At 41.0% G+C, this 263617-nt stretch overlaps 1 protein-coding gene across 1 annotated transcript; it reads right to left on the reverse strand.

Annotated features, from left to right (window-relative positions):
* Positions 1 to 44065: 44065 nt before the first annotated feature.
* LOC124606605 (solute carrier family 22 member 7-like) lies at positions 44066 to 192866 on the reverse strand. The gene is made up of 8 exons (XM_047138589.1): positions 192796 to 192866; positions 151954 to 152213; positions 147009 to 147251; positions 122549 to 122706; positions 86667 to 86835; positions 63644 to 63858; positions 59401 to 59588; positions 44066 to 45256 (listed from the first exon to the last, which is right to left on the reverse strand). The coding sequence occupies exons 1-8, from the start codon at positions 192835 to 192837 to the stop codon at positions 45068 to 45070; spliced, it is 1464 nt and encodes a 487-aa protein (XP_046994545.1). The 5' UTR covers positions 192838 to 192866; the 3' UTR covers positions 44066 to 45067.
* Between the last annotated feature and the right edge of the window lie 70751 nt (positions 192867 to 263617).

Consider the following 263617-nt stretch of genomic DNA (forward strand, 5'->3'; position numbering starts at 1 on the left):
CCGAGTTCCAATCTCCAAAACAGAAACGGAGGGCGAGATTGACGCCAGGACAGTGCGGTTTAGGCTCGCGGAAAATCCGCACAAATACTCGGACAGAGCCGTGTACAAATGTTGAAATATGTGGACATATCAGAGTTGCTGCTCAGGGAGCAAGAGACTCCCACCAGAAAGGATCTCTATCCTATGATTACTGTGACAGTAGGGGGCGTACGACTACACGGAATTCTGTATAGTGGCAGTTATATAATTGCGATCTCTGATGCAGCATTTCAAAGAGGCTCGTAGAAGGAAAGCTGGCCCACCTTGGCCATGAAAAAGACGAACATCAAGAGAGCGCTAGCAGAAAAATGCACTGAGGTCAACAAGCAGACGAGGTTAGAGTTTACATGTCAGGGGAACAGGCTAGAGACAAATTTCTTAGTCGTGCCGAATCTATCCATCGACCTGATAGTAGGCATGGACATTCTAAATGAACGCCAAACTGTCCTTGACATAGGGAGGGGAGAGATTGTGATACGGAAAGACAAGACCTGTGATAGTCGCTACTTTTGGCTTCATTGAAACAGCAAATAGTTAACACTTTCAGCCAGAAGGCGAATACTTGTTTATAAAGAATGATTAATGTATAATAATGCGTCGCATGGCGACGGTGGAATTTCCTAAATCATGTAATTCGTCGTCTTTGAGCGGCAATATAAACTGAGAAGAATACGGTTCAATATGCTATCTCTCACTATTTTGTTCGCTGGAGAACTAATAAAGACTTGAGCGCTAAACACTTGTACTGTTTTTCTTAAGTAAGACGGACGCAGATTTGTGGCGGTCTGATCGAATTTTTACTGTTATTGTTGTTGTTGTTGTTGTTGTGGTCTTCAGTCCTGAGACTGGTTTGATGCAGCTCTCCATACCACTCTATCCTATGCAGGCTTCTTCATCTCCCAGTACCTACTGCAACCTACATCCTTCTGAATCTGCTTAGTGTATTCATCTCTTGGTCTCCCTCTACGATTTTTACCCTCCACGCTGCCCTCCAGTACAAAATTGGTGATCCCTTGATGCCTCAGACATCAGCATCCTCTTCCTATCCTGCTACTTTTATCTGGCAGGGACAGAGCTGAACAGACCCCCTCTGCATCAGAACCCACCATGCTTAACCCTATAATGACCCCTTCACTGAATGGGAATTCTTGCAAACTCTTACCTCTTCACATGACGTGGCCCCGGGCCCATATTCCAACCACACCCATATGATCTAACAATTGGACATTACCCAGAGGCAATATCTACTCAGGGTCTTCAACTGCATTTGGCTCATGTTATCCCCTTACACGCAGGAAGAACACAATGTCTCTCGACAGCTAGTGCCCAATTACCCTCACCATCATACTTTGTGAACTACTCGAGAGGATGGTTAGCTTCCAATTATGTTGGGTACCCATACTTCTGTCTGTGTATCAGTGTGGCTTCCAGGGAGGACGATCTCCAATTGACCTTTTATTCAGGTTGGAAACAGCAATCCGACAGGCTTTTACTAACCACTGGCATCTTCTCACGGTCTTCTGTGACCTACATAGGGCATACAACACATCTTGGCGCCATCACACTTTACATACTGTCCATGACTGGGGATTTCGCAGCCCCCTTCCAAATTTTATCCTCGATTTTTTATCCAACCGGATCTTCCATGTTGGAGTTGGCACTTCACTCATTACCCCTCGTATTCAGAAGAACAGCATCCCACAGGGTTCTGTGTTGCGTGAGAAAATCTTTGTCGTGGCGATCAGTGAGCTTGCATCCTCTGTTACCCCAGCATTGTATGCCGACGATTTTGCACTTGGAGTAGCTCCCACTTGGTAGCATCCGCTGAAGGCCGGCACCAAGGCGCCATCTGACGTGCCTCTGCATGGGTCCTCTCCCATGGCTTCCAGCTTCCTCCTTCTATAGCACGGATTATGCATTTTTGCTGCAGACCCACAGTACACCTCGATCCAGAACTTTATTTAGGTGACTGGCCTGTAGATTTTGGAGCACAGTCCTGTTTCTTGGGCCTTATTTTTGATAAAAAGCTGATATGGCTGCCACATCTTCGCTATCTGAAAACTACATGCATGCACAAACTTAATGCTCTCTAACTCCTGGCCCACACATCTTGGGTTGCAGGCTATGCAACTCTTCTCCATTTTTACCGTGCTCTGGTATTGTCCTGACTAGATTCTGGTGGTCAGGTATGTGGCTCAGTGGCTCCTTTCACTCTGAAATTCGACCGTGTTCATCATTGTGGGATGTGTCTGGTTACTGGCGCCTTTCATGCTAGTCCCGTTGACAGTCTCCTCACAGAAGCGAGGATTCCCCATCTACAAATATCATGTAGCGTATCCTGTTTACTTACCCAAGCACCATTCGATGATTCTCTGACCATCCCATGTACCATATCCACTTTGTACACGATCTCCTGATACCCGCTCCTGGGTGGGATATTTGGCTGGAATAGGTCTCTGTCAGGATCTCCATTTCCACTCACCTGAATGTGCCCCATGTATTTCCTCCTGCACTCCGCTTTGGACAGTGCCTAGACCACACATTAGAACTGACCTATTCCAGGGTCCCAATGATTCTGTCACCCGTATAGTCTTCTGGGGTCTTGTACGTTCCATCCTTACAGAGTTCCAATATCTTCTACAATGATGGCTCTAACATGATAGATAAGGCAGGATACCACAATGGAATTTTCACTCTGGAACGGAGTGTGCACTGGTATGAAACTTCCTGGCAGGTAAAAACTGTGTGTCGGACCGAGACTTGCCCTTCACAGGCAACTGGTAGAGCACTTGCCCACAGTTTTAACCTGCCAGGAAGTTTCAAGGCGGGATACATTTTCACGTCTCTTACTGGCTTAGAACACCATTTACTGCCAGGATTGGGGCAAGGAGAGCTTCTGGCCAGTACCAGGCTCCTCTATTTTGTTACTCAAGGCTCCTTCCACAGTGTTTTAATATGTACCAACTCAATGGGCAGCCCACAGGCTATAGAACGACGCTAGTCTTGTCACCCTTTGGTGTCTGCTATCGATGACCATCTCTCTGCCTTGACTATGCCAGCTGTCCTGTTGTCTTCCTGTTGTTCCCTAGTCAAGTGGGCCTCCAGGGAATGAACTGGCTGACCGTTTGTTTAGAGAGGCAGGTACTTACCCTCATTCCCCTCCATCAATCCAGGTGCAGGTATGTGGATCCACATCAAATCTCTCTTTGCCCAAATGTGGAATGACATCTGGTGCACTACTTGTCTTGGTAATAAACTCTACACGATCAAAGAGACTACAGCTGTTTGACCCTCTACCTTGCACCCCTATCAGAAGGAGTCCATAGTCTTATGCCATCTACACATTGATCATGTCGGGCTCACTCATTGCATAGCAAACCACCCTCACATCTACACATTGATCATGTCGGGCTCACTCATTGCATAGCAAACCACCCTCACAATGTGACTGTGCAGACAGAGTGACGGTATCCCATATATTGGTGGAATGTCGCCTTCTTTTGACCCTTCATACTAAGTACAGCCTTCCAGATTCTTTGTCTTTAACACTGACAGATGTTTCACGGATGGTTCAACTAGTCCTCAGTTTCCTATGTGAAACTGGTTTTTATTTTCAGATATAAGGTTTTGCTTTACTTCTGGGGTAGGTTCAGAGTGGTTGTGGTCTCTCCTCATGTTTTCTTTGTCCGGGACCCATGATCACTTCCCCATGCGAAGACTGCTCTTTTATCCCTGTTTTTAAATTTGTTCTACTGTTTTATGCCTCCTGTTCTGTGTTTTTTTAACTTTTTCGTTTTATAGTTTGACAACTCTGACTGGATCTGTCCACTTTTAGCAGACTCTCACTCTTCTGCAGGTAACTTTGGTATCATTGGACTGATGACTTCCCCGTTTGGTCCCATAACCTAACTCAATCAGTTAACCAATCCAGTACATCGTATTTGTGTAAAGCATAATTAAAAGCCTTATTGATGTTATATATCTTCTTATTATGATCTTCTATAGCACTATCAAAAACTGTATTTCTTTTATTGAATTGCATTAGAATAATTTCGTATGCAGATTTTGTAACATTATGAATTACCTCGAAGGGAACGATCTATTGATACGTAATCAGAATGGTTTCAGAAAACATCGTCCTTGTGCAACGCAGCTAGCTCTTTATTCGCACGAAGTAATGGCCGCTATCGACAGGGGATCTCAAGTTGATTCCGTATTTCTAGATTTCCGGAAAGCTTTTGACCCCATTCCTCACAAGCGACCTCTAATCAAGCTGCGGGCCTATGGGGTATCGTCTCATCGTCTCAGTTGTGCGACTTGTAACACCTCCGTTTTTATCCCGACCTGATCTGATCGATTTTTTTTTTTTTTTTTTTTTTTTTTTTTTTTTTTTTTTTTTTTTTTTTTTTTGTTTGGTCATCAGTCTACTGACTGGTTTGATGCGGCCCACCACGAATTCCTTTCCTGTGCTAACCTCTTCATCTCAGAGTAGCACTTGCAACCTACGTCCTCAATTATTTGCTTGACGTATTCCAATCTCTGTCTTCCTCTACAGTTTTTGCCCTCTACAGCTCCCTCTAGTACCTTGGAAGTCATTCCCTCATGTCTTAGCAGATGTCCTATCATCCTGTCCCTTCTCCCTATCAGTGTTTTCCACATATTCCTTTCCTCTCCGATTCTGCGTAGAACCTCCTCATTCCTTACCTTATCAGTCCACCTAATTTTCAACATTCGTCTATAGCACAACATCTCAAATGCTTCGATTCTCTTCTGTTCCGGTTTTCCCACAGTACATGTTTCACTACCATACAATGCTGTACTCCAGACGTACATCCTCAGAAATTTCTTCCTCAAATTAAGGCCGGTTTTTGATATTAGTAGACTTCTCTTGGCCAGAAATGCCTTTTTTGCCATAGCGAGTCTGCTTTTGATGTCCTCCTTGCTCCGTCCGTCAATGGTTATTTTACTGCCTAGGTAGCAGAATTCCTTAACTTCATTGACTTCGCGACCATCAATCCTGATGTTAAGTTTCTCGCTGTTCTCATTTCTACTACTTCTCATTACCTTCGTCTTTCTCCGATTTACTCTCAAACCATACTGTGTACTCATTAGACTGTTCATTCCGTTCAGCAGATCATTTAATTCTTCTTCACTTTCACTCAGGATAGCAATGTCATCAGCGAATCGTATCATTGATATCCTTTCATCTTGTATTTTAATTCCACTCCTGAACCTTTCTTTTATTTCCATCATTGCTTCCTCGATGTACAGATTGAAGAGTAGGGGCGAAAGGCTACAGCCTTGCCTTACACCCTTCTTAATATGAGCACTTCGTTCTTGATCGTCCACTCTTATTATTCTCTCTTGGTTGTTGTACATATTGTATATGACACGTCTCTCCCTATAGTTTATCCCTACTTTTTTCAGAATCTCGAACAGCTTGCACCATTTTATATTGTCGAACGCTTTTTCCAAATCGAGAAATCCTATGAAAGTGTCTTGATTTTTCTTTAGCCCTGCTTCCATTATTAGCCATAACGTCAGAATTGCCTATCTCGTCCCTTTACTTTTCCTAAACCAAACTGATCGTCACCCAGCGCATTCTCAATTTTCTTTTCCATTCTTCTGTATATTATTCTTGTAAGCTTCGATGCATGAGCTGTTAAGCTGATTGTGCAATAATTCTCGCACTTGTCAGCTCTTGCCATCTTCGGAATTGTGTGGATGATGCTTCTCCGAAAGTCAGATGGTATATCGCCAGACTCATATATTCTACACACCAACGTGAATAGTCGTTTTGTTGCCACTTCCCCCAATGATTTTAGAAGTTCTGATGGAATGTTATCTATCCCTTCTACCTTATTTGACCGTAAGTCCTCCAAAGCTCTTTTAAATTCCGATTCTAATACTGGATCCCCTATCTCTTCTAAATCGACTCCTGTTTCTTCTTCTCTCACATCAGACAAATCTTCACCCTCATAGAGGCTTTCAGTGTATTCTTTCCACCTATCTGCCCTCTCCTCTGCATTTAACAGTGGAATTCCCGTTGCACTCTTAATATTACCACCGTTGCTTTTAATGTCACCAAAGGTTGTTTTGACTTTCCTGTTTTCTGAGTCTGACCTTCCGACAATCATATCTTTTTCGATGTCTTCACATTTTTCCTGCAGCCACTTCGTCTTAGCTTCCCTGCACTTCCTATTTATTTCATTCCTCAGCGACTTGTATTTCTGTATTCCTGATTTTCCCGGAACATGTTTGTACTTCCTCCTTCCATCAATCAACTGAAGTATTTCTTCTGTTACCCATGGTTTCTACGCAGCTACCTTCTTTGTACCTATGTTTTCCTTCCCAACTTCTGTGATGGCCCTTTTTAGAGATGTCCATTCCTCTTCAACTGTACTGGCTACTGCGCTAATCCTTATTGCTGTATCTATAGCGTTAGAGAACTTCAAATGTATCTCGTCATTCCTTAGTACTTCCGTATCCCACTTCTTTGCGTATTGATTCTTCCTGACTAATGTCTTGAACTTCAGCCTACTCTTCATCACTACTATATTGTGATCTGAGTCTATATCTGCTCCTGGGTACGACTTACAATCCAGTATCTTATTTCGGAATCTCTGTCTGACCATGATGCAATCTAATTGAAATCTTCCCGTATCTCCCAGCCTTTTCCAAGTATACCTCCTCCTCTTGTGATTCTTGAACAGGGTACTCGCTATTACTAGCTGAAACATGTTACAGAACTCAATTAGTCTTTCTCGTCCTTCATTCCTTGTCCCAAGCCCATATTCCCCTGTAACCTTTTCTTCTACTCCTTCCCCTACAACTGCATTCCAGTCGCCCATGACTATTAGATTTTCGTCCCCCTTTACATACTGCATTGCCCTTTCAATATCCTCATACACTTTCTCTATCTGTTCATCTTCAGCTTGCAACGTCGGCATGTATACCTGAACTATCGTTGTCGGTGTTGGTCTGCTGTCGATTCTGATTAGAACAAAAAAATGGTTCAAATGGCTCTGAGCACTATGGGACTCAACTGCTGTGGTCATCAGTCCCCTAGAACTTAGAACTACTTAAACCTAACTAACCTAAGGACATCACACACATCCATGCCCGAGACAGGATTCGAACCTGCGACCGTAGCAGCAGTGCGGCTCCAGACTGGAGTGCCTAGAACCGCACGGCCACCGCGGCCGGCTGATTAGAACAACCCGGTCACTGAACTGTTCACAGTAACACACCCTCTGCCCTACCTTCCTATTAATAACGAATCCTACACCTGTTATACCATTTTATGCTGCTGTTGATATTACCTGATACTCATCTGACCAGAAATCCTTGTCTTCCATCCACTTCACTTCACTGACCCCTACTATATCTAGATTGAGCCTTTGCATTTCCCTTTTCAGATTTTCTAGTTTCCCTACCACGTTCAAGCTTCTGACATTCCACGCCCCGACTCGTAGAACGTTATCCTTTCGTTGCTTATTAAATCTTTTTCTCATGGTAACCTCCCCTTTGGCAATCCCCCCCTGGAGATCCGAATTGGGGGACTATTCCAGAATCTTTTGCCAATGGAGAGATCATCATGATACTTCTTCAATTACAGGTCACATGTCCTGTGGATACACGTTAAGTGTGTTCAATGCAGTGGTTTCCATTGCCTTCTGCATCCTCATGTCGTTGATCATTGCTGATTCTTCCGCCTTTAGGGGCAATTTCCCACCCCCAGGACAAGAGAGTGCCCTGAACTTCTATCCGCTTCTTTGACAAGGCTGTTGGCAGAATGAGGCTGACATCTTATGCCGGAAGTCTTCGGCCGCCAATGCTGATTATTTATCAAAATTTGGGCAGTGGCCAGGATTGAACCCGGGACCGAAGACGTTTTGATTATGAATCAAAGACGTTACCCCTAGACCATGGGTACCACGGGATCGAATAGCAGCCCAATATTTATTATTAACATGACCGTGAACCTAATGGAGCTGGTAATTGGAATTGACGGCTACGGAAGTTGTTACTTTCCAGTTCGTCCTGTTCAATACTATAATACTGAATGTATGGTAATAAGGAACACCAACACAGTTTTACTAATTACGAACTTATATTCTTCTCAAAACACAAAAAGGAGACAGCCACTGCCTTCGTCATACATATCTAATTACGGCTAATCTCAGCACAGGGTTTCTTCATTTCCCATTATAGTCACACACTAATCCATCACTGCCTCCAACACTGCAATCCAAGGTCAGGCCGGCGCGGTAGACGCGAAACTAAATACTGGCACTAGTAATGTCACTGCTCACTTTTATAAAGATACTTCATCACTTTCCCGGTACTCATTTATTATTTAGGGGTCTAACCACGGCGATGGTGACACCCTTCTCGGTTAAAGACCCTGTATTCCAATAATGGCCTCCACACACACACACACACACACACACACACACACACACACACACACCATTCCCGCCAACCCCTCTGGCGCATCTAGACACTCGCTCTCGCAACACGTAACAATCGATTGTTCGCCCTGTCCACCTGTGCCGAGTGCGAAGTTATAGTAAGGGCCTATGGACCCCTAACATCCCCGCCCTAGAAAACTTCTTTGGAGCCTCTGGCATAAAAGAATTGCCAAAGAAATTAGATATTATTGCATCTGAACAAAACACACAGTGTAAATAATTAATGAAATTATAATTTACCAAACAATCCCTTGACTCTGGTAGTGGGCTGCCTCCATAATAATATTCTACAAAAGATTATTACATCTCACAAACATGGCATTGTCCAAATCACAATTTTCCATCAAGCAGCAATAATTCTCTACAGTCCATATTGAATGTAACACACAACATATAATCAAAATTATTATGTGATCACATGACATATGAGTTATTATATTACAATTGAGTTGTTACAGGTTTTACAGCCTTTCTCAAGTAATTGTCAATATGAAATATGAAGCTCTATTTATAATACATCAGAAAATACAATGCAAATAAACATTCCCCTTTTTCAAATGTCCGATTAACAACTAAATGTTCCAAACATGTCTTACTCAACTACATCATGGAGCTTGAACACCCCATTTCAGACATTCGCCCTAATCGAATTCCACTTCCTCATCTGGGTTATCCCTGTTCACGTCTGAGTAGTACCTTTTTATGTTTTCCACATGCTCCTTACCATGCACCCTCTTTGTCCGTGCATATTCCAACTCCACCGTGTTAGGATGCCCAATTTTTATAATCCTGTATGGTCTCTTATAACCTTGGTTGAATTTGTGTATTTCAGAGTTTATTTTCTTTGATTTTGCATGAACCTTTACTAGTACTAAGTCTCCCACTCGCTAAGTTATCGGTTTCACTAGCTTGTCGTGTCTTTCCTGTCTTTTCCTAGCCTTCTCCTTCATATTTAATTCCACTAGTTCCAATTTCCTTTCCCAGGTCAATGAACTTCCTGGTGGGTACACTAGCAACTCGCGAAAAATACTGTCGGGTTCTTGATTGAATAATACTTCACATGGTGCAAACCCTGTAGAATCATGTGGGAGGTGATTCCTGACCTGCTCAAATTCTTCCAAATATTCTTTCCATGAACCATGCTTCCTATGACAGTATGTTCGGCATGAACGGTTCACTTCCTTCATTGTTCGTTCTGCAGGGTTAGAAGCTGGCCTATACCTACAAATGGCAATTTGCTCAATTTTATGTTCATTAAGCATCTCTGTCCACTCCTTTGACCTAAATTGTGACCCATTATCACTGAAGATTCGCTTAGGAATACACCCCTTTTGAAAATAGTCTTTCTCAAACTGGTTAATTATGGCTCTACTAGTGGCTTTCTTCAATGGGTAAAATTTTATATACTTGGTAACCAGATCTTCCACTACTAAGATTTGTGTGTAATTCCCTCGTGAGGCAGGAAGTGGCCCAAAGAGATCCACTGCTACTATGTCCTTAATCGCTGTTGGTACAATTGGGTGCATATATCCTTTGTGTTGTACTGTAGTCGTTTTAGATTTTTGACAAGTGTCACATATACTCAGTATCTTATCTATACGCCTTCCCATGTTGTTGAATGCACAATCTGACTTCACCTTTTCCAGACACTTCTTCGATCCATAATGCGCATTACTGTAGTGCGTACACCAAATTAATTTCTCTACCACATGCTCAGGCACACAGAGTTTCCAGTTCTCCTCACTCTCCTTGTTTCTTTTATAAAGTACCCCATTGTCAATATAATAAAATGTGTGAATTCTTTCTTCTCCTGCACACCTGTATTTGGTTTTAATTGTCTTCAATTTCTCGTCCTCATTCTGTTCCCTGCGCACATTCTTTAGGAACTTCCTTACTAATTCTTCATACTGTACTCCTTTCATCAGGTTAATTCTAACTCCTCCTCCTTCCGGCCTGTCCACCAACATTCCTATCGAGTCAGCTGGTAATCTTGACAAGGCATCACGTATTATATGGGCTGCTCCTGGCTCATAAATTATCTCGAAGTCATAGTCCTGTAATGCCAGGGCCCATTGCGTTAGTCTCCTATGCCTCAATTTGCTTGTGGTCAGAAATGTAAGGGCCTTATGGTCAGTCACCACTTTCACATGCCTCCCTGCCAAATAATAACGGAATCACTTAAACCCCCATATCATTGCCAATGCCTCCCTTTCAGGAATCGAATATTTCCTCTCCCAAGCATTTAAACTCCTGCTACCAAATGCTATTGTTCTTACTATCTCACCATTTCTGCTCCTCTCCATTTGGTACAAATGTATCCCCAGTCCATAGTCAGAGCTGTCCGCTCCTAAATAAAAGTCTTTGGAAAAATCTAGGTGGTACAATATGTCTGCACTACATAGTGCTTCCTTGATATTCTCAAACTCGGTTTGGCACTCTGCACTCCAATGCCACGTCATTCTTGCCTTGGTCAATTCCCTCATACTCAGGGCATTAAGTATGGATCGCTTGACAAATTTCCTATAAAACTCACAAACCCCAAAGAACGCTCGCAACTGCTTCTTACTATGGGGGGTCGGAAAATTTTAATAGCCTCCATTTTACTAGGATCAGTATAGATACCCTCCTCTGATATTATGTGGCACCAGGAATTTTATCTTTCATTTTCCAAATTCCGACTTGTCCAGGTTTACGGTTACCCCTGCTTCCAAGACTGCATCCAACCTATCCAAATGTTCTTCCCATGATTCACTTGCTATCAAAAGGTCATCCACATAAACGGTGACTTTCTTAAGTAACTTCTCGCTCAGTATCTTATCCATTGCTCTTATGAATTCAGACACTGACACATTAAGCCCAAACGGCAACACTCTAAATTGATAACACCTCCCTCCATAAGTAAATGCTGTATACTGGAGGGATTCTATGACCAATGGTATTTGCCAGTAACCAGCAGTTAAGTCGATACTACTAAGCACCTTTGCTCCTCGGAATTTTTGAATCAGTTCTTCTATAGTCTCAGGTTTGTCCCGCTCCGGCTCGATGATTTTGTTCACTGTTCGTGCATCCAAGACTATCCTCACCTTTCCATCCTTCTTATCAACAACAAATAGGGGGTTGTTAGATTGACTGTTGGCCCTTTCTATAACACCAAGGTCCATCATCCTCTGTATCTCCTCATCTACTGCTCTTCTTTTCGCCTGGGGAATGGAATACTGTTTTACATTGAACGCTTTATGGTTCTTTATCTTTAGCTTACACTCCACCCTTTTCATGATACCTGGCCGTTGAGAAAATACCTTACAACGCCTGTATAATACTGTGGCTAATTTCCTCTTAATCTCCTCATCTAGGTGTGTCATTTCCTCCAACTTATCCTCTTCATGTCGATCCTCTCGTGCTAATCCCTCAAAGTACACCAACACTTCTTCTTCTAGTTCCTCTTCCCCATATACTACTGTGGGTTCCTCTTCATAACACAAACTTATCCTTTTAAATTCTTCCTCTTCTTTTATTGCACTACCCTCAGCAAACTTCAACCCCTTCTCTTCTCCCTTTCTTTCTTTGACCTTGATGGTACTTTCATCAAAATTCAATATCGCTTCAACTTCATTCAACCAATCTATTCCTAAAATAATTGATGTGTTCAGTCCAGCCACCACCAAAAATGTTGCTTCGTATTCTTCTCCTTCTATCTCGAAGGTAATCAACACTTGTTCTTTAATAGGTTTACTCCTTGCACCCAACGCATTCACAATTCTCACTCCACTCACTGGTAAACTAGGCAAGCTGTTTGCTTTCAGTACCTGTTCATATAGCCTGTTGGATATTGCACATGCTTCACTTCCTGTGTCAACTAATGCCTCAATATTCAGTCCACATAGCTTGATCCCTATCATGGGTAGTATGGGTTCTTTGGGAATCCTACTTCTTTCCTCCAGTAGATCTCCTCTTAGATCTCCACCATTGTCGTGTCTTAGTAGGTTTATTCTGGTCCTTGTAGCTCTCACTCCTGACCGGACCTCATCTGGAGTGTCATTCAGTTTTCCGGTCTCTCCGCCTCTTCTATATGCACTGCGTCATTCACTCGCCTATCCCTTCCTCTCTTATGATCTCTTGGTTCTTCACTCCTTCTCCAATCATTTCTCCATTGGCATTCACCACCATGGTTCCTATATCTATGGCCACCACCTCTTCGTCTATAATTAGACGAATTATTAAAATGATTCCTTTGGTCACTACTTCCCTCTCAGTTTTGATGATTAGCTTGGTTGAGTTCCTGTGATCGAACAGATTCCAACTGTTCCAGTGTTTCCATCAAGGCTTCCCTATCTTTAATTAGGCTTCTGGATACAGTTTCTAGCATTCTCTGGCTCAATCTTCTTTTTATCGCTGATGTCATTATGTCATCACTCAGGGGTTGTTCCAAGGTCTACTCTCTCAACGTTCCTCTCCATGTATTAAGTGACTTGCAGTGTAGTAGGTCCTCAAGTGCTGCACACTGATGACTTTTGGACCAGTATTTCTTCAAGAATTCCCCTTCAAACTGATCGTAATTAGTAATCCCTTCCTTCTTCCTGACTCCCCAAATGAAGGCCTCACCTTCCATCCTATCTATTGCAAACTGAATCTTGTCTGCGTCTTTGAAATGTGCTGGAAAAACTCCTTTTAACCATTTCATAAATATCATTGGGTGCAACCCTCCTTTTGGTTTATACTTCTGCCCTGTATTGTTTTGAATGTACCGACTATCAGCGCTCATCAAGGTAACGACTCTACCTTCCCCAACGGTTAAAGTTGCATTGCTAATTCGTTTATCAATTTCTTCTGTCTTGCTCTCCAATTGTTGCACTCCATGTTGTAATTGCCTGACCTCCATTGGGACCCTCTTGTTATCGTCTTCTCGTTGCACGGCTATAGCATTTCTCAGATTGACAGCCATTTGATTTTGCCTATCTCCTATCCCCTTAACCACATCATTGCATTGTTTCTGCATCTGCGTCACCTTGGTAATTTGATGATTGCAATTTGTTTCCACTTCGGTGATCCTTTCTTCCAATTCGGCTTTAGTTTCTTGAATATCGTCTTCTATCCATTTTGTTAACTTTCCTTCCACCTTCTCCGCGTCTCCCTGGACTTGGTCTATGCTCTTCTGTAGCTTACTCTCTCTCTCTCTCGTTGATGTCCATCTACAGTCATTCTTGTAACTCCTGCATTTCCTTCTTCAGATTATATTCTATCTTCCTTTGAGATGTTTTGATCTCTTGTGCTAGAGTTTCCTTAAATGATTTTTCTAAGCTTTCTTTGGTTTCTTGTAAATCTTCCTTCAATGATTTGAGGAACATTTCTTCCCTTTTTTTAGTTTCTTGTAAACCTTCCCTTAATAATTTGCGGAATATTTCTTCCCTTTCTCTAGTTTCCTCTAATTTCTCTTTTGTTGCCTTGGTTTCCTTTAGCAAGTCAGCTAACATCGACCGTATATTCTCACCCTCTGAAACTGGCTTTTAACTCGTTGTTTGTCCCGGTGTCACGGGGTAACTAGTTGAATGTGCTAATGGGCTTTCTAATGACAATCCATAATCACTGATTCCTGAATCATCTCTGTCTTCCTGTCCTATCCCTTTCCATTCAGCTACTGCCTCACAAACCTGCTTATCGTCGGTAGATATGTTTGGTTTATTTTTAATGCACAGACAAGTAATATAAAATAACCTCTTGTAACCCAAAACACACCTAATTCCCGCTAAACTAATCAAACAGTAACTGCAATATCTTCAGTTAATCCCAAAATTGATACAATACATATGAGTACTGAACATAACGACTCTCAAAACCTAATAAATTCAAATATCAATTTTCACATACACAGTTTATGTAAAATGTTTTAAATAAGACAAATCACACCATTCATTAAACCTATAAATGTAAAATCTCCAAAAACAATGAGCATATCTGTATAATCACCGTTTAGACAGCGCAGTATGCATAAATAAACATGCTATATTTCAGAGTATGTTTCGTAAAATTCTCTGAATTACTGTAATTGGGCAATTGTCCTAAGGCAAAACACAATTTGAAACTGTTTATTTATTGTGAAGATAGTATACTGCAATTTAATTTTATGCTAACCAGTCATCTTCACTCACCAACTGACGTTACCACGAGTCGCGATGTTTTGACGTTTGAAGTTGGCGTGGCACTTTTGTGATGCGCCGCTGTACTGCCGCCGCGTGAAGTCGCTGAAGATCTGTGGTGAGTCATCGTAGTTCTCAGTCGGCTGCTCCAGGCGGGCATAGTTTGTAGTTCGGCCGCTAGATGCCGGGTTGGCGCTCAGTGTCTCGAAGTTGCGCTGATCGCTGTCCAGTGTAGTGCATCTGCGTCTGACCTACTCCTTGTACAGGTAGTTGGGATGATGTGTGAAATCACCTCGTGGATCGAAGCTCTTTGGCACAGCTGCTGCATGGGTCTGCATGATGTCATTCAACAATTGCGTCGCCACATAAGTTGTCACCTGCATAACAGATTATGGGTCCACGTGAAGTTGCTCGATTTTCATCATTCAAAAAGCAATTTCGGTCATAACATTACTATTAAACACTTCTGTAAAAGCTTTCGTGACGAATTCTTGGCTCGTTTTGTTGTGGTAATGTTCACACGTGTCTTTCTTTGGTGTTCACTTTTCACAGTTTTTCGCGCGGATTTACGCGTTTGCACATTATAACACAGTTTATCGACACTACTACTTTTATCTAATATGTCGAAAAAACAGTTTATTCATAATCGTAAGATGCTATTACTTCGTATTGTTCAAGATGCACTGTTTCTTGTCGCGATTTTTAATTTTGCAAAACGTTGTGTAGACATTGTCCACTGTCTAACATTCGTTATGGTTACGCAGTTTTAACTACGGTAATCATTTATAAGGTCCTACACATCGAAACACTGTATTAAAGTTTCAATTTTGCATCTACCTATGCGTATGTAACTTAATGAATTTATTGCCACAAGTTTAAAGTGTACATACTGTCTTCATCTGAAATTGGAAAATATTTTCTCACGTTAAGCAAGATAAAATTACCTATTGTTCTTTACTATTAGTCCGAAGATTGCACTTGTCCTGTCACGGTCGCCAAGGTGTAACACCTCCGTTTTTATCCCGACCTGATCTGATCGAAAAGCAGCCAAATATTTATTATTAACATGACCGTGAACCTAATGGGGCTGGTAATCGGAATTGACTGCTGCGGAAGTTGTTACTTTCCAGTTCGTCCTGTTCAATACTATAATACTGAATGTATGGTAATAAGGAACACCAACACAGTTTTACTAATTACGAACTTATATTCTTCTCAAAACACAAAAAGGAGACAGCCACTGCCTTCGTCATACATATCTAATTACGGCTAATCTCAGCACAGGCTTTCTTCATTTGGCATTATCGTCACACGCTAGTCCATCACTGCATCCAACACTGCAATCCAAGGTTAGGCCGGCGCGGTAGACGCGAAACTAAATATCGGCACTAGTAACGTCACTGAACACTTTTATAAAGATACTTCATCACTTTCCCGGTATTCATTTATTATTTAGGGATCTAACCACGGCGATGGTGACACCCTTCTCGGTTAAAGACCCTGTATTCCAATAATGGCCTCCACACACACACACACACACACACACACACGCCATTCCCGCCAACCCCTCTGGCGCATCTAGACACTCGCTCTCGCAACACGTAACAGTCGATTGTTCGCCCTATCGACCTGTGCCGAGTGCAAAGTTATAGTAAGGGCCTTCATGATTTCCGGTCAGGAAGGTCGCAGTTCGTAGTAATAGACGGCAAATCATCGAGTAAAATTGAAGTGATATCAGGTGTTCTCCAGGGAAGCGTCCTGGGACCTCTGCAGTTCCTGATCTATATATATGACCTGGGTGACAATCTGAGCAGTTCTCTTAGGTTGTTCGCAGATGATGCTGTAACTTACCGTCTAGTAAGGTCATCCGAAGACCAGTATCAGTTGCAAAGCGATTTAGAAAAGATTGCTGTATGGTGTGGGAGGTGGCAGTTGACGCTAAATAACGAAAAGTGAGGTGATCCACACGACTTCCAAAACAAATCCGTTGGAATTCGATTACTCGATAAATAGTACAATTCTCAAGGCTGCCAATTAAACTAAGTACCTGGGTGTTAAAATTATGCACTTCAGTTGGAAAGACCACATAGATAATATTGTGGGGAAGGCGAGCCAAAGGTTGCATTTCATTGGCAGGACACTTAGAAGATGCAACAAGTCCACTAAAGAGACAGCTTACACTACACTCGTTCGTCCTCTGTTACAATATTGCTGCATGGTGTGGGATCCTTACCAGGTGGGATTGACGGAGGACATTGAAAGTGTGCAAAAAAAGGGCAGCTCGTTTTGTATTATCACATAATAGAGTAGAGAATGTGGCAGATATGATACGCGAGTTGGGATGGAAGTCATTAAAGCAAAGACGTTTTTCGTTGCAGCGAGATCTATTTACGAAATTTCAGTCACCAACTTTCTCTTCCGAATGCGAAAATATTTTGTTGATCCCAATCTACATAGGTAGGAATAATCATCAAAATAAAATAAGAGAAATCAGAGCTCGAACAGAAAGGTTTAGGTGTTCGTTTTTCCCGCGCGCTGTTCGGGAGTGGAATGGTAGAGAGATAGTATGATTGTGGTTTGATGAACCCTCTGGCAAGCACTTAAATGTGAATTGCAGAGTAATCATGTGGATGTAGATGTAGATTGTTTACACTGAGAAACTTGCTGACTAGAATCAACAGCAGGTGATATAAACTCTGCTTTAGCTAACGCAAACTCATTTTTTAAATATTGTTTGGTAGCTACCTTGTAACCAATTACAGGATCTTTTATATCTACCAGCCTTCCACCTTTAAAATAAATTCCTATAGATACCTTCAAAATGTTACCCAATTTATTCTGAAATTTGCTTAATTACACTGTCTATTTTTCATATACAAATAATTTTAATTCTGCACATGTCTTACATACATCATTTAGATTGTTGTCAGAGTTTTAAATTAAATTGTTTGTTTTCGAATTTATTTATTTCTAATTTTGGTTGAAAATTTTAGGTTTCTGTTCTAACACTTTTTTTGTTTTTTATTACATTATTTTATCATTGATCTTGCAACTGCCTTTAGGCAGCACCTTAGTGCCAAAATGTTCCTTTATTAGATTCAAAATATCACTAAACTTATAATTATCTGTCAACAGTTTTAAAACAAATATACATGAACAGCCATAAATTACTTCACTGAAATTTTGTATTTATCGTCTATTATAGAACAAATCATTTGAGCCAAGATATTTAACAATTTGTTTAGGAATATTTCCTCCAAATATTTCAGTCACAAATTTTTTATCTTTATTCTTGTAGTGACAGATCCAATGTGAGCCAGCATGATTAGATGTATCTAAATTCACCATTTCCAAATCATATTATGATGATTAGGTAGTTCATCAATCATTAAAACACTACAAAATTATTTAATTGGGACATATATGGATTGTTTTTTGCTGTTTCTTTTATTCCTGCACCAGCTTTTTTCTCAATTTCTTAATTGCGTTTTTCCTCTAGTTAAGCATTACCTTTTTTCAATTACCCTAGTCCTACTAGGTATGCGCCATTCGAAAATTCAGAGGGTGGAAGCAGTAAGGCAGGGAGTGCGGACCTTACAGTTAGATAAATAATGTTATTCTTAAGATGATGTCAGTCGTCGAGCAGCCGCACGTGCAGCAGCATCCATGGACTTACAGAATGCCGTGTTATTGCAGGAGGAGAAGGCATTTGCAACTGACAGTGTGTAAATCTGTCGATAACATTCAGATTGATACTAAGAATGCTGTAGGTGCAGTAGTATTTTTCATGGCCCTTCAGTGTTTGTGGATTTGTAATAAATTTTAGTTATGAACAGTGATGCCAATCGACATAGTAGTGGTTCGGTTACTGTGGTTCTAAAGTAGACACTGTAGCAAAGCTTAAGACTTTTAACTGTCAAGAAATTATTGTTTATTTGTCATTTCAGATTTGTGAGATGTACAACAGAGACATCGGTACATCTTATTATATGTCCACAATGCCTTCGGTTCTTAGGATGAGGAACGATTGCAAAATAAATGTGTAAAATTGTCAAATGGTTATATTTATTACCTTGACTTGATTTTATTTTATTTTGATTATTGTCAGAATATAATGCCCTTGAATGGTACAATATATCCATATAATTTGATAAATCAGAACCAGTACATCCTGTATTCATGTCATGTCATGCCTTTGGTTCTTAGGACGAGGAACCATCGCAAAATAAATGTGTAAAATTGTCAAATGTTTCTATTTATTACCTTTACTTGATTTTATTTTATTTTGATTATTGTCAGAATATAATGCCCTTGAATGGTACAATACATCCATATAATTTGATAAATCATAACCAGTAAATCCTGTATTCATGTCATCCATAGTAACCCATTTTTTTAGTTAAGAATTCATCAGTCCACCTGTACCTGCATATGTCTTATCACCAACTGCACGTTTATGTCAATCAAATTTTACTGGTAATGTACCAACAGATTTAGATGTACCAATAGGACTTAATCCAAAAACTCTATCTTGACCATTGCTGATATATTCTAGCATTATTTCGCTTATATTTATGTTTCTAGTATCACCCTCCTTTATTATTTTAACAGCAGCCTGAGATAGAGCTATCTCTTTTCCCTCTTTAACCTATTCTTCATATTTTGCTAAAAATCTTGTATCACTGATTCATTTAGTTCATAGTCAGGTTGAGGATTATCATATTGTTTAATTTGTGGTACATCTCCAAATTCTTCTTCACAATGATGAGCATAATGAACAATTTGTTTTTCAGTTTCTCTATTTACTTCAATAGCTTTCAGCACATTATCACCTAACCTTTCAAATCCTTCTTTAACTTTCTGATTGCATCAGTAACAAGTTGTTCTTCTTTTTCATATTTTTTGTATTCTGTTCTTGATTGTTTTTTCCAAAACTTGAATCCTTCTTTCAATTCCTCAATTACTTTCTATTTTCGTTTGCTTTTTTAACAACCTCATGCTCACATTTCGAAAACATTTACAAAGAATAGATAAAATCAACAAAAACTATTTTTATGTCTGCACTTATAAAAATTTGTAAGACAATACATTCTGCTTTTAAATTTATAAAAAAAACCATCTGTATATGGCCCACATTTAGCTACTTTACTAGCTGCTCAACAATTAGTATAATTCTAATTTTTAATATTCTATTCTACAGTCATACACTTCTACAAATTCATTTATGTGTTCAAGCAAAATATCATCATCATTTTAAATCTCCATCAACAAACTCTTGGTAGATATGATTTAAATTTGAATCTTATCTGAGCTAAATAAAAACAATGTATTCTGTTATGTCTTCCACTAGTGATATAATCTGTAACTACATTTTCATTGTTCAGAATGAAATCATCAAAAACTTTAAGTGCATTATCATACCATTGATCTAGTGGTATAATTTCATCATTGTTTTCAATAACTGTAGTAATCTTCTCATTATTTTTATCTTCAAATTTTTTCACAATTTTATAAATTCTTGATGTTTTGGCTGATATAAACTTTTTGAATAAACACACAAGTGATTTCTCTTATCCCATTTCACCCATCCTGGAGCTAGAACATAAGTAGCAAACATTAGAGTTGTTTTTCCACAACTTTGCATCTTTTAAAACACACCTGGAATTGAATTAGATGTGAGTTAACGAGCATTTCACTCCCATTTAAGTATATGGCCGAAGTAGTCAGCCTGCAGGAATTGTAAAACGAATCCTGTCGTCCAGGACCAGATGCCACAAAGTGCACAGATTCAACACGAGACAGGAAAACTCTAACGCGTCTATTGTCTAGTGAGGCATAAGCACTGTAGTGTGACAGTGAGACATACGAGAACCTATATCATAGACTAACCCAATGGATGGCTTTTGTGGCCAAGCACATGTAGCAGTGTTAAATATAGGCGACCTAAGGTCGGCCATAAAGGGAAACATTTATGAAAAGTATTTAATTCTGTAGTAATGCAGGCAATCAAGCCACAGTAATTTTAATCTGCCATCCTCCACAAATTTTCATGGTGATCCCAATAAAACTTGGATATTGATCATACCTATAATAGTTCAGGATTTACTGTTAAAGTGAAGTTAACAAGTTTTGTAACAAAGACCTGAATGCTAAAATCTGAACGCCTTGGTCGATCTTAACGATCGACATTTCATACAGAAGCACATCATTAAAATGACAAACATTGTAAATATCAACTCTGTAACTTTATTTGTTTAAACGATACAGTAAATTTAAATTTTCAGTATTTTCAGTTAAGCATCAATTCATCATTTCCTCCACGCAAAACACATCCAACGATGACAGTATGACACCTTACTGAATCATTAGGTAATTGAATATTTGTTCTAAAGTGTAGTGCATAATTGTTACTTTGGTTCTTTATTTACTTATCAGAAAGGACATTGGCACAAGGCTACTGGCTGTGACTTTCAAAGTTAAGAATGAAATTGTATTGGCTTTATGTAAAAGAATTTAACCTTTATTATGTAATGAATATTATTGTTACTTTATGTAGAATGTGAAAGTGGTCAAGCTTTGATTATTTAAATGTGTTAAAATGTAAAGTAATGTAGAATAAGCTGTAGCCAATCAGATGGATGGCTTGAGGAAAGGGAACTGCACTAATCAGTTGAGCGAAGATGTTCAGTGCGCAGGGAACACGGTCGGAGACGGGCACAGGACAGTACTGGTCTAGACACCAAACAGAGTTCTGGTCGAGACACCAAAGGGTACTGTTCAGATTGAGACGTGAAAGTGGACAGTCGGTCTTTAAGCAGCTAGCAAGTGAAACAACTTAGGAAAATGTCGCATTGTACGGTATTGCGAGACTTAGACTCTAAGCAGTGAGCAGTCACGCCTGGTGTGAACTCTGACTTTTCGCATAGTTAACAAGGTGGAGTATCGAACTTTTAAATTCGAGATGAGATTGTGAGTGGTCGAACTGTGTCAAATGGATATGCGCTCGAGTGTAACAATAACTCTAAATACGACCACTTTCACTATTAGTTTGCTTTTGGAATAAACATTATTCTAACCAAATTGGAACTGTGTGCCCTATATTATTTGTGGCTCGTTAATTTAGTTCCCAATATTATTATTACTGTTATTACATGTTATGTTAACTCTGTACTTCGCAAAATTGCCATCAGACAGACAATTTAACCAACGGGTCACAAGTCTCTAATTTAGGACGTTTAATGCGACACATGCATTTCAACCCCTAGACGAGCTTGAACCAAAACATTTCAACGAAGAAGAACTCCAAGTGAGCCCGAACATCTTTTGGATGTTAGCTCACATAGGTAAAAGCTTACCATGTTTGTTTTCTGATTTCAACTCTAAAATTCTTATTTTCGGTTCCCAATCTGCTTTCATGTAATTAAATAAAATTTTTAAACACTAACTGAGTCATATATTTCAGCTGAGTGGTAAGTTATCTGTTCTCAAATAAAGATTGACTGTGCTTATGAGAGAAAGTTTAAATAATGTTGCATTAGTTGGCTTTTATACAACATTTCTAACTCCAAATATTACAAAAAAAACAATAAATTGCAATGCAATGGAGAAGCTACAGAAAGTCTTGTTGGCCAATATAGTTTGAAGTACTTGAATAAATTTATTCGTTCAACAAAGCCAAATAATCTCATATAAGCAGGTCAAATTTTAAATGGAACTGTTATTGAGAGCAATGTAATGATATATAGATTCAAACAACATTATTAGAAGCGTCCTCGGATTTATTAATCAGATTTTTGTAGCTGATAAAAAAATTGTTGGTGACGATGTTCCTAAATTTATTCTGTTTGAATTCAACAGTATAAATTTTAATCTAGCTGATGGAATGTTTGTGGAGCATACTGATGATTTTCATCGATAAACTGGTCTTATTGCTTCATTCAAGCCTGATGCTGAATTTGGTGGACCAATATGTCATGAACCACATTATCCTGTATACATTCCACTTTTTAATATCATACAGGAACTGGAAATAATTGTAACTGATGAAAATGATTATTTGATTGGCTTCAGTGGTGCTCTTGTAACAGTTATTTTAGAAATGGTTTAATAAATTTTTATCTTTAGTAAACACTGAACAAAATAGAGAGCTGTCAGTTTTATTCACTGCCAGTGAATGAGAAATCAAAAAAGAATCTAAATATGCTTAACACGGACACAGAAATTAACATAAATATTGGACACAGATGGCTTCATCCTAACAAAGCTTAGTTGTACATGAGCTTCAGTATTATTGGACCTGAGGGTACAGATTATCCAACTTATGATGAAAAATCTATAATAAAAAATCAGTTGATAATTATGTAACAAAGTTATCTGATTTTGTAACCATAAAGAAAGTAAATAATTTTATGCCTAGATTAGAGCATTCTTTTATTTAATCATCAGTTTGGTTTCATTTCTCAATGATAAAATAAGTATGGCAGGACACATACTTAATAATGGTAAAGTAAAGAGCAAGAAAAATGAATTGTTTCATCAACTGATATGATTGATGACAAAAAATTGTCCGATACCTTAATACAATTACGCAATAAATATGATGTGACATAGTCTTACTAATGTGATGTCCATGCCAGTAGCATTGTTAGCTGGTAGTTAGTGTATACTACAGTATATACTTCCTTATTTTGAAACAGGTGTTCGTTCCGTTTGTTATGAAAAGTTGTGGTCAACTACAGCACTTCTTTCAGTGTTTGCATCAAGCTGGATTATACATGCTTCTGAAGTTACGAAAACACTATGAATCACTGGATTATGTGATCTTTAGTGCTGTGCCAATGTGTTTCATTCCTATCGATTCACTAATTAAGGGACTGAGAATAATATTGGCCCAAAGCATAGGAACAGAGTTTTGAGGAAAATAGACATTTGCAAAAAAAAATTTATAGACAAACCCTTAGTGTCACAGGTTTGAACTGCTTTTAACCAAGTCTTAACTTCCTCCTAAACTTCCGATGGAAATCATAATATACCAACTATGTTATGGAATATTAATTAATATTTACGCTTATAGATATTATTAATCATAATTTAGAAATTTCCATATGCAGGCTAGTAATAATAGTGTGTTTTCACAGTTATAAAGTATGTAATTTATGTGAAACTGGAATCAGAACATATGAAATTGTAAGTGAACCACACACATTATATATGTCATGTTCACTGAATTATGTTGTCAACCTCAGAAGATAATTGAGCAGCCCAGGGCAACAAAATTATGCTTTGTTGTTTGGGCCCACATGGGAATGAATAACCAAGAAATCGCTGAGACAGCTTCTTATGAATGTTCATGTATACAGTGCAGCACTACTTTGTCTTATTTGAGTGATCAGTCTGCTGGTTTGATGAGTCCCACCACGAACTCCTCTCCAGTGCCAACCTCTTCATCTCAGAGTAGCACTTGCAACCTATGTCTCCAATGATTTGCTGGATGTATTCCAATCTCTTCCTCTACAGTTTTTGCTCTCTACAGCTCCCTCTGGTATCATGGCAGCTATTCCCTGATGTCTTAACAGATGTCCTATCATTCTGGCCTTTCTCATGTCAGTGTTTTACTCATATTCCTTTCTTCTCCAATACTGTGCAGAGCCTCCTCATTCTTACCTTATCAGTCCAACTATTTTTCAACATTCATCTGTAGCACCCCCTCTCAAATACCTCGATTCTCATCTGTTCTGATTTTCCCACAGTCCATGTTTCACTACCATACAATGTGGTGCTCCAAATGTACATTCTCAGAATTTTTTTCCTGAAATTAAGGCCTATGTTTGAAACTAGTAGACTTCTCTTCCTACGAATGCCCTTTCTGCCAGTGCTATTCTGCTTTTGATGTCCTCCTTGCTCCATGCGTCATTGGTCCTTAACTTACTCTGCTTCGTGATCTGCAATTCTTATGTTAATTTCGTCGCTGTTCTGATTTCTGCTACTTCTCATTACTTTGGTCTTTCTTCGATTTACTCTCAATCCACATCCTGTACTCATTAGGCTTCGCATTCCATTGAAAAGGTCCTGTAATTCTTCACTTTGACTGAGGACAGCAATGTCATCAGCGAAACCTATTGATAGCCTCTCAACTTGAATGTTAATTACACTCTTGGAGTTTTCTTTCACTTCTGTCATTGCTTCGTCGATGTATAGATTCAACAGAAAGGGCGATAGACTACATTACTGTGGCACACCCCTTTTCGTCAGAGCGCTTCATTCTTGTCTTGATCTTTCACTCTTATTGTTCCAACTTGGCTGTTGTACATATTGTATATTACCCGTCTTTCCCAGTAGCTTACCCGTATTTTGGTCACAATTTCGAAACTCTTGCACCAAATCCTCAATTTTCTTTTCAGTTCTTCTGCATATTATTCCTGTGATAATTCTTGCACTTGTCAGCTCTTGCAATCTTCAGATCTATGTGAATGATGTTTTCCGAAAGTCAGATGGTACATTGCTAGACTCATATTCTACATACCAACTTGAATAGTCGTTTAGTTGTAACTCCCATCAATGATTTCAGAAATTCCAATGTATCTCATCTGCCTTAACTAGTTTTAAGCCTTTCAATGCTCTTTTAATTTATGATTCTAATACTGGATCCCTGATGTTTATATCGACTCCTGTTTCTTCTTCTGTCATGCCACCAGACAATCCCCCCCCCCCCCCCCCGCCACCCATAGAGGTCTTCAATGTATTCTTTCCGCTTATCTGCTCTCCCCTCTGCATTTAACAGTGCAATTTCTGTTGCACTCTTAATGTCACCACCCTTGCTTTTAATTTCCAGAAGGTTGTTTTCACTTGTCTGTATGCTGAGTCATTCCTTCCGACAATATTTCAATTTTTCATGCAGTCATTTTGCCTTAGATTCCCTGCGCTTCTATTTATTTCATTTGTAAGTGACTAGCATTTCTGTATTCGTGAATTTCCCTCAACATTTTTGTACTTCCTTCTTTCATCGATCAACTGAAGTACTTATTCTCCCTATTTGTACCTATTTTTTTCTTTCCAATTTCTGTGATTGCCTTTTTAGAGACGTCCATTCCCTCTTCAACCGAGCTGCCTACCGAGGCATTCCTTACTGCAATAGGGTTACATGTGTAGATAAAGATAGTTCATCGCAAAACCATCCGATGTCAGCAGCTTGCATATATGCTACAATCACAGCATCAATGACAGTGTGCTTTGGGCACTTATAGTTCGCACTGCCTCAATTTATTTCGTAAAAGCAGGGTTTAGTCTATGAATGGTAAATAAATTATACTCAATACGCAAATTACATTATCGAATGACATGGAAATGTTCATGAATGGTCTCATTAATCTTGATTCCATACGAAACAGTTACGTAATACAGAGTCTAACAAGCCTACCACAATAAAGGTCAGAATTTAATAACGATTGTGGTGTTGCTCACGCTGCTAAATACTGCATTTTCGGGCAACAACAGTCATATTATGTGGCAGGTGTCATTAGACCACAGTTAATAAAGTCATTTTATGTAGTAATGAAAAAACTAGGCACTCATCTTTTTGTGTTTCCCACGCTGGTCTCGTCGTAAAATCATGGCTCAATCGTTGAAAATCTAGGTGGTTATGATTCCAAGCTTGGATGCAAAGAGGCATAGGTTTTATTCTGCTATATTCAAAAGTTTTGTAGATGCGCTTCACAAACCATCCTTGAAGATTACACTTTTGCTGGACAATGGTGATGTAAAAAAATAATCAGCACTCCGAAATTAAGTTACACTTCCTTTTAATTGCTTTTATTGCAATATCACGTAAACACAAAACATCAGTTCACAATAGAAAACATACTTGAAAATATCTCTCTGACAGTCACTGTTGAAGTTCACATTTTATAAGCGGACTACGTTATGTGTCTTTCCAACATGACGTCCAACACTTGACTTTTTCAAGGTCCGACTCTCTAACAACATAACAACTAACTAATAATCGCTTACGCGATCAAAAATCAGAGTTACAAGTAAGTCAAAGTTCATAGTGACAAAAGAAAGAATTCACATAAGAATAATATCATTGCAATATAAACATATCGATATATCACAAACGAAACCAAATCTGAATGTTGTCTCGGAAATATGTTAAGTAGTTAACAGAAACACAGTAGAGTATTACTGGTATCGAGAGGTTCAGATGAGGTGCCGTAATGGTTACGTAATTCAAGTACCATAACAACACCCCCCCCCCCCCATACACACACGCACACATTTCCATACACAAGCTGCATGGGATTGGGTGTCCCAAAAAGCAAGATAATAAGGTAGTAAGTGAATCATTATATAGAATAATCTTTGAAACAGTACATAGAGATTTTTGATCCTCGTGGTATAATATTAATGAAATGAAATGTAATATATTAAAAGTTGCTTTAACCATATCTTTTCAAACTTGCAAAAATTATCAAATTTTACAACGGGCCTCCCTTCATTCTCTTTACAACAGTACGCATAAATATCAAAATGATATCTATTAATCTGTAACATCTTGTATGCAAACAAAAACTCATAAAATTTTTGAATTTTAGTTACAACTATTTACATGACCACTGAATATGTCTCCTGGCAATATAATAAAGAAAGTATTAAAATTTTTTCAAACAAGAGTCCAATTGTTATTTTCAGTCCATCATTTATATATAACTCACTGTCCATTTCACCACTGTAGTTCCCATTCTCCTAGTTAAGTTTTTCCTCTAATAACAGGTCCATAGGTATTCCCTTTATGTAGTTCCTTTTAGCTGGTGGGTTCTTTATCTGAAATTATTGCACAGGCTTTGCTGTTCAGTTCAGTATAAATTCCTACACAAATATTCAGTGTTATATTGTGTCACCAAGAATGATCAAACACTAGTAGAATGACATAAAAGAAATAATATGAAAGATTATAAAAGTCTAACAATTATGATTCATATTCAATAAAAATTCTATATATTACAACACACATTAAATTTCTCATTTTCTAACATTACTTTAAAAAAAATCTTGTTTGTGACATGTCATTATCAAGCTTTTTATCACCCATAGCCCTTCAACATTCTGATGTGAAAGTAATTGGAATTTTTACTCTACTATAATATGGTATGGTAGTATATAAATAATTTTGGAAATTAATTTCAAAGTTATTTAACCAGATACAGGTTACTACATTAACATGCAATTTGTGACATAGGTAAGTATTACCAGACAGCATTTAAGAAAACAATTGCTTGTTGATCTGTATTGAAGAGCATGAGGACATGGTACAATTATAGACACTGCAGCAAGGGAGGAGCGATACCTCAAAATATGTGGATGGAAAAGAGAGATAGAAATAGGTACTACTGGAGAGTTCAGGCTAGCCCCCTCTCATCAGCAGAAGAAGAAAAATAGAATAGAATCAGTGACAGGCAGTAGGATAAGAAATAAAAGTGAAGGGCTCAAAAAATATAACTGAGAGCAGAATATTAACAGCCGCCCACCAATATAAAATACAACGCAGACATGGCAGAATGGACGATAGTGATAATCCCCCTACAGTAGCTTAAGAAACCCATCACTGATATATATTGTCTATCCCAATACTCACCCCCCAATACGGATCCAATCTAACTTTAGCATAAAAAAACGTACAATTTGACATGCACAAAGGAAGAAAAGTGCTCAGGGCTACAATGAGTCTTACAAAAACAGAAGAAATATTATCAAAATGACAAATGTAGTGGTTGGATTTTTCAACAAGCATCCTCTTAATTTCATCAACATAATATGCAAAATATCAAAAGGTATCACGCTAATCCTAAACATGTTATATAAAAAGACAAAATTAAGAAAAATGACAATTGTTAGTATCTGTGTGTTGCCTCCATAGGCAGACAGAATGGTTCACCAATAATACACAAAAGAATGATTTAATTCCACAGTGTGGAAAGTCCTCAGTTTCATACATGCTAACTGTCAAGTGGGCAAATAAGCATGCATAGCCTGTTCATAATATTCCAATTTCAGTCTTTTCCAACATATGGGCTCAGAAAGTGTAATAACAGCAACAAAATGTTTTCAGCATAAATGACATCAGCACATGAAGAAAATAGTAGTAAGCACAAAACATGAATGTCAAAATGTTCACTAAAATGTCTAATAACTAACATGAGTAAACTACAACTAAAATAGCACATGTACTACCACACAAAGAAAATAAAATGCAGAAGCAACCAATAAATTATTTTCTTACATCTAGCCATATATTCAATGAATAGTAAGTATATTACATGTCATCAAAATAGAAATTACATTGAGTAAGCTTCAGTACCATATATAGTTTCCATATCACATGATAGGAAACAAACTTCACAAACAATATAAAATGTGAAAAATTTTCCTTGTATTCTAGGTTATTGAGATTTACAAATTTCATTCTAGGTATCAGTCTTTAAGGTTTCAATTCAGTTACACTTCTCAAACCAAATGATTTCCTAGATTTTGGATAGATCAATCTGTAAGCATTTGGGTGAGGATTTTCTTTCACCTCAAATGGTCCTATATAAATGTCAAAAAATTTCTTTAATTCTGAAGTCATAAGTTTACATATTTCTTTCATTTTAACCAAAACCAAATCACCAATATTAAAGTGTGACAACCTGCCTTTTGCATTGTGTCTTTTCTTTCTGTAATCTGCTTGTTTTTTCATGGTGTCTTTTACAATTTGTTCTCTCTCCTGAGGTGACAAAATTTGAGAAACTGGAAAGTCTATGTGTTCAGTAATAAAGCTAGTTGGTCTTTTGTTAAACATTATTTCGAATGGTGAAAAGCCAGTGGATGTATGTTGCAAACTGTTCATTATATCTTCGAAATCATTTACATATTCAATCCAATTTAGATGGTTCTTACTACAATATGTTCTGCACAACCTCCCTATCTCTCTCATGTACCTCGCTGCTGGATTACTGGAGGGGTGATAAACTGAAATCAAAATATGTTTTATGTTTTCATTTTCAACAAAATCTTCCCGTGCTTTTGATGTAAATTGTGAGCCATTGTCTGACAAGATTACTTGGGGAGTACTTTCCTAATTGAAATAATCACTGGTTAATTTAGATGTAATCTGTTTACTTGTGGCTTTCCTTAATAGATACTATTTGATGAAGTTTGAGAATATGTCAACAATCCCAAAGATATAACTGTAACCTCCTTTTGACTTGGGGAGGGGTCCGTAAATGTTGCAAGCTGTCAGTTCTTATAATAATCATCTACCTTTTGCTTAGCTCCCAAATAACTTTTTACCAATTTCCAATTTTCATCATGATTTTGGTATCTCCTAATGTCATTACAAATTTTTAAAATTTCTCCTTCCTCTTTTATCCCCTTCAAATACATAATTTTGAAATTTTTGTCATCAATGCCTGTTTCATAATCAAAATTTAGCCCAATAGGTGACATAGAAAGTGCATCAGCAATAAGATTTTCCTTCCCCCTTAATATATTTAATTTCATAATCAAATTGTTGTAAAAATAATGACCATCTGGTGATTCTACTATGATAAAGCCTACACTCCTGTAAGTAACTTAGTGCTTTGTGGTGAGAGTAAGCAATTACTTTCTGTCCAAGAACATAATTTTTTAAATTTGTTGAAAGCCCAATGCATAGTCAAAAAATCTTTTTCAGTCACAGTGTAAGTCTTTTCATACTTTTGTAACACTCTACTAGCAAATGCAATGGAATGGTGTTCAATATGATCTCTTACTACTTTTCCTGAAATAAGTGTGCTCCTAATCCTGTATCACTGCTGTCAGTCATTAAACAGAAGGGTAAAGACATGTCAGGCCTATATAGAATTCTGCTCTGTGAAAGTTGTTTCTTTATCTTATCAAATGCTTTTTGACGATCAGATGACAAATCACAGACAGTATTTTTCTTTAATACATCACATAAACAAGAAGCATTCATAGCTTGAGTACTGACATACTTTCTGTAAAATCCAGCAAGACCATAAAAATATTTTAATTGTTTTTTTATTTTTAGGAACAGGAAAATGCTCTATAGCTTCAATTTTTATTCTCTGTCAGGTTCAATCCCCTTTTCCGAAATAATGTGTCCCAAAAATTTCGATTCACTTACTCCAAATTTACATTTTCCTAATTTTAGGGTCATAACCCCTTCCCTTAATTTTGTACACACCTGTGTTAGCAACTCAAAATGTTCTTCCCATGTTTTTCCAGAATTCAAAATATCATCTACATATACAGTAAGTTTAGGCAGTAGTTCATCCCCCAAAACAAGATCTAATGCTCTAATAAACTCAGCAACAGAAACAGTTAGTCCAAATGGTACAACACAGTAATGATAACTTTTTCCCCCATACAAAAATGCAGTGTATTTTCTAGAATTTATTTCTAAAGAAATTCGGTGAAAGCCTGAAGTTAAGTCTAATCTGCTCATGAATTTCACACATTCAAATTTATGTAACAGTTCATCTATGTTTTCTGGATGATCATTTTCTCTTTTCAAAAATTTGTTAAGGTGCCTAGAATCAAGTACAAGTCTAACACCACCTCCACGTTTGGAAACCACCACCAAAGGATTATTATAATCACTGTCACTTCTTTCGATTATACCCCATGCTTCCATTTTTTGTATTTCACTCTCTACTTCTTTTCTTTTTGCAAAAGGAATACTATAAAGCTTGGGGAAAAAAGGTTCATGATTTTTAAGGTGTAAAGTGCACTGATAATTCCTAGCTCTTCCAGGTTTTTCATTGAAAACATCTTGAAATTCCCACAATAAATTTTCCAACTGTCTCTTTTGATCACTGTCCAGATTAATTGTTTCCTCTACTTTGATTTTAACTAGGTTTTCATAATTTTGACCAGAAAAATTTAGCTCAGGCTGGTTATCACAACAGTACAAATTCTCTTCATAGTCTATGACTTTCTTGACATGATTGCAACCTTCTCCACAGTGCATAATAAACAGTTATGTACACACAATAATATTGCTTTTGGGTTCACACACAATTAACTTCATCTCACTCCAGCTAAATGCAGCACTTACCTTTAACACCCAGTCCACGCCAAACAATATGTTCTCTTCTAAACTTGGAATAACAAGACAACCCTGCTGAAATCTTACATCTTCTATTTCAATTGATAAAAATACTTGACTTTTGATGACTTTACTGTGTTTGCCTGTAGCTCCTCTTATCTTTACTCCCATCGCAGGGGCCTCAACAAAATCAACACTGTCTTTAGTTTTATTTCTGAATTTTTCTGAAATAGCTGAAATAGGACTCCCTGTATCAATGAGACATTTACCCTCCCAACTGTTTACTTTACCTTTAATGTATGGGCACCCTAATTCACATTCTTCTACTTTTTCTTTTAATGGTTCATGTAACAGGTCATTTTCAATTTCTCTAAAATTACCCTCATTATTTTCTTGATCAGTTTTAACAGCTTCACACACACATTGACACTTTCATTATCATCATCTATGGATACAACAGGTTGAGCATACAACAGATATTCATTACATTTTACACTTTACCACCAGTGAGGATATAACCTTCTACAAATTTTAGCTAAATAGTTCCACAACTCTTCCCTATCTGTTTTGTAATTGCAACTGTTCCATAATATTTTTAAAAAATTTTCACCTTTTCCTTCAGAACTTGTATGTGTGTTTAAATACTTCATACTATTAGCTGGCACAACATTACAGTTCTCTGCTACATTAAATTGGTTACACTGACTTGACTTTACCTGTTCTTCAGATGCATGAGTGTCCTCTTCCTCGTTGCTAACCAGACTTACCTCATCATAATACTCACAATTATCAACTTCATTATCACATAACTTCACTACTTCACTTGAAATAATCTCAACGAATACTTGATACTCACTCACTGCATTAATCTCACCATTACTTACCTCTGTACAACTCTCAACATCATTAGCTTCCATATTTTCATCAAAATCAAAACTTTCCTCATCATGCATCCTATCCACAGTCACATTAAGTTCCATCTCTCTCTCTTTGCATAACTTTTCATTTCCATTAAATAACTTATTCAAATCATAGCTGTAATGTTTGTCAGATACTTCAGAATTACATAGATTATTATTCTCTACCCAATTATAAAATTCTGCCACAGTTGCAATATACTCATCTGGCTTGTTCGCAGAAGTAGTTACCTTATTGCTTTCAACATGATTATTTTCTCATATTGTATCCCAAAATTTCTGATCAAAATTTAAAGTATTAATTTGGTGTTGAACATAAGTGTCTGTTATTTGTCGAGTGTATTTGTTTTCTCTTTCACTGATTTTATTATAATAATAAGTTATATTTCTCCTTCTTCCTCTATCTGTAAATTCCCAGTTGTTATTGTAGGTTCTATTGTGATTAAATTTTCTCGCCCCAAAACTGCGGACCCTCATTGAGGCGGTCCGGAGTTTTCCTGCCTGCTTTCTCTGTTTAATCTCCAATTTTGTTTCCCCCTGTTTCTCTCATCCCATCTGTTTCTATTACCAAAATTTCTATCCCTGTCTCTGTCATTACCATTATGATCCCTATTGTTTCCCCTGTGTTGTTCATATCTATTGTCTCTGCATTCTCTCCTCTCTCCATACCTGTTTGAATACCACCCCCCCCCTCCCCGTTGGTGTTCACCATTGTTAAAATTTTGCATATTCCCTCTTTCTAATGCCCTATCCAATTTATCCACATATTTTTAAAATTCTTCCACTGAATCATCAGGCCTATGAACTAAATCCCATTGAAATTTTTCAGGTAGCCTTCTTTTCAACGCATCTATTTGTGTCATTTCATCAAAAGGTTTATCTAAATGTATTAATTTTCTCAATTGATCTTTACAAAATGCTTTCATGGTGCCCACTCTCTCTCTGAAAATAGGTCCATTTAAAAATTCAGATTTAATCCTCCCCTATTCAGATTCTGACCAAAATTTGTTTAAGAAGCTTGTCTCAAAATTTGCAAAGGTTTCCCACTGATCAAAATTTTGGTTAGCCCAGGATAGGGCCTCCCCTTGAAGAAATTTTTTGACAAATTTAATTTTTGAATTATCAGACATTCCTGGCACAAAATTGTTCTTGCAATGGTGCAATAAATCAACTGGATGCAAATTATCGCAAGGAAAACTTTTCACTAACAGGTTCGACCATGCTGGTCCATGACTGTACAAATTCTTGTTAACAACATATTCTTCAACTTGATTTATTTTAGTTTTTAATGTGTCTAATTTATTGGTAGGATTTGATTCTTAACTGTCAACCTTTTTCTCAACACTACTGACTTAATTAACAACTTTCAAGTCAATAAATTTTTCATCTAGTGATTCATTTTCATTTTGAAGTTCCTGAATTTCCCTGGCTCTGTTACTATTTTCAGCAATGAATTCATTTTAAAAAACAATTACTTTTTTCTCCACATTGTCTACCCTTGATTCTACCTCCTTTAAGTTACCTTCCAGTGTATTTTTGACCTCAGTTAATTCAGTTTTTAATGCATTTAATTGCTTATTCAAATTCTCCCGTAACCTTTCGTCAATTTCAGCCCTCATGTCAGATCTTAAATTATTTATGTTTTCATTCTGCTTACTCAGAAGCTGCATAATTAATTCTAACTTATCAATTTGTGGATCCGCCCTACTATTTCTTCCTGTTCATTAATTTTATCCGTTATTAACTGTTAACAGAAAATGAACCACTAGAAATGACAATACCGAATTACAAAATTCGTTAGAATTTTTACTTAACTTATAGCTGAAGTCTTCTCCGTCAGAATCCAGTCGTAGTGTTTATTTTAAATCCTTTGTCGTCCCATTCTTTTTTGCGTCCATTTTTCGTCCTGTGGTTGTCTCCTTTTGATTGTCAGGTTTTTGTCGATGTTTTTCATAACAGATTCACTGCGTACTTTTTCCTGAAACACATCTACAGTTAATTTTTGGATATTTGGCGCTGCCTATTCCGGTTAGAGCACCCACCTTCTAACAACCCTACCACAACAAAGTTCAGAATTTAATAACGATTGTGGTGCTGCTCACGCTGATAATACTGCATATTCGGGCAACAACAGTCATATTACGTGGCAGGTGTCATTAGAGCACAGTTAATAAAGTCATTTCATGTAATAATGAAAAAACTAGGCACTCATCTTTTTGTGTTTCCCACGCTGGTCTCGTCATAAAATCATGGCACAATCGTTGAAAATCTAGGTGGTTACGATTCCAAGCTCGGATGCAAAGAGGCATAGGTTTTATTCTGCTATATTCAAAAGCTTTGTAGATGCACTTCACAAACCATCCTTGAAGATTACACTATTGCTGGACAATGGTGATGTAAAAAAATAATCAGCACTCCGAAATTAAGTTACACTTCCTTTTAATTGCTTTTATTGCAATATCACGTAAACACAAAACATCACTTCACAATAGAAAACATACTTGAAAATATCTCTCTCGCAGGATATCCTTGGAATGTTCTTTTTATTGGAATATCTAGAGGATGTGATAGAAATCAGAAAATGTTACTGTTTTAACTGTGACTTGATCTCAAAGGCTCTTACTTTATCTGTCATATGTTCATAGGATTAAAAATACGAGTACAGGACAATCAAACATGCTAGGTGCGCCATGAGAACATCTGAATATGTGTTCTTCGATAGCTCTTCTAAGCATGTTCTCTGCAAACCACTGTGTAGAGCAGGGATGCACAAACACGGAAAACTGCACGCGTGCAAAGCGAGTCCCTGCACAGTGCATCGGTTCAACTCGGCATTCTTCGCCTCAACTCTGCTTGCTAGGTGAGGCCGACGCTGTGCGCTGCCACACGGCTTAGTCAACATTGGAATACGTAAGCGCAAGACAATTATCGGAATAGTGGAACCATCTGCCCCAAAAAAAGGGAAAATTGCCGAAAGTCAATTTTAACCGGAATGGGAACTCTCCTACTTTTTTGTGCGTTGTGACGATAAAGCCAAATGTCTAATCTACGGTACACTAATTACGTGTGTCAGAAAATCGTCTATTGAAAGGCACTACAGCAAATTGCACTCAGAAAAATATAATGATATAACAGGGGATGCCAGAGAGGAAGAATTACGGAACTTGCAAACTCTTGAAGAAAAGAATTCTGTATCTACAAACGAGGTTTGTTGCAAGTACTTTAGAATGTATATTTTGGTTATAGGTCATGCGAAACGAAATAACATTTGGTTAGATTCCTTAGTTTTCGTTTTCGCATAAATTATTTCTAACATATCTTTCTTTCTCTACTTTAGGGTGAAGAAGATGAGGGGTGTTGCGAAAGGACTCTCAGCGCTAGTTACAAAGTTGCTCTACGTTTAGCAAGAGCTGGGAGGCCATTTAAGGACGGGCCATTAATAAAAAACATTATGTTGGACGTAGTAGAGACAATGAATCCCACATTAGCTCCCGCGTGCAGCAGAATACCACTTTCCAGAATGACAATACATCGGAGAATCGACAACATTGCTGAGAATTTGCATGAACAACTGGCAGCCAAAATCTAAAACTTCGTAGCGTACTCCATCACACTTGATGAGTCCACGGATATTAACGACACGGTTCAGTTAGCAATATTTTTGGGTGGCGTGGACGACGACCTACATGTAACGGAAGAGCTCCTGGATATGATTTCGTTGAAGGACACTGTTACAGGGGCTGATATTTTAGCAGCTGTCGAAATGGAAGCTGAAGGAATAGGACTCCCTTGGGAAAAGCTGTTTTCCATAACCACAGACGGGGCACCAGTAATGTGCGGTAAAGCGAAAAGGTTTATTGGCCCACTACGGAAAAAACTTAACATGCCGAATTTACGACTTTCGTACTTTCCGTTCATTGTTTTGCACACCAAGAGGCTCTTTGTGCGAAAGTTATCGGTCTTCAAGATGTGATGAAGGTAGTGGAGCGTATCGTGAACTACATTCGTTCTCATAGACTCACTCATCGTCAATTCATAGAATTTATGATTTCCTTTGAAGAGGAGTATCCAGATATTCCCTACCACGCTGAGGTGCTCTGGCTGGGCAAAGGGAAAGTGATTTCCCGAATTTTTCGACTACGCCACACTGTGGCTCAGTTTTTGGAGAGCAAAGGACGTCCGGAGCCACTTTTTCATGACCCTGAATGGGTAGCTGATTTAGGATTTTTAGCAGACATTATGGCTCTCCTAAATGATTTAAGTGTGAAACTCCAAAAAGAAAACTATCTCATCAACGATATGATCAGCAAAATAAACGCTTTCCAGTATAAACTGAAGCTCCACAAAAACAACCTTTCAGAGAAAAATACGCAATACTTTCCTGAACTAGGTAAGCGAGATATAAATTGTAGCTTTATTAAAACAGCCTAACTTTTATAACTGCTCTAATCAAAACGGTACTATGTTTTTGTTTGACAGCATCTGTGCAGGAAGGAGCGCGCTTTGAAAAATACGTCGAGGTGCTACAATCCCTTGAAAATGCGTTTAAGGACTGATTACAGGTACTGTGCCGGTATATGACATACGGCTAAATAAAGGAGATTGCGTTACATATGCAAGTGTAACATTATATTAAAATCAATAGTACACATTACATGTTTATTAAAAAATCTATCATATTTTAGTACTTTGAAACAACGTCTTACATTACTTTCATTTATTAACATTGGCTTTGTTATTGTTTCAGGAAATTACCTACCTGCAGCCAATTCTCGATGTTTTTGTGAAACCTTTTTCGATGGATATTGAAAGTGCGCCTTCAGATTTACATTTCGAACTAATTTATTTGCAAAGCGATGTTCACCGAAAGGATGTGTTTTACAGTACAAAAGGTTTGCTCCAATTCTACAAGAATTTGCCGAAGGAAGAATTTCCCGTTACACAGAGAAGCAGCGAAGATTATTTCTATGTTTCGTTCTACTTGTGTATGTGAAAGGTTTTTTTTTCTGTTTTGTCTTGTACAAAAACTAGATTGCGTGCGAGTATTTCTAATTGTAATTTACAAAATTCTCTCAGAATTGCTGTCAGCCAATCTCTTGTTTCGGATCTTAGTAACATAATTGCAAATAAAATAAAGAGCCAATAGGAAGATACATTTGTGTTGAATCCAAATTTAAAATTGTTACCACTACAGTTATTATATAAATCTCTTTTGTACCAGTACACCAAACTAAGCTCTCCACCTAGTGCACATTAGTATTTGGCAGTGACGAAGACAACAGGGTAAAAGCTATGAAACAGGACGACACAGGCGGCGCGAGCGACACAAGCTAAGGAAGTGGGAGGCAGCGCTGTTGCGCAAAGCCGAGGAGTGGGGGGTCTGCACCGTCGTCAACATAGCGCAGCCGTCTTCAGCACTCTGCACCGTGCGATGCACCAGTGCATGCACCTTGTGCGGCCTTGGTGTAGACCATGGCAGGTTCAGATAATTGAATCTTACTCTTCCCACAATGACTGCTGAATTACTCAGTTACTTAATCATTGCTGATACACAACAATCATGCAAAAATCTACATTTTACAATTGTCTTACTTTTGCAAGTGATACAGTTTGTATATCACAGAATAGTTGCGTAATTTCACAATGAAATTAGATACCTCATTTAAAATTACTTCATTATATATGAATATTCATACTCATGTATATACACATAGTCTTACCTTAGTGCACAAGCTGTGCTGCTCTATGTATGTGCATTTGTCAGTATACCTATAATGAACGTAGTAAGTGGATGACAAATCGAATATTTTGATACAGAGAATAACTTATGCATCAATTGTAGTAATACAAGCATAATAACTCTAATGTGTTTTCTTTCACAAATATATTACCTCAAGAATTGGCATATATTAATGATTTAATTATTGTTGCAAACAGTAATTAGCATATTACTCCACAATCTATAACTAATCTATGTCTTAACTGTAATATTAACATGCTGTCCACCTGAAGTGTATAAGGCAATTTTTCTTGATATTATTATGTGATTATTGTACATACACATGGATACTTATCACAGATTAGGTTAAATATTTAAAATCACAACAGCTGAATCTACTATTGTCTAATACAATGCTAATTTATGTAGTATGTAATAATTTTTTAAAATAAACGTAATTAATCACAGAAATATTGAATATGGTTTCGGAAGTCAGCATGAATTTAATTGCCTTGTACCCTATGAATCTTTCATTTTATATTATATCCATATCTACTCCCCACTCCAATAGTGGAACATATATGCTGTGGTTGGAATCTCTCTCTCTCTCTCTCTCTCTCTCTCTCTCTCTCTCTCTCTCTCTCTCTGTACACACACACACACATTAACAGTAGTAGTAAGTGGGTAAATTAAAAACAATTGGTATGTTTTTAATACATAACCTTTTATACAAATTAATTACATAAAATTATATTATAAATACATTAACATAATATAATAATTAATTTAATTAATTCATAAAAAGATTATGTATTACAAACATACCAAGTGCACTAAACGTACCCACTTACTACTATTTATAAAAATCCAAGCCAGTTTTGAGCGCACTAATTAAAATCCACAAAGAAAGAAACAAAATTTTACTCGAAAATTGAGGGGATTTTGAGTCTACTAGCATTAACTGAAAACATTAGAGATGTGTTTTTATTCCTAATTAAAATCCATATTGAACGAAAAAAATGTTAGTTTAAAAATAATGGGAACTTTGAGCACACTAGAATTAATGTAAAAAGTAATTTGAGACACAAAATTATACAAAATTTCATCCAAACCTTTCGGTGCCTTTTGAAAGAAAACCTGGCAGGGTTTATTCCGGTGGCACTCTCTTTATTGCATTACGTCATACAGCTTTTTTTTGTTTTCCTGAATTTCACTGTTGGACTTTGACTTGGATGCTAACTGTTGTCCATCCATCTTCTTCCTTTATGCTGCCTTGGTCAGTACACATTGGCATGTACAGAGAAGGGCTGCTGACAGCTGTGTTTCGTCTTCTTTCAGCTGAGCTCGTGCATTGGACGATATTAGCTGATAACAATAGTATTGACTGACCGAATCAATCCCTTAGCTATTCAGCTGTGCCTCATAGGGCAAGGAAATAACGCTCACAAAACGTGTATATAGTTGGTTTTTGAGGAAAGAAGTTGATTCGAGAACAAAAAGACATCTCTGTTAGCGATTTACTGAACCAGGTCCAGCTGCTAAACCCATCCAGAAAACTGCTGTTTGATAATATGGAGTAGCCTTCTGCTCGCGCCAGACAGCGATAGAAACTTCAGCCAATCGTCAACCACACTAGACACAGGAGCTATGCAACATTTCCTGCCAGCTGGTCTGCAGACTAGATCAATTTTCGTTAATTTCTCAGCCAAATGTTAACCGATTTTCAAATTTCAAAATTCTATCATAATCTTCATAAAAGAGATATCCAGAAAAACAATAATAAATAAAATTGGAAATCATTAGATATTCAGTTTAAAAATTCTCAGTTAATATTCTGTGTGGTGCATCAAATGTGAGCTGCTTCTTTCGATGTATGAATGTGGCACATCATCTCACAATAGTCCTCTGAGCACTAACAATATTCTATACGTGAGTCATATTAATCATGTAGATAGGATAGTTCGTTACAAGAATAATTGGACCTATACTAACATAGCTCTTCGACTGCGTAACTCGCTTAAAGTGAAGGATTGCATCACATGTCTTCATATCATTGTTTTTGTGGATCGAAATTCCACATTTCTTGAGGCAATATTTCATTCCTTCTATTTTTAATACAAATGTTCTGAAGTTAAATATGATGGTTTAGTGACAAATAAACTGGCCAATTGTTGTTACGATTAGTTTGAAACACAAAAAAAAACTAAATATGGCAGATCAGACTCTACTGAATTTTAGTAATTTGTGATACATAACTCGAAAGTTTGCTTGTTACCTAAACTACCAACTTGTACAGTTTGTAATTCATAGAAAAATATTGGAATTTGAGGATTTTTCAGTATAGTTTCTCATTGTTCAAGCTCATAATACAGTTCAATTTAAGAATAGGTACACGCATTTAGATAGCTCTACACGTTCACCTTCTTTTGCAAGTGTATCTTTAATTCAACTCTGGCATTATTGTAGTCAGTCCATCTAAGAAGAGCATCTCCAGCACTGGAACTACAAGTAAAAATTACAGTAAGATACCCCTCCAAAAAAATTTCTTTGTAGTGCCTACAGAAACAGCCAAGCATATTCAGTGGATAGAACACTTCATCTCTCATAGTCTTTACTGTATCATTATTAAGTACATGTTCTTCCACACTTATTTTACAACTGAGATATGAAGTCAAGCACAACAAAGCTGATGATTAAAAAAAAGAAAGCTCTATTCTAGACATATCATTATTTGCTTTCTTTATGGTTGAAAAATCAAATAGCTCTAACACATAATTAACAACTGATTTTGTATTAGAGTTTTCATCATAAGTTCTACAGGGTATTACAAAAAGGTACGGCCAAACGTTCAGGAAACATTCCTCACACACAAATAAAGAAAAGATGTTATGTGGACATGTGTCTGGAAACGCTTAATTTCCATGTTATAGCTCATTTTAGTTTCGTCAGTATGTACTGTACTTCCTCGATTCACCGCCAGTTGGCCCAATTGAGGGAAGGTAATGTTGACTTCGGTGCTTGTGTTGACATGCGACTCATTGCTCTACAGTACTAGCGTCAAGCAAATCAGTACGTAGCATCAACAGGTTAGTGTTAATCACGAACGTGGTTTTGCAGTCAGTGCAATGTTTACAAATGCGGAGTTGGCAGATGCCCTTTTGATGTATGGATTAGCACGGGGCAATAGCCGTGGCGTGGTACGTTTGTATCGAGACAGATTTCCAGAACGAAGGTGTCCCGACAGGAAGACGTTTGAAGCAATTGATCGGCGTCTTAGGGGGCACGGAACATTCCAGCCTATGACTCGCGACTGGGGAAGACCTAGAACGACGAGGACACCTGCAATGGACGAGGCAATTCTTCGTGCAGTTGACGATAACCCCAATGTCAGCGTCAGAGAAGTTGCTGCTGTACAAGGTAACGTTGACCATGTCACTGTATGGAGAGTGCTACGGGAGAACCAGTTGTTTCCGTACCATGTACAGCGTGTGCAGGCACTATCGGTAGCTGATTGGCCCCCATGGGTACACTTCTGCGAATGGTTCATCCAACAATGTGTCAATCCTCATTTCAGTGCAAATGTTCTCTTTACGGATGAGGATTCATTCCAACGTGATCAAATTGTAAATTTTCACAATCCAAATGTGTGGACTGACGAGAATCCGCACGCAATTGTGCAATCACGTCATCAACACAGATTTTCTGTGAACGTTTGGGCAGGTATTGTTGGTGATGTCTTGATTGGGCCCCATGTTCTTCCACCTACGCTCAATGGAGCACGTTATGATGATTTCATACGGGATACTCTGATACCTGTGCTGCTAGAACATGTGCCTTTACAAGTACGGCACAACATGTGGTTCATGCACCATGGAGCTCCTGCACATTTTAGTCGAAGTGTTCATACACTTCTCAACAACAGATACGGTGACCGATGGATTGGTAGAGGCGGACCAATTCCGTGGCCTCCACGCTCTCCTGACCTCAACGCTCTTGACTTTCATTTATGGGGGCATTTGAAAGCTCTTGTCTACACAACCCCGGTACCAAATGTAGAGACTCTTCATGCTAGTATTGTGGACGGCTGTGATACAATACGCCATTCTCCAGGGCTGCATCAGTGCATCAGGGATTCCATGGGACGGAGGGTGGATGCGTGTATCCTCGTTAATGGAGGACATTTTGAACATTTCCTCCAACAAAGTGTTTGAAGTCACGCTGGTACATTCTGTTGCTGTGTGTTTCCATTCCATGAATAATGTGATTTGAAGAGAAGTAAAAAAATGAGCTCTAACATGTAAAGTAAGCGTTTCCGGACACATGTCCACATAACATATTTTCTTTCTTTGTGTGTGAGGAATGTTTCCTGAAAGTTTGGCTGTACCTTTTTATAACACCCTGTATAACCTGTATCATCAGCTCCAATAATATTAAAGCTCATGTACAACTGAGTTTTATCAGGATGAAGCCATTTGTCTCCTATATTTATGTTAATATTTGTGTCTCTGTTAAGCATATTTAGATTCTTTTTTGATTTCCCATTCTCAGGCAATGAATAGAACTGATGGCTCTCTGTTTTGTTAACTATTGATTAAAGATAAAAATTTGTTAGACCATTTCTAAAATAACTGTTACAGAGGCACCATTGAAGTCAATCAAATCACAATTTTCTTCAGTTACAGTTAGATCTAATTCCTGTATAATATTAAAAAGTGGAATATATACAGCATAATGTGGTTCATGAGCTGTTGGTCCACCAAATTCAGCATTGGACTTGAATGAAGCAATAAGCCTAGTTTCTCAATGAAAATGATCAGTATGCTCCACAAACATTCCATCAGCTAGATTAAAATTCATACTGATGAATTCAAACAGAATAAATTTAGGAACATCATTAGTAACAGTTTTTCAATAATTTGATTACTGAATCCAAACACACTTCTAATACTAAAGTTTATATCCATATATAATTATGTCACCCTCAATAATAAATCTATTTAAAATTTCACATGATTTAATGTGATTATTTGGCTTTGTTGAATGAATAAATGTTTCCAAACTACATTGGAAAACAGGAATTTCTATCGTTTCTCCATCATAATACAATTTATTATTTTTGTGCAATATATGGAGTTAGAAATGTATAAAACCCAACTACAGCAAATTATTTAACTTTTCTCACGCAAGTACAGTCAATCTTTTTTGAGAACAGATGACTTACCACTCCACTGAAATAGTGACTCATGTAATGTTAATAAAATTTTATTTAATTATACCGAAACAGGTTGCAAACCAAAAATAAGAATTCCAGAGTGAAACCAGAAAATATGCATGGAAGGCTTTTACCTAATTCTATTCCATATGCTGTAATAGCTACAAAGCTGAGGAAAAACAACATTAATGATTGATATTTATATTCTAGCTTCAGGATGGTTGAACTGGAATAAGAGAACTCACTTAAAGCTTATATCAATCACAACATCAAGAATTTGTAAAAATCTGTGAGAATGTGAAGATAAAAATAATGAGAAGATTACTATGTTTATTAAAAACATTGACGAAATTAGAGAACTAGATCTATATTTTACATTGGTGCTGTTGAGGAACAGCAGTCAAAAAACGTATAAACACTTTACAAAACTTTAAAAACACAAAATATTTTCGTCTTTTTAAAATTATTAAAACAAGCTATCGTATATTTCAGGTTGTAATTTAAATACTGATATTTGCTGTTTTTTAATTTAAAAAATTTAAAAAAACCCTTTAAATGGCGGTCTTCATTTAACTAAATGTATGCAAAGAGTAGGTGGCGTTTATATCCATATATAATTACACCACTCTCAATAATAATTCTGTTTAACATTTCACCTGCTTAAATGCGTTTTCGAAAGAATGTGGAGTGAAGAGTTGAGGAGGAGGACCCAGAAAAGTGGTTTGGGGTTGCGAACTGTAACACACACACATGGAAGCAAGAAGAGACTTCTGTTAAAGATGGAAGGATGGGTAGATCTCTGGATGGGATTTCGAGGCCAGGTTGTGAGAGGCGATTAAATATTTTTTGGAATTGGATGTGGAGCGCTTGTAGGTGTAACAGGTGGGGGAGGGGGGGAGGAGGTAGTAGGTGGATACAGAGAGCGAGGAAAGTTGCGTAGTATCATTTTTGGGGGAGTGTTAAAATTAAAGGTGTGGGTGTAAGGGGGTATAAATCCAGGTGACGTTGGAATAACAGGATTAGTCCTCAGATTAAGGCTGTTAGTTGTGCAGCGTGTAGTTTTAGTCTATTGTGATATTTTGATTTCTTTGGACAGCCAGTGGGTGCGGTTTCTATGTTGGTTTAGTTTGGTATAGCGTTTATTGGATAGGGCGGTCATAAGTGGTTAGACAGAAACCATGGAGATGGACGTGGAGATGGATCCTGCAAGTAGTTCGTCCAGTAATTATTGCCTGTGTCTTGTAAAAATTGATTCTCAGGAGTCGCTAGTTGCACCAGAGAGTAAATTTATAATCTAATCCTGGTCAGCCTTAGTTTTCGTGCTACTGTTTACAGATTTGAAATAAAGTTCGACCTGCACTGTTAACCACTCATAGCAGGCCGAGCAAGTCATGCAAGGCGTCAGCAAACAGAAGTCGTCGCATTAACATGTCAGCTGCTACTCTATGACCAGTGTAGAACTACACTGTAAGGAAGTTCTGGAACTCCTTTATCCTGTGGCGTACTGAAGAGGTGGTTTTGGTTTCCAGCTCCAGTAAGGTTGCCCTCTGCCAAAGACGGCACCATCCCTTAACGTCTCTGGCAATCGCTGCATTGCAGATTCTGGTAGGAACGACACAGAAAACGCTACCATCAGCTCGAGGGCACAGAGGATGGCGAAGGGAAGTCGCTTGTCATTCTGCGAAAGGAAAACATGCTTGTAAGTAGTGAGAATGAGAGACACGAACCACAGATACGTTTCCACGTGAATTAATACGACTCTAAAACTCCCTTGACAACCATCCAACAGAAACCATGCATCAGAATGAGATTACAAACCCTATTAACTGGGCGAAAAGGGGATTGCACCCCTACACTATCCTCGTCCTGTTCCATGATCTGACCTACAGTCTGCTATGCCAGTGTTGCACTGATGTATTCTCCACCAACGTTCTATTACTCCCTCTAAATCGGTGACCGTCATGCACCCTGTTCTCCCTTTCAACATCTACTTAGTTTCCCTCATTGTACCCTTTACCACCCTTATCAAATTCCCACCTCTCCTGCTACACAATGAGCACCTAAGCACATCCAACACTATCTGAAAACTCAACTTCAACATTCATATTATCTCGTCTCTAATTTGCAAACTGCTTTATTGAGTCATAACATTTGAACCTATAATGGGACACATTTACAATTTTGAGAGACAATATACAACTTGGAGATTACATACATACATGCAGACATACAAGTTTCTCACAGCAAATGCTGGAAGTGCCCTTCACCAACATCGATGTACAACTATATTCGTTTCACCACATTCCGCAGCATTCTGCGACGTGTATCCTCACCAGTGTTGTTTATTTCGTGACTAATGGCCTCACGAACTTCTGCAGTTGTCCGTGGTCTGTTTTTGTAAATTCCGCCTTTAAGATATCCCCACACGAAAATATCTCGGGAGCCTGACGAGGGAGTGGGGGGGAGGGGGGGGGGGAAGGAGGGGGTGTTGGTCAGGTGATCGGGGAGGGGCACAATTTTTTTGAGATCATCGATCACCATAGACACATGTTACAAGTTGCATGGAAGCGCTAGACATGTGTCATGTTGCTCTATATTGTTGTAAAATACCTGTTTTGTTTCGACATCATCTAGCTGCTCCACAAATGTATTGAAGATGCCCTTGTAAACTGTAGAGTCTTCAGTCGTATCAAGGAAAACGGGGCCAACAATTCTGGAAGCTGACACCGTGCACCACACTCCAACCTTTTCATCATGCAGTGCTGTTTCGTGGACGATATGGGGGTTAACACCAGCCCGGCGTCTACTGCTTCGTGTTTTGGTGTAACCTGGAAGATGCAACCATGCCTCATCTGTAAACTAAGTTATGGAGAGGCTGTTGAATTAGAAACCCCTGATACCATCGACAGTAACGCATTCTTTTCTCATGATCTGTTTCTTGCATTCTTGCATCACGTGCACTCTGTGTGGTCGCAATGCCGATTTCATCGGAGCTCTCTGACATGTGCCATATGAAATGCCTGTCTCCTGGCTCAATCGATGCAACGATTTCCTTGGAGAGAACTTCTCTGCACATTATCAGTAGCATCTGCACTAAGTGGTGGTTTGTGTTTACAACTACAACAGTTTAGCTCGTCGGTTGTCAACAGCTTTTTTACAAATGATAAAATTGTTAGCTTTTCTGGAACATCGCGCATGCAGAATTTTCTCTGTAATGTCTGTCATGTCGTAAACAACAAGTTTGTCTTCCAGTATGTTTTCACAATAACAACTCGCTCTCGAAGTGTGTACTCCATGTTACTGCCAGTTAAAGACTGCGATCGAATCGCTAATTTGCTCGTTACTGTCACGCGACCCGAACTGTACACTCGCAGACTCCACAAACCGTGACCAACGAAGTAACACGAGGCGAGAATGCGCGGCGTTATACCGGACAAAGGACAACATGGGCAGGAACGACAGTCAACTTGGCACCAACGGGCAGTACTTCTGGTTCTCTCAGCGCTACTGAGATCATTAAAACAACTTCCCCGAATTTACGAGCTTTCCGAGGAAGTAGTTCAGATTTATACGAATCACCCTGTATTTCACGACTACATGCCCCCCCACATCCGTTCCCAACCAAATTTCCGACCATCTCCCTCTCAGAAAACGAAATATGCCCCGATATTTATCCGTCTATCCGTCGCAACAGCTATTATTCTTGCATACCTATACCACAGTCCGCTGCTCGTGGTCTCGCGGTAGCGTTCTCGTTTCCCGAGGTTCGATTTCCAGCGGGGTCAGAGATTTTTCCTGCCTCGAGATGACTGGGTGTTGTTGTGTCGTCTTCATCATCATCATTCATCCCCATCACGGTCGGAGGAAGGCAATGGCAAACCACCTCCACTAGGACCTTGCCTAGTAAAGCGGTGCGGGTCTCCCGCATCATCCCCTACGCTCCGTCACTGGGTATGGGATTTCATCATCAAGATCACCTCTACCACCCCATATAACGGACCCGCCTTCTCGCTTCCCTCTCTACCTTTCCCTGTCCCTTCTCCTCTTCATATTACAGTCATACCCACGCTTGATACTCCTCCTTGTCTGCGATCCCTCGTCCACTGCGTCCACTTCAGTACCTACTTTCCTCTCTACAGACACTAGCAAACGAACATTTATGCTTACAGCCATACCCTACAATTTCTTCCTGGTTCAAGTTCTCCAGCTTTTTAGTGACGGTGCAGGTTACTTTTTAACATCTTTATCCGTCAGCAACGTCTTTTAAATATTTTTATTTTTTTATTTTTACGGTTCCGTGCGTCAACCTGTAAACACGGCAGTCCTATAGCCTTGCTTTGTCGTCCGTCTCTCTGTATGTCTGTCTATCTGTCCGACTGTCTAGAACAATTTTTCTCGGGAACAAGTAGAAATATCAAGTTCAAATTTACGTCACGTATTAAAGTCTGCAATCCCTTTGTGGAGTGAAAATTTAAAGCTTCTTAGTCAATGCAATCAAAAGTTAAGGCCATATATATTACGTATTTTGATACTCGAAAACTCCCCCTTCCGAACGTATAGGGATTTCCCGTTGGCCTGTTGACCTAGAACAGTGAAATTTGGTAAGAAGCAAGGTTTTGCAGTACAAGCAATGAAAAAAATCAGAAAATTGTTAATGTGTAATCATCTATCTCGAACAAAAATTTTTGTCGTTTTTTATCCATCTGTCCATCTGTTGCCGGCCGGGGTGGCCGAGCGGGTCTAGCCGCTACAGCCTGGAACCGCGCGACCGCTACGGTCGCAGGTTCGAATCCAGCCTCGGGCATGGGTGTGTGTGATGTACTTAGGTTAGTTAGGTTTAAGTAGTTCTAAGTTCTAGAGGACTGATGACCTCAGAAGTTAAGTCCCATAGTGCTCAGAGCCATTTGAACCATTTTGTCCGTCTGTTAGGACGCCTCTTTCTCCTGAACAAGTTGGTGTATCATATTCAAATTTATTTCACTGACTAATTGTAAGATCTATCGTTTCTTGGATCCGTAAATGATTTAAGCTTCTAAGTCAATGCAGTCAAAAGATTCGACCATTCATGTCACATGTTTTGATACTGGCAAATTCATTCACCAAAGCCTATAAAGTACTTCTTGTTACTGTTGAATCACGTAATTTAGCAAGAATTTAAATTTCACAGTCAAGTCAAGTAAAAAAAATCTCAAAATTTTAAAAGTGTAATTATATTACATAAAAATTTTCTTTTCGGAATTATAACATAAATTCCATTCGTCATCCATCAGAAGCATAATACACGAACACTACTGCATTCAAACATAAAATGTAAGTTGTACTTCTGTTTTACAAGTAAATAAATTATAAGTAAATAATTATAAGTAAATAAAACATATTTTATTAAATCTTCTGTATCTACGTATATAATATGAAGACCCCTGTTCGCTTCTCTTTGTATGTCCGTGGTAGAATGAGCAACTACTGTTGAGGTTTTGACATGGTCTCAGAATTCCTGAGACTCATATATGGTATGGCGGACAAGGTGTGCAGCAATCAGCGGTTGATTGCAGATGATGCTGTGGTGTACGGTATGGTGTCGAACTTGAGTGACTATAGAAGGATACGAGATGATTTTGACAAAATTTCTGCTTGGTATCATGAATGGCAGTTGGCTCTAAATGAAGAAAAATAAGTTAATGCGGATGAATAGAAAAAAAAACTGTAATGTTCGGATACAGAATTAGAAGTGTCCTGCTTGAGACTGTCACTTCGCTTCAATATCTGGGCGTAAGGCTGCAGCAGGTACTGGGAGATGAAGGAGCTAGCACAGGATGCAGTAACAAGGAGAGCTGCATCAAACCAGTCTCAGGACTGAAGAGCACAACAACAACAACAACAACAACAACAACGTTGCCAAGCGATATGAAGTCGAATGAGTACTTGAGGATAGTGGAAGGGAAGGTGAATGGTCTACTTCGGAAAATTGGGCTAATTCCAGGAAAGTATCGTTCATTTGTAAAGGAGACTGCATATAGGATGCTAGCGCAACCTATTCTTGAGTACTGCTCGAATGTTTGAGATCCATAACAGGTCGGCTTAAAGGAAGGTGTCCAAGCAATTCAGAGGCGAGTTGCTAGGTTTGTTTGTTACCTATAGCATCGAACAACACGCAAGTGTTACGGAGATGCTTCCGTAACTCAAAAGGGAATGCCTGAAGGGAAGGCAACGTTCTTTTCGAGGGAGACTACTGAGGAAATTTAGAGGGCCAGCATTTGATCTGATTGCAGAACAATTCCGTTGCCTGCAACATACATTGTGCGTGAGGGCCACAAAGATAAGATGCGGTAAATTAGGGTTTATACGGAGGCATATACCTACTCTTTTTTCCTCTCGTTCTATTTGGGAGTGGAAGAGGAAAGGAATTGACTAGTAGTGGCACAGGATATCCTCCGCCAAGCACCGTAACGCGGATTTTGGGGTATCGATATAGAAGTAAAAAAAAATGTTTTGCTATTTATTCACGGTATATAGTTTCGATCTTACGCATATTTTAGACTTTTCAGCTATTCGTACCGCTGGCAGACCATTCCCCATCATATGGGGCGAGGAGAATGAAACAATGAATCTTTTTTGTTCTGCAGACTATATTACCTAAGACACAGTGCGTCACTGAAAAGAACCAGAAAAGACATCTTAAAACCACCAGAAGTTGTTATTTTAACAATTTTTACTGTTTTCTACTAGTTTCGGTCTCAAGCGATCATCATGTTGCCAAATATTATCAACATAACATGAGGGAATGGTTCACTGACATCAAAAGTATAGCGAGAACACAGAAGCTCCTGTACCAGCGGTTCTCAGCCTGGAGGTAATAGCTCCCTGAGGGATAAAATGAAATTTTCTGAGGGATAAAAAGTAAAGCATTTGATTCTTTATCAGCCACGAAACTAAATTACTTTCAAAAGATCATTACTATTATCACAACTTTGTAGGACTCTAATATTGATTATATAAGTCATCAAGAATCACTCTTTTTCAATTAGTAGTACCAATGTGGTGGACGTTACAGGTTCCTCATGTGGTCTACCCACTACACACGTATGTTGTGCTTTGTCCTGTACATCACTGATGATAAAAGAGAGACATATACGCAACCAAAGATAAATATTTGAAGAAAATGTCTTCTCCAATTTATAGGTAGAAACTGCAGTAATCCAGAAACTGCTTCATAACTCGCTTTGAAACAGATAAATGAATTAATTGACAACATAACAAGGCAGTAACTATAAGTTGTGCACTATAGTGTTGTGCACGGTTTTATTATTATTTTTTTATAAGAGTGGTTAGATACAAAGCATTAGCAGCCTGAAGTCGTCCAAATCTGCCAGTTCAGACGTAAGGAACACAGCAATGAAGTGATTTACGAACAGTAAGTATGGTGCACACATCTGAACTTGTTTGATTTCAAATGGGGTTGCAGCGTGCAGGTCAAACAAATGCCCCAGTGGAAAGCGGTAATGGAGGGGAAGCATGCTTTGTAACAAGTGTCCACACTCACTGTGGACGGTTAGTTTTCCTTTTCTGAGAAGGATTTGTACTGCACCACGAATTCCTCACAGATGCACACACAAACACACATACACAAACTAAATATAATTCATCTTTTATCATTTTAAAAATAAAAATGTTCCCAGAAAAGTCTTTCATTCTACACTTTAGTTAGGTGCTAAAGTTGGTGGTAAGGTTGGGTGTGGGGAAGGGGGAGGGGGCAACAGATGGTAGGCCTTGGGGATGGTGGTACTAGCTAATGTTTGATTCCACTAAGAAAGGTTAGGAATCTACATCTACATCCACACTCCGCAAGCCACCTGACGGTGTGTGGCGGAGGGTACCTTGAGTACCTATATCGGTTCTCCCCTCTATTCCAGTCTCTTATTGTTCGTGGAAAGAAAGATTGTCGGTATGCCTCTGTGTGGGCTCTAATCTCTCTGATTTTATCCTCATGGTCTCTTCGCGAGTTATACGCAAGAGGGAGCAATATACTGCTTCACTCCTCGGTGAAGGTATGTTCTCGAAACTTCAATAAAAGCCCGTACCGAGCTACTAAGCATCTCTCTTAAAGAGTCTTCCACTGGAGTTTATCTATCATCTCCGTAACGCTTTCGCGATTACTAAATGATCCTGTAACGAAGCGCGCTGCTCTCCGTTGGATCTTCTCTATCTCTTCTATCAACCCTCTCTGGTACGGATCCCACACTGGTGAGCAGTATTCAAGCAGTGGGCGAACAAGTGTACTGTAACCTACTTCCTTTGTTTCGGATTACATTTCCTTAGGATTCTTCCAATGAATCTCAGTCTGGCATCTGCTTTACCGACGATTAATTTTATATGGCCATTCCATTTTAAATCACTCCTAATGCCTACTCCCAGATAATTTTTGGAATTAACTGTTTCCAGTTGCTGACCTGTTATATTGTAGCTAAATGATAAAGGATCTTTCTTTCTTTCAATGTTTTCGCAGCATATTACACTCGTCTGCATTGAGATTCAATTGACACTCCCTGCACCATGCGTCAATTCGTTGCAGACCCTCCTGCATTTCAGTACAATTTTCCATTGTTACAACCTCTCGATATACTACAGCATCATCTGCAAAAAGCCTCAGTGAACTTCTGATGTTATCCACAAGATCATTTATATAGATTGTGAATAGCAACGGTCCTACGACACACCCCTGCGGCACACCTGAAATCACTCTTACTTCGGAAGACTTCTCTCCATTGAGAATGACATGCTGCGTTCTGTTATCTAGGAACTCTTCAAACCAATCACACAATTGGTCTGATAGTCCATATGCTCTTACTTTGTTCATTAAACGACTGTGGGGAATTGTACTGAACGCCTTGCGGAAGTCAAGAAACACGGCATCTACCTGTGAACCCGTGTCTATGGCCCTCTGAGTCTCGTGGACGAATAGCGCGAGCTGGGTTTCACACGATCGTCTTTTTCGAAACCCATACTGATTCCTACGGAGTAGATTTCTAGTCTTCAGAAAAGTCATTATACTCGAACACAATACGTGTTCCAAAATTCTACAACTGATCGACGTTAGAGATATAGGTCTATAGTTCTGCACATCTGTTCGACGACCCTTCTTGAATACGAGGATGACCTGTGCCCTTTTTCAATCCTTTGGAACGCTACGCTCTTCTAGAGACCTACAGTACACCGCTGCAAGAGGGGGGCAAGTTCCTTCGCGTACTCTGTGTAAAATCGAACTGGTATCCCATCAGGTACAGCGGCCTTTCCTCTTTTGAGCGATTTTAGTTGTTTTTCTATCCCTCTGTCATCTATTTCGATATCTACCATTTTGTCATCCGTGCGAGAATCTAGAGAAGGAACTACAGTGCAGTCTTCCTCTGTGAAACAGCTTTGGAAAAAGACATTTAGTATTTCGGCCTTTAGTCTGTCACAGAGTGTCTGGACATTTTGTTTTGATCCATCTACCGCTTTGACGTAAGACTAAAATTTCTAAGGATTTTCTGCCAAATCAGTACATACAACTTTACTTTCGAATTCGTTGAACGCCTCACGCATAGCCCTCCTCACACTACATTTCGCTTCGTGTAATTTTTGTTTGTATGCAAGGCTTTGGCTATGTTTACGTTTGCTGTGAAGTTCCCTTTGCTTCCGCAGCAGTTTTCTAACTCGGTTGTCGTACCACGGTGGCTCTTTTCCATCTCTTACGATCTTGATTTGCACATACTTATCTAATGCATATTGTACGACGGTCTTGTACTTTGTCCACTAATCCTCAACACTGTATGTACAGACAAAACTTTTGTGTTGGGCCGTCAAGTACTCTGAAATATGCCCCAAGCGAAGCATAAAGGCTTACAGCAGGGTTGTCCAACCCAGCAGCTCCATGAGCCATGGTGCCCGTGATATGTTCTCCTGGCACCCTTCATAAAACAATTTAAACACCGACATTTTCTGTTATTAAAACAAATTTCAGAACAACACATTTTATTACACAAATCTGTACTCGTTACTACTCTGAACAAACATTAGACTTTAGACCGCAGTTTTGGAATAGAAGACAGTCACTTTAGTCTCAACAAAACTATGCAACAAACAACAAGTTCTTTCTTTATATTGTTGTTTCTACCGATAGCATCTTCCTGTACAATGTTTTTGCCACTACCCGGTATAAATTGAGAGCCTGTGAGTTTGTGACAGCTAATTCTTAATAAAGTATGGGTTAAAGACGAAGAACCTACAATTCTAACAGCGATTAGGAGGAGCAATATTGTTTTCTCGAATTAAGAGGAAAACCCATGTATTTATTGTGCTAAGGTTGTGTGTTTGTTCCCAAGAAAAGTAATGTAGAATGTCGCTTTCGTTAAATCACGCGGACTTCAGCGCTCACTTCCCTGTTAATTCTGAATTACGAAAATATAAAGTCAGAGACTTGACATCTAAATTGGCCTCTTACGAAGTCTGTTGTGTTTTAGCGAAAAGAAAAAAAGCCTTTCAGTTATAAGTAGTTAAAGATGCAATGCTCAGTATCACGGAATCTCTGTTAGACAGTCACAAAGATAAATTTGCGCTTGGAACAGATTTCTAAAAATTTAGAATCTCAGTTATATCAGGACCTGAAAGAGTATATTATTCACTTCTGTCTGATGGAAGCACAGATATTTCCGATGTAGGGGAGTCGTTTGTTTTTTAGGATGGTCTTTCATAATTTTATGTTAAGAAGGAGTTTGTAAAAGTGTTGCCACTTCATGAGCGTGAGACATATTAATACATTCCTGAAAGTTGAGAAGGTAGCAAGTCACCTGCCTAAACTTATTGCTGTATCAACAGATGGATTGCCCTCAATGACTCGAATGAACAATGGATTTCTTGCTGCTTACGCTAAGGATGATTCCTCGCCAGAATTTCTTGTAACTCGTGTAGAGAAACTACACTCAATGAGCGATAAAATTCTTTCGAGCTTCCAGCAGCAGCGAGCGGTTTAAAATCCACGAGCTTTCGGTCCAGTACTCCTCGACCACTGTCAAGTGTTGACATTCTTTTGTTGCTTTTGTCGTCCTGCATATAGCCGCACTGCCTTCTGTGACGCCACATTTTCATTTATGACCAGCGTCAAGAGAATATCAATCCAGCCTGACAGACTCACATTTAGATGATGCATTAAGAACAGCTCGTAGCAGGTAGACATCAGATGTTTCTGAATTTACAGCTATTATGTAGTACTAAATTTCACGTTAATTATGTAAGTTGCAAATCCAAGATATTTTAATTATAATTCTTTGAAATACTATTATAGTACTATACGTTTGTGTTAGTAGCAGTTACAGCAGAAATGCTAAAACAGCGACTATGTTGACGGCAGCAAAAGCATCACCTTAGGCATAAGTTAAATGTGCCAAAACAGTAAACACATAAGAAAGGTGGACAGCACTGCTGTACACTGTTGTTCAATTTTTTGACATCACATGAACAACTTATGAGTGCCCATTATATAACGCGAAAGCAGCTCCGAATAACTGTCGGAAAGCCGGTAAACATCGGAAAGCCACAAAATTGTGAAAGCCACAAAATTGTTTACCAGTATTCATTTCAGGCTTCAGAAGGTTCTTGCCATAAGCGATTTAAGGAAATCACGGAGAAGGTAAATTCGGATGGCTGGAGGGGCCTTGAACGATCGCTGTCCTGAAGATCGCTCCAGCCCATAACACACCACCACGTTGATCGGTTAGCCGGGCGTTCTAACACACTGCTTTCCAGGCGGGAAGGCGTTCCGGTCCCCGGCACGAATCCGCCTAGCGGATTAGTGTATATCGCTCCCTCCTCCGTATATCTCGCGAAGAGACCATGAGGATAAAATCAGAGGGATTAGAGCCCACACGGAGGCACACTGAGAATCTTTCTTTCCGCGAACGAGACTGGAATAGAAGGGAGAACCGATAGAGGTACTCAAGGTACCCTCGGCCACACACCGTCAGGTGGTTTGCGGAGTATGGATGTAGATGTAGATGATAGCTAAGTGCCACGGCCGGCACCAGAACTATATAAGCAAAGTGGTGAAGAGAAATCCCTTAAAAGACACGAACAGTGCAATTGAAGTACGTGTGTAAAGGAGTAAAAGAACTACAAGTGTGTAGTGGTCGGGCTCATTACCCGGAATTTGACATTTCTTCGGACAATTCGGCCTAGGAGGCAACATGAAGAAACTTAACAATTTTTTCTTATTGATAAATGTCTGGATAATTATTCGACTCTCATACCGAAGATTCATTTGAAAAGTGTTTAACACTAACGGACAAAAGAAGATTTACGCTCTTCGTTTATTAGTTTTTATAATAGTTTCCTTTCGCTGTTCTCATGTCCTGGTGATAAGAAGTATAAACGAAGTGCTCTGTAATTCCAAGTGAAATTCTGCTAAATAATGAAAGCAACTTCTCAGACAATAAGATTTTCGCATTTACGATACCATGGACACCAGCTCCTGTAATTTTGAAAGATTTTCATTGATTTAATTTTGTATGGAGAATTTAGATGGAGGCGATGATCTTCACTAGGGCGCTGCTCGACAATAGAGGTACGTGAATGTGTTCATCTCTTTCCCTTCGTGGCCGCCAGCGTCAGTTTCAATATCTAGGTCATATTTGCCGCGACATTCAGAACCTGCAGTCTTTCTTTTGATTTAATTACGAAGCCCGATTATTTTCTTTCTCAGATGAATAAATGCATTTTAACCACAATTCTTTTTCGCAGGCCAGGGGGAATGATAGTACTTAGAATGTACGTGCCTCTATTCCGATCGTACGTTCGCATGCAGCTGAATGTGTATCGCCATAACTATTCTCATGAAGCATTTCCCTTACAGTATTAATTCTTATTTTGAACGACTCACACGCGAGTGTACGTGTCTTATTTTGTGTAGTCCGTCGTAAGTATTGCTTAATTTAGTTTAGTTTGGTTATGTCATGTTCCGTAGATCATATTCGCGATTATTTTATCGATACGATGTGGAACAAGTCAGGTTACAATATACTACATGTACACACATGAATAGTTCTAACATTAGTATTACTGAAATTTTTAGTTCTACACAGGCAACTATATTTAGAGGTACTTCTTTTTTACCAGTTCAGAACAGAAACTCGTCCATGAAATAAAAGGAGTTGTCCAAAAGAAATGATTTTAAGCTAGACTTAAAACTTGATCTGCTACCTGCCAGACACTTTATGTTATAGGGAAAATGATCAAAGATTTTTGTTGCTGAATTAATGTACTCCTTTTTGAGCAACTGACAGCTTCAATAACGGATAGGAAAGGTCATTTTTTTCTTTAGTGTTGTACGTATGAACATCGCTGTTCTCACGAACTGAGTGGATTATTTATAACGAATTTCATTAGCGAATATATGTAATCTGATGGTGCAGTTAAAATACCTAACTCCTTGAACAGGTACCCACATGACGTCCTTGGGTGAACACCACTAATTATTCTCACTGCTCTCTTTTCTGCAATCAATACTTCATGTCTAAGTGGTGAGTTACCCCAGAAAACTATTCCATGAGACATTATTGAGTGGAAATATGCAACATACGATAGGAGGCTGATCTGTTTATTACCAAGACTAGCGATTATACGAAGAGCGAAAGAAGTTGAACTTAATTACTTGAGAAGCCCAGTAATATGCTTCTTCCAGTTGAAGCTGTCATCAATGTGAAGACCCAAATATTTGGAGAAATCTGCCCTCTTAGCTCAGCCCTGTTCATATGCTGCATCAATTGTCGGTATGACTCTGTTTGGTGTACAGAACTGGATACAGTGGGCTTTTTCAAAATTAAGGGAGAGTCAATCTTCTGAGAACCACTTAATAATTCTTTGAAAGACATACTTAACACTATTTTCAACTGCTTTTCCTGCAGTGTCATCAGCAAAAAGTACTAGTTCTGCTTCCTAAATGTTAAGTGAGAGATCTTTCACATGAATAAGGAACAGTAGATGACCCAAAATTGAACCCTGTGGGACTCCCTTTGTGATAACTCCTCATTCATTAGAATTTACCACCCTCCCAACATTATTTGTGTAATTCAGCACAACTTTCTGCTTTCTGTTCGTTAAGTATGATTCAAACTAGCTGTGCGTATAGCCTTCAATTCCATAAAACCTGAGTTTTTCTAAGAGTGTGACATGATCTACACAGCCAAATCCCACGGAAAGATCACAAAAAATACCAACTGGCGATAATTTGATATTTAGAGCTTGTACTGTTTTATGGGTAAATGTGTAGATAGCATTCTCAGTCGAGTAAACTTTCCACAATCTGAACTGTGACATGCTGAGTAAATTATTTTCACTCAAATGTGAGACTACTCTTGAATACATAACTTTTTCGAATAATTTAGAAAATGAAGTCAGCAATGCGATTGGTCTATAATTATTTACGTCACTCTTGTCCTCTTTCTTATGAAGAGATTTGACAATTGCGCATTTCAATCTGTGTGGAAAAATTCCCTGTGACAGCGAAGCATTACATATATCGCTAAGGACTCCACTTATTAAATTAGAACAGCACTTCAAAATTCCGTTAGACACTCCATCAACACCACATGAGTTCATGTTTTTCAGAATATTTATAATTCCCTCAATTTCAGTGGTGGATGATGGTGCTATTTCTAAAGACCTAAAGTCCTGGGGAGTGACATTTTAACATATTTTTTTGCTTCTTCAACTTAACCCTTTTACCCTATTTTTGCTGCTACATTCAGAAAGTGATTGTTCAAAATACTTGCAACTTGCGAATTGTAACTCAAAAGATCATCATTAAGCTTTATTGCTATGGTATGCTGTGCCCTGTGAGGCTGACCAGTCTTCCGATTGACAATATTACATTTAGTTTTAATCTTATTATCCGCATTATTAATTTCTGTCAGAACATTACGTCATCACATTACTTTTAGTATTCAGTGGCTTAGTTTCCACAATGGACCTTGACCTTTGTCGCAACGACGCTTCACACGAATTATTTATTACGCGACATTCATACTAACTCTCATTTCAAAATTATGAGACCAGCTGACTAGGTTTTTAACAACTGAACATGGCGGTTACACGTCACTCTTTACACCTCCTCAAGTGTCACTTAGAACTGACTACTAAAATGGATGGGTTAAGAACCCCTCATCGACCATTGTACGCCATTCTTTTTGACTCCCTATGTACAGTCACTGTTCTATCACTTTGGAACTCCCGAGTGATTACTTCAACTGATTTCGTTGGACTGTTGAGGATTACACTCTGCAATGCTCGATGGTCCCAGTTCGTCAGTACACGAGGTCTGATGAAGTCTGTCTGATCTCGGTTTAGCTGTGGCGGTCCCTTCATGTTTCCACTTCACAGTCGCATCATCAGCACTCAACATGGGCCTGATGGATTTGCTGTTCAGGTGACAGCCAGTGAATAGTCCGCCGTCGAAGTCACTGGGCTCTTCCGACAGTCCAATTCTGCTGTTCTTTCTTCCCTACTGACAACGCAGTACTCCCCGCCTCGTTTTATAATGGCGCGTCAGCCTCTCGTGACATATAATGGTCGATTCCGCTTTACAGAAGGGGGTCCTGATAGTTCAGATAGTGTACTTCTGAGGAACTAATGGTGCTTCTTCGATCGTGTGCTCTCAAAATTTTAACAGTGTACTTCTCTACGATCCAAAGCACCTCCCAAGCAGCGTCTGCGACTGAACTTGGACGAAAAACCTCGTAATCGAGCAGTAATGCTTTTTTCCACCTACTGATGTGCAACGTCTTACACTTCACGTACCATCAGCGCCAGGTAGGGCAGGGAAGACATGGAAATTCCAGCAACGGCGTACTCGACACCCGTTGCGATCTGGCGGAGGCAGGTGGGGTGCAACTCGATGCTCTGCAGGTTCGCCATGCCCATACCGGCGACGGCGCTGAACTGCATCAGCATGGTCGCCATCACGATGGCTGCACCCGCGATGTGTTCTGTGCAGGAAGAGAAGTTTTGTGTGTTCAGTTCTGAGAGAGAGGTATACGTTCACCCGCCAATAACATAGCGAGCTAACATATTAACCTCTTCGTCATTCCCTTGGACAGCGATTAAACAGGAACATCACACCCTTACTCTAGTACACTGGAAGACACATTATGTACGCCACATGTCTGTGAATTTTGCAAACTTTGTTTCAGCAGTTTCGTTTTTAGCTTTTTGTGTTGCTGTAGTTCGGATGTAGACATGTAAACCCAGCCTGGCACAGACACACATAGGTGTTAAGATACACCTGAGAACTATATCCAGGTTGTAATTCATGATATGGGCAACTCTTTTGACCCTTTACTTCTTTTTTTCTACAGTTTCCAGACGTACATTCATAATTTAATGATAACAATTGAAATTTAATATGTGTGGATTTCTTAATCAGATTTGAAATCTAAGATTCCTTTTTTTTATTAAATGTTTGGATTCTTTTCTTGATATAATAATCCCATTTTAACCCAATTTGAAATACTCCAATTTTTTTCTACATTTACATTATATTCTGTCAGTGTTATTAGCAGTCATAGTGTTACACTTTGCAGCAGACTCTTTACTATAAAAGTTTAAGTTAAAGCAGATGCACCATTTCACTTCTTCTCCATTCCTACTTCAACTGTTTCTGCTTTTTCTAAGTGTAACTACAGTTATTTAATCCTGTCAATAGCTCCAAACAGTCAGTATAAGGAAATAAAAGGTACCATAATTATCTTAAAATAAATAGTATGTTCATTGAACTATGGAGTTAATTTATAAGTATTCAACATAGAATTTTTTATTATCTTTGTATCGCAACACATCAAGCAGTTTAACAAATTGTAGCAATAATGACTGGAAGATACTATCTTTAAATGTATATCTGACAAGTATTTGGTATATCATGAATAAATAAACCTATGATCGAATAATATAGTAATAATATAAATTCTGCAGAGATTCTACAGCATTTTCAGTATTTTAGATTAGGTACAAAAGCACTAATCATAACATTTATCTCTTGTAAACGTATTATCCAGTTCTTTAATATGTGATCACATTTTTTTGTTTCAGCACACACATTGATAATGTGTCTCTATAAACCTAACAACCTAGCGTGATACAACATATAATGTACATTTGCATCTTAAAACAATAAATTATATTTCTATTAAGAAATATACCCTAAAATAAATTGGGTTCCAATTCTGAGATGTTATCTGGTAAAGTTGATTGATTTTGAGTATGCTTCTCAGATAATTATTATAACAAGTTCAGTGGTGTAGTCCTTATTTTCGAACAGATGCATATTACAAGAAAACTACATCTTCTTATATGTGGGCATTCATCCTTGGTTACAAACAAAATAGTGCTTAACTTGTAAAATAGAGTAACTGTTGTTCCTCTCTTCTATCTGAATTTCATACTGTTTCTTAAATAACCATTTTATGTATAATTATAATAAGCATTGTCAACAGCTTACAGCAGAAATAAATTATAATTATTTGATTTTGTACATTTTCCAAGCAAGAGCTTTTGGATTGAATCCATGATTCTGGACTTGAGTTTAATTATGAGCTGTGGATGGTCTCCACTTTCAGAACGGATTATATTTTGTAGCTGTATATAGTGCTTGCACCAAACAGTTACTTTAACCAATGGCATGTTCCTCTGATAATGTACTCGGAAATCATAGGGCTGATTATGGGTCATCAGGCTGGTAATTCGCCTTTGTCAGTTCGTGTAGATCGCGTTTCATTTACAGAGCTATCTGTGGGCCAACAACAGGCAACAAGCAGAAGTTGTGAGCCACTAAGACTGCCATCTAGCATCAGCAAACGATTTTTTTCCATAATTGATATGGATTTTTTCTCTCATTTTTGTTCTTCCCCATTGTCGAAGTGGCTGAATATTGACACAGAGAGTACTTGCACTCGCTTCATGATTTAGGTCAAATTTCAGCATATTTCTGTATATTTTACTATTGATCATATTGTCAGCATTTTTGCTATTCTTTTTGAGCTGATTAAATTTATGAATTAACTGTATAGCTGTACATTGTATTAATCAGCATATTTGAGTATTTTTTGTGTCCAGTTAAGACAGTATATCGTTTTCGCACTTGTTGTATTGTATTCCCCATAAAATCTGCTATCCCATTCATCATCGATTCAATTACTTACAATGACTTATTGCTGTAAATAGGAAACTAAGTGCATTACCCCTTGCTCAGAGCAGAATAGTTTCCTACACTACGCCATTAGGCCAATGCGAATAAGAACCGCACCAAACTTGCGTTGGGGATGGTATTCTAAACATTCGAGTGTGTAACGGCGTATATTAATCATCATCACATTTACTGTACTTGGTCATTTATTACTGAATTTCGTCAGTGTCTAACAGGTGGTTATTAATTATGCCACAGTCTATGAGCAATGGGAAAAGCGACCATTCTTTTATGAAAATATGTCCACTGCTCTTTCAGTTTTACCCATCTCCAGTCTGTTAGTATCACTCCGTCATAGTCTCTACACAAGATGACTGTATGAGGTGCATTCAAGTTCTAAGGCCTCCGATTTTTTTTCTCTGGACTGGAAAGAGATAGAAACATGCGCATGGTTTTAAAATGAGGCCGTGTTCATTGTCAATATGTCCCAGAGATGGCAGCACCGTACGGCAGGTGGAATTTTACCGCCAGCGGCGAGAATGAGAACTGTTTTAAATACTCAAAATGGCGACGTTTTCCTTACTTGAACAGCATGCGATCATTCGTTTTCTGAATTTGCGTGGTGTGAAATCAATTGAAATTCATCGACAGTTGAAGGAGACATGTAGTGATGGAGTTATAGATGTGTCGAAAGTGCGTTCGTGGGTGCGACAGTTTAATCAAGGCAGAACATCGTGTGACAACAAACCGAAACAATCTCGGGCTCGCACAAGCCGGTCTGACGACACAATCGAGAAAGTGGGGAGAATTGTTTTGGGGGATCGCCGAATGACTGTTGAACAGATCGCCTCCAGAGTTGGCATTTCTGTGGGTTCTGTGCACACAATCCTGCATGACGACCTGAAAATGCGAAAAGTGTCATCCAGGTGGGTGCCACGAATGCTGACGGACGACCACACGGCTGCCTGTGTGGCACGTGGCCGAGCAATGTTGACGCACAACGACAGCACGAATGGGACTTTCTTTTCGTCAGTTGTGACAATGGATGAGACGTGGATGCCATTTTTCAATCCAGAAACAAAGCGCCAGTCAGCTCAATGGAAGCACACAGATTTAACGCCACCAAAAAAATTTCGGGTAACCGCCAGTAATGAAAAAATGATGGTGTCTATGTTCTGGGACAGCGAGGGCGTAATCCTTACCCATTGCGTTCCAAAGGGCACTAAGGTAACAGGTGCATCCTACGAAAATGTTTTGAAGAACAAATTCCTTCCTGCACTGCAAAAAAAACGTCCGGGAAGGGCTGCGCATGTGCTGTTTCACCGAGACAACGCAGCCGCACATCGAGCTAACGTTACGCAACAGTTTCTTCGTGATAGCAACTTTGAAATGATTCCTCATGCGCCCTACTCACCTGACCTGGCTCCTAGTGACTTTTGGATTTTTCCAACAATGAAAGACACTCTCCGTGGCCGCACATTCACCAGCCATGCTGCTATTGTCTCAGCGATTTTCCAGTGGTCAAAACAGACTCCTAAAGAAGCCTTCGCCGCTGCCATAGAATCATGGCGTCAGCGTTGTGAAAATGTGTACGTCTGCAGGGCGATTACGTCGAGAAGTAACGCCAGTTTCATCGATTTCGGGTGAGTAGTTAATTAGAAAAAAAAATCGGAAGCCTTAGAACTTGAATGCACCTCGTATGTTGGCTTTGCTCCATTTCTACTGATTTCATTATTGACCCAGCTAGTTACCACAGCTCCCTTCTCTGACTGTTGGACAACTAACTGTGATCCCTTTTGAATTTCATCCAATTTTTAGACAAAATAGAGGCTAAATCAACAAAGACGCATGGGTGCAGCTCACCAGTCAGCAGGCAGAAGATGAGGAGACTGGCCAGTGCAGCCAACAGTGCACTCCCTACACTGGGCCAACGGCGACCGAACCTCGCCGCAAAGTAGTTCACCATGAAGTGGGCAGGCAGCTCGGCCGCCCCCTGCGCCACTATCCCCAGGAAAGGGTTCACACTCAGTCGGCTCACGGCTATCACCAGTGAGTAGATAGCCAGCAGGTGCACTGACCTAGTAACAGCCAGAAATGCGCACATTATTCCGTATCGTTCAAAGAGTCTCAACATGAACGGATTCCTTTAAGTGGGCTTACGACACATTCTTTATTGTGCAGTCTGTTTAAAAATTGTCATTAAGCGATGTTTGTACAAAAAATGAACTTAAATATACGATTTTACCATCGTCATACAAAGAAAATTATCAAGATTTTACACAGATGTTAGATGGACTTAATGGTTGGTCCACATATAGTATGACAGATGGATGGTCAGTCTGAAGCTCCTTTCTCAACAAGCCCTCTTGATCTGATGTTCTTAGTAGCTACAGTAACGTGGATTGTCAGTTCTATTAATTTAAGGGCATTCCATTTCCTGATAGGGCATTCCATTTCCTGATATATACATTACATAAGTTCACAACCGAGTTCATCCTTCGCATCCAGACCATTTTCAAGAGGAACTGAAAATTGTGCTGTTCTGAAGCAACTTCAAGCATCCAGTGTGATGTATCCTTTAAACGTGGAGAAGCTAATAACCATCGGTTCTCACAGAGTGACATCGAAAGATGGAACCTCTACCTCGACATAGCCCCACTGGAGGAACTGGAAGAACTCGGATACTGAAAGACTGATCAGGTAACCCGTGGTCAGAAAGGGTTGTGTGCAGCTGATAACTGAATGGTTCATGAGCCTTGTAGATATACGCAGTGTTTCACTAAATGTGCTTGCCTCTGTAAGTTACGAAGTAACAGGCGACGGAAATATTTACTGTGGTAGCTCACCATAAGAAACGTTACACTGTCTGCGGAGCTATGAACATAGTTTACTGTGTTATTGCCGGCCGAAGTGGCCGTGCGGTTAAAGGCGCTGCAGTCTGGAACCGCAAGACCGCTACGGTCGCAGGTTCGAATCCTGCCTCGGGCATGGATGTTTGTGATGTCCTTAGGTTAGTTAGGTTTAACTAGTTCTAAGTTCTAGGGGACTAATGACCTCAGCAGTTGAGTCCCATAGTGCTCAGAGCCATTTGAACCATTTTACTGTGTTATTATCCAAAGACTTACAGCAAAAAGATACAGTTTTTTAAATGGAACAATAGTTGTTTCTATCATGCACTTCAATCAGTAACACCAGCTGTGTATACATCAATTTAAATTACACTCCTATCACTTTTAGTTTGGGAGCTACAACCCTTCAAAGTTTCAGGGGCAGATACCACACACGCTGCACATAACGCAATGCTCCTTCTAAATGTGGTGGAGCCGAGTTCTAACGTCGCCGGTGTCACGGGGCGAGAAGCTTCCTCGATGCGCTGTTAGACTGCCGACTGTCGCCGCACACGGCAGTTCGACCCACACAAACAAACGGGGCTCAATATACCACAGTTATTGATGTCGGATGAAGATGGCACACATGAACAACGGGTACGTTGACATGTTGCTAACGCTTGGCGAGTGCCGACACGATGCCACTGAAGCAGCCGTGGCGTACGTCGTAAGATATCCTGGGTGATGAGCTCAGGCAGCCATTACGTTCTCACGTGCTGAACGACGACTTCGGGAAACAGGCAGCTTGGTAATGCGCCACAGTAACAGACGAAGAACTGCAAGAAGTGAGGAGACGGAGGTGTTTGTTTTAGCTGCAGTACACCACGATCCTCATGTCAGCTTACGAGCCGTTGCTGCAGTTGCTGGCGTCAGTCTCACATCTGTGTGGCGCATTGTACACAGTCACAGGTTACACCCGTACCACCTGTCACTGACCCAGGAGCTGCATGGGAACGATTTCCGTGCGAGAGTTACATTCTGTGAATGGGTCATGCGCAATTTCACGCTGGAGTCTCTGCAAAGTGTTATGTTCTCTGATGAGTCCACGTTAATAAATTATGGTGCAGTGAATCGCCAGAACGTGCAGTATTGGGCCGCAGACAATCCTCGGTTCTAGGCGCTACAGTCTGGAACCGCGCGACCGCTACGGTCGCAGGTTCAAATCCTGCCTCGGGCATGGATGTGTGTGGTGTCCTTAGGTTAGTTAGGTTTAAGTAGTTCTAAGTTCTAGGGGACTGATGACCTCAGCAGTTAAGTCCCATAGTGCTCAGAGCCATTTGAACCATTTGAACAATCCTCGGTGGGTGCGACCTGTCGACGGTCAACGTAGGTGGTCTATTAATGTACGGTGTGGAATCCTTGGGGATGAAATCATCGGTCAACACTATTTCCCAGGTAGGCTGACAGGTGAGTTATATCGCACGTTCATAGTCGACAGTTTGAGTGGTCTCCTTGAACATGTGTGTATGCACGAGGGTCCATATGCGGATGCAGCACGATGGTCACCCAGCCCATTCTGCGCGTGCTGTTGTGGAAGAACTAAACAATAGGTTTGCAGGAAGGTGGTTGGGCCGCCATGGCCCTCATTCATGGCCCGCAAGGTCGCCCGACTTAACACCATTAGATTTCTTTTTGTGGGGATATCTAAAGGATCGTGTTTATGTCACTGAGCCCACATCCCCAGATGATCTGAAACGGCGCATCGAGGACGCATGTTGCTCCGTGACACCGGCGATGTTACATCTCGTCCACAGATCCTTTAGAAGGCGCATTGCATTGTGCGTTCATGAACATGGACACACATTTGAATATCTCATTTAAATCAACTTCCCACCGCCAGAACATCCATCACCCACCACACAGCCATGTATTATGTACAGCGTGTGGTTTCTGCCCCTGAAACTTTGAAGGGTTGTAGCTCCTAAACTAAAAGTGATAGGAATGTAATTTAAATTGATGTATACACAGCTGGTGTTACTGATTCCAGTGCATGATAGAAACAACTATTGTTCCATTTAAAAAATTGTATCTTTTTGCTGTAACTCTTTGGATAATAACGCAATAAACTATGTGCGTAGCTCTGCAGACAGTGTAACGTGTCTAATGGCGAGCTACCACAATAAATATTTCCGTCTCCTATTACTTCGTAACTTACAGAGGCAAACACATTTAGTTGAACACCCTGTATAACTACGGCCAGATAAGCAGTGAGAAGAGACACTTTGCACCGAGATATCAACATGTCCACGTCAGTCAAACGCATGCGTGCCCTGTGCTACAGATGACTTCAAAGCTAGGAAGACTTGCATGCGTTTCCGTAAAATTTGGAAGTGAACTAGCGAGGACGTACACCGTCTTGGATCGCTTAGATTTCACGGAAGTAACAGTCTGTGTGCCACGAACGATGTTGACAAAACCGTGTGCCATGTGGCGAGATTAATTTTCCACTTTCAAGGTGAGCAATCAACTTTTGTTGATTAGAAGTCAGAACGATAGACCATTTGACTTGGGACTGATGACCATAGATGTTAAGTCCCATAGTGCTCAGAGCCACCGTTTGACTTGGAACTTCCTTTAGAAGTAACCTCTGAACTGTTAATGGTGCTGTTTCCGATAGGAATATTCTTATTATTACTAGTGATGTTATTATATTTTGTGCGTGTGAAGTTTTAAAGAACATACCAATCAGTTAGAACGCAAAACTTTTATTTGTAGTCATAGTGTCTCATCCTGCTGAGTAAATTGCAAGAAGGAACTTGTTTTCTTTCGGTGAGCTCGAAGAGTTGTGTGACCTTGCAGACTGGAAATTATGATCAGTATGCTTTCTGACTGAACGCAAAAACAGTTTTCAGGCTTTCTTAAACGGCGAAGGTAGGTGTAAAGCACCCACAGACAACTGAAGTGCTTAATATAACGAAGTAACGACAGTAAAGTCTATTTATCCACTGCCCCAGCAGTGCTCTGTGGACATTTATGTCCACATATGTAATTTTTTCTAGTTGTTCACTTTCTGCATCTCTGCTTCTAGTAGCAACGGCCATTCAGTTAGTTGGTTTTACCAAACAAATTATTAGATCGTTTGTAGTTGTTATTATTTGGAAGAAAGCAATCACATGATTGTCTTTAGCACTTGAACTACACTGGCATACTGTCACAATCAAAGTACATCAAAACCAGAGAAAAACAATAAACTATTCAAAATTCAGCAACGTTATTTAAACCATTGATGAGTATGGAACGTATTTCAATTCTGCTAGGAAAGCAGCTATACATTTAAATGACAGACGCGCACCGCAAAAACCCTCACTTCATGGACTTGGCGAATTATTACCACAGGTTTGCACCAACATTTTCGGCAGTAGCACAAATATTCACTCATCCATTAAAAAAAGGGGCGAAGTATTACTGGTCATTGGAGTAGTTGCTGACGTTTTTGATAATTGAACATTGAGATAAGACTGAGGAATTATTGAAGCTGTCTGTCAGCTGTTTCCCAGTCAGCTAGAACACGTAGTCTCACCTGATAAACTGCTTCTGCCTTGACCGTGGCCGACAAAGGGCCCGATTTCATCTACCAGAGGTTTCTCATAGCTAAAAAGAACATTTGTAGGAGGTAACAGGGGAGTTATACTAACCAGAAAACATACAGATCGCTTAAAAATTTAAATAAAATGTTCAAAAACCACACTGAAATCCGAGTTAGCCTGTTAGAAAATAATCATATCAAACCTGGCATGTAAATGTCTGGCTCCAGGTCAATAAAGCAAGTGATTAAAACGAGTAAGTCCTTCAGCCCCTGTTTAGATAGAGTGCACTCAGAGTTATGTTAAAATGATAAGTAGCCGAGAGAACTGAGATGTCTGAATCCCAGGCAGGCGCAGTAAAAAACTACCTATAGCGAAATTTTACTTAGCGTTATCATGCCTACCAATTGGGATGCTAACAGTAGCATCATTATGATAATAACAACCGAAATACTTCTGACAATATTACTGATCAAAGCTCGCCAACATGTGCTGTACGTTCCATAGCTGCTACGAAGCACAAGAAGCGTGTGCGCAGAGATGAAAATGTAGGAAACACCCTTGTTAGTGAGAATAACGACCTGCCCCAATCTACTGCAATGGTGCACAACTTCGAAGTGTCTTTCCATGAGTTTAATAAACACAAGAGATACATATAACAGAGATTTTAGTCACCAATAATATGAGGATGTTCTCCTTCACTAGTTAACAACAGTCTGCGAACGCTGGGGTAACTTCTCGATTCAGCGTCTGTAGAAATCACGTGGTTTTGAGGTGAAGTACCCATTGAGCCATGTCCGGAGCGAATTTTCATTGCTAAATGAAGTTCCTTGAGCGTTTCTCGGTAGAAAGATGACAGGTGAAAATCTGAGGGTGCAAGATCACGTAAATAACGTGGACATGGAGTGACTTCTCAATCCATCTCCTGTATAGTGTTTTTGTCAGTCTAGCGGAATGCGGACAGGCCTCATCGTGGAGTAACATCGCTTCGTACAGTCTTCCTGGTCATCGTTTTTGGATTGCGTCTGCAGCACATCTCAGCTGTTGACAGTAAATGTGAGCAGTAATGGTTATGCGGTGGGGAAGCAATTCGTAGTACACTACACCATCGCTATTCCACCGGCTGTGCAACCTCACCTTTTGTGGATGCGTGCAGGTCTTCGAAAGGGCCGCTGCTGCTTTGTCTGGTCTCAAACAATCCTTTCTTTTCCCCATGTTAGCATAAAGACAACATTTCTCATCAGTAACGATACAGGGTGGGGAAGGTCGTTGTTGTTCACGAGCCAGTAAATGACGAGCAAGCAGATATGCACATACGGCCCACCCGTTGATTGTTGTGATTTTAGCTTGAAACATTCGTTCGTTACCCATACATCCGATTGCAAATGTCGCACAATGGAGGAGATCACAATTCATAGCATTTGCCAGTTCTCGAGTACACCGACGTGGGGTATTGTATGTGTTTAAACGATTTTCATCAAACCCCGCATGTCTTCCTAAACGTGGTGAATGTGAAAAAGATCCTGCTTAAAACGAGAAAACCATATCATTACCGTGCTCTATCCAGTGGTATTGTCCCCACTGACGGAACAAATGGTTCTGATTGCCTCCGCTGCTGTCACCCTCTATCGAATTCAGGCAGACTTGTAATGCCAGAAATGCATATCCTCCTATTTCCATCTATTGTACTATAAATTTTTTTCCTTATTTTGTTACCTGAAGATATGACGTTTCTCTGTCTTTGTATATTGTAATTGTTTTACTATTTGTATATATATATGCATTTATGTCGATGTATAATTGGTTTGTTTTGTAAATATTATTTGTATTTTTATGCTGGGTCTGGCCTAGGGAAAACTATGCTATCGAACGACTACATCGATAGGTCGTGTGGAGAACCAAAGTGTTTAGGATCTTTGGTAGTGATAACTCTGCCGCGTGGAGCGCGGACAGAGCAGAGGGAGTCTGGCTGGGGTGGTGCAGTGGAGCAGGTGTGTTGTGTGACGCTCCCGCGAGTTGCCGCGCTTTCGGGGTTTGGCAGCATGTAATTGCGCTCGACTTGCTGTGATAGTTTCTGACACGGTGGCGCGGACGGGAAGCATTAGCTGGCGCACATCAAGAGCCCGTTTCGCCTGGTGACCGTGTCGAGAAGGAGGCGCGCCAACTTCCAGCTTCTGCAACAGCAACGGCCGACAATGAGTGACTGTCGCCACCTCCTCGATCGACGGCTTCAAACCTTCAACCAACCAACAAGGAAGACTGGAAGCACGTAAAGTTTTAGAACTGTATGGCAGACCTCAGCTTTTAAAATTGTTCCATTCTCAAAATTACAGCAACTTAGCATGAACCTTTGTTGCTCATTGTCCCAATTGCATTACCAAGCAGGGTCCCTTCCCTTTCCGGAATGAACCCGAGTGTCATTGAAATTCAAACGCCAGCATTAAAGTAATATGATTCCATTTCACTGCTTTAATTTCAAAGTTCAGTTAAGGTATTCATAGCTGGCTACAATATTTAGATTACACAAGCACAAATTAAGAGTGCGAGTTTTGTTACCATATTTTAGCTTACCTGTGACTGCAGCTCAGCTTGGTACATACTAAATTTTACTATTGTTAATTGTTCAGAATCATTTAATTCAAGTTCAAAATTAAATCTCTTATTTCTAAATTGCGTAGATTCAAGTAGCTTTTGAAATGATTGTTGAGGTAGCCCAAGACTAACCTCATTTTATTGAATTTCGTAGTGCTTCAGAAACAAAGATCACTATTAATTCCAGTCACTAAATTAACTTTCAATTTCCCAGTTTTATTAATTCTTCTGCTAAATTAAGTCAGAGTGTAGCAAAATTTATTACTTCTGACAAACATTCAGTTTTCACACAACACGTGTCAAACTTCAGTTGCCATGCTTTTAGTGCTAATTATATGTGCATTAATCTTTCATTTTCAGTTATTATAGTAGTTGTCCATAGGACTGGCGACCGTAATTTTCCCCAAATCTCAAGTATCTAAGTAACGCCAGTTAATTTTTAACGTAACGACCGCACATTTACTTTCTTTATTAACTTTACACTTTTTCAAAATTAATTTTCATCAGTTTCATTTGCATTTTTCCTTTCATTTAGATGTAACCCTTTCCTCCCTCTTTACCGACAGATTAACTTCGGTAACTTTTCCCAAATTTCCATTAGGTACACGTAGTTTAAATTTTACTGTCATTAAGGTCGATAAGTGAGCGGGAGGTTACAGACTACGTGGAAAATGTTGCCATTTCTCCACTTGGCACTCCATTTTCTAGCGTGCAGAGCACCACTCACTATATCCAAATGGCAAAGTCATAATATGTAAACTCAAATAGGAACAGTGAACTACATCAACGAGACTACCGATACGCAAAAAAAAGAAAAGAAAAATGTGAGCTTATGCACCAGTCTAATAGAACTGCAGCTGATTGAGATGGTAAGCACCAATCTAATAATTTTTGTTAACTTGGGCGCTACACCAAGGTCAGCGGAAAGCAGACCCCGCAGTAGACCTAACTAAGGTGGCAGTTACGTTCTGAACAGCGAAGCACAGCCTCGTAGCTCAGAGGTTACTAGAGTTACTGGACAATTTTGAGAAAAGTGAGACGCCTCGGATGGTCTATTGTCCCTCTTTTGCAAAGTATATGTGGCACAAATTTCAGAACAACGGTTTGGTCAGTCTTTGTGGATTTTCGCCGCCTTGCGAAATATCAAGAATAATTAATCCTGGGTTCGGAAAAATACTCCGCCCGCCCGAGACGACAATCCCCTGATTACGCAAGCCTTCGGTGTTCTCTAATTGCCGAGGAAATCGTTTGATGCCATTTATCTATCAATTAATTTCATCAACTTTTGAAATAATAATCGTGTCAACCCAGGAGCTATGTTAATAGATACATAATTTTATGGACAATGTGGATTTTTCTTTGTCAGGAAACTGGACAGGGCTGCTGTCGTTCCTCTTGCACGCCTTTTGGTAGGTTAGGGAAAAATTTTGCCGAACAAGATGAAAGATGACGAAATAAATCTCGGGTGAACAGCCTGGTATGAGTTTGCATAGGACACAATATTTCGGCAATCGACCCCGTTGCCATCATCAGGTGCGCTGATGTACTGACCGGCGGTGGGCCGGCGCCAGGTATACAGGGTCAGTCACCTAACGTTACCGCTGGACATATTTCGTAAACCACTTCAAATACTGACGAACCGATTCCACAGATAGAACGTGAGGAGAAGGGCTAGTGTAATTGTTTAATACAAAGCATACAAAAATGCACGGAAGTATGTTTTTCAACACAAACCTACGTTTTTTTAAATGGAACCCCGTTGGTTTTGTTAGCACATCTGAACATATAAACAAATACGTAATCAGTGCCGTTTGTTGCATTGTAAAATGTTAATTACATCCGGAGATATTGTAACCTAAAGTTGACGCTTGAAACGTCCGACGTTCAGTTGCGTGTTGTAACAAACACTTCATTGCAGAGGCCCAAACAGCTGCAACATACATCGAGTTTCTACAGAATGATCAGCCAACGTTGCTCGAAAATGTCCCACTGGAAACGCGTCGACGTATGTGGTATCAGCATGATGGTGCGCCTGCACATTCCGCAATTAACACTAGGCTGACCCTTGACAGGATGTTCGACGGGCGTTTCATAGGACGTGGAGGACGCATAAATTGGCCAGCCCGTTCTCCTGATCTTACACCTCTGGACTTCTTTCTGTGGGGTACGTTAAAGGAGAATGTGTACCGTGATGTGCCTACAACCCGAGAGGATATGAAACAACGTATTGTGGAAGCCTGCGGCGACATTACACCAGATGTACTGCGGCGTGTACGACATTCATTACGCCAGAGATTGCAATTGTGTGCAGCAAATGATGGCCACCACATTGAACATCTATTGGCCTGACATGTCGGGACACACTCTATTTCACTCCGTAATTGAAAACGGAAACCACGTGTGTACGTGTACCTCACCCCTCATGGTAATGTACATGTGCGTCAGTGAAAAAGACCAATAAAAAGGTGTTAGCATGTGGACGTAATGTGCTGTTCCAGTCTCTTCTGTACCTAAGGTCCATCACCGTTCCCTTTGGATCCCTACGCAATTCGGTGCTCTCCGATACACACGATCGAACAGCGGAGGAGTGGTACTCAAGCGTCAACTTTAGGTTAAAATATCTCCGGATGTAATTAACATTTTACAATGCAACAAACGGCACTGATTACGTATTTGTTTATATGTTCAGATGTGCTAGCAAAACTAACGGGGTTCCATTTAAAAAAAAACGTAGGTTTGTGTTAAAAAACATACTTCCGTGCATTTTCTTATGCTTTGTATTAACCAATTACACTAGCCCCTCTCCTCACGTTCGGTCTGTGGAATCGGTTCGTCAGTATTTGATGTGGTTTACGAAATATATCCAGCGGTAATGTTAGGTGACTCGCCCGGTATATAGGACAGTCTCCCTCCCGCTCCTCCGTCAGGCGCTTCCTATGCACACTCATACCAGGCTGTTCACCCGAGATTTATTTCGTCATAAAATACGCCTGGAGAAATTGAAGAATCACAATATCAAAGATGCATAGAGTCGATTGAAGTAGTTGTCAGCAACCGAATATGAAAAGGAGTCTGTTGAGTCATGTGGTGCGAGCAGCCATGTGTTGGGTTGTGTGTCAAGTCAGGAAGTGAATGGGGCGTAACATCTAGTCGTGTATATCTGCAGGGTTCTACATCTACATGTATACTCTCTAAATCACACTTACGTGCCCGGCAGAGAGTTCAGCGAACCACCTTCACAATAATTCTCTATTATTCCACTCTCGAATAGCGCGTGGGAGAAGCGAACAACTATATCTTTCCGTGTGAGCTCTGATTTACCTTATTTTACTATGATGATCGTTTCTCCCCTGTAGGTTGGCGTCAACGAACTATTTTCGCATTCAGATGAGAAAGTTGGTGATTGAAATTTCGTGAGAAGACCCCGCTGCAAAGAGAATGTTTTAATGATGTCAATCCCAATTACTGTATTACGTCCGTGACATTCTCTCCCATATGTCTCGATAATACGAAACGTGCTATCTTCCTTGAACTTTCTCGATATACTCCGTTAGTTCTATCTGCAGCAGTACTTCACAACAGGGCCTACAAGCGTTGTGTAGGCAGTCTCTTTAGTGGACCTTTTGCATCTTCTAAGTGTTGTGCAATAAAGCGTAGTCTTTGGTTCGTCTTCACCCGACATTTTCCATCTGTTACTTCCAGTTTAAGTTGTTCGTAATTGTAATTCTCAGGTATTTAGTTGAATTTACGGCCTTTAGATTTGATTAGTTTATTGTGGAACCCAAGTTTAACAGATTAATTTTACCACTCGTGTGGATGACCTCATACTTTTCATTATTTAAGGTCAGTCGGTAATTTTCGCACCATACAGATCTAAATCGTTTTGAAATGTGATTTGATCTTCTGATGGCTTTACCAGACGATAAACGACAGAATCATCTGCAAACAACCTAAGAGGGCTACTCAGAGGGCCTATAACACTACCTCGGGGAATGCCAGAAATCACTTCTGTTTTACTCGATGAATTTCCGTCAGTTATTACTAACTTTGACCTCTCGGACAGGAAATCACGAATACAGGCACATAACTGAGACGATATTCCATAAGCACGCAGTTTCATTACAAGCCGCATGTGAGGTACTGTTTCAAAAGCCTTCTGGAAATCTGGAAATACGGAATCAACTTGAAATCCCTTGCCAATAGCACTCAACACATCGTGTGAGTAAAAGAGCTGCTGGGGTGCTTTTAGGTATGGAGGCACACTACCAAGGTTATAAAATGGATGAAGACATGTGCTCCCTCTCATTCGTTGCTCAGTCTAATCCCATTCCTTTCTCGTCCGTTTATCGTGGCTTATTAGTTCTTTATTAATATGAACACTGGCGTGACATAGTACAGCCATGCTACGAACAGCTTGCTCTAACCTCCATTACCTTGTCTGTCAGACTTGTACAGTTCAGCATTGCTATGAATTCTGTTATACCATGAGACTGTGGTATAGACGTTCGTCAGAGATAATCCACACACACCCGGCGTCGACGCTACGAGTTTCTGTCGCAAAACTGGTAAGCGTTACTGTTTATGCAGCTCCTATCAATGAATCTCAAGAATATCATGGCTACTTAGTTGCCTCTGTAAGTTGATTTCCCTCGAGTGCATTTCAAATACGAACCTGTTCTTTGTTTCCTACAAAAGCGTGGTAGGCATCTTTGTCTGCTGTCATCTTTTCTTCCATTTGAAAATGCTACAGGCTGAAGGAATAGAACTTTAATACTTTTTCAGTTCAAATATTTTCCGGTGTGCAACAGGGTTATTTTCATTGACTACGCAGCATAGTGGTTTAGTGGCTCCCAAGTGTAAATACTGCCTCAAATTTAATTTGTGTTGAAGAATATATCTAAGCTAAGTTAAAATTCCCTTAACTGTTTGACACATTAAAGTACTCAACTTTTTGAACTAACCATTAAAGAGGCCCATGTTGTATCGTTCTTATACTTAACACAGTATGAAACTTGTCTTTTTGTTTTGTGCATTTAATCCTGAAAAGTAGGATTCCATCTTAGAGACTGAGTGTATGTGGAATGTTTGTGTGTCCACAGGGCACTGTGTATCAAAATTAGGTTCTTATTTTGTGCATTTAATCCTGAAAAAGGGACTCCATCTCTCAGGATTGAGTGTATACGGCATTTTTGTGTTTCTACAGGGTACTGCACACTACACACTCATCACAGAACTCCGCAGTAGTAAGATTCTGATGCTATTCTCTCTTAAATTAATTAAACTCATTCAAATTAGATGAATAAATCGTTGAGGAAGACACCAGTGTTAACACAATGGCACGAAAGTAACTGAGAGTGAACCAAGTGCAGAGCATGCAATGTAATGAATATGTGGTGAAAAATGAAAATCTCTTAAAGAACTCGAACTTGGATTTACTGCTCATAACGGCGACTGTATTCTCTTTGCTAGTATCTTCGAGTGAATTCTCTGCTCCGACTTACAGTCAGCTTAAAAGATTTTATGCTTGTAGTGTAATCATACGTACATGTAGTTTGAAAGTATTATGTTTCCTTTTTAAGTTGAAATTAGTAGTGCTTGTTTCCTTCATGCTCATTTCTAGTTTATCAATCAATTAGAAACTTCGTTGAAGTTTAGCACATAGTATGAGAAACAGGATCCTCACATGGCAGCTGCACTGCAGTGTAACACCTATTTTTGACCTATTTTATATCTGTCTCGATATTTCTATGTCAATTTGTGGTATTGCTTATGTATAATGTTGTATCTGTCACGGAAATTCTTTGACTTTGTATACGTATTTCGGTTATGTGAAACTTTTGAACGATGTTGTTTAAATTATGCTTGTGGATTTAAATAACTACTGGAATGATTGGTATGTAATATATTGTAAATGAGTTGGTCCACAGTTAGGGAACGTAGTGTTGAATGTAAAAGATGTGGGGAAGCAGAGCAGCTCCGAACGTAGCCTGGTAGAGTGGGAAAGGTGTGGCTGGCGCGCAAGTGGCAAAACTTGTCCTTTGTGACGGGTAAGGAGTCTGGGTTGAGCCGTGCTGTGGTTAACACCTCGCTAGCAGCAGCGGATAGTTGTGGCTCATATTCCTGGAGTTTTGATGCCGGAAGAGCTTAAGGGCAGTGTTTATGGGCCTCGGATGCTGCATTTGCTAATACCATTATCATGGCATGGTTTTTGGCCCTATAAAAATATAATTTCGACGCCAAGAAAATATGTAACACGGCGAGGCCAACAGTATTGCTGTGATTCCATCACTGCCAGGTTACCAGTCACCAGAACCACCAGCCTTCCACTAAATTGTTTATATTTGACATTCTGTAAATGGACCAGGTACTTGTGAAATTTGGTTGATTTTATAATAGTAATTGTGGTGTTGCTAAAAACTCTATCGTACACCCGTGATTATCCCAAATCACAAACCTGGACAGGAATCCTATACTAGCGAATTTAATTTCAGATGTCCTGATTTATTATGAGAAAGTGGTTCAGATTGAATTTAATGATGTGTTGTCATTTGTAAAGCCAATAATACTTTTGAGTAGGTAAAAAGACTGCTTATCAAAGTGCATTTGTTATTTAAAGAGTTATAGTTTGTTATGCTTTATTAAATTAATAATTAATGATAACAATACTTTCCATTTCTCATACATGCTGGTGTGGTTTTGTTAATGAGCATGGTTCTTCAAACCATGAAAGTTTAAGGGTCCTAGGGTACTAGGCTAGCTAGTTAATGAAGCAATGCAAAGGCTTGCTTCAGAGCCAGTGTAGCTAGACCTGCATTCTGTTTGGTTGCTTCAAACTGAGTTTAAGAAAGAAATATTTACTATGGTATCTACTCTAATGCAAGTTGGTTATAGCACAGGCATAGAGACCCTGTACTAAGCGATGAAGTTATTGATTACGATCATTAGCAGACCCCCTGATTTAAATTCAGAATCATTTCAAGCTTTTCCCTGTTCGGTATTGGTACTAGTTTCATTTAACTGGTTTTATGAACTGTTACAGCTGGTTCATTTAAGGTACATGTTATTGAGAGGCATATGCTACTGTTGACTATCTCATTGGTCATTTTCTTGTTAGTAGCACATTTATCTGCAAGGTTGGGTTACTGTGTTGTAGTAGGAACAGATGTAACGAAAGACTTTAGTGTGTGTGTCAACGAAGGTTAGGTTAGCCTTGTGCTTTATCATTTTGCTTGACACAAGAAACCCTAATTAGGCTAGCGACCGCTGTTAATATGTAGTGTTACAACTTTTGTGCTGGGAGAACGTCTGTTCCTGATCCACCGTTTGCTATTGGTTATACTCTGCTGGAGTGTTTCGGAAACGAATCCCAGTTAGATTGTTCTGTTTCTATTATTTTATCTCAGGGTCAACTTATCAAAAATTCCTCGCAGAGGTATAACGTTAGCAGCGATTGCCGTTAAAGGTCGTCGGTGGAAGCATTGAAGTAGGAATTGAAAATAAATTAGACGTAACTGTGGGAAGATGCTTTGGTGACGTATTCTGTGATCATTGTGTTAACGTATATCCATCGTGCACCGCTTTAAGGACTTCATAAACTGTAGCAGATGCCTGTCTCTCTGAGACATACCAAATCACATTCTTTGGGAAGTAGTATGCTGGAATGGGTGGAAGTTACGTCAACATCATTGCTGACACATATGTATCAGTCTCGTGTCTATAAGGATGAGCTGAATGATTATGTTCAAAGAAGTAAGAGACCTAAAGAAGTTACCAAACAAGTTCATTCAGAAAAAAGTGAATTTTACAGCAGCTTCAGCAAATCAGATGATGTCCTTGCCTGGTTCTTCAGCACTTATAAGGAATCCCTGTTGCAAAACTTTTACCTACGTCACAATGAAGAAGATCCTCCAAAGGGTGGCTTCCCTCATCGTACAGCTGCTTGTGACTGAGTCTAATGAAGGGTAGGACATTAACAAAGACACTCCTCAACGCGATCTTCACATGGGTCAATGCATAACATTCTAGCAACAGATCGTAGATACTGAACCTGTTTTAGGATGCCAATGGGATATTTCAGAAACGCATCGCGCTACTCATCGATACGCTACCTGAACCTCACAGACAGTTTAAGATAGATATTTCGTCTGTCATACTGACAGAAGAGTGACAGAGCCGATGGAGAAAAGGCCATCAAAGACAGCAGAAGAGAGCTGACTAAACTTGAGAAATCAGAATCTACACCTGTCAGGGCCAATATAAACAACAGCACTTAATATAGCGCCGCGTGCCATTACTGCTGGAAACCTTATCGGTAAACGTCCCGTTTGGAACTGGCCTGTGGAACAAACACTTATTCGTAGGGCCACACACTGGGGTCAGACACCCGCTCGTTTGGACACAGCCTACCGAGGTGGCTGGAATCTGATGGATCGCTGAACCAGTAAGCAACGCCACATCCGCAATCCGCCAGGACCGAGTACGTTGTTCTCGATGGTGAGTATTCATCGGATGTGAGGGTATCATCTGGAGTGCCCCAGGTAAGTGTGGTAGGTTCGCTGTTGTTTTCTATCTACATAAATGATCTTTTGGATAGGTGGATAGCAATGTGCGGCTGTTTGCTGATCATGCTGTGGTGTACAGGAAGGAGTCGTCGTTGAGTGAAACCCAGCTCGCGCTATTCGCCCACGAGACCCAGACGGCCATAGACACGGGTTCCCGGGCAGATGCCATGTTTCTTGACTTCCGCAAGGCGTTCGATACAGTTCCCCAAAGTCGTTTAATGAACAAAGTAAGAGCATATGGACTATCAGACCAATTGTGTGATTGGATTAAAGAGTTCCTAGATAACAGAACGCAGCATGTCATTCTCAATGGAGAGAAGTCTTCCGAAGAGTGATTTCAGGTGTGCCGCAGGGGAGTGTCGTAGGACCGTTGCTATTCACAATATACATAAATGACCACGTGGATGACATCGAAAGTCCACTGAGGCTTTTTGCGGATGATGCTGTGGTATATCGAGAGGTTGTAACAATGGAAAATTGTACTGAAATGCAGGAGGGTCTGCAGCGTATTGACGCATGGTGCAGAGAATGGCAATTGAATCTCAATGTAGACAAGTGTAATGTGCTGCGAATACACAGAAAGAAAGATCCCATGTCATTTAGCTACAATATAGCATGTCAGCAACTGGAGGCAGTTAATTCCATAAATTATCTGGGAGTACGCATTAGGAGTGATTTAAAATGGAAAGATCATATGAAGTAGATCGTCGGTAAAGCAGATGCCAGACTGAGATTCATTGGAAGAATCCTAAGGAAATGCAATACGAAAACAAAGGAAGTAGGTTACAGTACGCTTGTTCGCCCACTGCTTGAATACTGCTCAGCAGTGTGGGATCCATACTAGATAGGGTTGATAGAAGACGTAGAGAAGATCCAACGGAGAGCAGCACGCTTCGTTACAGGATCATTTAGTAATCGCGAAAGCGTTACGGAGAAGATAGATAAACTCCAGTGGAGGACTCTGTAGGAGAGACGCTCAGTAGCTCGCTACGGGCTTTTGTTGAATTTTCGAGAACATAACTTCTCCGAGGAGTCAAGTAGTATATTGCTCCCTCCTAAGTGTATCTCGAGAAAAGACCATGAGGATAAAAACAAAGAGATCAGAGCCCACACAGAGGCTTACCGGCAATTTTTCTTTCCACGAACAATACGAGACTGGAATAGAAGGGAGAGCCGATAGAGGTACTCAAAGTACTCACCGCCACACACCGTCAGGTGGCTTGCGAAGTATGGATGTAGATGTAGATGTCGATGTAGATGTAGATGAGTGACTGTAGGAGGATACAAGATGACTTGGACAGGATTTGTGATTGGTGTAAAGAATGGCAGGTAACTCTAAATATAGATAAATGTAAATTAATGCAGATGAATAGGAAAAAGAATCCCGTGATTTTTGAATACTCCATTAGTAGTGTAGCGCTTGACACAGTCACGTCGATTAAATATTTGGGCGTAACATTGCAGAGCGATATGAAGTGGGACAAGCACGTAATGGCAGTTGTGGGGAAGGCGAATAGTCGTCTTCGGTTCATTGGTAGAATTGTGGGAAGATGTGGTTCATCTGTAAAGGAGACCGCTTATAAAACACTAATACGACCTATTCTTGCGTACTGCTCTAGCGTTTGGGATCCCTATCAGGTCGGATTGAGGGAGGACATAGAAGCAATTCAAAGGCGGGCTGCTAGATTTGTTACTGGTAGGTTTGATCATCACGCGAGTGTTACGGAAATGCTTCAGGAACTCGGGTGGGAGTCTCTAGAGGAAAGGAGGCGTTCTGTTCGTGAACCGCTGAGGAAATTTAGAGAACCAGCATTTGAGGCTGACAGCAGTACAATTTTACTGCCGCCAAGTTACATTTCGCGGAAAGACCACAAAGATAAGATAAGAGAGATTAGGGCTCGTACAGAGGCATATAGGCAGTCATTTTTCCCTCGTTCTGTTTGGGAGTGGAACAGGGAGAGAAGATGCTAGTTGTGGTACGAGGTACCCTCCGCCACGCATCGTATGGAGGATTGCGGAGTATGTATGTAGATGTAGATGTAGGTGTAGAATACTCTTTCAGGGCAGTTTTGGCCCATCAAACAAAACTTCGCACTTGTTGCCTAGGCACCTCACGTCTACATCAGACATACGGTATTTGAAATCATATAGACTTTGTAGTGTGACGTGTTTTCGGTCACACTGCTATCTGTAATGTAAATATTTCTTTTAAAATATAATTAAATGGTTTTTACTCATTACAAACTGTGAAATATTTACAAAATGTTAATATTTTGTGTTTCATATTGAAAGAACAGGGGCCGGAGTGACACCTTCAACGAAGATAAGCGACTGCTGGAAGATTCCATTTTCCACCATTATTAACGTAATTGTAAAAATGAAAATATGAAAAAGATGTATAATTAAACTACTACAACGTTGGGTTGACATTTTTATTTCGTCCTAAAATCTTATTTGTCGTATGACTCAACATGGATCACGACAGCAATACGTTGTGTGTGACTGAGTTTATAATACTGCAAAATATGAAAACAAATATTTTATCTTGGAAATGTGAAGAAGTGAAATGGTGTGAAAAACTTATTTTTCCAAATTTCCGGTTTTTGTCTTGTACAAAAGCAAAACGCAAAAAGTGAAATAACGGTGTTTTAAGTTACTTTGTGAGATACATAAAGTATGATACATAAAACCAAAGACCATAAGGTAGGGCTTGTCGTCTACTTATTAAGGAAATATCTGAAACATAAAATGCTTGACAAAGATTAAAATATTATAAATTTTGTTTAAAGAAATGAAAGGTCGTGTATCTGTGCTGACTGAATCCGAGATTACAAATTATCAATTTAAATTGAACAACGTCTCTGGGATTGATTATAAAACACATCACTGGTCGACGCTGTAGTACCGAAAAGAAACCATTATTCTGAGGCTTTTTCTTACATCGCCGTTGTTGTTGTGGTCTTCAGTCCTGAGACTGGTTTGATACAACTCTCCATGCTACCCTATGCTGTGCAAGATTCTTCATCTCCCAGTACCTACTGCAGCCTACATCCTTCTGAATCTGCTTAGTGTATTCATCTCTTGGTCTCCCTCTACGATTTTTACCCTCCACGCTGCCCTCCAATACTAAATTGGTGATCCCTCGATGTCTCAGAACGTGTCCTACCAACCGATCCCTTCTTCTAGTCAAGTTGTGCCACAAGCTCCTCTTCTCCCCAATTCTATTCAATACCTCCTCATTAGTTATGTGATCCACCCATCTAATCTTCATCATTCTTCTTGTCTTCTTGTCTAAACTACTTATCGTCCACGTTTCACTTCCATAGATGGCTACACTCCATAGAAATACTTTCAGAAACGACTTCCTCACACTTACATCATTACTCGATGTTAACAAATTTTTCTTCTTCAGAAACGTTTTCCTTGCCATTGTCAGTCTACATTTTATATCCTCTCTACTTCGACAATCATCAGTTATTTTGCTCCCCGAATAGCAAAACTCCTTTACTACTTTAAGTACCTCATTTCCTAATCTAATTCCCTCAGCATCACCCGACTTAATTCGACTAAATTCCATTATCCTCGTTTTGCTTTAGTTGATGTTCATCTTGTACCCTCTTTTCAAGACACTGTCATTCCGTTCAACTGCTTTTCCAAGTCCTTTGCTGTCTCTGACAGAATTACAATATAATCGGCGAACCTCAAAGTTTTTATTTATTTTCTATGGATTTTAATACCTACTCCGAACTTTTCTTTTGTTTCCTTTACTGCTTGCTCAATATACAGATTGAATAACATCGGGGATAGCCTACAACCCTGTCTCACTCCCTTCCCAACCACTGCTTCCCTTTCATACCCCTCGAGTCTGCCATCTGCTTTCTGTACAAATTGTAAATAGCCTTTCGCTCCCTGTATTTATCCCTTCCACCTTCAGAATTTGAAAGTGAGTATTCCAATCAACATTGTCAAAAGCTTTCTCTAAGTCTACAAGTGCTAGAAACGTAGGTTAGCCTTTCCTTAATCTATTTTCTAAGATAAGTCGTAGGGTCAGTATTGCCCCACGTGTTCCAACATTTCTACGGAATCCAAACTGATCTTCCCCGAGGTCGGCTTCTATCAGTTTTTCCATTCGTCTGTAAAGAATTTGCGTTAGTATTTTGCAGCTGTGACTTATGATACATCGCCGTACATATTGCGAAACTGTTTGAATTCGAATAACAAATATTTTCGGCGAGCAACCGCTAACAAAGAGATATTATACACACTCTATATACGGCTATGTAACCAAATGTATCTGCAAGAGACATGATGTTTACAACTAACCAGCATACAGTCACGTAAAACGAAGCGTATCCTGTTAATAATCAAGTAACCTATCCCAGGAAAGAAATTGGTCCAGATGGCATTCATAACCCAGCTCATTCATGTATGATTAGAATATTTTACAAACATCAAGAATTCTGTCCTCAAACATTACAGTTTCCTTGCGCACTGGAATGTGGCCAAGGTCCTGATGTTCAGGAAAGCGGGAAAATACAACTCTCTCCCACAAAATTACTCACTCATCATCCAGCTGAGCCCTTCCAGCAGTGTTGTGGAGTAAATAATTCAGGAGCGCCTCACATGGCACTGCATCAACAATGAAGTGCTGAGCCCAGCGGAATTCCAATTCCAGAATCACCACGCCACAACACAATTTCTCCGTGTAATAGAACGCATAACACACGACAACGACAAAAGAAGGACTAGAAGCATTGTTGTCCTAGACCGCCGAATGTATTTGGCAAACAGCTTCATATGCAAATTGAACGGCGCTAGAATTCCGCTCGGTTTCATAGGTGTCATGCACTCATGCCTCGCTGACAGAAGTTTCCAGAGATTCGAGGTAAACAGTCAATACTGCATGGTAAACAGGGGGGAGCACCTCGACGAAATATACTGGAATCCCACGTGTTAAGCCTCCACGACCACGTGATGGTAGCCATACACACCGATGACGTAACTATCCTGGCACAGTACTAGACATTACCAAACATCATCTCAGCCTACAGACAGCATTGAAAACTCTCAGGCTTTGGCTGGAGAAATGATGAGTTTAGTAAGTGCAAGTTAATTATATTCATAAGCAGATCCTTCCCCCTTCCCCCCCCCCCCCCAATCCTCCCCTCTGCACAAGCACAGACAGTGTAGATAAATTACGTTAGACACATACAGGGTGTCCAGAAAAGGGCTCCCTGATTTCAAAATTAAATATCTCGAAAACAAGGATCGATAGAGGAATGCAGTAAACGGTATGTTTATTGTGAAATCTGTAAGAAGTTTATACAGCAGTTTGAAATAATAGTTACAAAAGCTGCTAACAGATGGCGCTGTACGCTGTACAGCTCATATCAGCATACATAAGTGAAATAATCGTACGAAAACAATCTTTGCAAACAATCACATCACAATGTTTTCAAAATGTTCACCATTGGCACTACAGAGGTGGCGGAAACGAAGAATGAAATTCGCCATCACATTTCGTAGTGTCTCAACCGAAATGGATTCACATGCCACAGAGATCGCCGATTCAAGCTCGTCCAGCGTGGCGGGATGCTTCGGGTAGACCATGTCTTTCACTGTGCCCCACAAAAAAAAAGTCACAGGGAGTCAAATCCGGCGAATATGGAGGCCAATCCATGCCTGCACCAGTAAATTTGGGATATTCCAAAGCAAGGACTCGATTCCCGAAGTATTCCTCAAGAAAGCGAAACACTTGTTCGGTCCGATGTGGTCGAGCTCCATCTTGCATAAACCATTCAGTACCTGGTCGATCCTCTAACGCTTGCTGTGTGGCGACAAATTGTTCCAAAATTGCAACGTAACGTGCACCAGTGACCGTTTCTCGAATGAAAAAAGGGCCAATAATGCATCTGCTGCATACTGCAGCCCACACAGTAACTTTAGGAGAATACAGGGGTTTCGCTTCACACCAATATGGCTTTTCGGAACCACAAAATCGCCAGTTCTGCTTATTCACGTATCCATTCAGGTGGAAGTGTGCTTCATCTGTAAACCAGATGCAGTCAACATCAAATCCTTGTGAGCATCTGATTAGCAAAGGCAACCCTTTGTTGCACAGCTCGTACGGGTATGGCCTGGTGCGTTTGAATTTTGAATGGAAACATGTGTAGGCTCTTTCTCAGTATTTTCCGCGTGCTGGAACGCTTCAAACCAGTCTCAGATGCCATTCTACGGACGGATGACATTGGATTTCGCTGAATAATTCCAGAAACTGTGGCGATATTTTCAGGCGTAACTGCGGTTTCCTTGCGGCCAACATGCCGCACTAGATCATCAGTTACGCCTCATGTTCGTTGAAATTTTGCGAAGAGCGTACGAATGATTTTCGCATCGGGTGCATTAAAGCACATTAAATCGTGCTTGAAAACTTCGCCTTGTTGCCGTGGGACTCTCTTCTAACCTGTGGTACTCTAGCACCAGAAAAACGCGTTGTTCAGTGGAGTACATGGTTTTAATCTCTTCCTTCGGTACGCTAATCTCCTTTCACGTTTCAATAGTTGAACTGATCGCTCTGGGCTTCGGATCACTATTTATACTAGGCATTACGTATGGCGATTACAGCGCCATCTGTTAGCAGCTTTTGTAACTATTATTTCAAACTGCTGTATAAACTTCTTACAGCTTTCACAATAAACATACCGTTTACTGCATTCCTCTATTTGATCTTTGTTTTCGAGATATTTAATTTTGAAATCAGGGAGTCCTTTTCTAAACACCCTGTATTTATCTGTAAGAATTAGCTGCCTCGGCGTTTAGTTGCACTGCGTGGGGGGGGGGGGGGGGGGGGAGGGGGCTGAAACCAGAGCGTAAGTCAGACTTTTCTAATTCTACAGAATGCTCAACAGCCAAAGTATATTGAATAGGGGTGTGGCTAGTACTTCTATATAACTCTCATTACATGGCTGATGACGTACGCAACAGCAGCCTGGGAATACCGAACACCAACAGATCTTCGACCCCTGCACATTATTAATTGTGAACAATATCCCACGTCACAACCGCAACAATGGACCACTCGATTGTACAGTGATACGAGACGCTCGAATGCTCCACGTATCTTGCTACGTGCTTTCTACACACTTCGCTCGTAAAACTCATCTCCTGGCGAACTTCGGCTCGGCTCGTAGACAAGACACGCTGACTAAACACAACCTGTATATATTCGTCGTCCGTTGTTCATTTAGGTCAAAAACATAAAATTTTAATATTCATTGTAACTTTACGCATCCTCATGTATCGTTTATTTTGCGTGCATTACCTGAAGAAGAAGAACAGCGCAAAACAACTGAGGGCGGCAAACGAGATGGAGTAGTTCCAATTGGGCAGCGCCCAGGACACCAGACCAGCAAGCATCACTCCAGCGGCCATGCTGCAGGATGCGTAGCAGTTGATCGCAGTGCGGTGCTTGATGTCAGTCAGCTCCAAGCCTGAAACACGAGAAAACGTCATCATGTGCTTTCAGTCTTCGGTATCAAATAACACAGACTTCACTTCAAAGATGTTCCTGTGACGTTTCGATAATTTACTTGCGGGACAGACACCATAGCAGTATGTATGGTTCCACAATTACTAACTTTTAATGAAAGCCTAAAACTGCAAACGAGAAGAATTTACTTAGGCAAGGGCACCTGTTCTTCGCCGATTGTACTAAGAATGTTATTCACATTGAAATTGTTATTTCGTTTGCAGCCTGTTGCCGTCAGTTTTCAGGAGTTTTGGTTTATTTCTTGACATGTAGCATCAGTCACATCTGCGATATATTTCTAAGTCAGCTGGCTTATAAATATCACATATAATATCAAGGAAATTATGGCTAATAGACTGACCATTTACGAGACTGGCTTTTACATTGCACTTAATCTGCATTTAAAGATACAAGGGCAGGCCACTAGCGTGGCAAGTTGTTCCGAGCGAACCGGTGTTTAAGAATAGCTTGCTGTACATAACTTCGGGGGCTGACATCTAGCGGCCTACCCAGGAGACACACGTGCATGTAACAGTGCCTGCCGTGGGAAAGCTATTCAATGTCTCTTACTGAACGCGTACATTCACCACCTATAAGAATCTAAATAAAGGATAGTAGTTTTTGTGTAATCGCTTTCAAAATTTGTATACTGCACTTTGTTATTAATAGAAAGGTGGTGTGTAAATCTCAGCTTTCTAGCGGGCATATTTTCGGAGACAGAAAAATTTACTTTGAAGTTAGAAAAACTACACTTAACCTTTAAATATAACGCTGGGGTCCAGCGGACCCCACCCTATCCTTTTTAAGTTATTTCTCTTTGAAAACAGAAGGTAGGGATATTTCACTCCTATGTAAATTCTGTTTACGTTTGACTTTCATCAGTTTGTACTAACAAAATGGCAGAAAATTTACGTGATAGGCCAGACTTAATTCTAGCTTTGTTAGAAGCAAGTGAGCAAGAAGATTGAGAAAGCCTATTTGGTGATGATACTGATTCCGATGCAGATGTCGTTCTTGAAGATGAGGATTTAGTTGCTAGTTGCTAGTGAACCTAATGATGCGCTGAATAGTGGTGAGCCTCGTGAAATAGAAAATGAAGATAGTCAAGAAGATGGTGGAGAAGATGATAGCAACGAAAATGAGGAACACCAACGAAATAGACATCTGATTCAGGGGAAGAACAAAAAGACGCCATATATTTGGTCCATCAAAGAGCCAGTACGCCGTGGAAGAGTTGCAAAAAGAAACCTGGTAACGCATTTACCTGGTCCTAAGGGAGCTGCTAAAGATGTAGGAACACCTGAAAATGCTTGGGAGCTTCTAATTGAGGATGCGATGCTAGCAGAGATAACCATGCGAACTAATCAAGAAATAGGCAAGTATGTAACATTGTAAGGCAGTCATATAAGCGGAATACATGTGAAAACGAAATGATAGCGTACATAGGGCTTTTGTACTTGGCTGGTGTGCACAAAGATTCAAAAAGTAATTTAGAAGAACTTTGGTCAACTGAGTTGGGGTTTTCTATTTACAGAGCTACTATGTCCTTACCTCGATTTCGCTTTATAAGTACTTGCTTCCGCTTTGATGACAAAGTCACTGGGCAAGAGAGAATAAGAGATGATGGTTTGGCTGCGATACGATATTTGTGGGACACTTTTGTGGAACACTGTCGTGCTTATTGCACACCATTTCAGCACTGCACCATTGATGAACAACTTCTAGGCTTTCGTGGTCGATGTGGATTCAGGGTATACATGAAATCAAAACAAGGCAGGTATGGTTTGAAAGTAGTTATGCTGAATGATTGTAAGACCAGTTACATGTTAAACGCAATTCCTTACATTGGAAAAGCAGAAACACTGAACAGTGAACCAGTACCCACGTATTACGTGAGAAAGCTATCTGAGCCAATATAAGGGACAAATCGTAATATTACGGCAGACAACTGGTTCACGTCCGTCCTGTTGTTCAACAAAATGCTTGTCGACCACAAACTAACAATGGTTGGAACAATGAGGGCTAACATAACTGAGATACCTGCAAAATTTTTGCAATCTAAACCTAAAGGTTGAATCGTTATTCGCTTTCGACCATAACAAGACCTTAGTTTCCCATAGCCCAAAAGAGAATAAAAATGTTATTTTGCTCTCGACAACGCATCACAATGCAAATGTAGATGCGGAGACCAAGAAACCCGAAATAGTTCTTGTCTATAACTCAACTAAAGGAGGGACTGATACTTTTGACAAATTGTGCCATGGTTACAGTGTCAGCCAGAGAACGAAACGTTGGCCGTTAAGACTTTTTTTCGGGATGATGGATGAATGTGTCGTCAACTCTATGGTTTTGTACCTTTTGAATGCAAAAAATTCTAAACTCAGCCAAAGGAAGTATTTGCAGATATTGGCAAAGAACTTGATAAAACCATGGCTCGCTCAACAACTGGAAATTCTACGATTCAGAGAGGAATCAAACTTGCTATTCGGGGAATAGTGCAGATTCCAGCAGAACGTCAAGTTGCAAAAGACGGCGAGCCACCCAGAAAACAAAGCTGCTCCTTCTGCCCTCGAGCAAGAGATCGGAAAACGAGGCTCCTCTGTTCATCACACCGATCTGATGTGTATGAGGAACATCGTGCAATGGTTTGCAGAGATTGTACGGAGTAGAAAAAGGACACAAACCACTTCAAGGCAAATAATCAATTTTTCTTACATTTTTCACTAAATGGTTAATTAATTTTGTTAGAATTTAATAATCTAGAAATTTATTCAATATTATGTGAAATATATGTAGTTTATAGTGTGTAAATAAAAGTCCTGGTAACAGATTTAATTAGTTTTCAATTTATACCTATTTTATAAGAGCCTATGGCTGTGATGTAAGAGGATTTGCGTAATTTTCATAGTAAAAAGTATCTTTTTTGTGTGATATTATAAGAAAATCTTTAAATGCTTTCACTTTTTCAAAAACACTGAGTTATTCTACTTTTTGTGTACTTTCTGAAAATATAAGTAGATTCAATCCAGTTTTTAAAATTTCTAATTTCATTTATTTTTTGGAAATCAATATGTTTTAGTAAATAAGAATGTAACATCTTTTGAAAATTGCTACTAAAATTCGATAAGATAAAGTTTTCCAACCAAAAATTGTTTCAGCACGATTAAATGTTCATGAGAAATATGTAAACAAAATATTTTCAAAAATTTCAAAAATGTGATAAATATAAGAAGAAATACATTGGGGTCCATGACACCCCAAGGTTATGTTTGTGTATATTCTAATAAGTGTTATATTTAAAGTTTAAGAAAGGAAATTCACCTGGGAACAATTATGACTTGTTTTTGGTTGTCAATTGAAATACTCACCTGAAGTATCTGGCTATAGAATCGTTTAATTGAAATTTAATTTAAAAATTTCAAATACCTTACAATTCTTGTAGTATGAAATCTAGAATAACTTCAGAAAGAACTATTAAAAATCAATATTTATTTTATTATGTGTTACGTGAGCCTGTGAGTACATGAGAGTGTGTACGTGCGACATTCGTCAGATTTCAGTATTGCATTGTATACCGTCTTAAGTAACGTGGAAGAGTTACACAAGCCTGTTGTGAGAAAATGATCCTGGGGATTTATCCCCTTTGCTGATGACGTATGTCTAGGTGTGATTGCTATTGTAACAGAGCAGACAGAAAGTCAGCTGGAGTAAAATCTGTATCTACAGAATATTTCCGGAATTACTGTCTTTTCGTTTTCGTTTATTAAACATTACTATAATATTTGTATGTCAGATTGACGCAAATGCGTCTGTGTATAACGATTGCTGCAGACCAGTTATGGCCCAAGTATGATCACCAGCGAGTATTCTGATTGGCAGTCAATATGGTGAGCCAATCAGAGTTGAGACGGTTACCGCTGCTTGCCTGATAGTTATACTGGGAGGGAGGATGGAAGAAGGAAGTCGCTCGCTAGCTTTGAACGTGGACGGTCATGCTACTAGTGCCAGTAAAATTAATGTGTAAGATGAAGAATTACCTAGTGTTTGAGTTATTGGTGAGCTAAGTCGACAGCAGTTGTTGTTGAGGACTGCTTGGCGAAATTTCAGAGGTTTTGACTAAATCTGTTGGACAGATATTCGCGTGTGAAATATTGGCCTTCATAGAATCTGCGTGGCGTGTTTCAGTATCCAACTGCTGAGCATTTTTGTCGATCAGTTTTTTTCTTAGAAATCCACGAGAAGGACCGAATGTAATAACTCTTATTAGTGGTGAAATTATTGACTGTGAAAAAGTTGTTTAATATGGGTCGGGTTTGGACAGATTTCTGGCTGCTGTGCGTGTGAAATTTGTGTATGAATCATGAACTGGAAGGAAATAGCAATACCCAATAGTTTAAATATGGACTGAACAGTACCTTTTCTTTGGTTATCAAGGGCAAAATGAGCATTATTGTGAGGAAATTCCGGACATTATTTTCCAGAAGCCAATCCATTTTCTTACTGCCTGATAAAGTTGCACGACAGTATTTCTACGCATCTTTCTTTCATAACTAGAGTTCCGCGGCCTCAGTAATTGTAGATATTAGGTGGTGCTTTTTATCGACACTGATTTTACATCATCTTGTAAGTACCTACGTTGCCGAGTGACTGGACATTGGGCAGACGCCGTTCTGAGGTAGGTGAATTTTAATTTGCAGCCTGCACAGTGACAACAACGAATAGACACGAGAAATTAAACCGCGACCCGCCGCAGCCACGACATTCGTAACGTGGTGTATTTCAAAGTTTGTATACTTTCAGTAGTTCATTAGGACAACGTAATGTGTAAATAGTAAGGCGTACTACTTAGACAATTCCAAAAAACTGCAAGAGACGGCTTACGCGTCAGTGATGTCTCCGTGCGCTGCCATCCTGAACATGATATGACGGTGGTCATGTGGTTTGCGTTCAAGCTCCGTCATCGGTTAATCAGTGGACCGAACCCCGCATGTTTTTCTTAATTTGTATTTTTTTAAACAGTAGTCATATTATTTCATACATGTTGTTGTTGTGGTCTTCAGTCCTGAGACTGGTTTGAGGCAGCTCTCCATGCTACTCTATCCTGTGCAAGCTTCTTCATCTCCCAGTACCTACTGCAACCTACATCCTTCTGACTCTGCTTAGTGTATTCATCTCTTGGTCTCCCTCTACGATTTTTACCCTCCACGCTGCCCTCCAGTGCTAAATTGGTGATCCCTTGATGCCTCAGAACATGTCCTACCAACCGATCCCTTCTTCTAGTTAAGTTGTCCCACAAACTTTTCTTCTCCCCAATCCTTTACAATACCTCCTCATTAGTTATATGATCTACCCATCTAATCTTCAGCATTCTTCTGTAGCACCACATTTCGAAAGCTTCTATTCTCTTCTTGTCCAAACTAGTTATCGTCCTTGTTTCACGTCCATACATGGCTACACTCGATACAAATACTTTCACAAACATCATCCTGACACTTAAATCAATACTCGATGTTAACAAATTTCTCTTCCTCAGAAACGCTTTCCTTGCCATTGCCAATCTACATTTGATATCTTCTCTACTTCGACCATCGTCAGTTATTTTGCTCCCAAAATAGCAAAATTCCTTTACTACTTTAAGTGTCTCATTTCCTAATCTAATTCCCTCAGCATCACCCGGCTTAATTCGACTACATACCATTATCCTCGTTTTGCTTTTGTTGATGTTCATCTTATACCCTCCTTTCATGACACTGTCCATTCCGTTCAACTGCTCTTCCAAGTCTTTTGCTGTCTCCGACAGAATTACAATGTCATCGGCGAACCTCAAAGCTTTTATTTCTTCTCCATGGATTTTAATACCTACTCCGAATTTTTCTTTTGTTTCCTTCACTGCTTGCTCAATATACAGATTGGACAACATCGGGGATAGGCTACAACCCTGTCTCACTCCCTTCCCAACCACTGCTTCCCTTTCGTGTCCCTCCACTCTTATAACTGCCATCTGGTTTCTGTGCAAACTGTAAATAGCCTTTCCCTCCCTGTATTTTACCCCCGCCACCTTCAGAATTTGAAAGACAGTATTCCTGGCAACATTGACAGTAGCTTTCTCTAAGTCTACAAATGCTGGAAACGTAGGTTTGCCTTTCCTTAATCTAGCTTCTAAGGTAAGTCGTAGTGTCAGTATTGCCTCACGTGTTCCAATATTTCTACGGAATCCAAACTGATCTTCCCCGAGGTCGGCTTCTACCAGTTTTTCCATTCGTCTGTAGAGAATACGCGTTAGTATTTTGCATCCGTGACTTATTAAACTGATAGTTCGGTAATTTTCACATCTGTCAGCACCTGCTTTTTTTGGGATCGGAATTATTATATTCTTCTTAAAGTCTGAGGGTATTTCGTCTGTCTCATACATCTTGCTCACCAGATGGTAGAGTTTTTTCTGGACTGGCTCTCCCAAGGCCGTCAGTAGTTCCAATGGAATGTTGTCTGCTCCCGGGGCCTTGTTTCGACTAAGGTCTTTCAGTCCTCTGTCAAACTCTTCACGCAGTATCGTATGTCCCATTTCATCTTCATCTACATCCTCTTCCACTTCCATAATATTGTCCTCAAGTACATTGCCCTTGTATAGGCCTCTATATACTACCTCCACCTTTCTGCTTTCCCTTCTTTGCTTAGAAGTGGGTTTCCATCTGAGCTCTTGATATTCATACAAGTGGTTCTCTTTTCTTCAAAGGTCTCTTTAACTTTCCTGTAGGCAGTATCTATCTTACCCTCTACATCCTTACATTTGTCCTCTAGCCATCCCTGCTTAGCCATTTTGCACTTCCTGTCGATGTCGTTTTTGAGACGTTTGTATTCCTTTTTGTCTGCTTCATTTACTGCATTTTTATATTTTCTCCTTTCATCAATTAAATTCAATATTTCTTCTGTTACCCAAGGATTTCTACTAGCCCTCGTCTTTTACCTACTTGATCCTCTGCTGCCTTCACTACTTCATCCCTCAAAGCTACCCATTCTTCTTCTACTGTACTTCTTTCCCCCATTCCTGTCAATTGTTCCCTTATGCTCTCCCTGAAACTCTGTACAACCTCTGGTTCTTTCAGTTTATCCAGGTCCCATCTCCTTAAATTCCCACCTTTTTGCAGTTTCTTCAGCTTTAATCTACAGTTCATAACTAATAGATTGTGATCAGAGTCCACATCTGCCCCTGGAAATGTCTTACAATTTAAAACCTGGTTCCTAAATCTCTGTCTTACCATTATGTAATCTACCTGAAACCTGTCAGTATCTCCAGGCTTCTTCCATGTATACAACCTTCTTTCATGATTCTTGAACCAAGTGTTAGCTATGATTAAGTTGTGCTCTGTGCAAAATTCTATCAGGCGGTTTTCTCTTTCATTTCTTAGCCCCAATCCATATTCACCTACTATGTTTCTTTCTCTCCCTTTTCCTACTACCGAATTCCAGTCACCCATGGGTATTTTCGTCTCACTTCACAATCTGAATAATTTCTTTTATTTCATCATACATTTCTTCAATTTGTTCATCTGCACAGCTAGTTGTCATATAAACCTGTACTACTGTAGTAGGCGTGGGCTTCGTGTCTATCTTGGCCAAAATAATGCGTTCACTATGCTGTTTGTATCCGCACTCCTATTTTTTTTATTCATTATTAAACCGACTCCTGCATTATCCCTATTTGCTTTTGTATTTATAACCCTGTATTCACCTGACCAGAAGTCTTGTTCCTGCTACCAACGAACTTCACTAATTCCCACTATATCTAACTTTAACCTATCCATTTCCCTTTTTAAATTTTCTAACCTACCTGCCCGATTAAGGGATCTTACAATCCACGCTCTGATCCGTAGAATGCCAGTTTTCTTTCTCCTGATAACGACGTCCTCCTGAGTAGTCCCCACCCGGAGATCCGAATGGGGGACTACTTTACCTCCGGAATATTTTACCCAAGAGAACACCATCATCATTTAACCATACAGTAAAGCTGCATGCCCTCAGGAAAAATTACAGCTGTAGTTTCCCCTTGCTTCCAGCCGTTCGCAATACCAGCACAGCAAGGCCGTTTTGTTTAGTGTTACAAGGCCTGATCAGTCAATCATCCAGAGCGTTGCCCCTGCAACTACTGAAAAGGCTGCTGCCCCTCTTCAGGAACCACACGTTTGTCTGGCCTCTCAACAGATACCCCTCTGTTGTGGTTGCGGTACGGCTATCTGTATCGATGAGGCACGCAAACCTCCCCACCATCGGCAAGGTCCATGGTTCTAGGGGGGGGGGGGGGGGGGGGGGAGGATATTGCAAGGAAATGTGATGAAAAGACAATTATATTTGCCTGAACGTTTACTGAATTTCTAATGTTATTTGGGTATTTTCTAATTTATATTGGCACAAAAAATATTATAATTATCTAGAATTAAACGACCAAACGCATAATGCTTTCCTGAAAACGTATGCCTGTCGTGATTTCCGAAATCCCATGTACCTGCAGTCGGGTAAGGTACCGAAACTACTTCGCACGCTGAACGCTTCGATCTGCAGGCACATGTTTTTCAAGGACGAGGGACAGGCTTGGAAAGCCCCAGTCAGATGTCGACAAATACAGAACTTTATCCAGTAATACAATGAGTTACAATATGCCAGAATATGAGGGTAATGTGCGATTAATTGTCCGACGTGCTTTATACAGAATTTGCGGAATATATTTTTCACATAGACATAGACATTGACATCGAAATAAGTGTCCAAGGAATAGAAAAGCAACTGGAATCACTCAATAGAGGAAAGTCCACTGGACCTGACGGGATACCAATTCGATTCTACACAGAGTACGCGAAAGAACTTGCCCCCCTTCTAACAGCCGTGTACCGCAAGTCTCTAGAGGAACGGAGGGTTCCAAATGATTGGAAAAGAGCACAGATAGTCCCAGTCTTCAAGAAGGGTCGTCGAGCAGATGCGCAAAACTATAGACCTATATCTCTTACGTCGATCTCTTGTAGAATTTTAGAACATGTTTTTTGCTCGCGTATCATGTCATTTCTGGAAACCCAGAATCTACTATGTAGGAATCAACATGGATTCCGGAAACAGCGATCGTGTGAGACCCAACTCGCCTTATTTGTTCATGAGACCCAGAAAATATTAGATACAGGCTCCCAGGTAGATGCTATTTTTCTTGACTTCCGGAAGGCGTTCGATACAGTTCCGCACTGTCGCCTGATAAACAAAGTAAGAGCCTACGGAATATCAGACCAGCTGTGTGGCTGGATTGAAGAGTTTTTAGCAAACACAACACAGCATGTTGTTATCAATGGAGAGACGTCTACAGACGTTAAAGTAACCTCTGGCGTGCCACAGGGGAGTGTTATGGGACCATTGCTTTTCACAATATATATAAATGACTTAGTAGATAGTGTCGGAAGTTCCATGCGGCTTTTCGCGGATGATGCTGTAGTATACAGAGAAGTTGCTGCATTAGAAAATGGTAGCGAAATACAGGAAGATCTGCAGCGGATAGGCACTTGGTGCAGGGAGTGGCAACTGACCCTTAACATAGACAAATGTAATGTATTGCGAATACATAGAAAGAAGGATCCTTTATTGTATGATTATATGATAGCGGAACAAACACTGGTAGCAGTTACTTCTGTAAAATATCTGGGAGTATGCGTACGGAACGATTTGAAGTGGAATGATCATATAAAACTAATTGTTGGTAAGGCGGGTACCAGGTTGAGATTCATTGGGAGAGTGCTTAGAAAATGTAGTCCATCAACAAAGGAGGTGGCTTACAAAACACTCGTTCTACCAAACTTGAGTATTGCTCATCAGTGTGGGATCCGTACCAAGTCAGGTTGACGGAGGAGATAGAGAAGATCCAAAGAAGAGCGGCGCGTTTCGTCACTGGGTTATTTGGTAACCGTGATAGCGTTACGGAGATGTTTAATAAACTCAAGTGGCAGACTCTGCAAGAGAGGCGCTCTGCATCGCGGTGTAGCTTGCTCGCCAGGTTTCGAGAGGGTGCGTTTCTGGATGAGGTATCGAATATATTGCTTCCCCCTACTTATACCTCCCGAGGAGATCACGAATGTAAAATTAGAGAGATTAGAGCGCGCACGGAGGCTTTCAGACAGTCGTTCTTCCCGCGAACCATACGCGACTGGAACAGGAAAGGGAGGTAATGACAGTGGCACGTAAAGTGCCCTCCGCCACACACCGTTGGGTGGCTTGCGGAGTATCAATGTAGATGTAGATGTAGATAGACACGGAAAACATGAATTAAATCGGTATCTAGCACATCGAATTAATGCAACTTTCACGCATGCACAAGGAATCTTCTGCCGCCGATATTTTAAAAAGTCTCTCTTTCTTCCGACAATGTGGATGAAAACCATGCGTAACGCAATATTTTCGTAAATATTTAAAGTCAGTATCGCCATTGGACCGTATTTTATTTGCAGTGTTACCTTTACACGATCACAGTGCCATCATCAAGTATTTTAATGTTATACAGTGCCTAAGACGGCATACTGTCGTATTTAAAATACACTATTAGACACATTGTCTAAGGGTCAATATTTCTAGTAAAAGCCTACTGCTTTGTTTTATCACTGAGCCAACTGTGATTCAGTCAAGATGGTATACTCAGTGATAAAACAAAGCAGTAGGCTTTTACCAGAAATATTGACCCTTAGACAATGTGTGTAATAGTGTATTTTAAATACGACATTATGTCATCTTAGGCACTATACAACATTAAAACACTTGATAATAGCACTGTAAAGCCGAAATCGTGATCGTGTAAATGTAACACTGCAAATAAAAAGCAATCCAATGGCGGTACTGACATTAAAGAAATATACTGTGAGTGTGGCCCCACATTACGAAAAAATTATTTCCTTATTATCGGTTGAAACGTCCCCTTAGAAAGATTAGTGAATTACTGTGCTGGTAAATCCCTTACGTTATTTGATTTTCAAATAGCTGAGCAGAACTGAACGTACTCAGACATTTCGCTCTTTACCTATTCTGATCAACACTAAACTGACACACATTATTTTTAGCGTAACTCAATCTGACTTTCAAAAATCCCTACAAAAGAATGGCCCTGACTAACATTAACCTATACCTTTCACAAATCACTTACCTCACAAAATCTTCGTTACTCGAACTACTGCAATACAGCGGGCGCCACTACTGCCAGCTAAATAAAAGATTCAAACTACTGAAGGCACTAATTACTGATAGGCATACTTAGGAAATGAAAGATTTTGATAGAGAACACACAATGCATTTAGCTTAATAGTGTTCAAAAGTCATAATATATATAGCAGTTCATGACATCCATTCTTACAAATGTACTGTTTCTGATGGACACACGTCCAGATCATCCGCTCTCAAAAATCCGCCATCTCTCTCCCCACATCCACCACTGCTGGCGGCTCACCTCCAACTGCGCAACGCTACGCGCTGGTAACAGCCTACAGCCCAACACTACAATAGAGAATATTACAACAATGCCACCCAGCCCAGCCACGCACAGCCAGTGATTTTCATACAGTGCGCTACGTGGCGTTACCAATATAAAAACCTAAACAGCCTACTTACACGGTGCCGAAAACTGTCGATGCATGAATGGATGTATTTTAATAGTATATTCAAGACAATCAATTTGTCGTTCGTTGTTAATCAGAAGTGACCAGGTCTGAAAAGCCTCGATAAAGTTTTTGATTTTCCTGTAGAAATAAAAATCCCAGAATATTTGTTGTAATAATAAAAATTAGTAAACAGCGAAATAGCAGTGGAAATTCAAGAACAGTTCATGAAAATGCACGTGTCTTTTCACCATATTACCTTTCAAATTTACTATGTACGAAATAATATGACTAGTGTTGAAAAAAATATACCGCTAACTTAAAGAAAAAGATGGGTGGGGCTCTATCCAACGATCCACCGATTACGGAGTCTGAACGCTAACCAGACGGCCACCGTCATCTAATGTTCAGGACGGGTACGTTAATGAAGGGTGAAACTTCTCTTGCGATTTTCTCCAAATTGCCTTGGCAGTACACCATAGTACATGCACGCTATGTTGTCCTGATGGACTTCTAAAAATGACCCGATGGTCGTGGGCTTCACTTCTCAGTAACTGAAATCCTCTCGTGTAGATGTGTTACCTGTTCTGAAATTAATCGGTGTGACAGAAGCAGTTACTACACTACTGGCCATTAAAACTGCCACACCACCAAGGTGACGTGCTACAGACGCGAAATTTAACCGACAGGAAGAAGAACTTGTGATATGTAAATGATTAGCTTTTCACAGCATTCACACAAGGTTGGCGCCGGTGGCGACACCTACAACGTGCTGACATGAGGAAAGTTTCCAACCGATTTATTATACACAAACAGCAGTTGACCTGCGTTGCCTGGTGAAACGTTGTTATGATGCGTCGTCTAAGGAGGAGGTAGAAATGCGTACCATCACGTTTCCGACTTTGATAAATGTCGGCTTGTAGCCTATCGCGATTGCGGTTTATCGCATCGCGACATTGCTGCTCGCGTTGGTCGAGATCCAACGACTGTTAGCACAATATGGAATCGGTGGGTTCAGGAGGGTAATACGGAACGCCGTGCTGGATCCCAACGGCCTCGTATCACTAGCAGTCAAGATGACAGTCATCTTATCCGCATGGCTGTAACGGATCGTGCAGCCACGTCTCGATCCCTGAGTCAACAGATGGGGACGTTTGCAAGACAACAACCGTCTGCACGAACAGTTCGACGACGTTTGCAGCAGCATGGACTATCTGCTCGCAGACCATGGCTGCGGTTACTCTTGACGCTGCATCACAGACAGGAGCGCCTGCGATGGTGTACTCGACGACGAACCTGGGTGCACGAATGGTGAAACGTCATTTTTTCGGATGAATCCAGGTTCTGTTTACAGCATCATGAAGGTTGCAGACGTGTTTGGCGACATCGCGGTGAACGCACATTGGAAGCGTGTATTCGCCATCGCCATACTGGCATATCACCCGGCGTGATGGTATGGGGTGCCATTGGTTACTCGTCTCGGTCACCTCTTGTTCGCATTGACGGCACTTTGAACAGTGGACGTTACATTTCAGATGTGTTACGACCCGTGGTTCTACCCTTCATTCGATCCTTGCGAAACCCTACATTTCAGCAGGATAATGCACGACCGCATGTTGCAGGTCTTGTACAGGCCTTTTTGGATACAGAAAATGTTCGACTGCTGCCCTGGCCAGCACATTCTCCAGATCTCTCATCAATTGAAAACGTCTGGTCAATGGTGGCCGACCAGCTGGCTCGTCACAATACGCCAGTCACTACTCTTGATGAACTGTGGTATCGTGTTGAATCTGCATGGGCAGCTGTACCTGTACACGCCATCCAAGCTCTATTTGACTCAATGCCCAGGCGTATCAAGGCCGTTATTACGGCCAGAGGTGGTTGTTCTGGGTACTGATGTCCAAATTGCGTGAAAATGTAGTCAAACGTCAGCTCTGGTATAATATATTTATCCAATAAATACCCGTTTATCATCTGCATTTCTTCGTGGTGTAGCAATTTTAATGGCGAGTAGTGTAAGTCGAAATGCCATTTGTTTCAACTATTTCCACGTCCAGCTGGTAAACAAGGTAGGAGTCGAATATATACAGAGGAGCCAAAACATTACGGCTAGTGCCCACCGCGAGGCTGAATGTCGCCTGGAGCAGGTTGGAGAGGCCGAGCGGTTCTAGGCCCTACAGTCTGGAGCCGAGCGGCCGCTACGGTCGCAGGTTCGAATCCTGCCTCGGGAATGGATGTGTACGATGTCCTTAGGTTAGTTAGGTTTAAGTAGTTGTAAGTTCTAGGGGACTGATGACCTCAGAAGTTAAGTCCCATAGTGCTCAGAGCCTGGAGTCGCCTGGAGCCGCTTCGGGTGCGTGACGTGCTCAGGAAAGAATACCAGCAGAGCAGAGACGAAATAGGAATCGTTCTAGCGATGATAGTCGCCACAAAGGAGGAAAATCTCTAATGGAAGTGAATTCGACTGAGGGCAGATCGTTGTGGGAACGACACTCCCGGATATCGAGACGCTGGTCGGCTGTTTACGTGCTGCTGCCGTAACCATCCATGGGAAAAGGTTCAAGGACTGTGAATCCAAGAGCAGGCAATCCTGTGTTGGCTTCTACACCTCACCAGATAACGTGCTGATTGGAGGCTTGCCAGCTCTCTAAATCAGCACAGACGGCTATCAGTGGTAAACCTGACGACAAGGTACAGCTCTAATCCAGGCACAAGCGTTAGAGAGCACGCTATCCAGTGCACATCACTGAACGTGGGTACTGGACCGTGAATCAATCGACACGTGTCGCCTCGTGGGATGAATGACCTTCCTTGCCACACCATGTAATTGGTCGCAGCGAACAGAACGGCTTCTCGGTAGATGCACCACGCTACTGATGTATCCGGTGGCCGCCGTATTATGCTGTGTGGGACACTTAGCTGGATTTCCATGGGACCTGTGGCAGTAATCATGATAGACGTGCACTACTTGAAGATTACTGCGGACCACCCGCATCCCTTCATGCTTGACCTCTTCCCCAATGGCGATGATATATGACAGCTTAACTACTGTCTATGTGATAAGGCCAGAATCGTGCTGCAGTGGTTTGAGAAGCATGACAGCGATCCCACGTATCAAATCTGCCATATATTATGAATCAGATGGAACACATCTGTGACGCTATCGGACGCCAGTTCAGCGCCCACGACACACCGATCCGAAATTCACGGTAATTGCGTGATGTGCGTAGGAATTTGGTGCCACATCCTTCTGAATGGGCATCAAGTGCTTATCGAACCAATGACACGCAAAATCGCTGTTGTATAGCGTTCCAAAGGTGTGCCATTACGCTTTGCAGTGGGTGGTTATAACGTTTTGGGTTCTCGACTAACACGATAGACGTCGCCCAGCAACTGTGAGCGATGGGAGAAAGGATGCCTTCGCCTTGTAAGCGGAAAAGTTCCACCTTGAGCCTGTCTCGGAGAGCAGAGGGGACCGGGCAGGCCTTAAAAAACGAGGGATAGCAGAGGGAGGATGAATGGAACATTCCAGAATTTGAAACACGAACAGCTGCTAGCATGCGTTTCTTAGAAGTAGATACCTTAGGGGTTGCGAAGCAACTCAAATCGCTTGATACGGGCAAGTCTTCAGGTCCAGATTGTATACCTATTAGGTTCCTTTCAGATTGCGCTGATACAGTAGCTCCCTACTTAGCACTCATATACAACCGCTCGCTCACCGATAGATCTGTACCTACAGATTGGAAAATTGCGCAGGTCGCACCAGTGTTTAAGAAGGGTAGTAGGAGTAATTCATCTAACTACAGACCTATACCATTGACGTCGGTTTGCGGTAGGGTTTTGGAGCATATACTGTATTGAAGTATTATGAATCACCTCGAAGGGAACGATCTATTGATACGTAATCAGCATGTTTTCAGAAAACATCGTTCTTGTGCAACGCAGCAAGCTCTTTATTCGCACGAAGTAATGGCCGCTATCGACAGGGGATCTCAAGTTGATTCCGTATTTCTAGATTTCCGGAAAGGTTTTGACACCGTTCCTCACAAGCGACTTCTAATCAAGCTGCGAGCCTATGGGGTATCGTCTCAGTTGTGCGACTGGATTCGTGATTTCCTGTCAGGAAGGTCGCAGTTCGTAGTAATAGACGGCAAATCATCGAGTAAAACTGAAGTGACATCAGGTGTTCCCCAGGGAAGCGTCCTGGGACCTCTGCTGTTCCTGATCTATATAAATGACCTGGGTGACAATCTGAGCAGTTCTCTTAGGTTGTTTGCAGATGATGCTGTAATTTACCGTCTAGAAAGGTCATCCGAAAACCGGTATCAGTTGCAAAGCGATTTAGAAAAGATTGCTGTATGGTGTGGCAGATGGCAGTTGACTCTAAATAACGAAAAGTGTGAGGTGATCCACACGAGTTCCAAAAGAAATCCGTTGGAATTCGATTACTCGATAAATGGTACAATTCTCAAGGCTGTCAATTCAACTAAGTACCTGGGTGTTAAAATTACGAACAACTTCAGTTGGAAAGACCACATAGATAATATTGTGGGGAAGGCGAGCCAAAGGTTACGTTTCATTGGCAGGACACTTAGAAGATGCAACAAGTCCACTAAAGAGACAGCTTACACTACACTCGTTCGTCCTCTGTTAGAATATTGCTGCTCGGTGTGGGATCCTTACCAGGTGGGATTGACGGAGGACATCGAAAGGGTGCAAAAAAAGGGCAGCTCGTTTTGTATTATCACGTAGTAGGGGAGAGAGTGTGGCAGATATGATACGCGAATTGGGATGGAAGTCATTACAGCAAAGACGTTTTTCGTCGCGGCGAGATCTATTTACGAAATTTCAGTCACCAACTTTCTCTTCCGAATGCGAAAATATTTTGTTGAGCCCAATCTACATAGGTAGGAATGATCATCAAAATAAAATAAGACAAATCAGAGCTCGAACAGAAAGGTTTAGGTGTTCGTTTTTCCCGCGCGCTGTTCGGGAGTGGAGTGGTAGAGAGATAGTATGATTGTGGTTCGACGAACCCTCTGCCAAGCACTTAAATGTGATTTGCAGAGTAGTCATGTAGATGTAGATGTAGATGCAGTGAAACCCTTCACCCCTGGTGTGGAGGATGAGAACAACGTTTCGTATTTGCTGAGCAACGGGGCAAGGAGGGTATCCGAGGAGGGGATAGAGGCGACCTGTACCTCTCCCAGGTGACCAAAAATGTCCAAACCCAGAAGGTTAGCACCGAGGGACTGACATACCGTGTCAATTCGGAAGACCACAGGAATATGCGCAACCTCCAAGGTAAGGAGGAAACGTGCTCCCGACTCGGGAATGACGGTGAATACCTGTCCGTCAATGGAATGCGAGGCAGGTCCTGTGGTGACGATTCGTGACGAGCCTGTACGTTCGAGGGAAGCGTGGCACCTACTACGCGCTGTTTCCGCAAAGCCTCACCCACAACGGCAGGATAGCCCGTTCGGCTGCAAGCCGTGCACCTTCCTCTCTGGTGGTGGCACTGCGACCATTGGTGAGGCCGGAAACAGTCCGGACATGATGGGAAACGGGCGAAAGACTTTCTGTCACGGAGTGTACCAACGGACCGACGGGACTCCCGCTCAGCGCTTAAGCGACTGGCGAGCCGCGGAAACAGCCAGATCAAAGCGCGGTGGATGTAGCCGATGAGACTGTCCGTACGCACGAATTATCAGCAGACAGGTGTCGAGGGATGGGTCCTGCAACTTCAAAATATCAGCCCGTTAGGACAGACAGTATATCCCAGCTGAGAAAACGGAATTTCTGTGAGCAAGTGCCAAGCGAGTAGTGGATCTGCATGTCTGCCTAGCAAGAGAGATTGACTACGAAAAGAAAATACAATGGTGATACATGGTTAGTGTAAGTGCAAGAAATAATGTCAAATTTTTCCATATCTTCTGCTGCTGATTCTGTAGATTTGTACTGCAGTAAGCATTACATGTTTTGAGGTGTTACTGTGTTTTCTCGAAGTAAAATTTCCATGTTTGCAGTAACACAGAAAAACCAGAGTGTTTCATTATCAAAACGTTGTAACTGCACAAATTCAGCGTTGTTCGTCCAGGAAAATAAAAAAGATACTGCTATTTATTTCAAAGATAGCGTGAGTAATTGTATAATAGCTGTTACAAAAGTATGCAACATGGTGTTTTATGTCACGTACACTGCTTGAAGCAAGGAAACCCATATATGCAAGCATGAAATACGTAAGCAAGAAACATACAGAACACAGAATACATCAGTTATATAAAAAGCAGAACCCATATCTCATTCATTATGCAGTGGAACACAGTCTCATTTGCTCGATAGTGTGTGAACGAATACAGTTATTGAACGTTTCGTGAACGAAACTGTTGGTGAAGACAAGAAAAATCTATGCATACAGTACATCGCTAAATCTGCCGCAGGATCTGATATTATCTGCCTGTAGTTTTATGATGAAAATAACCTTTAAGACAATATTAACTTAAAATGTAATTGTATCTAACTTCATAAGCCACATACGAAAGAGAAACATGAGCCACAATGTCGCATAGAGCGCGATCATAATGTGAATGTTGCGCGTTGTAGCTCGCTCCGGCCCAACGTCAAAATATATCACTCATTTGCTCACGACTGGAATGAGGTGTCGCCCTTCTTCCATCGTTAAAAGCAATTTCGATTGTCAGATACATTTCGTGAGAAACAAACCGTGTCCTAGAACCCACCAATAGCAAAATGGCCAGGCGACTACTTTCTTCAATGCAAACGTTTCAACATACGCCCGGTGGTACTTGGGAATTATCACAATAACAACAACCAATAACGAAAATAAAACCAGTTCGCTATCAAGCTCTGATGTCACACTATAAGATGCAGAAAACTCACTTCTTTTTTTTTACCGAATGGCTTCCCCAAAATCGAAGGAGAAATACTGTATGGAGGAAAACACGAGCATATCCCAAACAACTGTTTTTAACTTTTTAAGCGATAAGTAAACGTTTTGCTTAGCAGCTATCTACAGAGACGGATCTAGCTTTGCTTCATCTGGATAAAACAATTTTTTGAAGCACAGGGAATGACTTCAAAATAATGAAAACAACAGCACTCCACCCGACGTCTCCGCCACACGTCTCTTCGGTGCGCCATTTCTGGTTACAAACGGACGCGGCACGAACCACAAAGCGACGCCTCTGCGCGAATTGTCTCAGTTGTTAACATGGAGGTGGTGCGAAACAGTGCCACATCCCTGCCACCCATTTCTGTGTGTATTTGGCCTTACAATTGAGTTCCTACGACTCTTCAACGCATTAACCACGGGGAAAGCTCAGGAAAAGAATATATCAGCGCAGCATGAAATACTTTTCTAATTGAAATTTTCAAAAAGCTCTACATTAGCAAGTATACATTTACCAACCTGCGTCGCAGTGAACTGCTGACCTGTTGATGTGTTCCTCAAGGACTGTGTATTGTTTCACACCCTCTCACATTACGTGCATGGAAACTGTGTACATCTTGTACCAGGACTCCGTACACAAGAGGTTTCACATGTTTCCACAAATAAAAGTCTAGAGGGTTTGGGCACGGAGAGCGTGCAAGACAAGGAACTAGTCCTGCTCCCCTATCCATATGTCACGTAATCTGTTATTTAGAACATTAACAGTGAAATGAGAAGGAACTCAATCGCGCGTGAAGCACATGGTTTGTCGCACTCGTAGAGACACATGTTCTAGCAGAGCAGATAGTGTGTTCTCTAAGAAAGCACGGGAACTTGCTCCGTCGAGTCTGGGTGGAAGTACAGGGCTATTACAAATGATTGAAGCGATTTCATAAATTCACTGTAGCTCCATTCATTGACATATGGTCACGACACACTACAGATACGTAGAAAAACTCATAAAGTTTTGTCTGGCTGAAGCCGCACTTCAGGTTTCTGCCGCCAGAGCGCTCGAGAGCGCAGTGAGACAAAATGGCGACAGGAGCCGAGAAAGCGTATGTCGTGCTTGAAATGCACTCACATCAGTCAGTCATAACAGTGCAACGACACTTCAGGACCAAGTTCAACAAAGATCCACCAACTGCTAACTCCATTCGGCGATGGTATGCGCAGTTCAAAGCTTCTGCATGCCTCTGTAAGGGGAAATCAACGGGTCGGCCTGCAGTGAGCGAAGAAACGGTTGACCGCGTGCGGGCAAGTTTCACGCGTAGCCCGCGGAGGTCGACGAATAAAGCAAGCAGGGAGCTAAACGTACCACAGCCGACGGTTTGGAAAATCTTACGGAAAGGCTAAAGCAGAAGCCTTACCGTTTACAATTGCTACAAGCCCTGACACCCGATGACAAAGTCAAACGCTTTGAATTTTCGGCGCGGTTGCAACAGCTCATGAAAGAGGATGTGCGAAACTTGTTTTCAGTGATGAAGCAACATTTTTTCTTAATGGTGAAGTGAACAGACACAATGTGCGAATCTGGGTGGTAGAGAATCCTCACGCATTCGTGTAGCAAATTCGCAATTCACCAAAAGTTAACGTGTTTTGTGCAATCTCACGGTTTAAAGTTTACGGCCCCTTTTTCTTCTGCGAAAAAAACGTTACAGGACACGTGTATTTGGACATGCTGGAAAATTGGCTCATGCCACAACTGGAGACCGACAGCGCCGACTTTCATCTTTCAACAGGATGGTGCTCCACCGCACTTCCGTCATGATGTTCGGCATTTCTTAAACAGGAGATTGGAAAACCGATGGATCGGTCGTGGTGGAGATCATGATCAGCAATCCATGTCGTGGCCTCCACGCTCTCCCGACTTAACCCCATGCGATTTCTTTCTGTGGGGTTATGTGAAAGATTCAGTGTTTAAACCTCGTCTAGCAAGAAACGTGCCAGAACTGCGAGCTCGCATCAACGATGCTTTCGAACTCATTGATGGGGACATGCTGCGTCGAGTGTAGGAGGAACTTGATTATCGGCTTGATGTCTGCCGAATCACTAAAGGGGCACATATCGAACATTTGTGAATGCCTAAAAAAACTTTTTGAGTTTCTGTATGTGTGTGCAAAGCATTGTGAAAATATCTCAAATAATAAAGTTATTGTGGAGCTGTGAAATCGCTTCAATCATTTGTAATAACCCTGTACATGAGGCGCTACACAACAATCACCAACAATATCGGCCCAGCTGTTTACCTTAAATCGTACCCGATACCGTTAACTGCACAGTTGGGGAAGAATTCTCGACAGCCAATACGTGCTGATTGCGGGAATTTACAATCCGATCTCATTGAAACGAAGCCTCATCCGTGAACAACACATTAGCACTAAGGCGAGCGTTGACACACTGTTGAACGAACAACTTGCAAAAGTGTACTGCGGAGGAAAATCAGCTGCTGATGCTGCCAGCCCACGCTGTACTTTGTACCGACACAGTAGATTCTCATGTAGCACTCTCCACTCCATCACGTCGTCAGCATTCCTTGTTGCAACTACTGTCTTACGCGGACACTTCTGTCATCAAGAAGTTCTTCCTCCAGTTGAGGTGCCCTCGTCCTTCTAGGTCTACCCCCGTCGCGAGGAGTGGGCGTAAACGTGCCATGCTCCCTAATGCCGCATCCTGCATAAGCGTCGGAAGCGACCGACAGCGAGTGACCTCTGGTTAAGCGACACTCCAGGAACAAGCTGCAGCATCGGGCGTCCTGCGTGCGAGCGACGAATTCCTGCTACAAGATGGCTACCACAGTCGACCAACTGTTTCTATAAAACGGCGCCTCTAAACCGTACAATACTGTAGCTCGAGGGTAAGGCAGCAAAACTAGTTTTACTTGGGAAGATAAGGCGATTAAAGGAGCGCTGTGCATCAAATTTAAGAAGGGAGAAATCTTCATGGAGAGATGCGTAATTTATATCATCAACTACGAAGATCGTAAGACAAATTCTACGAAAATACGTGGATCAGCGGGGGCCATTCAACTATCTCATGAATGACTTAAAAACGAACATTTCTTACATAACCTAATCCTTCAACAGCCGATAAGTGCGGAAGAACGATTAAATAGTTAATACAGGAAAAGCAACCCTAAATGCAGGAGGCGTATGTGGTGTAACAGTAGCGTCGTGGATCAGCGATACTTACCGTCCTGGGTTCGACCTGGTTGCTTACTACATTTTAACCGACTTGGTTGCAGTCCTGTCATCAATTCTGTGTACTCAGTTTCATCTATACTGTCAACACTGCATTTTGCCAAGTCAGTGTCAAAGCATAGCGTTTCAATGAACCTAAATAGTCTGCATAAGTAAAGCACACAAAATTTTTGAAAAGAGTCAAAAGTTTTGTGAAATTATTTGTTTAAAAGTAATTAGTAAGACATACTTGAGAAATATTTGATGCACCCCATTCTGTACATGATATCGAGTATCATTCAAAGGCATGTCAAATATTTTGTCTGCTCTATTTTATTTCTTTTAGACAAATCCTTCCACAAAACCGTTGACCAATCTCTTTCACTTTTTTATTTTAAAGTTTTATTCAGAAAGCATGATCTTGTTGATACGTTATTTACATTCCTAGCGTCTTCTGTTCTCTAAATTCCCAAAATTAGTACTTGGAAGCCTTTTTGACAGTTACATATAACACCAATGTATCTTTTTATACGCAGGACAGCTAGGCCTTGAAGAGATGAACGTTTTGACATTTCATTTACATAGCTAGATGCAGCAGCTGTTCGTGAAATATTTCAAGTTTTCCTTAATGTAATTAAGTTTTCCTTAATTACCCTGATAACTTTTAAGCAATTAAGTATTTACCTGGTGATCAAAAAGTCAGTATAAATTTAAAAACTTAATAAACCACGGAATAATGTAGATAGAGAGGTAAAAATTGCTTGGAATGACATGGGGTTTTATTAGAACAAAAAAAAAAAAAACCCGCCTCATATTGCTAGACGCGTGAAAGATCTCTTGCACGCCGCGTCGTTTGGTGATGATCGTGTGCTCAGCCGCCACTTTCATCATGCGTGGCCTCCCATGTCCCCAGACCTCAGTCCGTGCGATTATTGGCTTTGGGGTTACCTGAAGTCGCAAGTGTAGCGTGATCGACCGACATCTCTAGGGATGCTGAAAGACAACATCCGACGCCAATGCCTCACTATAACTCCGGACATGCTTTACAGTGCTGTTCACAACATTGTTTCTTGACTACAGCTATTGTTGAGGAATTATGGTGGACATATTGAGCATTTACTGTAAAGAACTTCATCTTTGCTTTGTCTTACTTTGTTATGCTAATTATTGCTATTGTGATCAGATGAAGCGCCATCTGTCGGACATTTTTTGAACGTTTGTATTTTTTTGGTTCTAATAAAACCCCATGTCATTCTAAGCATGCGTGACAATTTGTATCTCTCTATCTACATTATTCCGTGATTTATTCAGTTTTCAAATTTATACTGACTTTTTGATCACCCGGTACTTACAATATTAAACAGCACTCTGGTGCCGGCCGTAGTGGCCGCGCGGTTCTAGGCGCTGCAGTCTGGAACCGCGAGACCGCTACGGTCGCAGGTTCGAATCCTGCCTCGGGCATGGGTGTGTGTGATGTCCTTAGGTTAGTTAGGTTTAACTAGTTCTAAGTTCTAGGGGACTGATGACCTCAGAAGTTGAGTCCCATAGTGCTCAGAGCCATAGAGCACTCTGGTCATTTTGATACCACATTTGCCCATTTCTCACTGTTTGTTTGGCTGTGAAAATTCGAACAAAAACTCATTGTTGTAATATATAGGGAGTCTTGTTTTAGTTCCGGTCAAACATTTGGCCAAAACGTTTCGGGTGGTAAACATACGACAAAATATATCCTTTTCTGCGTGCTCCTCATTTCCAAACAATCTCGTTTCGATATCTTAAACCGTTTCTGAAATACGAAAATTTCTACAGCCACTTGACTCTCAATACGCACGAGGCAATTCGGGTCCCATGCGATCGACCCGTCCGCGGATATAACAACCATTATCACAAGAATGAAAACATATCATTCCGCTCTCAACTTTAAATACAATTTTCATATGTTGGCTACATTTCATACACAGTCCGCCTCCGTAATGTAGCGGTAACGTTACCGCCTACTACGCTAGGGGCCCGGGTTCGATTTCCGGCAGGGGACTAGGTGTGTGTCTTTCATTCTTTCATCATCATTTTCATAATCATTGTCTCGGAAGTCGCCGTTGTGGCGTCACCTAAAAAGGACTTGCAACACGGCAGCCGAACTCCCCCGAATGGGGCCTCCCGTCCAACAATGTCATCCGATCATTTCATTCCATACACAGTAACGTATGGCCTAAAATGAACTACACGAAAAATCTACGCAATGCAATTTTACCTTTGCAAACTCTTAAAAGTTTCGTGCAGTGATTTATTTAGTTTCGTTCAGCACAGTGTCTATGACGAATAATGATAACAATTTCAGTCCTCCACCGAGCGAAGATTTAAAGCTGTAAGTTGCGGAAAAATCAAAGCTCGTAGCTGTCGCTTTCACTGTTGAGTGAGCTGCAGTGACAAGACTCAAACACGATCGAATTCAAAGGTCGCCCGTTGTAGCAGAGGATAGGCAGCGCCACGGATGTCAATCACCTAGGACACTTCCATAACTATATATCTGCAACTGTGTTTTGTCGTCTGAAGCTGTAGCGAACTGTCGTTGCCTCTGTCGCTTACGTAGGACGCGATCTAAGACGAAGACCAATTGATTGAGAGGTCCTTCTGGCGAGGCACCGTCGTTCTGGGAATTTTTCCCGATACAAACGTTGATCGCCACGGCCATTACCATCTGCTGATCAGTACAGAAAATGGACATCTGCCAGCTCCGCATCTGAGAGCACTTCCACTGTACTGTACTGGAAACCGAGTCCGTGATGTACACTGTAAGGAGTTAATGCTGTGTGCCTGCACAGTCTGTGATGACCAATAAACAGTTGATGCAAAGTGCCTGATTGTAGTGGAGCAATGCAGTTAGTCGCATGTTAAGACAAGCAACGAAGTTGGTCGCATGCCAACACAAGCAATGAAGTTAGCTGCATGTCAACACAAACAATGAAGTGATTCAAATATCAGCTTACCTTAATACCTTCTACTTTTTTTATTTTGCAAGAAATACAAATGTCATATACAAAGGGTAAGGTAACTGCTAAGACTGACAATGTTGACTGGAATACTCCCTTTCAAATTCTAAAGGTGACAGGGATGAAATACAGGGAGCGAAAGGCTATTTACAATTTGTACAGAAACCAGATGGCAGTTATAAGGGTCGAGGGGCATGATAGGGAAGCAGTGGTGGGGAAGGGAGTGAGACAGGGTTGTAGCCTCTCCCCGATGTTATTCAATCTGTATATTGAGCAAGCAGTAAAGGAAACAAAAGAAATGTTTGGAGTAAGTATTAAAATCCATGGAGAAAAAATAAAAACTTTGAGGTTTGCCGATGACATTGTAATTCTGTCAGAGACAGCAAAGGACTTGGAATAGCAGTTGAACGGAATGGACAGTGTCTTGAAAGGAGGATATAAGATGAACATCAACAAAAGCAAAACGAGGATCATGGAATGTAGTCGAATTAAGTCGGGTGATGCTGAGGGAATTAGGTTAGGAAATGAGACAAAGTAGTAAAGGAGTTTTGCTATTTGGGGAGCAAAATAACTGATGATGGTCGAAGTAGAGAGGATATCAAATGTAGACTGAATGGCAAGGAAATCGTTTCTGAAGAAGAGGAATTTGTTAACTTCGCGTATAGATTCAAGTGTCAGGAAGTCGTTTCTGAAAGTATTTGTATGGAGTGTAGCCATGTATGGAAGTGAAACATGGACGATAAATAGTTTGGACAAGAAGAGAATAGCAGCTTTCGAAATGTGGTACTACAGAAGAATGCTGGAGATTAGATGGGTAGATCACGTAACTAATGAGAAGGTATTGAATAGAATAGGGGAGAAGAGGAGTTTGTGGCACAAATTGACAAGAAGAAGGGACCGGTTGGTAGGACATGTTCTGAGGCATCAAGGGATCACAAATTTAGCATTGGAGGGCAGCGTGGAGGGTAAAAATCGTAGAGGGAGACGAAGAGATGAATACACTAAGCAGATTCAGAAGGATGTAGGTTGCAGTAGGTACTGGGAGATGAAGAAGCTTGCACAGGATAGAGTAGCATGGAGGGCTGCATCAAACCAGTCTCAGGACTGAAGACAACAACAACAACAACAACTGCTAAGACATTTGCGATTAATTTTAATCACTATCTTTCTACACAGTTTTTCTCCACCTTAAACAAGACCATGAGTACCTGGACGGTAAGCATCGTACACATCTTTCCTCCGCCACTGGTGTACAGAATTTCTCAAGGTCTATGAGCCGTGCGTGGCTCGTGTTCGTGCCATCTGTTATGTAACATGTTGTTTTACCGTACGGCCGCCTCGTCATTTTAAATTTGAATTGCTGGTGTCACTGAATAGCTGTCTTGCCTGCCCGTATCGATATTAGCCCTGCCGTATTATCTTTGCTGGACGGCTATTACTTACCGGTCGTCGTGTGTCGTGAGGTGAGATCGGACCTGGAGCGGTTGTAGTTGGAACGCGGCAGAAGTGCAGTCGGGACGTAGCAGCAGTCGGGGACGGAGCGCTAGGGAGGCGCGGACAGCCAATACTCGCCGACCGTTCGCGACACAGGATGAACTGTCTGACCGACAACCCCGGGATAACAAGGACGACGAGCAGTGCTAGTGACGTCACACTAAGCGGCCCATAGCCGACGCAGCAGTCCACGGACACCTCCGTACAGACGCCCCTGATGCTGACGATCTTCTGTCCGTCATACAGAAAGGAGTGAACTATGATTCGAACCAAAGACCAAATTATATATATTCTTGTAAACAGAATAAAGGTTCATAACGAAACACCGATTACATATACGGACAGGAATAGGTTCTAGAACTCCTCTGAAAAGTGTTTATCTTTAGTACCAGAATGAACATCAAATTGTCAGGTTTTCTAAATAGAAAAGCACTTTGTTAGTAACAGACAGCAATAATGAGACTTGCAGTTGGTGATTTCTACGTGGAAAAGGAAATAAGTTGTAGAGAGATTGAAAATGGTAAGTAAAGAGAGCTTCAGCCTTTTGCTCACATTCTTACATGTAATGCACTTGGTTGTTTCTCATTTCCTTACCTTTCATAACATTTTTAATATTGTTTCAAGAAGTGTATCTACAATAGCAGAGTGAACTTCAAATTGTCAGGCTTTTCTTAAAGGAAAGAGCAGTCCCTTAGTATCACAGTGCAAGAAAGAATCTTGTGTTCAGTGATGTCTATGTTAAAAGGAGAATATTTGATATCTATCTTTTGTTTACATTCTTTATTACTGGGGATACACTTGTAAAAATTCTTGAAAAGAGCTGTCACCATGAACACATGAGTAAATTCACAATAGTCATGTGTTTTATGAGATAACGCGAACTCTTGTTACCTTATTGTAAACGAAAGTTGTGAGGGTTTTGCTATGTATGACAGTGTTTAAGATAATTTACTTTGAGTTTAATAGCTTGAAAATGTTAAGTCCTGCTGTCAGTTGGCGTTTGTCACCACCTGTATGCGAGTTTTAAAGCTAAATAGTGTTCTGACAGTTATAAAATAGTGGCAAAGTTCCTCAATCGAATAAACCTATTCCTGCCCGTATATGTAATCGGTATTTCGTTATGAACCTTTATGCTGTTTACAAGAATGTATATAATGTGGTCTTTGGTTCGAATTATAGTTCGCTCCTTTCTGTATGACGGACAGCAGATCGTTAGCATCAGGGGCGTCTGTACGGAGGTGTCCGTGGACCGCTGCGTCGGCTATGGGCCGCTTAGTGTGACGTCACTAACACTGCTGGGCGGCCTTGTTATCCCGGGGGTGTCGGTCTGACGGACAGAGATGGCAGCGGGAGCGACCGTCGATCGGTCGTTCAGTTGGTCGCGTCTTTGGGCGGCGCGTGTTTAGTCTTTTGACCGTTTCTGGACCTCGTCAGTGGATCATCTTGCAGGACGTGGCTCGGCTCCTTCTTGTGCGGAGACGTCATGGCCAACGGGCGAGAGTTACCTCTGCGTGATTGGGTCCGAGCCAGCGTGCCCGGATTGCCGTATCTCCCAGTTCCGTCTGGACAGCGGGTTGAGTCGGGTTGGAGCTGCAGTGAGCTCCGGATAGTCAAGACTCGTCCGACCGTTGCTGAGATGGAGGTAAGAATAGAGGGAGATGCCGTGACGTCACAGCTGTGAAGCTATGTGAAGCCGAGGGTAGCCATCTCAATCCGACCAAAACATTGCTGCTGTAAGCTTGTGTGCATAGGCTTGTCGCTCGCTTTTGGAAGGATTTTGCGCTATTATGGTGACTTGTGTGGTGTTCGGATGTACGAATCGTTCTGATTGTGGTGCGAAATCGAAGGGATTAACATTTCATGTGTAAGTTGTCTCGTTAAGTGTGATTTTACAACTTGATTGTGAATGAACGTGTGCTACATCGGTACTTGTAGTATAGCCTGTTTTTCTCCTGTATGATTTTAGATTTCCTAAAAATGAAAGTCGGAAAGCTCTGTGGGAGAATGCCGGGAGGAGGAAGAATTGGCGTGCGTCTAAATGGAGCACTATATGTTCTCAGCATTTCCGAGAAGAGGACATAGACCGAACTTCCCTTTCAACAGTAAGGCTCCGAGAAAAGCTGTACCATCAGTTTTCCCTACACACCCAAAACATTTGCAAAAGGTATGCTAATTCAAAGAATTAAATTCTTTGTTTTCAAGTTCACGTTTCAGTATAATACGTACGTATCGTCGATAATCGAAGTGTTGAGTAACTCACTTTGTCTTCATCATGTACCAAATTAAAAGCTAACACTACATTAACTGGCGTAAAGTATAGGCCTAAACAGGACACTGTCTAGATTTGCCATTCTATGTACCGTATTTCAGTAAATATTGGTGGTAATGAAGTGTTTCCCAGTAGTGTAACGTAACTGAAATGTCCCAGTACGTATTACAAACAAGATGTATTTATGGAGCTTTGGAGGGAGGGTATAGCTAACTTAGTTTTCAGTTTCTATTATTTAGTTTGTGATACACGTCTATTACTGAATTAACAAAATTGTATCGTTTACATTGAAGACTAGCTATTCGTAATATTACATTAAAAACTATTTTTAATCGGAAGAAACGCGGAATTTCGTCTTTACGAGATTTTACTTTAAACAAAAACTTTGAAACAACCAATCTGATGACGTTACATGCGTATATGGTGCCATTAGCGACTGTAATACACGCAGCGCTATAGCACACTGGCAATGTTTTGGTCAAGAGTCTCATGGCAGCGAGCCACGCCCCCACGCCTTCAAAACGTAGTACGGCTGGGATACGTAGCGCCATCTCCCCTTATTCTTACCTCCATGGTTGCTGACACACGTGGTTTGAGTGGCTGTTGGATGTTCCTCGGTCGTCAGGTCAGACGACGTGTGTTTCGTCACCGACCGTCTTTCGCGTCTTTCGGTTTGTGTGTTTGTGTCCGCCTGTGATTTGTTCTAGTTGTTCATCAGTGATTCGTCTTACCAGTGTTCGAGTTTCTACTGGCATTGTTTCGTGGGACACTGTGTGCCCTGTGTCAGTTCGACTGAGCGATGCTTTAAATGCTGTAATGCTGTCTGCGTACTGCAGTAGCCAGTTGGTCGGCTGCGGCAGCGCTGCGAGTGTGTTTCCTTACCGTGTTGATGCTCTTCGCCACGGTGTGTACTTCCACAGCCGTTGCGATGTTCATGTATGTCAGTAGCTATTGTACCTTGGCTTATTAACACACCAATATTTGAAGACGAGTGTTACTAGTCTCTTCGCCTCGCTGGCATTTTCTTTGTAGTTCCGTTGGTCTGGTGACCGAAATCAGGTAGCTGGTTGGTTCGCCGGTTGGGTTGCTTTCCGATTAAGAGATTGTTGGCCAGGCTGCCTGTCTCGCCTAAGCGGGTGTTAGTGTTACAATTCCAGGCCGACCCGTGGAAACTTCTGAGTGTTGTTCCGTGTCTGTTACATAGTAACTTCCCTGTTTCAGTTTTAGTTATTTGGTTGATTTGTGGCCTTCAGCCCAGTTTTAATATATCCTGAATCACTGTTCCTGTCTTGCCCTTTTGGCATAAAATTGTTATTCCTTCACATGCGGCCTTCAGCCGAATTTTGAATGAAATGTTTCAAGGCCTTATTTTGTTGATGCGCGGCCTTCAGCCGAGTTTAATATCTCTTAAATTGATGTTCCTAAGATTGTTATTCGTTTATGTGGGGCCTTCAGCCGAATTTTGCATCTAATGTTTTAAGATAAGGCCTTCTGCCTTTTAAATTGAAATTCTTCTTTCTAGTCCTAACTCGTTAAATTATTGACTAATAGCTGGTCTTCAGCCAAGTTCCATTACAATTAAATTGCTAAGGACTTGAGCCGATTAGACTGAAGAGTTAGAAAATATTCGTGGGTGAAACCTCCAGAAGAACCTTGTATTTCAATTTTGCTTAAGCCTTGAGTCTTGGATTTTGAATGCGGCCTTCAGCCGATCTAAAGTTAATCAAAGGAGGTCGATTAAAGTTTTGAGTGTTTTGCATCCTTGTTGTAATATTGTGTGTTGATAAATAAAGTTTGTGTGTTGAGTGCAACTGACAAGAACTCATTATGGCCGCTTTCCACAACCTAATCCTCTCTGCGCTGCTAGCCCAGGCATTTCAGCCTACTCATTTTCAAAGTGACAGACACGATGAATGGCCTGAACAGACGTAAGCCTGATGCTGCAACAGACTGGATGAAATTGGTTTCCTCGTTTCTTTATTCTGGTCGGACAATATTTTCCTACCCAACGCACAAAACTCATGGAGAAGCCCAGTCTTTCAGTAATGCCTATCACGCAGATTTAGCGATAGACAATTGGCGACACAGTTCGTTTGTTACTACCTCGCTGTCGTCACGAATGATTTGGTCGACATCCTGGATGCAGTGCGAAGTCAGGGCAAAAGCTGCAGTCGCGCTTGTGCGATGACGTCCCGTAAGCTTGCTGGCCGTGGTGTCCTTAGCGAAGGGTTGAGTCATCTCGGGGAACTTCAGCAGTGTCAGAATCGTCAAGACCGTCGTCCTATTGTTCATCGCACTACGAACTGTCTACCCGTGTCGATTCTGAACAGCGATGTGTCTGCAATGTTTTCCTCAGACACCAACGAGAAAACAGCTAAATTTCAAAGCGTCGGGGTTCTGACCTCCGTCGCGGAGTAGGCAAATGAAGGGGTTAAATGTGAGTATGAAGCTGTGCGACCACTTCCCCATCGTGTGACAGGTAACCTTACTCTGTAAATATTTTACGCCGCAAATTTAGGTGAACGGAAGAACACTAGTTTTTGTGTTGGCTTTATGCAAAGAGAAACGCATACCCGAGGTGGCAGTCGAAGAGTCAGACACTTCGATGGTATATATATGAATGACCTAGTAGATAGTGTCGGAAGATCCATGCGGCTTTTCCCGGATGATGCTGTAGTATACAGAGAAGTTGCAGCATTAGAAAATTGCAGCGAAATGCAGGAAGATCTGCAGCGGATAGGCACTTGGTGCAAGGAGTGACAACTGACCCTTAACATAGACAAATGTAATGTATTGCGAATACATATAAAGAAGGATCCTTTATTGTATGATTATATGATAGCGGAACAAACACTGGTAGCAGTTACTTCTGTAAAATATCTGGGAGTATGCGTGCGGAACGATTTGAAGTGGAATGATCATATAAAATTAATTGTTGGTAAGGCGGGTACCAGGTTGAGATTCATTGGGAGAGTGCTTAGAAAATGTAGTCCATCAACAAAGCAGGTGGCTTACAAAACAGTCGTTCGATCTATACTTGAGTAATGCTCATCGATGTGGGATTCGTACCAGGTCGGGTTGACAGAGGAGATAGAAAAGATCCAAAGAAGGGCGGCGTGTTTCGTCACAGGGTTATTTGGTAAGCGTGATAGGGTTACGGAGATGTTTAGCAAACTGAAGTGGCAGACTCTGCAAGAGAGGCGCTCTGCATCGCGTTGTAGCTTGCTGTCCAGGTTTCGAGAGGGTGCGTTTCTGGATGAGGTATCGAATATATTGCTTCCCCTACTTATACCTCCCGAGGAGATCACGAATGTAAAATTAGAGAGATTAGAGCGCGCACGGAGGCTTTCCGGCAGTCGTTCTTCCCGCGAACCATACGCGACTGGAACAGGAAAGGGAGGTAATGACAGTGGCACGTAAAGTGCCCTCCGCCACACACCGTTGGGTGGCTTGCGGAGTATAAATGTAGATGTAGATGTGACATGTAGATGTAGATAGCATACCAAGCGTGTTACAATGCATGTGTTCGAACATCAAAACATTGACTGTTACTCAGTAATAGACTTTGACTTCACTGATGTGCAAATGTGTTACTGTCATACAGATTGCCTTTATTTTCACTGCTGTTACGTTTGCAGTGCACTCCAAAGTTAGAATTTTTGGTTCATAAGGTTTATTCTTTTATTCACTGATCTCGTAGAAAGTAAATCCATAGACATTAACACAGGTTTAGGTGATGCAGAACTATTTTTAGGTGTTTTATTTGCTGTGGGGCCCCAGGTACATCTGGTTTTTGCACCAGACGTACCTAATATAGAGATGCTTCTCAAACGCGTTACTGAAACCGTTAAAACAATTCAACGCCATTTGTTGCTGTTTGAGTAGATCTGACAGAACATTATCTGATGAGTATGTACGTGTGTAGAAGAAGATGAAGTATATTTTCAAAAAATATTTTGGGATTCTGACTGGAGAGCTATATAAAAGGTTCTTTCATAAAGTATTTTCGAATATCCCCTTGCGGAAATAATGCAGCAGTGTCAAGGACAAGGTCATTTTATTCACAAGTGAGGTGACAGGTAGTTCACCATTGTTGGACTGTGTGCCAATATGGTAACAAATTCAGACCAAATGAAACACACATAACACAATAAAGGGTGTACATACAGTTGCGTCAGTACACAGTTTACACCCTCTGGTGGCAATGCAACCGTGTATTCTCGCATGCAAACGATCATTAAGGTGTTGAATAGTGTCCAGCGACAGACTGCATCTAGCATTTTGCGCCTTTTGTTGCAGTTTGGCAATAGTTCTAGCTGTCCCTGCAGAACGAATAAGTTCCAGTATGGTCCTTACATGCTCAGCTGGCGACAGATCTGGTAACCTTGCTGGCCAGAGTTGTTTCACACCACTAGAAGCACGTTGCTCCACAGCAGCCGTATGTGGCCGTGCATTGTCCTGCTGGAAAACCACACCACCATTCTGTCGAGGAAATGGCAGTAGCACATGAATAGTAGCCTGTCTAGTGTAGCGGACAATGGTTACTTTACCCTGCAGAAACAACAAGTGTGACCGCGGGCTTTACTAGTGTCCACCACACCACGAAGTCTGGAATAGGACCTGTGTGTCATGGTCGAATGCACTCAGAAATAGGCAGCTAACCAGGTCTATGCCATACTCCATCACCCACATGCAGTCAGTACCTATTCTCATCGTTAAAGACAACAGAGTGCCAATTTATTTTATGTAATATATTTAATGGTATGTCTAGGGCCCCCCGTCAGGCAGACCGTCCCCCAGGTGCCGGTCTTTCAATCTGACGCCACTTCGGCGACCTGCAGTCGGTGAGGATGATGACGAGGACAGCACAACACCCAGCCCCTGGTTGGAGAAAATTCCTGGCCCAGCTGGGAATCGAACCCGGGCCCAGATGACTGACAACCCGTCACGCTGACCATTCAGCTACTGGGGGCGGACAGAGTGCCAATCATCTCTCCAGTTAACTCTTCCAGGACACAAGACTAGCCGTGCTTGGAGTGTCATGGTGTCAGTGGTAGCCTGGCTACAGGCAACTGTGACCTTAATCCTGCTGCAAGTAGACGGTTGCCACTAAGCCCTCAGGACACACCAGCACTACATGTGCCTCGATTTTGCCCCTACCGTAAGTTAGTTTCAAGTAGTGTGTAAGTCTAGGGACCGATGACCTCAGCAGTCTCGTCCCTTAAGCTGTCGGCACACGGACCGTGCATCCGAACGTTGAGCGTTGAGTGTGCCGAATTTCTGACGTCATAGCGTATAATAGCACGTTCGGGAGTCTTTCCGAATGTGCAGAGAAATATCTGGCATGTCAGATGTTCTGAGCGTGCGTCTGAGCGTTGACCAATGAGATGGCACAACGCCACCTACATCACATGCACGCCGTCTCCATTCAGTACAGAGTTGTGGCCGCCATATTGGCATTCATTTCAAGCCTGTATGTATATATGCCGTTTCTGTGCACCGATAAATTCAAAATCACTGGAAAACCCATTGTTAACTGTGTGATTCGTTGCAATAAAATAATGAGAACATGCCAGACCGAGACTCGAACTCGGGACCTTTGCCTTTCACGGGCAAGTACTCTACCAACTGAGCTACCCAAGCATGACTCACGCCCCGTCCTCACAGCTTTACTTCTGCCAGTACCTCGTAGTTCGAGTCTCGGTCCGGCTCACAGTTTTCATCTGCCAGGAAGTTTCAGAATTATTATAACTTGCGTTTTATGAGAGTAGGCTATTTGAAGGCAGCGGCACACTGAAGATCCACCCAAACCGCATTGCTCTTGGTACAATTTGTTATAATTAAATTTCAATTAACAACATAATTATCAACGATTAACGCTTAACATAATAAGATTAGATAGTAACTGTGTCTTGTTGGTTTAGCGTAGTGAATAGCGTCACTCTCCAGTAATAAGTTCGTAATTCGGGCTGTGGTTCGCGTCCAAACCTTACCTAGTTTTTTTTTTTTCCTAACATTAGCATTTTTATTAGGTTCTGATAATTTATTATTAGTTTAATACAAGTATATGCTATAATATTTGATGTTATGTAAATATAAGTTCACCCTTTTCTTTTACTCTTCGTAATTCACATGTTGCAAGGATTCTGCTACTGGGTAGGAACAGTGATCAACTAAGACTGACCTTGGGATTTTACTGAAATGTGGGAATGATGAAATAATGTTTATCTTATGCGGAGAAGTATTCCAAATTTGTACCGCACTGTTTGTAATGGAACTTATATAAGCCTGTGTCTTTATTGATTGGACACGGTATTTTCCTTTTCGTGGACGATGGAGGAAATGTGCGTTTTAATAGAGCTAACGTGGGAATTTTACGCGTGCCCGTTGAGTAAACAGTGTGATTTGCGAACTAGAAACATCCCTCAACTGCCGTTGGAGTGCGTTGCGATCACGTATGCCAGGTTGGGACCCACGAACCGTATGCAGAAGTCGCATCGTTCCTGTGCGTTCAGCAGCGCGTTGAACTTCGCTCGCTCGACATTAACGTTCGACGGCACGGTCCGTGTGCCGAGAGGTTTAGGAATTCACACACATTTGAACAGTTTTGAACCGCAGCTCGCGTAATGCGTCGATTTTGTCTTGTGTCTGTCCTGTGCAGGGCTACAAAGCCCGGTCTACAGGCGTTGGAATGTTGCCCAGCCCACTGTTGAAACCATCGACACACCATCGGCACATTGTACCCATAGTGTCCAGCAGTACATGTACTCGTCCATCCAGCTTCCCACATCCTCAAAATGAGACACTGTTCAATTGGCTGAAGCCGTTCAAAAGGAGTACGTACTCGTTGGTGGAGTGTGGTTATGCCGTATGAAGAAGGTTGCGAACACTACTCAGCTCTAAACTGAGCACAGTTACTGCCTGAAGAGCCAAAACTCAGCACTATCTGATTGTCGAATACCGTGACAGATGACTCACTAATACTACACCCCATTAATATGCACAAATTATACCATAGTTGCGCTGAACGTAGACCTTGAGAGTGTTGCATTTTTTTGCTCAGGCATTTGAAGTTCATACAGAGCTTCTCCCAGTTTCTGGAGTGAGTACAATGCCCCAATTTTTATAAAGGTTTCCCGGTACTGCTCAGATTGCTGCGAAAGTTACTCAGCTTTTTCTAACACTCACCAACAGACAAGACCGATTCCACCATGGGCCCAGTTGCGGCTGACACGAGGGATGCTGCCAGGATGAAGAGCGGCAGCACGTGTGGAGCGAGGACGACCAGCACTCTGCTGACCACGTGGGCTGACAGGCACAGCAGCTGCTGGGGGCGTCGGCCGTACCTGTCGGCAGCAGGAGTCAGCTCAACCCGTGTGTCGAGGTCCTGGGCAGTCCAGCTAGCAGATACACTCCCACGATTATGCGCTGCCACTTATTAAACGAAATACTCCATTTATTTGTTGATGGGCTTTGTAGTTGGGACAGAAAATAGCAGAAAATGGAGTAGCCGAGACCTTAGACTGTTTATGAGTGACTGTCAACACTTTCGGCTCTAATCCCATATGCCAAAGGGGCGCGCGTGTGTCGTCCGTGTGGACGGCGCCCGTATCCCGTAAGGGCGCAGCTTTTCAAATGGTTCAAATGGCTCTGAGCACTATGGGGCTTAACATCTGAGATCATCCGTCCCCTACACTTAGAACTACTTAAACCTAACTGACCTAAGGACATCACACACATCCATGCCCAAAGCAGGATTCGAACCTGCGACCGTAGCAGCAGCGCGGTGCCGGACTGAAGCGCCTAGAACCTCTCGGCCACAGCGGCCGGCGCGCAGCTTTTTCATTTGCTGCAGTGTGCTTTCCCATGTGCTCCAAGACTTTCGACTTATGATAGCTATGGCCGTTCGTATTTTGCCTTCTTGATGCAGCCGACATAAGTATGCATGTAAACTCTCGTGAAGAAATGAAGAACAGAAAGGTCTTCCAACGAGCTTGAAAGCAAGGAAGCTAAAGTTTCTGCCTTTTCCCTTCTTTTTATTTTTGGAAAAGTGTAAGAACGCTAGAGCCAAACATCATCGTAATCCAACATGGACAAGGCCGGTATAAACTGTGTCAACCAGATTTACAGCTACCACCCAGTTGCGAGAAACACATTGAAGTGGCGAAAAAACCCTTCTTTCCCGTTTCCCTAACGTCTACTGTGAATGCTTTTATTTTGTACACGGATGTCACCAAGCAGAAGGTACCTCTAGTGGAACTTGTAAAAAGGAAGTTAGTATGGACTTGTTAGCTGCGGGAGCAGACATTCGATCACTGGAACCAACAGCAGCCTCTAGCCTGGATAGAAATTTTGGTCATCTTCTTCCAGAACAACAAAGGAAACGCCACGTGCTACTTTAAAGGTCGCTTTGGCAAAGGAAAGAAAGAGTCTGGGAAGCGGATAACGAAAGAAACCAGAATGTCATACAAAGACTGCAGTGTCTGACTTCGTGTACAACAACGTGTGAACTACAAGTCATCATTTTTTGTCATTGCATATGAAGTAAATATGCAGTTGTGATGTTAATTTTTTTGTTTTTATTTGTGACATGATATAAAAGTTTTTCGAGAGTGGGGGGAAGGGGAATTTTTTCTTGTTCTTGGCAACATTAATATACCAGTGCTAACGCGAACGTATATACATAAAACGAAGCCCATTTCCTGATCTCTAATGTGTGGGGTATAAAATGACATATGTATGTGAGTCTCTGAGTCTCTTTAAGTTTACAATCAAAACATCAGGTCACCTACGCTGTCGAAGAGGAGAGGTATCAGAGTTGAATGTGTTAAACCTAGTTACGAAATGCCATCCATGAGACAAAACATGTTTGTGAAGAACGAAGAAGAGCTGAAATGGTTCAGGGGATGAGGCATGTGACCCTTTTCATAAACAAGATACTGTTGACGATAAAATTACGCTAATATCTCTTCTTTGTCAGTCTATTCGATTTACTCACTATCCGTCCTCGACAATACGGTCAGCAGCTCACGGGCTTGCGCTTCGCGATGCTGTCTCTCGATCACGGGCCCTGTGTCGATTCCTGGCCAGGTCGGGGATTTCCTCCACTGGGGACTGGGTGTGCGTGAGTTGCCCTCATAATTATTTCATCATCAGTGATGTGCGAGTCGCGGAAGATGAGTGAAAAAAAAAAAAAGTACATGAACTCTGGCGGGCCAACTTCCCAGGATGAGACCTCCGTCCAACAGTGCTACACGCACATTTCATTTCATTTCAAAGAAACACACGGAACACACAATGGAGTCAACATCTGCAGTTGCGCTGATGGGATGCCCCAAAGCATTATGACCGCCTGTTTAATAGTATGATTATCACTCTTTGGAACGCATATATCAGCAATTCTGCATGGCATGAATTTGCCCGATAGTGTACCAAATATTCTCCACCGAGCTCGTGCTAATTTTGTGACCCAGGTATCAAAATGAGTTCACAATCGTGCCCCTCAAACCACTGCAGCTTGATTCTGGCCTTGTAACACGGGACAGTTAGCGTGGTGGAAGATGTCGCCGCCGTCAGGGAAGACATTAAAGATGAGGGAATACAGGTCTTCCACAGCAATAAACACACAATCCACATCTGCAGTGGTACCTTCAACAGAGCCATAGGACGGACGAAAACCCAGTTCAATGTCCGCTGTAACATAATACTGCTTCCACCGACCTGCGTCCATGGGACGGTAAGTTGGCGATATTTTTGGAGTAGCTTGGGAACCCAACAAGGTCGTCTGCTGGAGGTTCAATAACTTGCAGTAAACGGTATGCTCAGAAACAAGTGTGCCTGCACCACCATTATGCTCTGTCTTCAGATCTGCGACAGATCGCTGCCCATTCTGCGTAATGGGCAAACCTCCGACCTTCATGTTCTGCAATGAGGTATGGACGTTCAAACCCTTCTCGCCTGCTCGTGGTTTCACAGTCGTTCATCCATTTTCCATAGATACGACAGTAGCAAGCGAACAGCAGACCAGCTTCACCGTTACCGAGATGTTCGTTCCCAGGCACAGCGTCATAACGGTTTGTACTTTGTTGAGCGACGTATCTCAGTGTATCCTCCAATTTGCGTCCTAATATCGTGGCCGACCTCCTTTAGCCCGGGGTAGTAGTGCAACTCGACACAGTATGGACTCAACAAGTCGTTCGAAGTCCCCTTCAGAGATACTGAGCTATGCTGCCTCTATAGCTGTCCATAATTATGGAATTGTGTTGCTGGTGCAGGATCTTGTACGCACACTGACCTCTCTATTATGTTCCATAAATGTTCGAAGGGATTCATGTCGTAAGCTCTTGGTGGACGAATCACTCACTCGAATTGTGTGGAATGCTCTTCAAGCCAATCACAGACAACTGTTTCCCAGCGACTGACGTATTGCCATCCATAAAAACTCTATCGTTGTTTCCGAACATGAAGTACACGAATGGCTGCAAATAGTCTCCAAGTAGACGAACATAACCGTATCCAGTCAGTGATCGGTTCAGTTGGACCAGAGGTCCCAAGCCCATTCTGTATAAACACAGCCTATAACGTTATGGAGCCACTACCATTTGCACAGTGCATTGTTGACAAATTGGGTCTATGGGTCGTAGGGTCCGGGCACACTCGACCGCTACGATCAGCTCTTACTACCCCAAATCAGGACTCATCTGACCGAGCCAGGGGTTTCCACTCGTCTAGGGTTCAACCAATATGGTCACCTGCCCAGGAGAGGCGCTGGAGGCGATGTTGTGATGCTAGCAAGGGCTCTCACATTGCTAGTCTGCTGCCTTAGGGCATCCTACGTGAGCGACAGAAGCACGCGACAGCTTAAGGCGACAAAACACAACAGCAGGTATAGTTAGGGAAGTGCCTACGTGAGCAACATCTGTGTCGCTGCCTGTCTCCCGCTGCAACTGGCGTCGTTTGAATTCAAACGTGTTTGAATCGTGTCACTGCAGCACGCGCAACACAGAGCGATAGGCTTCTTGGCAAAGCAGTCGAGCGGACGCGACGGCAGCTATGAATTACTTATCATCCGATTTTAAGAAAACTATTCGGTGAAAAAATCTGATTCTTCCGCAACCTATAGCTTGATATCCTTAAATGATAAAGGTCAGAATCTATTTTCGTTATTCGTCATAGTTACTGTTCTGCACGAAATTGAGTACATGGCTGCACGTAATTTTTAAGAATTTGCAGAGGTAAGAATCACATTGTGTAGACTTTCCGTATAGTTCATTTAAGGCCATACATTATCGCATATGAAATGTAACCAATACATCTCAATTGTGTTTAAAGTTGAGACCACAATGATACCTCTTTTCATTCTTGAGATATTGGTTGTTATATCCCTGGTTTCCTGCGCTTTGGGAATCTAATGGTTGTAAAAATCGTCGTATCTCATAAAAGGTCCAAGATATCGAAACGACAAATTCTGGAAATGGCAGCACGCAGAAAGGACTATTTTATCATATGATTAACACTCAATACGTTTTTGTAAACGCGTGAGCAGAGCTAAAACAAGACTCCCTATAACTTACACCATGAGGTTTTGTCCAAATTTTCATAGCCAAACAAAGGGAGTGAAACAGGTAAACGGGGTATCAAAGTGACCAGCATGAGGTCTAGTTTGGCATGAAAATATTTAACTGCTTGAATATAATCAGGGTAATGAACGAAGACTTAATTAATAAGCTGAGGAATAATTGAAATCTTTCACGAAAAGCTACTATAAATGAAGTGTCAAAAATGACATCTGTTCAAGACCTAGCTATTTTGCACATAAAAAGACACATTGGGGCGGTATTAAAATGTCAAAAAGACTTCCTTCGAATCAAGTACGTTAGGAAGGCAAACGAGGAGTCAGTAAGATCATGCTTTCTGAGTAAAACTTGAAATTCAAAAGTGGAAGCAATCAGTCAAATATTTTATGAAATGATTTATGTAAAAGAAATAAGTAGGCCTAGGTCAGAGAAACGTTCTACGTGCCTTTGAATGATGCTCGAAATCATGAACAGAAGACGAGGTGCTCCAAACGTTTCTCTAATATTTTTTATTTCATACTTTTAGACAAATCATTACACAAAACGTTTGACTTTCTTTTCAAAAACTTTGTAAGCTATACTTTTACAAACTATTTAGTGTAATTGAAACGCTTGGCCTTAACACTGACTGCTGATGAATTACGTTCACAACATCAAATATCTTTAAAATTTCATGGTTCATTGTAATTTATTAGGAATTAAAAGTGTGTGGTAAACTGGTGTAGGTGTGAAGATAAGTTCTTTGGCAAGACCTTAAAAATATTCTTAGCGATGCAGTGTAAACAGTATACATAAAACATAGTATACAAAATCGTAACTCAATCAGTAAAAATATAAAAACGTCCAGGTATCGAACCCAGAACCTTTTCCTCACATGTGATTATGAACTGTCTACGCTACCCCTACAGCTAGCTGTTGTTAACTGGTGTCAATCTGTGTACTTATGTTGGAATTTAGTGTAGTTAATCATGTAATAGCCATTCGGCCGCATTTATTGGCTGTTAAAAGGTCTTGATCATGTAAAAAGAAACATTCATATTTAATTTATTGATGAGTAGTCAAATGCTCCTCTGCTCATTCACGTGTATTCCAAGAACTTGTCTGGTGATCTTCGTAGTTGACGATACTTACGAAATTCTCCATGGAGATTCCTCTATTTGTAAATTTCATGCACAGCATTCCTTTTCACTTTATTTTCTTAAGTATACCTAATTCTGTAGCCTTACTCTCCAGCTGCAGTATTCCGCAGTTTAGGGACGCCGTTTTATAGAAACAGCTGGTTGGCTCTAAGCAGCCATCTTGTAGCGCGACATGGTCGCTCGCACGCAGGACACCCAAGGTTGTCGCCCAACGTTACTGCTTGTCGCTGGAGTGTCGCGTATCCAGAAGTCGCTCGCCTCTGTCGCTCACGTAGGACACAGCCTTAGCCGATTATTGCCTGATTTCACCGCACTGTCTCAACGGGTACTTTCGTCGTGCGCCCCACATTGATTTCTGTGGTTATTTCACGCAGTGTTGCTTGTCTTTTAGCACTGGCAACTCTACACAAACACCGCTTCTCTCGGTCATTAAGTGAAGGACGTCTGGCCACTGCGTTGTTCTTGTTGAGAGATAATGTCAGAAATTAGGTATTCTCGGCGCACTTATGGCACTGTGCATCTTGGAATATTGTATTCCCTAACGATTTCCGTAATGGAGTGACCCAAGCGTCTGTCTCCAACTTCCATTCCTGTTTTAAAGTCTATTAATTCCCGCCGTGAGGCCGTAATCACGTCGGACAACTTTTCACACAATCACTTGAGAACAAATGACAGCTCCACCAAAGTACTGCCCTTTTAAACCTTGCATACGCGATGCTACTGTCATCTGTGCGTGTCAAGTCAGTGTATATACAAGAGGCTCCAAAACGTAGGTTACACATTATTATCGCAGATCAAGTAGCTTTCATTGAATGCTACACTACACTCCGAAGCGAGTCAGATAAATGACATTGTCACTAAATCTCTGCAAACAACAACCGGAACAGAATGAGATTTTCACTCTGCAATGGAGTGTGCGCTGATATGAAACTTCCTGGCAGATTAAAACTGTGTGCCCGACCGAGACTCGAACTCGGGACGTTTGGCTTTCGTGGGCAAGTGCTCTACCAATTGAGCTACCGAAGCACGACTCACACCCGGTACTCACAGCTTTACTTCTGCCAGTACCTCGTCTCCTACCTTCCAAACTTTACAGAAGCTCTCCTGCGAACCTTGCAGAACTAGCACTCCTGAAAGAAAGGATATTGCGGAGACATGGCTTAGCCACCGCCTGGGGGATGTTTCTAGAATGAAATTTTCACTCCACAGCGGAGTGTGCGCTGATATGAAACTTCCTGGCAGATTAGAACTGTGTGCCCGACCGAGACTCGAACTCGGGACCTTTGCCTTTCGCGGGCAAGTGCTCTACCATCTGAGCTACCCAAGCACGACTCATGCCCGGTACTCACAGCTTTATTTCTGCCAGTACCTCGTCTCCTACCTTCCAAACTTGACGAGGTACTGGCAGAAGTAAAGCTGTGAGTACCGGGCGTCAGTCATGCTTCGGTAGCTCAGTTGGTAGAGCACTTGCCCGCGAAAGGCAAACGTCCCGAGTTCGAGTCTCGGTCGGGCACACAGTTTTAATCTGCCAGGAAGTTACATTTCTAGATGTCGCTTCATATACGAGGGTGAGTGAAATGAAAACCTTAAATTTGTAATAACAAATCGAAAATTTCACGCCGTTATCCTGTAAGTTGGTAAGCGTGCTACAAACAGCGTGCAGATTGGCCTGGAGGTGGCAGCATAGTGCAGATGCACACATACCGTCACAGTATCACGATAAAGATGGCCGCCCCCCTTGCGACTTGCACCAGGGAAGAACAGCGTTCTGTTATTCGGTTTCTGCGTAGTGAAGGTGTGAAACCTATTGAAATTCATCGACGAATGAAGGTTCGCTACAGTAATGCATGTTTGTCATAGCAGCAATTCTACAAATGGAGTAGGAAGTTCGCAAATGGTGTGACTTCAGTGGAAGATACTCCTCGTCCAGGTCAGGCACAACGAGTTGTGACTCCACAGGATATTGCAGCAGTTGAAGCCATAGTGAAGGAAGACCGCCGAGTGACACTGATTGACGCAATGGGGGGAAAGAAGTTCCGTTCTGATGAAGAGGTACGCCACGCGGTACATGAGTGGTTGCGCAGACTACCAAAAGAATTTTTTTCTAAAGGAAGTTATGCACTTTGTAAGCGCTGGAGGACTTGCATTGAGCGTGGGGGAGATTATGTTGAAAAGTGATACAACTTTGTACCACTTCTGCACAATAAATAATATTTAAAAAAATATTAAGGTTTTCATTTGAGTCGCCATCGTAATTTGCACGCTGTGATGCACCTGTTATCCGTACCGGAGCACAATGGTAACTACAGGAAACCCGGAACATAACACAAAAAGGGAAGGGACCCGTGGTCTAGGGATAGCGTCTTTGATTCATAATCAAATCGTCTTCGGTCCCGGGTTCGATCCCCGCCACTGCCTAAATTTAATAAATAATCGGCATTGGCAGCCGAAGACTTCCGGCATAAGAAGTCAGCCTCATTCTGCCAACGGCCTTGTCAAAGAGGGCGGAGGAGCGGATAGAGGCTCAGGGCACTCTCTTGTCATAGGGGTGGGAAATTGCCCCTAAAGGCGGAAGAATCAACAATGATCAACCACATGAGGATGCAGAAGGCAATGGAAACCACTGCATTAAAGACACGTAACGTGTATCCACAGGACATGTAGCCTGTAATTGAAGAAGTGTCATGATGATCTCTCCATTGGCAAAAGATTCCGGAATAGTCCCCCATTCGGATCTCCGGGAGGGGCTGCCAAGGGGGAGGTTACCATGAGAAAAAGATTGAATAATCAACGAGAGGATAACGTTCTACGAGTCGGGGCGTGGAATGTCAGAAGCTTGAACGTGGTAGGGAAACTAGAAAATCTGAAAAGGGAAATGCAAAGGCTCAATCTAGATATAGTAGGGGTCAGTGAAGTGAAGTGGAAGGAAGACAAGGATTTCTGGTTAGATGAGTATCGGGTAACATCAACAGCAGCAGAAAATGGTATAACAGGTGTAGGATTCGTTATGAATAGGAAGGTAGGGCAGAGGGTGTGTTACTGTGAACAGTTCAGTGACCGGGTTATTCTAATCAGAATCGACAGCAGACCAACACCAACAACGATAGTTCAGGTATACATGCCGATGTCGCAAGCTGAAGATGAACAGATAGAGAAATTGTATGAGGATATTGAAAGGGTAAAGCAGTATGTTAAGGGGGACGAAAATCTAATAGTCATGGGCGACTGGAATGCATTTGTAGGGGAGGGAGTAGAAGAAAAGGTTACAGGAGAATATGGGCTTGGGACAAGGAATGAAAGAGGAGAAAGGTTAACTGAGTTCTGTAACAAGTTTCAGCTAGTAATAGCGAATACCCTGTTCAAGAATCACAAGAGGAGGAGGTATACTTGGAAAAGGCCGGAAGATACGGGAAGATTTCAATTAGATTACGTCATGGTCAGCCAGAGATTCCGAAATCAGATACTGGATTGTAAGGCGTACCCAGGAGCAGATATAGACTCAGATCACAATACAGTAGTGATGAAGAGTAGGCTGAAGTTCAAGACATTAGTCAGGAAGAATCAATACGCAATGAAGTGGGATACGGAAATACTAAGGAATGACGAGATACGTTTGAAGTTCTCTAACGCTATAGATACAGCAATAAGGAATAGCGCAGTAGGCAGTACAGTTTAAGAGGAATGGACATCTCTAAAAGGGGCCATCACAGAAGTTGGGAGGGAAAACATAGGTACAAAGAAGGTAGCTGCGAAGAAACCATGGGTAACAGAAGAAATACTTCAGTTGATTGACGAAAGGAGCAAGTACAAACATGTTCCCGGAAAATTGGGAATACAGAAATACAAGTCGCTGAGGAATGAAATAAATAGGAAGTGCAGGGAAGCTAAGACGAAATGGCTGCAGGAAAAATGTGAAGACAGCGAAAAAGATATGATTGTCGGAAGGACAGACTCAGAATACAGGAAAGTCAAAACAACCTTTGGTGACATTAAAAGCAACGGTGGTAACATTAAGAGTGCAACGGGAATTCCACTGTTAAATGCAGAGGAGAGAGCAGATAGGTGGAAAGAATACATTGAAAGCCTCTGTCAGGGTGAAGATTTGTCTGATGTGATAGAAGAAGAAACAGGAGTCGATTTAGAAGAGGTAGGGGATCCAGTATTAGAATCGGAATTTAAAAGAGCTTTGGAGGACTTACGGTCAAATAAGGTAGAAGGGATAGATAACATTCCATCAGAATTTCTAAAATCATTGGGGAGAGTGGCAACAAAACGACTGTTCACGTTGGTGTGTAGAATATATGAGTCTGGCGATATACCATCTGACTTTCGGAAAAGCATCATCCACACAATTCCGAAGACGGCAAGAGCTGTCAAGTGCGAGAATTATCGCACAAACAGCTTAACAGTTCATGCATCGAAGCTGCTTACAGGAACAATATACAGAAGAATGGAAAAGAAAATTGAGAATGCGCTGGGTGACGATCAGTTTGGCTTTAGGAAAAGTAAAGGGACGAGAGAGGCAATTCTGACGTTACAGATAATAATGGAAGCAAGGCTAAAGAAAAATCAAGACACTTTCATAGGATTTGTCGACCTGGAAAAAGCGTTCGACAATATAAGATGGTGCAAGCTGTTCGAGATTCTGAAAAAAGTAGGGGTAAACTATAGAGAGAGACAGGTCATATACAATATGTACAACAACCAAGAGGGAATAATAAGAGTGGACGATCAAGAACGAAGTGCTCGTATTAAGGGTGTAAGACAAGGCTGTATCCTTTCGCCCTTACTCTTCAATCTGTAAATCGAGGAAGCAATGATGGAAATAAAAGAAAGGTTCAGGAGTGGAATTAAAATACAAGGTGAAAGGATATCAATGATACTATTCGCTGATGACATTGCTATCCTGAGTGAAAGTGAAGAAGAATTAAATGATCTGCTGAACGGAATGAACAGTCTAATCAGTACACAGTATGGTTTGAGAATAAATCGGAGAAAGACGAAGGTATTGGGAAGTAGTAGAAATGAGAACAGCGAGAAACTTAACATCGGGATTGATGGTCACGAAGTCAATGAAGTTAAGGAATTCTGCTACCTAGGCAGTAAAATAACCAATGACGGATGGAGCAAGGAGGACATCAAAAGCAGACTCGCTATGGCAGAAAAGGCATTTCTGGCCAAGAGAAGTCTACTAATATCAAATATCGGCCTTAATTTGAGGAAGAAATTTCTGAGGATGTACGTCTGGAGTACAGCATTGTATGGTAGTGAAACATGGACTGCGGGAAAACCGGAACAGAAGAGAATCGAAGCATTTGAGATGTGGTGCTATAGACGAATGTTGAAAATTAGGTGGACTGATAAGGTAAGGAATGAGGAGGTTCTACACAGAATCGGAGAGGAAAGGAATATGTGGAAAACACTGATAAGGAGAAGGGACAGGATGATAGGACATCTGCTAAGACATGAGGGAATCACTTCCATGGTACTAGAGGGAGCTGTAGAGGGCAAAAACTGTAGAGGAAGACAGAGATTGGAATACGTCAAGCAAATAATTGAGGATGTAGGTTGCAAGTGCTACTCTGAGATGAAGAGGTTAGCACAGGACAGGAATTCGTGGCGGGCCGCATCAAACCAGTCAGTAGACCGATGACCAAAAAAAAAAAAAACCCTCTCTTCTGACTGTGTGCCACTCTTGTTGCGCATTAGTCTTAGCGTGAGGCGACATGTGTATCTCTTCTTCTGAAGTCCCCATGTGCTCTCCTTACAGCTTCAAGTGTCGCCACAGGGCGGCATTCAGTGTCGTGGTGGGTGGTGGTCGTAACTGTTGGCTCATCACTGTAGGTACAGCCCGTGATGGGTTATCGCTCTACTTCTCGTTCCTCTTTATCTTTTGTCATTAACCAATAGCGTTACACTGAGGCGACAAAAGTATTGGGATAGCGGTATGCACATGTAGAGATGGCAGTAGAATGGCGTACACAACGTATGAAAGGTCAGTGCATCGCCGGAGCTGTGATTTGTACTCGAGTGATCCGTGTGAAAAGGTTTCCGAACGGATTATGGCCGTACAACGGGAATTAACAGACTTTGAACGCGGAATGGTGGTGCTGCCGAGATGTATGAGACATGGCACTTCGGATATCGCTAGAGCATTCAATATTACGAGATCCGCAGTGCCAAAAGTGTACCGAGGGCACCAAATTTCAGGCACTACCTCTCACCGAGGAGAATGCAGTGGCCGACGGCTTTCACCTAACGACCGAGCGGTGTTTGCGTAGAGTTGTCAGTGCTAAAAGGAGAGCAACACTGCTTCAAATAACCACAGAAATCAATGTCGGATGTACGACGAACGTATCCCTAAGGACAGGCCGGCGAAATTTGATGTTAATGGGCTTTGGCAGCAGACGACCGAGGTGAGTCTTTGCTAACAGGGCGACATCTGTGCAGTGCCTCTCCTGGGGTCGTGACAATATCAGTTAGACCCCAGACGACTGCAGAAAACAGTGGCTTGGTCAGAAGAGTCCCGATTTCAGACGGTAAGAGCTGACGCCAGGGTTTGAGTGGGGCGCAGACCCCATGAAGCCATGGACGCAACTTTCAACAAGCTACTGGTGCCTCCATAACGGTGCGGGCTGGAATGAAGTGTATCCTCTGGTCCAGTTAAACTTTGACTGGAAATTTCTATGTACGGCTACTTGGACACCACCTGCAACCATTCATGGACTTCGTGTTCCCAAACAAAGATGGAATTTTTATGGACGACAATGAGCCATGTCAGTGGGCCACAATTGTTCGAGATTGCTTTTCAGAACATTCTGGGCAATTCGAGCGAATGATATGGCCAGCCAGGTCGCCCGACACGAATCCCATTGAACATTTAAGGGGTTTAATCGAGAGGTCACTGCGTGCAGAAAATCCTTGCACCAGCAACGCTTTGACAATTTTGGGCAGGCTGTGGAGGCAGCACAGCTGAGAATTTTTGTAGGGGACTTTTAGCGACTTGTTGAGTCCTTGCCATGTCGAGATGCCCCACTACGTCTGTGAAAAGAAGGTCTGAGTCGATCTATCTTAGGGGGATCCCATAACTTTTATCACCTAAGTGTGCAATATCTATTGGCATTAAACTCGTCACTCGCATTAGCTACAAGCCACAGAATGCTGTGGACAGATATATCTGTAGAGCCCAGTGAGAGCGAGCATACCATGGACGGACATATGCGTCACACCCACTTGCGCACATGCTGATAACATCCTGTGGCCATAGAACTGAGCTATAGAGTGATATACAGTTCAACGTGAACCCTCGAACCACAGTGCAACTACGCATATTTCGTATATACAAATCACTTCCAACTCTGAAAAGTATCAGATAAATATTGTGGGATTGACTAGGTGCCAAACCCATGACCTTTGGATCAGTAGTATAGCTCTCAACCACTGAGCCACCAAACCACATAAGTGGATATTAATACCGTATTAATACTGTTAAATTAACATCATCATCATCATCATCATCATTTAAGACTGATTATGCCTTTCAGCGTTCAGTCTGGAGCATAGCCCCCCTTATACAGTTCCTCCATGATCCCCTATTCAGCGCTAACATTGGTGCCTCTTCTGATGTTAAAGCTATTACTTCAAAATCATTCTTAACCGAATCCAGGTACCTTCTCCTCGGTCTGCCCCGACTCCTCCTACCCTCTACTGCTGAATCCATGAGTCTCATGGGTAACCTTGTTTCTCCCATGCGTGTAACATGACCCCACCATCTAAGCCTGTTCGCCCTGACTGCTACATCTATAGAGTTCATTCCCAGTTTTTCTTTGATTTCCTCATTGTGGACACCCTCCTGCCATTGTTCCCATCTACTAGTACCTGCAATCGTCCTAGCTACTTTCATACCCGTAATGTCAAACTTGTTGATAAGGTAACCTGAATCCACCCAGCTTTCGCTCCCATACAACAAAGTTAGTCGAGGGGGGGGGGGGGGGGGGGGGTTTATGGGCGCTCAACATCGAGGTCATCAGCGAAAGTTAGTCGAAAGATTGAACGGTGCACAGATAACTTAGTCTTGGTACTGACTTCCTTTTTGCAGAAGAGAGTAGATCGTAGCTGAGCGCTCACTGCATTAGCTTTGCTACACCTCGCTTCCAGTTCTTTCACTATGTTGCCATCCTGTGAGAATATGCATCCTAAGTACTTGAAACCGTCCACCTGTTCTAACTTTGTTCCTCCTATTTGGCACTCAATCCGTTTATATTTCTTTCCCACTGACATTACTTTCGTTTTGGAGATGCTAATCTTCATACCATAGTCCTTACATTTCTGATCTAGCTCTGAAAAATTACTTTGCAAACTTTCAATCGAATCTGCCATCACAACTAAGTCATCCGCATATGCAAGACTGCTTATTTTGTGTTCACATGTCTTAATCTCATCCAGCCAGTCTATTGTTTTCAACATATGATCCATAAATAATACGAACAACAGTAGAGACAGGTTGCAACCTTGTCTTACCCCTGAAACTACTCTGAACCATGAACTCAATTTACTGTCAACTCTAACTGCTGCCTGACTATTCATGTAAAGACCTTTAATTGCTTGCAAAAGTTTGCCTCCTTTTCCATAATCACGTAGAACAGACAATAACTTCCTCCTAGGAACCCGGTCATATGCCTTTTCTACATCTATAAAGCATAGATACAATTCCCTGTTCCACTCATAACACTTCTCCATTATTTGCCGTAAGCTAAAGATCTAGTCTTGACAACCTCTAAGAGGCCTAAACCGACACTGATTTTCATCCAATTCGTCCTCAGCTAATACTCGCACTTTCCTTTCAACAATACCTGAGAAGATCTTACCCACAACGCTGATTAAAGAGATACCTCTGTAGTTGTTACAATCTTTTCTGTTTCCATGTTTAAAGATTGGTGTGATTACTGCTTTTGTCCAGTCTGATGGAAACTGTCCCGAATCCCAAGCCATTTCAATTATCCTGTGTAGCCATTTAAGACCTGACATTCCACTGTGTTTGATGAGTTCCGACTTAATTTCATCCACCCCAGCCGCTTTATTGCACTGCAATCTATTGACCATTTTTTCCACTTCCTCAAATGTGATCCTATTTCCATCATCATTCCTATCCCATTCTACCTCGAAATCTGAAACATTACTGATCGCATTTTCACCTACATTGAGCAACTCTTCAAAATATTCCCTCCGTCTGCCCAAGGCATCCACAGGATTCACCAGCAGTTTTCCTGACCTGTCCAAAATACTTGTCATTTCCTTCTTACCTCCCTTTCGAAGACTGCTAATTACACTCCAGAATGGTTTTCCAGCAGCTTGACCCATAGTCTCCAACCTGTTTCCAAAGTCTTCCCACGATTTCTTCTTGGATGCTGCAATTATCTGTTTGGCTTTGTTTCTTTCTTCAACATAACTTTCTCTGTCTACCTGGGTTCTGGTATGTAGCCATTTTTGATACGCCTTCTTTTTCCTTTTACAGGCTGCCTTGACTGTATCATTCCACCAAGCTGTTTGCTTCATCCTACTTTTACAGACAACTGTTCCAAGACATTCTTTAGCCACTTCTAGTACTGTGCCCCTGTACCTTGTCCATTCCTTTTCCAATGACTGTAATTGACTACATTCAACTATATGGTACCTTTCTGAGATCGCTGTTATGTACTTGTGCCTGATTTCCTTATCCTGAAGTTTCTCCACTCTTGTCCTCCTACATATGGACCTGACCTCCTGCACTTTCGGCCTCACAATCCCAATTTCACTGCAGATTAAATAATGATCAGTGTCATCAAAGAATCCCCTGAATACACGTGTGTCCCTCACAGCCTTCCTGAATTCCTGATCTGTTATTATATAGTCAGTGACAGATCTGGTTCCCCTGCCTTCCCAAGTATACCGGTGAATGTTCTTATGTTTAAAAAAGGAGTTTGTGATTACTAAGCCCATACTGGCACAGAAATCCAAGAGCTGTTTCCAGTTCCTGTTGGCCTCAATATCCTCTCCAAATTTACCCATAACCTTTTCATACCCTTCTGTTCGATTTCCAATCCTGGCATTAAAATCACCCATGAGCAGAACACTGTCCTTGTCCTTTACTCTAACAACTATATCACTGAGTGCGTCATAAAAACTATCCATCTTACCTTGATCTGTCCCTTCACAATGCGAATAGACTGACACAATCCTAATTTTCTTGCTAGACACTGTCAAATCTATCCACATCAGTCGTTCGTTTACATACCTTATTGCAACTACGCTGGGTTCCATTTCTTTCCTGATGTAAAGCCCTACACCCCATTACCCTATTCCTGCTTTGACTCCTGACAGGTAGACCTTGTATTCTCCCACTTCCTCTTCTTTCTCACCCCTTACCCGAATGTCACTAACAGCTAAAACGTCCAGCCCCATCTTACTTGCAGCCTCTGCCAGCTCTACCTTCTTACCAGAGTAGCCCCCATTGATATTAATAGCTCCCCATCTCGTTACCATTCGTTTGCCGAGTCGTATCTTAGGAGTCCCTGGTTTGTCAATTAGAGGTGGGACTCCGTCACCTCCAAAGGTCCGAGGCATTTTGCTCTGATTATTGCCAGCATCATATTTATAGTACCAGGGAAGCAGGTTGCTAGCCTTACTGGCCCCGGGTCCCATTGAGTTTTACCCCTAACCGCTGAGGGACTAACCGGTGGATTTGGTAGTCTTTGCCGTATGAGCACAAAGGTGGCGACGACTCGGAATATGTCCGAGATGCCCAGCCTTATTCCAAAGTAACTGGTATCCTGACTGTCAGGACCACTTACTTGGCCACTCATACGTTGCCCGTGGTTCATGAACTAGGACATGATGCCAGGAACCCACACCATGAACCATTAAATAAACATTAGGTGATAATATCATGGATTGTGTAATAACAGTATAAATTTCAAGGTTAAAAATTGTCACCTGGCTATCGACCAGCGCTGCCCCCGACACCCACTGGTCGTGACTATCCAGATCTCCATTCCGACCTCCATCAAGATGGATGGTCGGTCGTCTTTGTCTGGACCCCAGGTCACGTTGGGATCCCAGTGAACGAATATGCTGACCTGTTGGCCACGTTAGCTACCAGATCGGCGACTTTGGAGTTTAAAGGTTCAGAACATGGCCTGCAGTCGACCCTCCACCATCAGCTGAGCACCGCTTGGTGTGCCCTGCTTTCTCCGAACAAACTGCAAGAAATAAGCCACTGTTCCATGTGGCACTCTTCCCTTCGTGCTTCTCACAGAGAATGTGCCATTCTCTGCCAGCTTCACATTTAGAGATAGGAAGATAGTGGAACAGGAGGGGAAAATTGCTGCCCTTCAGGCTGAGCTAGATCAGGCTAGGGAAGATCTGGACAGGTTAAGGAGGGAGAAGGGCAAAGAGAGGTGGAAAGTGGCAACAGGTAGCAGAAGGAACAGGCCTAGAACTAAGTCTGACAGTTTTGTGGTGAATGTCAAAAATAAGTTTGACCTGTTGCTTCAGTTAGAAACTGATGAGCCTCAAGCAGAGGTAGGTGGAGACAGGACACAACAAACTTTCAATAGGAAACTGAAAAAGAATGTAGGAAAGTCATTGAAAAGGAAGAAAGTTTTGTTGTTAGGCAGTTCTCATGCCAGAGGTGTAGGCCAACTTCTGCAGGAGGAATTAGGACCAGAATACCAGGTCACAAATTTTTTGAAACCAAGTGCTAGTCTGGATCAGGTGACAGAGGATTTAGGTTCACTCTGTAAAGGATTTACCAGGGAAGACACCGTGGTTATTGTGGGAGGGCCAGGGAACAGCACCGACAGAGATCCTGGGTACAGTATAGAGTGTGACCTGGTAAAGATTGCGTCGGCATCGAGACACACCAATGTTGAATTTGTATCTGTCCTGAGACGCCATGACCGGCCTCATTTGAACTCTTCTGTTGGGAGAGTTAATTTGGAGTTGTAACGGCTGCTTCGGTCGGGGGCGGGGGCTCATATTGGTGTGGTTCCTGTTGATTATCTCAGTAGGTGGGACTATACCAGGCACGGCCTACATCTCAACAGGAAAGGGAAGGGGAAACTGGCTGGGGTAATAGCAGGAAATTTAAGGGGGGGAGGCACTGCCATGAATGGTAAAATACCAGTGGTTACAGGTGTTGGAGCAGCACCTTTTTTAGGATAGGTAAGACAGAAAGATGTCAAGTTCTACGAGAGGTCAGGATTGAAACAAATCTTCAGTTTAGGAAAGAAATTAAACAGCACAGTTCTAGCACATTGGATCACCAATCACAGCTATCAATTATAAATTTTCACCAATCACCAGAAATTTTATCTCCACCAAGTTGTATCTCAGTCCTAGGTAATTTCATTGATGAATTAAAGTCACCCAACCCAGTTGACATAATCTGCCTCTCTGAACACCGTGTGACCACTGGTATAGGAACTAGGCCTAAGCACAATGAGAAACTCAGACAGGAGAGTACTGCAAATGTTAGAATAAGGAAAGGTTCTCAGAAAAGTATAATTAAAAATAATGGAAGTATATTTCATGAAAATACTGGGAGTTTAAAGAATAAAGTAGATGAGCTTCTGGTTTGTTTAGAAGATTTAGAAGCTGAGAATGAAATAGATATACTATGCCTGTCTGAGCATCACATTGTTACTGATATGGATAAGGTAAATGTAAGTGGATATAAGCTCTCTGCACATGTAATGAGAGAAAATATGGAGAAAGGAGGAGTTGCCATATATGTCAAAAGTTATCATTGTGCAAAAAGTATAGAAACAAAAAAGTTTTGTGTAGAGAAACATATAGAAGCATGTGCCTGTGAGCTTAAATTAAATAAAGGCACATTTATAATTGTAACTGTATATAGGTCCCCATCAGGAAATTTTCATCTATTTCTGAAAAATTTGGACTCCTTGTTGTGCTATCTGTCAGACAGGGGGAAGCAAATCATTATTTGTGGGGACTTCAATGTAGATTCTCTGAAAGAGGGTAATAGGAAAAATGACCTTGAAGTATTACTCGGTTCTTTCAATTTGACACCCGTTATTGATTTTCCTACTCGGGTGGTAAAGGATAGCAGCTCACTGATAGATAACTTCTTTATAGACCAAGATAAGTTTAACCAGATAAATGCTCAGCCTGTTGAGAATGGTCTTTCTGATCATGGTGCACAGCTAGTTACAATATATGACATAGCTCCATTCAGCAATACTAAACAGTCCTCCAAAGAAGTACGTTCAGTCAACGATTTAACAATTGCAAATTTCAGGGAAAGCCTACAGCAGATAGACTGGGATGAGGTGTACCGTGAACCTGATGCCAATTTAAAATGCAATTTATTTCATGACATTTTTCTAAATGCATTTGAAAACTGCTTCCCCAAGAAAATAGTTAAATATACTTGTAAGAAACCTTGTAACAAACCATGGCTTACTAAGGGTATAAAAATATCTTGTAACCGGAAAAGGGAAATGTATCTGACAGCAAGAAAGAGTAGTGACCCAGAAACTATCAAAAATTATAAAAACTACTGTGTTATATTAAGAAAAGTTATTAAAAAATCCAGGAGTATGTGTATCATGTCTGAAATCAGCAACTCTGATAATAAAATTAAAACAATTTGGAATATTATTAAAAGAGAAACAGGTCAACCAAGAGCACAGGAAGACAGTATTACCATCAAATTGAATGAAAACTTTACGAACAAAAAGTCAGAAGTTGAAAATATTTTTAATAATCATTTTCTAAATGTTGTGGATATAGTAGGATCCAGGTGTTCATTAGAAGATGCTAGGCTGTTAATGGAAGAGGCCATACCTATGCAATTTGATACAATTGAAATCTCACCCACTTCTCCCTCTGAAATTAGGAAAATAATAAACTTGCTTAAAAGCAAAAACTCACATGGAATTGATGGCATTTCCAGCAAAATACTAAAAGCTTGTTCTCAACAGATCAGTATGATTCTCAGCCACCTGTGTAATAGCTCTCTGGAACAGGGCATTTTCCCTGATAGACTGAAATATGCTATTGTTATACCTTTGCATAAAAAGGGGGATAGATCTGATGTCAACAATTACCGTCCAATCTCCCTTCTAACAGCTTTATCCAAAATTTTTGAGAAAGTTATGTATTCAAGAGTAGCTTCACATATCTGTAAAAATGAAGTACTAACAAAATGTCAGTTTGATTTCCAGAAAGGTTTTTCAACAGAAAATGCCATATATGCTTTCACCAGTCAAATTTTGAATGATCTGAATAACCGAACACCACCCATTGGGATTTTTTGTGATCTGTCAAAGGCTTTTGATTGTGTAAATCATGAAATTCTGCTAGACAAGCTCAAGTGTTGTGGCATGAGTGGGACAGTGTACAAATGCTTTAATTCGTACCTAACTGGAAGAGTGCAGAAAGTTGAAATAAGTAGTTCTCGTAACATGCAAAGATCAGCACATTCCTCAAACTGGGGAACTATCAAGAATGGGGTTCCACAAGGGTCAGTCTTGGGTCCTTTGTTGTTCTTATTATATATTAATGACTTGCCATTCTATATTCATGAAGAGGCAAAGTTAGTTCTCTTTGCTGATGATACAAGTATAGTAATCACGCCTGACAAACAAGAATAAACTGATGAAATTGTCAATACTGTCTTTCAGAAAATTACTAAGTGGTTCCTTGTAAACGGACTCTCACTGAATTTTGATAAGACACAGTACATACAGTTCCGTACAGTGAATGGTATGACGCCATTAATAAATATAGACCTTAATCAGAAGCATATAGCTAAGGTAGAATATTCCAAATGTTTAGGTGTGTCCATTGATGAGAGATTAAATTGGAAGAAACACATTGATGATCTGCTGAAACGTTTGAGTTCAGCTACTTATGCAATAAGGGTCATTGCAAATTTTGGTGATACACATCTTAGTAAATTAGCTTACTACGCCTATTTTCACTCATTGCTTTCATATAGCATCATATTTTGGGGTAATTCATCACTGAGGAATAAAGTATTTATTGCACAAAAGCGTGTAATCAGAATAATAGCTGGAGTCCACCCAAGATCATCCTGCAGACATTTATTTAAGGATCTAGGGATATTCACAGTAGCTTCTCAGTATATATACTCTCTTATGAAATTTGTTATTAACAACCAAACCCAATTAAAAAGTAATAGCAGTGTGCATAACTACAATACTAGGAGAAAGGATGATCTTCACTATTCAAGATTAAATCTAACTTTGGCACAGAAAGGGGTGAATTATACTGGCACTAAAGTCTTTGGTGACTTACCAAATAGTATCAAAAGTCTGACAGATAACCAACAAGTATTTAAGAAGAAATTAAAAGAATTTCTGAATGACAACTTCTTCTACTCCATAGAGGAATTTTTAGATATAAATTAAGAAAAAATAGAAAAAAAATAAAAAAAAATAAAAAAAATAAAAAAAGTTGTTATATTAACTTAAGTATGTTGTTAAATTAACCTAATTATGTCATGTATTGGAAAATTTGACTCGTTCCACATCATTACGAAATATCGTATTCATGATCCATGGAACTAGTATTAATCTAATCTAATCTAATCTAATCTGGCCCCACTCGGCTGACCCACAGCCACAGCCTACAACATGAGGATTCACCCCACTGTCGGTGTGGTGCCAATCTGATGGGTGTCCACATCCTTCTGGAACGCTCTAAACTGGCCACTGTACCGTCAAACCCTAAACCTGCAGATACGCTGCCTCTGGTGCTAGTGAATGACGTCAGAGTGGCTGGTCTGGTTTCACATTTTACCCATAAAGTTGGTTTCTACTCCTCTCTGTGAGGGAGGGCACAATGGCATCGTCAGTCACTTGAGGGTTGGAGGGGTACCCCCTCTCCTGCTCCAACCCAGGGGATGGTCGGTGATCCAGCCTGGCTTTTGCCCTTCCCACCTCTCAAGTCCTTATTCTTTTACTCATATATCGTTGGTTTACTGTCTCATCGGTGCTATTGTCTTCCCTGACGTTTTATAAACTTGCCTGTTTTGCTAGTTTTTATTGTGATAATGGAGGGAGAGGAAACGCCAGTCGCATGCAGAGGGTGCACCTCAGACATGACATGTTTTGGATGCCTCCAGCTATTTTCTGAGTGGAGAAACACACCCCCATTCTCCCGCTTACCCGTCACTCACTTCTGCTTGCTTCTACTAGTATCTTTTGGTTTTATTGATCCTCAGTTACAACACGTTCATCAGGGTTTGCCTTCTGCGTCCTTCCACTCTGAGAACACTTCCCCACTTGGCACATATAGGATGGACCGACTGATAACCATGTAGTTTGGTCTCTTAAACCCCACCAATCCTACAGACAACGGGCATCAGAGTAATAAGTAAAAATAGTAACTCGGTTTACTATAAAAATCTCTTTCAGGAATTAAAGTTTATACTAATATCATGGAGCACATTTAATAACCTTTTATCTACATTAAGAAAACATCAGTTGGTAGTCCCCTAAAGTTCTGGTTATGATTATAGAGCATGATCAAACTTGACGTTAAATATAGAAGGAAAAAACAAATGGAAAACTCAGAATAACATTTTCTTCCTGGGAATAAAAATGTGCTGTAAACTGCTCAAGGAAAATAAGAGGACAAATAAGACCAATAAATTTGTGAAATACATCTTACATCGTTACGATATATATTACATTTTCCTATACAACTGAATACTAATTGGCAGAAATGTGTCATAAATTAATAGTAAAAATTGATTCGAGAACATACTTTCACAATGTAATACATCGTACTGCAGTATCTTAATCTTAGGTCAATTACGTGTAACATTAATCTACTTTCAGCTCCTTGAACTCAATATTTACTATAGAAAAGTATGAAAGACAGGTGCGTGTGTATGTCTGTGTGTACAAAAGTAATAAAATTTTTAACCAAGTAAACCCTTAAGTACCTTTGGCTTCTATGTTCGAATAAGATTAGCTTTCGGTTTCCTCTTTTTGCTAAGATAAATATCTAGTACCACTTTAAAAAGAATCCATGGAGCATAAACAAGTAACTAACTTCACCACAGAGCCTAGAGAAAAAGATACAATGCGAAAGTACAGTGTAATGCACGTGACATATAGGAATACATCCATAATAATAGTAATGCACTCTTATTATAGTGACTGAAACGGTAGTGATATGTCAAATGTACTACATATCTGTCGCTATGGAAAAACCTATTATAAATTCTAAAAATAATTTAATTTCTTATACAGGGTGTTACAAAAAGGTACGGCCAAATTTTCAGGAAACGTTCCTCACACACAAAGAAATGAAAAATGTTATGTGGACATGTGTCCAGAAACGCTTACTTTCCATGTTAGAGCTCATTTTATTACTTCTCTTCAAATCACATTAATCATGGAATGGAAACACACAGCAACAGAACGTACCAGGGTGACTTCAAACACTTTGTTACAGGAAATGTTCAAAATGTCCTCCATTAGCGAGGATACATGCATCCACCCTCTGTTGCATGGAATCCCTGATGCGCTGATGCAGCCCTGGAGAATGGCGTATTGTATCACAGCCGTCCACAATACGAACACGAAGAGTCTCTGCATTTGGTACCGGGGTTGCGTAGACAAGAGCTTTCAAATGCCCCCATAAATGAAAGTCAAGAGGGTTGAGGTCAGTAGAGCGTGGAGCCCATGGAATTGGTCCGTCTCTACCAATCCATCGGTCACCGAATCTGTTGTTGAGAAGCGTACGAACACTTCGACTGAAATGTGCAGGAGCTCCATCGTACATGAACCACATGTTGTGTCGTACTTGAAAAGGCACATGTTGTAGCAGCACAGGTAGAGTATCCCATATGAAATCATGATAACGTGCTCCATTCTGCGTAGGTGGAAGAACATGGGGCCCTATCGAGACATCACCAACAATGCCTGCCCAAACGTTCACAGAAAATCTGTGTTGATGACGCGATTGCACAATTGCGTGCGGATTCTCGTCAGCCCACACACGATATTGTGAAAATTTACAATTTGATCACGTTGGAATGAAGCCTCATCCGTAAAGAGAACATTTGCACTAAAATGAGGATTGACACATTGTTGGATGAACCATTCGCAGAAGTGTACCCGTGGAGGCCAATCCGCTGCTGATAGTGCCTGCACACGCTGTACATGGTACGGAAACAACTGGTTCTCCCGTAGCACTCTCCATACAGTGACGTGGTCAACGTTACCTTGTACAGCAGCAACATCTCTGACGCTGACATTAGGGTTATCGTCAACTGCACGAAGAATTGCCTCGTCCATTGCAGGTGTCCTCGTCGTTCTAGGTCTTCCCCAGTCGCGAGTCATAGGCTGGAATGTTCCGTGCTCCCTAAGACGCCGATCAATTGCTTCGAACGTCTTCCTCTCGGGACACCTTCGTTCTGGAAATCTGTCTCGATACAAACGTACCGCGCCACGGCTATTGCCCCGTGCTAATCCATACATCAAATGAGCATCTGCCAACTCCTCATTTGTAAACATTGCACTGACTGCAGAACCACGCTCGTGATGAACACTAACCTGTTGATGCTACGTACTGATGTGCTTGATGCTAGTACTGTAGAGCAATGAGTCGCATGTCAACACCAGCACCGAAATCAACATTACCTTCCTTCAACTGGGCCAACTGGCGCTGAATCGAGGAAGTACAGTACGTACTGACGAAACTAAAATGAGCTCTAACATGGAAATTGAGCGTTTCCGGACACATGTCAACATAAAAATCTTTTCTTTAGTTTGTGTGTGAGGAATGTTTCCTGAAAGTTTGGCCGTACCTTTTTGTAACACCCTGTGTACTGAAAATAATAAGTGTGTCTTTTCATGGTGGATGAAACCGGTAATAAAAAAAATAGCTACGCACATGTCGCCTATGTAGCCAAACAGTAACCCCAGGGCCACTCCAATAATCTGAGAGTAGAACAAGACGTCATTGACGGCCTGCCGGTTGTCGCAGACCCAATTCATCTGTGACGTCACCGTCAGGGAGAACCACGTGTCGTCATACTCCCAGCCGTGCTGGCACTTCACAGGTTCCCTGCTGCCGTCAAAGTCAGTCACATCACTCCGGTTGTACATCAGGCACTTGCTGAACGAGGCTCCTTCCCTGTAACAAGCAGGACATAACTTAAGGCGTAAAAGAGGAGCCCACAGCTTACTCATGTGACGCGAAAACAGTGATGATGAGGCGCCATACTCCGAGGAAAGTAGGGAAAGATGCAGGAGACCCGCGCTGATGACTAGGTAAGGCGCTAAAGGAGGTGGTTTGCCATTGCCTTCCTCCAACAGTAATGTGGATGAATGATAATGATGAAGACGACACAACAACACCCAGTCATCTCGAGGCAGGGAAAATCCCTGACCCCGCCGGGCATCGAACCCGGGAGCCCGTGCGCGAGAAGCGAGAACGCTACCGCAAGACCACGAGCTGCGGACCGATAAGAGTGGAAAAATAAATATACGAAATAATTACATCCAGACAAGAAGAGAGATTCTTGATATTACTGAAGAACTTTTCGTCGTGTCATATCAACACGCTATTGTTTTGCGACCTACAGTTGTCTGTTTACACTGTGAAATGCACAAAATGTTTTGAACACCAGTACATGCAAAAATGTAAATTTGGACAGAGATAGGCTCTAGCTTGGGTCCAGCCACTAGCAACTGAACATATTTCCTAAGTACACAAAGTCTCAATATTAATAGTGATTTTTTTTTTTTTCAGTCCTCGTACACGACGTTTCTAAGGGAGCTTAAGAACACGCTTGTAGTAAATGGTCATTCCCCTGTGGTTGAGTTGATGGAGCAGGTTCAAATTCTTCGCAGCGCAAGCAATCGGAATTCGAATCATAATCGCGGACTAACGCGCCACGAGAAATAGTGCCTTTGCAGTGGGTGCAGTATCATTTCTTCTGCACGAATGTAGGTATCTGGCGGACGACATGAAATTTCTGACTCGGTATGCGGACAGATGTCTGAGAAAAGTTATAACAGGAATTACTGGAGCAACAAATGTATTTTATGTACGGACCTAGAAGGGAGATGTTACGTCACGAAGCATCGTTCCAATATACAGGATGGTCCATTGATAGTGACCGGGCCAAATATCTCACGAACTAAGCATCAAAAGAAAAAACTACAAAGAACGAAACTCGTCTAGCTTTAAGGGGGAAACCAGATGGCGCTATGGTTGGCCCGCTAGATGGCGCTGCAATAGATCAAACGGATATCAACTGCGTTTTTTAAAATAGGAACCCCCATTTTTTATTACATATTCGTGCAGTACGTAAAGAAATATGAGTAAACACTCCACTTTTTTCCCTTTGTAATAGTCACAAACGTACAAGTACGTGGTATCACGTAACATTCCACCAGTGCAGACGGTATTTGCTTCGTGATACATTATCCGTGTTAAAATGGACCATTTACCAATTGCGGAAATGGTCGATATGGTGTTGATGTATGGCTATTGTGATCAAAATGCCCAACGGGCATGTGCTATGTATGCTGCTCGGTATCCTAGACGACATCATCCAAGTGTCCGCACCGTTCGGCGGATAGTTACGTTATTTAAGGAAACAGGAAGTGTTCAGCCGCATGTGAAACGTCAACCACGACCTGCAACAAATGATGATGCCCAAGTAAGTGTTTTAGCTGCTGTCGCGGATAATCCGCACATCAGTAGCAGACAAATTACGCGAGAATCGGGAATCTCAGAAACGTCGGTGTTGAGAATGCTACATCAACATCGACTGCACCCGTACCATATTTCTATGCACCGGGAATTGCATGGCGATAACTTTGACCGTCGTGTACAGTTCTGCCACTGGGCACAAGAGAAATTACGGGACGATGACAGATTCTTTGCACGCGTTCTATTTAGCGACGAAGCGTCACTCCTCAACAGCGATAACGTAAACCGGCATAATATGCACTATTGGGCAACGGAAAATCCACGATGGCTGCGACAAGTGGAACATCAGCGACCTTGGCGGGTTAATGTATGGTGCGGCATTATGGGAGGATAATTGGTCCCCATTTTATGGATGACAATCTAAATGGTGCAATGTATGCTGATTTCCTACGTAATGTTCTACCGATGTTGCTACAAGAGGTTGCACTGTATGACAGAATGGCGATGTTCTTCCAACATGATGAATGTCCGGCACATAGCTCGCGTGCGGTGAAGCGGTATTGAATAGTATACTTCATGACAGGTGGATTGGTCGTCGAAGCACCATACCGTGGCCCGCACGTTGACAGGATATGACGTTGCCGGATTTCTTTCTATGGGGAAAGTTGAAGGATATTTGCCATCGTGATCCACCGATAACGCCTGGCAACATGCGTCAGCGCATTGTCAATGCATGTGTCAACATTACGGAAGGTGAACTACTCGCTGTTGAGAGGAATGTCGTTACATGTATTGCCAAAAGCATTGAGGTTGACGGACATAATTTTGAGCATTTATTGCATTAATGTGGTATTTACAGGTAATCGCGCTTTAACAGCATGTGTTCTCAGAAATGACAAGTTCACAAAGGTACATGTATCACATTGGAACAACCGAAATAAAATGTTCAAACGTACTTGCGTTCTGTATTTTAATCTAAAAAACCTACCTGTTATCAACTGTTCGTCTAAAATTGTGAGCGATACGTTTGTGACTCTTGCAGCGCCATCTATCACAAATCGAAAAAAGTGGTCCAAGTAAAACATTCATATTTCTTTACGTACCACAGGAATATGTAACAAAAATGGGGGTTCCTATTTAAAAATACGCAGTTGACATCCGTTTGACCTATGGCAGCGCCATCTAGCGGGCCAACCATAGCGCCATCTGGTTTCCCCCTTCAAGCTAGACAAGTTTCATTCTTTGTAGTTTTTTCGTTTGACGCTTATTTCGTGAGATATTTGGCCCGGTCACGATCAGTGGACCACCCTCTATATCAGACGGTGGAGGTGAAACTTCCTGGCAGATTAAAACTGTGTGCCCGACCGAGACTCGAACTCGGGACCTTTGCCTTTCGCGGGCAAGTGCTCTACCAACTGAGCTACGGAAGCGTGACTCACAGCTGTACTTCTGCCAGTATCTCGTCTCCTACCTTCCAAACTTTACAGAAGCTAAACCTCATTCTGGAGACGGTGGAGGTGCTCATCAGGCAACAAGTGTTAAATGATCAAACGTTTATTCCCTTCGAAAATGGTGTAAATGATCAACATCAGTGTGGGGTTCGACACCCATGGACCCGAAGACACACTTGTATTCCATGTGTCGTGGGAGCAAACTGCCTCCTAAAGGTACATTGGGGAACGTCTTGTCATGCCTGAAATTCAAGGTGGGTCATTCATAAAAGTTGCCGGCTAGAGACTGTCGTGAAGTGTACGTCTTCCTATCACGCTCGAGACGTGATCTGTAGGCGGCAAGCCGGCCGCTGTAGCCGAGCGGTTCTAGGCGCTTCAGTTCGGAACCGCGCTGCAGCTACGGTCGCAGGTTCGAATCCTGCTGCGGGCATGGATGTGTGTGATATCCTTAGGTTGGTTAGGTTTAAGTGGTTCTAAGTCTACGGGACTGATGACCTCAGATGTTAAGTCCCTTAGTGCTCAGAGCCATTTGATCCCACTGGGATACAATAAAATGATTAACAGCTCGAGCATACAGGATAAGTCTTCCGTCGTTCTTACGGTAATAACTGGATGTATCGGATTGCAATATTCGCTATCTGTTTCTCAATTATATCATGAATTGTGGTGTATATCGTTCCCTAGCAGTACTGACTATAAACCCCACACGTTATTCTAACCACTTCTTTTTGAGCAGTGAATACTTTTTGCCTGAGTGTTGAGTTACCCCAAAATAGTATTCCGTATGACATCAAGGAGTGAAGGTATGCAAAGAATATTAGCTAGCTAATTTTTATATCCTCTAACTTAGCAATTATTCTGATAGTACAAGTTGATGAACCTAGTCGCTTTAGGAGATACAAAATATGAATTTTCTAATTAAGATCCTTGTCTAGATGTACACCCAAAAACTTAGTATGCTCTACCCTGGCTACTGTCTTCTGCTGATGTGTACTGTGTTTCTTCAAAGTTCAGAGCAAGCCCATTTGCAGAAAACCAATCAATAACTTTTCCAAAGACTATGTTAGAAATATTAACGTTAGATTTTAGGATTAAAACAACAGGTTTTATTCCAGTGTAAATGCGATGACAGACCATTTAACTAAGATAAAATATGTGACACATTAATTAATGGACCGTATACAAATTACAATAGTTGTTCACAGAAGAAAATAAACTGAACAATACATATTCGAAAGAGGTGTAATTTACAGCAGGGCCTGGCTGGGATTATGAGAAGTATCTGCAGTATGAAGTGGCGAGTAAGGGAACTGCATCTGGTCATTCAGTACTAAGCTTAGGCTGATGGATACATGTTAATTCATTCCAAATTATTTCGAGATAGTTCGTCTTCCTTCCTTTATTTTATCTTAGTTAAATTATCTTACATAGCATTTACACTGAAACAATCCCTCTTGTTTTATTCTTAAACCTAACGTTTACATTTTACATGTCTGGAAATAGAGATACTCTCTAGATGCACTAGTTTAAAATACATGAGGCAACAAAATTTCACTGCAGCACATACTTATCTTTGTACCTGACGGTTCCATAAGAGCCGTTTGTGCAAAAATAATAAATACTGTAGAATTTTACATCAAAGTTGTGTGTGTTCCCATTCATACTGTATAAAACATGCTACCAAGAATCGATCGATGAAAGCTAAAACATTTCCTGCTACAAACCTCGGTATGGTGAGGTTCTTCCACTCCTCAACTGAAAGGTTGGAAAGTTCCCTGCCAGGGACGTAGCACCAGTGATCAGGAGTCTGCATAGCCAGGTAGAACATGTTGACGCTCATCAGGTCGAAGCATGAGGCAAAGCAAACGAAGACGATGTTCAGCCTCGTCTGGAACTTCCCCCTGGACCCAATGGCATCCAGGACCTCTTCGAATGCTGGAGAAGCCTTTGTTTTTGTACTGCATTCATGGATTCCAGTCCTCTCCTGAAAATGAATAACCAAGCAGCGGTGACAGGGAAAGGTAGTGAGTCCCCAGGAAAGCAGAAGACATTTGTTTTTTGTTTGTACCGGCTAGCCGGTATAGAATGTGGGCAACAATTTTATGTCTCTATAGAATTATCTAGTTCTGTTTCCAGTGACCAACAGCAGCAAAGTTACAAGTTTCATTGTCGGTAATGAGCCTAATTTATAATTGTACATTGTTTGCTGTGGCAAAAGTAGCTAATTTCTTATGACAAAATGTTAATGAGTTTTATTTATTTATGTCTATGTATAATCACTCAGTCCATCCTGTTTGCTGTCTTCTTTTACAATTACTGTTTTTTTTTTCTTTGTTGGATTCAATTCTTATATGCCTGTGACTCACTCATGTCAATATTTGGTGTTTGAGGTATTATTAGCATGTCCAGTAGCTGATGATCGATTGAGGTGGAGCTGTAACGAGGTACGATTTGATGGTAGACTTATGATGGATTCTAGAGGGGGAGAAGTTGCTGCTGGTCAATTTTTCCACTGTCAGGATGCATCAGTTGCATGACATAGTCTTCGTTCGACTCTTATACAGCCACGTGTTCTGTATATGATTTAAAGCACTGTCTACTTGCGACTGTTAACGGTAAACCTGTCAGTCATCAGTATACTTTTAGACGAACAGGACGCATTTGGGGGGAAAAGCAGGACTTTCGCCTTGGCGCCGCGAGGCATTTCAGCGAGACTTGGCGGCTGGGGCTACACGGGCCGCGAGACTGTCAGTGTAGTAGCTCTATCTCATAGTTTGTGATTGTACATGGATGAGAATGCAGTCTTTTAGGATGACGATTTCCCCCAGTACTGTGATGCTTTTCTTTCCATCAGCTGTTATAGCTTGTTTTGGCTTTGGTTAGGGCAATTTTTTTTTTATTACCTGTGTGTAGTGGTGTCTGACGTCAAAAATGGATATGCTATACTCTTGCAGGTAACACACTTTTTTTAAATTCATCTCTGTCCAACACCAGGATCTAGTCAGTTGGACATTTTTACCCCTAGCTTGTAGGTGTTGAGTAGAGTTTGAGTGTTTCTGGTGCTGGTTTCGAGTGGTATAAATCTTTATTATACTGTGCATACATTTGTGTAATTATGGCGGATCTTTGTGATTAATTACGTAATTAGGAGAGATATTTGAGTAAGTTTGGTGTGGTATCACGAATTTTTTTCCAGCTGGATAACGCAAGCTTTATGGTATAGTTACTTTTTGCGATTTTAAGCCCTCCTTGTGCAGCGCTATGCATGTTGTTGTTGTTGCGGTCCTCAGTCCTGAGACTGGTTTGATGCAGCTCTCCATGCTACTCTATCCTGTGCAACTTCATCTCCCAGTGCCTACTGCAACCTACATCCTTCTGAATCTGTTTAGTGTATTCATCTCTTCGTCTCCCTCTACGATTTTTACCCTCCACACTGCCCTCCAATACTAAATTGGTGATCCCTTGATGCCTCAGAACATGTCCTACCAACCGATCCCTTCTTCTAGTCAAGTTGTGCCACAAACGTCTCTTCTCCCCAATCCCATTCAATACCTCCTCATTAGTTATATGATCTACCCATCTAATCTTCAGCATTCTTCAGCACCACATTTCGAAAGCTTCTATTCTCTTCTTGTCCAAACTAGTTATCGTCCATGTTTCACTTCCATACATGGCTACGCTACATACAAATACTTTCAGAAACGGCTTCCTGACACTTAAATCTATACCTGATGTTAACAAATTTCTCTTCTTCAGAAACGCTTTCCTTGCCATTGCCAGTCTACATTTTATATCCTCTCTACTTCAACCATGCGCAATGAATATAGATGTGAAATTAGGACCGATCTTTATAATTAATTAAGTAATTAGGATGGATAATTGAGTCAGCTTGCCAAGCAAAATAAATGAAGTACACTAACTTAACCTTCCTCTACCGCATGTAGACAGTTTCTGTTAGGAGGTGGACTTAGGATTTACATTCAATAGAATCAGGGTTCAAGTGGCTGGCAAGTTGCATTTTTTTTTACTTGCACAGTGTGTTTGTGCGTTGAATTATTTTCAGGTGTTCGAATGCATTATTTCAGTGATCTCTCAACATTCTGCGTGGTGTCTGTTTGCACTATATCGTGTCTCCCTACCACTTTCGCGCAACGACGCTCTGAGCGTGTTTTTTAGGGAATTGACTAGTTTTAACCTGGGACCTGTTGCTGGTAAGGAGACGTCAGACCACACATGACATGTAGAATTCAGAAGAGTTCAGTGAGACTAGCGATGATATAACCAAATACTTAATGATTTCAGCGTCAGCTCCACTGCACTCCCTGTAAAAGAACCTTAATACTAACTAAATTTAGTGGAAGGGGTTCAAGGCTTTCCTATTTTTAGTTAGCTGGTAAAATAACGTCGAAAAAGCAGTTAAGTTTACCATTGGAAATTTTATTCTACTCACAAAACATCGTTCATAAATTGCACTAATGATAAAAGGAAATGTTTTAATACAGGATGGTAACAACCAACTACGTTCAACAAAAATGTGAACGAATATTCTTTCCAAGTTTTACAATGGATCGAAGGATGACCTATGCCATATCACATCTATAATCTAGGTTTAAATTAAGTTTCACGAAAGAGAAAACTATCAAAATGGTCTACAGTGACCCTCAATTATCTTTAATTACTTATCTAACTTGTCATAAATTACAGTGTCTGATGTGGCTTCTCAATAACTATATAACAGAGAGATCATCGCGTTTCAGATTTTTACTTCAAGTGGTAAATGTGAACACCATGAGCTTTAATTGACGAACGACACTAGTATTACGCATAAAGGGGGTGTACCAGATGAGACTTCTGCAGTTCTGAGTGAAGCTTTGTGCGCTGTTATGCGGCATCGCGTGTGTTCATTACCTTGTCGGTGTTCGTCAGGGGGCGGAGGACAGCACAGCTCCACTCACCTCGCTGTCTCGGAAGCAACTCTCTCCTAACTTCTCCTTACTACTATTTATCGAAGTTGGTTTAAAAAACTATCTGGCTGTGTTTTCATCTGACCAATCAGGGTCTGAATGTTAACCTTAAGCTCCGCCTACAAAAATTCTGTCTATCCAATGAGAAACGTTATACTTTTCGTGGTGGGGCAATGTTTTTAAAGTTTGCAAAGTAACAGAGACGTGAAAAAGTCTCACGCTAAAACTTGCAGCTGGTGTGGTTCTTTTAGCGTTATCGTAATATCTATACTGTTCTTCTGGAGGGCTCCAGCTTTTAACACCGGCTGGGGGGTGGTCCTAACGTAACAGAGACGCGAAAAAGTCTCACGCTAAAACTTGCGGGTGGTGTGGTGCTAGCAGTTAGCTGGCGACGTGGGCGTCCATCCGTCCCTTATCGTAGGGCCTTCCAGCGTAACACGGTTCTGCTCTCAGCTTCTGTTCTCGTTTCCCCCTCGGAACTGCGTCTGTCCCACAGTGGGAAGGTATGACATGCATTTAGGCATTCTTGTGTTAGTCTGTGGTATTCCTTTTGCTCACTCGTTACTCGTATTGCTTTGGTTAATTTAATGTCACGATTTATTCGGAGCTATGTGATATACTACTGGATGTGCTTATCATGTCAGGGTTTTCATGGAAGGTGTTGGATTTGCCTGTCACCTTACATATCACCACCCTTCGAACTTAATTTTTGCACTGAGGTTAGGCAATGATTGAATCATTGTCTAAGTCAGTCAAAAATTATTGCTTTAGCTAAATTTTGTTGCCTACTGTTCAGCCACATTATTCTGGTTCTAAGCTAGTTTGTATTACTAATTTATATTTTTATATTCTTCCACATTATAATTAAAAATGACAAGAGAAGAATATTTTTATGCTATTATTAATTTTTAATTATTTTCTTTCTTTATTTAAGTGTGAAGTTTGTTTTTTAAGAAGTTTGTTATCGAAAGTGAGGAGTCTTTCCCATCGATTTTCTTAGAAATATTGTTTTTATAAATGTAGTAATTAAGTAAAATCTGTTCCTAACACTTTTTCTAAATATCATGTACAAGTAAAATGTTTTTGTTTCTAGACACTCATTTCAAACACTTATTTCCAAGAATTGCTTGGACAAAGAAATATACATACACAAGTATTGAGATATTATCCTAACAAATGGTACAAAGGGAAAGCATCCAACAAGATAATTTTTTATTCTTTGTTTTTATATGGAGAAAATAAGTAAAATATAGTTGTTCTTTTATTTTTATGAGGAGAAAATTAGTGGCATATAGTTTTAGTGTTTATTATGCCTTACGTTTGTTCTTTATATACTGTCCATTTAAGAATTAATGACTTATTTTTATCGATAGTCTATTTTTTATTTAAGTCCATAGTCAATGACTGTTATTTTGTAGTTTATTAGCTGTCTGGTGTGCTTAACTTATTTAGTTTTTCTCACGTTTCTTTTGCACAATTCCTACATCACATAATTTGATTTTACACATTCACACAATCCCATGAATGTTTAAGCATGAGGTTGGCGAATGTTTTTGTACGAAGGTGATGGACTTGAGAGAGATGGATGTGGGCAAGTATTTGATGTACAGCTTCGTTCGTCGTTCCTTGTTGGCTTTGCTATTGTGTGTTGCTGTTGTGGAGGTCCCATAATAGAATGGAGAGGTGAGTGCAGAATCTCGTGGTTTACTGGCTTTGTATGCGTGAAGGTCATCGTTATGTGTCGCTGAAAGCGGTCGTTTTTCGTTGTAATACTTCGCAGACGACTAGTTTACAATAGGATAGGGATTTGGGAAGGTATGGCGTCTATTCTTCACCCATCTTCTTTCTTGGTCTCAATCTTGCGAATCTTCAACTTCTGTTCTTCCTGCTTTTTCTCTGCTTCTTACTTGATTCTTGGTTCTTCTCTGGGCAGGATTTGGAAATATTTATTGATAACTAGTTGCTTTGAAGTTCTCCTCCTAGTAACAGTTTGATAAATTGTTTGGGCATGTCATGTTTACTTTGTATACATTTCCGTCAGTTTCGTGCATCAGTGTGCTGATTAATAGCGGTAGTGTGACTTTTACACATTTTTTTGCCAGTGGTGGCTTGCCCAAGCGGTCTTCTTGTCGGGCCGTTTTTTGCTCGCTCCGTTCATTCGGGGCGCTCAGAGACCCGGCGTTCGGCATCCCGTCGCGTCACTGCAGGGTGTTCCGTCCCAGCAGGGTTCCGCCTAGCGGGCAAATTTTTTGCCCACTCCAGTTACAAGGGCCTTCTGTTGGTCTCGCTGTCCTTTCCCTTCTCTCAACGCTTCTGCCTAGTAGGAATTGTGTCTTGCTAATTACGTCTTTTTCTTTCTTGATTCTTCTCGTGTTGCAACTTGTGGGTCTTTGCTGGAGTTTTTACAATGGTTCTTACAAAAAGTTTTACTTATATTCATGTAACATATGTCTAGTACCTAAATTGTTTTATGCCTTCTTAAAAAGCTTTACAAATTTCGGCGCCCTTTCCATGTTACAATTCTAAGATATTTTGAATCTTAACTTCTACAAGAAATCCTCAAATTCGTTTTTTTTTGGTGTAGTGTTGTGGTGTGTAGCATTTTAGTATTTCGTGCTGTTAGACTGTCTACACTTTATCCCTTCACCTTAATCTATGGTACTATTGGTGTTATTTTTGTTATTGTTTTTATTGAAACTACTTTCTTTTTCCCACCTTCCTCTCTCTTCATTCTTCTTTCTCCTGACGATCTTTTCTGCAACATAATCTTGAAATATTGTGCTGATTATTTACCAGTAATAAAATTAATCTTCAAACTTTTTGATGTGGCTCACATGGTGAAGTCCTAAGGTTTTGCCTGTTTTTGGGTTCATTAGTTCCACAGCATTATCATGAGCAATTCGGCTAATTATGACAGGTCCTTTGTATGCAGCGTAAAACTTATGTATTTTGTGTTTCTGTTTGCTGGAGAGATGGTGTGTTTTTACAAATACTTTCTGGCCTACTGAGAATGTTCTTTTAATTGCTGTTCTATCTCCTCTTTCTTTTCTTTTAATGGCTGCCTTTCTGATGTTGGAGAATGCTGTTGCTATGACTTGTTTGTGCTATCTACGTGGTACAATAGGAAATCTAACATTTTCTCTGGTTATGTTTGGGGGTTCAATATTTTTAAGTACAGTAACTGGAGGTAGTAGTGTAGTGCTATGTGGCATTTCATTTATTACTTCTTGAAAATCTTTAAGGCATATATCCCAAGTGTTGTGTCTTTTGCCTGCATATAATCGACATAAAGTGCCTATGTCCTTCATAGATCGTTCTGCTGGATTTACGCTAGGTTTGTACTAAGATATGTAGATGGGTTTTATTTTGTGTTGTTTCAACGTGTTCTGTCATTGCACTGATTTGTATTGTGGCCCATTATCCGAAATAATTCGTTCCACTCGACCTACTTGTCTGAGAAAATCTTGTCTAAATGCTTTACTTATAGTAAGACCTGTTGCCCGTTTTAATGGTGTCAAGGTAACATATTTAGAAGTAATTTCCAAAACGACAAATATGAAAATATATCCATTTTTGTGCGTGGGAGGGTCCCCATCAAATCTGTTGCAGCTATTTGTTTTAATGTTTTAGGTATTATTGGAAACATAGGTGGTTTGGTTTGGAAAGTGACGTGTTTAGCCCTCAAACATTTTTTGCATTTGACTAATACTGTTCTAATTCGTCTTTCCATATTAGGAAAATGGCTTGTTTGTTTTATTTTTAAAAAGCATTACTTAAATGTGTATACCATTACTGAAATGTGTATACCATATGTACTTATTAATTAGTTCATCTGGGATATAAATTAACCATTCATTCATCGCAACATTTCGTCTAAAAAATAAAACATTGTTTTTTACGAGATAGTGCTGTCGAATGTCTGGAAAATCCTTACTTCTCCACTTGTGTTTGATTCCTAGTATTTCGGGATCCTGGTCCTGTTCTTTGCCTATGTTTTTCAATGCTGTCGTAATGTAGTTTTCGAAAGGTACTTGTTTCATATAGTACATTGTTATTGGATGCACCCTGTGGACATCGTGATAAAGCATCTGCTAATACATTCGCTGGTCCTGGTATGTGTGTAATGGTGAAGTCAAATTCTTGTAGTATTAACATCCATCTGGCTAACCTCCCATGAGTTAGTTTGGCGGATAACAGAAATTCTAATGCTTTGTGGTCAGTGTATACTTTTGTTTTTCTTCCGAATAGGAAGTATCGAAAAAGTTGGAAGCCCCATACAATGGCCAATGCTTCCAGCTCCGTGACTGAATAGTTTTTCTCGCTTTTTGTGAGTACCGAACTGGCAAATGCAATTGTTCTATATGATCTTAGCCCTGCCTGTTCGTATTCTTGGAATAAAACAACTCCTAAACCTGTTTTCGCGCTATCAGTGGCCATACAAAAATGTTGCATTAGATCAGGATGTTCTAAAATCGGTGCTGTTGTTAGTGCGTTTTTCACTTTTAAAAATTCTTCATTGGCTTGTTGATCCCATACCCATGGCGTGTTTTTTCCAGTCAATGCACATAGGCGTGGTGTTGCGACACAGTCGATCCAAATAAATTTTTTATAGAATCCGGTGAGACCTAGAAATCCTCTGAGAGTTTTCTTATTATATGGAGTACAGAATTCTTTGATTGTCGTTAGTTTTTATGGGTCGGGCATTACCCCTTTCTCGGAAATTATGTGTCCTAGAAATTTGACCTCTCGCCCTCCAAATTTGGATTTTGTTATATTTACTGTGACCCCATGCTCTTTCATGATCTGTAAAAACTGATTTAATGTGTCGTTGTGATGTTCCCAAGAGGGTTCTGCCATAATCACATCATCAACATAACAAGTAATTTTTTGTAAAATTTCAGGACTGAGTATAGTATTAAATCCCCTAATAAACGCTGCTGATGATATGTTTAAACCAAATGGCAATCGTTTAAACTGGTAACATCTACTGAATACGATAAATGCTGTAAATTTTCTACATTCTGGGGCCAATTCTATTTGCCAGAAACTACTCCGTAAATCAATTGATGAAAATATCTTAGCACCGTGGAAGTTTCGTATCAATTCCTCTAATTTTTATGGGCGATCTGTCTCAGTGATTATGATTGTGTTGATCTGTCTGGAATCAAGCACTAACATGATGCTCCCATCTCGTTTTTGTACAATATGGAGCGGGCCGTTATATGTGGAGGTAGCTGGTTCAATAATATCGTCATCTAACATTTTAGATATCTCCTGGAATACTTTATTCCTGTAGCTTAATGGGATTGTATAGGGTGGCACTCTAAATGGTTTGTGCTGTTTTACTTCAAACTTGTACTGAAAGTGCTTAATACTGCCAGTCTTAGGTAAAAATACCTCTGCTTTATCTCGTAAAATACCCTCTAATTCTCTTTTACTGTGTTCCGAAATACCTTGAACTTCTTGCAATTTTTCGTCGATTTTTTTATGGACTTCTAACATGAGTTGAGGCGATTCCCCCTTTTGTGCATACCATTCTAATTCTTCATCCTCTTTATCTCGCGTCATTCTTAATTGTTTGTTTATAACTGGTATTTCTTCTAATTTTAGCTTTTGCTCAAAGAGAAGTGTGACATTCCCAAATGTTACGCTACCTTTCCCCATATCTATTATCGCTCGTCTCTCATTTAAAAAATCTGCACCTATAATCAAATCTACAGTTAGTTTAGGTATAATCACGAAGTTGGCTTCGATCTTTTGACCTTGGCACGAAAGAGTTAACCTTGTTTGTCTCGTAACTTCCGCAGCATTGTTTCTAATAGGACCTCTTACTTTAATCTTACGTGTTTCCAGAACGGGCAATTCCTCATTGGCATTACACTGCATGAATAAATTTTCTGAGATCGCAGTCAGTTCACTTCCGCTATCAATTACAATATTGACTGGGATATGCTTTACCATGGCCTTCACAATTGGTTGAATTTGAAAGGGTTGGTTCTGTTCTTCTTCTTGTTGCATCAACGAATCCTCCACTGAATCATACATGAGTCTTTTTAGGAATTTCCCTTGTGAATTCGAACTTTCTGTTGGATAAGCTTCGACTGCTACTTCACTCTCTTTTATTTCCTCTTCTCTATTTCTTCCTTCATTTACGCTTTCTTCAACATCCTCTACGTTTCCTCATCCTCGTCTATCTTCTCCTTCTTCGTCGCTACTTCCACATAATCGCATCTAAATGCTCTAATTATCGCTTCATAACTTCCTTCATTATATACGTTGGGTTGTGTGCCCGCTCGTAACTTATTTTCAACTTCTGTCGACTGCGCATTATCCTCATTGAATTCGCTTTCCCTGGTTTCCATCTCAAATAGCTCTGCAATACTCATTACTTCGTCCTTTCCTCCTACATTCGTTGTGCTTGCCTCTGGTAATTCATCTTCCTCGTCAGTATTCTCCCAATTAATTTCGTCCCAACACGATATTGTTACGTTCTTGTCTTCGTTTTCATCTGGTCCCTGCGGATTTGTTTCTTCCTTCTTCTCTTCTCGTGATAAGATTTTTACTTCTCTGTTCAAGGTGCTGCAATTGTCCTGGGTCGGTGCGTCATTCTCTTTGGCATGGGCGCTTAGCTGTCAATCGAACGTTTATAGGGGTTTGGTGGTCTTTCCTCCATCTCTTCTATCTGTATTCTCTTTTCTTGTTCAGCTTGTTGGTAGTGGTTTCTTTGTTGATAATTTGTCGGTCTATTGGTTCTCCAGTACCCGTTCCGGTTGTCGTTATTCCCTCTGTAATAGTTGTTGCCGTTCCTGGGTGAATTATAGTTATTGCCATATTCTCTTCTAAATCCATAACCGGTTCTTTGTTGAAACCTATTGTCGTTTCTTGGTGCGAAGTTATCACATGGTTCGTAATTATTGTTTCTTCGTACTGTGTCTTGTGGATTCCACTGCTTTTTGCTTTCGTTTTCACGTGCGCTTCGTCTTTTTCTTGCGTCATCTTCCGAAAAAATGAACTCTAGTTCCCTTAGAATACCTTTGAATACTTCGACGTCATTGCCTCCGCGACCTACTAATGATTGCTGGTATTTCAATGGTAGCTTCATCGCGCATAATTTAATCAACTCTCCGTCACTGTATGGTACATCTAAGCACTGATTTTTCTTTGCCATTAATTCGAGAAATTTCACGGGACTCTTCTCTCCTAAATTTTCAAAATATGGGTTCTGTAATAATTCGTACTTCACTCTGTTCTGTGCTTCGCTGGACCAATATCGTGAGAGAAACTTCTCTCTGAAATCTTCGTACGATCGGCATGTCGCTGCAACATTTTGCATGGTTTCTACGATTGTTCCTGACATGTGTGCACATATAAAGTCTAATTTGTGTGCTAGCGTCCAGTGTTCTGGTAATCCTAATCGGAATTGATCAATAAAAGTTCGTGGATGTAATGAGTTTCCTTCTCGAAAGTGTTGAAATTTTCTGACTGTGAGGAAATGATCGTTGTCGTACTTTGTCATAGTTCCATATGAAATTCGCGATTCTTCGCTACTTTTGTTTCTGATCATTTCTCCCGTCGTTCTTTCCGGTTGTGGTAGATCCATTGGATATTGTCCACTGTAACTTTCGCCTACCCTTGCGTAGTATTGTTGGAGTGGTACGCAATAATATTCTTCCATCGGTTGTGAACGTGTAGCTGAATGCATTGTACTGTACTCTTTGCGACCTGGCTTTCCATTGTCACGTATGTTACTTTCCGCCTGTGATTGGAATCGCAAATGCATGATATCTTCGTTAATTGCTTGTTTTTCCGGTGTTGTTACAGATACGGATGTGGTTGCAGACTCTGTGCTTGTTCGGTCCTGTACACTACGCTCTTCAATGGTTCGCAACAACTCTGTTCGCAATTTCTGAAATTGTCGCTTCGTTTGCGCTTCTATTTTGACTATGCGGTTATCATATCTTTTCAGCGCTGCTTTTGTGATACGTTTGTGTAACACGCTGTTTTCAACAACTTCACGCACTGTACCTGCTGCTTGTCTAGTAATTACGTTTATCTGTTTCTCTAATTTCTTGACTTCTCCCTGGGTGTTTTTACGTAATGTTTTGACCTCGTCCTGAGTGTCATTACGCAATGTTTGTACGTCCACTTGTACCCTGTCAATGTCTGTTATCAATTGATGGTAACCTGTTATTAAGTTTCCTATCACTTCTCGAGATTCTTTTGCCTCGTCTTCAATATGACTTAGGTGTAACTGAATTTTTTTGTTTTGTTCTTTAATCTCACGTATTTAACTCGTGGTTTCTGCATTCTGAATTTGAATTTGGTTCGCTATGTCTTTATTTTCCCTTGTCATGGTTTCCGTAATTTGTTGTAATAATTCTGCCAGATTGGTGGGTCCTATTGCGTTTTCTTCCGACGTCCTACGCTCTGTGTTTTCGCCCAAGTGTTGGTTTGCAACCGATTACATTGAACTGTGCGGTGACACGTTTCTGCTCGCATTCCTTGTACTCTGTGGTGAGGGAGCTCTGATTACTTGTACTATGGGTTCTATGTATTCAAGACGCAAGTTAGGATCCTCATCGACTGTCTCTCTACTTTCCTGCTCCTCTGTCGTATGCTGACTTATGTTTTCTACGCCTTGGCGTACATTATCCTCGTTATGGTGCGTTATATGTCCTATTTCTCGCGATACTGCATTTTCATGCTGGGTCTCTACCTCAAATCGGTCAAGGTCTCGATCTGCCATTGCTAATCTTTCCGAATCCCTTATTTTCTGTTTTAAAAGAATTCACGCGCCCTACTTCGAGTCAACATGCGCTCATACGATCTCACGCGTTTCATAAACTTTTTGTTCACATGACTTGACACTACCAAGACTGACAATCCATTTACTTACTTGTTGGGTCAGAATCAACTTGTCAACGATGTATCCGCCACCTGTGGGCTTGCATTGAGGAGAATACTTAATTGTAACAATATTAAAATTCACAACTTAATTATGCTATTGTCTCTGACACTTTCTTTCTATCTATCGCTGCAGCTACTGTTTTCGAGTATTTAAAACTTCAGTAAAAAAATTTTTTTTACAAAAATTTTTCAACAAGATATTTTTCTGACCTAGTTAGGCATGTGGTCGACCTTCAATCATGGTATTTTACCATCCTGGCAGGGTCGCCATTCTGCGTGGTGTCTGTTTGTTCTATATCGTGTCTCCCTACCACTTTAACGCAATGACGCTCTGAGCTTGTTTTTTAGGGAATTGACTAGTTTTAACCTGGGACCTGTTGCTGGTAAGGAGACGTCAGACCACACATCACATGCAGAATTCAGAAGAGTTCAGTGAGACTAGCGATGATATAACCAAATACTTAATGATTTCAGCATCAGCTCCACTGCACTCCCTGTAAAGGAATCTTAATACTAAATAAATAACGTCGAAAAAGCAGTTAAGTTTACCATTGGAAATTTTATTCTACTCACAAAACGTTGTTTATAAATTGCACTAATGATAAAAGGAAATATTTTAATACAGGATGGTAAAAACCAACTGCGTTCAACAAAAATGTGAACGAATATTCCCTGAATGGGTTTCCAAGTTCTACAATGGATCGAAGGATGACCTATGCCATATCACATCTATAATCTAGGTTTAAATTAAGTTTCACGAAAGAGAAAACTATCAAAATGGTCTACAGTGACCCTCAATTATCTTTAATTACTTATCTAACTTGTCGTAAATTACAGTGGCTGATGTGGCTTCTCAATAACTATATAACAGAAAAATCATTGCGTTTCAGATTTTTACTTCAAGTGGCAAATGTGAACACCATGAGCTTTAATTGACGATCGACACTAGTATTACGCAAAAAGGAGATGTAACAGATGAGACTTCTGCAGTTCTGAGTGAAGCCTTATGCGCTCAAAAATGCGGCATCGCGTGCATTCATTACCTTGTCGATGTTCGTCAGGGGGCGGCGGACAGCACAGCTCCGCTCACCTCGCTGTCTCGGAAGCAACTCTCTCCTAACTTCTCCTTACTACTATTTATCGAAGTTGGTTTAAAAAACTATCTGGCTGTGTTTTCATCTGACCAATCAGGGTCTGAATGTTAACCTTAAGCTCCGCCTACAAAAATTCTGTCTATCCAATGAGAAACGTTATACTTTTCGTGGTGGGGCAATGTTTTTAAAGTTTGCAACGTAACAGAAACGCGAAAAAGTCTCACGCTAAAACTTACAGCTGGTGTGGTCCTTTTAGCGTTATCGTAAGATCTATACTGTTCTTCTGGAGGGCTCCAGCTTTTAACACGGGCTGGGGGGGTGGTCCTAACGTAACAGAGACGCGAAAAAGTCTCACGCTAAAACTTGCGGGTGGTGTAGCCCTTTTTGTGTTACCGTAAGATCTATACTGTTCTTCTGGAGGGCTCTAGCTTTTAACATTGGCTGGGGGGTGGTCTTGACGTAACAGAGATGCGAAAAAGTCTCACGCTAAAACTTATGGGTGGTGTGGTCCTAGCAGTTAGCTGGCGGCGTGGGTGTCCGTCCGTCCCTTATCGTAGGGCCTTCCAGCTTAACACGGTTCTGCTCTCGGCTTCTGTTCTCGTTTCCCCCTCGGAACTGCGTCTGTCTCACGGTGAGAAGGTATGACTTGCATTTAGGCATTCTTGTGTTAGTTTATTGTATTCCATTTGCTCACTCGTTACTCGTATTACTTTGGTTAATTTAATGTCACGATTTATTTGGAGCTATGTGACATACTACTGGATTTGCTTATCGTGTCAGGGTTTTCATGGAAGGTGTTGGATTTGCCTGACACCTTACAGATCTACGAGTAGTTTGCATGTCTGCATGGTGTGTACTGGATTATTTGAGTAACTTACGAGTTGTTTGCGTCTCTGCATATCAGCATAATGCATTATTTAAAAGTGGTTTCCAGGTCTTTAAACTGTATATTGTGACCCAAGCACGTCACTGTGAGTGTTTTGCATCAGCATAATAAATAAATAAATTAGGTGAAATCTGTGGCTAAATAAACTGTTCAAAAATAAATAAAATACCCTCCTTCCTCTCTCCAACATCCCAGAACAGGCTGATCCCTTTTTCACATCAATTCCCCTCCCCCCCCCCCCCCCCCCCACCTCTAGACCACTGGCAAGGTGAGTTTTTGTACCAGCATAATAAATAAACTGGGTGACATCCGTCCCTCAATGTGTGTAGGAAATATGGTTGGGTGACCTTGAAAAGTAGTTGAAACTAGGTGTCTTCCCTGTATGATGGTTGTACTGCCGCTAATTGTTTAAATAAAAACTTATGTCCAGAGCATAATGAGAGCATGTAATACAGCTACTAAAACATGGACCACCTGTATCTCAGCCTCTTGTGGCGGTAACACGACACTAATGCTGTGGGTAGATAATAAATTTAAAGAAATTTAATCAAAGTTAAATTTATAAAAAATTATATTTGAATTGAATGAGTAGTCTCCAGTGGGGCGACACCATATTAACTTGCCTCAGCTGCAGGAGTAAGCCCTTATAGCAAAATTCACGGCCTTTTTCCAAGAGGATGGCGAAAACACTTGATGGTGGTACTTGTTCTAATTGTTTAAATAAAGACTTATGTGCAGTTCCTAGGAAGAAGTGACTTAGGTTAGTGGAGGTAACCCATGTGCCCTTACTTTCCCACCATTTTCTTAGGTTAGTAGAGGCAGCCCAACTGACCTATCTTCCTGCCGAAAGCTGCCATTTTCGATAACAGTACTTGCATCATCAGCTGACGTCATGTGACGTTGCGTACTTGCTTCACGGTCGCCATATTGGATAATGGTACTTCAGGGTGACGCCGCCCCTGGGGTAATGACGCCCTTCCGCCGTCTTGGATAATGACACTTTGGGGTAGAAACCGCCTTGCCCCACTACTGACGTCTCCCGCTGCGCCTCTGCTGGGTTCATGACCATATGAGTTGGACACCAGGCGATTGGAAAACTGTGACCTGGTTAGATGAGTCCCGATTTCACTAGTAGTTAATGGTAGTTTTTGAGTGACATAGACCACACGAAGCCATGGATGAAGTTGTTAACAAGGCACTGTGTAAGCTGCTGGTGGCTCCATAACGGTGTGGGCTGTGTTTACATGTAAAGTACTGGTTCCTCTGGTCCAACTGAATCAATCTTTGATAGGAAATGATTATGTTCGGCTACTTGGAGATCAGTTGCAGCCATTTATGGACTTTATGTTCCCAAACGATAATGGAATATTTATAGATCACAGATTCCTTCTCGTTGGGCCACAACTGTTCGCCATTTGCTTGAAGAACATTCTGGACAACTCGAGCAAATGATTCAGCCACCCAGATCAAAAAATTTCAAATGTGTGTGAAATCTTATGGCACTAAACTGCTAAGGTCATCAGTCCCTGAACTTACACACTACTTAACCTAAATTATCCTAAGGACAAACACACACACCCTTGCCCGAGGGAGGACTCGAACCTCCGCGCTGGACCAGCCGCACAGTCCATGACCACAGCGCCTGGGACCGCTCGGCTAATCCCACGCGGCCCACCCAGGTCGCCCGACATGAATTCCATCGAACATTTATAGGACACAATCGAGAGCTCAGTTCGTGCACAAAATCGTGTGAAGTCAACATTTTTGCAATTATGGACGGCTACGGAGGTAGCATGGCTCAGCTGGACTTGTTGAGTCCATGCCACGTCTAGTTCTTGCAACACGCTGGGCAGAAAGAGGTCCGACACCATGTTAGGAGGTATCGCATTACCTTTGTCACCTCAGTGTAAACACCCTGTGACCACCCCAGGGTGTTCACTTCCTGCCAACTTGTATGTTAGTGAATACAACAATATAGAAATTTACGTTAAAAACACAAAAACAGATAACTTGAAGTGGTATATCAAGACAAGTGACCACATTTCACGCTGCGCTTGATAAATTGATGGATGAAGAGTGGCATATTATAATTGTGAGAACTCACTCTTGCCTGTAAGGCGCGAGGGAATGTAAGAACAGGAAACAGAAACAAACTATGAATAATAATTGCGAAAACAGTCGATAAATGGTTCAAATGGCTCTGAGCACTATGGGACTTAACATCTGGGGTCATCAGTCCCCTAGAACATAGAACTACTTAAACCTAACAAACCGAAGGACATCACACACATCCATGCCAGAGGCAGGATTCGAACCTGCGACCGTAGTAGTTGCGCGGTTCCGAACTGAGCACCTGAACCGCTAGACCACCGCGGCCGGCTACAGTCGATAAGTCCTACACAAAATCAGTATCAAGAAACGAACAAAACCAGTGGACATTATAAATGAGGACCGATTGGTTCAAAAACAGGCAGCTTGTTTTGTAATATCCCGAAATAGCGGGAAGAGCGTCCTGGATATGATGAGCTACGCCGGCAGTCATTAAAACACAGTTACAGAAACTATATCTGCATCCCCTTCTACGCAAATACTCAGAAAGCCACCGTACGGTGCTAGGGGGAGGGAACCTGTGCCACTAGTAATCATTTCCTTTCCTGTTTCACTCGTAAATAGAGCGAGGGAAAAACAAGTGTCTGTATGCCTTCATACGAGCCCTAATTTCTCGTATCTGTCTTCGTAGCCCATCCTCAGCAACTTTTGAATTTCGTTATTAAACCATGGTGGAAGTTTCCCATCCTTTATCCACTTACTAGGCACGTAACTCCCGAGACCAGGATTTACAATCTGCTTGAACTTTCCTCATAATTCCTCTACGTCGCTCTTGCTGGAACTAAGTGACATCAGTTCAGCCTCTAAGTGAGATGCTAAGAACATCTTATCTGCTCTATATAGCAGAAACGCTCTCCTAGCCGTCTTGACTGTTTTATTAACTTTTGTAGCCATAGCTGCTAAAATGGCATCATGAACGCTATCCCTGTTTCTATCCTGTAACCTCCCCAGAGAAATTTGAAAGACAATATTTAAATGTTAACGAGAATAGAACCTAGTGTAACCTCCCAGCAAATAAAATAATTTATTGACAATGACAATTAAATGAGAACTAGCAATCTGAACCAAGTGTAAGCTGCCCACAAAAATGTAAGACAATTCAATGATAATGAAATCTCAGTGACAATGAAAACGCAAATAGACCGAAATGTCGATCTTAGGCCCTGCGCAACTTTGAATTTAAGTGAAACTTTTCTTTAAGGAAATGCATGGGACACTTTCTTTCAGTTCAAATGATGGTTTTCTTAAAAATGCTTGGTTTGAAAACAAAATTATTATTGGGGCGATTCTTGAACAAATTAATTACAGTTAAGATGCATTACATTATCAGATGAGCGCAATGCTGCTTCATTACCTTATTTAAAAAATATACCTCTTCCTGAATCTTGACCAGAGGGCCATGTCGACGCCCGCCGACTCCTCACACACAACTCCGACTGTCTCTTGCGCGCTACTAGCACTGACTGAGTGCAACTAGCAACTACTACTACTGACTCTCTACATGCAACAGAACTCTCGCGCGGTCAAGCGCAGACTAGCAACGATAAATAACTCTCTGGTCAGAGATACTGTCATGCCTCGCCATCGCTGCTACATAACATACGTGTTTCAATCCTCATCAACTTTTTCTTCCGAAAGCGGAAATATTTTGTTGATTGCGTAGGGAAAAATGACTATCTACATCCACGTGACTACTCTCTACTTCACATTGAAGTGCCTGGCAGGGGGCGTAATAAAATACGAGAAAAATGAGAGAAAAATGAGATCGCTCAGAAAGATTTAGTTCTTCATTTTTCCCACGTTGTATTCGAGAGAGGAACGGTCGAGAAATAGTCTGGAAGAGGCTTTGTGAACTGTAGAGCAGTTCCGTAGACGCAGATGTAGCCCTCCGTATGTCTTGCAGACTACGTGGCCATTGAAGTTAAAGGCGTACATAATAACACGCATTACCACAAAAATGGGTTGCCGAAAAATGAAATTGATTTTGTGAATAAAGAAGTAGATAGTGTCGGAATTTCCATGCGGCTTTTCGCGGATGATGCTGTAGTATACAGAGAAGTTGCAGCATTAGAAAATTGTAGCGAAATGCAGGAAGATCTGCAGCGGATAGGCACTTGGTGCATGGAGTGGAAACTGTCCCTTAACATAGACAAATGTAATGTATTGCGAATACATAGAAAGAAGGATCCTTTATTGTATGATTATATGATAGCGGAACAAACACTGGTAGCAGTTACTTCTGTAAAATATCTGAGAGTATGCGTGCGGAACGATTTGAAGTGGAATGATCATATAAAATTAATTGTTGGTAAGGCGGGTATCAGGTTGAGATTCATTGGGAGAGTGCTTAGAAAATGTAGTCCATCAACAAAGGAGGTGGCTTACAAAACACTCGTTCGACCTATACTTGAGTATTGCTCATCAGTGTGGGATCCGTACCAGATCGGTCTGACGGAGGAGATAGAGAAGATCCAAAGAAGAGCGGCGCGTTTCGTCACAGGGTTATTTGGTAAGCGTGATAGCGTTACGGAGATGTTAAGCAAACTCAAGTGGCAGACTCTGCAAGAGAGGCGCTCTGCATCTACATCTACATCTACATTGATACTCCGCAAGCCACCCAACGGTGTGTGGCGGAGGGCACTTTACGTGCCACTGTCATTACCTCCCTTTCCTGTTCCAGTCGCGTATGGTTCGCGGGAAGAACGACTGTCTGAAAGCCTCCGTGCGCGCTCTAATCTCTCTAATTTTACATTCGTGATCTCCTCGGGAAGTATAAGTAGGGGGAAGCAATATATTCGATACCTCATCCAGAAACGCACCCTCTCGAAACCTGGCGAGCAAGCTACACCGCGATGCAGAGCGCCTCTCTTGCAGAGTCTGCCACTTGAGTTTATTAAACATCTCCGTAACGCTATCACGGTTACCAAATAACCCAGTGACGAAACGCGCCGCTCTTCTTTGGATCTTCTCTATCTCCTCCGTCAACCCGACCTGGTACGGATCCCACACTGATGAGCAATACTCAAGTATAGGTCGAACGAGTGTTTTGTAAGCCACCTCCTTTGTTGATGGACTACATTTTCTAAGCACTCTCCCAATGAATCTCAACCTGGTACCCGCCTTACCAACAATTAGTTTTATATGATCATTCCACTTCAAATCGTTCCGTACGCATACTCCCAGATATTTTACAGAAGTAACTGCTACCAGTGTTTGTTCCGCTATCATATAATCATACAATAAAGGATCCTTCTTTCTATGTATTCGCAATACATTACATTTGTCTATGTTAAGGGTCAGTTGCCACTCCCTGCACCAAGTGCCTATCCGCTGCAGATCTTCCTGTATTTCGCTACAATTTTCTAATGCAGCAACTTCTCTGTATACTACAGCATCATCCGCGAAAAGCCGCATGGAACTTCCGACACTATCTACTAAGTCATTTATATATATTGTGAAAAGCAATGGTCCCATAACACTCCCCTGTGGCACGCCAGAGGTTACTTTAACGTCTGTAGACGTCTCTCCATTGATAACAACATGCTGTGTTCTGTTTGCCAAAAACTCCTCAATCCAGCCACACAGCTGGTCTGATATTCCGTACGCTCTTACTTTGCTTATCAGGCGACAGTGCGGAACTGTATCGAACGCCTTCCGGAAGTCAAGAAAAATAGCATCTACCTGGGAGCCTGTATCTAATATTTTCTGGGTCTCATGAACAAATAAGGCGAGTTGGGTCTCACACGATCGCTGTTTCCGGAATCCATGTTGATTCCTACATAGTAGATTCTGGGTTTCCAGAAATGACATGATACGCGAGCAAAAAACATGTTCTAAAATTCTACAAGAGATCGACGTAAGAGATATAGGTCTATAGTTTTGCGCATCTGCTCGACGACCCTTCTTGAAGACTGGGACTATCTGTGCTCTTTTCCAATCATTTGGAACCCTCCGTTCCTCTAGAGACTTGCGGTACACGGCTGTTAGAAGGGGGGCAAGTTCTTTCGCGTACTCTGTGTAGAATCGAATTGGTATCCCGTCAGGTCCAGTGGACTTTCCTCTATTGAGTGATTCCAGTTGCTTTTCTATTCCTTGGACACTTATTTCGATGTCAGCCATTTTTTCGTTTGTGCGAGGATTTAGAGAAGGAACTGCAGTGCGGGCTTCCTCTGTGAAACAGCTTTGGAAAAAGGTGTTTAGTATTTTAACTTTACGCGTGTCATCCTCTGTTTCAATGCCATCATCATCCCGTAGTGTCTGGATATGCTGTTTCGAGCCACTTACTGATTTAACGTAAGACCAGAACTTCCTAGGATTTTCTGTCAAGTCGGTACATAGAATTTTACTTTCGAATTCAATGAACGCTTCACGCATAGCCCTCCTTACGCTAACTTTGACATCGTTTAGCTTCTGTTTGTCTGAGAGGTTTTGGCTGCGTTTAAACTTGGAGTGGAGCTCTCTTTGCTTTCGCAGTAGTTTCCTAACTTTGTTGTTGTACCACAGTGGGTTTTTCCCGTCCCTCACCGTTTTACTCGGCACGTACCTGTCTAAAACGCATTTTACGATTGCCTTGAACTTTTTCCATAAACACTCAACATTGTCAGTGTCGGAACAGAAATTTTCGTTTTGATCTGTTAGGTAGTCTGAAATCTGCCTTCTATTACTCTTGCTAAACAGATAAACCTTCCTCCCTTTTTTTATATTCCTATTAACTTCCATATTCAGGGATGCTGCAACGGCCTTATGATCACTGATTCCCTGTTCTGTACATACAGATTCGAAAAGTTCGGGTCTGTTTGTTAACAGTAGGTCCAATATGTTATCTCCACGAGTCGGTTCTCTGTTTAATTGCTCGAGGTAATTTTCGGATAGTGCACTCAGTATAATGTCACTCGATGCTCTGTCCCTACCACCCGTCCTAAACATCTGAGTGTCCCAGTCTATATCTGGTAAATTGAAATCTCCACCTAAGACTATAACATGCTGAGAAAATTTATGTGAAATGTATTCCAAATTTTCTCTCAGTTGTTCTGCCACTACTGCTGCTGAGTCGGGAGGTCGGTAAAAGGAGCCAATTATTAACCTAGTTCGGTTGTTTAGTGTAACCTCCACCCATAATAATTCACAGGAACTATCTACTTCTACTTCACTACAGGATAAACTACTACTAACAGCGACGAACACTCCACCACCGGTTGCATGCAATCTATCCTTTCTAAACACCGTCTGTACCTTTGTAAAAATTTCGGCAGAATTTATCTCTGGCTTAAGCCAGCTTTCTGTACCTATAACGATTTCAGCTTCGGTGCTTTCTATCAGCGCTTGAAGTTCCGGTACTTTACCAACGCAGCTTCGACAGTTGACAATTACAATACCGATTGCTGCTTGGTCCCCGCATGTCCTGACTTTGCCCCGCACCCGTTGAGGCTGTTGCCCTTTCTGTACTTGCCCAAGGCCATCTAACCTAAAAAACCGCCCAGCCCACGCCACACAACCCCTGCTACCCGTGTAGCCGCTTGTTGCGTGTAGTGGACTCCTGACCTATCCAGCGGAACCCGAAACCCCACCACCCTATGGCGCAAGTCGAGGAATCTGCAGCCCACACGGTCGCAGAACCGTCTCAGCCTCTGATTCAGACCCTCCACTCGGCTCTGTACCAAAGGTCCGCAGTCAGTCCTGTCGACGATGCTGCAGATGGTGAGCTCTGCTTTCATCCCGCTAGCGAGACTGGCAGTCTTCACCAAATCAGATAGCCGCCGGAAGCCAGAGAGGATTTCCTCCGATCCATAGCGACACACATCATTGGTGCCGACATGAGCGACCACCTGCAGATGGGTGCACCCTGTACCCTTCATGGCATCCGGAAGGACCCTTTCCACATCTGGAATGACTCCCCCCGGTATGCACACGGAGTGCACATTGGTTTTCTTCCCCTCTCTTGCTGCCATTTCCCTAAGGGGCCCCATTACGCGCCTGACGTTGGAGCTCCCAACTACCAGTAAGCCCACCCTCTGCGACTGCCCGGATCTTGCAGACTGAGGGGCAACCTCTGGAACAGGACAAGCAGCCATGTCAGGCCGAAGATCAGTATCAGCCTGAGACAGAGCCTGAAACCGGTTCGTCAGACAAACTGGAGAGGCTTTCCGTTCAGCCCTCCGGAATGTCTTTCGCCCCCTGCCACACCTTGAAACGACCTCCCACTCTACCACAGGTGAGGGATCAGCCTCAATGCGGGCAGTATCCCGGGCAACCACAGTCGTAGTCCGATCAGGGGATGCGTGGGACGAGCTGGCCGTCCCCGACAAACCCCCATCCCGACCCCCACAGTGATGCCCATTGGCAACAGCCTCAAGCTGTGTGACCGAAGCCAACACTGCCTGAAGCTGGGAGCGAAGGGATGCCAACTCAGCCTGCATCCGAACACAGCAGTTGCAGTCCCTATCCATGCTAAAAACTGTTTTGCTAAGAACGTCTGAATTAATCTACAGAGAGCGCAAACAAATCGACAAAATTTAAACGGTTATTAAAATACAAGATTGCCTAGTAAATGCAGTAATGCTGCTACTTGCGCACTGCTGACACTGCTCGGCGGCGGAAGGAGACTAAGCGAAATTACACTATTCAGGTACTAAAACACGATGCTACACTCTCAAATACTATAATACGCCCGAAATTTATGAATTAAACAATGCAAGAACCAAAAACACGCAAAGAAATTAAGAATTAAACTATGTAACAAATGAGTGAGCTAGGAGTATACGACTTGCTGCTCAGCTGCTTATCCAACGGCGGCAGGGAGCACACTGACTGCGACCAACCGACACTGGCCGTTCAAAACAAAACAGTAGACAAACGACTACGCGAATTTACACTATTCAGGTACTAAAACGCGATGCTACAACTCTCAAATACTATAATACGCTCGAAATTTATGAATTAAACAATGCAAGTACCAAAAACACGCAAAGAAATTAAGAATTAAACTATGTAACAAATGAGTGAGCTAGGAGTATACGACTTGCAGCTCAGCTGCTTATCCAACGGCGGCAGGGAGCACACTGACTGCGACCAACCGACACTGGCCGTTCAAAGCAAAACAGTAGACAAACGACTATGCGAATTTACACTATTCAGGTACTAAAACGCGATGCTACAACTCTCAAATACTATAATACGCTCGAAATTTATGAATTAAACAATGCAAGTACCAAAAACACGCAAAGAAATTAAGAATTAAACTATGTAACAAATGAGTGAGCTAGGAGTATACGACTTGCTGCTCAGCTGCTTATCCAACGGCGGCAGGGGGCACACTGACTGCGACCAACCGACACTGGCCGTTCAAAACAAAACAGTAGACAAACGACTACGCGAATTTACACAATTCAGGTACTAAAACGCGATGCTACAACTCTCAAATACTATAATACGCTCGAAATTTATGAATTAAACAATGCAAGTACCAAAAACACGCAAAGAAATTAAGAATTAAACTATGTAACAAATGAGTGAGCTAGGAGTATACGACTTGCTGCTCAGCTGCTTATCCAACGGCGGCAGGGGGCATCGCGGTGTAGCTTGCTCGCCAGGTTTCGAGAGGGTGCGTTTCTGGATGAGGTATCGAATATATTGCTTCCCCCTACTTATACCTCCCGAGGAGATCACGAATGTAAAATTAGAGAGATTAGATGGCGCACGGAGGCTTTCAGACAGTCGTTCTTCCCGCGAACCATACGCGACTGGAACAGGAAAGGGAGGTAATGACAGTGGCACGTAAAGGGCCCTCCGCCACACACCGTTGGGTGGCTTGCGGAGTATAAATATAGATGTAGATGTAGATGAAGTCATAGTTGCAACGTAGGTGGTACAGTGGTTTGCTTTTTCAAAGCAACCATCCCAGCATTTGCCTTAGGAGTTTCAGTGAAAGCGCAGAAAACTTAAAATCCTAACCTTCGTTCATCCATAGTTGAAATGGAAGACAGTGGGACGTCAGCTGTTATAAATTTATATTAAAAATGAAGAAATTCCTCCAGCTGTATTTAAGGAATCGATTTATTTTGGCAACTAGTTACAACGTTGAAACTAGTTGCCAAAATAAAATCGACACCTTAAATACAGCTGGAGCAATTTCTTCATTTTTAATATACAGTCTTAACAGCTGTATTTGACCATGGTCCTCCAATACTCGAAGAAGAAAGGAAGATCTGGGTTTAACATCTCGTCGACGATGAGGCCATTAGAGACGGACGGCATGTTCAGATTGAGAACGGGTGGGGAAGGGAATTATGGTATTCACCACTACTAAATCTCCGCGCCGACCAGCAGCGCGCTCCATTACGCGCGGCCGAAAAATGCATCGTCGGCCGCTCTTGTCCTTGCACCGCCCTCTACTAACATCACAGGTCGGCTTCGTGTGAGCGCGCGCGATTGGTCACCCATAACACTCAGCGACTGGCCGCCCTACACTGTACCGCGACCCCAGCCGCCGGCTCGGTTAACTATGGAGCAAAGACCTTGTAAAAAATAACTAGACTCACTGATGGCGCTGCAGTCGCGGGATAATTTGAACCTTCGGCTGGACGCCATTATAGTGGTTGTAGTCTGATGTGTTGTGTAGTATTGTTCATGAAGATGGTTCAAATGGCTCTGAGCACTATGGGACTCAACTCCTGTGGTCATCAGTCCCCTAGAACTTAGAACTACTTAAACCTAACTAACCTAAGGACATCACACACATCCATGCCCGAGGCAGGATTCGAACCTGCAACTGTAGTGGTCACGCGGTTCCAAACTGTACCGCCTACAACCGCTCGGCCACTCCGGCCAGCGACTGTTCATGAAAACCCTGATTCAACGTTGTATATTTGTTGGGGCGTACATACAGTATTTGTTACTCGTAATTCTACTGTCTGCACGTTCCAATCAAAAGAAGTACAATGGTGAAGAGTTGTGCAGCGATTAATTGTACAAATAAATTCGAGAAAGGAACGAATATTACATTTCACCGATATGTGAATATTTTAAATTGTTTTGTATGTCAGTGCACTTAATAAATGATTTTGTAACACGGTATTAGCATAATGTCTGTGCATCTATTTGCAGGTTTCCTTTCTCAAAACCACAGCTGTTACAAAAATGGTTACACGCTGTCAGAAGGCTAGATTTCCGACCGACAGAATACCATTTTATATGTTCTGATCATTTTGAAGAAAGTTGGCTGATCGGTAGTGTTTTCATGGTCTAGATTAGGTTGAAACTTGATAATTTGGTCGTGAGTTGCCAAAGCACTATGCCATAAATAACGCACTTCTCGTCATAAAATCTAAAGCAAGGCAGAATCAGAAAATATCTATTAATATAGTGGGCAAATCTTAGAGTATTTTGATGCATTTTGCGTACATCTATCGTAAATGAACTACGAAAACTGCTAGGGGTCCAGTACATAACTTTTAGCTACGGCAGATTCCATGTAGTACGTAAGATAAATTCTTAAACAGTGACTAGTTGCTGTTTGTTCATAAATTAAGAAGTATATTGTAGTAACGTATTTAAATGAGGCATTATGTTTGTGACCTAACTCAAGGGAAGGCATTTTATAACCAAAAGCGATGTATAAACATTCGAACCCCGCGCGTCAGTTTACCACTCTAATGGCTGCCGCCCAGCTATTCAATTTGTCTGCTCTTCACAGTCGACCACTTGTGCGGTTGTGGGGGCCTGCTATGGAGCCTCATTTAATGCAGCAACTGACGTCTTCGAGTGAGTTCTCACCGCGCTATGTTCTACTCTACAACTTTGAAGTGCTACACTGCAGTGGACCTGCTGTTCGATACTGATTTGGCTGCACTCTGGACTTGGAATCGGAATGCTATACTGGAAGTTGGACTCGAATGTTCCCTAGGCTTAGTACGTCGACGGGATTCTGATCTCCGCTGGAAGTCTGCTTTTCACTTGCACTCCCTGGACATTGGTATAACCGCCATCGTTTTATGTAATTTTCCATGAAGTGTTCATCTACAACTTGGCGCCCAGTAACACAGTTATTTGCATCAGTGCAGTGTCAATAAGTCGAGAATGGTGATATATTTATCGTGTTATTCCTAGTTATAACACAATAAAATGGCGATGGGCCAGGAACCACCTACACTGGAAGCTCTACTCACGCAACTTACTCATCAGCAGAACGAGAACCAAAAGCATCTAATGAAAAAGTCCTTGCAGACAAACAAAAACTACAAGAAGCGAAATGTAATGTGAGGAGGGCTATGCGAGCGGCGTTCAATGAATTCGAAAGTAAACTTCTATGTACTGACTTGGCAGAAAATCCTAAGAAATTTTGGTCTTATGTCAAAGCGGTAGGTGGATCAAAACAAAATGTCCAGACACTCTGTGATCAAAATGATACTGAAACGGAGGACGACAGACTAAAGGCCGAAATACTAAATGTCTTTTTCCAAAGCTGTTTCACAGAGGAAGGCAGCATTGTAGTTCCTTCTCTAGATTGACGCACAGATGACAAAATGGTATACATGGAAATAGATGACAGAGGGATAGAAAAACAATTAAAATTCCTCAAAAGAGGAAAGGCCGCTGGACCTGATGGGATACCAGTTCGATTTTACACAGACTACGCGAAGGAACTTGCCCCTCTTATTGCAGTGGTGTACCGTAGGTCTCTAGAAGAGCGTAGCGTTCCAAAACATTGGAAAAGGGCACAGGTCATCCCCGTTTTCAAGAAGGGACGTCGAACAGATGTGCGGAACTATTGAAAGGTGGTTACACTGAGTCACAGCGCCAGAGATTGCGACAAAGATTATTATTCCGCCTCCTCCACTAGTCGCAGTAGTAGTTCAGAGGGTGTCGAGGGCAACTGTTGATCTGTTGGGATGAGAGAGTAGACGATCTGAGTGTTGTACTGTTTGGTTGGTGTAATGTATAGATGGAAGAAGATGCAATTGTCAGAATATATTTGAGAAAGGAGATGGGCTTTTGATTTATGATGCTGGTGTAATGGAATATTTTCGCCAATATGTAATGAGGTAAATAGGTATTATAGTTTTCTGTAATAACAATCCCTCTTGCTCACAGTCAACAAAGCATCTGACTCGTGTTCCTTTATTAGACTTGTAATTCTGGTTTCTATGTGCAATTATAGTATTTCTTGTTTTTCAATTAATTCATTGTAAATGGTGTTTAAAATATTTTGTCGTATTGAGAAAGAACAGGGCCAGATACATGTACGTTGAGTCACACTACCACACTCAGAATAGTTACACTTGTGCTTTGTTGTTTCATTGTAGTTGCAGAGGACTTAGTTAATCAATTGTGTTAATGGAAATTCCTTGTCATTCTTTATTTTTATTTTATGCAGTCAGATTGCGTGCTAATACTAGTCAGGTCCAACCGGTTACGAGACTTAGTAACCGGTCATACAGCTAGTAAAATTATTGCGTTTATTCATTAATATTAGTCTTTTCTTTTTAGTTAAGTCCCCATGCACGTGGCGACCGCTGCTTCGGATCGTCCCTTGGAATTCTTTTCATAGTAAAAATAGTAGACAGTAGTATTGTTGTAGTCTATATTGCAAGTGTAGAATTTGTAATTGAACATTTATAGCTGTCTTGTCATTCTTCTAATGGTATTTTTGTAGATTTTAATCTTTGATGTGTCGTATAAAGGTTTGACAATTTTGTGCAATTGTGAAGGTTTTAATTGTTCGTTAATCGTGTTTGTCAAGAAGCATTTCGTGTGAATGGTATTGTTGGTGATAAAGTGTTATATTGTGTGTAATTTTCGTATACTGACGAGTTTTGTATGTTTTGTAAATGATTACGCAATCGGTGAAAAAGGTAAGAATGATGGATAGTCAGAATAACGAATTTGTTAACACGGCGAACTCGCCAACACAGGAGAACAGTTTGGTGAATAATAAAGTAGAAACCAATTTAATAAGCTGGGAAAATAGTCCGGAACCAGTTCAAATTTTTTCACAATTGAAAAATTTTCACAATACGAGATTAACGTTAGAAGATTCTGGAATAGTATCGAACACAGATAGCTTTACGGCTATGACGAAGGAAGTTAGTTTTATGGTAAATGTTAGGGGCGAAAAGAATTTCTAACCACTTAATATGGAGCAGTTGACGAGTGCATTATTAAATTTGGGATCACAAATTGGAACAATTAAAACTGATATGGGAACAATGAAAACACAGTTAGGATCTGAATTTAAAACAGAGATGGGAACAATGGCAACACGGTTAGACTCACGAATAGGGACATGTTTTGAAAACATGAAAGATGAATTAAAGAGAGAAATTAGAGAAGAAGTACAACCGATTTTGAATGCTCACAATAACAGATTAACTTCAATAGAAAATAGACAAAAGGAACAGGATAGAGAACAGGAAGAAAGAGATCGCGTGATAGTACAAAAATTTTCAGAGTTAAATTTACAGCGTACACACGATACGGAAGAAATATTTGAAACAATCGAGGAATCCGTAGAAAATGACAAAATAAATAACCTAAAACAACAGTATGAACAGTTAACTACTAAATGTGTCAATACTGAAACCCGAGTCGCGACACTTACGGAAGACGTAAATAAACAGAAAGAACAAATAGGTGACTTAACGGAAAAGGTTGAGGAGATTTCAGATAAATTGACAAATCTTAGTTTAAATGGGAACAGAGATTCAGATGATACAGCTCCATTGCCATTTGCAGGAACAGAAGAGTACGAGAATATAAATAAACATGTTGAAAATCAGGGCAAATTTAATGAACGCGTTGAAAGGGAATTTGAGGCTTTACGAAAGCAAGTTACACAAATTGAAAGCGAAATCGTAGGAAAAGACAGTAAGAGAAATTTAGAATCACCGATAGGGGGGGGGGGGGTTTGAAGAAAGTAATTTATTTCATTTACGAGATGCAACAAGAGAGCGCCATGCTCGCGAACTGGACAATAATCGACATTCCGACTGGGACAGACGCGGTAGGTCTTTGTCGCCACGAGGCGAAAACTTCGACTATAAACACTTTTTAACTGTTCGGAAATTTGAGTTCTTTCGCAATTCTAATAATGACATACATCCATGTTCATGGTTAGATCAATTTATGTACGCACTTCCGCCAAATTGGCCACTGAGTCACAAACTGGAATTTATGTGTGGATATTTAGAAAACGAACCGGCGACGCACATGCGCGCACTTATTAGAGATTTTAATAATTTAAATGATTTTTATCATGAATTGCTATCGGGATATTGGCCAGAAAACACGGAAGACAGAGTCAAACATAGTCTTATTATGCAGTGTAATTTTAAACAGTCTGAGTTCCGCACGCCGGCAGAATACTTTGAAGACGTGATTCAAAAGAATCAATTCCTTTCCAATCCTAATAGCCCGACTGAACTGTTTAACTAAGCTGCCACAATCGATAAGATACATTGTTTTAGCCGGAAGATGTAAAGACGACATTGAAACTTTTAAGACTTTGCTGCAAGAACTTGAGTATGACGACGACGATGTAACTTCTTGTAATTTTTTCAGTAACGGTAACCACATTAGATTTTCAGAGAAAAGCGATAATGATCGAAACGGACGTTATAACGTTAATTTCGGAAATGAGAGACGAAACAGACAGGACAATAAATACCAGCCTTATGACAATAACAGACGTTCTAACAGAAATTACACAGACAATTATAATAACAGAAATTCTTACCGGAATGATCAATCATACGGAAACAGTAATCGGTATCATCAAGACAGAAACTATTCATACAATAATGGAAATTCTTACTACAGAAATAACCAGGGTAGTAGCCCTAACAAGAATTTCAGAAGTGACAGTCGAAATTACACATGAAGTAGTCATGCAGATAGCCATGAAAATAGAAATTTTAATAACAGACACAACCAATAATTTACATCTAACAGACAGGAAGGACCTAATTGGCATCCTCCACGTGACAGAAATTCAGAGAGACAAGTGCAAATCGTAGAAAATGATCCGCGAAGTGACGCGAATAATCAAAGACGTGACACAAACAATCGACAATGACTTGTAGCTTCGGCTTCTGGCAGCAATACAGACGGTTCAGAAAGTAATGACACTACGACTTTACACTACGTACGCTTGGAAGACATGAGAGATATTTTGCTAGACGAAAAGGAAAACAATGTAGACACATTTTTACATTCTGTTATTGAAGTATGTGTGAGTAAGAATAAGTTCACTGCGGTTTTAGATTCTGGGAGCCCACTGAATTTTATTAGTGAATTAGGTTTTCGTATATGTGTAAGAACTATTGCTTATCCTGTGTTACCTGTTTCTAAAACCACAATTCGAGGAGCTATTTCTGGAAAAAGTGTGGAAGTCAAACAACAGACCAACTTAAATTTCATTTGTCAAGGATATGAATTTTCTGCTAATTTTATTATTGTTCCATTACTCAATACACAAATTATATTAGGTATGGAGTTTCTTAACACATATAAAGCAATTTTAAACTTTAAGGAAGGAAGTGTGAACTTGAATGTTGCCGGAATGCCGAGGTGTTTGAAATTTTTCGAGTGAGTAACGAAATGTGAATCAGACACAAATTGTTTAAGGTTTCTTACTTCTGATGTTTTCGCTGAGTATTATGACGACAATGTGTTCATTCATGACAACGACAGTAGATACAGAGACGCGATGGATGATATGATTAATAGTGAAGAATTAATTAATGAAAAGGTTAACAAAGCTGAAGTGACAGATGACGTTCCAAGAGAAAAATTACACCACATTTTGACTTCACATACTACAGTATTTAGTCATCACACAGGAACTATACAAGGCTTACAATATTTATTTAAAGTAAAAGAACACACACACCATTTCGGGGAAAAACATACGCTATTCCTGTGGCTTATAGAGACAAGGTTAAGAAAGAACTTCAATCCATGTTAGATCAAGGCATTATTGAGCCAGCTGTCAGTCCTTATACCAGCCCATTACATGTCGTTCTTAAAAAGGATGGGTCAATTCGTTTGGTTCTGGATTCCAGACTGATAAATAATATCATCATTCCTGAAACTGACGGTCCACAAAATTTAGATGAACTTCTTCAACATTTCCATGGAATTAAAGTTTTATCCACAATTGATCTCCGTGCAAGTTTTTGGCAAATTGAACTCCACCCTGATTGTTGAAAATACAGCGCCTTTTTTAGCCTTTGGTAACTGTTATCAATTTCGGAAATTACCATTTGGACTTACTGTATCTTCAGCAGCATTCATTATTGGTTTAAATGAAATTTTACCTGTTTATCTTCGTAACAGTATTACTTCATATGTTGACGATATTCTTATTGATAACGTTCTTGGAGTGAGCACAACAAAATTTTGGATTCGTATTTTTGCAAGAGTTGGCATTACAGTGAACTTGGGAAAATCTGAATTTGGTCGTTCTCAGGCGAAATTTCTTGGTCACATTATTTCAACAGAAGGTATCTTCCTGATCCAGAGATACTAGACGCTATTCGTAATTATGCTGTTCCTACTACTAAACGTGATGTTTGTAATTTCCTTGGTGTCTGTAATTTTCTTAGATGCTTTGTTAGATTGGACAATTTGGCCACACCTCGTTTATGTGAACTTTCTGGAAAGAATTCTAATTGGTGTTGGGATGAGGAAGCTCAATTAGAATTTTGTTTGGCGATGGACTCATCATACAAAGGCCTAGGTGCGCACTTGTTTCAAGAGATAGAAGAAAACAACGTTGTAGTACAGAAAACTATTGCATTTGGAAGTCGTGTTATCTCTAAATCAGAAAGGAATTATTCGATCACAGAACATGAAGCTTTGGCTGTTGTTTGGGCTTTCACAAAATTTCGCATCTTTTTGTATGGCAGACATACTAAGGTTTACACAGATCATCGAGCTCTGGAATTTCTTATGTCAACTAAATTAACACATGGAAGATTATCACGAAGGGCACTGTATCTACAGGAATTTGATTTTAGTATTGTTTATATCCAGGGTTCTTCTAATATTATTGCTGATGCTTTATTACATGCACCTATGGGTTTGAAACAAAGTGCTGAGGAAGACTGCAAAGAAAACAATTATTGCTTGATGTATATTCAAGGTGTTGCGTTTGAAAATTTCATGTCGTCTTCGCTCCAGGACATCGCTAAGGAAGCAAAACAAGGATCCAATCTGGAAGGACATTAAGGAGAAGTGGAGGAGAAAGGGAAGCGTAGTGATTAGACAGTATTATTTAGTTCGTAATGATGTTCTTTCTAAAAGAAATTCGGTTGACAACTCTGGTTAGTTTGCACTTCTGATGAGAGGGTTAATAAATTGATTTGGTATACACATTTCAGCTATGCACACTTTGGTCCATGAAAATGCTTTCATAAATTACGAGAAAATTGCTACTTCAGTAATATGGAAAAACGTATTCGATTTGTTCTTGCTAAATGCAAATTATGTCAAAAGGCTAAGCCGCCAACTATTTCTCACAGAGCACCGTTGTTTCCTATCATTCTAGCGAGATTAAAGGAAATGGCTGTAGTCGATTTGTTCAGTCCAGTGGTTTGTTCTACTAATGGTTTTGCGTACATTATGGTAGTAGTGGAAATGACATCAAAATTTGTGTGTTTTACACCTTTACGCAAAGCAACAACTCCTTCAGTATCTAATGCTTTCATCAAACATTTTCTTAAAGAAGTGGGACATGTTGATAAAGTTATATCAGATAATGGATCACAGTTTCGCTCTAAAATTTGGCTTCATACTCTACGGCGTTGTAAGATTAAACCAATTTTCATTTCACTTTTGCACCCTCAATCTAACCCGTCAGGGAGATGGATGAAGGAAATTAATAAATTGTGTCGTCTTTATTGTCATCATAATCACAGAACGTTGGATCAGTATCTTCATATTTTTCAAAACATTCTGAACGAACTCCGTAATGATTCAACTTCTTTACCGCCTATATTGATATTAAAAAAGAAAGCACCGACAAATCGTATTTCTGAAATATTTCCTTTTCCACCTACTCGGAAACTGCGGCATTCTGAAGTTGTCAACCTGGCACTACAAAATATTGCATCTGCGGTTGCTAGAAGAGAGAAATCAGCTAAACGTCCTGGTCGTTTAAAAACTTTGTCAGTTGGTCAAAAGGTGTTAATTAAGTCTCATCATTTGTCTCACAAAGGAAAAGGCTTGTGTCGCAAATTTTTTCTGCCTTATAGCGGTCCATATATAGTTCGCAAAATTATTCATGATAACACTGTTGAAGTAGAAACTCATAAATCACGGCGCTCTAAGGCAATACATCATGTATCGAACGTTAAAATTTTTGTGGAATGACATACTTTTGAGAAAATTAACAGTTACACGTAAACATGCAGAGAACACAGGGATACCGGGCCGTGTTCTAGCGGCAGCGCAGACACAAAACGACAGTCAGTCCGCGCGCCGCAGAAGGGAACCGTTGACCGCAAACAATTACTTCCTACGTCACGCCTACCTACAGCTAATCGATCGCTCAGTGCGAATGCACTGACAGCCGTAGACGAATACACAGTCTAATTACTCCGGTTAAATTCAGTATGAGGCTATAGTGACTTGATAACTTGTGATATTAATGTTCAGTTTTCACAGGATACATTTGTATAAATCTTTAAGAATTACAGGTAAATTCTCTGCGTGTCCGACATTAAGAAGACTTGCTATCGAGAAAATTTCAGGAAGAATGTAATTTTGAGAAAGAAAGTAATAAACTAAAAAGGTAACTATTAATTGAGTTTATTTTTCAGGTAACATAAGTCTACTTAAGTATGTACTTTAAACGTAATTCGCTGCTCGCGATTACCTGATTTATACTTTGTGTTAAATTTTATGCTCTATGAATTTACTTGTGCAGCGACATGCTTGCATACATTTGCTGATTTTGACAATGTTTTATTAATGAACAGGGTTGTTACTTGTGTGTATTTTGCAACACAAGGCTGCTATTCTTATTCACTGATGTCATATTTTTCATTATGTGCCTGATGTGCCTATTTATTTTAATTATATTTGTCATCTCCCCCCATGAAACATGGACCTTGCCTTTGGTGGGGAGGCTTGCATGCCTCAACGATACAGATAGCCGTACCGTAGGTGCAACCACAATGGAGGGGTTTCTGTTGAGAGGCCAGACAAACGTGTGGTTCCTGAAGAGGGGCAGCAGCCTTTTCAGTAGTTGCAGGGGCAACAGTCTGGATGATTGACTGATATGGCCCTGTAACACTAACCAAAACGGCCTTGCTGTGCTGCTACTGCGAATGGCTGAAAGCAAGGGGAAACTACAGCTGTAATTTTTCCCGAGGGCATGCAGCTTTACTGTATGATTAAACGATGATGGCGTCCTCTTGGGTAAAATATTCTGGAGGTAAAATAGTCCCCCATTCGGATTTCCGGGCGGGGACTACTCAAGAGGCCGTCGTTATCAGAAGAAAGAAAACTGGCATTCTACGGATCGGAGCGTGGAATGTCAAATCCCTTAATCGGGTAGGTAGGTTAGAAAATTTAAAAAGGGAAATGAATAGGTTAAAGTTAGATATATTGGGAATTAGTGAAGTTCGGTGGCAGGAGGAACAAGACTTTTGGTCAGGTGAATACAGGGTTATAAATACAAAATCAAATAGGGGTAATGCAGGATTAGGTTTAATAATGAATAAAAAAATAGGAGTGCGAGTAAGCTACTACAAACAGCACAGTGAACGCATTATTGTGGCCAAGTTAGACACGAAGTCCACGCCTACTACAGTAGTACAAGTTTATATGCCAACTAGCTGTGCAGATGATGAAGAAATTGATGAAATGTATGATATAAAATAAACTATTCAGGTAGTGAAGGGAGACGAAAATTTCATAGTCAGGGGTGACTGGAATTCGACAGTAGGAAAAGGAAGAGAAGGAAACGTAGTAGGTGATAATGAATTGGGGCCAAGAAATGAAATAGGAAATGGACTGGTAGAATTTTGCACAGAGCATAACTTAATCATAGCCAACACTTCGTTCAAGAATCACGAAAGAAGGTTGTATACATGGAAGAGGCCTGGAGATACAAGAAGGTTTCAGATAGGTTATATAATGGTAAGACAGAGATTTAGGAACCAGATTTTAAATTGTTAGACATTTCCAGGGGCAGATGTGGACTCTGACCACAATTTATTGGTTGTTACCTGTGGATTAAAACTGAAGAAACTGCAAAAAGGTGAGAATTTATGGAGATGGACCTGGATAAACTGAAAGAATCAGAGGTTGTACCGAGTTTCAGGAAGAACAATTGACAGTAATGGGGGAAAGAAACACAGTAGAAGAAGAATGGGTAGCTTTGAGGAATGAAGTAGTGAAGGCAGCAGAGGATCGAGTAGGTAAAAAGACGAAGGCTAGTAGAAATCCTTGGGTAACAGAAGAGGTATTGAATTTAATTGATGAAAGGAGAAAATACAAAAATGCAGTAAGTGAAGCAGACAAAAAGTAATACAAACGTCTCAAGAATGAGATTGACAGGAAGTGCAAAATGGCTAAGCAGGGATGGCTAGAGGACAAATGTAAGGCTGTAGAGGCTTATCTCTCGAGGGGTAAAATAGATACTGCCTACAGGAAAATTAAAGAGCCTGTATCTAATATTTTCTGGGTCTCATGAACAAATAAAGCGAGTTGGGTCTCACACGATCGCTGTTCCCGAAATCCATGTTGATTCCTACAGAGTAGATTCTGGGTTTCCAGAAATGACATGATACCCGAGCGAAAACCATGTTCTAGAATTCTACAACAGATCGAATGTCAGAGATATGGGGTATAGCCAAATGACGATCCTCTTCTGAAGTCACACGTGGTCGTCCCTGCACTGGTCTTTGGGACACAGTTTCGGTCTTTATAAACTGCCGCCACAACCGAGAAACAACACAACGATTCACACTAAGTCAATTGGCCACATCATATTGCGACTGTCCTGCCTCCATTCTCTCTGTGTTTCTCCACCGCAGAGAGTCTGGTAGGCATCTTCTCTGCGCCATACTGCACAGTCTGTGACTGTGTACATAGCGATTGTGGATGTGGGACTAGCCGGCGAACACTACCTCGTTTCACAGGTGCCCTGATGTCGTCACTGGCATTGTAAGAAAATGTAGGCCCTACAGCCGTCCTTATGATCTTATTTATTGTGTGGCTACCAGATTCGGCGCATCAGTGCGCCACCTTCAGAGCTTAGTTGATGCTGAAGGTCTTATCAGCGTCAACTAAGTTCTGAGGGTGGCGCTGTGATGCGCTGGAACTGGTAGCTTGTAATGCCGGAAATGCATATCCTCCTATTTCCATCTATTGCAGGTCGTGTGGAGAACCAAAGTGTTTAGGATCTTTGGTAGTGTGAACTCTGCTGCGTGGAGCGCGGGCAGAGCAGGGGTCTGGCTGGAGTAGGGCGGTGGAGCAGGTGTGTTGTGTGACGCTCCTGCGAGTTGCCGCGCTTTCGGGGTTTGGCAGTATGTAATTCCACTCGACTTGCTATGACAGTTTCTGGCACGGTGTCGCAGACGGGAAACATTAGCTGGCACACATCAAGAGCCCGTTTCGCCTGGTGACCGTGTCGAGAAGAAGGCGCGCCAACATCCAGCTTCTCCAACAGCGACGACCGACAATTAGTGATTGTCGCCACCTCCTCGACCGACGACTTCAAACCTTCAATCAACCAACAAGGAAGACTGAAAGCACATAAAGTTTTAGAACTGTATGGCGGAACTCAGCTTTTCAAACTGTTCCATTTGCATCACTAAAATACAGCAACTTAGCATGAACCTTGGGTGCTCATTGTCCCAATTGCATTACCAAGCAGGGTCCCTTCCCTTTCGAAATGAACCCAAGTGTCGTTGAAATTCAAACGCCAGCATTAAAGTAATATCGTTCCATTTCACTGCTTTAATTTCAAAGTTCAGTTAAAGTATTCATAGCTGGCTACAATATTTAGATTACACGCACGAATTAAGAGTGCGAGTTTTGTTACCATATTTTAGCTTACCTGTGACTGCAGCTCAGCTTGGTACGTTCTAAATTTTACTATTGTTAATTGTTCTGAATCATTTAATGCAAGTTCAAAGTTAAATCTCTTGTTTCTAAATTGCGTAGATTCAAGTAGCTTTTGAGATGATTGTTGAGGTAGCCCGAGACTAACCTTATTTTATTTTTTCCTAGTGCTTCAGAAACAAAGTTCACCATTAATTTCAGTCACTAAATTAACTTTCAATTTTCCAGTTTTATTAATTCTTTTGCTAAATTAAGTCAGAGTGTAGCGAAGTTTATTATTCCTGACAAACATTCAGTTTTCACACAACACGTGTCAGCCTTCAGTTGCCACGCTTTTAGTGCTGATTATATGTGCATTAACTTTTCTTTTTCAGTTATAGTAGTTGTCCATAGGATTGCCGACGGTAATTTTCCCCAAATCTCAAATATCTAATTAAGGCCAGTTAATTTTTAACGTAACGACCGCACATCACTCTTTTTCAAAATTAATTTCCACCAATTTCATTTGAATTTTTCCTTTCATTTAGATGTAACCCTTTCCTCCCTCTTTACCGACAGATTAACTTCGGTGACGATTGCTTTTCCCAAATTACCATTAGGTACACGCGGTTTAATTTTTCACTGTCATTAAGGTCGATAAGTGAGGGGGAGGTTACAAGCTACACAGTTAATAAGATCATAAGGACGGCTGTAGGGGCTTCATTTTCTTATCATAATGAACGGCCATGGAGACCAAGATCTCCAGTGAAAAGGACGGACATACAAAAACCCATCGATGGCATGGTTGTTCGTTGACCGGAATGCCATCTTCTGAGCAGAATAAGATCGTGCGGGCATCTGGTTGACAGTTTGTATCATTATATTGAGAAATAGACGCGGGAGGGGGAATAACGGTTTGTCGCGTTAATTTTGGACACAAAAGTAAATTAAAAATATCTACCACAAGGACCACTCCTTGCTCCATTTCTCTTCAGCTTCTACGAAGCAGACATCCCAAAAACAAAATCAAGGAAGTGATTCGTGAGTTTCTCCCGGCGTATTAGATAATCAAAATATCCACGGGTATGCTGCCAGTCTATAGTGTCCAACGGGCACAATATTTCGGCGATCATACATGTCGCCATCATCAGGTGAACTGACGGACTGAGCTCCTGTGAACGTGCCGGCACGGAGATCCGTACGCTATGGCTGCTCAGAGGGAACTGGGTTCGGTCGCGGCGGCGGCCGATTTAAATATCCTCCGCCCGCGGCGCGTTCCCTCCGCCGTCCGCACCCCGCGCCACGGTCGCGCGGTGGAACAGATTGCGACGGCGTCTGAGATGACGTCGGTGTGATGGCTCTGTCCGCCGTGGTCGTCACAACTATACGTTTGCTCGATTTACTCTTGATTAACCCGATCGCTGGTTCCCAAGCCTTACTAAGATTATAGCCACAGTCACGGTTTATGAGGTCGTCATTGGTGCGAATTTCGATGGCCTCTCTAACAACGCTGTCCCAGTATCTCGACGTCTGTACCAGAATCATCGTACGGTCATACTCCATGGCGTGATTTTCCGACAAACAATGTTCAGCGACCGCCGACTTGCTCGGATACATCAGTCGAGTGTGCCTCTGGTGTTCACGGCATCGATCCTCGACGGTACGCATCGTCTGACCAATATACGACTTGTCACATTGACACGGAATCTGGTACACGCCGGCCTTCCTCAAACCGAGGTCATCTTTGGCGCTCCCCACCAGTGCACGAGTTTTATTTGGAGGACAAAACACAGTTCCGACCCGGTGTTTCTTCAGAATGCGAGCGATTTAAATGGACGCAGGAGTGGACTAGAGAAAAAAAGAAAATACTGCGCCGTGTATCATTCAAGAACAACAGGGATTTGACTTGCCACGCAGAACATGGTCAATGCTAAACAGGGTTAGAACTCAACACGGGAGATGTGTATATTTTTTACGGAAACTGCGTAAGTAGCCATGCCTTCTTGTGACTGCGGAGAACCACAGACCGTCGTCAGACACATCACAGAAGAATTCCCCACAAGATCACACGTCGGCAAACTTCGTGCTGGCGACTCTAGAGTGGACAGTTTACATAAATGCTCTACATGTTTTAGATTTTACTAGGATGTATTAGGATGTATATTCTATGAACTTATTTATTTTTTCAATGTGTCAAAAGCGATACGATAAATAAATAATGTCACAGAAAGTCATTCAGGTTTTCTCAAATTTGTATGATTAGCTAGGATGAGAATCTTGCGAGAAAAATCGGAAACGCGCTTACTGTCACCGTTACACATCTCGCGTTGTTATGATGAGAAAAGGACGAGAGAGATGTGGGCGCTTAGGGAGGCATATAGACAGTCATTTCTGCCTCGCTCAATACGCAAATCGAAGAGGACTGGAAACTGTTTATGTTGCTACCAGGTATGTTGGCCATACGCTGTTAGTGGGTTACAGGCTATAGAGGCTGAGGAATATAAATATATTTTTGGAAATACGCGGAAAACTACAAATCAGATTAAAAAAGTTTGGAATGAAAGTTGTTCACACCCAGTGACACGATACTCGATCCCCTGCCCCCCTCCAGGAGGTGGGGGGGGGGGGGGGGGAGAGTCAAGTTTGAAATCGTGAAAAGGAACCCCAGTTTCTGTTGCGGATTCTCCAGGAAGAATACGCAGGCTGACTTTTGCATTAAAATATTTTACAGTCCGTTATAGATAGTGCTGTAATCGACAAAAATGGAATTGCATTAAAAGCTATTTAAACACACATCAGATAAGGATCCCAGGAGTTAGAAAGGATGTTTTCCTAAAACCTTCAATAAGAAACCGGTTTTGTAGCAAAAAAGACTTGATTCTCCGAAACACAATTACTTGGTCCACATTTTTGGTGTAATTTCTTTAATATATGATCCTCGACTTCCTTTAGTTAACGCGGATTATTCACTTACCAATAACGCCTATTATGCCTATTCATTTGGCGATTTGTTTCATCAGAGGAAAGTATCTGTGAAAGAAAATCTACATAGGCTGCTAGTTGTTATTGTATCCAACTGCAAATCTTCAAGCGGTTTTGAAAGCTGTCCCCATGTAGTTCTTACGATAAGTGATGCCAATCGAATCTGTGCTCAAGCAGTATTTGCAGAACACTTATTTGCGAAATTCCTGAATATAGTGCGATTTGTACAGAAGTAAAGTATTTTTGCTATAAAAGCCGGTTTCACATTAAAGATTTGAAAATAATTGCATTTCTAACCACCTGGGACCATAATCTGATGTGTATTTCTTGAGATGTTACCACTTTTCAACGGCTTTTCACCCATTTTGACTTTAGTCGATTACAGCGCCGTCTGTCACGTCACACCCTTGGAGGTGGGGCACGAGGGTCGAGTTTGGAGTCATTGGATGTCACTCTTCGAGACGAACAGCTTGTATTAGAACATTCTTCTTTTTAATCCTGACCGTGTGCAATTATGTAAACACGTAATGGAGGATGCGTTTGGTGTATTCTACGTGGTTAGACGTTCCACAGTACCTCCAATGTTTGCAGTTCGCCGTTGCCGATGTCTTTCCCCATCCCTGCAAAGAGACGTCTGTTCAAGGGAGTCGCACACAGACTGACTGCGACGGCTTGTGAAGCAAGAGACCGACGTTACGCGCCACTGAACTGCTGTGATACTCCTTATCTGCTGGCGTCACCTACAGTAGGAAAATAACGCCATTGATAAAATACGTGTTTAACGGGTATAACAGTCACGAGTGGAAGAATGTGGGGTGTAACTAACTACAGGGTGTTTCAAAAATGACCGGTATATTTGAAACGGCAATAAAAACTAAACGAGCAGCGATAGAAATACACCGTTTGTTGCAATATGCTTGGGACAACAGTACATTTTCAGGCAGACAAACTTTCGAAATTACAGTAGTTACAATTTTCAACAACAGATGGCGCTGCGGTCTGGGAAACTCTATAGTACGATATTTTCCACATATCCACCATGCGTAGCAATAATACGGCGTAGTCTCTGAATGAAATTACCCGAAACCTTTGACAACGTGTCTGGCGGAATGGCTTCACATGCAGATGAGATGTACTGCTTCAGCTGTTCAATTGTTTCTGGATTCTGGCGGTACACCTGGTCTTTCAAGTGTCCCCACAGAAAGAAGTCACAGGGGTTCATGTCTGGCGAATAGGGAGGCCAATCCACGCCGCCTCCTGTATGTTTCGGATAGCCCAAAGCAATCACACCATCATCGAAATATTCATTCAGGAAATTAAAGACGTCGGCCGTGCGATGTGGCCGGGCACCATCTTGCATAAACCACGAGGTGTTCGCAGTGTCGTCTAAGGCAGTTTGTACCGCCACAAATTCACGAAGAATGTCCAGATAGCGTGATGCAGTAATCGTTTCGGATCTGAAAAATGGGCCAATGATTCCTTTGGAAGAAATGGCGGCCCAGACCAGTACTTTTTGAGGGTGCAGGGACGATGGGACTGCAACATGGGGCTTTTCGGTTCCCCATATGCGCCAGTTCTGTTTATTGACGAAGCCGTCCAGGTAAAAATAAGCTTCGTCAGTAAACCAAATGCTGCCCACATGCATATCGCCGTCATCAATCCTGTGCACTATATCGTTAGCGAATGTCTCTCGTGCAGCAATGGTAGCGGCGCTGAGGGGTTGCCGCGTTTGAATTTTGTGTGGATAGAGGTGTAAACTCTGGCGCATGAGACGATACGTGGACATTGGCGTCATTTGGACCGCAGCTGCAACATGGCGAACGGAAACCCGAGGCCGCTGTTGGATCACCTGCTGCACTAGCTGCGCGTTGCCCTCTGTGGTTGCCGTACGCGGTCGCCCTACCTTTCCAGCACGTTCATCCGTCACGTTCCCAGTCCGTTGAAATTTTTCAAACAGATCCTTTATTGTATAGCTTTTCGGTCCTTTCGTTACATTAAACCTCCGTTGAAAACTTCGTCTTGTTGCAACAACACTGTGTTCTAGGCGGTGGAATTCCAACACCAGAAAAATCCTCTGTTCTAAGGAATAAACATGTTGTCTACAGCACACTTGCACTTTGTGAACAGCACACGCTTACAGCAGAAAGATGACGTACAGAATGGCACACCCGCAGACTGCGTTGTCTTCTATATCTTTCACATCACTTGCAGCGCCATCTGTTGTTGAAAATTGTAACTACTGTAATTTCGAAAGTTTGTCCGCCTGAAAATGTACTGTTGTCCCAAGCATATTGCAACAAACGGTGTATTTCTATCACTGCTCGTTTAGTTTTTATTGCCATTTCAAATATACCGGTCATTTTTGAAACACCCTGTATCTTCTGTGCGCAGAACTGTCTTCAGGAATGGAGAAACATATCCAGAACGGCGAACTGCAAGCTTTAGTTGTACTGTTTAACGTTTTTATCCTCTGTGTTTAATATCTGTCTATTCATAGCAGCGTCGAATACGTCCTTTATTTGGTACACTCATTTGTACCATTTGCTAAGGATCTAGTGAAGTAGGGGATACAGCCCGTCGGCCTTGACCAATGACTTCATACATTACTCATAGATAATAATGTCTTCACTTTCAGCCATAGATAATAAAACAGTTCTGTGTTCCGGATAAGCGCTATCATTGTACATTAAAATAACTGAATGTGAATTTAAAAGAGATCGCTACATATTGCTCAAAATATTCTTCGTGCGCATTTATTTAAATAATTGGTTGTTTGCAATTCATTCGGTACTTAATTTCATTCTTAGTGATATTGAGGTAATTTGGAACATTAGTTTCTTATTTTAGGACAATTTTTAGTATCTCATTTTCGTTTGTAGGTATGGGTTTATCTGTTCCGATGAACCTGGATGATTTGAGAGAGGCTATGGGCGTAGACATGTGGACCACGATTTGTTTTTTACAAATGTGTGGTCTCTTTGCCGAGTATGTTCTATGTCGTGAGTGCGGCGAACATATGCGCCTCACAAGTGTATCTCGTCGCCGTATTCACGACTTATCCGTATGGCGCTGCAGCTAAGATCGGTTGTGGCGGTCCATTTGACGAGGGACATGCTTCGAAAAATCTAAGTTCGCCTTGAGAGACCCCTTCATTTTCCACAGAAATAATATGATACAAACACGCGATATGCTTAACGTGAAAATACTACTTGCCTTGATATATGTCAACTGTATTTTTCGTCTCTCGTATTCCTTTGTTTCTGAACAGTCTTGTCAGCTCTTTCATCTGTGTAATAAACGCTCTCTGACCAATTCTGACGTCATTGGACAAAGCCGACGGGTTGTATCCCCTGCTTCACTAGACCCTTTGTTAAAGACATGCTCTCAACTGTTAATTTAAATTTGATAAAATTTAATGTCTTTCTGTGAATGTAGAGGTCGCCATACGAATCACTTACAACAAAAATTAGTGGCATTGCCACGATGCGGCCGTACTTCGAAATAATTAATGACGCACCTGACACTTCTGTAGGCCTTATACAATTTGAAAAATCGCGATTAATATCCCTACTGGTTTTTGAAGGTAGGTTCTTACGCTACTGTCCATGCATTTGCACTACACTTAAAATCAGTTCTACCATATCTTTAAGGACTCACAGCCTGACAGATTCACTTTTCATGATTAACGTTCAAGTTCGTTTGGAAATAATACACCATCAGTGCTTTGTAGCTGTACCACACTATTTTGGGTCCTCGTTGTGAATGGCACCTGTGCCTTGTCAGACTAACACCCATGGAATTTATAATACGCACTTTCACTTTTGCACTTTACAGTTTTCTTGAAAACAGAAACTACATTAAGAAACACTCATGCAATTGAAACCCAATATCTGTCTCTGTATTAATCCATATACATCCGTTATCACCTGGCATAGCGGATTCACTGCTTTTGAAACTGCCTCCAATAGTTGCCAACACACTGTTACCTTTCACTCCAGGATGGTTGGTTTATTGTTATAAACCCATAGCAACCGCTCCACTGGACATACAATCAAGCAAACATAAGAACTGAACAAACAAGCTCGTCAATATAACGTAAAACATCCGCCATGTGAAGTTTCCTCAGTTCGTACAGGCGGTTGGCGGAATTGGTGAAGGCGGAAAGCCTCGCTCGCGGGGTGGAATCTGAGCTAACTATTTGTAGTATCGTTCCCAGAACCGATCGCGGTCCTCTGGTTTGGAGCCGAGTAGAAGGCTTAAACCAGAGGCTCAGACGATTCTGCGGAGATCTGGGGTGCAAATTTCTCGACCTCCGCTATCGGGTGGAGAGATATAGGGTCCCCCTGAATAGGTCAGGCGTGCACTACACGCCGGAAGCGGCTACAAGGCTAGCGGAGTACGTGTGGAGTGCACATGGGGGTTTTTTAGGTTAGAGAATCCCCTCCCTAGGCCCGACAAGGCGCCTCCTGAGACGCGGCAAGACAGGAGTAGGCAAAATGCAACAAGGCATAGCAATATTAATGTGCTAATAGTAAACTGCAGGAGCGTCTATAGAAAGGTCCCAGAACTGCTCTCATTAATAAACGGTCACAACGCCCATATAGTACCAGGGACAGAAAGTTGGCTGAAACCAGACGTAAACAGTAATGAAATCCTAAACTCAGATTGGAATGTATGCCGTAGAGACAGGCTGGACAGTGAAGGGGGAGGCGTGTTTATAGCGATAAGAAGTGCAATAGTATCGAAGGAAATTGACGGAGATCCGAAATGTGAAATGATTTGGGTGAAGGTCACGGTTAAATCAGGCTCAGACATGGTAATTGGATGTATCTATAGGCCCCCTGGCTCAGCAGCTGTTGTGGCTGAGCACCTGAAGGATAATTTGGAAAATATTTCGAGTAGATTTCCCCACCATGTTGTAGTTCTGGGTGGAGATTTTAATTTGCCGGATGTAGACTGGGAGACTCAAACGTTCATAACGGGTGGCAGGGACAAAGAATCCAGTGAAATTTTTTTAAGTGCTTTATCTGAAAACTATCTTGAGCAGTTAAACAGAAAACCGACTCGTGGCGATAACATATTAGACCTTCTGGTGACAAACACACCCGAACTATTTGAAAAAGTAAACGCAGAACAGGGAATCAGCGATCATAAAGCGGTTACGGCATCGATGATTTCAGCCGTAAATAGAAATATCAAAAAGGGTAGGAAGATTTTTCTGTTTAGAAAAAGTGACAAAAAGCAGATTTCAGAGTACCTGTTGGCTCAACACAAAAGTTTTGTCTCAAGTACTGATAGTGTTGAGGATCAGTGGACAAAGTTCTAAACCGTCGTACATTATGCGTTAGATGAGTAGGTGCCAAGCAAGATCGTAAGAGATGGAAAAGAGCCACCGTGGTACAACAACCGAGTTAGAAAACTGCTGCGGAAGCAAAGGGAACTTCACAGCAAACACAAACATAGCCAAAGCCTTGCAGACAAACAAAAATTACGCGAAGCGAAATGTAGTGTGAGGAGGGCTATGCGAGAGGCGTTCAATGAATTCGAAAGTAAAGTTCTATGTACTGACTTGGCAGAAAATCCTAAGAAATTTTGGTCTTATGTCAAAGCGGTAGGTGGATCAAAACAAAATTTCCAGACACTCTGTGACCAAAATGGTACTGAAACAGAGGAGGACAGACTAAAGGCCGAAATACTAAATGTCTTTTTCCAAAGCTGTTTCACAGAGGAAGACTGCACTGTAGTTCCTTCTCTAGATTGTCGCACAGATGACAAAATGGTAGATATCGAAATAGACGACAGAGGGATAGATTAAAATCGCTCAAAAGAGGAAAAGCCTCTGGACCTGATGGGATACCAGTTCGCTTTTACACAGAGTACGCGAAGGAACTTGCCCCCCTTCTTGCAGCGGTGTACCGTAGGTCTCTAGAAGAGCGTAGCGTTCCAAAGGATTGGAAAAGGGCACAGGTCATCCCCGTTTTCAAGAAGGGACGTCGAACAGATGTGCAGAGCTATAGACCTATATCTCTAACGTCGATCAGCTGTAGAATTTTGGAACACGTATTGTGTTCGAGTATAATGACTTTTCTGGAGACTAGAATCTACTCTGTAGGAATCAGCATGGGTTTCGAAAAAGACGGTCATGTGAAACCCAGCTCGCGCTATTCGTCCACGAGACACAGAGGGCCATAGACACGGGTTCCCAGGTAGATGCCGTGTTTCTTGACTTCCGCAAGGCGTTCGATACAGTTCCCCACAGTCGTTTAATGAACAAAGTAAGAGCATATGGACTATCAGACCAATTGTGTGATTGGATTGTGGAGTTCCTAGATAACAGGACGCAGTATGTCATTATCAATGGAGAGAAGTCTTCCGAAGTAAGAGTGATTTCAGGTGTGCCGCAGGGGTGTGTCATAGGACCGTTGCTATTCACAATATACATAAACGACCTGGTGGATGACATTGGAAGTTCACTGAGGCTTTTTGCAGATGATGCTGTGGTGTATCGAGAGGTTGTAACAATGGAAAATTGTACTGAAATGCAGGAGGATCTGCAGCGAATTGACGCATGGTGCAGGGAATGGCAATTGAATCTCAATGTAGACAAGTGTAATGTGCTGCGAATACACAGAAAGATAGATCCTTTATCATTTAGCTACAAAATAGCAGGTCAGCAACTGGAAGCAGTTAATACCATAAATTATCTGGGAGTACGCATTAGGAGTGATTTAAAATGGAATGATCATATAATGTTGATCGTCGGAAAAGCAGATGCCAGACTGAGATTCATTGGACGAATCGTAAGGAAATGCAATCCGAAAACAAAGGAAGTAGGTTACAGTACACTTGTTCGCCCACTGCTTCAATACTGGTCAGTAGTGTGGGATCCGTACCAGATAGGGTTGATAGAAGAGATAGAGAAGATCCAACGGAGAGCAGCGTGCTTCATTACAGGATCATTTAGTAATCGCGAAAGCGTTACGGAGATGACAGATAAACTCCACTGGAAGACTCTGCAGGAGAGACGCTCAGTAGCTCGGTACGGGCTTTTGTCAAAGTTTCGAGAACATACCTTCACCGAAGAGTCAAGCAGTATATTTCTCCCTCCTACGTATATCTCGCGAAGAGGCCATGAGGATAAAATCAGAGAGATTAGAGCCCACACAGAGGCATACCGACAATCCTTTCCACGAACAGTACGAGACTGGAATAGAAGGGAGAACCGATAGAGGTACTCAAGGTACCCTCCGCCACACACCGTCAGGTGGCTTGCGGAGTATGGATGTAGATGTAGTAGATGTAGAACAACAGGGATAGAGAAATTATTTTACTGCCAATTATTCTAAATGATGAAGACTTTTAACTTGACATCGGCTCTGATTGTCAATGAGGACGAGGTATTAGACGTTGCCGACTGAATCAGTCTGAGACAGCATCATCTGTATGAGAACTACTTGCAGCCTATGTGTATCACAGTCCCCCCGACAGTTATGCAAATACTGTGTGTCTAGAACTCTATTTCAGTCACTAGTAACGAAGTATGACAATGCACACAAGTGTGTGTACAGATTTTCTAAGTTTGTCTTTGTCTGAAAGCTATCAGCATTTAAAAGTGTGACTAGCGACAATGAAATCACATACAGAATAAGCAATTATTGCACAGTAACTTATTACTACAGCGGTGTAAGCACCAGTCAGGGACCAAAGCCAACATCGTGCTTGCTGACACCTGCTGACTCAAGCATTTGCTCCATATCAGCTACTCTGCAGCTGTGGCCCAGGAGCTAGGCTAGTAACCGGCGTTTTGAGACATTTCGATTGTACTTGGCATGGAGCATGTGTGACCTCAACCGCAATAAGAACTTTTGACACTCCACTCCTTTTCACATTTGTCAGACATCAGCAAAAACACCCTGTGAGTGCATTAGCGTCTATAGAATAAATGATTAGGGTTAGAAATGGACCCTCATTCTATGACAGAGCACATCTGTGTTTAGCTGTACACACTGACACTTGTTGATGGTGCAGCATTCAAATCTGCAGCAATTTGCGGAAGGGTTGCACTTCTGTCACGCTGAACGATTCCCTTCAGTCGTCGTTGGTCCCGTTCCTGCAGGATCTTTCTCCGGCAGTGCGATGTCGGAGATCTGATGTTTTGCCGGATTCCTCGTATGCACGGTACACTCGTGAAATGCTCGTGCGCCAAAATCTCCACTTCATCGCTACTGTGTCCCATCGCTCGCGCCGACTATAACAACACGTTCAAACTCACTTAAATCTTGAAAACCCTGCCCATGTAGCAGCAGTAATCGATCTATCAACTGCGCCAGACACTTGTTGTTGGTGTTGCTGACCGCAGCGCCGTACTCCGCCTGTTTACATACCCCTGTATTTGAATATTTGATACAACGAAAGCCGAAAATACCTGGGAGTCACTTTGAACAGAACTTTAACATACAAAAAACACCTTTCCGACTTGGCCAAGAAGATACAAACACGAGTGAACCTTGTGAGAAAGCTGGCAGCCAGTACATGGGGAGCAACCATATCAGTCCTCCGAGGAGCATCCCTTCCACTGGTATATTCTGCAGCAGAATACTGTGCACCAGTTTGGCTCCGAAGCGCTCAAGTAGTGAAAGCAGACGTCCAACTGAACTCACTTATGAGAGTAATTAGTGGTACAGTCCGGCCTACACCTACTTGTGGCTACCAGTACTTTCAAACATCTGTCCACCAGACCTCCGGCCAAAGGCTGCTCTTTACAACCTCTGTCAACAAGTTTCTGAAAACAACTCGATCCCTCTTCATGACGATTTGCTATCACTGCCCAGGAAACGCCTCAAATCTAGAAGACCAGCATATGAAATGGGAGTCCAAATGCATGCTATCCACAGGATTCGACCATGACGCAGAGTGGAAACGTGAGTGGCAAGCTACAAGAACCCGAAACCACGAACTTGTAGACAATCCAACAGTTCCAGTTCCAGGCTTCCACCTGCCGAGGGAGGTGTGGGTGCAGTTAAACAGGTATCGGACTGAAGAGGGTAGGTGCTAATACAACATGCACAAGTGGGGCTTTTCAAGTGACAGTGTGTGTGACTGTGGTGACACCCAAACAATGAGCCACATTGTGAATGACTGTCCTGTCAGACGCTTCCCTGGTGGCATTGAGATGCTCCATCAAGCATCCCACGAGGCACTCCGCTCGATCGAGTCCATCAACATCCGAGTGTAGTCTGAGCCGTTTTAAAACTTGTGTACTATTTATTTATTTATATATTTATTTATTTATTTATTCTTTGCCCATGGACTCCAGCTGAAAATCCAGCTGAGAGTATTGGGTGTGTCATACAATAGCCTATTAACATCAAACTTGATTTCAATATATATATATAAATGAATCAAATGATTAAACAGAAATAGTCCATAATCATACAAAGGTTTTACATGTTTCACATTATACGTACACACAAATCAAAAAAACATACAGAAATGATAATTTTTACAGGTACATTTCAGTAATGATATATTTAAACACCATCTTAGTATTCACTCAAACTGTATATACATTTCTCTGTGAGATATAGTTTCAAATGATTTTTAAAACATTTTAGATCTGTTTCTTTTTTAATGGTTTTGGGGAGTTTATTAAAAAACCTTTTGCCTGCTTCTTCTGGGGCAGTCATAGACAGTTTTAGATTTCTGTTTATCATGCAGTAATTTTCATTTCCTCTTGTACCGTGTTTGTGTACATCTTTATTTAGGAGGTGTTTATCACTTGACCTTACCACCATTATGCTTTGGTATATATACAGTGAATATACTGTCATAATATTATAGTGTACAAAAGCTTGCCTACAGGTCTGTCTTGGTGGTATTTTTGCAATGCATCTCACTGCCCTTTTTTGAATTGTGAATATTCTTTTTAGGTAGCCATCTTGTGCATTTCCCCATATATGAACTGAATAAGACAAATGTGGGAAGACAAGTCCATAATACATTGATCTGAGGACTTTATCATCCACAGTCTTAGCTGTTTTATGCATGATGAAGATCTGTTTGTTTATCTTTTTACACAGTGCATCTATGTGCTCCCCCCATGCCAAATGTTTGTCTATTATAGTTCCTAGAAAATTTGTGCTGGTTACTTCTTTAATAGTCTTTCCATTTATATTAACATTTATATTATAATTTTCAATATGCTTGGTCTGAAATACCACATTCATTGTTTTAGACTGATTCATAAACAGGTTGTTTTGTGTTAAATATTTATTTGCATTTTCAATAGTCAGGAGTGCTTCCTTCTCAAGCTCCTCCTTTGTGTCAGCTGTGCAAATGATTGTTGTGTCATCAGCATACATTATAAGTTTCTGATTTATATAGCTAGGGAAGTCATTTACGTAGAGTATAAATAGTATTGGCCCAAGCACAGATCCTTGCGGCACACCGTGTTTAACTGTTTGTAATTCTGATATGTAGTTTGTTATATTTCCCCCACTAGTATGTCTCATTTCTGTGCATTGTTTCCTATTTGTAATGTATGATTTAAGTAGGTCATAGGATTTTCCTCTAATTCCATACTGATATAATTTCATCATTAATTTTGAGTGGTTCACACAATCAAATACCTTAGATAGGTCCATAAAAATCCCACAAGTCTTTTGCTGCCTGTCAAGTAAATTAAGAATGTGCTCAATTATATCTGTTGATGCTGTTTTTGTTGACTTCCCTTCTCTGAAACCATGTTGTGATGAGTGCAGTATACTGTACTTTGTTATAAAACTTACAATTCTATTCTTTATTATCATTTCATAGATTTTAGCAAATGTTGAGATCAATGATATTGGCCTGTAATTTCCTAATTCATCCCTGTTCCCTTTCTTAAATATTGGCTTCACTTTACTTACTTTCAGTGAATCTGGAAATATACCTTCTTCTATCGCAGCATTCAGCATGTGTTTCAATGGTTTTAATATACATTCTCTGCATTCCTTTATGAGATGTGATGTGACACCATCCAAGCCAGATGAATGTTTAATTTTAAGTTGTTTTATTAGGTTTGACACTTCTGTATCTATTGTAGGTATGAAAACCATAGTATGATTTGTATGCGGGGGGTTTGACAATTTACTTACTGCATTTGTTTTATTTTGACTCATTAATTCGTCTGCTACAGTAATATAATATCTGTTAAAAGTATTGGCTACTTCGAGAGGGTTTGCGTTGCTTTTCCCACTCATCAGTGGGCAGATGTCCTCTGCCCGATTTGTTACTTTTCCTCTCTCTCCATTAATGAACGACCATAAACCATTTGAGTAGTTCTTTCCCTTATCTATAGACATCCTGATGAATGATGCTTTAGTTTCTCTGATAAAACTACAGTACTCTTTCTTTTTTATTTTATACAGTGTGTTGTAGGCCTCATTATTTTTTTGTTTGGAGAGGTCATAATACACTCTCAGATTATTTCTGGCATGGATTACTTCTCCAGTCACCCAGCTTTTCTTTTTTTGTTGCTGTTTGACAAGCCTTTTACTAACAGGACATGTAACATCATAATAATAATTGAATAAAGAATAAAACTGGTTCCATCTGGTGTTTGCATCTTTAGCTGCATATATTGTTTCCCAGTTTTCTGCCTCTAACATCTTTTTTAGCAGATTTATGTTATGTGGGTAGTTCTGTCTTCTCATCTCTCATATCTTCTGCACTGAATCACTTGTCTTTATATTTATGTCTATCATGATTGCAAAATGGTCTGCTAATGTGGAGTTTATTACCTGTGTGTCACAATAGCATGTAGGAATATTTGTTATTACATGATCAATAATAGTTTCACTATGCTTTGTTACTCTGGTTGGTTTATCTATTTTTATTTTTAGATTGTATATGCACAATAAGTCCAGTAGGGTCTTAGTATTGTCTGTATTTTTACTCATGTCTACGTTCAGATCTCCTATAATGATCAAATAAGCATATGTTTTGAGAGGTGTTGGATTATATCTTCCAGCTGTTCAAAGAAGGTTTTAATTATACCATTTGGTGATCGATACAAACCTAATACACAACATAAATTCCCAGCAATTTTAGTTTCCAGTGCTGTAGCTTCAAAGCTCAATTCTATAGCACATTTTGTTATATTTATGGCTTTAGTTGATTTATAGTTAGAAAAAATGGCAACCCCACCACCTTTATAGGAAGTTCTGCAAAACCTGGCTACTTTCACGTAATTCTTCAAGTTGTAAATTCCTATGTGATTTTCTTTTAGCCCATGTTCTGTAACTACTAGAATGTTTGACCTATACTCCTGTAATATTACCTCTAGTTCCTCTGTTTTATTGTTTATGTATTGAACATTTTGGTGAAGTATTCTAACAGTTGGCTTTAAATGTAATAGTTCCCCTTCCTGTAATATACCTAGCACTTCACTTGCTCCCTTTGCTTCTGGTACTATGCAGTGATTTTTTTCAGTTTGTGTCATGAAACCTGGATCGTATCTTTGTCCGGTGTTTATATTCCTCCCACTATTGCCACACTGGTATTTAAGATGGACAGTTTTACTTACATCTTTTTCCATGTTCTCTTTCTGCTTACTCGGTACCATAAAAAATCCTCACTTAGTGTAGCAGGTCTCCTAGTTCTCAGGCATCTGTCTTGATTGGAAGCTGCTTCTGCCGTTGATCTCCCAGGCCTCAGGCACCTCTTCTGTGTGGTTGCTGTTGCTGGTGGCTCCTGTGCTCCCCGACTTGGTGACTGCCCTTCTTTGTTAGCTGCTGCGGCTAATGACCCTTGTATGTTTTCCTCACATGCATTTTCATTGCCTTGAGGTAGCATTATGGGGTCTGCTGTTCTGGTTGCTGTTGCTGATGACGGCAGCTCTGCTGATGATTGGGGTGATTCTGCTGCTATTGGTTTATCTGACACACATTTTCATTTTTATATATATTTCCTTGTTTTGCTAAATGTGTATTACTGTAATTGATGCATACCATAATAATAATAATAATAATTTGAACAGGCATGTCTATACCAGAGTCTTTGGCGCTTCAGTGTATTTGTTTAGGTAAGGAACGTTTTAGGCCAGAGGTCATCCACCTCGCTTAAAGTGGCGGCAGAGAGGCGGCCCTGTACTCTATAAAGAGAAAAGAACTTCCGTTCATAAAACAGGTCAGCCACTTCTCATGGAACTCTAAGATGTTTATCTATTGCTGACTTCCTGGTGTACGAGTTTTTGAAGCAAAACAAACTTTCTGTGAAGCCCTCTGAACCCGAAACCTCTGCTTGTAAAAATTACTACTCTCTCCAAGCACTGAAGTTCTTCACGCCATGTCAACTATTTCCTTGAAACTCGGTCTGGACCCACGTAGCGCACAGTGCCAAAGCATTATGTGAAACTGGCAGGAAGTCAGCTGGACACTGCCACCCCTGACAGTACTGGAGTTGTCACCTGACACCTGTTGCAGGTTATGCTGACCTCTGAAATGGGGGCCCGTAGTCCCAAAACGAACTTCAAGCCTGTGCGGGCTCCGGAGTCCCGGAAGTGACGTCAAAGTGACGTGTACGTGGCCAACAGCCCATTTTGAGTAAGCTGAGCGTGACACAAATAGCACCTTATTGAGTGATCCTTCGGAAAGCGCAGAAACAACAGCTAAATATTTCACTCGCAGCAATTTGGTCCATTTAGGGACGTAAGAAATGCGACAAGTTACATTACAGATGTTTTGCACCAGGCCGAAGAGGAGTAAATAAGCACAAGCTTTTATTGCAAAGAAAAAGCACAATAAATTTACGTGAAAGTAAACAAGTGTGAATATGTGCCTATTATGCTGACTAAAATGAAAAAAAATATGAAAGACGTGATCATATCTGTTGCGAACATTCATGTTTTCTACAATAACAAGGCTGACCTATCACTATAACGTCAGAGATTTTTGATGATAAATAAATGTAGTGCACCCAGGATCACACTATCTGGCCACTAACAAACCCTAAGCAGATTTTACCAAATAATCTATGTGACAGGGCGTATGTCTATTCATTATTTCATTCATTTCATTACTCATATTTTACTGATGTTATCTTTCTGATATATAAGTTACTTTCATAAAATCCGTGAACTGCTTCGCTTATGTCACTGCACACTACCTCATTTATAGCTGCTACTGTAATGCAGAACAGTGACTAACGTAAATGTCTCTGACTGCAAGTAACCAGAGTGTTAATGTTGTTCTTTCTTAAAGTTACGTTGATCGTCAGTAATTAGTGTTCTACTTTCAAATTTCCTCCTCAGTTGTAAGAAGAAGCCAGCAAAAAGTGTCAACATACATGTGTTGAATGCTAAGCTCTAACTTCAGTTCAGTGCTCACTGCACTAGCTCCACACTTTTCACGTTTATGTACATTTTCTGACTTTTTAGCAGAGCAAACCGTACCGGTACTAAAAAATGCGCGTTTTGGAGACATCTTTAATGAGGTAGTACGCAAGTGTAAATACGGAAAACACCAAATACGACATGTTAGCTTCGCACAAGAGCGAATACAGTGTGATTGTTGGTTCCAAAAACTGTTACAAAAGGAGCAAAAGGAAAAAAAAATTTACATTTATGTCGAAGCGTACCTGCGTCTTTCGGTGCACTAGTTCAATGTCTTTATCCACATGGCCACAGTGAGCACTTCGGGTAACCAACATTGTTATTGACCATACAATGTCCTGAAGCATTTTCCTGCCAATGCCTCATTAATTCACATTTGATTACGAGAATTCGATCGAAGGGTGACTGGTCTCGGCATGAATCTTCAGTGCTCCATTCCCTTGAAACGGCGTATTGCAAGTTATAATACAACAGAGCAAAACGCCACGATACTAATGTGAGTGTCACACGTTGGTATGACGTCACTTCCCAGCGCAGCTTCCAGAAAGGATGAGGTGTGGGGGGAGCCCCACAGGCTTCAATGTTTGTTGTAGTTCATAACATTGTGTCACTGCTCTAGCACATCCAGCTTAACTCATCATATACGAGACTGAGCTACAGAGAAAGTTAACGCAAAACTTCCTCCAGTAAAGAGAAGCAATTGGTATAGAGGAATACGGCTTACTTTTAGCAATCACTTAAGGGGACATTGCACATGAAATTCCTTGAAATTTGACATTTTCTGTTTTCTACTCCATACTGTACTTTGGACTTTCCTGAACACTTTGGTATATAATACATTAAAATCAGACAATTGTGAGACTTTCAAATAATATTTTGAATGTTAACGTGCGACAGTCAAATTTCGCGGCTACGCATATACTACCACAGTTGAGCAGTCATATCTTGGGAACAATACAGTCTGGAAGGCTGTGAATTACTTTGTTTTATGCCTACTGCTACGTCTCAGAAGTTGGCAGCACGAATAAACAAATCAGTCCTTCGCTTCTGATACTCGTTTTCGTTGAAAGCAGAGTGGTTATCGGCTATTTTTGTAGTAAGCTAACTTCTATTGCTTTTTATACGTAAATAAAATGACTAAGCGTAAAAGTAACTTCAAGAAACGCAAATTTGCGGCTAACAGATAAGTGAGATCTGCATTTTCTTCTGAAGTACTTGAAAACACGTGTGCTAGCAGTGAAAGAAACCACGACAATGTTCCTGAAGTAATGCACTAGGGGGTGTGGTCACTTCTGAATTTTGTGGCACTCTGCACGAATTTACACATAAACACTCTCTTACTTTGGCAGTAATGGAGGCAATCAAACCTATTTCCAGAGATTTGGCAAATCCTGAGCTACTAAAGAAGTGTTTACATGGGTAGACCCAGAATGTGAATGAGCCCTTCAATAATGAAATGTATTTGTTGGCCTTATGACTCTAAAGTTAGCGGTGTCTGATGCTGTAATAACTTTTAATGGAGGGAACTATGAAAGACTTCAGGTTCTGGAGAAGTTAGGGGTAAGATTTGGACAGGACACAGCTAAAAGACTGCGAGTACTGGATGAAATTCATGTACATGAAGCAGAGTTAGCTCCTCAGCAGATGACAAAAGAAGCAAGAAATAAATGGAAGAGGCAAGCACTGGATTGTTGTGACACTGAAGTAGACACAGACTATGCAATTCTATTGCATAAAAGACGCAGAAATGTAAGTCTGTATAAGAATCTGTAACAAAACAGTTTTCAACCTCAATATCTCTGGACTACATTTTTTGCAATAAATGACCCATTTTCTAAAAAAAAGTACTGACTGTAGGGATATGAAATTTTCACATCATGGCAAACGTGAGATTCAACACATATGGAACTGGAACAATTAAAATATCCTGAGTTGTTTTGTTTTTATAGTCATTTATTAACAAAATTCTGTCAAAAAACTGAGTGTTTGAAAAAATATATAACATGCTGTGCAATACAATTTTAGTAATAATTCTAGTTCAGTGTATGTACAAATTACAGTAATTATGGGATATTGTAAGTTGGTGTCTTAAAAAGTTTCCAAACTAATGGGTCACAAAATTCGATAATTTAACATTGGCGGCATATGACATACAACATCCCCTTAAGTTTTTCATTACAATCATTACCTGCTTTATAAATCAATGGGAATGAAGCACAGACATTTGTGACTATAAATTCAATTATGAATGGTACATGAAATGTCCCAGTAGGGCAATAGTCTGCTGGGTATCTTCACTCCTACTGCTGGTGAAAAATTTGTGTATACATTGTTGCACTGGTTTATAAATTATAGAGTGTAGCAGATTTTATTTGGCAGATCCATATTTCGGCTAGTGCCTAGCCATTATCAGTGCAATATTTTCTTGTCTCGATGCATGTCAGTTCCCTGTTGTTTCCTAATGGAAGGTAACCTGATCATAGTTACACTGGGACCCTTTATAGTGTGACTACATGCAGAAAAAATTTTTTCATAGTGATCTCCCATTCTCAATGGAACTAGATGGTCGGGATGAGCGGAAAAGGAATATTTGTCAGGGAAACAGCTTAATACTCACAACATTCACTCATTCTGAAAACCACCATATCCATTCACTCCAAATGTTGAAGTAAGGGGGCTGAAAACTTCATTTTAGGGGGAACCAGGTTACAAACTTCATTCATCCCATTTATGATGCTCAGCAACGGTTATAATCTAGACATCTCCCACATTTATTCTTAGATACTCTTACAAATGTGCACATCTTGCTGTCTCTGACTCGTAATCCCTCTCCCTCCAGTGATGGCGGCTTGAGTACTCACATTCATCGTTATTAGAGGAATTATTAACAAGTCACATTCACTCCTTAATTAAACAATTTACTCTCTCTACAAATATTCACGCACATCCCCAATGCACATGACAGCACATTACAAAAGAATGAGACAGAGTCAACATCAGGATTACACATCAAAAACTATCATAAAAAGAAGGATTTTAAACATAAAGTTAATTAAGTGGCTTACCAAACTATCTTCACGAAATCAAAGCATTTAGGAATGTGTTTGGCGTGCCCAAAAAGTAACAGTACATAGATGTAAATCAAATTACGAATGGTAAGTAAAAACCTGTAAGAACAAACATAAAACATTTTTAAGTTATGCAACATGATTTCCAGTCTCTCTGCCGGAAGACCTGACATTCCATAAAATACACAATAAATATATACCAAACTTTACAGTCATTACAGGGCCTATAAAAGGATAAAATAATTACCTCTAAAATCACATCACTGGCGATGTAGCCAAGAATGTCCTACCAGACTGGTAGTCATACCAATGTCTACAATCACAAAGTAAATTGTGTACATATACAAGTGTCAATATTAATTACTAAGACGTAAAGGTCAGACCGAGAAATGTAAGACAACTACATACATTATGAAACATCTATTCGAGGTTGTGTTTTCACTTATATTCGATGTTTCTCTTAGTTTGTCACACAAGTGTAGTTCACTACATTCCACTTTGTATGACACAAAGACACACAGTCAGTGATCACTGAAGACGGTGAGAATGTCACTTTCAGTGTCTAATGGATGACATTTTGTTCAGGATGATCTTGCAAGGACTCAGTTCAGTTCAACGTTTGTCTAGCGTACTCCCACTGGAGAGCAACAGCAAGTCGTTCAGCACGTAGTCTTCTCTCTATATAGGGTTATTCAGAATGATCAAGATATTTTATGAGATAAAGTATTATATTATGTGTACTGTAACAGCAACGCTAGAGGTCTTCCTATGTTATAGTGACTTCCATCAACATGACCACTAGACCAATGGTCAAGGCACTTTGTGTGATGGAGCTCTGCAAGAGCGATTCCACCATTAGAGTCCATCGAAAATTCTGGACCTCATTTAACAAGGCCTCATCTACCAGACAATCTATTTACGAGTGGAAATTGAAGTTTAAGAGAACAGGAAAACTTCGTAAATAAAAAAAGCAGAGGGCGGGGCAAGGAAACATTCCTCAGGAGTCCACAAAAGTCAATGTCTAGTGTCGGTCAGCTGTTTGGAGAGTGCTGAGAAAATGTCTGCAACTGAAACTGCATCATATTTATCTGCTCCAAGCCATTACACCTGGCGAGAAACATTTGCGGAAACGGTTTTGCATTCACAAGCAGTTGTGGACTCACTCTTACTGAACTTCAACACTCAAAATGCCTTCTTCGTTGGACTAGCAGCCTTGTTACTAGATATCACAGTAAAAAATAAATAAATAAATAAAAACGTGAAATGTCCTCTCAAGCAATAGATCTCAATAGCTTCGTTTCCAAATGTCAGTGATCACTATTCACAGATGCCTTCTCACTGGGTATCAATTGTCTTGTAATCCTCCTTTCCTTAGCCCATGAAGTGCAAAGTGCATTATGTTTGTCCAGCATTACGTGTAGAGGAGGAAGATACATTCGGTTTACTGAGTCACATTGACATATATATATATATAAGAATCACAAGATTAACATCAAACGACAAAATTAGGAACAACAAATTAATTGTCCCAGTGTGTGTAATTTTTTGTGTATGCACTACTTTTTTCCTGTTTGTATCTCGATTTTACAGTCGCCTCCTTTTTGTCTGTTCTCTCTCGTACTGTTCCCCATTTTTTATATCCAACTAGACCATATTTTCTCCATTCTGTTATTTTAAATGTCTTCTTTGTATAATTACTGTCTTTCGTCTGAAGAGCAGCGCATATGCTGCTGCAAGCCCCAAAGATGGGGCGCTGAAACACAATAAAGGAAAAAAAATGCTTGTCCAGTCCAAAAAATTACGTGCAAGACATAATCATCTTAAAATGGAACGTTTAACTGTCGCAGAAAAGGCAGATATGGTGTTTATTTATGGCTATTGTGTCCAAAATACGAAACAAGCTTGTGCTATGTGTTAAGTACGTTGATCATTATGCTGACAGACAGCATCCAAGTGTCCAGACCTTTCATCGGATTGTTAATGTATTTAAAGAAACCGGAAATGCCCAGCCAAAGAAAAAACCGCAACCAAGAACTGCAAGAAATGAAGATGCCCAAATAAGCGTTTTAGTTGAAGTTGAAGCTAATCCGCACATCAATAGCAGAAAAATTGAAGGGGAATCGGGAATTTCAAAAACGTCGGTTTTTAGAATTTTACGTCATCATATATTTCACCCTTACCTTATTTCTATGCACCAGGAATTTCATGGCAATATTTTGAACGTCGCGCAAATTTTTGCCACTGGGCACAAAATAAATTACGAGACGATAACAGTTTTTTTTCAAGAGTCCTATTTAGTGACGATGCGTCATTCACAAACAGAGGTAACGTAAACCGGTATAATATGCACTACTGGGCAACGGAAAATCAACGATGGCTGCGACAAGCGGAATATCAGCGACCCTGGCGGGTTAATGTATGATGTGGAATTATGGGCGGACCTCTAATTACCCCTTATTTTATCGATGGCAATCAAAATGGCGCAATGTATGCCGATTGCTCAATTAACGTATTACCGATTCTACTACAAGATGTTTCACTTCATGACAGTATGGCGATGTACTTTTAACATGATGGATATCCGGCACATAGCTCGCATGCAGTTGAAGTGGTATTAAATAGAATATTTAATGGCAGGTGGATTGGTCGTAGAAGCGCCATACCATGGCCTGCACGTTCACCGGACCATACATCTCTGGACTTCTTTCTTTGTGTAAAATTGAAGGATATTTGCTATGGTGATCCATCGACAACGCCTGAAAACATATGTCAGCACATTGTCAATGCATGTGCGACAATTACTGAAGGCGATCTACTCGCTGTTGAGAGGAATTTCGTTATGCTTATTGTCAAATGCATTTAAGTTGAAGGACATCATTTTGAGCATTTAATACATTAGTGAGATTATTATAGTTGCTCATGCAGTAACAGCATGCGTTCCCATAATTATAATAACATCACAAAACTACGTTCTGAATTTTAATTTTAAAAAACCAGTGTTACCAACTGTTCATCTAAGTCAGTGAGGCACATTGTATGTGTTGGAATACTACAGCGCAATCCATCACAAAGCGAAACACATGTTCCAAATCAAACATTCCTATTTATTTGCGTACTATACGAATTTGTAAAAAAAAAAAATGTGGGTACCTATTTTTAAAAGAATTGCAGTTTCTATCAGTCTGATCTATGGTAGCGACATCTAGTGGGCCATCCATAGCGCCATCTGCTTTCTCCCGTGACGCTCAATCAGATTTTTTGTTCTTATTTTTTTCGTTTGATGCTAATTTCGTGAGATGTTTGGCCCGGTCAATATCAATGGACGTTTTTCGCTCGGAAGTCTCCGTGATGCCCACGAGAAAGACAGGCCGGGCGTAGGTCACAGCTCGTGACACTCCAGGTCTTACGAGCTGCAGCTACAGTCTCCAGCAGGAAACGAGTCACTATTTGAAACCACTGTAACACTTCGTAGTTGGGCGTTTAAACACATTCATGCTCTTGATCATAGGTGACAAAGCCGTCGACACACAAACCGTGCATCCGAGCGTAGAGCTTTGAATGGATCGAGTTTCTGTGCCCACAGTGTGAAATACCACGCTTTCCCAACGAGCAGGGCAATATCTACATGTCAGATATTTTGAACGTGCGTTTGAGCGTTGACTAACGAGGTGGCAGAACTGCACCTACGTTACATGACACGCCATTTCTCTTGAGTAATGAGTTGTGAGGCGCTGTATTGACTTTCAGATGAAGCCTATATGTATATCAGCCGTTTCTGAGCACCAGCAAATTGAGGATCTCTCGAAAACCTGTCCTTAGTTGTATGATTTGTTGTAATAAAATGACGAGAACGTCATGTTTGTGGCTAAAGAATTATTGTAACTTGCATATTATGAGAGTATGTCGTCGAGGAACCATCAAAATCGCACTGTTATTGGAAAAATTTGTTGTAATTAAATTTCAGTTAGTAACATAGCTACGATGAAAGCTTTCGGGAGATGAGAAGATAGTAAGTATGATCATCAAACACTGGTGGTCGTTTTAGCGAAATGAGTTGCGTCACTGATTCGTAAGAAAAGTGTGATGTGTTGGAGGTTCGCTGTCCACTACACCCAAATACTTTTTTTTTTACTAAATTTCGCGTTTTTAATAGGATCTTATACTTGCTTTCGATGTTATGTTATTATAAGTGCGCGCCTTTTGTGGAGTGAGTCTGTTTGATTGGTTTTATTTACAGGACAGCTGGAACTATGTGGGGCGGCGGGTTTATAACAACAATAAATCATAGGAAATATTAGAATATTGTTCGCCGTCTTTTATGAGATCCTGGAAACTATTTCTGTGGTCAGCCAGCCCACTGAAGGAAATGTTTCTATTCTCTACTTACTCAGCGGGATCAGGACTGTGATTATATATGATTTTGAGTTCTAATTGATAGATATATTTGGTAAATTTTCACACGCACGACATAGTAATATTCATTGTGCTAATACTAATAATAAACTTCTCTATCCTAGACAGCACTATGAGCAGTTCAGAGGCGACTTCTACGGTAAGTTCCCATCAAATGGTCTTTCGCTCTGACTCCTGATAATCGAAATAACTTCTGCCACAAAAGTGGAAAATAATTATCACCAATTGCCACACGCATTTGTTAACATTACAGATTTGTTAAGGTTACAGTTGCTTCCGCGAAATCTAAGCGCTGCAGGATGGCGTTCAGTCCTCGCGTTGCACTTCCTATTTGTACCGAAAACATGAGTTCATTTGCGGTCTGGCTGTGACGTCATCCGAGGAATCGCTTACTCCAGCGTTTCACTGACGTGGACCGTATGGTAGCTGGACGCGAAGAGAAGTCAAGTCCTGCCTCTCAGGCCGTATTTAAACACGGACGCAGCGGACGGTCAAGGGAACATCTGCTGTTATCCAATCTATGCCCAGGGTAGTAGCCTCTAAATGGCTCTAAAGTTATGTTGGTTAAAATCACAGAAAAAGTTTTAGCTCGCCTGCTTCAAAACTTTGCCGTCTAGAATTCTTAGAACGGAACTGACAGTAGAACACGACCTCTGAACTACTACTTCAAGAAACCTTGTATTGGTTGTCATTAACATCAAGGTCTTGAAAGTTGTTATAGGTCTATTATTTAACAGGTCTCATCACGATAAGAACTTTGTAGATTAATAAAACAGATATCAACATGGGTTCGGTGTGGGGTGGCGGAGGGGTGTGTGGACTGCTGTGGCCTATTTTGGGGTTGTGAACCACTGGGGACTACAGCGGGACGAAGCCTCTCCATCGTTTCTAGGTTCCCAGTTCAATACACAATATAACAGATACGTAATCTACTACGAATCAGAACATTTTTGTTCCAAATTTAGTTTTCAGGAAATTACTCAGAAGCCACTAGAGATAGATTAGTGGTGTCACGTAGTTACTATTTTTATGTTGAACTGAAGCTTCATACAAATTTTCATATTTCTAAGTCTAATATTTAGTGCCTTAAATTTTTCTTAAAAATGTGGATGCTGACCAAAATATTGCTCTAATCAAACCGAAATTTGTAACAGCTAATTTTGACACACATTTGCATATTCTGATCAATTTTTCGGTAGGGAAAGATTTTCATCTGATCAATCTGAGATTTGGTACTCTAAACATTAATGTACTAAAACACATGCTGACAAAATTAGGAAAAACAACATTAATTTTTAGTTTCATTCTTCAATTGTGGTACAATACTTGTAAGCCACTCACAGACGCGCTAAGGTAACGTGGCGCTGCCAGCAGTGAACTGGGGTAAGTCCTGGAGCACTCGCTCGCCTTTGTATCTCATACACGATACAGCGCTTGTTTCGTCACAACTACTGGCAGCCTTTTTTTCTTTTAAGTTTTGTATTTCGTATGGAAGTGAAACATGGACGATAAACAGTTTGGATAAGAAGAGAATAGAAGCTTTCGAAATGTGGTGCTACAGAAAAATACTGAAGATTAGATGGGTAGATCACATAACTAATGAGGAGGTATTGAATAGAATTGGGGAGAGGAGTTTGTGGCACAACAGTGATCAAGTAAGAATGACCTCTCAGTTTAACTAAATGACGAGAATGATGAAATAATTTTTGTCTTATGTGCAGAACTACAGTCAATTTGTATTCCACTATTTGAAATGCCTCTCTAGTTCCTTTTCCGGATCTGAAATCAAACTGGTCTTCTTCTAGGTCTCCTTCAATTTTCTTTTTTATTCGATTTTTTATTGTATTTAACATTATTTTGGAAGTGTGGGATAGTAAGGAGTTAGTTTTATAGTTCTCACAGTGCAGAGCATTTCCTTTTTTTTGGATTATTACTGTTTTGCTGTTAAGCAAATCTGTAGATCGTTCTTTTCCATCTTCATAGTACTCTTTAATTAGTTTATATAAGTATTCTTTTGTTGATTCTCCAATTTCCCTCAGTATTTCTGCTGGGATGTTATCTGTGCCTGTCGCTTTGCCACTACTTAGATCATTCAAATCACTGTTGAATTCCTCTTTCGATGTAGGTGCCCCTATCGTGTCGAAATCCACACTGCTCAGAATTTCCCCCTCATTAGCAATATCTTCTCCTTCGTATAGTTCCTCAATATACTTTTTCCATCTTTTTCATAGATCCTCTAATTCGAACAGTAGGTCACCGTTTTTATTCTTGACCATGTTTGTTTTTGTTCTTGACTTTATCTGAAATGATTTCATTTTAGAGTAGGCTCTATTGATTAGACATCCACTTAGATCTTGTTGAATTTTGTTAAGTTTGTTGTGCATCCACTTTTCTTTTTCAAATGTACATTTCTGTGTGGATGGTATTAGAAAGACGAATTGAGTTAATAGGAAAACCAATTTGACCTTTATAGATTTTCAAAAAGCATTTGACATGGTTAATTCGAAATTGTTATTCCGAACAATGAAGGAAATAAATCTTGATTAGAGGGACAGAAGATTTATCTGGAACCTGTATAAAAGGCAGGAAGCAGAGATAGAAGTGAATGGTGTGAATAAGAAAGCAAAAATAAGGAGGGGAGTAAGGCAAGGATACCCATTATTACCATATTTGTTCAAATTATTTATTGAAGAAACCATTGAAAAATTGGAAAGAAAAACCAAAGGAATTAAAATTAAGGGGGAAGGAATACATTACATCCATTTTGCAGATGATAGAGTAGTACTTGCTGACTCAGTAAAGGAAATGGGGTTTATATAGCTAAAATTTGCCAAAATCGTAAGAGAATTTAATCTAAAAATAAATAAGAAGAAAACAAAAACTATGGTAGTAGGGAAGACAAAAGAAAATGATAAAGTTAATATTAAACTAAAAGAAGATGTTATAGAGTAACTTGAGAACTTCTGTTATTTGAGGAGCACAATCGCCTACGACAATAAATGTATCACAGATATAAAAACAGCCTTGGCAAAGCAAGCTTTCCAAAATAAAAGGAATTTACTAACAGACAACCATATAAGCCTAGAAAGTAGGAAAAAGTTTGCCAAAACTTTTGTCTGGAGTGTCTTAACGTACGGATGTGAAGACTGGACTCTGGGAAGGCAGAGAAAAAGAGGCTGGAAGCAAATGAAATGTGGATACAGAGAAGAATGACGAAAACAAGCTGGGTAGATAGAAAAAGTAATGAACAGGTCTTAAGAGAAGTAAATGAGAACAGAACGCTGCTAAATTATATAGGAAGAAGAAAATCAAAAATGATAGGGCACGTAATGAGACACAACCAGTTCCTAAACAATGTATTTGAAGGAAAAGTTTTAGGGAAAAAACCAAGAGGCAGGCCAAGAGCAACAGATTTTAATAACATCAAAGAAGATATGGGGATAAAATCGTATGAAGAATTGAAGAGGATGACAATGGAGCGAGGGACATGGCTAAATCGACAAGGCATAGCCGTTAGTTTATGACGATGATGATATTTGAAATGGAATTCGTTTAAGCCAAAGTCCTTATTAATTAGGCACCATACTTTCTTTTTGCTTTAAAACATGTCCATGGATATTGACTTTTTATTTATGTGTACTAAAGACAGTAGTTGCTTCTATCATGCACTGGAATCAGTAACGCCTGCTGTGTATACATGAATTTAAATTACGTTCCTATCACTTTTAGTTTGGGAGGTACAACCCTTCAAAGTTTCGGGGGCAGACACCACACGCTGTACATAACACATGGCTGTGTAGTGGGTGATGGATGTTCTGGCGGTGGGAAGTTGATTTAAACGAGATGTTCAAATGTGTGTCCATGTTCCTGAATGCACAATGCAGTACGCCTTCTAAAGAATCTGTGGACGAGATGTAACATCGCCGGTGTCACGGAGCAACATGCGTCCTCGATGCGCCGTATTAGACCATCTGGGGATGTGGGCTCAGTGATACAAACGGGATCCTTTAGGTATCCCAACAAAAAGAAGTGTAACGGTGTTAAATCAGGCAACCATGTGGGCCATGAATGAGGACAATGGCGCCCCAGCCACCTTCCTGCAAACCTGTTGTTTAGTTCTTCCACAACAGCACACGCAGAATGGGCTGGGTGACCATCATGCTGCATCCACATATGGACTCTCATGTGTAAACACACATTTTCAAGGAGACCACCCAAACTGTCGACTGTAAATGCGTGATATAACTTACCTGTCAGCCTACCTGGGAAATAGTGTTGATCGATGATCTCATCCCCAAGGATTCCACACCACACATTAATAGACCAACTACGTTGACGGTCGACAGGTCGTACCCAATGAGGATTGTCTGCGGCCTAGTAGTGCACGCTATCGCTATTCACTGCACCATAATTTGTAAACGTAGACTCATCAGAGAACATAACTCCTTGTAAAGACTCCAGCACAAAATTACGCAAGGCCCATTCACAGACTGTAACTCTCGCACGGAAACTGTTCCCATGCAGCTCCTGGGTCAGTGACAGGCGGTACGGGTGAAACCTGTGGTCGTGTACTATATGCCACACAGATGTGAGACTGATACCAGCAACTGCAGCAACGGCTCGTAAGCTGACATCAGGATCGTGGTGTACTGCAGCTACGAGTAAAACAAACACCTCCGTCTCCTCACTTCTTGCAGTTCTTCGTCTGTTACTGCGGCGAATTACCAAGCTGCCTGTCTCCCGAAGTCGTTGTTCGGCACGTAAGAATGTAATGGCTGCTGGAGCTCTTTGCCTAGGACATCTCACGGTTTACGCCACGGCTGCTTCAGTGGCATCATGTCGGCACTCGCCGAGCGTCAGCAACATGTCAACATACTCGTTGTTCATGTGTGCCATCTTCACCCCATGTCAGTAACTGTGATATATTGAGCGCCGTTTGTTTGTGTGGCTTATACGGCCATGTGCAGTGACAGTCGGCAGTCTAACAGCGCATCTAGGAAGCTTCTCGCCACGTGACACCTGCGACGTTACAACTCGGCTGCACCACATTTAGAAGGCGCATTCCGTTATGCGCAGCGTGTGTGGTATCCGCCCTGAAACATTGAAGGGTTGTAGCTCCCAAACTAAAAGTGATAGGAATGTAATTTAAACTGATGTATACACAGCTGGTGTTACTGATTCCAGTGCATGATAGAAACAACTTTTGTTCCACTTAAAAAATTGTATCTTTTTGCTGTAACTCTTTGTATAATAGCACAGTAAACTATGTTCGTAGCTCCGCAGACAGTGTAACGTTTCTTATGGTGACCTACCGCAGTAAATATTTCCGTCGCCTATTACTTCGTAACTTACAAGTACAGAGGCAAACACATTTAGTGAAACATCCTGTATGTAAGTACAATCTAACTTCTGCGTCATTTCAGTGCAGTGATGTGTTCATTGTAAATAAGTATTGTAGCAGTTCTATTATATGTTTGTTACCTTATAAATAAAAAACTTTTTTTTTTAATTTTACATTCAGTGCATTAATATGATCTTAGTAAATGAGTGCTTATAAAATGATTCTTTCATGTAGTATTCATTAAAAAAATGACGATCATTCCACTTGGAATCTGTGGAAGGTACATTAGCTTATTTGTTTCAGTTGTAAATTTTGTCATGTATTATTGTTTTTCTGACATGTTCTACATCCTGCAGGACCTCTTCACTGTGGATCAATTGAAATGAAAATAAATCTAATCTAATCTATCCATGATTTGGAAATTAATAAATCTAAGTGAATTTTCTACTCGAAGGGGTTATCTTGGTTGTCGAAGACTGACATTATGTTAACAAGGTTCTGTTTGGACAAACATGTCTTCATAGTTTATCGCGCCATTCACTTGCCAGATAGCTAGGCAAGCGCCACCTTCGTTTGCTTGTTACTCCAAGACTCATTAACATGAGAATTATGTCACAGTGCCGTCTTACAAACGCCAGTGCGGAATGTTTGTCCCATTTCATGTGGCGTCAACAGACACAAGACTGACGTTTAGTTAGTGATACGAGGCTTCAGTCTCCTGTGCCACAGGCCTCTCCACTTCAGAAGTGAGCAGTTGTGTGAGTGTTGAGTACAGCATTCTCTCTGTAGGGATGGAGAAAGACTGTCACAACAGCGAAATGCAAACACTAAAGGTACATACAAAGTTCTTATCGCTTATTATGAGTGGCTTGGGTGCTATTCTGTCATTCTGCACAACGGATTAATCTGAGATGTACCCTTTACCCTGTGGCTCCTGCAATCGCTTATTGTGAGTGGCGTGGGTGCTATTCTGTCATTCTGCACAACGTATTAATCTGAGATGTACCCTTTACCCTGTGGCTCCTGCAAGATGCAATTTCCACCCCCACACTACTACAGAAGTCAGACAGACGCTCCTAAGGTCCTAAAGAGAAATGCCTGAAAAACTTTCAGCAATAAATATCTTCTGGAGTCGTCCACTGTGAGGAAAAGACACAAAAATTCACAAAATTTCTTATGTAGCTAGTGGGATACTTGGGTACTGGAGTAGTGCTAGTTAGTGTAAGAAAAACATGAAACTAACGAAAATTATTGTTTATTTTGCAAAAATTCTGAGAAATCACAATGGCACTTTTAGTTATGAACTGAACAAATTATTTCCGGGTTCTTTTCGGAATGTGAAGTTACCTCTTAAGGATAGGATTCGCTAATGAAATTTCTATACAAACTTTAAGATTGTTATTAACTTGGCAGAATAGCTGAGAGCCACACCTACTCAACTTGAATAATTATCCGTTAGAATGTTGTTAGGTACAATTGAGGCTGTCGTGTGTGAAATGCAGTGAAGTGTACTGTTGTGGAGGAAATATGGGTCTCACAAGAGCTGTAGCGCACAATACTGTAAGCTGCGATGATTACTGTCTGTGCCGCTCGCTACTGACAAATAAGATAACTCTCGTTCTATCTGGATTGACCTTCGCCAATCAAACTCTCCCCACGCCTTGATGAAGTCAAGGACTCCTGTTTGCCCCTAGTCTAACTATTGGCGTGGTACGCCGGTCAGATAACCAGTCCACCGCGATGCCACTCAAAAATTAGCTCACAGGCGTTTAGCTATAACTCTGTCCGTTCTCACCACACAATAAGTGTGGTGGCCAACACAGTGAACAATGCTTAATTGCAAGGACTCAATATAGAGTCGCACTCCGATTCGCTCTCGACAGATGTGCTCTCCCAGTGAAGTACTGAGGAGAGACTTGTTCCTCGCTCTTTGAGTACATGTACAAGTGCGCACGCTCTCGTTACATGTTCTCGCTCCAAGAGCGACAACAGAACGGCCCCTCTCCACGCCAAATGTGAAGGGGTATATCTTTCAGTCTCTTCCATTACTCCTTCAGCTGAAGGCGTCAGAAATATGTCTGAAAATCAGCATTGCTCTTCTAAAATGGGAGAATGACATTTAGTTTAAGGCGACCAATCCGGAAATCTGTATCATCAGCATTTGGCGTTTGCTGTCTCCCTGTGAAAATCTCTGAAACTGTGTGCTATGTTGTAAAGAATGCGTAGGCTGGGTGCTCCCACACAATGCAGCGGAATTTGCTTTTAAGCTGAACACGGGGTCGTTCTTCCTTTCACTTGGGCAAACGCTGTCTGCTCTATGGGCGGTCACTGGCCGACATAGATAGGCTAAGTCGTCCTCTGAAGGGACCAGCCCCCCCGCCATGTGGTTTGCGTCTCCCGAACTAAAAGCCCCTGCGACCATCGTTTCTTGAATGTGTGTGTACGCCAGCCTCAAGTATTTCAAACAAAAAACCCCTGTGACCGTCTTGTCTTGAATGTGTGTGTGTATGCCAGCCTCGAGTATTTCAATCTCGGAGCGCATTTGCGATTTATTGGTTATTTGCATATCGTTTTCATGAATTCATACATTGACTTTATCTTATCGAGTTTGGGTTCAAATGAAGCGTCTTGATGTGCGGAATATGATTGTGAGGGCGGAATATGTAAGCAATGAAGGTCAGGAGACCACGACGTCTTACATTATGTCTAAAAGCGCACTTCCATTTTACAAGCGCTTTTGCAAATTCTGCACGTGTGACGCGTTAGCCACCTGAAGCAGATGTTTTCGTAAGATATTCTGAAACTGCAGTGCTCATCTTTGACACGTTCGTCGAAAAAGGAACGAAAAACCAGCTAAGTTGCAAAATCTGTGGAATTCGCACGGCTGTTTAAATGTACTTACCTTTATATGCTGACTCCGGGAATTTCCTTTCCCTTAATCACTTGCGTCACATAAATTGATTTCGAAAACTTGGGTACAAAAACTTGATGTAAAATTTAAACGTGTTTTCCGTGTTGATTATAGCAAGACTCGTGTGGGTATCGTGATATGACGAGTAGTATTTGTACGTCGATTGTAAACTTAACCTGTTCTTTTCAGGAACGTGATATATTGTGTAGTACTATATCGCCCACTGTAACTTCAGCTGTTCTCTTCATACACTTTGGCCACAGTATCCTCGTTCACAATTAACAGTTTCCAAATTCCATCACATATTTACGTGAAAAAGACATATTTTTGAGAAGTTCTGGGATGCTTGCAAAGATTTTCCTAATTTACGAATGTGCTGCTTAACCTGTTCCATAATGAATCGGTGTCTGTGATTTAGAGTTACTGCAAATAAGTAACAAATGGTCTCACATTGTTCTCTATTTTAATAGGAGTGTATATTGCCCGCATTTATCGTACATTGCTGCCGTATTATCTCAGCGGCCATAACGCGAAAAACGTTGAAGAGAAACAATAAAACTTGTACCAATTTTTCAGTTGTTGAAGAGAAACAATAAAACTTGTACCATTTCAGTTGTGGAAGATATCTCGTTTTTGGCTATAAATCACTTTAGTTCCAAAACGCCACTGGGAAAACTTGTAGCATATCAGACGCACAAATTAAAAGAGAATCGGCAATCCTAGTATAAAGTTATTTGTTTATTATTCTGCAAAACACTGCACCAGGCATAAGTTATTTGTTTACTGTTCCTTAAGATATTGCAGCAGGTATAATACAGCCTCACTGTGTTTGCTGAGTTGACGGCTGGAAATCGCCCTCACTAACTGCCAGGTGTTCACAGGCTACTTTGGATGGGTGTGTTGGGAGGGCTGCCAAGAGTTGTGTATCAGAAACACCAAAGGTATCTGAAGTACCTCTGCTGTGCATATTGTCTCTCCTGGTGTAAATACAGCACGCATCACTAAGCGGCTCTGCGAATTGAGTCTTGTGATATACTTATAAGCAGTTGGTAGTCCTTAAACAATTCGGAATTTCTCTCCCACTCTTCACCCAGTTTGATGTTTTATCCATTGCGTCTTCAATTACTTGACTCTGTTACTTGCTTAGATTAGGAACGTTTTAGGCCAGAGGTCCTCCACCTCGCTTAAGGTTGTGACAAGAGAGGCGGCCCTGTACTCTAAAAATATAAAAGAATTTCTTTTCAGAAAAGAGGTCAGCCACTTCTCACGAAACTCTAAGTTGTTTATATATTGCTGACTTCTTGGAGTACGAGGTTTTGGCCCAAAACAAACCTCCTGTGAAGCCTGCTTGAACCCGATACCATGATACCTCTTCTTGTAAGAATTACTACGCTCTCCAAGCGATCTTTCCGACACGAACTTCAAGCCGGATGCCTGCTTGTTCAACTGGGATTGTTTCAAGTAATCTTGTACTGGGTCTATTATCCATAAGCCGTTCAAGTAGCTTGTAGGTCACACTTAGCAGGGCCATTCTTCGATAACTCTTAGGGTTATCAGCTGATTTGCCAGGTTTTAGGTACTATTGAGGTTATCTTCGAGCATTTAGATTCTTGCGGTATGTTATAAAATCAAAGCATAGAAAGCAAAAGACCACAGAGCAGTAAGTTGATGCAGTCTTTCTCCAGTATAGTTAGTGAAGCACCTATCGCTTATGTGTGGGTTTATGTTTTTATTGTACTGTAATGCTCGTTACTACGCTTTTGTTCATGTTTTTGCAGCCCACTTAAAATCAGTTCACATCATATCTTTGTGTACTCTAAGGCTGGCAGATTTACTGCATATTGTTCGTCAAGTTATACGCCATCAGCGCATACTACCACTTGCGGCGTGGCGTGGTCGGTCGTCTGCGTTTTTGTTAACGCTATCGCTCAGTCCAGCTACCTCGATAGGATTCTCGCCGATGTCCCTTCACTTCTAACATTCTGCGTGGTGTCTGTTTGTTTTATATCGTGTCTCCCTACCACTTTCGCGCAACGACGCTCTGAGCGTGTTTTTTAGGGAATTGACTAGTTTGAACCTGGGACCTGTTGCTGGTAGGGAGACGCCAGACCACACATGACATGTAGAGTTCAGAAGAGTTCAGTGAGACTAGCGATGATATAACCAAATACTTAATGATTTCAGCGTCAGCTCCACTGCACTCCCTGTAAAAGAATCTTAATACTAACTAAATGTAGTGGAAGGGGTTCAAGGTTATTTTTAGTTAGCTGGTAAAATAACGTCGAAAAAGCAGTTAAGTTTACCATTGGAAATTTTATTCTACTCACAAAACATTGTTTATAAATTGCACTATTGATAAAAGGAAATGTTTTAATACAGGATGGTAAAAACCAACTGCGTTCAACAAAAATGTGAACGAATATTCCCTGAATGGGTTTCCAAGTTCTACAATGGATCGCAGGATGACCTATGCCATATCACATCTATAATCTAGGTTTAAATTAAGTTTCACAAAAGAGAAAACTATCAAAATGGTCTACAGTGACCCTCAATTATCTTTAATTACTTATCTAACTTGTCGTAAATTACAGTGGCTGATGTGGCTTCTCAATAACTATATAACAGGAAAATCATCGCGTTTCAGATTTTTACTTCAAGTGGCAAATGTTAACACCATGAGCTTTAATTGACGATCGACACTAGTATTACGCAAAAAGGGGGGGGGTGTAGCAGATGAGACTTCTGCAGTTCTGAGTGAAGCTTTATGCGCTGTTATGCGGCATCGCATGCGTTCATTACCTTGTCGGTGTTCGTCAGGGGGCAGCTGGGAGCACAGCTCCGCTCACCTCGCCGTCTCGGAAGCAACTCTCCCCTAACTTCTCCTTACTACAATTTACCGAAATTGGTTTAAAAAAACTATCTGGCTGTGTTTTCATCTGACCAATCAGGGTCTCAATGTTAACCTTAAACTCCGCCTACAAAAATTCTGTCTATCCAATGAGAAATGTTATACTTTTCCTGGTGGAGCAATGTTTTCAAAGTTTGCAACATAACAGAGACGCGAAAAAGTCTCACGCTAAAACTTGCAGCGGGTGTGGTCCTCTAGTGTTATCGTAAGATCTATACTGTTCTTCTGGAGGGCTCTATCTTTTAACATGGGCTGGGGGGTGGTCCTAGTGTAACAGAGACGCGAAAAAGTCTCACGCTAGAACTTGCGGCTGGGGGGTGGCCCTATTTGTGTTATCGTAAGATCTATACTGTTCTTCTGGAGGGCTCTATCTTTTAACATGGGCTGGGGGGGTGGTCCTGACGTAACAAAGACGCGAAAAAGTCTCACGCTAAAACTTGCAGCTGGGGTGGTCCTAGTGGTTAGCTGGCGACGTGGGTGTCCAGTTTGTCCCTTATCGTAGGGCCTTCTAGCTTAACACGGTTCTGCTCTCGGCTTCTGCTCTCGTTTCTCCCCTCGGAACTGTGTCTGTCTCACGGTGGGAAGGTATGACATGCATTTAGGCATCTTGTGTTAGTCTGTGGTATTCCATTTGCTCACTCGTTACTCGTATTACTTTGGTTAATTTAATGACACGATTTATTCGGAGCTATGTGACATACTACTGGATTTTCTTATCATGTCAGGGTTTTCATGGAAGGTGTTGGATTCGCCTGACATCTTACACACTCTGTGGTAGCAGACGCGTGCTAGGCAGTGTAAAGCAGCCATGATGAAACCACCACCTAATACGTACCACACAGAGGCCTCGTAACTCTAGTTGAAAGTCACTTCCTGAAAGGCCATGATTAAAAAATCGGACGTTCGGGATCTTCAGTCTACTTGCAGAAAAGCGTTTAAAATTAGATTAGCTCTGCTTTTTATTCATATTGAAACACATGAAATGGCTATCAAGTCCGTATTTAATATGGTAAAACGTTATCATTCAAAGTTCACTGTCTTTATAACAAATATTCACTCGGAAAACAGCCAGAATTTAGTAAGTCCCACCCGACTAATTATCAGGTTCTATCAGTCACAGACCCACCACTATCGCGAGTTAAACATTCGGTCGTTTCAGTGGTCTTCTTCGTAAGAGGCGTTCGCTAAAATATTCCGTACAGAGTACGAAACACGCCACGCGAAGTTGTTACTACGACCAGAAAGTTCACACGCTCATATCTCTCAAAGTATTTAATTTAGAAACACCAAACCTTCATCATATTGTTCGTAGTTCCAGTCGTGTCGATCACGATATGTTTGAACCGAAATTAGATCACTATTTCCTCATATTACAGAGTATTTTTATGGAGCGATCTGACATCGTGTTATCCATAGACCGTCTAGCAAGCGACTCACTCTCGAGGTACTCTCCTCTCTGCACACTCCTCTTTTCGCGTGGGAACGGCGTGATTCTGATCGGTTGTTGATCTAAATAACCAATCAGAACGTTCCTTCCAGATCATTATCGTGTCAAATCTTGCCTTATCCCATCACTAATTCGATAGTAATTAATGTCAGCAAAACTTCAAATTCTTGTATTTTGTTTAATCAAAATAAACGAAGTGCGAAATATTCTTCAAATTGATAAATAAACTTATTAGGCCTCTAACTTAACAAATCTGTATTTGCAATTCGAGTGTTAGCAGACATAGGCGACATAACAATTAAAAAGCTTGCATACTTTGCCTACTTTCATTCCATAATGTCATATGGTATAATATTTTGGGGTAACTCTTCAAGTCTAACAAAAGTTTTCAGAGTCCAAAAGCGTGTAATACGTATTATTTGTGGAGTAAATTCACGGACGTCCTGTAGAAACCTCTTCAAAGAACTGTGTATACCAACTACTGCCTCTCAGTATATTTACTCCTTAATGAAATTTGTCCTAAATAACATATCTCTTTTTGCAACAAACAGCTCAGTTCATACATACAATACCAGGAACAAAAATGATCTGCACAAGGACTTAAAAGCACTCACTTTAATTCAAAAAGGGTTCCACTACTCAGGAACACTCATCTTCAATAATTTACCAGCAAACATAAAAAATTTAGTTACAAATAAAGATCAGTTTAAAAGGAGCGTGAAAGACTTACTTGTGACCAACTCCTTCTACTCCATTGACGAATTTTTTAATAGAAATGATGTATTGTATATACTCATAATATTAGTATTGTTATTTCAGCTTAAAAATGATGTATATACTCATACTATTTGTATTGTTATTTCAGCTTAAAAAAAAATTGACTTGTTCCACATCCACGAGGATCTCCTCAGCACGGATCTATGGAACGAAAAACTAATCTAATCTAATCTGGCTACTTCTATACAAAAGCAAGCACACACCGACATACACCACCTGAATCGTGGTTGCAACATAACTTTCCCACGGTTCGTTATTACAAGGTTTTATGTAAAATGAAATATTAAATTTTAATGTATGTCCCACATACACTCTCTCAATCATTCTCACGCATTCACACGGCAAAATATAATCAAATAATAAGTTTGACCGATTTTTATACTACGTAATGCACAGTGACTAAAGTTTTTTTTTTTTTTTAAATCCTAATTAATTGATTTTTATGCACTGCTAACTTTGGAATGGCTTCAAATGATAATGAAAGTCAATCTGTTATTGTTCCTAACTTGGTTTTAAAAAATAAGTGTAGGTTTTAGGACTCTTAGGTAATTCTCTTTTTCTTCAGAACTATAACAAATAAAAATCTGAAATTTTGACAGCATCATTCTATTAACAAAAGGCTGTGTACTAAATTCGAACAACTTCGGATAGTAACTAATATGGATTATTTAGATTCGTAGAGGGTATGAATCTTCATATCGACTGAATGTTACGCTATGCAGTTCCTACGTCAGGCGGCGTCAGCTGTACTGTGGGCAAAGAAAAAAAAAAGGAACCACAGCCATCCTGCAGCTACCGTACTACACGACTGCGTGCTTTACTGCAACGAACGTCATCTCGTAGAAACTTGCTGCGTTACGCACTACCGCATTCTTTGGAGTTGTCATTATCGACGGTGGCTGTGCATTGTCCGCCAGACACCCACGGAAGTTAACGTATGTACTTTCACTTAAGGGGTCAGCAGGTTCCTTGAACAAAATATACATTAAAAAATGCTCGAGCTATTCAAACTCAATATTGGCCTCCAAATTCCTGTTCACATACAACGTAGCACAGTCGCTACACTTGTAACCACTTTCGTGTTGTCAACACATGTCTCCTTCCAAGGCTGGTTGATTTAGCACTATTAACCAAAAAGAATCGCTAAAATGCTCACTTAAAGAAGAAGCAGCAGAGGAAAATAATAGTTCCACACTAAGCCAGGTACAGACACATTAAATTGTGAACTGTCTCTGCGTCGTGAGTCTACGAACATGTGGAACAATGCGTATGTGTACGACTGGAAGCTCAAACTGGGGAAAGTTGGATCAAGGCAGACAATGATGACGGAGCCCGCTGTTAATGGTTGCTGCGTATCTGAGGAAGGGATGGACGGTTCGCTAGTCGAAGCGGAAAACGCTCTACGTTAAACATCGTGAGGTCACTGATCTGAGTAATAGGCCCAGTTGTAAAGTTCCTTAACCCAAATGTTGTGTGCCCTTGTGCGTTGATCTTAGTAAAATGAGTTCTCTCTTTGAGACGCTATTGCAGCAATACGTTTTATAAACCAGTATCATGTGGGAAGACAGGCATTGCCCAAAACGACAGCTGTTTCAGCAAATAAAGCTATTGATTCTTCAGCTATCGACGACCTCAAAAAATTACATTATTCCAGCGAAAAAAATCCATAGTTACTTACATATCGTGGTATATAAGAAAGATTGGAATATTAAAAACATGGAAACATACTGCCCTCTTTGCATGTTATCATTTTCTAACATCTAGTTTTGATGGTTCAAATCGTTTACGAAATACGATGGATGTTACGAACATTTTATTCTGTCTTTATCATTTGCTTGTGTAATCAGTTCTCACTGTGCTACCTATAAACCATTTTCTGAAGACTGTAAATAGATATAGCTCCTTTTCCAAATTTAAAGAATTATTCAATATCTTAGCTACATTTTGCAAGGAGCGGTGTATGATCACTGTGCACCAAAACCAAACTCATAGCGAGCAGCTCAATTTTATAGGCAATTCATCACGAAGCACCATGGAGCCATCACCAGCTTGCACAGTGTCTTATTCACAACTCGGTTCATGGCTTCTTGTGGTCTGTGGCACTCTCGAAACCTACCAACTCAAATCTGGACTCATCTGACCAGACCATGGTTTTCCAGTCGTCCAGGGTCCAAACGATATTTCGCCGCACTGTACTAACAGGTACGTTCGCCGTACGTACCACATTCACTTCTGCGGTACTTTCACGGAATGTTCGTTGTCTGTTAGCACTGACAATGCTACGCAAACGCCACTGCTCTGGGTCTTTAAGTTAAGGCCGCAGGCCACTGCATTGTACGTGGTGAGAGGTAATCCACAGATATACAGAAAACAGGGGAAACGCAGTGCAAATGTGGAATATGTGGGTGGAGGCGACTAGATGCAGTCGAGTACAATGCTATACTACGCGTCCCGATCCCAAATATAGTGGATTTGCGCTAGGTGTTGGCAGCTGTACTACGAGGGTCCTCCAAAAGATGCACACTATTTTTTTTAATCCATCTTTTATTCTACATGTTTGAAACTTTTACAGTGTGTAGATACATCCTTTAGGAACCATATTTTCATTTCTCCACATCATTTCCATCTCTCTCAACTGCCTTACGCCATCTTGGAACCAGCGCCTGTATACCCGCACGGTAATATTCTGGAGCAACCTGTTGGAGCCACTGTTTGGCAGCGTGCACAAGGGAGTCATCATCTTCAAACCTCGTTCCACGAAGAGAGTCTTTCAGTTTCTGGAAGAGATGATAGTCGGATGGAGCCAGGTCAGGACTGTAAGGCGGGTGTTTCAGTGTTGTCCATCCGAGTTTTGTGATCGCTTCCATGGTTTTTTGACTGACATGTGGCCGTGCATTGTCGTGCAACAGCAAAACATCCTGCTTTTGCCGATGTGGTCGAACACGACTCAGTCGAGCTTGATGATTCTTCAGTGTCGTCACATATCCATAAGAATTTATGGTGGTTTCACTTGGCATGATGTCCACAAGCAAGAGTCCTTCGGAATCGAAAAACACCGTAGCCCTAACTTTTACAGCAGAAGTTGTGGTTTTGAATTTTTTTTTTCCGTGGGTGAATTTGCATGATGCCACTCCATTGATTGCCTCTCCGTCTCTGGTAAAAAATGATGGAGCCATGTTTCGTCACCCCTCACAATTCGTCCAAGAAATTCGTCTCCACCATTCTCGTACTGTTCCAAAAGTTCGCTGCATACCATTTTTCTTGTTTCTTTGTGAGCTACTGTCAACATCCTGGGAATTCACCTGGCACAAACCTTTCTTAACGCCAACACTTTCAGTATTCTGCAAACACTTCCTTCCCCTATCCCAACGTAGCGTGACAATTCGTTCACTGTGATGCGTCTGTCAGCAGTCACCAATTCGTTAACTCTCTGTGTGCAGTACGAGGCCTGCCGCTGTGAGGACAATCCCCAATATTGCCGTGGCGGCTTTCATCACGTAACCTGCTTGCCCACCGACTAACTGTACTACGATCGACAGCAGCATCTCCATACACCTTTTTTAACCTCTTGTGGATGTTTCCCACTGTCTCGTTTTCACACTACAGGAATTCTATGACAGCACGTTGTTTCTGACGAACGTCAAGTGTGGCAGCCGTCTTGAAGACATGCTGTGACGGCGCCACTCACGGGAACAGGTTGAACTAAGTTTGAAAACAAGCGGGAAGGATGTGTCTACACACTGTAAAACTTTCACACATGCGGAATGAAAACTGTATTTTTACAAAAATAGTGTGCATTTACAAGCAGCTTTAGAACCCGGAACGAGAAGTTATGTCATGAGAGCGTGGGTAGAAGTGACATAAAAAAATCGATAGAATTGCGAAAAATGATGGAAAATACTTATAAATTGAGGGAAAATACGCTGAAATGCGGGGGAAATTGAGAAAGTAATTGCGTGACTGCTGGTTGACGCAGAACAATTCTTGTTAAAGGGGACAAGTATGCAACAACAATAGGAATCCGAGAAAACCTCGACATGGAAGCGAAAGGAACCAGGGAAACAGTTACTTTTTTCCACCGAGGCAGCATTCTACTGTATGTCTATTGAGGTAACAGTGATACACGCGAGTTGCTTCTGTATTTGACGCTTTTAAGGAAAACAGAAACCGTTTGCCTCTAAACTGACATACATCTTCGTTAAAGGATAACAGAGAGTGGACGGGGTGATCGATAGAGATGGGGCTGTAACGAGGTACGATTTAATGGGAGACTGATGGTGCATTGTAGAGGGAGAGGGATATGTTGGCGCAGGCCATTTGGCCATTTATTCCCCAGTTCTGTCAGGATGTATCAGTCGCGTGGCACAGCCTGCATTCGAATCGGATACAACCACGTGTTCTATATTTGACTTAGGGCAATGTCTACTTGCGATCGTTAACAGTAAACCTCTCCGTCATCAGTGGGCTTCCATCTCATGTGTGATGAAACGTGACCATCCTGTTTCGACACATTCCTCTAAACGAACGAAGATTTATGCGATGTACTCCATTCCCTTGTCGCATCTTGGGTATAAAATCGGGACTTTAGTTTTATAACTAAGATGATTCTAAGTTAGCGATAGGTGTTCGTGAGACACTGCAATCCGCATGTATACATCTGCTTGACAGATGTCCTGTTTACAGAGTTAGTGGAGGCATGATGCGTAATTTCACATGTCGGGCGCCGCTGCTATGCGTTTATCTATTTCCTTGTAAGAGGTATTCTCCATTACTAACATCATTTTATATAGGACTGATGCGAGCATAGTATAATTTCTGAACCTTGATCGGATATGAACAGTGGACGCTATACATCTCTGGAGAGCTACATTTTGCATGTATCACACCCAGCCACTGTTTTAAGGAAGCAGTTTTTTCGTTTTACAGTTTGTTACCATAGTTTATCTTAGAGAAACCTGCAAGAAGGATGTATGTCATGCGCTTGAGATATATTTCTTACACTGGAATATTAACAGCGCTATACAGTATATGTTTGTGTTGCGACATGTGCAAAGGAAATGACTATGTCCAGTCGCAAGGAAGGTATGGATTTCACATGGAATACAGTGATAGCAAAGGGGAGAGTATGTCAAGTCATTGAAACTGTACAGATATTTCTATTTCCAGAGCCACAGCCATCAGCAAGGAATATTTCCGATACTTCATTCATGTTGAATGTCATACAACTGAGGTCACAATAGCAACATTCAATTGTAAGTACAGCGATCAAATATACAAGCGACCAGTTTCCTAGGATGATGATTCTGCCTATGCATGCTTGGCGTGCAGTGCCGGTGGCATGTGGTGGCAATGATTCATGTTTCCCATTAACAGCAGGAGCTGCCGAAATAGAAAGGCCTATTGGGATGCAGGAACGTAGTTGAATGAACCGATTCGTCCTCTAGACGACCAAATAGCGAACTAATACTTACTATGTGTTGGGCAACTTTCGTGATTGCATGGCAATTTTAGAAGATTCAATATGGACATGTGTTTGCGATGGACCATTATTCTCTCCCATGTAAATTGGCTGAGTGACTGCTTCTTCACATTTCCCATCTTTATTTGGTTGAGAGAAGATCGATTGTGTTGTGTGTTGAGTGCATCTAGCAGGAGAAAGACGGGTGGAGGACACGTTTGCTGGTTCTCTAGACATGAGAAACACCTTAGTTGATTTTGTAAATTACAATGATGATTAGGAATCTGTTAAATCACCGACATCGATATTCACGAGTGAAAATATCAGTTTCGTCATTTGTTTCCGAGTTTTCACGTAAAGGTCTTAACAGACGGGATAAGTTTCTAGTTACTCAATGGCTCACAATGATTTCTTACTCAGGGGAAAATTGTGTGACCTGGGTGGTGGAAGCTATGCATGGAATGCACTGACACAAACCCCGACTTGGCAGTCTGAATATATAAAAGGTGCCATTGTGTGTTGGCTGGATTTACAAGTATCGAAAGTACAAAAAGTTTTCGTGTAAGTGGTGAAATCGATAAACTGAAAAGACTCTAGGGCTTTTTAAAATTATAATTACATCCTTTATTCATCGACAAGTATGTTATGGCAGGAGGCTTTTTGCAGTATGGAAACGACACCCAGCTGGTGCAAGTGTGGACGTATCATAATTTTTTTATACACCTATAACTGATAATCAAAAATGTTATGCTGCTGCTTGAACATAAAGAGAGTGTGGCTTATGTTCCAACATATCACCAGATGTTTGTGGGACGTAATCAAACTACTATTCATGTAAAAGAAAATTTTGTATGTCTAGTCGTAAGGGAAGGACGCATTCAACATGGTGAATTGCGATTTCAATGCACTGAGGAGTACATCCGAACGTAAGTGGTGATAGATTCATTTCGTAAACAGCTGCACAATATAGCAATGCAAGTGTTCAAGTGGATTTGCTATAGTGTGCAAACAGGACAGGTGATACGGCTGTGACAATACATCCCCTCATCTGCATCCTTAAGCATACCCTCGCATTTTCATCGTTGTTCTGTCGATAGTGATGTTGAATTCAGCACACCAACCCGCAACGGTGGTGTCTTTCCAAGCATTACGGCCGCAGGTACGGTATTCATTAGCGCACAGTGCCGGATGCCTGTCCTTCATAACAGTTGTTTGAGAGAATCTTGGCAGGATGCAGCACCTTCCAGAAGCACTGATTCAAAGAATTTCTCAGATACTTTCCTAGGACTGAGGAGAATAGAGACATATAGCCAGTGTGAGTGTAGGCATCCCATAACTTTTTCGGGTGCTGTGCAGATATAAATGGTAACTGCACTGTTTGTGTAAAATGTGTACATATTGCAGTGTAATGTTCTGTGGCTTATGTTGGGCATGACCAGAGAAAATAAGTGTGTGTCCTATCATGAGGGACGTATAGATTCAGCACATCCATAGCTGCAAGGTTATGAGAGATTTTTATGTGGAAAATTATATGCCCTATAGGTACTCAGATTCGTTCCAGTACCACAGCCATCAAGAGGAGACATTACTGGTACATCTATCGGTGTCAGACTGCAGAAGCAATCGTAATATTTAATTGTAGTTACACTGGTAATTATGTTCCTGGTTCCCAATATTCTTGTGAGTCTTGTATGTATTTGATGATCTGTAGACAACTTTTGTGACGTTTAACTGTCAGTGCAATATGGCGATGTGTACAAAATAGTTTTTTGACACTGAAAGTCTTGTCTGCAGGAAGCAATGGTAGGCAGTGCTCCTACACTGGCAGCAGCAGCGGTTTGATGGGTAAATTCAGTAACAGATGGGCTGTCCCATAAGGATTGCAAGGAAAAACACACCCTGTGCTATTCTGAGAAGCGCTGCAACATCTCTCTCGACACTGGACCCGCACCGCAGCTATGTGTCATCGCAGCGGCAACGGTGCCTAGGTGAACACGTATTTTGACAGGTATTTCTCGGGTGTCATGCATGAAAGAGATGCCACCTTCTCGTGCTTGCGGGACCTGAATGGACACCTGTGCATGGCTCGGCAGTTGATGGCCGTGTCATCACTTCGCGGGGGCTGCCGGTGCACCCTGACCTTGGCGTCGCTGTCGGGCAGTGGGATGTGTTTTTTATTAGCGATCTTTTCTTTAAACTATATTCCACTGATTTCACGGACTAATAGGATGCCACGAACTAAAGAAACTACCCCATACATGTGAAGAATATCGATTTAATTAACATGCATAAATTTTTTATATCAACGTAGTATTAGCAGTACAATAGTGAAGGGGAGGATGTGTGTGAGTGGGCGACATGGAGCAAAACAGCAGGTTAAGTGCAGAACACTACAATAATTTGAATAAGTTTTTTGTAAAATGCAGTACAATAGTTTAAGGGGGTTGGTGACAAAGAAGAATGCGCCATAAATGGCGTTCAAAACCATCTGGATTTCGAAAAGTGTATCAGAAAATGGTGGGAGGACATGAATAATTACTTAATTTGGTATCAAGGGCGGTACAATAGTTTAAGGAAATGAGGGTGATATGGAAAACCACTAAACATAACAATAGGTTAAGTGCTGACAAAGGGCCAAACATTAGGTTAAGGCACCTAGAGTACAGTGCTGAACATTAGGTTATGCAACATGTTTGCCCCATGTAATTGCTTGTTACAAGACCTACATGTTACCAAACACAAGAGATTTCTGAGCAAGAGAAATCCATCCCCCACAAACTGAATGCTTTGTAAATAAATAATATATCCTTTAATTTCCTGTTATGAGATCCTTCCTCTCCACCAATTTCCATATATTCCATATACAGCAATCGATTTCTGGACAAATTCTTTAACTAAATAAATTAACTACATTCCATACACTGCCATAAATAATTAAATAATATTCTATACATTTTCTAAAGTGTTTAAACAATATTCCACACACTGCAACACATTCCCTCAAAATGACCGATCAACTTAGTCTCTTTTCCTGCCGATTTCTGGGAGAGATGTTGGGAGGGGAGGGGGCTTACCAGAGGGGGAGAAGTTAATTAATTGATTAGTTTAATTAAGTAGTCAATCAAATTGATAAGAGTGAGAAGCGCTATCCAATAACTCAGACCTGAAAGTGTACCTGTAGCAGCGAGGGTGAGGTTTCCTGATGAGGGACGGGAGTTGGAGGGGGCAGGGAAGCAATAGGTTAAGTTCCTGTCAATCAAAATGAAGGATCCTTTAAGTAGAACAATAGGTTAAGTACCTGTCACTCGAAGGAGAACGATAGGTTTGCCCCTGAGTGCATAACTGCCTCTCAGGTAGGCAACCCGCACTAACAAAATGCGCTGATGGCTGCTTTGCTCTACTACTCAAATGTACTGTTCACTAATGAGGTTTCACTTCAACATGCTATAAGTTACTACAGTATTAGGAGACTATTGTAAATGGTGAAGGAGAATTTATTATTGATGACTGAAGTCTCTGTTATATGTATCTGTTGTGTTCATTAAAGTTACAGAAAAATGCTATGAACTTATGCATCAACCTAATAGCTGCTTGCATGAGGGCCAGAGGTGGACCAACGTGATATTGAAGCATCCAGTTTCTCATGACCTGTTTGCTTGCAGTCAGCACATGTACACCATACCTACTAATTTCCATCCCATTGGGTTATTTCTCCGTGGTGCATCATTTCTTCATTTTCTTTTCTTTTTTTGGTCCTAGAGTGTATTGCTGCACAGTCGTTGTTATTCTCGAAATAGTAACGACATAACACTGAACTCACAGAGCATATACGCTACTGGATGTACTAGTAATATCTCATACACCCAATACCGACACAAGTTAATCACATGCACATAGGAATTGAATTCAACAAACAAAGAAAGCACGAATTGTAAGAGAAAACAGCAATAAAATGGACTGAGCGATTATACACAAAAATAAAAAACTTAAATAAATAAAACTGATTGAAATATTTCGAAATAAATTAGGGTCAATGAGACTGGTAACTTTTGCTGCTGTGGTAATTGGAAACAGGGCCAGATAACTCTACAGACACAAAAAACTATTGTCCACATGCTCTACCAGCAGACTATGGCACTCGCTGCCTGATGCTGCAGGTAAATAACTTTTGTAGGCATAAACAAAAAATAAATGTCTGCCTGTCTTGCTGGGGACTCATTACCGTTCCCTGTCAGTGAGGTTGATAGTAACACCGCTGTTTCGTTATTCATTTTCAGGAGAAGGCTGGAATCCCAGAATGCAATACAAAAACAAAGGCTTCTCCAGCATTTGAGGAGGTCCTGGACGCCATTGGGTCCAGGGGGAAGTTCCAGACGAGGCTAAACATCGTCTTCGTTTGCTTTGCCTCATGCTTCGACCTGATGAGCGTCAACGTGTTCTACCTGGCTATGCAGACTCCTGATCACTGGTGCTACGTCCCTGGCAGGGAACTTTCCAACCTTTCAGTTGAGCAATGGAAGAACCTCACCATACCGAGGCTTGTAGTGGGAAATACTTTAGCTTTCATCGATCGAATGTTCCGTTGGTTCTTGTTAGAATCTTTAATACTTTATGGATGAAAACACACGTGATACTTGTGTAATATTATATAGTATTTATTATTTATTTCACAAATCGTTTTTTGCCTTTTATGAAATAATCAGGTACAAAGGTATGTGGTGCAGTGAAGTTTTATTGGACATTTTAAACTAGAATATCTGCAGAGTATCTCAATTTCCAGAGATGAAAACTGTTAACATTAAGTTTAAGAGTAAAACAAGAGGGACTGTTTCAGTGTAAATGCGGTATAAGATTATTTAACTGAGATAAAATAAAGGAAGGAAGACGAACATTTTTCGAGTAAATTAAATTAATGAACATGTGTCCATCACACCAAGCTTAGTACTGAATGACCAGGTGCAGCTCCCTTACTCGCCACTACTAACTGCAGATGTTCCTCATAACCCCATCCAGGCCACGTGGTAAATTCCTCCCCTTACTCACGCACCCCATTTTCCTCTATTCCAGTTACTATAATTTCCTATGTTGTGTGAAAAAATACATTGTGTAATCACAGATGACTGGCTCCTCTGCTTAATTTCCCTAATACAACTTATCTGTTTGTAATGTAGGAGCTATTAAAGACAAAATTATTTTTTTCAGCCACATCTTTGGAATATGTAAACGAATTTTGCTGTTGAATTTATTTTCTTCTATGAACAACTGTTGTAATTTGTATATAGCTAATGTGTAACATGTTTTACCTTGGTTAAATGGTCGTACATCGCATTTACACTGAAATAATCCCTGATGTTTTATTCCTAAACCTAACTTCGGAAATGGAGATAATCTGTAGATGCACCAGTTTAAAGTATTTGATCCAACAAAATTTCACTGTATCACATACTTTAACTTTGTACCTGATGATCATGTAAAAGCTGAAAACCGGTTTGAGAAATAAATAATGTATGTTGCAGGATATTACACCAACGTTGTGTATATTGTCATTCAAATTTTGACTTTCATGTACTACAGTTGCCTGTTCATTCCATGGTAGGTGAAACACAGTAAGTACAGCTTATTATAGGTGTGTGTACCGCATAAAATGATGAAAGATGGCACAGACCAATCCTGGTGTAACGTTATCATTCGGAATATGTAGCGTAAACAGAAAACGTTGCACTTTCAATATTAAAAAGTAATATACTGTTGGCGCAGCTTGCTTACTGAAACACGGGACATGTGCAAAGGGTGCAACTACTTTCAGAATAAGATCTCGGAGAAAAATCTATCAGAAAATCCAGAGAAGTTACGGTTCTATGACACACTGTAAAGGCAACGTTTGAATACAGAGCTTCTGCCTAGTTCTTCACACAAGAGTCTAGTGTCAAAAATGAAAACAGCAGACAGAAAGTGGGAACATTAATCTCCAAATTTAAAAATGAGTTCACCCGTAAGGACACTTCTAATGTAACGCTGTCTGACCATCGTACGCACAAAAATAAGCACTACCAGTACTGAAAAGCAGTTTAGACCATCCATTGCGAAGACTGCTCCAGAAAAATTTCTATTACAAACAACTTTATGCGGAGGGTAACTATAGCTCAGAGTCATTGTGAATAATGATAACAATACTCAACACTCAATAACCATTCAAATTATCACATAAATTATAACAATTAAAAAGTCAAGAATAGTGGGGTATTTCCAAAAACCACTGATCTGTATCAAGGTGATTTACTCCTTCCCTTTCAAAATTTCACTCAGTGATTTGTGTTCTTGGCAGATGAACTTGAAATGTGTCTGACGTGAAACCGGTAGCTTCGTATAAAGCACTTTCCATACTGCTGTGCGGCTTCTGGAAACACCTTACCGTTCTTGACTTTTTAGTTGTTATAATTTTTATGATAATTCGAATGGTTTTTGAATGTTGACTGTTGTTATTGTTAATCACAAATTGCTATTAGCTTTTACGCCGAATATGCTGTGGAAAGTGCTCCTTTTTATTGCTTATCTGTACCAAGAATCTCTCAGTAACAAAACAGGTGCACAGAAGCTATATCTCCACACACACTCTGCAAACCACCGTGAAACGCACGGTTGTACAGCATGTTAAGATGTGTACCTTTTCCATTCACGGGAAAGTGATTGCTTAGTTGTCACTATGCTCGCTGTAAATAGTCTCCTTTTGTCTTCGAAGTACAAAATACGTAGGAGGTATGGTACATTCCTTGGTTTGTCAGTTAATAACAGTTCTTGAAACTTAGTAAATAGGATGTAGGGTATAGTTGACTTTTATCTTCAAGCATTTTGTAAGCGGCCTGTGACGGGGGTGGGGGTGGGTTGCGTGCGAGGGGTGGTGGAGCTAAACACAGACTATACACCACTTTACGTAGGACATGCACATGGCCATAATATTTTATGACCGAGCGAGTAGACCTCACGTACCTATCTCCTCTCTGCACTTGTTCCCTTTTTGTTCCAACCACCAACTAAAGATGGATCTGATATGTTTCTTTACTAATTAGCTGCGGGTTGAGGGAGCATACAATACACATAGCTTGAACCACAAACATCTGGTAAACACTCACATTTGTTCCACCAGTGCAATGTGGGCTGCACTGATCACACAAAAGGTGCAAATAAGTGCGTGCATCACAACTCGCACTTTTCGGACAGTAATTTCTCGGCTTCTGTTGGTTCAAATGGTTCAAATGGCTCTGAGCACTATGGGACTTAACATCTATGGTCATCAGTCCCCTAGAACTTAGAACTACTTAAAACGAACTAACCTAAGGACAGCACACAACACCCAGCCATCACGAGGCAGAGAAAATCCCTGACCCCGCCGGGAATCGAACCCGGGAAGCTTCTGTTGGTCACAGAGACAAGGGGTCAAGTGTTCTGGATAGCCTTAAGCCTAGAGACCATTTGTATACTTTGGGAATAACGGACATGCTGTCCCTTCTTGTTTTTCTTTCCGTTTTGGCCATCTGAGGACAACGTTAATTCGCGTCAAGTATCTTTTCTTCTGGGCTATCTCATTGTCCAATATTCTTTTATTCTCATGCTTTGCAACCTTCTGTCTTCTGTCTTATGACTTTGCTGTGGGTCTAGTTTCGTCTTCGAAACCTGTGAAAGCCTAGATTTTTTATTTAAAAATTACTCTTTTGTGTTACCTGTTTCCTGTATTCCCATTTCTTCTAGACGCCTTTGCACCTCTTAGACCCAGTGTACTTTGGTTCTCTTGTCCACCAGAAAATTATTTGCTGTGTTAACCTCCCATGGTCCATTCTGAGGATGTGTCCAAAGATCAGAATCCTACTTTCGCTGCTGATGTCCGAGATTCTCTCTACCTTGGTGTAGAGTTCATGGTTCTCTCGTCTTCTAAATTGACTACCTTGTGTTCTTCGAGGTCGCACTGTTCTCCTGAGAATTTTTCGTTCCATGCGTTCTAGTCTCTTACGTACTCCTGTTCTTACTAGGATAAGAATTTCTGCTGCATGTAAGACTATTCTACAGTACAGAGTCAAAATTTAAACATTACACATTTCCTCCAGCCCTGGAAAACTGAACATATCGGGTGGTTCTTATACATTAGGTGTGGTCTAGGGTGGACCTTAAGAGGCTTAGAAAGCACTATTTGTTCATGGGCAGTTCCTGAGAAAACCTAAAAGAAAAAAAAAAGATTTTTGAGTGTCAAAAGCACCAATTGTGGCGATATCGACTTCCATAATTTCTATTAATGGCAAATAGTCGAAATTTTTATCATATGTTTTTAAAATGATGTTATTCAGAACCTTGCAGTTTTCTTCAGTATCACTAACCATTAGCAAGATTCAGAGATTCAAAGTTACCGTACTTGCGCTTGTAAAATATGGAGGTAATATCTCTTGTGAGGCATAAATGTAGCTTTAACTCACGTAGTTAACACATGGAAAAAAACTCTAGGATCACCGCAAGGGTTCTGAGGTCACAAAACAATGTTTTTAGCCAGCATTTTTCCGCCAACAAAACTTTGTGACGCCTCGTCTCAGGAAGAACAACACTTCACGCCTGTACAAATACGCCCAAAGTGTTACTGCAATGACAAAAATTGGCTGAAAAGAAAACCCCGAAACATTGCAAGTAAAATATTTCTAATAACATTTTTTCTATTTTAAGATACCATGAGCCAGACATTTCGGTGATCTGCTATAAATGCGCAAAGAATCCAAGAAAAATGTCAAACTATTTTGTGTTAAACTTATATTATGCTTTCTCATTGTCTATATGTGTCAAAGTATCTAAATTTGTCGAATTACACACATCAAAAAAAGTTTTCATCACCTCGGTTCCCAGAGTTCCACAAACTGTACAGAAAATTGGAATAGAGATCAACATAAACATAATGTCCGCCCTTTTTATTGCTCATTAAAACCACACATTGCATGTTGTACTACCATACAGCGAGACCTTCAGAGGTGGTGGTCCAGATTGCTGTACACACCGGTACCTCTTGCATTGATGCATGCCTGTATTCGTCGTGGCATACTATTCACAAGTTCATCAAGGCACTGTTGGTCCAGATTGTCCCAGTCTTCAACGGCGATTCGGCGTAGATCCCTCAGAGTGGTTGGTGGGTCACGTCGTCCATAAACAGCCGTTTTCAATCTATGCCAGGCATGTTCGATAGGGTTCATGTCTGGAGAACTTGCTGGTCAATCTAGTCGAGCGATGTCGTTATCCTGAAGGACGTCATTTACATGATGTGCCCGATGGCGGCACGAATTGTCTTCTATAAAGGCGAATGCCTCGCCAATATGCTGCCAATATGGTTGCACTATTGGTCGGAGGATGGCATTCAGGTATCGTACAGCCGTTACGGCGCCTTCCATGACCACCAGCGGCGTACGTCGGGCGCACATAATGCCACCCCAAAGCAGCAGGGAACCTCCACCATGCTGCTCTCGCTGGACGGTGTGCCTAAGGCGTTCAGCCTCCAAACACGTCTCCGACGATCGACTGGTTGAAGGATATGTAACACTTATCGGCGAAGAGAACGTGCTGCCAATTCTAAGCGGTCCATTCGGCAGGTTGTTGGGCCCACCTGTACCGCGCTGCATGGTGTCGTGATTGTAAAGATGGACCTCGCCATGGACGTTGGGAGTGAAGTTACGCATCATGCAGCCTATTGTGCACAGCTTGAGTCGTAACACGACGTCCTGTGGCTGCACGAAAAGCATTATTGAACATGGTGGCATTGCTCTCAGGGTTCCTCTGAGCCATAATTCGTAGGAAGCTGTCATCCACTGCAGTAGTATCCCTTGGGCGACCTGAGCGAGGCATGTCATTGACAGTTCCTGTTTCTGTGTATGTCCTCCATTTTCGAACAACATCGCTTTGGTTCACTCCGAGATGTCTGGACACTTCCATTGTTGAGAGCCCTTCCTGGCAGAAAGTAACAATGCGGACGCGATCGAACCGCAGTATTGACCGTCTAGGCATGGTTGAACTATAGGCAACACGAGCCGTGTACCTCCTTCCTTATGGAATGACTGGAACTGATCGGTTGTTCCTCCGTCTAATAGGCGCTGCTCATGCGTGGTTGTTTACATCTTTGGGTGGGTTTTGTGGCATCTCTGAACAGTCAAAGGGACTGTGTCTGTGATACAATATCCACAGTCAACGACTATCTTTAGGAGTTCTGGGAACTGGGGTGATGCAAAACTTTTTTTGATGTGTGTATGTCAATGAACTGTCAAAGGTTCAGTGAAGTGTAGAAATGGTTTTATATAAGCAACATACCTTGCTGTAGGAGGGAAAAGAAGGGTGCTAGTGGAGAAACACTCCTGTCGGAGCACAAACGAGGCGGCTATGTTCTTCTTTAAAAAACTCTGACAGAAGATGTGGGGTAGCAGCCCCTCAACTCTCATACCACCTTCCTCATCAAAAATTTTGGCATGCTGACATATTCGCGCTTTTTTGTGCTGAAACAGAGTAGCAGGCAAACAGTGACGGTGGAAGAGAGACGAGATAGTGTCGGTGAGAGAGAAAGAGAGAGGAGCCAGTGACGGTGGGAAAGAAAAAGTGGTAGTGTAAGAGAAAGAGAGGTGCATGAAGACAATAACAGTTCCATCAAAAGAGAGAGGAAAGAGGCAGTGTGAGTAAAAAAAGGAAGTGAGTGGATGGAGATAGAACCAGTGGGAGAAGAAGAGAAAGGAGACATTGGAAATGAAAAATACAGATGAGCGGAGACCATGCAGTGGCCTGGGGATCTGAACACTCTCAGACCAGCGGACTTTAACACGTAGGTATGGACCGAAATTTTAAGGTTTCGTTGGACCCCTGAAATTATTGAGGTGCCGGAGTATGGCGGGGACAGTGGCAGTGAGAAAGAAAGAAAAATGGATACAATGTAACTGATGATGATGATGATGATGATGATGATGATGATGATGATTTTTGGTTTGTGGGGCACTCGACTGCGCGGTTATCAGCGCCCGTACAAATTCCCAACCTTTACTCAGTCCAATCTCGCCATTTGCATGAATGACGATGAAATGATGAGGACAACACAAACACGCACTGCCCAGGCGAAGAAGATCCCCAATCCGGCAGGTAATCGAAACCGGGACCCCGTGATCTAGCAGTGCTAGCCACTAGACCACGAGCTGCGGACAGTGTAACTGAGTGAGGAGACAGTGGCAGCAGGGTATACTGTAAACCAATGGGTGAAAAGGGAGACAATGTGAGAGACGTATGTAGACTGTGGCAGTGAGAGCGAGATGCTGAGTATGAAGGCTTAACTTTAAAGAGAGACTGTGTAAGACGATTTAGAACGCTCTGTGTTAAAAGAGCGCGAAAACGTCCACATGCCAAAATGTTTGGCGTGGAAAACGGAATGAGGATTGAGGTAATTGGTTTCCCACTTTTCTGTCAGAGTGTTTTAAAGAGGATCGTATTCGTCTTTTGTTGTGCTCCGACAGGAGCGTTTACGTAATTAGTATTTCTGCCACACGGTGTACTTGCAGTACAGTATACCCTATAGTTGTACTGCACAGCCTCTCTATTCGACTACTGGTTCCGTAAACAAGCAAAATCGCTGTCGACACATTTCTCGCCATTAATGTTAATTCATCCAAAGTGTTCAACTAAGGTTTTTTACGAGTTCACACACAACCGTTTCGCGGCGTGGCTGGCTGTTGATCTATCCATGCGATATGCGAACGAAAGTGTCCACTCGTAAAATTCAGTTACACAGATGACAAGTTCCCCTCAATCAGATTAATCGCCGAATCAGGATCAAGTCCATGCTTGCTGATTCCGTAACAGTGGCGACGCGGCTGGCTGTTACCTTAACGATGTGGCACAGGACTGTGCAACTTGCACCTTTCATAATACTTCGCTGATACTGTTGAAAAAACTGTAAAACACACGGCCTTTACGGTGAAAGCCTTGACCATATCTCACCAAAGTGCTGGAATTTCCGTTTTCGCACGCCACGACTCCGGCACTATGTGTAGCGTCCACCGCTAAGGCACTAACTAAAGCACTGTATAGTATAAACTAAACAATCCACCATTTTGAATACCACGTTGAAGGTGCTCGTTTAAAACTCTAATCTTAAATTCATCAAATGTACATTCCTTGCGCAGATAATACTACAGCGTAGTAAATGTATTCGCTCAGATTTGACTTTAAGAGGCAAGCAAATTAAAGTAGGTGATTAGACGAATATTTCGAGATATGATACATTCACTTACGTTCCACGCAAATCATACGTTGCTCTACTACATATTTACCAAATACTGTTGAAATACGTCCCCAGTATCGTATTTTCTGGTTTATATGTGGTATATCCACGTCTAAGTTTACGCTAAGTAAGAGTCGCATTCGTAAACAGTTACGGAATAACGTTAAAATGGAACACAACAGGCATAAAATTCTAGTGTCTGATTCCACTTGTCAGCTTTGAGCAATGACGTCATACCAGAGGCAAGGATGCTAGACAAAGGCAATGTTTGAAAGCAGCGGATGATATTCCTAAACAAAGGAATGTAGTATACGATAAAATTAGTCACAGTTCACGCTGTTTTTTAGTTACGCGCGAATTACATCGAAACGAACTGGAGATAATAGAGGTAAATAAGAGCAAACCCAAAGAGAAATATTTATGCTTGAAATAAATTACCGTCGTAATTTATGCGAGAAAGAAAAACACAGAGAACCTTTAAATAAAATTCATTAACCATAGCTCGTGATGAAGTCGTAATATTATAAAATGGCGTTAATTCATAACAATAATTATTGAATCAAAGGGGACTACCACTGGCAAGTGGGGGTTTTGGGCGGGGAGAAAGTAAAATGTAATACGGCTACGGGAAAATGAAGTAAACAATAACATCTGTGAAACAGTAGCATGAAATTTGGAGACTGACACAACAATCCTAAAACAAAAGACAGTACACAAATAACAAAATTCACAAAACGTAAGAAGTATTGGAATCGATAACTAGAACTGACCCATATACATTAATTCTAGTTTCCAATTCCAATATTAGTTACTTTTTCGCAGGAGTTCAGAGAGCAATTACAAATACAGAGATACTATTACATTTCAGTACACACACCTGCTGCAAAAACGATCTAAATAATGAACAGTGCAATAGCTGGAATCAGTAACTAGAATTGAGCTCTTATATAGTATAATTATAGTCACCGATTCCAGTATTTGTCAGTTTTCCCAGTAGTTTAGAGAGCAATTACAAACGTAGAAATCCTATTACATTTCAGTGTACGCACCTGCTGGAAAAACGATCTAAATAACGAACCATGGAAATATTGGAATCGATAACTAGAATTGACCTATACAGGAGGTCAGTTCTTGTTACCGATTCCAACCATTCGATGGTTCATAATTTTGGGCACGTTTGCAGTAAGTGCGTGAACTCGGTTTTTGTAGGATTTGTAGAGAGCTCTTATTGATCTCTGGACTGCGGTGAAAAAGTAAAAAATAGTGAAGAGAGTAGTACCGAATGTAAGGAACATGTAGCACTGTAATACAAACACTTGTTCCAAAAATGGCCTAAATAACAAACCGTGGATTCGTTGGAATCGGTAACTAGAAATGAGCGATATAGCTTAATTCTAGTTACCGGTTCCAACATTTGTTACTTTTTTAAGTTTCCATTACTTGTGTACTGGCGTTTTTTTAGGATTTCTGTGTCGGTTTCTCCACATTTCAGGCTCCTGTTCTTTTTTTTATTTTTCATATACGGTATTATTTATTTCATGTTTCCCGTTGTTGTGTTACATTTTAATTTCCTCCAACACCTAAACCCCCATTTTCCCGCAGTAGTCTTGTTAATTCGATAATTATTTGATAATAAATTAACGCTATTTCGCAATATCACGACTTCAGAAAGTGATATACTGTAATGGATTTACAGGTTCTCTGTACTTTTCTCACTCACATAAATTACAATAATAATTTATTTAAGACAAGTGTGCTCCTCTTGTTCTATTCTCATTCGCTTCCATTACCTTCACAGCTTTTCGACATAATTCATGGCTGAGTAATTAGTCATGTCAACTGTGATTGTAATTTTATCGTATGCTACATTCGTTTGTTTACGAATATGATACTTGCTTTCAAAGATTGCCCCCGTGTAGTCTCTTTGCCTTAGGTATGACGTCATTGCTCAAGGCCGACGGGTGACATCAGACATTAGAATTAATCCAAAATTTCATGTCAGCACAAGAGGGAATTGCATGAGTACCCAAAGTATATTACTGATGCGAATTGTATTGAGTATTTCAAAAGCTTTCAAAGAAATCTGTCAGAAATTATTTAAAAAGTAGAAAAAGGAAAAACTGCAAATGTTTTGTTATTACCAACAAGCTGCGATAAAGCATTATTTATTTACTCTTTCTATAAAATTAACAGCTCCTTAGGATGAACTGTGGTTTTATACAGTTGTAAATAAAATCAAGAAAAGTAGCTTACTTTAAACTTACAATATTACGTCATGTTATGTAAACATAATCTGCAGCAAGATAACTAAACACACATCTTACAAATATAATTTCATGACCACCGGTCTGTAGCACATCTATTTTTAAAACAAAGAAAAAAGCATTTTACTTACATTATACAAGTAGCCGCTCGATTTTGTTGTTCAATCTTTACGCCTTGAATTGACAAGCCACCTTTTACGCCGATCTATATCTGAAGGAAACCGATAAAACTTATAGCGACCATTTCTGCTATTATTTGAGCAATTTGGAGATGCACACTCAGCTGTTTGACGCTGTGGAACAATAAAATTAAGCAGTGTTCGTTGATTCACTTTCCTACGCCACGCGAAGCACACAACACTGTCTTCGGATTGGTATTCAAAATAGCGAATTGTTCAGCTCTGTATATCCAGTGCTTTATCTCTAACAATGACGTCACTCTCCGCGCTGGCGCCGGCCGCGGTAGTTTGGCGGTTCTAGGCGCTCAGTCCGGAAACGCGCGACCGCTACGGTCGCAGATTCGAATCCTGCCTCGGACATGGGTGTGTGTGATGTCCTTAGCTTAGTTAGGTTTAAGTAGTTCTAAGTTCTAGCAGACTGATGACCTCAGAAGTTAAGTCCCATAGTGCTCAGAGCCATTTGAACAATTTCTCGGCGCTGGCAAGTGAGTCGACAATCTATACTGCGATGGGGCGGGCAACGATATTACAGTGTGTCAGTTCAGGTTTTTCAGCATCTCAATGACGATGTCGGATGACCCGCTGGTCAAACAAACCTGTGACCATTTGCGCTGCCCTATTTCCTTACATTTGATAACACCTGTAGTCATATTTCGAATAGGTCCTACTCAGTTGAACAATATTCTGGACGTACGAATGTTTTGTAAGCAGTCTCATTTGTATCCCCGTTGAATCTTCCCAGTATCATACGAATGAACCAATGTACACCACCTGGTTCACATACGACTGAGGTTTTGATGTCATTCCATTTGTATTTATTTGTACTGTAGTCGTAGGATTGGACTATTTGCGTTTTGTGAAAAGCAAAAATTTACATTTCTTTACCTTTAAAGGAAGTTGTTAGCCCTTGCACGGCCTTGAAATCTTATCAAGCTCTGACTAGGGATAGTGGTTATCGAAATAACCGGTTTTCGATTATTTCGGTTTTTTCCACGCAGTTTAACCTATTAAAACCGCTGAAAATAACCGGCTTCTGAAATAACCGATTTTCGGTATTTTATTCCTATTGTTTCCTGTAATAAATGTAGATATCGAACTAAGATTAGATGGGTAGATCACACAACTAATGAGGAGGTACTGAATAGGATTGGGGAGAAGAGGAGTTTCTGGCACAACTTGACTAGAAGAAGGGATCGGTTGGTAGGACATGTTTTGAGGCATCAAGGGATCACCGATTTAGTATTGGAGGGCAGCATGGAGGGTAAAAATCGTAGATGGGGACCAAGAGATGAATACACTAAGCAGATTCAGAGGGATGTAGGCTGCAGTACGTACTGGGAGATGAAGAAGCTTGCACAGGATAGAGTAGCATGGAGAGCTGCATCAAACCAGTCTCAGGACTGAAGACCACAACAACAACAACATCGAACTAAGATTGAGAAATTTTGACGTTTTCCAAAATAACCAATATTCCAAACCAGTGCAAATTGTGCGAATAATAATTACTCCATTTTTAAAAATGTTTATTTAAAAACAAAAATTTTTAGCACTGCTTCTATGGCTAACAGATATTTCGATTTTTTTACTCGGTTATTAGTGAAAAATAAAAAACGCCTGTTATAACAGAGACCAAAGAAATACCAAAAAATACTGGTTATCCAAAACTAAAATACCGGGATCGGTTTTAACTGGTCTGTTTTTCCCATACCTAGCTCTGACTGTTCGTGCAGTTTTTTTATTACAGATAAACGAATCACTTACAAAAGATGTGAAGTTACTATTTATATTGTCTTCCAGGTCGCGTATATATTATGCAAATGGCAGCAGATAATTCAGAGGGTGTGGAGTTAAATGGAAATATTAAGATATTAGGGTATGCAGATCATCTAAACATCATTAGCGATAGGAAAGAATCTGTAACAGCAAATGCGAATGCGTTAATCAAGGCTAGTGAAGATGTAGGTCTAAGGATAAGTTAAGACAAAACTAAATACCTGGTTACTATTAGAATGCCAACAGCAGTAGATCATGAAATGTTAAGAGTTGGAGACATGCAGTTTGAAAAAGTGAACACATTTAAGTCTCTAGGCGTGGACAATACTTCGAGAAATGAGTTTGAATCCGAACTGAAGAAGAGATTACGGGCGGGAAATGCGTGCTACTTCTCACTGAATAGATTACTTTCATCACGGATATTGTCTAGGAATTTAGAGATTAGAATATACAAAACTATTATTCCACCAGTTATGCTGTATGGGTGTGAGACTTGATCTCTCACTGTGCAAAATGAAAAGCCGTCTCGAGTATTTGAAAACAAAATTTTGAGGAAAATTTTCGGAGCAAAAAGGGATGACATTAGCGGAGAGTAGCTAAAACTGCATAACGAAGAGGTTCACGAACTCTATTCAAGCCCTGACATAATCAGTATTACTAAATCAGGTAGGCTGCTATGGGCGGGTCACGTAGCTCGAATGGATGAGGGCAGGGCAGCGCACAGAGTACTGGTAGGGCACCTAGAGGGAAAACGTCCTGTGGGGAGACCGAGGCGTAGATGGGAGGACAATGTGAAGGCTGATTTGAGGAGCCTAGGTATTGAAGGTGAATGGAAGGAAATAGGTGGCGAAAATACACTGCTGCGGTAGTGGACTCTAGAGTCCGGTATGGCCAGTGAGCGAGTGTGAGGTCGCGAATATACAACAAGAATAGCAAGGGACTCAACACATTCCCTTGAGTACACCTGGAGGTGCTTCCACTCTGTATGATTCTCCATCCAAGACAACATCCAGAGAGCCGACTATCAAGAAATCCTCAATGCAGCCACCAATTTCGTCTGATATTCTATTTCATTTTTGGTGTACTTGCTTGAGTAGGCTTTGTCGTGATACTGAGTCAGATTCTTGGACGAAACAAAGAATTACAGACCAACATTACTGAAGTCCGTCTGTCCCGTAGCCCAGAGCTCATTATCATTGTGATTGTCCTGGAGAAACAGAAAACAGAAGCTTACATCCACACTCAATTCTTATGATGATGAGGGAGTGATGGGAGCAAGTCAGACATCATTTTCACACGAAAACACCGTGCGGAGTCGAAAAGGAAGATTACGATTTTACATCATGACGGAAAAAGCGCATCAGAGCTACTAGGGTGGAGGAATAAACGATTTAATTAAACCAGGGTCCGATTGAGGTGGTGCAGTGATGAGACACAGCACTCGTACAAAGGGCGTCCAAAACGTTTTGCACAGTCGTCTCTAATTTCTTTAATTTTTTGCATGAGGAGATGAAATTTTTTGTGAACATACTTGGAACATTTAGCTATACATTGAGCCTACTCAAGGTAGACTCCACCAGCTGTGACGTATCTGGCCCAACGTTCTTTCCGTGATGTAAATACACGTTGGTAAAATTCTGGGGTTGACTTTTACACCATCGTTTGACTCAGGAAATAAGGTCTTTCTCACTATCAAATGTTTTACCACTCAGGTGGGCCTTCAGACGACCAAAGAGGTAAAAATCATAAGGAGGCAAGTCCAGACTCTAGGGGGGATGAGGAACAATTTTCCAACCCATTTCCCTGATTTTCTCCTGCATCATAAGGGCTGTATGGGGGTGTGGCATTGTCATGGTGTAGTCTGACGAGCTGATCTTGAAGCTGTGGTCTGTGGGTCTTAATGGCACGTCGCAGCTTGTCCAATGACAAACAGTAACGGTCCCAGTTAATTGTGGAGCCAGATTCCAAAAAGTCAATGAAAATGACGCCACACTGATCCCAGAAGAAGGAGGCCATCACCTTTGGGCCTGCTGTTCGTGAAAGTCTTGGTTTCTTCTTCTGAGGGGAACCCAGATGACGCCACTCCATGGATTGGGTTTTGCTCTCAGGTTCAGACAGAAACAACCATATTTCATCCTGGGTAACACTGTTTCCACTCTTCAGTGAAGGTCTTCATGAGACCCTCGCACACATTTTTCCTCATTTCTCTTGTCAGTAATCTAGGCACCCAACGTGCACATATTTTTCTGTACCTTAGTGACTGTGATACCACACTACCCAATGACAAACGAGTCATTTCAGCAAGCTGTCGTGTCGTCACACATCTGTCGTTTTGGATGATTTGATCAATGGTCTCCTTTTTCACATCACACACTGCCATCGATGGATTTTGGATTGTCCAGTAGCGAGAAATCACCTTCTTTACACCTCTGCAACCACCGCTGGATACTGCTGCGATCCACTGTGTCCTCCCCATAAACATCGAGCAACTTCCTGTGAATCGATATGGCAGAGTCATCGTTCTTCTTGAAGAGGAACTCCATCACCGACCGTTGTCGCAACCTGACACCTGACACCTACTCCACGGTTCATTATGGCTTACCTGTAAATAAAAGAAAATGCCTTTATACACAAACTTACAGCTAGATGTTCCAAGCATGTTCACAAAAAATGTCATTCTCCTCCTGCAAAAAATAAAAAAAATTAGAGACGACTGTGCAAAACGGTTTCAACGCCTTCCGTATTTGGGAAGACTGACCTCCGCCCAGTAATACAAATTCAGGTTACCTGTGATTTCCCTAATTCACCCAAGACAAAATTTGGGATCGTTTGTTTGGATGGCTAAGCCTGATTTCCTTTCTTTTTCTTCCATAATACGATTAATCACTACGTCTCTAACAACCTCGTCGTCGACAAAAAGTTAAACTATCTGGACTTCTTCCAAGACCCGGATAGCTGGATGGGAATTTGAACCTTCGCCATGTCATGCAACTGTTGTTCTTGTTCTTGTGGTCTTCAGTCCAACGACCCATTCGATGGCGCCCCGCCCCCTCCTCCCATCCTACTCTATCCTGTGCAGACCTCTTCGTCGCCGAGTAACTGTTGCAACTCACATCCTTCTAATTCTGCTTACTGTATTCATCTCTGGGTCTCTCTTTACGGTTTTTATCCTGGACGCTTCCCTCCAGTACTAAATTGGTGATCACTTAATGCCTCAGAAAGTGTCCTACCAACCGATCCCTACTTCTAGTCAGGTTATACAATACATTTCTCTTCTCCCCAATTCTATTCAGTACCTCCTCATTAGTTACTTGATCTACCAACCTAATCTTCAGCATTCTTCTGTAGCACCACATCTCCAAAGCTTCTACTCTCCTCTTGTCTAAACTATTTATCGTCTGTTTCGCTTCCATACATGGCTACACTCTATACAAATACTTTCAGAAAGGACTTCCTGACACTTAAATCTGCACTCGATGTTAACAAACTTCTCTTTTCCAGAAACGATTTTCTTGCCATTGCCAGTCTACAATTTATATCCCTCCTACTTCGACCATCATCAGTTACTTTGCTCCCCAAATAGCAAAACTCCTTACTACTTTAAGTGTCTCATTTCCTAATCTAATTCCTTCAGCATCACTTGATGTAATTCGACTACATTTCCTTATTCTCGTTTTGCTTTTGCTGATGTTCATCTTATGCCCTTCTTTCAAGACACTGTCTATTCCGTTCTACTGCTCTTCCAAGTCCTTTGCTGTCTCTGACAGAATTACAATGTCATCGGCGAACCTCAACGTTTTTATTTCTTCTCCATGGATTTTAATACCTACTCCGAATTTTTCTTTAGTTTCCTTTACTGCTCGCTCAATATACAGATTGAATAACATCGGGGAGAGGCTACAACCCTGTCTCACTCCCTTCTCAACCACTGCTTCCCTTTCATGTCCCTCGACTGTTACAACTGCTGTCTGATTTCTGTACAAATTGTAAATATCTTTTCGCACCCTGTATTTTACCCTGCCATCTTTAGAATTTGAAAGAGAGTATTCCAGTCAGCATTGTCAAAAGCTTAATCTAAGTCTACAAATGCTATAAACGTAGGTTTATCTTTCTTTAACTTAGCTTCTATGAGAAGTCGAATGCAACTACAAAGCGCTAAACGTTCCACTACCTCGAGCAGTGTTCAGTCGGGAACCACTTCATGAGGAAACAAACAATTACAAAATGCCAATAAGTACGCTTTTAGAGATTTTCCTTTTTTTATCTTGCTTTTGACACAACAACTTCAGACGCGCACCAGTCGGTCAAGTTGACAAGAAGGAAGATATCGCTAAGTGGCATTGTTGACGTAAGGATTCCGCGAGTGGCCTGAGAAAATTTCGAGGAAACCTATTATTCAAGCCCCTAGTAGAATCCAAGGCTAAACACAATATAGATATGAAAGCAAAATGGACTGTGACGTCCCTTATCAATAAATGTCGAATAGTAGTTGTTCATCATATATGACGTTATTTGAGGAAAGACACTTTTCAGAAAGAATCAGGGGAGCTTCAGCAAAAAACATTCAGCTGAAAGTAGCTCACCTTTGAATGGCTGTGAAACTAATGACACAGCTGATTTTATTCTCACAGATTTCCGAAAGGAGTTCGGAACCGGACCATATGGTAGACTAAGAACCAAAATATAACCTTAAGGAGTATCCTCACAAAGATGCGACTGGTAGAAGAATTTTTAATTAACAGAAGTCAATACGTTGTATTGGGCCGTGAAAGTTTAACAGAAAGTAAAGTGGTATTAGGTGTCCATAAGGAAGCGTAAGAAAACCATTAATACTATTTAAGGCATGTTACTTGACTTTCGGAAGCCTTTCGATACAGTTAGATACACCCATCTAACGAACAAAATACGAGTGTGCGGAATGTCACGGTAGCGCCACCTATCACGAATAGACAACAATGGTTGATTAAAATGTGCATACTTTTTGGCGTGTAATCTGAATTTCTTTGTCATCAGTCTTCTGACTGCTCTGATGGGGCCCACCATTAATTCCTCTTCTTAGCCAACTTCTTCATCTCAGAGTAGCAGCTGCAAGCTACGGCCTCCATTATTTAATGGATGTATTCCAATCTCTGGCTTCCTCTACTACAGCTCCCTCTGCCAATATGGAAATCACTACCTGATGTCTTAACAGATGTCCTATTATCCTGTCTCTTTTCCTTCTCAGTGTTTTCCACATATTCCCTTCCTCTCCAATTCTGCGCAGATCGTCTTCATTCCTTACCTTATCAGTCCACCTAATTTTCAACATTCGTCCATAGCACCACATCTGAAATGCTTCGGTTCTCTTCTGTTCTTTGTTCCACTACGATACAATGCTGTACTCCGGACGTACATTCTCGCAAATTTCTTTCTCAAATTAAGGCCTATGTTTGATACTAGTAGTCTTCTCTTGGTCAGGAATCTCCTTTTTGCCAGTGCTAGTCTGTTTCTGATGTTCTCCTTGCTCCGTCCGTCATTGGTTATTTTGCTGCCTAGGTAGTTTAATTCCTTAACTTCATCTACTTCATGATCATCAATCCTGATGTTAAGTTTCTCGTTGTTCTCATTTCTGCTACTTCTCATTACTTTCGTCTTTCTTCAGTTTACTCTCAATCCATATTCAGCACTCATTGCATTCAAAAGATCATATAATTCTTCTTTACAGTCACTGAGGATAGTAATGTCATCATAGACATCCTTTCACGTTCAATTTTTAATTCCACTCCTGGATCTTTCTTTTATTTTCATCATTGTTTCTTCGATGTACAGGTTGAACAGTGGGGGCGAAAGACTACATCCCTGTCTTACACCTTTTTAATACCAGCATTTAGGTCTTGGTCGTCCACTCGTGTTATTCCCTCTTGAGTACTGTCCATACCCACCTCTCCCTACAGCTTACCCCTATTTTCCTCAGAATTTCGAACGTTTTGCACCATTTTACATTACTGAACGTTTTTTCCAGATCAACAAATCCGAAGAACGTGTCTCGATTATTCTTTAGTCTTACTTCCATTATCAACCGCAACGTCAGAATTGGCTCTCTGGTTTCTTTAGCTTCCCTTAACCCAAACTGATCGTCATGCAACACATCTTCAGTTTTCTTTTCCATTCTTTTGTATATTATTCTTGTCAGTAACTTGGGTTCATGAGATATTGAGCTGATTGGACGATAATTCTCGTACTTCTCAGCTCGTGAAGTTTTCGTAGTAGTATGGATGATGTTTTTCCGAAAGTCAGGTGGTTTGTCGCCAGTCTCATACATTCTACACACCAACGTGAACAGTCGTTTTGTTGCCACTTTCCGCGAAGATTTTAGAAATTCTGATGGAATTTATCTATCCCTTCTGCCTTATTTGATCTTAAGTCCTCCAAACATCTCTTAATTTCTGATTCTAATGTTGGATGCCCTACCTCTTCTAAATGGACTTCTGTTTCTTCTTCTATCAGATCAGACAAATCTTCCCTCTCACAGAGGCCTTCAATGTACTCTTTCCACCTATCCGGGCTTTCCTCTGCATTTAACCGTGGAATTCCCGTTGCACTCTTAATGTTACCACCCTCGTTTTTAATTTCACCAAAGGTTGTTTTGACTTTCCTGCGCTGAGTCAGTCCTTCCGACAATCATTTCTTTTTCGATCTCTTCACATTTTTCATGCATCCATTTCGTCTTCACTTCCCTGCACTTCCTATTTATTTCATTCCTCAGCGACTTGTATTTCTGTATTCTTGAATTTCCCTTAACATTTTTGTACTTCCTTCTTTCACCGTTCAACTGAAGTATTTCTTCTGTTACCTTTGGTTTCTTTGCATTACCTTTTCTGTAGCTATGGTTTTTTCTTTTCAGCTTCTGTGATTGCCAATTTTAGAGATGTCCATTCCTCTTCAACAGTACTGCCTACTGAGCTATTCCTTATTGTTGTATCTATCGCCTTAGAGAACTTCAAGCGTATCTCGTCATTCCTTAGTACTTCCGTATCCCACTTCTTTGCGTGTTGATTCTTCCTGACCAATCTCGTAAACTTCAGGCTACTCTTCATCACTACTACGTCCGCCCCCGGTAGCTGAGTGGTCAGCGTGACAGACTGTCAATCCAAAGGGCCCGGGTTCGATTCCCGGCTGGGTCGGAGATTTTCTCCGCTCAGGGACTGGGTGTTGTGTTGTCCTAATCATCATCATTTCATCCCCATCGACGCGCAGGTCGCCGAAGTGGCGTCAAATCGAAAGACCTGCACCAGGCGAACGGTCTACCCGACGGGAGGCCCTAGCCACACGACATTTCATTTATCACTACTACATCGTGATCTGAGTCTATATCTGTTCCTCACAATCCAGTATCTGATTTCGGAATCTCTGTCTGACCACGATGCAAACCAAGTGAAATCTCCCCGTATTACCCAGCCTTTCCCAAATATACCACCTCCTCTCGTGATTCTTCAACAGAGTATTCGCTATCAGTAGCAGACACCTATGACAGAACTCAATTAGTCTTTCTCCTCTCTCATTCCTTGTCCCAAACCCATATTCTCCTGTAACCTTTTCTTCTACTCCTTTCCCTGCAACTGTATTCCAGTCCCCCATGACTATTAGATTTTCATCTCCCTTTACGCACTGTATTACCCTTTCAATATCCTCATATACTTCCTACATCTCCACCTTCAACTTGCGACGTCGGTATGTGTACTTGAACTACGGTTGTTGGTGTTGGTTTACTGTCGATTCAGATAAGAACAACCCTATCACCGAACTGTTCACAGTAAAACGCTCTCTGCCCTACCTTCCTATTCATAACGAAACCTATTCCCGTTAAACCATTTTCTGCTGCTACATATTACCCTATACTCATCTGACCAGAAATCCTGGTGTTCTTTCCATTTCACTTCACTGATCCCTCCTAGATCTAGATTGAGCCTTTGCAATTTCCTTTTCAAATTTTCTAGCTTCCCTATCACGTCCAAACTTCTGAAAATCCACGCACTGACTAGTAGAACGTTATCCTTTCGTCAGTTATTGAATCTTTTTCTCACGGTCACCTCTCTCTTGGCAGTCCCCTCCGAGAGACCCTAATGGGGGACTATTCCGGAATCTTTTGCCACTGGAGAGATCATCATGACCCTTTTTAATTACAGGCCACATGTCCTCTGGATACACGTCATGTGTCTGTAATGCAGTGGTTTCCATCGCCTTCCTCATCCTCATGCAGTTGATCACTGCTGATTCTTCCTCCTTTAGGGGAAGTTTCTTATCCCAATGCCAGGAGGGTGCCCTGAACCTCTGTCCGTTCCTCCGGCCGCTTTGACAAGGCCGTTGGGAGGAGGGTGACTTCTTATGCCGTAAGTCTTCAGTCGCCAATGCTGATTATTAATCAAAATTTAAACGGTGGAGAGTTTCGCATAAGGGACCGAGGACGTTGTGGTTACTAATCTAAGACGCTACTCCTACACCACGGGAACACCACATAATAATCCGAATATCTAATAAAAATGGGGATATCCGATCTGAAAATACAAAGTTGATCCCATCCATATATGAAGTGTGGTTAGGAGGTGGCCAGTTGTAGCACAGCCTTACCAATGTTTACTTTTCAACAAGAACATTTTTTTCGTACGATGCGTCGTTTCCGGGATACAAACCACCTGTATAAAAATGACCTAATCGATAACGTCAGAAGTCCATGAGGCTTTTCGTGAATGATGCTGTTGTGTACAGGAAGGACAAAACGTTAGAAAATTGGAGCGAAATGCAGGAAGACCTCTAGAGGATCGTTTGGTGGAGAGATTGGTGGTTTACCATGAAGGTAAATAAATATAACGCATTGTGCATAAATAGTTAGAAAGGTAAATTACTGTATTATTACACGGTTGCAGAATAATCACTGGAAGCAGTTACGTTAGTAAAATATCTAGGAGTTACGAGTACGGAGCGATTTAAAGCGGAGCGACAATAGAAAACTAATCGCAGATAAGGGAAACTACAGCCAGATTCATTGAAAAGGAACCTAGGATGTACAGCCACTCCCTAAACTGATAACTTACAAAACCCTCGTTCCTCCAATATTTGAATATTGGTCATAAGTCTGCGACCTGCACCAGATATGATGGATACAAAAAACAGAGTAGACCCAAGAAGAGCATGGAACGCCGGAAGTGCATATCTTCCTATTTCCATCTATTGTAATATAATTTTTTTCCTTATTTAGTTATCTGAAGATATGAAATTTCGGTGTCTTTATATATTGTAATTGTTTTACAATTTTTGTATATATATATATATATATATATGCATTTATGTCGATGTATAATTTGTTTGTTTTGCAAATATTATTTGTATCTTTACGCTGGGTCTTGCCTAGGGAAAACTATGCTATCGAACGATAACATCGATAGATCGTGTAGAGAACCAAAGTGTTTAGGATCTTGGGTAGTGTTAACTCTGCCGCGTGGAGCGCAGGCAGAGCAGTCTGGCTGGAGTAGGGCGGTGGAGCAGGTGTGTTGAGTGACGCTCCCGCGAGTTGCCGCGCTTTCGGGCTTTGGCAGCATGTAATTGCGCTCGACTTGCTATGATAGTTTCTGACATGGTGTCGCGGACGGGAAGCATTAGCAGGCACACATCAAGAGCCCGTTTCGCCTGGTGACCGTGTCGAGAACAAGGCGCGCCAACATCCAGCTTCCGCAACAGCTACGGCTGACAATAAGTGATTGTCGCCACCTCCTCGATCGACGACTTCAAACCTTCAATCAACCAACAAGAAAGACTGAAAGCACGTAAAGTTGTAGAACTGTATGGCAGACCTCAGCTTTTCAAACTATTCCATTAGCATCACTAAAATACAGCAACTTAGCATGAACCTTTGTTGCTCATTGTCCCAATTGCATTACCAAGCAGGGTCCCTTCCTTTTCCGAAATGAACTCGAGTCTCGTTGAAATTCAAACGCCAGCATTAAAGTAATACCATTCCATTACACTGCTTTAATTTCAAAGTCCAGTTAAGGTATTCATAGCTATATTTGGATTACACAAGCACAAATTAAGAGTGCGAGTTTTGTTACCATATTTTAGCTTACCTGTGACTGCAGCTCAGCTTGGTACGTACTAAATTTTACTGTTGTTGACTGTTCAGAATCATTTAATTCAAGTTCAAAATTAAATCTCTTATTTTTAAATTGCGTAGATTCAAGTAGCTTTTGAAATGATAGTTGAGGTAGCCCAAGACTAACCTTATATTATTGAATTTCGTAGTGCTTCAGAAACAAAGTTCACTATTAATTTCAGTCACTAAATTAACTTTCAATTTTCCGGTTTTGTTAATTCTTTTGCTAAATTAAGTCAGAGTGTAGCGAAATTTATTACTTCTGACAAACATTCAGTTTTCGCACAACACGTGTCAACCTTCATTTGCCACTCTTTTAGTGCTAATTATATGTGCAATAACCTTCCTTTTTCAGTTATTATAGTAGTTGTCCATAGGACTGGCGACCGGAATTTTCCCCATATCTCAAATATCTAACTAACGTCAATTAATTGTTAACGTAACGACTGCACATTTACTTTCTTTATTAACTTCACCCCTTTTCAAAATTAATTTCCACCATTTTCATTTGCATTTTTCCTTTCATTTAGATGTAACCCTTTCCTCCCTCTTTACCGACAGATTAACTTCGGTGACGATTGCTTTTTCCAAATTTCCATTAGGTACACACGGTTTAATTTTGACTGTCATTAAGGTCGATAAGTAGGGGGAGGTTACAAGCAGCACATTTCGTTATAAATTCAGTAACGCAAAAGCATCATGGAGATGCTAAGCCAATTCCAGCAGCAGCTTCGACTAATAGAATTAGTGCTGAAAGTTGCGTTAGAATTAGTAGAGGGTCGGGTAAATGTGCAACCTCCTAGGTTTTAGGCTCAATAATGTGCCTTAGAGGTGGTTACACAGTGCTTCGTTTACGTCCCTTTGGCCAACTTGCTGTAGAGTCCTTAGATTTTACTGACTTATCTAGAAGGTGATGGTAATTATAGAATACGGCAACATCTGCAAATAAAATTAGTAATTTAGGTAGTTAAGTAACTGGAGATGACAAGTAGTTATTGAAATTGAACACAGTTTATTTTAACAAATCAAGTAGAATTCATTTGCAGATGGCGGTCTTACAGTAGAGGAAATAAGACAGAAAGAGTTTTAACAAGAACAGTCCGTCAGTAAGAGTCACGTATGTGTGCAGTGAAGCTAGCAGCACATCTTATCTGAACAAAGAAAACCACTATACCAAGGAAACATTACACTTGGGCGCTCAGTTTCGAAGTCCGGAAGCGTCATAACTTCAGAAAAATCGGAAATTAAAGGCCCTCACTTAATTCTGCACTCACAGAAAATCGGTAATAAAACGGTCAAACAATATCTATTCAATTTCTCTTTAGCGCCTCTAGTTAGCAGCCAATTGCTTTAAAAAGAGTTTTGTTCACAGCAGCACATGGCGACACTGCAAAATGTAATGGTTCAGGTCGCTTCAGTGTCTTGATACCTATGTAGAGTTTTCGCAGTCTGACTACACGCATCACCCGTCAATGATGAATTAACTTAAGAGTTCAACACATGGCATAAAACTTGGTCTTTCACACACGGAGCGGCCGATACGTCGCACAAAAGCTGTCTCCAGCACTGCCTATTCCGAACTCATTACCCAGGCCGGGACCACAGCTGATGCACAAAAGACCCCGCGCCACTGACGCTTCTCCATTACAGACTGTGCTGACGTCACACTTCTCTGTTCCTTACAACGAAAATTGCTTTTATGGCGATCATTCAAATATGGCAAATAAAACATGTGGTTGTTTGCCGCCTTGTTACTGCCAAATTCATATTGGAACCTTTTGCAACACTGGTTTAATAATGAAAACATGTGTTTAAAATTAACGTAAAAGTTAAGGGGACAGTTATTCCGAAACGCCCTAATCATTATAGGCTATTCCTTCTGTAATTGTTCTTGGCAGTCTGCGAGTACACTGCTGTCACATTCTGACATCAACCTGATGCGTGTACAGCCCGCATCTCTGTGATATGAGAAATAAGAAACCTCCAAGTTTTAATACATCAACAAGTGTCGACTTGTCTGGGACCTTAATGTAAGGAGATTCACACAACTCAGCCCAGCCCCGCCCCTTTACATAATCATGTCGTCACTTCTGATTATACCATTTAGATTCAGAACAAGTCTTGACTCTTCTCAGACCTTGCTGACTAAGAATACATACACGTATAGCAAAGGGGGCCAGAGGGGGACAAAGGGGTGGATTAGAGGGGCAGCGAGTTTCAACACCCATATCCCTCCGGTTCCTGGAATCACGGTTGTTGTTGTCGTGGTCTTCAGTCCTGAGACTGGTTTGACACAGCTCTCCATGCTACTCTATCCTGTGCAAGCTACTTCATCTCCCAGTACCTTCTGCAGCCTACACCCTTCGGAATCTGCTTAGTGTATTCATCTCTTGGTCTCCCTCTACGATTTTTACCCTCCACGCTGCACTCCAGCACTAAATTGGTGATCCCTTGATGCCTCAGAACGTGTCCTACCAACCGATCCCTTCTTCTAGTCAAGTTGTGCCACAAACTCCTCTTCTCCCCAATTCTATTCAATACCTCCTCATTCGTTATGTGATCTACCCATCTAATCTTCATCATTCTTCTGTAGCACCACATTTCGAAAGCTTCTATTCTCCTCTTGTCTAAATTATCTATCGTCCATGTTTCACTTCCATATATGGCTACACTCTCTACAAATACATTGAGAAACGACTTCCTGACACTTAAATCAATACTCAATGTTAACAAATTTCTCTTCTTCAGAAACGCTTTCCTTGCCATTGCCAGTCTACATTTTATATCCTCTCTACTTCGACCATCATCAGTTATTTTGCTCCCCAAATAGCAAAACTCCTTTACTATTTTAAGTGTCTCATTCCCTAATCTAATTCCCTCAGCATCACCCCACTTAATTCGACTACATTCCATTATCCTCGTTTTGCTTTTGTTGATGTTCATCTTATACCCTCCTTTCAAGTCACTGTCCATTCCATTCAACTGCTCTTCAAAGTCCTTAGCCATCTCTGACAGAATTACAATGTCATCGGCGAACCTCAAAGTTTTTATTTCTTCTCCATGGATTTTAATACCTACCCCGAACTTTTCTATTGTTTCCTTTACTGCTGCTCAATATACAAATTGAATAGCAGCGGGGAGAGGCTACAACCCTGTCTCACTCCTTTCTGAACCACTGCTTCCCTTTCATACCTCTCCACTCTTATAATTGCCATCTGCTTTCTGTACAAATTGTAAATAGTCTTTCTCTCTCTGTATTTTACCCCTGCCACCTTCAGAATTTTAAAGAGAGTATTCCAGTCAACATTGTCAAAAGCTTTCTCTAAGTCTACAAATGCTAGAAACGTAGGTTTGCCTTTCCTTAATCTTTCTTCTAAGATAAGTCGTAGGGTCAGTATTGCCTCACGTGTTCCAACATTTCTACGGAATCCAAACTGATCATCCCCGAGGTCGGCTTCTACCAGTTTTTCCATTCGTCTGTAAAGAATTCGCGTTAGTATTTTTCAGCTGTAACTTCTTAAACTGATAGTTCGGTAATTTTCACATCTGTCAACACCTACTTTCTTTGGGATTCTTTCTCCCAAGGCCGTCAGTAGTTCCAATGGAATGTTGTCTACTCCCAGGGCCTTGTTTCGACTCATGTCTTTCAGAGCTCTGTCAAGCTCTTCACACAGTATCGTATCTCCCACTTCATCTTCATCTACGTCCTGTTCCATTTCAATAATATTGTTCTCAAGTACATCGCCCTTGTATAGACCCTCTATATACTCCTTCCACCTTTCTGCTTTCCCTTCTTTGCTTAGAACTGGGTTTCCATCTGAGCTCTTGATATTCATGCAGGTTTTTCTCTTTTCTGCAAAGGTCTCTTTAATTTTCCTGTAGGTAGTATCTATCTTACCGCTCATGAGATAAGCTTCTACATCCTTACTGCAGAAACTAAACTTGGCAGTGTAGTTTCAGCTCTCTGAGATTGCAGACATGTGTGCAAGCTGCGCGTGTGTGAGAGTGTGTGTGTGCGTGTGTGTAAGTGTATCTACTGCTCACAAAGGCCTTAATGGCCGAAAGCTATGACTGTATAAATCATTTTA

Source organism: Schistocerca americana, chromosome 3 (genome assembly GCF_021461395.2).
Source record: "Schistocerca americana isolate TAMUIC-IGC-003095 chromosome 3, iqSchAmer2.1, whole genome shotgun sequence".
NCBI lineage: Eukaryota > Metazoa > Arthropoda > Insecta > Orthoptera > Acrididae > Schistocerca > Schistocerca americana.

Coding starts and splice junctions, on each gene's coding strand:
- LOC124606605 (XM_047138589.1), bottom strand. CDS start 192,837: ATGGGGAAAGACATCGGCAACGGCGAACTGCAAACATTGGAG. Junction 86,836..122,548: donor GGAATCGGTCTTGTCTGTTG/GTGAGTGTTAGA, acceptor CTCGTGTTTCAG/GCTTGGAGCTGACTGACATC. Junction 45,257..59,400: donor TGCCCTACCTGGCGCTGATG/GTACGTGAAGTG, acceptor TTCCTTTCGCAG/AATGACAAGCGACTTCCCTT.